This window comes from Mauremys mutica, chromosome 16 (assembly GCF_020497125.1).
Source record: "Mauremys mutica isolate MM-2020 ecotype Southern chromosome 16, ASM2049712v1, whole genome shotgun sequence".
Classification (NCBI taxonomy): domain Eukaryota; kingdom Metazoa; phylum Chordata; order Testudines; family Geoemydidae; genus Mauremys; species Mauremys mutica.
This window is the reverse complement of record NC_059087.1, coordinates 18,391,055-18,634,847: the sequence shown is the minus strand read 5'-3', so window position 1 is coordinate 18,634,847 and position 243,793 is coordinate 18,391,055. Positions and strand designations below refer to the sequence as shown.

At 44.6% G+C, this 243,793-nt stretch overlaps 1 protein-coding gene and 2 long non-coding RNA genes across 4 annotated transcripts; 1 reads left to right on the top strand and 2 right to left on the bottom strand.

Moving 5' to 3' along the window:
* Positions 1-1,825: 1,825 nt before the first annotated feature.
* LOC123350987 lies at positions 1,826-111,162 on the top strand. Its single transcript, XR_006573894.1, has 5 exons — positions 1,826-1,907; positions 5,310-5,381; positions 71,144-71,321; positions 109,185-109,279; positions 111,010-111,162. It is a non-coding gene; the product is annotated as an uncharacterized LOC123350987 (long non-coding RNA).
* Positions 111,163-122,888: 11,726 nt separating this feature from the next.
* HIC2 (HIC ZBTB transcriptional repressor 2) lies at positions 122,889-218,355 on the bottom strand. Its single transcript, XM_044989999.1, has 4 exons — positions 218,164-218,355; positions 174,755-174,898; positions 133,935-134,078; positions 122,889-125,700 (listed from the first exon to the last, which is right to left on the bottom strand). The coding sequence occupies exon 4, from the start codon at positions 125,662-125,664 to the stop codon at positions 123,964-123,966; it is 1,701 nt and encodes a 566-aa protein (XP_044845934.1). The 5' UTR covers positions 125,665-125,700; positions 133,935-134,078; positions 174,755-174,898; positions 218,164-218,355; the 3' UTR covers positions 122,889-123,963.
* Positions 218,356-226,889: 8,534 nt separating this feature from the next.
* Positions 226,890-238,567, bottom strand: LOC123351213. Of its 2 annotated transcripts, XR_006573953.1 has the most exons (7): positions 237,972-238,567; positions 237,529-237,653; positions 235,783-235,891; positions 230,803-230,931; positions 229,121-229,166; positions 228,116-228,211; positions 226,890-227,473 (listed from the first exon to the last, which is right to left on the bottom strand). It is a non-coding gene; the product is annotated as an uncharacterized LOC123351213 (long non-coding RNA). The 2 variants fall into 2 exon arrangements; XR_006573954.1 differs by lacking the exon at positions 230,803-230,931.
* Positions 238,568-243,793: the final 5,226 nt, after the last annotated feature.

The window sequence follows — 243,793 nt, the reverse complement described above, 5'->3', positions numbered from 1 at the left end:
TTGCAGCTAATTGAAATTCTTTCCCCTCAGTCAAAATTCTGCTTTGACAATTAAGCATGTTGCAAAATTTAATGCATTTTGTAAAAATAGTACAAAATTTCTGCAGGACCTTCTGTTTCTCGTCCTGACTCATGGTTGGTTTGTGAACTTTGCACGTGTATAACAAATCTTGGAGGTGAGCTTGATGTTTTCTCCCTAGGAATCTTTACTTCTGGTGAACACTGATGAACTTGCCCCTGTGAGCTGGGGTATTTACTCTTGCCTTTATCTTGCAAAGCTGCAAAGAAATCTATATTTCTGTGTCTCTGAAGTCATGCTCATCTCACCCTTCTGATCACATAGTGGCTTGTCATTTGCTGCTTCCATAGAGAATAATAATATACTTATTGCACTAATGAGTTAACCCTTACACTCTGAGATGTGGATGAGTAAGCATTATTATGCCCATTTTGCAGATGGGGAAAACTGAGGCTGAGTGATCAAGTTTTCCTCCAAGGTCAGACAGCAAGTCAGTGGTAGATGTCATGTTCAGGATGCCAGCCTCTTGATTCTCAGCCTGGTGCTTATTTTTTCAGACCACACTGCTGTTTGTCAGCTCCAGAGGAACCCTAGCACAGCAGTGGAGTGAATCTGAAGAGACCCTATGAAAGGCCTCTATTGGTATTATTGACAGGAAACACTTCCTCTCTTCATTATCACCTGTGATTACCTTCTCTGTGCATTGGAGGAGCCTTCCCAGGCTTTGTTACTCCCTCCTACAGCATTCAGCCTCCACGGGACAGCTCAGGAAATCTTGTTCCCTGTTTACCAGGGTTGAGGGGAGGGGTTGAGAGGGGCACGGGCCTAAGGAGCCTAATTTGCTGCGAGTTTGTAGTACAAGGAGTGTCCTTGTCACCCTGTGGTTTATTTTTAAACCTGCTGGGGGGGATGAAGCAGAACTTAATTTCTCATTCTGTTTCCTGCCCCTTCTTTTGCCTTTTATCTCCTCTCCCTTCTTGGCGGGAGGTACACAGCGCAGCAGAGATCCCTGCATTCTCCAACCAAAAGCCACATTAACCTGCATTAAGCAGTTCCAGCGGGGAGTTCCTTGATGACTGCAGTGGGGGTAGGGTGCATAAGTGTGCATGGCACACCCCCTCTGCTCTCTTTCACACTCACTCCTCTGCTTATTTTTGAAGTGCTAGGTGCTGTGCAGGCAGCGCCTGTGCTGTGGAGTTTGTAGTCTAGTAGGCAGACAAGGAGCACAGGGGGACCCAGAGAAAGGAGTCACTTTGCATAATGTCTCTCCATATGCAGTCCCTATATAACATAGTCCTGTTGCCTAGAGATGTGCACAGGAAATCGAGGTTATTCTGCCATTCTGTAGCAGCCCAGGACTGCAAAGCACTTTACAAACTCTAAGGGCTAGATTTTCCAAAGAGCCCCAGGCATTCAGTGCTGGTCTCCAATGTAAGGGCTGAGCACATGAAAATCTGACCCTAGTTAGCTAAATCTCGCTGCATCTCTGTGAGGCAAGAAACTGTCATGATCACAGTCCATCGATGGGGAAGCAGACACTGAGGTTTAAGTTTCACACAGCAGAGCCAGGCTCAGAACTCCTGGCTCAGTCCTGTGCGTTAGCTGCAACACCTTCCTTTCCTCCCCTTACACCTATTTGAAATGAGAGGGGGGTGAATCAGTTTGGGAAACTGCCCACCCTGTGATATAACAGTGGTCTACAAGCCCCAGAAAGAGCCTCTTCCTCTGTGACAGCCTGACCCCTCCCCCACCATAGGGTTCCCTTCTTATAGAACCTTCTCTTTTCCCAGCATTCCTTTCTGGGGCTGGTTCTTTAAATATGGCAGAGCCAAACCGCTGCACCCCTGAGGTGGCCATTTTGTAGCTGCACCTCCCTTCCCTTCCAGCCGGTGAGTCTCCTGACCTCCTCCCAGGTCTCCCTCCGGGTTTCTCCCCCTTTCCTGAGGAGCTGGCGTGTTCGTACACTCCCCTTTGCCCTCCCCCAAGGCCATTTCTGGAAATGCTGGAAGATTCCAAATAGCTGAGGGAGGGTTGTTTTCCCTCCATTTCCCCAGCTCCGGGGTCCGGTCAGGAGTGAAAGGGGAATACGGGGCCCCCATATGCTCCTACAGCCCCATCTCCTCTCCCTCGTTACCTGCTGGCCAGTAGGGTACAGCACCAGCTGCGAGCCCATTCCTGAGGGCATCTCTTTCTATTGCAGTAGCCAGTCTGGGCTGACTGTTGAGGCTCTGGCGCCCATGCAATGATGGTTCATGTGCAGCTAGTCCCTCGCATTAGAGCTGATCTCATCTTCCTCTCGTTAGTGTTATTCATTTCCAGTAGTGACCACAATGCACTGGGTATCTTGCTACCCCCAGGAGACAGACAGACAGACCGCGGGCAGGGGCAAAGGGTACAACACAAACCCAGAGAGGTTGAGGAGGCAATAGGGTTACATCACCACAACAGTGTTACCAACACTACATATTCAAAAATCATGAGATTGGATTAAAGCTCAGCTTTTTAAAAAATCAGTAACAAATTTTGGGTTCTTTTTAGTGGCTGTTTTGTCTCTGAGCTCAGGCCACATTTTCAAGCTTTTCCCCCCAAACATAAGGGATAGAAACTTCATTTCTTGATTTTTTTTTTTTTAAAGGAAGCTGAAATTTTCACTTAATCCCATGCCTTCAGAAGCTGGGGCTCTATGAAAACCCCTAAATATTGCAAGGCTCTTGATAAAAATCACAGGTGGCGTCAGTGCCGTCACAATGGTTATGTTGTGGTTCAACAGCGTGTATCTAAACTATTCACAATCTCCCCTTGCACTTGCTATTGTCGGCCACCTGGTTTCCCATAGATATTGCACAGCAGTTGGTCTTTGGGGAGGTGGGACGTGAATGTGGAGAGAGCAGCGGTCTTGCAGATGAGCATGGGAAGGGCGTGTGGGCACTGTGGCAGGAGAGCTACACGTGAGAAGAGCTGACAAACGGACGGCTGGGACCGAGATCAGCGGCAGAGGAGAAGGAGGCAAGACTGGATGAGCAGAGGGGAGTTGTGTAGGGTTTGGAAGGTGGTGACAAGAACTGGGTGCAGTGGGGGAGGAGGTGCCAGTATGCAGCCCTTCAAAGTGTGTGTTTATGTTGTGTTCTCTTGGCAGCAGAGTTCTGTATAGACCACAAAAGGGAGATGTGGGTGTTGGGGAGGCTGCAGAGCAGTAAGTTGTGGTAATCGGAGGACATAATGAGGGCCTGGACAAGAGTTTTAGCTGCAAGGGTAGAAAGGGAAGGCTGGGTCATAGAGATGTAGGGAAGGAAGGACACAGCTTGGATGGGTGAGGTAGGGAGAGGGGAGTGGGCTGTTATTTAAACATGTCTAGAAGGGGCTAAATGCCATGGGCAAGTGTCAGGCAGGGTTTGGAGACGGTTCTTGCTGCATGTCGCCCCTCACCACTGTTCCTCTGGGACACCTCAGTACGGAAATGCAGCACCCCTTTTTGTTCAGTCCTGGGCCCACACGTCCAGCTTTGCCAAAGCCCGTCCATTCTGACCTGCGGCATCCCAGCGGCCCCAGCCATGGAGCAGTTCTGTTGCTGCATCTCATGCCTTGCCAGCAGCATCTCTATTGTCCCCATACTAGTTCTGCATATGGCTCAGTCCTGGCTACATCCCCCTAATAGTCCAGCCTTGAGTTTCTCCTAGACATGGGCTGTCCGCCTCCCTGAAGCTCTGGTGTGACAAACAGCCAAAAGGAAGTTATGTAAAGCTTGCTCAGCTCCTGTCATTTGTGACTTAAACCTTCCACTAACCCACTGTACCACTTAAACCCACATGCTCTGTTTCCTTCCTTCCATTTCTTCTTCCCTAAAGTTCACAGCCTCTAAGGTGTGAATCTAAACCATCACCTCACCCAAGCGAACAATAAGCACAATACTTTCACTGAGCTATTTGTGACAATGGGACAATTCAGTTACATGTTTCTATCACGGAGCCTCTTGGGTTTGGAGTCAACTGGCTGAGAAGCCCCCTTCCACACAACAGAGGGAGTTTTAAATCCCACTCCACAATTCCTATTACCGGAGAATCCCAAATTCTGATTTTTTTCCAGATTTCAATTCATGACCTGAATGTGGCATGTCAAAAAGGCAGCTGATGCTGAATAGTCATTATTATCTACAGCATCAGTTTACCGTGTGGGGTACAAAATCAGCTCTGGAAGCTGAATAGTGAACTGGAAGCAGGAAGACGCAAGAGGAGCTCTTTGTGATCAAAAGCACACACCTCATGAATTTATCATTAACTCTGTGAGACTCTTGCTACATAAATAACTGATAACACACAATGTAAAAAATCATGTACAGCAATTCATAATTTCCTCCCCATTTCTGCTGTTTCCCCATTTTGGAAGCATGCTTTACAATCAAGGTAAACATTGTGTACAGGCATACTGCTCAGCTGTATATATATGTTACATATCAAGGATATGGATTTTCTTGAATAACCAGAGCAAGTTGCTTGGTGTTTTGCATCAACAGTGATTTCATATTGCACAAGGCAGGGAATTTAAAGGAGTCACTGATCCCCTCTGGCTTTATTCCACATGGGGGGTTGGGCATTATGTTACCTCTTTGACTGTTTCCACTGCAGCTATTCCCCCTCTTTATATTGCAGTTAGTGCACAGAGCCAAACTCCCCCAACCAAATGTCACTAAAAGCCAGCTTTCCCTGGGCTTCCTTAACCGTCCCCGCACCATGTGCGAGTGCCTTCATTTTGCAGATATTATGAACATGGATGCACTGGGCTAGAAATCATTGTTGGCACAAGCTGAGGCTGTGACCTTTCTAGGGCCCAAACCACAAATGTAGGGTCTGCATTTTCCCTGAATACAGGGTTCGGATGCAGGGATCCAGTTTGTCCCATTACAGAAGGACTGAACTGTCAATGTTTGGATTTGGATCAGAGCTTTCCCAAAGGCAGTGTACGCAGGATCAGATCTGGAGTTTTGGTGGGGTTCATCTCTAATTGCTAGCTCAGATACCCTCTTGAGGAAGTACTCCTGGGTCACACCTGCAGTGAGTTAGGATGACGTAGTGCACTGTGTGGATAAAGAGGATGGGGTGCAGGTATCATTAAATACTTTTGCTTCTCTAAGGGCCTGTGAGTTTTAGTACTGCCTGTAATCCTAATCCTGACCTAAGAAGTAAACTAGCACTTCAAAGTCATCCATGCAGGATGCCTTCAGCAGTCAGGCCTGCATGGTGGGGAGCACTCAGTTACCTTTGAACCAACTTTTTTTTCTCCCTCTTTCGTCCTAGAACACTGTTCTTGCCTCGTGTAACCGGATCCACACACTGGAGCATGGAGGCAGCCGAAAGATAAAGTGTCAGGTTAGAACCATTTAAAAAAATCTCTTGAGTGGTTGTGAAGTTACCGCAGGGATGGGTGTTCTACAAATACCTAGATGGGCAGCTGGAAAGATTTAAAAAAAAAAACAACTTTCTGCCTCCCCAGGGTACTGCATGTACGTTATTATATACATTACACTATATATTGTATATTTGTAGGGACAAAGGCATTTTGATTTAACTGTGGATTATTGGATTATGTGATTATGGTGAAGGCTGCATTAAGAATCTCTTTGTGAGTTCTGGGCTTCTTCAACAGACCTTGAATATCAATGGCTTTTGTTGTGTTTGAAAGGTCAGGGCACTCCTGCCCCTGCTTTTTTTTTTTACCTCTGCTTCTTTTCCTTGGTTCTTTAATTCTGGTTCCGTAGAGAATTCCCATGCACAGGACTCCGTTATATGGGATGCTGTTATATGGGGACTGCTCTCTGGTTTAGATTTGCACTGGGCATAAACCATTCCCCCACCCCAAAGGCACTTAGTTGCTGGCTGTTTCTTTGAAGGTTTGTATTTGCCAATGTGGCAAACAAAGGTCTAAAGCAAGTCCAGCGCCGGTCCAGAGGAGCAATGTCTTTGTGAGTGGGGGTAAATCGATGGGATCATGGGGGCTTTGTGGATGTGGGAAATGAATGTGAGGTGAAGCCATGCGAGGCCCAGGGCTCCCAGTGGTGCAGAGAAGAGCATCTCTCTCCAGGATGCTGCCATAGTCTGAAATGGTGACTAGGGAGACTGGTGGGAATCTTCCTTGGTTTTGCTAATTCTGGAATTAACCTGCCATCACTGGCATGGTGAGGAAGTGGCTGCTCACCAGCCCCTGAGGATGGTAAGAGGGTTGCCCTTGGCAATGAGGGACAAGGGAGGGCACCTACTTGCCATTCCATCTCCTCCATCCTGTTGCTTTCTCATCCTTTGTCTGTTTTGCCTTCTCATTCCTTCCTTTCATTTCCCCTCCCTGCGTTTTTCTCTTAGTCCCTAGTGTGGTACAAGTTTCATGGGAACTGATCAAACTGTTTTGGAACATCAAATCCTTACAGGATTTGACCAGTGGCCCAGCCACCAAGGGATCCAATTTCTGCCAGAGGACAATCCTGGGTGATTCAGTGTCTAATAAATTCCCAATAAAGCACCTGTTTGCACCTCCTCATAATGCACCTTTCTCTCTGGACCCAGCAGGTTCACCCAATAGGGGGGAATATGGTGTTGTGCTTAGAACATGATGCTGCAAATCCCAAGTTTTGGGTTCTGCTCCTAGCTCTGCACATGACTTAATTTAACTGAGGGCTGGTCTACACTACAAAGTTAGGTTGGCTTAACTACATCGCTCAGGACTGTGAAAAATTTCACACTCTGTGCAATGTAATTAAGCCAACCTAAGCCCCGGTTTAGACACCACTAAGTCAACAGAAGATTTCTTCTGTTGACCTAGCTATCACCTCTTGGACAGGTGGATTTATTATAGCAAACCCTCCCATTGTTGCAGTAAATGTCTATGCTACAGCTCTACAGTGGCAGAGCTGCAGCTGTGCCGCTGTAGCGTTTCTAGTGTAGGCATACCCTGAGAGTCTGTGCCAGTGACTTTAAAATTAGGTTTATATTGGATGGATAAATTTCTGCAGTGATATTAGAGGTGATGGAACTAATATCCATGCTCTATAATAGTACTTCACATACAATCGAACCATCTCCCAGCTACTATTGGCTGTGGCACTCTCGATTTCCTCACCATCAAGATAATTAATTCATTGCTGCGTTACTCTGGAATGATTGCAAGCCAACACCATGTCCCTGGTCTGATGAACTTGAAGTGCAATTTACTGTATGGGATGCTTGTACCTTGGCATGCACTCCGGTGCATATGGAAACAAGCAGTTTGGTGACTGCTCATCTCATCGTCCCAAGGTGAATACTGGAAATATTTTCACTTTGCAGAAACTGTCCATGCCCAAGATGTGATTTGGATCCCACATCTCGCTCATCACATGTGGGAGTTCCTCTCATTTCATGTGGAAGGGCAGGGCTGTGAAAGGGGGACATAAATTATGCCCCATCCTTCACATTAGCATTTAGGTGGAGCAGGTCTGAACTATTTTCCTTCAAGGGAAACCTTCCAAGGGTCATTAGCAGCAAAACTGAAAGTCATAACTGCATTCTCTCATGCAGCTGGGAAACATCTGCAGGCACTTGGTTGGGTGACAGGTTGATGATGGTAAGGTCAGGAGAGAACTGCAGCCAGATGTACACAGGTCTCGAGGACAAAGAGCTATGGCTGGTGGGGCTAACACTTTCTTCTGTTGGACTCAAAAGCCCAGTTATGGTCAGAAAAATGACTGTAAATAATGGCAGCCCATTGGTGATGGAAAGCAGTGGGCAGCGGTTCTAGCGATGTGGAAAAATTCACAAGAGCTAATTTACCTGACAAGTGTAGCTCGTGACAAGTGATAACTCCATGAGCAGGAAGCTATCTGGGAGCTGATTGTGTTCTCCTTGACTTTATTCATTATTCAAAAGTAGCTAGTTTCCATGCAATATTTTTTAACATTATGAATTGATTGTGAGCAATTCCTTATAGCCAATAACTGCTATTCAAGCTGTGTTGATTGGTTATGATTGGCCAGGCAAGTCACATGATTGGTGGTGTTGGCTGACAGGATGAGCACACAAACAACATTCTGGTGTGTTAATTTAGTATTTGGTTTCTGTGAATACTCATGCAGATGGCTTTGAGATGTGCTTTCCACAACAGATCATACTAGTAGACCTCAATCATTTGAATGTTTGCAGAAAGTGAACTTGCAAGGGTCACAAGCAAGGTCAAAGAGAATTGTTGCCCCCTTTTGACCCGAGCAGCTAGTCAAATTTTGGAGCCCTGGTGATGTTCCAGTTGGAAGTAGAAATTGATGGAGTCTGGTATTTTATTTGATGCAATCTTGTTTATTTCCAAGGAATGTACAGTATAAAGTTTTGGTTCTCAAATGCAGAAGGAACCAAGAACCAAGAGAAGCAGTTTCTTGGCTTCCAGCCCCAAACCTCTTTAGCCAATGCCATGCGAGACCCAAAAGCTCTCTCCCTAGTTTTTTTCCAGGGTAACAGTGCTCACAGGCTAGTCTGGGATTTCTTGCCTTTTTTATTTTGTTTGTTTGGGTTTTTTGCCTCTGCTTCTCTCTCTGCCCTAGTCTGTTCTCCATTTCTGTGTGTTCTCAGTTTGTGTGTGTTCTGCTTACACCCCCGCTCCCCAAACAATACTCAGCAAAAGCCCTTTACCCAGGCAGTCCAAACTCCTGGGCGGGTTCACAATCCTCTTTTTGTCTTCAGTGGGGGCTTCTCATTAACTCATCCTGAGATTTACATTAATCGAAGGGTGCATTCATACTCAATCTCAATGAAGTTTTAATTCAACCCATAACAAGGTTTCACCCAGTTCATAACTGAACGTCTCCTAAAATCCAAATGATGGTGATGCCTTTGCCAGACTTGCTCGGAGGATCAGGTGTGGGGCTAGGATGTTATAATTTTTAAGTTGTTGCCATTGTTGTTTCCTATTTGTATTGCAGTTAGTTAGCGCTGAGAAGCACCAAGGGATTGGGGCCCCGTTGTGCTGGGGACTGTATACACACAGAATGAAAAGGCAGTCCCTGCCCCAAAGATTTTATAATCTAAATAAAAGTTACCTTCTTCATTACGAGTGCCCCAATATTAACATTAATTTGGATTTGGGGGCTGGTTGTTAAAGACTAAACTGGACATCTAAATAATGAGGCATCCAAAATCACTAATCATTTTTTAAAACCTTGGTCAAAACCTTCAGGAAATCTCATAACTATGATCTTCTTAGACTCACTGACAGTAATTCCTGCACCCACAAGGTATTTTCGACCAATGCATTTGCTTTTTTTTTGTTTGCTTACTGTTTCTTTTAATCATTTTAATTAAAAATTTGTATTATGTGCATTTGGTGGGTGAGGGCTCTTCCTGGTCACTGCTGAGCTGTGGAGCAGCGCTGCAATTGTAATGCGATATTACCCCAGACTTAGAGGGGCCCTGGTTGTTCTTTTCTTTCCAGACCCTTCTTGGAAGGCCCCAGAGAGCCAGATCACAGGATTAACCAGACACACTAACAGTTGGAGCAGCTCCTAAATATAAAAAGATTTAGAAGGCAAAATGCCATTTCTTCAGCCCAGGGTCAAGGCATCTCCCAGACCTGTGCCAGACTGAACTTTTGCCCGCCCAGTTCAAACTGCTGCTAGAGGAGGTGTCTACTAGACAAGCTCTGGGTTTGTGGGCCTCCCATTCTAATTTTACTAGATACCCTTTGTGCAGGATAAGTAACATAGACCTGGCTGAAATTCTATATCTGCACAGTTTATGTGCTGGAGATTACTTCACAAAATCAGGATGTACCAAGAGGACTTTGCATAAGAAGGGGGATTTTTTTTTTAAAGTTAACGTGAATCATCAACTTTATCACCCTTCCTTCTGTAAAATTTTTACCTAACAACACTCAAACTAAAGAGAAAAAAAATACTCCCCCTATCTTCTTCTTCAGTGTACTTTGAGTATGTGACAATGCTTTGTGTAGTCAGTTTCAGTGTTTTCCCTGTATAATCAGTCCGTAGGGGCTGAGCTATGAAAAGACTCATGTGGGTAGGTAGTCCCATTGAACTTAATGGGAATCTCATAGGAGTTAAGGTACTCAGGTATATAAGCCTTTGCAGGATCAAGGCTTTAGTCAGTCCTCCCAGTTGCTGCTTGTGTGAAGAAGTGAGCTGTAGTTCACGAAAGCTCATGCTGAAATAAATTTGTTAGTCTCTAAGGTGCCACAAGTACTCCTGTTCTTTTTGCGGATACAGACTAACACGGCTGCTACTCTGAAGCTTGTGTGAATGTTTCCCCTAGCAACAGAGAGGAGGGGAGAAATAACATGGTAAACCTGGAAAATGTGATTCTGAAACCAGAAGAGTGGATCCAAAAATCGTCTACTCACCCACAGCAGTTTCACCTTGTAACTCTGTTGACTTCCAAGGTGCTGCTTCTGACTTACACTGAAGTAAATGAGGAGAATCAGGCCCAGAATTCAGGAACTTTTTAGTCGGGCACTTAAAAATCTTTGGTTTTGTTAACACCTGAGTATTAAACTCCTGACGAAGGCTTGAGAGAAAAGATTCAACAGCCTCACCCTTCTGAGTTGAGAAAGTTCCCACTTTGGTTCTCCAGGGAGTCCTTCAGCAAATACTGGAAAGACAAGACTTGACAGTCCTGATACTTCTATAACCTGATCTACACCCAGTTTTTTGTACCGGTATAACTGTCAGTTTAGGGGTGTGACTCTGTACCAATATAGTTAACCCCATACAGCCCCTAGTGTGGATGCAGCTATACCAGGTACTTGTCTTAGTATAACTTACTCCCCTTTCCCTAGGGTAATAGCTATACCAGTGTAAAGCACCTTTTTACCAATATAACTGTGTGAACACTAGAGACCTTGTACTGCTTTAACTATTCCTCTGTAGTTACAAATACAAGTTTTGTATCCAGAAAGCAAAATTTCAGCAAAACTTTCAGTCTTCTTTATCCATCATAAAGAAGCAAAGAAGGGCACAGTCCAATTTTATTTTATTGATCTCCATTTTCATTTTTTAAAATTTAATTTTTAAGCAACTTGCCCAAGTTCACATAGCAAGTCAGTAGCAGGGCCAGAAATAGACCCCAGGAGCACTGGCTTGTAATTATCTGCACTAACCCTGACACATTTCCTCAGATGTTTCAGCAAATGGTTCTGTAAAACGTTTATGAAGTTGTTGTTCAATCACTGTTCCTTTGCCTCTTTGCCACAGGGCTGCTTGCCACTATGTTTTTACTGTCATTGCTTTGAAGAACTATAGCAAGGGATGACAGTGCCAGACATATATTATTATTAATAATCTGCAAAGTGCAACAGGCATTTTACAGGCGGGTAGGAAGACAAAGGTCCCTATGTGTTTCATATTAACAAACTGAAAGAGTCTTATTGAATTTAAATGAAATGCATAGGTGGGAACCTTAACCCTTCCAATGCTAAAAAGAAAATGTATGCAGACCTGTAGGGTGGATTCAGTGAACACAGAGCATATGAGTTTCATCCCAGAGCTGTGCTTTCTAGGGCACGCAGGACATCATGCCTCGACAGCACTAGTGTGGATCAAATATCCACTTGGCATCAGAGTCATTCTTTTAAAGTATTTTTCCGGTTTCTTTAGTCTTCTGTATTTGGAATAGACCATAAAAAGACAGAGAGAGAGAAAAAAATTAACCCAAACCCTAAACTTTTTTCCCCTCTTAAAGTTACATGCACACGTCTGCCATGGCCAATGTTCAAAAACCCAACCATAAAACATGCAGCTGTGACATAGGGGAATTGTTGAAAAAGGATGAAGTCTGAAGGTTTATGATTCAGTTTTATATCCCCTCTGTCTACAGAGCAGCACTTCCTGCATGTTTCTGTGGTGGGAATGGCATTCCAGCCATTTCCCCTTGTGGATGAGGGTGTAATTAGAGCTGTAAAGAGAGAACCCATGACACTAAAAGGCTATAAGTGCTGCAGATTTAGGACAAGAGGTTGCTATGGAAACTGAAGTGAAAATAGGACCTTAAATGGGCGAAAAATGATAATACCGAATTCTCAGTTTGGATCAGACTGTTGGTTCTCCTAAGGTATGCTCTGCCTTTCTGACAATTGTTGGTATATCCTTACCCAGGATGCTTTTCTCAGGAACCTTATTTTACTTTCTATGTAGAACAATCTTCTTTGAAAGCAAGGCTCAGGAACTTCCAATGGATACCATGGACCTATTTGTACATAGCATCAAAATCATTCCAGCATAACACAAGAAAATGACTAGTGTACTAAAAGAAGAGGGTTAAAATTCATCATTCTGTGACATTGCTAATACTATTGCCCTGCCTCTGCAATTGGACCCATGCAGATGGACTCTTCCTAACTACCCAAGAGCAAAAAAAATGAGGAGCAGTTGTGGCACCTTAGAGACTAACAAATTTATTTCAGCATAAGCTTTCGTGGGCTAAAGCCCACTTCATCAGATGCATGCAGTGGAAAATACAGTAGGAAGATAGATAGATACACACAGAGAACATGAAAAAATGGGTGTTGCCATACCAACTCTAATTAGACTAATTGATTAAAGTGGACTATTATCAGCAGGAGAAAAAAAACTTTTGTAGTGATAATCAGGCTGGCCCATTTCAAACAGTTGACAAGGTGTGAGTAACAATAGGGGGAAAATTAACATGGGGAAATAGTTTTTAGTTTGTGTAATGACTCATCCACTCCCAGTATTTATTCAAGCCTATTTGAATGGTGTCCAGCTTGCAAATTAATTCTAGTTCTGCAGTTTCTCGTTGGAGTCCGTTTTTTGACTTTTTTTGTTGTTGAATAATTGTGACTTTTAGGTCTGTAATTGAGTGACCAGGGAGGCTGAAGTGTTCTCCTACTGGTTTTTGAATGTTATAATTCTTGACGTCTGATTTGTGTCCATTCTTTTGCATAGAGACTGTCCGGTTTGGCCAATGTACATGGCAGAGGGGCATTGCTGGCACATGATGGCATATATCACATTGGTAGATGTGCAGGTGACTGAGCCTCTGATAGTGTGGCTGATGTGATTAGATCCTATGCTCTCCATCGGAGAACACTTTAACCTCTCTGGTCACTCAATTACAGACCTAAAAGTCGCAATTATTCTACAACAAAAAATAAAAAATAGACTCCAATGAGAAACTGCAGAACTAGAATTAATTTGCAAACTAACATGGCTACCACTCTGAAACCTGTACCCATGAGCAGACTCACTCTTTGCTGCGTGACATCCCCTTGGTACCTCCTATTTCAATGAAAATAACCTGGAATCGGACATCAGATACCAGAAATCCCTTTGCAGACCCATGCATGCCCATGTAAATCACTGTATGCTGGAGCTCAAGAATGCAGATTTTTTTTTTTTTTAGTTCTAGACTGACATTTGTCTCCTAGGATTTTGCTTCACTCTCTCAAAATAAACAATTTATAATCTGAAGCTAATGCCAGGACCCGTGGTCTGAATTTTCCCTTTCCCACAGGATCTGTAGCTGCCAGTGAAATCAGGAATCTTCTGTTCCTGGCTGCTGAGATCACTGGCAAGGTCCCCATAGTACAAATCTGAACAATTTATTCCAGTTCCTTGGCCATGCGCCATCCTGCATACACCCTACATCTAAAATTGCTACTGTCATCAACATTCCAGGAAAGAACACCGGGCTGCTTGGCATCCTTTCTACCAGGCTCTCTCAGGGTGAGCGCTTCATAACAATGGAAACATGAAACTGCAGCCAGGGAAAGATCTAACTGCCAGTGAGAGAGAGACACCGTCAGGGCAGATTGTGGTCCCATAGACTTCTGTAGAAGCTGCAGCCTGCTTTAACTTTGTTCATAGTGATAAATATCCTGGAGTTAGTTTATTTAGGGGAAGGGCCCACTAGCCTATTGGAGGTGATGGACTTTGCCACCTCTAATCCGTGGGCTAAATTCTGCTCCTAGGTGTGTACATGGAACTCCCATTGAAGTCAATGGGAGCTGCACGTGTGTATCTGAGAGCAGGAGTTGGCCCTATGAATCTGCAGAAGCGACGTATGGTGGGGCATGTGGCAGTCATGTCCCCCACCCCAGATTTGCTGCTTGGCTTGTACTGAGCATGGTCAGTAACACTGCTGAAGCTGGCTGCCCTCACTCTGCACCCCCCCCCCCCACGCACACGCTATCGGCAGGCACAGGTTGTCTCTGTGAGTCTGTACGCTCTGGTTGGGTCCATTTATCTGCAGCCTGTAATTAGAATTTACTTTGGTAGCAATGGCTCGACAATCGCATGAACCTCAGTTTAACGATCTGTGTCAATGGGCTGACCTGCAGAAATCGGACCCCTTAGGATCAAGTTGTCTCTGGAATCTGATGATAGAGTAGTCTTGAGCCTATTCCTGTGTTTACACTGGGATTTGGTTTGAGCATTGGCCTGCTAAACCCAGGGTTGTGAGTTCAATCCTTGAGGGGGCCATTTAGGGATCTGGGGCAAAAATCTGTCTGGGGATTGGTCCTGCTTTGAGCAGGGGGTTGGACTAGATGACCTCCTGAGGTCCCTTCCAACCCTGATATTCTATGATTCTATGATTTCTTTCCCACAAAACAGTACATACAAGAGTTACAGTGGGCTCTGCTTCTGATGAACTTGATCAAACTGCACCTATAGTGAGGCAGAATCTAAGTCCTGCCTTGTGGGAGATAGGTCTGTAACAATGCTCTGGATCCATATACCCAAAAGCAATGGGTGTACACTGGCTTCATGTAGTTACTCTAGATTTATACTGGTGTAACTGAGATAGGAAACTGTCTGTGTGTATGTGTGTGCGCGCACAAGATCCCACATTGTATGAGAGCTGGCAAAATGGGCGAACTTGTGACTCCTGGCTGCTCTGCTGGTGCAAAATCAGGGCAGCATCCAGATGCTGACATGCTGGCTCCAGACAGTCTCCCTGCTGAATAAATGCTGTTAAAGTCCTGATCTGATTGGCAGCCCTGGGAATTCAATTCAAATCCCCAGGGAGAGCCAGGAGAGCGTCTCTTTCTCCATGGCTATTGTCATGAAAATGAATAAATGTCTCCCCTTCCCCACTCCCCTCGCCATCTTCAGGTTGTCACCAGCCTGGATAAATTTTGTATAAATTTTCTGTATTCCTGCCCTTGTTTTAGGGAGGGAGTCGTTTAATCCTATTTTGCTGCTTGGGGTTGCACCGAATCCAAACAGCTCTGTAGCTGTGAATCCTGGGAATGGGGGTGGCAGAGAATTCTATAATAAACCTGGTTTAAATGACTACAGTGTGATCACTCAATAAATGCAGGACATATTGGTTTTGGTGCCCCTAATGGAGAGAGAGAGCAGGTCATGCTGTCTGTTTCCTCTTGCACTTCTCATTATTATCTCCTCTTTAAGATATTACTTAACTATTAGGCAAGGGCTGTTTTGCCCATCATTCCAAGCACACGTAAATTATTCAGAGCTGTGCTGGAGCCTGGTGTGCTGCCCCTGCCTTGTCTCCTGTTCATCTGCATGACATCTAACACACAATAGTAGCTTGCAGGACTCACCACTGCAGAGTGCAAACCCCCAAGCTGCAACGGGGGTGAGGTCAAGCACAAAGGAATTGGAGGTGGGCAGTAGCTGGGACACCGCACAGAGGCCAGGTCTGCACAGTCAGCATTAATCAGGTACTTGTGGCATGTTTCAGCTGAGACTGCCAACACATACAATATCAGGGACTGATTTAGCCCTCAGTTCAGCAAAGTATTGAAGCCTGTGTGTAACTTTTTAAAAATCTGGGTCTTCCTATTGGATGCAATGGAAGAACTCACGTAGAATCATGGAAATGTTGGTCTAGAAGGGACCTTGGGAGGCCATCAAGTCCGCGTCCTGTGTGGCGGCAGGACTAGGTATATCCCTAGACCATCTCTGATAGATGTTTGCCCAATCTCTTCTTAAAAACCTCAGGTGAGGGAATTGCACAACTTCCCTGGGAAGACTAGTCCAGATCTTAACTACCCTTAGAGTTGGAAAGACTTTCCTCATATCTAATTTAAATCTCTCTTGCTGCAGATTAAGCCATAAAGAGATGGTTACAATATTTTTTAATTGAAAAAATTACTTCTGCACTGAATTTGAACTTGGTTGAACTTTTCTGTTTTTGTTTTTTTTAATAAGAAAAGGAAAACAAAAATGATTTTGGGTTAGAATTTTCAATTTTTGAAAAACCAGTTTTTCTTCAGTTTTATTTATTTGTTTATTTTTGTTGGAAAATAAAATATTTCCGGAGGAAATTTATGAAAAACAAAACAAAAACATTAAAAAAACAACTGGTATTTTTCAACCATCTCTACTCATGTGTCTAAAATTACACGTATGCTAAGTACTTTGCTGAATCAGGGCCTGAAAGGGCAAGCCCTTACACAGCTCAGCAAAAGCAAAGAGGTTGAATTTATTGAGGACATTAAATGTAATAGTTATTTGCTCTCTGTTTTATCATATAATTATAGACTGTAATAACTTTAAATGTTACATTTATTTTATTTTTAAAAAGTGTCTAATTATATATTATTGAGGCTTTCGTCTTTAAATGTTCAAACAATCCTGTCCAAAAAAAAGAGAAAAAGTCAGACGAATTCATACAACATGGGACTATATGATGCTTCTTGGGGCACCTAGGGTTGGGTGTCACCTTGCTGCCACCTGCCTCCAGTGTGAAGGAGTCTTGCCTGTGCCAGCTGGGTGTTGGCTCCCTAACACAACACAGCCTACAAGCCACTGAAGCACTCTCCTCTAGGCTACTCCAGCCATGCCTTTGCCTTGCAGGTTGACAATAGATGCACCCCTGTCCCTGAGTCTCTTTAAAGTGTCCCCTGTGGTATCCAGTCCCTGATCATTGGATACCCACAGAAATCCCAGACCCCTCGCTCCCAAAGTTTACCCAGTTTACCAGTTTTACCATCGAGTACTGCTCCTGTATCTCACACAGCACTTGAGTTCCATGATAGTAAAACAAAAGGAAATGTATTTAAGAAAGAACAGAAACAAGTGTGTGTATGATGGAAACACATGGTTACCTATAAAACAAACTCATAAAATGCGAACGAGGGCCTACACTTATTAATAGCTACCCATCCTATCTAATAGAGTAGATTCTCACTCCAAAGTTCAGTCTTCTGCAGCATTTACTTGCCCGAAGGAGCCAGGATGCAGTCTTCCGTGAAGCACCCCAGCTCATAAAGGTACCTGCCCAGTGAATGGATTCAGAGTTTCTTTCTCTACCCCAGGGGTTCTCAGACTTTTGTACCGGTGACTCCTTCCATACAACAAGCCTCTGAGTGCGACCCCCCCTTATACATTAAAAACACTTGTTCATATATTTAACACCATTATAAATGCTGGAGGCAAAGTGAGGTTTAGGGTGGAGGCTGGCAGCTCGCGACCCTCCATGTAATAACCTCAAGGCCCCTTGAGGGGTCCCGACCCCCAGTTTGAGAACCCCTGCTCTACCCTGTGCTATACTGAATCAGTGTTTTGTCTTTATTCACAGACAGGACACACCCCTCGCTGTCATGTTGTCCTTTTCACCACCATGTGGTTTTGATGTTTAGCGTTTGTCTGTGATGGTTTTCCATTGACTTCTAGGTTAGTCCAAAGATAGACAGCTGAGCAATAGATTACATAATTGGCTAGCCAGGGCAGGATGACAACTCCCTTCAGCGTGAATAGGCCATCACCAAGACACATTATTCCGTGGTGACTCTCTTCACTCCAAGACCGTAAGGGCATAACTTTCAATATAGTTACATTATTCCTTACATATTACCCATACATACATCTATCAATGATTGAGTATCAATACGTTACAAACTTTCAGTAGAGACCTCGCATGCTACACTTTAGGGATAAATACCTTGAAAGTGGCGTAGTGAGTTTATCAAGTCTGAGACAGGAGTTGCTTGTAAAGAACAGCGAACCCTCTGCCAGTTAGCATCAATGTGCCTCTGCATCACAGGCTAGTGGAAGTAAACTAGAATTTCTCCAGGGCCATGGACCAAATTAATCCCTAGTGTAACTGAAGTCAGAGCTCAGCCTGGAAAAACAAAAGTGGTGGTACTTCAGCTCTGCCTATGATAGCAAAATAGCTTGATGCTTCTATTAATGATCACTATGAGAACAAGTTCAAAAGGCTGACATTCGTGTTGCCATCATTAAGGTGCAGCCTTAACATCCTATTGAGCTGAATGGGGAAGTCCACCCTCTATTGATTGAGTCTCTATCAGCAGTCTTGGGCAGGCAGCACTGCTTTGGGTCAAAATCTATACATTTCTTTACATAATGTGATGATACTGTACAAATGGATGAATGATATGCCCACACCTGGAGTAGTGTGTTCATTTTGGATCATCCTGTCTCAAGAAAGATACCGCAAAAATAGAAGGGGTTCAGAGACAGGTGATAAAAATTATTAGACATACAGGAGGGCTTCCATGTGAAGATGGAGTAAAAAGACTGTAAGTGTTTAGTTTAGAGAGGAGAATAATAATAAAAGGACATGCTAGAGGTATACAAAGTAATGAACAATATGGAGAAGGTCAATCAGGCACTCCTTTTATTCTTAACATAAGAGGAAGGGAATGTTCAATTAAATGGAAAGGTAGCATGTGAAAGCTGGTTAAAGGAAATGGTTTGTTGAATTTATGCTTAGTTACCCTGTGGAACTCATTGATACAAGCTCTCACTGAGGCCAGGAGCTTAGTAGGATTAAAAAAAGAACTAGGGTGAGGTGTGGAATTTTCAAAGACACAGTAGGCAGCTAGGCTCCTAACTCCCAGTTAATGTCAGTTTGATGCCTAACTCCCATAAGTGTCTATATTAATATGGATAATGAGAACATCCACAGCTGCACTGAAAAGGCTAAAAAAGAAACCTTAAAGGCTATAACCCCTTATGCTTGAGGGCATAAACTAACTCTAACTGACAGGGTTAGGAAGGAACTTCCCCTGTGGGCAGGTTATTCCATAGTTTGGCTGCTGTGGTGTTTCTCACACCTATACTAGTGGGATTTTAACACAGAGAAAGGGAAACACAAATACCCCATAGCTTGTAGGCATCATCAGATCTGCTCATGGAACGTCAGAGAAAATGTCTTAGATGGTACCAGGTCTTGTGCTAATGATTGAAATGTATATAATTCCAGCCCATGACTCAGTGGGTCAGTGTGTGCTCTCACTGAAATCAGCAGGGGCCAGCGCCTATCCCACAGTGATTTAGAACAGTGGGTGCTGCTATTAGCAGAGTTATTCTTACTATACACTGACTGGACTGGTCAATTTTGTTAAATTTGGGGGAGGGGAGGAGGAGGTTGTTGTTTGCATTTTAAATGGAAGTGATTTTTCTGAACTCTTGTCAAAGTTTACAGTTAACTTTTCATGCTTCCTAAGAAATGGGTAAGTGCCTCAGTGATTTACCTCTCCCAGAATTGGAGTGTAATGAGTGTGCAGCTACAAAGAAAAACAGGCCCGCCAGCTAAATCATGCACATGTGGCATTGCTGATGGAATGCAGGCTTTTCTGCTCCCAAAGCGCAGGCTTCACTGGTGCTAAATGAGGATCTCCTTCAACCCAAATGGGGTAATTCACCCTTGATATGACTCAGCTGGAGTGAATGGAGTTCTGGGAATGAATTTGGCCCAGTAGTAATAGAACTTGTATCCTGTGTGGTCTGTAGACACAAGAGGGCATTATAATCACATGCATTTGATCAGATCTGTGCTTCCATCTAAAACAGGGAAGGCAGCGGCGCATACACATGCTAGCCAGTGTACTACAGGATGTGTACAGAAATTATGTCAGAGTTGCTGAGCTCACCCTTTTTTCCTTTACAAAATGGCATCGTCCCCTAATTCCAACAGAGAGAACGTTCCAGTGATTTATAAACTTTTAATCTAGTAATGTTCCAGGATGGAAATAGACCATTGTCTTAGTTTGGCCCACCTACCTCCTTAAAATTAATCCATCTAACATCTTACAGTTCATTAAAAAACACCTGAAAGCAGGGTCATTTTTGGCTAGACTAATACAAAAAGGATAAACTATATCCAAGTGTGAGACATTCAAGTGATGTTAGCACCAAGTTCTGATAGCACGTGTTGTTTGAACCATGACTTTAAAACTAGCTTTAGAATATGGTCTGTTTGGGCACATGCCATTGGCCTACTTAGGCGCAATCAAAACCACAGACACCTAATGAAAAACTTAGCCAAGATGTTCAGGGATGCAACCCCCTGCTCTGGGTGTCCCTAAGCCTCTGACTGACAGAAGCTGGCATGGTCATTCTTATGTTCTTAACATCTTTTATTCAAACATGCATTGCATTTCTTTTCTGTGTCTTTGATTGACATATGTTTCTTCTATTTTGTCCACTGAACACTAAGCTCAAGGCCTTGTCTACACAGGAAAGATTTTTTTGGAATATATTTTTTCCACTATAACTAAAGCAGATTAACTATAGTGAAAGTGTGCGTCCACACTACTCTGCTTATGCTTGCTTAAGCTACTTCCCTTATGAATCATTGTGTCCACACAGCTCTGTACTTTTTGAAAATAACTGCACAGCATGTTGAGCAGATATTCCATGGTCCAATATTCCACTGTTAGGCTCTATGCATTCTGATTTTTTTTCTCGTTGTGCATTGTGGGATGCTTACTGGAACCTACTGGAATTCTGGGATTTGGGGTCAAACTAAACAAACTCTCATTATTCCTTTCCTGTCATCCCATAATTTATCTATTTGTTTTGGTTTTGTTTTCTTTGCAAGTGAGAGACTAATTTGAATTTCTCTCAGGCAACATGGAGAGAAGCCTTCTGAGCACCATGATTGTGACAGTCATTCATACAATAGGAACAGGATGATGCACTGTGTACTGATGTTCATTCAGCTGGATGTCTTTGGATGGGTTGGGAGACAGACATGGCAATTCTGTGGAAATGCAGGTAGAACAAAATGATGAAATCGAGCAGTTACTTCTGCAGGACATTTTCCTGGAGCCGTTTCACTCAGTGGAGTGCCACTTCTGGGGTCGGCCAACTAGTAGTGACTGGTGGGAAAGGGTAGTGACGCAGACCTGGGATGACAAGCAGTGATAGAAAAACTTCAGGATAATGACAGCTACTTTCCTAGCAATCTCTGCAGAGCCCACCTTGGAGCTGCAGCAGTGGAACACCAACATCAGAGTTCCCCTCTGCATGGAGGTGTGTGTGGCTATTGTCATCTAGAAGCTTGCCACCCCCAGTGTCTACTATACAGTGGCTAACAAGTTTGGTGTTGGTAGGTCAGCTGTCAGGGCTTTTCTCATGGAGGTATGCATGGCTATTGAGAGGGTGCTGCTGTACAGGTTATAAAGATTGGCAGCCTGCATGAGGTTATTGATGGATTTGCACAGCTGGAGTCTGAGAACTGTCCTGTGGCCTGGAGTGGGACAAATATCTATTCTTTGCCCCTCGCCCCAGGCCTCATAATTCATCAACAGAAGGGGGTATTTCTCCCTGGAGCTGCAAGGCCTGGTCAGTTACCAGAGTCTGTTCATGTATATTAAAGTGGGGTGGGCTGGAAAGGTCCATGCTACCAAGGTCTTTAGAAACTCAGCCCTGTTTACTGCAATGAAAGAAGGGAAATTTTGCTCCCAGGACACTATGGGCATTAATGGTGGTGTGATTCCTCCTGTTATTCTGGGAGACCTAGATTACTCTCTGCTTCACTGGCTTCTGAAGCCTTTTACTGAACACTTGGACTGGAGAAAGGAGCTGTTTAACTATACTTTGAGTAGCTGTGGAATGACAGCAGAGCATGCGGTGAGAATGTGGAAGTGCTGTATGACAACGTTGGATGCTTGTGAACCTAGAACAAAATTGTATAATTCTCTCTATACAGTGGTATGTAATACTGCACTGTGATGGGGTCTATAAACCTCACATTGGTTGACAAAGAGTTAATGGGAGCCTGTGAGCTCAGTAAGCCCATGTTGTTTGTACCTGGAGAGGTGTGGGACTCAATTCCTTATCAGACCCACTGTGGGGTGGGGCTGCTTCATAAAGAAAGGAGTGGAGACCAGCAGGGTGGAGACCTAGGAGAAAAAAGGGGGATCTAAAATGCCCTTTCCCTGTGAAAAGAACCACAGAGTGGGGCCAGCCCTGTGGTGGGCTCTGAAACAGGAGCCAGGCCCCAGGGAGGTAGCCCTGTGGGTTGGTATTCTGGGAGCTTTGGGAAAACCCAGAGGGACTACAAACTCAAGCCCAGATGGGCAGAAGTGGCTTCAGTTGTGTTTTAGTTTTGTTTGGGGTTGAGCCCTGTTGGGGACGCTGGGAAGAAACCTGGGAACCTGCTACTCTGAAAGAAAAGTGAGGCTTGCTGAGGAGTCCAGGAGGTGTGGAAGATGTGGTATGCGTGAGCACTATTGGGTTGGATGCTGCTTTATTTGAGATGTCGATATCCTGAAAGGGGTGAGATTGTAAGTGACCTCAAGCTCATGGAAAAAAACAGACCACCACAGGGCCTGAATTGCTGTCAGAAGGAAGCCCCTGAGGGTGAAGCACCTTCAATGCCATGCTCAGCCATCTGGGGGTGTGCTGACGGGTGAGTCATTTTTCTACAAGCACATTGGCCCAGCTTTTTAAAGCTACTTAAGCATTGCTGAGCTCAGTGTTGCAATGCCTAACTGATTTAGGAGTCTAAATCTAATTTCTCCCAAGTGCCTAAATCCCTTTTGAATATGAGGTTTAGACTCCTAAATCAGTGAGGCATTGTGACGCTGAGCTCAGCAGCGCCTACATAGCTTTAAAAAGCTGGGCCAAGATGCTTACTAGGAGAGCTGCCTCCACAGCTGCTTCAGAGTGTGTGTCTGCCTGGGTTTCGGAGGGCATTTCTAGTGTCTGAATCTCTGGCTCAGGGTTGGGTGTGCTGAAGTAATATTGGTAGTCTGAGGGAATCCCCTCCTGGTCAGGGTCTGTGGTCACTGGGTTGCCTTCCATAGTCAGGTCCAAACTGGCTAGAACCTCATGCTTGGGTTTGGTGGTGTCCTCCTTTGCAAAAATCCAGCCCTGCTCCTTGTAATATGGGCATGTAGTGGGAGTGTTAGCAGAGGTCCTGTTCTTGCCCCTTGCTTTCTGTTCTGTGGCACTCCTTTGCTTTGAAACGGCACTGGTCTTTGTGCTGGGAGTACCCCTTCTTCATTTGTTCTGCCAGCTGTGTGTGGCGACTGTTTTTTTCTTTTTAAATGGGCTTGCACATTTTCCCCTCTGGGGAGAGGCACAAAGCGGGTGGGGACCTCATGATGAATCCACATGGAAGGATAGGGCATAGCTGTTATAAGGGGTGTGAATTCACCACCAGCTGGAATTTCAAATGACACCTGGCTGCATGCCAGCATTTAAATGAGGAGGTGACATCCTGTCAAGATGCGCTTAGAGCACTAGAAGGCAACATAGGTAAACAGATAAGCCGACCCCAATGTGAAGCAATGTAGTGTGGGGCAGCAGTGGAACAACTGCCAGAGTGGAATAGCTAATCCAAAATACAAATGTGTCCACGCAAACCTTACACTGAAAAAACTCTTTCCAGAACAGAATTATTTCACCTTCAAAGCAGATAAATTAGTGCAGGATAAGACGCAAGATAATTTGAGAAAAGAACTTTTGTGGGTGTACACAGGGTAGTTTATCAAAACAAACAAAAAATCCCTAAAGTTATTCTGGAAAACCTTTCCTGTGTAGACAAGGCCTATATACATTTGAAAAACATTTTGGAAATCCCAGCAGACCATGCTGCAGAAAATTCGTATCATGATGGAGAGAGACAGACAGACATGGGGGGGACCGACTTCTGTTCTGTTAATTCAACTTCCACAGATGTCAGTTGGCGTGATTTTGCTCTTACTGACACTAGTGTAAATCCAGAATTGCCCCAGTGGTGCCTGTGGAGTTGCTCTGATGTAATACTGGTGCAAGTGAGGGGAGAATTTGGCCCAGTGAGTCTCACACCTGTGTGATGGTAGAATCAGGCTCATTGTGTATTGGGAGGCAGGTGCTGTTATGGCTTGCAGCACCACAGAGCAGGGAGTATAGTGCAAGGAGAATATGTTGACACTAGAGATTACACTGATTTGTACAGCTTCAGTAGATCATCGCTAGCTCCTGCAGTGTACTGTGGAGAGAATCTAAAGATACCATATTGATGCATTTTATATTGCTTTGTAGTACAGTGCACAGAGTCTGCTACATAATTACTAACTACTGTCACCATACTTTGGGGTGGATTGTTATATTAAGGTGCTGTAACACAGCACAGCATAGTGTAGATTATACTGCTTTGTAGATGAGCAGATTGCAATATGCTGCAGGACACTGCATGGAGACAACACATGTGACACACATTATTAAGGGGCAGACTCTGGTCAGTTGTTACACCATTGTAAAGCTGAAGTAATCCAACTGATTTCAGTTGAGTTACTCTGGATTTCCACTGTTGTGACTGAGGGTAGTATTTGACCTTGTTCTTTTTTGTTATATATAGAGCATGATATTGCAAAGAATCTATTTGTAATTACAGTAGGTGGATTTGTATAGCAAGAGGCTGCATTCTGCAATATGGTGCTGAGATATGGAAGAAGTGTTAAAATCTCAGCCGTAGCCTCTGAGATGCAGATTATATTGATATGCTGTAGCCCAGTGCAATATATTACTGCTATGAGAATGCACTGCAGTGACTGTTGTATATACCAGGAGTGTGATGCATTCTGCAGAATGTTGTGAAATGACTGTATGAAACGTACTGTGTATGGCGCTGGTTATACACTACTGATGTGCTGTAGCAGGGAGCGTGTAACATCTATGGATAAATAGTGCTTGATCTCATTTCCACCAAGGCCCCTGAGAAAGCTCCAATTGACTTCACTGGGAGCAGACTGCTACAGCAATGCAGTGCTGCATTCTGCAAGATGTAATGCGGGTTATAGCGGTTTGTGGCATGTCAGGGAATCTCCCAGCGGCGTTCACTGCCTAACCCGTTTCTAAACGCGAGGGGGCTATTTGAATGATACTATTCTCCTTAAATTCACACCTGCTAAAAAGACAAAATAGTCCTGAAGGGCAGGAGAGAGCCAGTCTTTTGCAAACATGTGTGGCAAATTGCTGATTTTGATGGTTATTCCTTAAAGTAAAGGAGGGAGAGTTATTTTGTTCCAAAATTTATTTTGCCCAGCAGCGTTCCCAGCGATGCTTTGGGATCACGCAGGAATGCACTGGTGTTGGAACTAGGAGTGCTGGGGGTGCTGCCGCACCCCCTGGCTTGAAGTGAATTCCATTATATACAGGGTTTACAATTTGGTTCAGTGCCTCTCAGCACCCAAGTATAAAAATTGTTCAAGCATTGCTGGAATGACCTAGTGGGTATGACACTGTAGGCCAGGGGCTCTGTGCTTTTCAGTGCAGCTCTGCCTTCTCCTCTCCTTTGTCATGGTGCAAAAGCCAGGGCTGCTTGTGCATCTGTTTCTGCTCCTGCTGCTAGCAGGAACTGGAAAGGGAGTGGGGGAAAACCCCACGCGGGGCTGCGGGTGCTTCTGTCTCGCAGCCTGCCTGCATGTCGGTGCAGGGCTGGGCAGCCTGCCAAGGGAAGCATTCGCCAGGGTCTTCCCGGCTGGCAGCGGGCCCAGAACTGCTCCATAATCAGGGGCATTCAGCGCCTTGCCAGAATGCGGCTGTGTTTACATGCCTGGGGTCAGAGAACAGGCAACAACACGGGGCTCTCGGCCCCACGTGAGCACACCACAGCCACTGGGGAGTCTCTAATAGCTTTGCCTCCTCTTAACCCGTGAAGCGCCAGGCTGGGGCAGACAGGGGCTGGAACGAGTCAGGCTGGGCCACGCTGAGGGTGGGAAATTGCTGCAAATCCAGCCACCTTAGGGAAGGTGCCTGCCATGCAGAGCCGGCACTAGGCATAAGCAGAGAAGCAATGGCTTAGGGCCTGGAGAAGCTCAACTATTAGTATGTATGGGGGAGGGGGATGAAAATAGTCCTGATTAGAGCTAGAGTTACCGCCTGGCCGGTGTTTGACCGGCCTGGCTGATTTTTGTATGGAGTTGCCAGAAAAATAACATCATCTGCTGGGGGGTTTTAACGTGGGTCTAAAGATTTACATTATTATCCCAGTGCACTGGGATATCTAATGTTAAACGTTTGTGTCCAGCTAGTGGTACTGCCGTGTTCCCACTTCCGCAGTTGAAAATACAGCAGTTGCCTGCCCAGCAACACGCAAGCGCATCGCACACGTGTGCACGTGAGAGAGGGCTTGAGTCACCCCCATGAGGAGACCTGCAATGGTATCACTCTTATCTACATGTGATCTCTCTCCAGATAGTATAATTGGCTGTCGAAGAGGGGGATTGCAGAGCTGTGTTGTGGTTGGGGTTGTGGTGGGCTTGTGTGGGGAGGGTGGGTGTGTTGTTTTTTTCATTTCAAAGGCAGTACCCTGACATAGCACCGGCACTGCTGCCATGTAGCCATGTACTCCCAGCCCCAGGCTGGCTGGCTGCCTTTAAACAGCAGTATGCCAGGAGCAGTTATGGACAAGGCGTTGGGCCGCTCTCATTGAGAGGCTCTAGGCAGGTCCAGGGATCTCTGATCAACTCCCTTGTTCTCAGGGCTCTCCCCTGTCTCCTTGCAGAAGTTGCAGTGCACTGGGGCAGCCGCTTCAGCCCTGGCTCGCAGTTATTTTACAGGGACCAAGTGGCTGTGCGTTTGCTGTCACTTAAAGCGCAGACATGCCAGGCACAGATTAGCTTGGGAAAGCAGCAGCTAGGGGTCTCTGTGTAGCTACCTCTGGGGAGCCAAGTGCGAAAGCATCTTACATCCAAATCCTCCCATCTTTAACTCTCTCCTTGCCCGCACTACAGCTGGGAGGGTTGTGGGGGTGGGGCAGGGTGGTCTGGGGGCTGAGTAAACTCCTTACTTCTAATCCTGGCTGGCTGTGCTGCTGTGAGTAAACCACAGAACCTCTCCTGGGCCCCTCTGGTTTCTCCATCTGCAGGATGGGGGTGGCCCCCGCTCTGGAACTCTCACCCCCTGTGGTCAGATGGAAGCTGGCTTTGTTACCCTGTCAGGTCAGAGTATGGTGTAGTGCTCCTCTGCTTTCTCAGGCACTGTGCAGATCTAGGGATCGCTCTTAGATCAGCTCTACTGTGGCAGTGTATAAAGGCACAAGAGATAGCAGGGACCTAAATTCATTAGGGCTTAATGCACAGAAGAATTTAGAGATCGTGACAATGAGTAGGGTGACCAGATGTCCCGTTTTTGGGGACTTTTTCTTATATAGGTGCCTATTACCACCACCCCCCATCCTGTTTTTTCACAGTTGCTATCTGGTCACCCTAACAATGAGGGATTCCTGACACTGGCTATAATCAAGCACATCTGTGGGCAGGTGCTTTTTCAGGTTTCCTGCATGCACAGTGTCTCCCCTCCCCCGCCCGCCCCCACCGACTACAATGCATCTTCCCAATCATCAGCCCCACCACTCCAGTTCCTATCTGAGATCATATGCAGTATACATAGAACTGGGAAAGTCTGATGGGGAAATGCCTAACAGCCATTGACTTACTAATGATCTCCATAAATAATGTAGATACTGGAGTCTATTTGACTGGCTACTGGGCACTATTTATCTGACCCATCCAGGACACATGCTGTCTTTGAGCCTCGTGGTCTCTTGCTCTTTGGATTTTAGGGTTGCATCAGCTTCAGGCTTTTCTGTGGAACTTGCTGCTTACAGAGATAACCAGGTATCAAAAAGTGATTCAGGACAGCGTTAATGGTTACCTGTTGTTTGTCTAACACTGCATGGCAGGAGGCAAATAACTACTCCCTTCCCATATATTAAAGACATAATCTGAGATAGTATAGGATGATGCAAAGAAATACAGGACAGAGAGTGGTGAGGGATAGTCACTAAATCTGGAATACCTCCTGGAACAAACAGGAGTTAAAGAGCAGTTGAGAGGCAGCATGGTCTAGTGGGTAGAGCATTGGACTGGGACTCAAAGCTTGGGTTCTGTTCTTAGTTCTGCCACTGACCTGTTGTGTGACCTTGTACAAGTTACTTCAACTGTCTTGTTCCCATTTTCCCTCCCTGTCCTGTCTGTTTAGATTGCAAGCCCTCTGGGATCTAACAGTCTTGCCCTTGTCTTAGCTGGAGGTTCTCAGCATTACTGCACCATAAATACAAATAAAGAATAGGTTCTACGGTGAAAAGGGGCTGTGTGGAAATGGTCTCTTCTACTCCCCGTCTGCGTTCAGATGGGGGTGTTGGAAATAAGGTTGCTGCTTATTGTGCAAAACATGATCAGTTTATTCAGCATGCTGTCTTCTCCCTTTCCCCCTCCTTTGTTCCATCCACCTGTTGTGCCTTGTCATTAACTGAGATTATAAACTCTTCCGGGCAGGGACTGCCTTTTTGTAATGACATGGTTGTTGTAGAGTTCCTGGCACAAGAGACCCCTTATTTTTTATTGGTTTACCAAGTTCCATTCAGTTAGATCTGTGTGCCCCCACTGAAGACAGGAGATGGCATTAGTGACATAACTTGGCCTGTAGAATCTTCATTGCTGGAGAGGATCCATAAGAAGGAAAGAACCTAGCATAACTCTGAGCCCAGGATTGAGTTTGCCTCACCGACTGATTGAAAAAACATCCCTTTATATTTGAACTGAGCACAACTTGACCTCAGGTTTCTAGCAGATAATAAATATGGAGTTCCACAAAAATGCATTTAGAGTCCCATTTGAAAGTAGGACCAACCCTGGAGGGCAAAGAATGAGGCAGCTTTGCCTATGTTGTGTGGTAGGCTGTTCTAGTTATAAAATACATTAACATGAGAATAAAGTTAAAAGAACAAGATTGACACAGTTTGGAAGTCCAGAGATGTGTATCAGTCAGCTATTCCCCCAGCTGCTCTTGTTTATTCCTGTTAAAATTTCTAGTGCCTACTTGTGGCATCACACGTCCCATTATTTAAACCACAGCATTCAACACCACATTTAAATTACAGTTCCAGTCATTTTCTTCCTCGACTGTCCCATAATAATGGCACAGCACCAGTTGCAAGCCCATTAGTCCTTTAAGCCCTCAACCCATCAATTTACCTCTGGTCCAGAAGCCCACAAAAAAAGATGGGCTTTGCAGTGTGCTAGGGAGGCTGATAAATCTCCTGTAGAAGTACAGTAGTAGATGGAGTTGTGCGCTGTTACTTTGCTCCAGACTTGTAATAGGTATTGTTGTAGCACCTGGAGACTCCAGCCCCACTGTAGATACTGTACGTGCACATAGTAAAGAGATGGTCCGTACCCCAAAGAGCTTGCACTCAAAGTATAAGGTGAAAGCCACACAGATGGGTAGAGGATGTGTCCAGGGTTATAGTGAGATGACTATAAGTAAAGCAGTGGATATACCTCTCTAGTACTGTTCTAGGTTTCTAGTCCCTGGGCTCTCCAGGCTGTAATGCACTGGCCTCATGGGTATGGTTAGTTTGCCTTCTCCTGGATGGAATGGGACAGACTTGCTTGTATGATGATCAGTTTATAAAGGTGCCATCCTCTTTGTGGCTGGCCTGAAAGCAACTAGAAGCCTGAGATAATTAGAGATAAGGGGCCCGCCATATCCCAGATAGAGATGGGCAAATACTGACAAACAGCATTCATGGATAGTCAGTGGCATGTGCAGCTTCTCCATAGTTTACATTAGATTATACAGACAAAGGTATTTATACTTCACTCATCACCATGGTATATCAGATCCCCATTCACTTTCCCCAAATACTGCTACCTGCACAGTTCTGTTCACAGCTATTGTGAGGTGGAGTGGGGGTGGGAGAGAGAGTGCTGCTGACCCTTGTTTATGTGAGTGTCTGTAAAAGGGTTCATGGTAGAAGGGTTTGGCTGCTGTTTTGAAGGCTGGTTTTGGTTTTGAGTGTCATCCAGTCAGGGAGCAATAACAATACATTGTGATTTAGGTGACCTGTCACACAGCATGGATAATGAATTACAATAGTCATAGCAAAGAGATGCAATTATTCCAGATGCTAAAATATGTTTGCATAAACCATGCATCAGATAAGCTTGAGTAATGAACAAATGAGCTGTTAAAATAGTGATTGTCAGTGGGTATTTATTTTTTTAAATAATTGGACTTAGGTCTGGTTTACACCTACATACACCTTAAAATGGTATAACTGACAGTTAGGGGTGGGGCTGTTGTTGTTTTGAGGTTGTTTTTTTTTAACACTTGTAAAAGCCATAGGGCTGATCTACACTAGAAATGCTAGCATCTGGTGAAGATGCTCTTTGCTGATGGGAGAGAGCTCTCCCGTCGGCGTAATAAAACTGCCTCCCGGAGAGGTGGTAGCTATGTCTCCCGCTGACATAGTGCTGTCCACACTGATGCTTAGGTCGGTGTAATTTACGTTGCTCAGAGGGGTGGCTTATTCAACTTATTCACACAAGTATAGGCACCGGCTTCCTCCAGCTTGGGGAGTGCTCAACCTCTGCTCCGCCCCTGGCCCCACTCCCACCCGCCCCCTTCCCCCAAGCTCCCCACCCCATTCCGCCTCTTCCCACTCCGTCCCAGTCCCTGCCCCACTCCACCTCTTCTCCCAAGTCCCAACTCCTGCCCCACCTCTTTCCGCCCCCTCCCCTGAGCGTGCTTCGTCCCCACTCCTCCTTCTCCCTCCCAGCACCTCCTGCATGCCACAGAACAGCTGACTGTGGTGAGCGGGAGGTGCTTGGAGGGAGAGGGAGGAGTTGATTGGCGGGGCCACCAGTGGGAAGAAGGCTCTGCGGGGGAGGGGAAGGCTGGCTGCCAGTGGATGCTCCAGCCCTGGAGTTATATTGGTATAAAGGTGACTAATAACTGTATAGTTCTCCTCTTCCCGTGCAGGAATAGCTGTACTTATATCAAACTCCTTTAAATATAATGTGATGTATGTCCACACTTGGGGAGGGTTGTATGTTGGTATAATTAAAACAATAAACGTTTCTAGTGTAGACAAGCACTTAGCGTTAAATAACATTCAAACAACATTCCTAGGGTTCCTATTTGATGGCGTGTAACTCATGTTTTACTGGGGCATTGTATGTAAGTTTCTTTCCTTAATAAAAATCTAATGTATGTGTGACATCTACAAACAGGGTTAATGCATCCTGAGATGTTACTATGCATGTGTTGGTCCCTCAAGGCACTGAAATCTAATCAGAGCAAATGCTCAGGATGTAATAATACTTGTCTATTGATAATCTTGTTGAAGTCTGGTGGGCAGAGTTTTTGTCAAACTGATCTGAACAGGAACTGCCGCTCCTGCTTACTTAGTTCAATTCAACTCTTAATAAAATGCAGGGTATTTTTTTACACCAGTGCTGGACTTCAAAGTATAATTATTCCAAACGCACCATCCAGGACTGGTGTCCAGTCCTGCAAGCTCTTACCCAGGTTAACAGTCCTCACATGAGCTTATTTATGCCAGTAAGGCTTGCAAGACCAGGCCGTTTGTCACTATTTGTATTAAACGGGTGAACTTTTGCTGAAGTGGAGCAAGTGGTAAGTACATAGGGTTAGAGTCTGTCCTAAGGGTAGGTATCCCTTCCTCCGTCACTAGTTCAAGTTGGGGGGGTGGGGTGTGAGGTTGCAATCATCAGCAAGAAAAAAACTCATTTGATATAATGTTTAGACAGACAAACCAAGCAGGCCCTTACCACCAATATTGAGATTGAGTTCATCCATATAAGCCAGTGCCTGTGTTACTTTTGTGATGCACTCAGGGAACAATTACAAATACAGTTTCTCTGATGGGTACAGCTAAGGCAGAAACTTTTCTTCTTCAAAGAAACAGTGCAGATCTTTCCAGATCCACCAGCCTTTTTACCCCATCACCCAGGCAATCTCTGTCCTGCTGCTTTCGTGTTGTTTTCTTAAATCCTCTTTGCTGACACTAAAGTTTAGATAAAGTCTGCTCTCAAACACCAGATTTTACCCATTTTGCTCTGTCCTCTGTGTTGTAGCTTTCCTCTTACTCATGGCTTTCCTGATTTCTTTTGCATCTGCCTGTTTTCAATTAAGCTCTTTTTCCCAAGGCTCATTTATATATGCTGCCTGATACATTTTAAGAGAGTCCTTGTGGGACAACACGCAGTAGGAAATCTAGGAACAGCCAAAGCTTAGCTAGCAGGGTCGGTCGTGTGTGTGTGTGTGTGCGCGCGCGCGCAGGACTGCAACTCTCAGGGATGTTGTGGGGAATAGGGAAGATGGATTCCTGAGTAGCTAGGATTTTAATGCCATTGTAGTCCTTGATGCAGAACGGCTGATAAATAATTTGGTATTCGAGGAACATGTGCAACAGTAATAGGGCTAGATTTTGCCACCCTTACTCGTATTGAACCATACCTTGATCTAATAACAGTCTCACTAAAATCTATGAAACATATGGTGCAGGAAGGGTGGCAGCACTGGGGCCATAACTTTTAGGGAAGGAAGTGGTGTAACATTTGGACACAATCTCTTTACAAGTGTTCCTTTCAGGTGATCCTGTGCCCAGTGGCAGGTGGGGGTGGTGTGATCTTACCTATTTCTGTCTATTTCCATGTGGCAGAGATTGTCTGGTGTGGGTTTTGCCTCTGCCCATTTCCCCCATGCCTTAGCAACACAGCCTTGTGTTTGGAATGGAGCTGAAATTGACACGGCTCTTTCTGTTCAGTCACAACACTAATAACTACCACATACATGCTGCCCTGCCTTGCCAGCAAGATTGACTGATGTCAGCAGAGCCTTGCCACCACTGTCTGTAAGAATACACCGCTGCCACCAAACCCCATGCAGGGAGTGCAAAGGACTGGTTTTGTGCTCCCCTATCAACAAAGCAGGGAGTGGATTCCTTTCTCTGGCTTTCTCAAGGATGCAGAAGTAGCGTATTGTGTTTTAAAGGGGGCACTTCAGGTCTGGAGTGCTCTCTCCACCTGTTTGAGAATGGTCAGACTTGGGGTCTCAAAACCTTGGTCCCTTTAGGATTCCCGACAGGATACAATAAATAAATTGTTTCCCTTAAATAGTTAACCAATAAGGCACAGCATAGAAATAAGCTGGAGGAGTGTAACTATCATGGGATAAGCAAGAGATTAGAGTGTTATGATGCTCAAAGTATAGCCCTCGAGTCAGGTGCTTAATTATTAATATTATTATTCATGGATGGGTCTTTATGATGTGGGAAATGAATATTTCTTGCACTGGAAGAAGATGTAAGACACCGGTTTAATATGCTGAGCAGGGCTTACAACCGAGTGAGGAGCTTCTGATAAATTAAATCTCCCCTTTAGCAACATTCCAGCCATTGGGGCTGTTCCCTCCTTCTATTCACTCGTGCAGACTGATTAGACAATGTGACTAAAACAATTATTTGCTCCTTTAACATTTTTACCGGAAAATGTACATGTCTAAAACCGGGGAGGAAGGAAGAGAAGAAATAGATGAAAATTCTCCTAGATGGAGCAGGGCTGGGAGCCACCTCCTGGCAAAGGAGTCGGTTCCTGTTCTCAAAGCAGTTTTGGCTTGATTTTTCTCTCATTGGTGTAACTTCACTGACAGCAGAGTGAGTGAGAGGAGATCTAGGCCCTGAGAAACCAGAGAGATTGAACATATCTGCAGCTGTAGGCTGTGGACTTTTAAAAAACTTCTGTTATCAAAAATCATTCATCAGATGACAAGAAAGGTCTGACAAGTACCTAGGGTGTACTGTCAATGCAGGATGGGCAGAGTTAAAATTATTAGACGACGGTAACTGCATATTTCCATACACTTTAATGTTTGGCCTTTTTTATTTTTGAAGTTTTGCTTTACATTGAGAAAACTACAAATCTCTGTTCAGGTTTATTTCTTCTTCAGTGAGTCACTGATATTTGCAGGTTTTGCTCCAGTTTAATAAAGTACTTTTAGGCCTGTGAATATCATTTAAAATGAATAAAAGGGCTCTTACAATCCTAGTGCTCAGTTTATCTGACGGGTATTCTTCTGGCAGGAAAGCACAACATGATTGCAACCTCCAGAAATGTCAGTGAGTAGCACTGCATGTGCATCTCTCAAGGAGATCTGGTGCAATGGGGAGGCAGGGAGCAGAAAAGGGGAAGAACTTGTAGCTCAGTAAAGAGCTTTTTAGGAAATATTCACATCACACCTTACACTTGCTACATTTTTCCCCCTGCAAGAACAGAAGGTTTGTAGTAATAACAGCTGGCGGCTCTTAGCCCAGGAGATGAAAGCCATTCCCATTTCTGGAGGAGTTAGTGGGGTGGGGGTAAAGAGGTGGCCCTCTCCTATGACGCATATTAAAAGTGTCTCACACCTTGTTAGGATATTACAGTGGAGTTCTTCCTAAGCTTTCGTTGGCGTTCTTGACTCCCAACTTTGCACCCAACTAAAGATGAGCAATAGAATAGAAGCAGTGTCATCCATAGAGCATGGGCTGGCTAAGGTATTTGCCCACCCTTAGCTTTCACAACCTGTCAGCCCACAGCGCATGAGTCTCGCCTGTTTGCCAGATGTATCTTGACATGTGCACAGACTGCATTGCTGACATTCTCATCATTGCACTAACGGGACCCTTACGCTTAGTCTACAGGTGGATTGGTCTAATATCAGCCTGGTTGTCCTCTCAGCCCATGCGCTTCTGGTCCCTGATTTGGAAGTGAAATCCTCTAGGATAGTGTGGAGCTTGGGGGCCGGGCTGTTCGGCCACGCAGCTTCTTTGTGCTAGAGGTTCATTCATCTCTGTTCCCTCACCAGGCATGGTGGTTTCTTTGGTTTATACTTGTGGGCCATAGAATCGTAGGACTGGAAGGGACCTCGAGAGATCGTCTAGCCCAGTCCCCTGCACTCATGGCAGGACTAAGTATTATCTAGACCAGTGTTCCCTCTAATTTTTCCCACCCGTGTGCGGATTGAATTTTGTTATGTGCACCAATATGGAGCACATAACAAAATTCATGTGGTGAGGGTGGGGTTGAGGAGTTCGGAGTGTGGGCTCAGGGCTGAGGCAGAGAGTTGGGCTGTGGGCGGGGTGAGGGCTCCAGCTGGGGGTGCAGGCTCTGGGGTGGGGCCGGGGTTGAGGGGCTCAGGGCTGGGGCAGAGAGTTGGGTGCTGGGGGTGTGGGCTCTGGGGTGGAGCCAGCAGCACCTGGGCTGTGAGGGGGAGAGGGCCCGCTTCCCACCGTGGCAGCTCTGGGACTGTGGCCGCAGGATAGGTGTCCCTTCCTCGGCAAGTCCGGGCCGGGACTGGGCTCGGGCCAGGGAAGGGGCGTCTTGGCCATGGCTGGGTCCGGGCCTGGCTAGGCTGTGGCTGGGTTTGGGCCAGGGTAGGTTGGGGCCGGGGGATGTGCGCCCCTCCCCTGGCTGCGGCAGGTCCCCCGGGTGGGTTCCCTGAGCGCCTGTGCGGCTGCACAGCTTACAGTGAAATTAGATCTAGATCATCCCTGACTGGTGTTTGGAGATTTTTAAGAACAGGTTGGACAATGAAGGAGATTCCACAGCCTCCCTGGGCAATGTATTCTAGTGCTTAATCACTCTGACAGGAAGTTTTTCCTAATGTCCAACCTAAACCACCCTTGCTGCTGTTTAAGCCCATTGCTTCTTGTCCTATCCTCAGAGATTAAGGAGAATATTTTTTCTCCCTCCTCCTTGTAACAACCTATTATATATTTGAAAGCTGTAATCATGTCCCCTCTCAGTCTTCTCTTCTCCAGTTTTTTTCAATCTTCCCTCATAGGTCATGTTTTCTAGACCTTTAATCATTTTTGTTGCTCTTCTCTGGACTTTCTCCAATTTGTCCACATCCTTCCTGAAATGTGGTGCCCAAAACTGGACACAATACTCCAGTGGAGGCCTAATCAGCGCGGAGTAGAGTGGAAGAATTACTTCTTGTGTCCTGCTTACAACACTCCTGCTAATACATCCCAGAATGATGTTTATTTTTTTTGCAACAGTACTCCTTCCTAGGCAGTCATTTCCCATTTTGTATGTGTGCAACTGATTGTTCCTTCCTAAAGTGGAGCACTTTGCATTTGTCCTTATTGAATGTCCTCCTATTTCCTTCAGACCATTTCTCCAGTTTGTCCAGATCATTTTGAATTTTAATTCTATCCTCCAAAGCACTTGCAACCCCTGCCAGCTTGGTATCGTCTGCGAACTTTATAAGTGTACTCTCTGTGCCATTTTCATCCTTAGCTTCAGACAATGCAACCAAGTAGATTGCCATTGGGAAATAAAGGGAGGAGAAGAGTCCAGGCTTCAGCTAATGAGAACTTCTACCAGCCTCTGAAATTTCTGTTTAGTCACTTGCTCCCTTGGGGTCGAGGGAAGCTATGTGTATAAATGTGCGCCTGGTATCTGGCATAAGGGAAGTGGGGGTTGTGCATATAAATATGCTTCAGGTGTGTTTGGTGTGGGGGGAGCCATGTAAATAAATGTGCAACAGGTATTTTGGAGAAGGGGCAGAGGGAGCAGTGTCTGCACGTGGGTAGGGAGGGAGCCCAATATATAAATGGGTGGGGGAGGTGGGGGAAAGCCGTGCCTATAAATGGGTGCTGGGTTAGTATTATGGACAGAGAGGACATGCGTACTATGTAGAAATATCCGCCTGGTGGTTTGGGTGCAGAGGCAGTTTGTACACACGCCGCCATGCTTGGGAATGAATGATGATTGTTTTCTGCGTAGTTAGTGTTTTTGGCAGCCTGACTGGCTGAGGTTGTGCTCCATCTTTAATGCAAGCCCAGAGAAAGCTACGCCCTTGGGAAGTGGGGGTGGAGGGTGGGCTGGGAGGGATGCATTTTTTTGCTTTATTACAATCCAGTCGTCTTGATCTTGCTTCGGTGGCATTATGAAGACTCCAATGCATTGCTATGGCAACTGGCCAACCAGGCCTGCATACTAAATGGAGACGCCTCCACTAGGGCTTGCAGAGGAAGGAGATAAAAGTGTTAATAATGCAAACAAACAGAACAAACCCACAATAACAACACCCAGCTGCACTGCAGGGGGTGGGGAAGGGAGGCTGTGAGGGGAGAAAACACGGCTGGCAGCCTTGGGGGGGAGAACTTTCTATATCATACCAGGAGTAGAAACCATCACCCCTTCCTCTGCAGCCTTTACTCACAAACAAATATCTGGCAGGCATGTTGAAATGTAAATAAAGGTGGGCTGTTAATTCACAGAGGGGAGGGAGTGGGGAATAGCTGTGTGTGTGGAATCAGGGATGCAAATACTTAATTACTGCAGCCTGACAGTGATGAATTGGGGGGGAGGGGGCTCTGCGGCTGGATTTTTCTTCTTGGTGCTTCTGTTCTAGTTGGCTTGAGCTGAATTCCTGCCCCTCTGCAGGCAGCTGCAGCAGGGAAGTGCTGGGGGAGCTGTAAAGGAACACAGCTGAGATGTGGTGACAAGGAATGCCTCTGGAGACTAGGCCAGGGGAACTGGGAAGGAGCAGCCCTCCACATTTACTGGGGAGGGGGTTTGTTTTTTCTCTGCCTGCCCATCTTTCTAGCTCTCTCATCTGCCTGCCCTATTTGGTGTATCTCCTCTCCTATCCACAGGCCCAGATGGCACTTCCCCCTTCCCAGCAGCAAGGAGACGAGGCCAACCCCTCTGCCAGAAATGGGAATGGTGGCTGGTGCTGCTCTTGGGACCAGATGGTCCCAAAAGGGCTGTTCAGCAGTCTGAGGTGCCTCACTGTATGCTGCTTTTCTCTCTCAGACTTTTTCAGTGCCTTTTTCCCTGCTTCCTTCTCCCAGGTCAATGCCTGGTGTCGCAGAGACTGCAAGAACCTGATACTGCGGTTAAAAGCCAACTGGCACATTCACCCACAGAGATCTGGGATACTTTTGGCTCTCAGGCACCTGTTGGAAAAGAGAGCATTTTCCCCTTGCCGCGCTGAATTTAGCGTGTCCAAACGTACCCCACTGGAGGAGACGGGGGTAGAGGGTTGTGTGATGGGCTCGCATATCTAGTTCAAATCCCTCTCGTGGACTGCAGGCTCTCAGTGCTAATCACAGTCATTACAGTAGCTGGGAATTCTGCGGGACTCCTCATCCAGAGAGCTCAAAGCACTTTACTGAGATTAAATCCCTACTTTACTAGCCACAAAGCTCCCTTTGACTTCAATGGGGTTGCATCGGTGTCACTTGGATCAGAATTTTGCCCTCCATCAGCAGTGGAGCTCAGGCTTTATTAAAGAAACAGATTTCGCACAGGCCAAACGAAACATCTATAGAAGTGCTGGGCAACTTTTTACACTGGATACTAGGGTGTGTGGTGAAGAAACTAACTAGATCAAAGGTTTGAATTCCAGCATGCTGGAAAGGTGATGATGGACTAAATGCCACAGAAAGAGGCAGATCTGCTTTTCCGTAAAACATGGCCATGTGTATAAATGAATGAATCCCCAAGGAAGAGCCATTTTGCTATGAACAGAGTGTGCGTTTAACTGTACTTTGCCTTGTTTCAATGGCTGGAGCCCAGCTAAGGCACTCGGGTGTTACTGACTAGGACCCAGATTTTGGCCGACGCTGCTCATAGGCCCATGCTTAACCTACCGCCAGCAGAGGGAGTGACTTGCCTCTGCAGAACTTTGTGGAGAGCTTGCTCCCTGGGCCCTAGGGTGACCAGGCATCTCGATATTAGGGGCTTTGTCTTTTATATGTAACTTATATCCTCCCTCCCCCCCACCCCCAAAAAAGTGTCCTGTTTTGTCACACTTGCTATCTGGTCACCTCACCTGGACAAAAGTCTGCATGTTTGTGTGTGATTTTTACATACAGTCCCTACAAAGATTAGCTTACTTCTAGGGCGTGTCGTCACTGCAGAGTGAATCTGGGTGATTGCCCCAGTCTGGGGCTAAGCGCTGGGCAGGGCTGGCTCCAGGCACCAGCTCAGTAAGGAGGTGCTTGCGGCGGCACGTCGGGCTCTTCGGCGGCAGGTCCCTTGGTCTCTCTTGGAGGGAAGGACCTGCTGCTGAATTGCCGCCGCAGAAGAAAGTGGCACGGTTGCGGCTTTCCCCCCTCCCCGCTTGGGGCCGGCCCTGGTGCTGGGGTTAACTTAGCCTCAGTGTGAGCAGTCGCACTGCACAGCCATACCAGAGTGAGCGTGTCCTCACTGGAGTTGTTGTGCTCCCCCATGTGCATCGCTAGGCCATCCGGGGTGTATCCAATGGATTGTGCTGCAGGAAGTGGAGCTGTGCTATCCTTTCCCAGCCAACTGCAGTGCATGAATGGCTTCTGTATCTGCCAGAATGGCATATAAAAGCAAATGCAGGGGATGGAATCTCTCCCCCAACTCAGTTTCCCCATTAGTAATATCAAGGCTGTCCTAACAGCAAGAAAGGAGCTCAGATACTATGCTCATGGTATTTGTAAAGAGGCTTTGAAGAGGGAAGTACTCCGCATTACTCCTATTATTATTATTTTATTACACACAATTATTATTACACACTTCAGTATGCCAGTTACGGTGTAGAACAATTAGACCTAGGCCTGAACTCCCTGAAAGTTTGGGGGATGGCTGGATCCAAGGCTTTGGTTTCGGGCTATCTATGGGAACAAGGCCTTGCTTGCTGAGGGCTGATTTCCATGAAATTCTGTATCCATACAGAAGAGGGTTTGAACTCTGTGGCCCTTTCACAAAATGCTTAGCTAGTTTTCCTGTGCCAGTTTCAATATGTTGCTATTATATTTGCTGGGCTGTACCAGGCTCCCTGTGGTGGCTAATTAAACACATTGAAAATTCTTGCGCTTTCATTTTAACCAAAGACCCTAGGCAGCCTGGGGCAGAAGGATAAGGTTTGCTGACTTTGGTGTAGGAGGCAGTGGGTTCAGATTCTCTTTTCCTTCTCAACACTTTGTCTTTCTAAAGAAAACACAGAGGAGCAATATCTGATCAAAAAGCATTTGAGAAGTACAAAAATATTGGAAATGGAGGGTGGGGGGAATCAACAGCATAAAGATGTGACCTTTGCAAAAAGTTCGCATGTTAGAACAAGGCTGGACTTGCAGTCGGCCAAGTTAAATAAGATGCAAGTACTAATAACTTGGTCCCTTTTCTAAGGTTTATACACCCATACACGGGACTTCAGAGGGTGAAACAAGGTAGCCCTAAGTAAATTGTATTTATTTTGGCCATGTAAATGGCTCACCCAGCTCCAACATGACCCTTTTCACAGAGATCACACCTTTATCCAGTTGACATTTCCCCACCCCCATTTTTTTTTCTGTGTGCTCTGAGTTTTCATGTCATCAAATTCTCTGAACCCTTGTAGGCTTTAAGGATAAGACTTCATCCATTTCTGGCAATGGGGATCTTTCTCCGGGGCTGTATATAAGTTAGAGGAACCAGATGAACATAGATACATTTGCTGCTGTCGCTCTCCATTTTCTGAGTTGTGCTTCATGGTGATAATTCTTGTAGCCTTGGGTTAGCTTGTCTTATAAATTATGATTTCTCCCCTCCCCGCTCCTCCCAACCTTTCTCTTTTCACTATTGTCCTAAAAATCAGTCTTAAAACTCCATTTTCTTGGAATTTTTTTTCCAAAATTTGGAACATCAAGTTTTGTTTTGTTTTTTGTATATTTGAAGAATGTGGCCTAATGGTTCGACTAACCCAGATTCTATCACAGCTTTGCCACTGACTTGCAGTATGACCTGAGACCAGTTAATATTGGGAGGTGTCCTGTACAGGACATCCTTACAGACTATTGATTCTGGAAGCATGTGGACAGGATTGCCCAGGTAGGAGGAGCTGGCTCATAGCTCTGGGGACAGCCTCCCATGACTCGTCCTAGTCTTAGTATTTATATTAAGAGAGCACATAGAACTAACTGAGCTTGGGGCTGCGTTGTGCTAGGCACTGGACAAAGGCACAGTGAGAGACAGTCCCTGCCCGTCTCAATAGGCAAGGGTGGGGAAAAGGAATATTAACGTCCCATTTTACGTAGGAGGAACCGAGGCACAGAGAAACTAGGTTTATCCAGCATCTGTGCAGAGCCAGGCCCTGGACCCAGGCCTCCAACCGATGCCTTAACCACAAGGCCACCCTGGGGTCTGACTGCAGCTTCCTGTCTCTGTGCTGCACTGCTCAGCTTGTTCTGTGCTATCAGCCATGCCCAGTGACGCCAAGGAGAGTGTCTGGTGCTCAGCCTCTTTCAGGAATTTGCTCTGCTTATTTATTTATTTATTTGCCTCTTTGGGAGGTGACCAGTGGCACTTAATGTGGGTCAAGCCTGGCAAACAGGTCTCCATGGCAACCCTTAATGAATGCCATTGGCTCAGTGGTTCCATCCCTGCATCTCATTAAATTTCAATCACTTTCATGGGGCTCGGACTTGTAATTAATATCAAACACATGGTATCCAGCAGGATAAAGTTTAACAACGGGCAGTGTGTAAAGAGCTGGAGAGTGATTGGGGGTTGGGGAAGGGGCATGTTGGGATCAGTCCCCAAGCATCACAGGAACAAACAGCCCATGAAAAACAGAGGAAGCAGGAGCCTGGCTGCTGTTCAGCCCCTAGCAGAGGCAGACATGGACTTCACAGGCTATAACAGATTTTTTTTTTCTGAGCATCCTCTTTCTGCTCAGGGGAAGTTTCCCAAAGGCTGGGAGGTGGGAAGCTTTCTGTGAACTGGGTCTGACACTGTTCTTAGGGACGATTCTTCTCAGCTGCCCTCTGGGTGGCAGCCATCTCGCTGAAAGTGACATTGTTTGGGGAACTGTTGACATACAGTGGGGCAGAGCTGTGCTATATATAGGGGGGTCACTCCCCTACAAGCCACTGGGAGTTGAGGGTGCTCAGCACCAGGCAGGATCAGCCCCTATATTGGTCTTATTTTGATTCATTTGGTCGCTTTAAAGATCGATGTGACAGGTTTCTAATATTCTTCCCAGAGTCCACAAAGTGTTGCAAATTCTTATTTCTCATGAAACCTGCCTGGAGACTCTGAGGAGTCTCGTGTTATAACTAGGGCTGGGTAAAATCAGAGCCTATCCCAAAACCAGACATTCAGAGCTCAGGTTGACAGGAACAGTGTTGTGATGCTATGGCATTTGAATGGGGATCATGCAGCACAAACACACCATCCAGCTGGGTTGCTGGCCCCAGAGAGCCCTGCTCTCAAGATGCAGGGATGAGGAGACTTGTCCCAGAGCACAGGGAGGAAATGTGGAGGTTTGATTATTTTTTTTTATTCCCTCTCCCGCCCCCGCCTTTGTCAAGCTTTTTGGCTAACACCCAAACCTGAATTTCCTGGGTTTGCCTGCTTCTAATGAAGACCTCACCTTGTTCACTTCAGTTGCAGGCTGTCAGCCAGTTTCCTCCTGGTCTAAAAACGTATTGTACCTTATCTCCTATTGCACCTTATCTCCCACAGAACAGTGTTATCAGCCACAAAATGATACAGTCGGTGGGGGGAATGTCTGCTAATTACTAATATGCAAAATGAGTAGTGAGATGAAGGAATAATGCGCTATAGGATACAATCTTTGGGTTTTAAAAACAAATTATTTCATCTTCAGTGTCATTGCAACCATTCCCTGGGGAATAATATACAATCCCCACAAGGATATGAGAGTATAATTTAGTGGCAGCTCTAGCGAAGTTATATTCAGTTTAATGAACGTCGGTGGGAAGCTAAGATTGAATTATTGCCTGAGTGCTCCGTCAGGTTGCCTCATGTTGTTATGCAGGATATAAAGAAAATTATTATTGACAATACTAAGGAGATTCATTTTGTCTGAGAGAAGGAAGTAAAGGGGGTGTATTGAATATGTGACGTAGCGGGAGAAGGTTAATCATGACTGTAATGTGGTATGGGGAGATCAATCATGCGTGGATCACAGGGATGGATATTTAATGCATATGTGACACAGCAGGGGAAGTTTTACTGACTAGGATGCACGGAGGGGACAGAGTCTGAGGTAATAACAATGACTTATGTATGAATAGTAAATAACAGTGGTTCTCTTGCATTCCTGGCTCTGTGCGCTCCTTGGAATGTACAGCAGCCACAGGTGGAGAAAGGGATTTCCTGAAGAGCAGCGTTAGCTCAAATTCAAGGTGCTTTCAAGCAATCAGATGCCTGCAAGCAGACCACAGGTCTCACAAAGTGCCTGAAAATGTTAGTCAGCCATATTTACTCAGTTGCTGCTTGTACCATTTTGCCGCTAGGTGGCAGCACAGCAAGGCACCAAGTAAAAGTGCTTACTTTGCATTTCTATGGCAGCCTTCTGTCTGAGGCTCTCAATGCACTTTTCCAAATGTTAATGAATTAAGCCTCTCAACACCCCCTTCTCAGGCAGGGAAGTATTATTCCCATTTAACTGATAGAGAAACAGGTTAAGTGACTTGCTCAAGGTCACACAGGAAGGTTGTGGCAGAGATGGAAACTAAACCCAGATTACCTGGATCCCAATGCTGTGTTTTGCTCACCAGGCTATCCTTGTCCCCTGCATTAGAGGTGTAAAGTGCAGCACTTCTGATCAAACTGGTGACCTTTACTGACTTGCTTGTCCAAGTACCTTGTATGATCTGTGGACGATCGTCTTTTGAAATTCTCTGTATATACTCTACCATGTGTTTCTTCTCTGAGAGTCACCTCTCTTGTGTTGATAGTTGTGCCCAGATCTTGAGTACAAGTTAAGTCTCACTTCAAATGGAAAGACTTGTGCACCGGGAACATGATTATCATTTTCCCATGTGATTTCACACCAATGTCTCCAAACTCTGCATTTGAAGATATACACATCATAGAGCTTGTTCAGTGATTATCTCTCCAGCAATGTGAGAATGGTAACCAGACTGTGTGTCCTGTCTTCTAATCTTTCCTCTGCTTTCTTTCTGTCCAGGTTCATTTTCCCATCCCCTGCATTTTATTCTTCTTTTCCCACCCTATCTCTCACCCATGGCAGGATACAAGTAGAGATGGGTGACCCTCAAAGGTTCAAATGCTTGATTTTAAATTAGCCTAAGAACCCAGGTTCAGGTACATATCCAGCACCTTTGGGTTTGCAAGAGTGGGCAGAAAGTACCATTAGGCCTAACTTTGACCTGAACCAGGAAATATAGATGGGCACAAAAATGAAAAATAAGTGGGAAGGAAGAGTTGTCTGGACTCTTTTGAAACTCCAAAAAGTTTTGATTTCAATTTTGGGCAAAGATGTTTTCTTATAATCAGACATATTTCTTACCTTGCCCATCATTAGACATGAGGCTTTTGATTAAGCTAATGTTTTTAGTTTATAGATGGGTTTAAGCTACTAATCTGATCCAGGATCTGAATTTGGGACATCCTAAAGATTGCGGTGTCTGAATCAGTTTTGATTTGGCTCATTTATAAAGGCCAGGGCCAGTTGCAAAATTTGAACTCAGATTTTCAACACTTCCAAAGTGCAGGCATATTTGGATCTGGAGTTTTGGTTCAGGCCCATCCTTTAGTATGGAATGGAGTCCGTAGCTTTTAGAGGGGAAAGGAATGTATTGGATCCTACTGCAAAAATAATACAAGCAAAACAGCTGGTGGTCTTGTTTCAGCAAATTCCATGAGGATGGCAGAATGAAAGGAGAGCTGTCCAAAAATCCACTTCACATTTATTCTTGCCATCCACCAACAACTTCAAAAGAAGATTAAATTCAGTCTCCTTGGACCTGTCCACCACATTTCACTTTCATATTTTCTCGGGGAAAAAAAACATCCTCCAACAAAATATGGAGATGATTCAGTTTCACTTTCTCAACCTGTCACTCAAAGCATTTGATCTGCCAGTTCAAAGTGGAGCCAGTTGCAGTCAGCATGTTTCCATTAAAGATGGGAGTGTTGGTAAAATATGATTCAGAGCCACCTAGAACTTCTCCAGTGCAAATACTCAAAAATATATGAAACTTTTTAACTTAATTGGGTCGTATTCTGTTGCAGTGAGGAGGGAAATAGAGGGAAGAAGAGAGGAAGAGAGAGGGGGGACAGACACTTGAGAATTTTTTTTTAACTAAAGTTTAAAACATTTCCCCAAATTTGTGAGTTTCATTTCCCAAATTTGAATGGGATGCTCTGGTGCAGTCTACTTCAAGATCTGCCGAAGCCTTTTGTGACACTTTGTAGCAGGAGCCAGTCCTGCTTATATTATTGACATCTCTCTTTCCTCTGTTATTTCCTTGGTCTTTTCATTCCCAAAGAAAAGAGATGGGCTCTAGATGCAAGTTTAGCTCTGCATCCAGCACTGAATGCATCTGTTCCTATGCTGGAATTGCAGTCCTCTCTCTGTGGCAACCCAGCCGGTTGCCCTGGAGATGGTCATTTTCATCTCCAAATGGAAAATTACAGTAGGATGATAAGGGCAGCAAGAGGGAAAACAGTGCGGGAATCTGCTCAACATCGTAGGGTATGTCTATGGTACAGATGCTACAATAGCACTGTTGCAGAGGTGCAGCTGCACCGCTGTAGTGCCAGAGTGTAGACACTTGTTACAGTGACAGAAGTGGTTTTTTCATTACTACAGTAAAACCACTTCTCCAAGAGGCAGTAGTGAGGTGTCTATGCTGGCTTAGTTGGGCTTAACTATGTCTCTCAATGGTGTGAATTTTTCACACTCCTGAGCAACGTAGCTTCGTCGATCTAAATTTCAGGTGTAGATCAGGCCTTAAATGTCTATATACAAATGCAAGGAGTACTGGGAATAAGCAGGAAGAACTGGAAGTATTAGTCCATAAGTAAATTATGACCTAATTGGCATCCCAGTATAAATCTCATGATTAGAATGTTGGTAGAGAGAGGTATAGCTTGTTCGGGAAGGAGAGGCAGGAGAAGAAGGGAGGAGAGGTTGCTTTATACGTTGAGTATATACATGCCTACTGTGATTCAGAAGGAGGTGAAAGGCAGAGCAGTTGAAAGTCTCGGGGTGTAGATAAAAGGGCTGAACAGAGATATCCTGGTAGGAGTCTACTATACAAAGAGGTAGATGAGGCTTTCTAGAACAAATAACAGAGGTATCTAAAACACACGATCTGGTGGTAATGGGGGACAGCTACCCAGCTGTTTTTCGGAAAGGTAATATAGCAAAACACAAAATGTCCAACAAGTTCGTGCAATGTACTGGGGACAACTTTGTGTTTCAGAAAGTGGAGGAAGTGACCATGGGGACAACCATATTAGACTTGATTCTGACTAACATGCAGGACAAGTTTCTGAATCTGAAAGTGGAAGGCAATTTGGGTGACAGTGATCATTAAATGATAGATTTAATGATTCTAAGGAAAGGAAGGAGTGAGAGCAGCAGAATAAGGACAATGGACTTCAAAAAGCAGACTTGAACACACTTTAAGGTCCTATGGGAAGAAAATGCAAAGGATAAAGGAGTTCAGGAGAGCCTGCAGTTTCTCAAGGAGACTGTATTAAAGGTGCAACAGCAAACTATCCTGATATGAAGGAAAGATAGGGAAAATTAGTAAAAAGCCAATATGGTTCCATCAGGAGCTCTTTAGTGACCTGAAAATCAAAAATGAATTCCACAAAAAGTGGAAACCTGGACAAATTGCTAAGGAGGTCTGCAGAAGAATAGCAAAGCATGTAGAGACAAAATCAGAAAGACTAAAGGCACAGAATGAGTTACACCTAGCAATGGATCTAAAGGGTAATGAGAAAAGGTTCTAGAAATACATTAGGTGTGAGAAAAGCTGAAGTGGAGGCTCTCTACTTAATGGGGAAGGAGAACTAATAATAGACAGGGTTAAGAAGGCTGAGGTGTTTAATGCCTATTTTGCTTCAGTCTTCACTAAAAAGGTAAATTGTGACCAGATACTTAACACAAGTAATATGAATGAAAAAGGAAAAGGAACGCAAGCCAAAGCAGGGAAGGAACAGGTTAGAAATATTTAAATAAGTTAGATGGATTCAGTTTGCACCCTAGGGTACTTAAGTAACTACCTGAAACAGTCTTGGAAAAATTAGCAGTGATCTATGAGAAGTCATGGGGGATGTCCCAGAGGGCTGGAGACAGACAAACACAGTACAAGTCTTTTTAAAAAGGGGAACAAAGAGGACTTAGAGACCAGTCAGCCTAACTTTGATACCTGGAAAGATACTTGAACAAATGATTAAACAATCAATTTGAAAGCACTTACAGGATTATTTGGTTATCCAAAGTAGCCAGCAAGGATTAGTCCAGGACAAATAATGCCTAACCAACCCAATAGCCTTCTTGGACAGGGTTACCAGGGAAGCAGATGATGTGATATCTCTTGATTTTACTAATTTTTTTGATACAGTCCCACATGACATTCTCATAAGCAATCTAGGGAAATGTGGTCTAAATTAAATTACTGTAAGGGAGGTACAAAACTGGTTGGAAAGACTGTAAGAGCACTTATCAGTGGTTTGCTATCAGACTGGGGCGGGGGGGAAATGTATCTATTGAGCTCTTGCTGGGGTCTGTCCTTGGTTTGGTACTAGTTAATATTTTCATTAATGAATTGGATAATGAAGTGGAGAGTATGCTTATAAAATTTGCATATGATGCCAAACTGGGAGGAGTTGCAAGCACTTTTGGAGGATAAGGTTATAATTAAAAATGACCTTGACAAATTGGAGAAATCAACATGTTTAAATTCAATAAAGACAAGTGCCAAGTACTATACTTGGGAAGGAAAAATCAAATGTACTTCTGAAAAGGATCCGAGGCTTATGCTGGATCACAAATTACACAATGTGTCAACAATGTGATGCAGTTGCAAAAAAGGCTAATATCATACTGGAGTGTATTACTAGGAGCGTTCTGTGTAAGATACAAGAGGTAATTGTTCCATTCTGCTTGGCACTGGTGAGGCCTCACCTAGAATATTCTGTCCAGTTCTGGGTGCCATACTTTAAGAAAGATATGGACAGAGGAAAGCAACAAAAATAATAAAAACTTTAGAAAACCTGACCTACGAGGAAAGATTTAAAACACTGGGAATGTTTCGTTTCGAGAAAAGAAGACTGAGGGGGCCCTTTATTATAGCCCTTAACATATTTAAAGACTGCTGTTGTTAAAAGGGCAGTGATCAATTGTTCTCCATGTCCACTGGAGGTAAGACAAGATGTAATTGGCTTAATCTGCAGCAAGGGATATTTAGTTTAGATAGTCGGAAAAACTAATTATAGGGATAGTTAAGCATTGGAATAGGCTACCAAGGGAGTTTGTGAAATCCCTATCATTTGGAGGTTTTTAAGAACAGGTTAGACAAACCTCTGTCAGGGATGGCCTAGGAATACTTGGTTCTGCCTCAGCACAGGGGGCTGGACTAGATGCCCTCTCAAGGTCCCTTCCAGCCCTACATTTCTATGATGCCAGGAGAGGAGTAAGCAGCAGGAAACTTTCCCTACCTGATTTGAAATACACAATTAGGAAGGAATGCCCTGTGCCACCATACTTGACTCCCAGCTTCAAAAACACAACATAACTTAATGTGGGTGTGTTGAGGCTAGTCCTGACATACATGGCACCACATAGGTGTGATAGAAAGTAGACAGTGGGTGTGTCTTTGTTGCAATTTGAGGTATGATTGCAGCACAGCTAGACATACCCATGCTAGCTTTACTTATGTTAACATAGCTAAAAATATCAGTGCAGACTTGGGGGCATAGGTTAGCTTGAGTACAGACCCAGGCACTGGCAGTGCAAGCTTTCCCGTTCTCCATTTCCCTCCCCTTCTCCAAGCTTGGGTCATGCAACCCCATTCTGCTCCCACTGAAGTCCATGGCAAAGCTCCCATTGGAATGGGCAGGTGATCTGGGCTGTTTTTCCTTTGTACAGGGGGGCATGTGGAAAAAAATATCTACAGAAGTGCTGCCTTCCAAGTGAATAGCTCCTCTTCCAATCTAAAACTGCTGCTTCACATCAGGCTCCATAAGGGAAGCTTCTTTGCTTAAAGGTGGACTTCCCTAAGGGAGGTCAGATAAGTGCCAGCTAAGACAGATGAGTTGCAAATGCTCCCACCACATCCTCCTGCAAAAGGCTACTGTAGGTATTAATGTTCAAAATCAATGGGCTCACGGGAGCCACAGGCCATGGGAGAGAGAAACGTAATGGAAGATGCAACCTGCAAAGGCTCATTACCCTTTCACTTTGCTTCAAGTCAATGCTGAGTGGGATTTTAATTCTCTTGCGGCTGCTGAATGCTGCCTGTCCTCTTCCTCTGTTGTCTCTGCAGGAAGCCAGAATGTTGGGCTGTGCCCAGCATGGAAACTGTCTGCTGGCATGAAGTGCTACAGGAAAAGAGAGTGCTGTGGGTCCAGACCCTGCAGTTATATCCTGCAACTGGTGGTCATAACCCCAAATTCAGCACCTATTCCATTCCTTTGCAAGCAGGCAGCGCCCTCTTCTTTCTGGCTGCCAGCCAGCCCTGATGGAGTAGCAGGCCCTAAGTGACTCTCCTCTGGGCATGCAGAATGCTTAACAACTCTCAGATTCGGGGAGGAGAGTGCACTGGGTACTGTGTGGCTGAGAAGAGATTGCTCTTCTATGAGAGACCCTTATGTGTCTGTGTCACTTATCATGAGATGAGCACCTAAATCCACTGGTCCAGATTTAAAACACAGAGGTCACGTAGGCAGCCTGTGGCAGAGCCAGGACTCAAACCCTGGTCCTATGAGTCCCAATCCAGTGCCTTAACCACAAAACTATCCTCCTTCCCTCTCCGTGGAGTGACTCTCTGGAACTTAGGACAGAGGAGAAGAATTGTAAGAGCTGTGGCCAGTAAGAGAAATCAAGGGGTCCAGTTCTCCCACCACTGGACACACGCAATTCCCAGTCAAGTTACTGGCATCATGCAATGGCCCAAGGAGTTATCTGAATTCAAATAAAAAATTACTCAATCCTCCTGAGATATATAGATTATATATAAAGAAACAAACACACACACACACACAATCTAGCAAATCAGTCCCCTTACTGAAATATAATTCTAGCTCGGCAAGATCCTTTTGTTATGTATTGATTTCCTGACAGTCTGCAGCAGTTCCTCAGTCAGAAAGCTGACAAGAGGCAGCAGAGATTGGGGAAATGAACTCAGATGTACTGTATTTTCATTGGCTTCCTCTCCTGGGAAAGGGGGGGAAAAAGCATGTCCGGGGTAAGGGGTGCCACTGGGTGAATGCACTTGGCACTCACATTTGGAGTCCCTGATTCAAATCTGGATTAAATCATAAGTGAAACAAGTGTGGTGGTTTCAGCCCAGTTTCTCCCTAGTGCAGGCTTGTCCACCTCATGAAGAACAGAATATAGTTTGTCATGATTGGAAGCCTCTGCTTAGGAAAAGTCCAGAATAGGAATATCAAGAGTAAGGTGCATTGGAAGAGCCTCGAATGGTAATAATGAGCTCGTGGATGCCAAGGATTGAAGTGCGTTGCTAGAGCTGTTTAGGAGCTCCAGACTGGAATTGCAGGTCATACAATGTTCATTGGCAGAGCTGGAATTGGGGGTTAGGACTAGCATACTAGGTGTTGCTAAGGTTCTCTCAAAAGCAACTCCTCAGGACTGGAATAGCAGCAGGTGTTGCAGGTCCTTTTTCTGAAGAACCTTAAGACAGCTATGTACCAGCCCAGCTTCTACAGCACAGGAGCTTCTTGCAGGTCATAGAAGAGTTGCTTTGGCAAAACTGCATGGTGTTGCAATTGTTAACATTCCAAGTGTTTGAGTTCATCCATCTACGTTAAAGGACAGATCCCTGCTTTGAGCTGCTTGCAGTACCATTGCACTCGCAGTCCTGCATATTCACCCCATCTCTATGGCATGTGGAGTTGATTCACGCCACCCATTGCAGCCAGGCTTCCAGCAGGAGGGGCAAGAGAATGTGCTGCCTGCTTTCCCCACCAGCGCTGTGCAGCAGGTGTGCTCGGCACTTCAGCAATTTGATAGCATCAACCCTTTTTTTATTTTTTTTTTAAAGTACATTATCCACTCAACGTGTTTGGGGTTCTGTGCATTAAATAGATTTATGTGTTTAATAATTATTAGTTTCAAAGATTTACAGTGCACGGCTGCCGCTGCTGTGACTGCGCCTCCCAGGGGGGTTGAGGAAGTGAAAATCCTTCATCAAGGGAAGGGAAAAATTAGAAACTTTAAATCTTCCTTCAGTTTGAAAGTGCGCCAAGGTTAAAGTAAATGTGTGTGTGTGTGCTGAATGTAACTCTCTGCTGGGTGTCTGCCTATTGTGTTAAGTTGGTGTATTGGGCACATTGTACATGTGTTTGTGGGATGTGTATCTTTAAAAGTCTGGGTATGTTTATCTCCTTATTCCTTGCTTTAAAAGGCATATTAAGTCAGTTTAGAGGTTATGAACAGCTGTCTCTCCATTGTTAGCATGATCATGATTTCATAGAAAGGGGAGGCTTAAATCTTCTGGGCCATTCCCTTGTTGTTCATAGAAAGTAGGCCTGAGCCAGAACCAAAGCCTGTGTACCCTGAGCCTTGGAGGAACTTTGGCTCTGAATGTCTGGCTTGGGCCCATATCTAAATATAAAGGAAGTTAACAGTGGGCAGCCGTTTTGATCTCCTCAAGAAAAAGGGAGTGCTATGGGGATTGACCTCTGTGAAAGGTATGGGGCCTATCCGTGCAGCCCCCCGGCTTTACAGCATCTCTAAAGCTGTCACTGGGCCTGTGCTCATGCAGCTCTAAAGCCCCTTTCGGAATGCGGCCCTGTGAGCACGGGCCGGAGGAGCAGGGGCAGCCGCGCAGCCAGCGGCCGGAGAGAAGCGGCATTTCCCTTTCAAAGCGCCGCTTCTTTTGGCCGCCGGCTGTGCGGCTGCCCCTGCTCCTCCACGGGCCAGAGGACTCAGGGCCGCATTCCGAAAGGGGTTTAGAGCTGCAGACCAGGGCCCCTTAGCCCGGTGCCCTGCAGCCCCTGCGTTCCGGGTGGCCCTGCCTGCGGGGGGCGGGGGGGCAGCTTCCCCGCTTGCTCGTTCCCTCCCTCCTCCGGCCGCCCTTCCCTCCCCCCTTCCGGCGGCGCTCCTCCTGCCGCACCCCCAGTGAATCGTCTTGCACACCCCCCGGGGTGCGCGCACCCCCACTTTGGAGACCACTGATCTAAACAGGTGTTTGTCCAACCTGCTCTTAAAAATCCCCAATGATGGAGATTCCACAACCTCCCTGGGCAATTTATTCCATTGCTTAACCACTCTGACTAGCGCTGTGCATCAAAGAATAAAGGTGTGTCAGGAAAGGGGGAAGGCTTTGGGGTCTCAAGAGTCCCAAAAGAATGTGGAAAATGTGTAGGATACAACCATGAATTCCTGCCACAAAACAAACCCATGAATCATAGGAATTATGGACTCCTGATAAGGAGAGGGTCATGTTACAGGGGCATACCTTGAGAATGTACCCTGCAAAATGAACTTACATTTGTTATTGAAAAAGGCTAATAATGCTCATTGAAATGGTGAGCCCTTGGAGACGTGCAAGTGTCATCTGGGCACCTGGCTCTGAACAGCTGCTCTCGTCCCTCCCCCCAGCACTCTATCAGCTGTTTGGGACTGGGGCGGAGACTCTTGTCATCCGCCACCTGAACACTTCCAGCAGTCCCTGAAGAAGAGAGCTAGAGACAGCTGATCTTGCCTGTGCAGTCAAGTGTGCATTCTGCAGTCTTGCCACCAGAGATACTGACACTGAGACATCTTTGGAACAGTGTTGTTGCCTTGAACCTCTGCAGCACAGAGAAGGGGAGAGCTCAGAAACTGTGCTCAAGAGTTGGATGTGGTTGGCTGATGAGCAGGCATATCAGACACTTAAGGGGCTTAGCAAACTGCTGTATTCTGAGGGATATGTTACATTTTGCTTGTGAACTTGTTTGGAGTTCTTTGGAAAAATCCCCTTTGCTCTTGCCTTTCAGCCCTACACTGGCATGTTTAAATTCAGTCAGTTCTCCTACATCTTAGAGAGAGGATGCTTTCATGGTGGAAGGACAGGGACTCAGGCGATCCCGTTCCCAGACCTGCCACACAATTCTGGGGCGACGATGGGCAAGTCACTTGATTTCCCTAATGCATTTCTGCAAATGGGTCCTACTTTCAAATATGTAAGTTAAAGCTTCTGGGGCTGCTGTCAGATACACTCTCCTAGCACTGCTGCACAATGTACTTTTTTGTATAGCGAGCATGCAGAGCAGATCAGTTTCTCTGTGGCTCCCACCTCCTCTTGTACCCAATACCTACTTCCTGTCTGCTACCTGAGGGGTGTGCACTGCTGGAGAGCACCTTAGGGCAATGCACATGAGCATACACTTTTCCTATGTGGTGTGTCAAGTTTTAACCTCGTTAAACTCTTGGTCATCATACTGATCGGGATGCAGAATGGCCATTTAGTTTTTTGCCTGGGATCCTAAGAAGCAGGAGAAAGGGGGTGGGGGGAGAAGATGATGAGAAAAGAGAATAAAGTGATTTTGTGCTTGGAGTTTGTTTTTTTGAGTGCTCACATTTATTACTCTGGAGCTGACAGTTCAGTCTCTCCCAGCTGCTGTCAGCTGCTGCCTTAAAAGCTTTCTGTGCACAGTATATGCTATTAAATGTCCCTGTTGATGTAAGCTGTATGCAGGCACTTCGGTTTGCATCACAGTCTTATAATGATATATCAGCGGCAGAGCTTTCTGCTTCCTTTGCTATGGACTGTTTGCTTTCTTAATTCCAAGAATAAAATCAAATTATTTTAACGCTCATTGGACAATTGTGTACCAGCCCACTTGCCATTTAGATTGCCATAACTGTGGCGCTTGCCACCCCCACTACTAGATAGATCTGTGCATGAAGGCAGAAGAGAAAAGGAGGAGGAGAGAGATGAGGGTGAGAGAATGATGGATTGCTCTCCTTATCCACAGATACGCCTCAAACGATCCTGTCTAACCATCCTTCCAGTAGCTCTCCAACCAGTGGTGGACAAATTGACTTGGGTTTCCCAAGGCCACGTTAACCCTCAAGTACTGCATTGCTGTGTGCATGCAGGAGACCAGACACCTTCATGAACACGGCACCACACAGGGCAAGCACATTTCAATTAATCTCCTCCTCCAGCATTTTTCTGACTTTGTCACTCATCCATGTAAGATGCATCCTGGTCACAGATTTTTTTTCTTTCTGATAATTCTTGTGGAGATATAGATGGTCCCCTTCTCCCTTTTAGGTAGTTATCAGGGTGCTTGTTTTGCAAGAACAACGAGGAGTCTGGTGGCACTAACACAGCTACCTCTCTGTTTTGCAAGGGCAGCCCTGGGAAGACACGACAGGAATAGCAGCTCTAGAGAATGAGCCCATTTAAAGAGGGAAAGGAGTCATTTAGCTGGTGGTTATGAAGCTTTGAGACTTCACCTACTCCTAACATCTCCCCTGTCCAGCAAATCAGTTCTTAACAATTTAACTTACATACCAACTGTTTCTCTAAAAACACTGTAACACAACCAACTTTGTTAGCAGTGTTCAATTAGTCTTTCAGGGGCTCTGCGTGGTCTGTTAGATCTACAAGGCATCCCTTGAGTCCTTGCACTGGCTGAATCAGCAGACTGCTCCACTTGCTGATCTGAATGATCCTCAGTGGTTTCCTCAGTGCTTTGTCCTGTAGCTGCCAGTGAAGTATCTGCCTCCTTATCCCCCTCTTCTTCAAGAAGATGCTGCAGACGTCTCCTGCTCCTTCAGAACACATCCTGCAGGAGTCTGTACTTCATGAGATTGTGCGGTGACCTCACAAGTCACTACTGCCCTCTGAGCCCAGCAAGTACCATCATGAATCCACAAAGCATCTCTGAGCTTCAAAGGCTCTAACACTCTGGACGGTCTGCCATAATGCACTTTGTGTTTACACCTGTCATGTTGTTTATACACATCTAAGTCTGTAGTGCCACTAAGGTCACTATTAAGTTACTGTGTTTTGTTCTCAACTTCCTGCTAAACAATCTCTGTAGGTGACAGTCCATGATTCGCTGGTGCTGCCCTATAATTCAGTATATCCAAATACACCTCTACTCCGATATAATTCTGTCCTCGGGAGCCAAAAAATCTTACTGCGTTATAGGTGAAACTGCGTTATATTGAACTTGCTTTGATCCGCTGGAGCACGCAGCCCCGCCCCCCGGAGCGCTGCTTTACTGCGTTATATCCGAATTTGTGTTCTATCGGGTCGCGTTATATCGGGGTAGAGGTGTGTATATGTTGGTACCTGAGTCACTGGCTTTTTTCAAAAGTTGTTGAACATTTTTACACTATTCTCTACAAAACTGCTGGATTGAGGATACATGTTTAACTCCACATTCTCTAGCATTTTTTTTTAAATCATGTCCATCAAACTACAGACCATTACCAGACATGATAATTACTGGGATTCCATGGCTGGAAAATATGGATTTCATGTGCATTATTACATGTTTGGATGTAGTATTTTTCTAAGAAAACAACCTCTAGATTGAGAGAATCATAATCCAAAATTAAAACATAGTCTTTACCTGCCTATGTAAATAAATCCACACCAACTTTAGATCATACCCTTAATTATTCATTATCAAGATAGGCTCTTTTCTCAATTTTTTGGTATTTTTTACAGGTTTCAGACATTTTATCAGTTTTCTCTCTCTCATTGTTCATCGCGGCCTGTGCAGTATCTCTCAGACTCTATTTACATTTCTCCATGCCCAGCTGTTATTCTTGTGAGCATGTCCACTTGTAACATCTTAGGCACTTCTATTCTGTTTCCTCTAAACAATATGCCATCAATGACAGACCGTTCTGCTTTGAAATGGAAATATGGACTGGGTATGTAATGTCCTGTGGTAATAGCCTCAATCAGGGCCAGCTTTAAGCCGATTCCCTGGAATCGGGCCCCGCGCCTTAGGAGTCTTTTTTTTTTTTAAACTCATTTGGCGACTGGGGGGTCCACTCCAGGTCTTTGGTGGCATTTTGGCAGCGGGGGTGGGGGGGGAGTCCTTCGGTGCCACGGAAGATCCGGAGTGGACCCCCTGCTGCCGAAGCCCCGGACCGCCGCTGGGTATTCAAATCAGGCCCCCCCTTCATAAAGCCGGCCCTGGCCATAATTACCCTCTGTAAAGTCTCATCATTAGCTGTAGCCTCAGCAAATTCATTCCACTTCCTTTCTGAGACTGGACAATTCTTTTTTGTTTTTTTTTTAAATCAGTCTGACATGCACTATGTCTGACTCCACTTCTGTTTCTACTAGTTTTATCAAATGCTCTGGACAATGCGTCTGTTATCTCCTCTACCATGTGCACTCTTTGTCTCAGCCCAAGGCCGTGGCACATTTTTAAGACCAATATAGGTGCTTCATTCCGTCTAACTGTTACTGTGTTTATCTATTTGATCTTTTACCTTCATTTCTAATACACATGTATCTCTGGTAGGAATGAGTTCCTTACTATAAGCTTTTAATTTAACCTGTTTGCTCACCATGTTCCCTGATTTTTGTGTCAGCCTTTCAATTCTAATATCTGAAACAACATTTCCCTGAGCACCAATGTCCAGTTTGTACATTATAAGAGTCCCATTAGTCTCTACAGAAGTTGTCCATTCATCAGTTCCTTCCCCTTGAGCTACAGCTCCCAAAGAGAACTCCTCTTCTGTGCTGCTGTCTGGGCTCTCCTCCTGGATTACTGAATCAGCATGCAGGCTTTGCTTCCTCTTCTGCAGTTGTTGATCCTGGTGGCAGCCTTTGGCCAAATGCTGTATTTCTTACAAATGTTGCAGCACTTACCAAAAGCTGGGAATTGCTGAGGTCAGTGTTCATGTCTGCATCTTGTGAAGTCCTTGAAGCGGTCCCTTGCAAAATCTTGTGCTTTGTTTTTTTCCCCCAGGCTTCTCTGTGTTTTTTTTTCTATGCTGACTTACTGGCTGCTTACCAGTTTTTTCCCCTCTTGGCACTCTATCCAGAGTGGCAGTGTCCTGTTTTCATTCTATTACTTTTATTTTGTTAAGAGTGATTTCTGCAGCCTGCCAGTCTTATTGCTGTATCCAAAGCAAGTTCCATATCTAGTTTGTCAATTGAATCTGTTAACTGTCCATAGTTGAAGGTTTGGCTCATTAGCTTTAGTTCTATTAGGAATTCTTCGAAGGACTCTCCTTCCTGTTGTATTCTAAGGTGAAACTGGTACCTTCCAAACGCTTAACTCTTTTAAAATATCAATACTCTTCAAATTTCTGCAAAATTGTGTCATAACTTGTTCTCTCTGCCTGACTTAGTTGCATGCTATTAAAGACCCCTTCCTATGCCCCTGGTCCCACTCCCACTCCACTCCTTCCATGAGGCCCCGCCCATTCCCCAAAGTCTCCACCCCCTCCCTGCCAATATTCCAACTCCTTCCCCAAATTCCCGCCCCGGCCTCGCCTCTTCCCCCGAGCGCACCACTTCCCGCTCCTCCCCCTGTTTGGAGCTGTTTGGAGGTGGCCAGGCAGGAAACACTGGGAGGTAGGCAGAGGAGCCGGGGTGCGGCGCGCTCAGGGGGAAGGAGGAGATGAGGAGGGGAGGGCAGCTTGGCTGCCAGTGGGTACAGAGCACCCACCAATTTTTCCCCATGGGTGCTCCAGCCCCGGAGCACCCACGGAGTCGGCGCCTATGCTGGCAACCCCATTAAAACAGGACCGCAACCCACTTTGGGGTCCTGACCCACAGTTTGAGAAATGCAGTGCTAGATGATTCCTTTGCTACAGTACTCACTTCTACCTCACTCTGGTACCATGTGTTGTCTCGTGTAGTCCTAAGAAGGAAGCACAGTCTGGACTCTTAGACGTAAGACTTTATCTGAGTTATATAACTCTGTTTTAGGACAAAGGAGAGAGAGGTGCTCTAGCTGTGTATCTGGTGAAGCTGACTCTGGGCTGCTTCTAACTCATCTCCCTAGCATGTGCTCTGTTCTTAAAGGTACAGGACCTACTCTTAAGAGCAGTAACTTTGAGAACAAAATGGCTGCTGTTGTTGCCAAAAGTTAGTGTTCTCAGAAATTTTAAGGTACAATGCACAGAGGGGAAAAATGAGATGCAGCTTATAGCTACTACATACTAAATAGCTGATGCCGTGTAAGCTGGTTTGACTTCTAGAAGAGCATCTAAAGGAGAGAAAATAAGCGCCAAGAGCTCCGTTGAACCAATTTCAACTTATAGCACTTATACGAGTACAAATCGTGCGGTACTCTACTCAGGCTCTGCCCACAATCCCAGAATAGCTGGATGTTTCCACTAAAATGTTTGGCAGTGAAATTGTTAATGACTTTGGCATTAACTGGCTGTCAAGTTGAAATGAATGGGAGGAATTGCAGAGGTGTGTGTATCTGTCTGCAGACTTGGTATCTAGTTCGCACTAGGTAACTTTGCTCCATAGCCATTAGTGCTAGAAAGTTAATTTAAAGAAACTGAATCTTAAATTTTGCAGAAGCAAATAGAGCCACTATGGTGGTAGTGGCCACTAGGAGCTCAGCCCACAGAGAGAGAACTAGAACTATAATGGATTTTTTTCAGGTCACTGTGTTCATCCTCTGACAAGACATGATTTAGTCACTCCATAGAGGATAGCATCTCCTCCAGTTATCCACAGAATGTACCAGGTTAAAAATCCCCCACCAGTGAGGCAGAAATGGTTCAGAAACTGGTCAGTTACTGAAGTAAACCCTGATCCACAACCCAAACAAGAGGGTGTTAACTAGCCTGCATGTACCATGCTCCTGTAAATGCAGGATATGATATAGGCTGCCCAGATTCGAAACAAGGGTGTCACTGGTACCACAAGTCAGTGTTCTGCATCCTCTGTTGTGTGTAGTACTATAGCTCTGCTAGGCTGCAGCTGAGATCAGGGTCTCGTTTAGCTAGATGCTGTATATACCTTAGCAAAATAACCAGCCTATGTGGGAAGAGCTTATTTCATTCCCCGTTCTACAGCTGAGGAAATGAAAACCTAAGTGACATGCTCAGGGTCACACAGGAAGTCTGTGGCAGAACTGGGAACTGAACGGAGATCTTCTGAGTCCCAGTCCAGTGTACTAACTTTCCTTTTGGCCCTTCTCATTGGCTGTCAATGAGCCAGAGCAGTTAACACAAGATGGGCCAACATGAGAGCCAGAGTGAATGTATCAGCAGACTATCACGTTCTGGTCATGGACAACACAAGAACTCCCCTCCAGGCCTCGCAGGCCCTGCTGTCACTCTATAGGGTAGCGATAGGGCTGTCGATTAATTGCAGTTACTATGGGATCAAATCCTGATGCCATTGAAAACAGTGACAAAACCATCAGCTTCAGGTTTTGGTCCTATAACACTAGTTATAGCTAACTTTTCCCAACACCATCCTGCATATGGGACAGTCCTCAGTGCACAGCTGCAGTACTCCCTGCTATTCCATTCCTGTACAACAACTACCACAAAGGCTGAAGTGTTTTAAATGGTGTGGGGGGGGGCTCTAATTATGTGGACAGACACAGTCACTAGGGAGTGGACTGAGACTGAACTTATTTTCACGGCGAATATGTCCAGATTCTGTTCCCTGGTCTCTAGACATGAAAAAATGAGCATATCTAGCATGTCTGCATAGCCCCAAGTCCCACTGATTGTTTGTTAACTTTGCTGAACTGACCTGATATAAAGCAGAAAGCGAAGAGGGAAATATCCATGGACTAGCACACCTTCCTATGATTCCATTTCCACACTGGTTCAGGAGCTGAACATAACTGAATTTCACCTTACAATGTGTGGGGGTGTGTTCATATGTATGTTATATGTTTGAACCTTGGAGATGAAAAATTTTGAAGAGGCTCAGGGAGGGAGTTATGCCCTACTGACTCTCTCAGCACCAATCATCAGCAAAATATCATTAATGAAACTTGGTGCCTTTCATTATGAAGCGTCTGATAGACAGAGACATAGCAGTTCTGCTCTTAATCTTGTCCTGACGTCATTACATTAGGGGCTATAAACTTTCTTTTCTCTCTACTCATTATGGAAACTGCGCAATTCACATCCTCCCAGGAGTGCTCCAATTAGCCAAGCCTACCTCACTCTCAGCATTCCACCAGCTAGCAGTATTGTACCGCACTAGAAAAGCTAACCCTGGGCCATGGGCATGCACAGAACCAGCCTGAGGTGGCATCTCTGCACTATTTAGAATACGTTTTCTCGAAAGCTGCAGGTTTAGGTCTCATCAGCATTTCCTGGACACACACAGGAAGAGCTGGACTCCAACAACGGAGCATGTTTAATCGCAAAGGGTCAGATACAACTCTTGTTCTGTAGCAGACTAGGGCAAGGGGAGCTGGGTGAGAGGGTTGAGGGCTATACATGGCCGTAGCTGTGTTGCTTTTACCCACCAATCTAGATTTTGTATCATGTACTTTGTATTACCGTGAGTAATGACTAAAACACCTATTATAATCTGAGCAGAGCTAGCCATACGGTACATCTCTGCACCAAAGGTGAAAGCTTAGTTTGAGGGCAAGCCTCAGAACTAGACAGACAGGGGAGAATGGTACAAGTCACGTTGTTAGTCTTATTAAACTTGTGCCTTTAAAACATGCTTTCCTCTAGCCTCAATGCAGATGGTTTCCCACGCATTGCTAGGAGCTGCTGAGAATTAATTTTAAATTAAAAGCAAGTAATTTCTGTTTAAACTTCCCTTACGATAACACGTATGAAGAACTGCTGGCTCTTTGGTCTACAATCAAGGGCATCAGGATTTGATCCCATAGTCGCTTATGTTCACAAGCACCAAAATCACAAGTTATAAAACCCCTGTAAACCTGGGCTGGGGCATTTACTCTTCAGATATTTTTTTTTTGGCACATGGGGTGAAGCTGTTCCCAGCCATAAAATACCTTCATGAAGGCTTATGCCACACTACTGCTGGTCCTTGGGAAATCTCTTTAAATAATAATTCTGGTAATAAGGACCATTATCATTTTTAGTGAATTTGTTGGCACGAGATGTTTGGTTCACAGTGGTACTTATTGGCATCTCCTCCAGTTAGCCACAGAATGTGCCAGGTTAAAAATTCACTTAAGCATCTAATCCCCCACTAGTGCAACAGCAGGCTATCACATTCTGGTCCTGGACAACATAAGAACTCCCCTCCAGGCCTCGCAGGCCCTGCTGTCACTCTATAGGATAGCGAAAGGGCTGTCGATTTAATCACAGTTAACTCAAGCAATTAACTCAACTAATCGTGATTAATTGCAGTTTTAATTGCACTCTTAAACAATAGAATAACAATTGGAATTTATTAAATATTTTAGATGGTTTTTCTACATTTTCATATATATTAATTTTAATTACAACACAGAATACAAAATATACAGTGCTCACTTTGTTTTTTATTACAAATATTTGCACTGTAAAAATGATTTAAAAAATAGTTTTCAGTTCACCTCATACAAATACTGTAGTGTGACCTCTTTATCATGAAAGTGCAACTTACAAATGTATATTTTTTGTTACATAACTACTCAAAAACAAAACAATGTAAAACTTTTAGAGCCTGTAAGTTGACTCAGTCCTACTTCTTGTTCAGCCAATCACGCAGACAAACAAGTTTGTTTACATTTACGGGAGATAATGCTGCCCACTTCTTAATTACAATGTCACCAGAAAGTGAGAACAGGCATTCGCATAGGACTTTTGTAGCCGGCACTGCAAGGTATTGCACTACGGTACTTGTATTAAGTGAATTGAAAAATATTATTTCTTTTGTTTTTTACAATGCAAATATTTGTAATCAAAATAAATATAACGTGAGCATTGTACACTTTGTAGCATGTGTTGTAATTTAAATCAATGTTTGAAAGTGTAGAAAACATCCAAAAATATTTAAATCAATGGTATTATATTATTGTTTAACATCACGATTAATCGTGATTATTTTTTTAATCACAATTATATTTTTAATCGCAATTAATTTTTTTAATGGCTTGACAGCCCTAGTTAGCAATAGGCACTCTCTAACCCTCAAGCCTTCTGAACATCTTCCTGGAGTGTCCAGCCCCTGGTCCATTGGACACACTCAGTGTTCACAGATTCACTGCTTCTAAAGAAACAATACACCCCAGCTTCCCACTTCTACCTCAGATCACCACTCTGCTTCACTCACAGCACTTAGATGTGTTTATATTGAAATCAAGTATAAGTTTATTTAATAAAACAGAGAGATTCCAGTAGTAGCAAGGAGAAGTATTGGAAAGAAATGGTTACATATAAAATAAAAATCGTAACACACATTCTAGAGCCTAGACTTTAGTAATAAGATGCTCCCAAGTTTTGTAGAGTAATGGTCACTTAAAATCCTTGCAGTGCTTTTCAGTCACGTTGGCTCCTTTCCCGCGACAAGCATGCTGTTCATTTGCCTCCTCAGTGAAGGATCTTGGGTGTTTCCTTGCACCCAAAATATACCACATAGACCATACAAATCCTTTGTCTTTATTCAAGCAGTAGGGGTGTGCCCTGTTTGTTTCATCCTGTAAATTTCCTCTCTAGTAGATTTCGCAGTCATTCATTCCTCCCTGGACTCCATATGCAAATAGTCATACCGTGTGAGGCATATGATACACAAATGACCAGACAGGGAGATAGGTGTTTGTTACCTCTTGCCTGAAAGGAACATTTCTGAGGTTTGTCACTTCCTGGTGACCTGCCTTAACTCCAGCACCTTCAGAACATCAGTTTTAGTTTAGGTACATATCTCTTTAAATATTTTCTGTACGCAAATTTTACAGTGATTATGATGACCAGTGGGCCACTGGCTCTCAGTAGAGATCTCACATGCCACTCTTTGGTGAACTGTCATGCATATATCTGACCGTGTGAAACCTTATGTACCCCATGTGCCTTCTGCAAGTTGGCACCAGGGGGTCCCTGTGTCACACAAGTTCACGTAAACTTATAAGTTTAGTAAAGGAAAACAAATGCAAAATTATGTACTGTATTTAAAATCTATGGGTCAAACCCTCCAGTCCTGACTCAGACACTGTTCAGACAAAACTCATCTCAATGGCAATTTTGCCTGTGTTCTCTCTAAGAACGGCAGGATTTGATCCATTATTTTTGATCTAACAGTCATAGCTGTGTTATACTTTAAAATGAATGTGTCATTATACTACAAACTAGAGTTATACTATATTATATAGAAGTTTCATCTCAAAACTATGGTATTAGTAGGTATTCCATACTTGCATATCGCTATAGCTGTACTGTACAAGCTGTAATTTTACTATTGCACACTTTTCACCGAGCTGATGGGGGTGGTTCTAGTGGCTTCCATGACCACTCTGCCTCTCAGTTCACTGCAGCGACTGCTAACAATGTCAGTGCTGAGGCTGTACCTGTGAGATGAACACTTGTCTGTCAGAAACTGGACTGATACATGCAACTCATCTCGCACAGGCCACCAAGGAGCCGTCCTAGAGAAACCACCTCCAGGACCAGATATTTTTTTTTTTATTTTTTTAAAAGCCCTTAGATCTGCCTATAAAAAAGTGCACACAATCCTGGTGCTAAACTTGTGCGTGCAGTTACTAGGCCTAGACACATGTCAGGTATGGTGTTGAGATTTTCAAAACTGGTTGGAGGATTTGGACATCCAGATCTCCGATGCAGCTTTGAAAATCTCACTGAATATTTGCCTACAAAGATGGCCTGTTGAACACCTGGCCTGACTGACCACTGGTTCACGTGTCTGTTGTGATTTTACTTGCCTTCTCCACATACCTTCTCATTTCATCCGGAAACAGCTGTAAACAGCAACATTTCTCCTTTTAAAAAAATAAAAATCAACCACCTTCAATATTTGTTTTACTCAATCTCAGTTGAAGAGTAAAAATGTTCATAAATGTTGTTTGCTTTTAATGAATGGATGTATTTTCAAAACAGTCCATGTTCAAAGATGCTCTTAAACAACAAGAGTGAAGGACCTATATGTTTTAATCATTAGAAATTGGAGTTGTTTCTCAGGAGAAAAAGCTTTGGGCTTTTCCTAGGAGCAGTATGAGCTCAGCAGCTGGCAGCTAGCTAGCTCCCCTGCAGTATGAATTAATGATAAAACTGCTTTCGTTCAGAGGGGAATTTTATTGGGCAGGATGCCGGATACCAACACAATGAGGTCTCTAGGCGCCCCTCCCTCTAGGGGTCTTCAATTACACTTCATAATGAGCATTGTTTCATTAGTGAGGAAAGCAAAAGTCGGCACTAATTAAAATTAAATTAGGACACACTCAAGTTCTGTCACAGAGTGCATGAGATGGTAATAAAAAATAAAGCTGCCTTGAACCAGCGTGGGCCAGAGGGTCAAGTGATAAACCATTAAAATATTGGATGTGGTGAGGTCAGCACTGAATTTTGTCACTCCAAATCTGGCTTTGTGGGGAGAAGGAGGGTGCAAGGGCTAGTTCCTGAGAGCCAGACGAGGTGATGCAGCTGCATCACTCAATGTAATGTCAGACGGGTGCATTTTCACATGGCTCATCACAGCATTGCACAAGTACACGTCCCTGAGTGACGGGGCCCCCACACCCTGATCTGCATATGTACCAATACACAGGAGATATGCTATGTTTACCACAGTGCAGCAGCATGCATGGATATCCTGATGTATAGCCATGAAATGATGTGCATGCCAACCCATGCCTCTATTGACACACATACAGAGCCCGGTGCACACAGTAGCACATACACAGGTTGATGTGAGCGTATCTCTACAAACGCAGTGACGGCTAGGAACTGTAGCTGAACGAATAATTGATTTTTCGGTTTGGCAGAACTGAAAAGTCCCCCCAAAATGGGGTTAGTTTCCAAATGAAACTAAATTTTGGGGGGTTTCTTGCAGAAAAACGGGGGGGGAAATTAATTTGGGCCAAATCCAGTGAATTGTTTCAGCCAAATAAACCTGAAACAAAATTTTTGAAATTGTCGGCCTGGTTCAAATTGACACTTTCGAAATTATTTGATTTGATATTTTCAAAATTTTTGTTTTCAGAGGTTTTATTGGCTGAAATGATTTGCCACATTTCACCCGAATTTGCAAATAGTTTTGGTGCCTCCTCAAAATGATTTTTTTTCTATTCACCTGGGGGGGAAAAATTGCCCAGCTCTATATTAGAAACCAGGAATATCTGAGTTCTAATTCCAGCTCTGACAGTTATACCCTGTAGACCTGACCATCAGATTTCCGACCATCAGTAAAATGGGGTAATAACACTTAACCTTACTACCTATGTTGTGATGGTATTGAGCAGGACCTGTTAACTAGCACATTTCATCTAGGACAGGGGTGGCCAACCTGAGCCGGAGAAGGAGCCAGAATTTACCAATGTACATTGCCAAAGAGCCACCGTAATACATCAGCAGCCCCCTATCAGCTCCCCCCCTGCTCCCAGTGCCTCCCACCCACCAGCAGACCCGCTGATCAGCACCTCCCCCTCCCTCCCCGCACCTCTCGATCAGCTGTTCCATGGTGTGCAGCAGGCTCTGGGGGGGAGGGGTAGGAGAGGGGCACATTGGAAATTTGGCACCTGTATCTCCAGCCCCAGAGTTGGTGCCTATATGAGGAGCCACATATTATCCGGCTCCGGAGCCACAGGTTGGCCACATATTATGCAGCTCCGGAGCCACAGGTTGGCCACCCCTCATCTAGAAGAGTAGGTCAAGGGCTGGGATTTTAGTGCTTTTCTGGAGTGGACTTAAAAAAAACAAAAAAACAACAAAAAAAAAGACCTTGTCCTTCCCAGGTTCTCTGGCTGAACTGTCAGCTGATTGTTCAAATTAATTTCTGTAAGCATACCTTGCTCTCCGAAGCCAGGGCTTCTGAGAAGAATTTGGTGCCCAGTTCAGTTGTGGCATAAATTCAGACACTTCCAGAGGCATATGGGGAAATGTTAAAATATATTCAACAAAATCTGCAATGTGCAATAAACATTACTTTACACATTCGTGAAGCTTCTTGTCTGGTGAATGGGTGTGGAATATTCAGTGTAAATAAGTCATATTCTAGAAAATAATTTGTTTTTAAATTGGTTTCTTTGTACATTAGTTCCCGCTAGTGTACATAAAACAGGAAAATTGTACATTTGTTTGCTTGTATGATAACTATACAGAGAGCACTAATACTCATTATATTGGGGTAAAATATGGGGGCTATTATGCTGGGGTCAAACATTAGACTCTCCAATGATGTACAGTACATATTTCAAATGTTAATAGCATAGGGGCTCTGGCCCTCTGTGCATCCAGAACGCCCACTTTTTGTATATATAACATGTGTATGAAGTTTGGGAGAGGCACCCCAGCAATTTTTCTATATAAATCCTGTTTTCCAAAGGTTTGGACAATGATGTCCCTCAAAAACTTGTCACTTGGCTTAGATAACTATTATTTTATTGATATCTGCAATAGTCTCTTGGTGTTTGCTATAGTAGTAAGTATGGGGCATTCTGCAAATACTGAGGAAACTTTTATTTATCGAAGGCAAAATTGGCCCATATTTAAGGTCAGTCTTGTAACTCATCTGCTTACATTTCCTCGGTACATACGTATAGATCATGAGATCTCCAAATGTGTTACACGTTAAGGATGTTTTATTATATCTAAATGGAGTAACATAACCGTTCCAAATGGGCTGTTTCTTAGAGGGCATTAACCTGCATTTTAGTAATTTCCTCATGCATGTTTTTAACGGAGACCCTGATTTGGATAGGTCATTGATTTACAATTAGATAAACGATCTGTGATTTTGGTACTCATTCAGTATATGTTTTCATATCTTGTTTGTTTTCTAGTGGTTTTTTGTTTTGTTTTGATTTACTTCTCGTCTGGTTGTATTGAGTTATAAATGTATGCCACTATATTGTGTTGTCAGAAGGCAGAGACCCATAGAAAATAAAATGTGTGTGACTTCACCACGGAAATACAGCTACCTCTAGGGTGGAACAAAGCAGCTGTTGAGCAGTGCACAGCGTTAGACAGGAAGTGAAGAAAACTATATCCAGAGGGAATTGCAGATCAATAGAACAAAATTACAGAAAGGGTCACTTGGCCAGACACCAGGACTAACACTCTTGCAAAAACCATAAGTAGTTAGAGTCTCAACTCTGAAGGCCTTTCTGAAAGCTGGTATGCAATTTTCCAGAGCACCTAAGTGACTTAAGAACACAGGCTGGAATTTTCAGAAGATCCAAAGAGAGTTAGGGATTCCTCTTCCCATTCACAAGACCTAATGTAAGTCAGTGGTACTTATGCTCCTAAGCAGAATATCCCTCAGAACCATGCCAGTGTATTGGGTCAGTATTAACTCAGAGGGAAAAGTGTTACCAAATGAACCACCAAGACTACTTCCTTCAGCCAACTGGGGATTTCTGGAGGCTACCCATCAAAGATCAGATCAGGCCTAGCTGCTTAGCTCTGAGACAATGTCCCAGCCCATGGAAGGTAGGGGATATAATTGCAGGTGTTGTCAGGTTGATAGCTGTGGTCAGTGCTCCAAATTCAGCATTGTTTGGCTCCTTTTTAACCATTACAGTGTTAGTGGAAGTAATGTGACAGTTCCAGAGGTGCTGTACTGAGCCCAGCTTGTGGCCAAGGAGCACCCTGCAGAACCAGAATTTGGGATTCCCACAAATAAGTAATTGAGGCTAACTAGTCAGCTGTAGCTGCAGCAGTGCACTCCTAGTTTTGACAGGCACCTTACATGAAATGAATTTGGAGGGTCTCAGACTCATTCCATACCACAAAACCCACTACCAGAATTGGCACTAGTAGTCATCCTTGTTAACAATTTCAGCAAAGACAACACCCAGGAGGATGGAATGGGCATGGAACCCCAACCGCTCTTGCATTCGTGTAGGTGATCTCTCCAGGTCAAGACTGAAACTCATGGATGGAAGTAACTACTAATGTTGCCTATTCTGTACAGTATATGATCGGTGGATAAATAGAGGATTTCAGTCTCCAGAGCTGACAATCCAGCATTACATTACTAAAATAAAAAAATTAAAATAAAATAAAAACTGGTGAACCCTTCATAAATGAATACCTAACCTCAGTATTTTTCCATATCACTATTATAATCTCTATGCACTAAGGGTCCATATCCAACAGGTTTCCAGTGAATGAATATGGAGGAAATACAATAATACATGCACTGGAGTATTATACCGGCATGATTTGTATAGGCATTTTCTTTTTATTTTCTCTTTTCTTTCACTTAACTTGCTGGGGATTTGCAAGAAATATGCTCCTGTGTTTGTTTATACTGGAATTAGAGGATGATATGGATCTTCTTTGCCCCATTACCTATTGTTGTCTGATCTCATTCAGCACCAGAGCTGTTCCTTTTTCTTGCACAGAGGCATTTGTTTTAGCCTGCTGCAACCCCTGCTAAATAATGAAGGGTGGGGGTAGAGTTTTACAAAAAAAAAAACAACCCTCCCCTTTGGAGACCTCTTATGAAATTTTTATTAGTATGTTCAGCTATGTGCATGTCCTCAGGAATAACAAACAGTACAGAGTGAATACACAGCCACTCAAATGGGTCCAGGGGCTTTGGAAAGGACGGGGGGACAATGCTATTTTAAATATTGCAGGATGGTTTACAACCCTGAGGGAGGGGGTGAGCGGGGAAGGGAGGAAGAGCAGATGTGCAGTGTCCATTTAAGGTGGTCTGGCACAATTATTGCTCAGTATTAATGTAATTCACTTGCGAAGGATCTTCCAACTCTCATTGTTCCCCTGGCTTTGCATATCTATCTGACCCTGGAAACATTCTGTTGGGTTTCGGTGAGTTCTCCAGCTAAGCTGCACTACAGAGATTAGATCTGGAGATTGACATGGAATTTCAATAATCATTTTCTTTAGACCAGATGGATGACTGACATGCCCTGCATTAAGGGAGATAAAATGATAAGTGATGCTGCCCTTCTCTCCCCACCCCCAGACATATTAAGCCAATCCAAAAACACCCCACAAAGAACCCTACTCTTGCTGTTTGGAGTGTCCAGGTTTCTAAAGCACCAGCACCTCTGGCAAGTTTTGCAAAGCATTCAGAAATGTCATTGCCCATTGCACCAGACACGGTGCTGGTACTAGGCCATGGCATGAGGGACTTTGGGTCACAGAGAAAGCAGGGTTTGTTCTGGGCTTTGGCACCAAGGACTTCAGGGCAGTAGAGAAATTCGTACTGGTCCAGGGCAGCGACAGTGGAACGATCCTGAATGAGAGCACGATCCTGCAGTGGGGGTTGAGGGCTCTCGGTATCTTGTAGCATTGGGCCACAATAGAGCATGCTGTGTTGGTTCCAGGGGCACTGGGAATGTTAGGGGTTTATTACTATGCATTGCTCATACCCCTCCAAAACAGGTACATGTTTCTCTGTGTTCTCTGCACCTCCTTGTGGAACCCATGGCCTCTTGCCTCTGGCACAGGATTGTGGGGCAGTCTCCCAAGGGACAGGAGGAAAGGGGGCTTGTATACATATAGGAGTACAGGCAACTGTGGGGTCACTCCATTAAACATGTTTACTGTGGAATTAGTGAGATCTGCATATGGTCTTCTCACTAGTTTCTCTCTGTTGAACAGGGGGGTATTTACAATTGGCAGTTTTCTTCCCCAAATGACCTGTTAAACCACATTAATCCTTTGTTCCAATCTGCTCCTCTACTAAAATCCATGTGTCCCTGCTCCCCTCTTCTCACAATCAGTCCATCCCCCTTGTCCTTCCATTGAGAGGAAGGGGATGTGTGTAGAGAAGGGGGCTTGTAGACTGGGGACCAAGGTTCTGTTCTTGGCTTCATCACTGTGTAACCTGGGGCAAGTCACTTTACTTCTCTGGGCACCTCAGTTGTCCTATCTGCAAAATAGTTTCCTGCTTCACATGGTGTTGTGAGGCTTAATTAACTTAATTCATTAATTAAAGTGCTGTATGCTCCTTGGAGGAAAGCAGATCTATAAATGCAAAGTACTGTTATTGAAACACACACACCCATTTTATCCATCTCAAAAATTGGCCCAATCCTCCTCCTTTTCCTCCATCATCTACCTACTGTATCCTGCTGCAAAACAAATGACAAACTGCCTGTGTTGGAGCTTTCAGCTTGTTTGTTTCACAGAGTGACCTTAGTACAGTCAGTGCTGTGACATAATAGCAAATTCACATCATAAGGCTGTTGGATGTTGAATTGTGTTCCCCAGCTGTGTGTGTGTGTGTGAGAGAGAGAGAGAGAGAGAGATTTTAATCATACTTTCATGGCTTCCTAATATGACTTAACATTTTTGTCTTTTGGATCATATTTTTATTTGCTCAAGGATGGCACAAGGAACAAGCGTCTTTTGATGCAAAAAGATTAATATGAATGGAATATGATGTTAAATTGATTTGAGCACTTAGATTGTGAACTCCTTGGGACAGGAATTTTCATTTTGTGATGCATGTACAGTGCGGTGCATATTGGGGCACTGGTCTTTGATTCGAGCTATTAGGTGCTACCACAATGCAAATATTGAATCATAATACAATGCACACACAAGAACATGCAGCAATATTTTTAAGCATGCTCCTCCAGCATTTTAGGAATATGCATGCAGACTCTTCAGCAGCTACCGGTGCTGCTGCCTAGAAGCACCATTTCACTCTTGTGCAGGGACTCCTTTCAGATATTTGTGGGTACTGATGCCTGTGACTGTAAGGGTTGTGTGACAGCCTTGCTCAATATGTCAACGTCCATAGGGTGCTGACATGATTAAAGTAACGGGGCCTAAGTTCTGTTATGCTGAATAAGGATACTGGTCATTCAAGTGTGGTATCCAGTCTCTGATCGTAGATAAGAACTGATGCCTCAGTGGAGGAAAAACATTTGATGCACTTAGCAAATTGTGTAATATTGTACATGGGGTGGAAATTTTTTACTAAACCTTTGTAACATTCAGCTTATGACCTGAAGGTTAAGATTGCACACGTTAAATATGTATACTTACTAATAATAGTGGAGAAATAGAGCCCCCATCTAAATACTACCTGCTTGGAGAAGGGGGAAAAAAATCTAACCACTGATTCTGTTGCAGGAGCCAGCTGTTTTGAACGAGAAGAACCACCAGACAGGTGGTCCCCATATGAGATGGCTGTTGTCCAGGAAAGCAGCACTGACCACAATGCTGTTAACACAAATCTCAAGTCAGCAAAGCCCCCCCAGCATTTAACCTCCTCTTTAGATCCTTCTGCACTGAAGTGGCTGCTTGACAGGTAGGCAATCACTGACGTTATTGACCTGAAATAATCACTGGTCTAGGGATTGTTTGCAGCCCCACCAAGACTGAGCTGGCTTGTGTGGGTCTGTGAAGCCCAGAGCCACGGGACTCCTCCCTAATTTGGGAGACCTAGGAATTTTAGAAATGTTACACTGGAAGGGACCTCAAATCCATCCCCTCACACTGAGGCATGGCTGAGCAAACCTAGACCATCCCTGTCAGGTTCTTGTCAAACCTGTTCTTAAAAACCTCCAATAATGGGGATTCCACAGACTCCCTTGGAAGCCTGTACCAGTGGTTAACCATCCTTAGAGTTAGGAAGTTTTTCCTGATATGTAGCCTAAATCTCCCTTGCTGCAGATTAAGCCAATTACTTCAGTGGACATGGAGAACAATTGATCATTGTCCTCTTTATAACAATGTTATAAGGTCTCCCCCCAGTCTACTTTTCTCAAGACTAAGCATGCCTAGATTTTGTTAGCCTTTCCTCATAGGTCAGGTTTTCTAAACCTTTGAACAATTTCGTTGCTCTCCTCTGGAGTCTCTCCAGTTTGTCCCCATCTTTCTTCAAGTTTGACACCCAGAACTGGACACAATATTCTGCATGATGCCTCACCAGTGCCCAGTAGAGTAGAACAATTGCCTTCTGGTTCTTATGTACGACACCCCTGTTAATACACCTGTAACAGGGTACACTCATCATTGGAGCACCTCCTTGTGGCTGGGTCTGGGGATTAGCTCACATCCGGTCTGGCACCCCTTTCCATCAGTTGCTTGTGCCATGGTGTGCCCCCTCTTTGTGACTTAGTCCTCCGGCCAGGTCATTGTATAGCTCTCTTCTCCCAGGGTAATAAAGTTCCAAAGATAACAGTCCAATGCCCTTATAACATGTCTTCAGCCCCAACTCATAGCTCCATGGTCCATGCATCAGGGCTGTGAATATCTCTATTCCCCTTACATCGGGGAGTTTTATGCCACCTTCCCAGTAGCTGGTAGGGGAACCTAGGCCCTCCCTCTGCACTGGATTCCAGCCCAGAGGCCCTGCAGCCAAGGGCTGCACAGTGCTGCTCCTTGCTGCTGTTTCCCTGGGCTTCTTCCTACCCAGCCTTTCTTCTCTGCGTTGACCCTTCCTTCAGGGCTAGGATCCCAGGGCTTATTCTCCCCTCTGCAATTCCTCCGCCACAGTTCTCTGCCCCTGGAGAATGACTGCATACTTCTTCCCTGCCACCTCTTCTGCTCTCAACTTCCTGGCTTTATACTAACCAGCCTGCTTCTCCCAGCTGGGCTTCATGTTCACTGCAGGCTGGCTCTCCCTCCAGGTGCAGCCAGGTACTATATCGGCCTCCCCAACCTACATTAATCCTATCACAACATCCCAGAATGATATTGACTTTTTTGCTGACTCTCATTCAATTTATGAGCCACTATAACCCAGATCCCTTTCACCAGTACTACCATCTAGCCAGTTATTCCCTATTTTGTAGTTGTACATTTGATTTTTTTCCTTCATAAGTCTAGTACTTTGCACTTGTCTTTACTGAATTTCATCTTGTTGATTTCAGACCAATTCTCTAATTTCTCAATGTCATTTTGAATTCTAATCCTGTCCTCCAAAGTTCTTGCAACACCTCCCAGCTTGGCATCATCTGCAAACTTTATCAGCACACTCTCCATTCCATCATCCAAATCGTTAATTAAAATATTGAATGCTACTGGATCCTGGTCAGAGCCCGTCAGGACCACACTAGATACACCCTTCTCTCCTCCTCCCCCAGTTTGACAGTGAACCACTGATAACTAATCTTAGAGTATGGTCTTTCCAACCAGTTTTGCAATCCCTTTCTAGTAATTTCATCTGGACCACACTTCCCTAGTTTGCTTATGAGAACGTCACATGTGACTGTGTCAAAAGCCTTCTAAAATCAAGGTATATCATGTCTACTGCCACCACCCCCCCCATACAGTAGGCCAGTAAATCTGTCAAAGAAGAAAATTAGTTTGGTTTGACATGATTTGTTCTTGACAAATCCATGTTGGCTATTACTCATAACCCATCCTCTAGGTGCTTACAAATTGATTGTTTAATGATTTGTTCCAGGATCTTTTGAGGTGTCAAAGTTAGGCTGACTGGTCTATAATTCCCTGGATCCTTTTTGTTCTCCTTTGTAAAGATACATACCATGTTTGCTCTTCTCCAGCCCTCTGGGATGTCACCTATTCTCAATGAGTTCTAGTGATTCTGAGATTGCTTCACCTAGTTCCTTAAGTACCCTAGGGTGAAATGTAGGGGGGTATCTCAGTTTGCATACAGTGTAAGTTTCTAGCTCTTTTCTTCCTAAATCAATGTGAATTGGCCACACAATGCTACCCAGTCAAAATGACAGTGCTCCATGCACTCTGTGCACAGGTGTGAGTGACTACACAAGGCAGTGGGGAAATCAAACCCTTGTTTCCTTATTAGAGGATTTCATGGAGGGCAAGGTGACTACATTACAGTACAGCAGACCTTGGTGTGTACCTACAAAGTGTGTACGTGCGTACCCAGCTGGCTGTCAATTTCTTTGACTCAAAAACCAGAGCAAAACACGCTGTTTTCTGTAAAATTGGCAGGGATGCTCCTAATTCTCTGTGTGGTTAAGCTGTTTGTTTATGAAAACAGAGACAATGTGGTTCAGACACTTTAATGCAGAGCAGGTGAGATTGGAGCAGATGAGTCTCACTATTTTATTACTATTCGTTTGGAGGGTCAGGTGGGATGGAGGGGGAATCATTCATGTTTAGTGGGTTGTAAGGGTTGAAGGCAAAACGTTATGCAAGCCTGACAAAAATGCTAAAGCCTGCCCTACCAATAGGCATTGTTCAGAGGTTGTGCTGGAGTCGTTGTTCATTTGTTCAAGCAATGGCTTTCCTAGACTTTCATGTATTCCATGGATCCAGCTGTTCAACAAGAAAAAGAGAAGGATATTAGATCAGAAGTCCTTCATGGAACAGGAAGGCATCCTATTCAGTCACCATTTTAAGTCAGGGGATCCTCCCAACCTGCATACTGCAGCCTTTAAATAGGCCACATCATTCAGCGAGATTACCAAGAAAGAATCAGCAACATTTTTAAAAGGCTCCTATACACCCTGCTGTAAACACCTGAATCAACCAACACTAACCAAAACTGGGGAGTGCAGGAAGCCAAAAAATAATTGTGCTACTATAAAAAAATACAACAGTATTTTCAGCCATCACCTCAGACCCTGAAATATTATTACAGTGAAATGCAGTATTTGGGACCATTGCCATAAAATATTGTTGTACCTTTTTTTCTAAGGGTAGCAATGGAAGTTTTTTTCTTTTCAGTTCTGTTTATCTTGGGTGGATTTGGGATTACTTTCCTATTTGGATGTGCCTACCAAGTGCATATTTTTAAAAACATGTAGTAATTGATAACTGGGAAGCACGTCTCAGTAGTCACTGTCATTCACCTCTGGCACATGAAGAATGTTGTATTCTGACATTTAGGTTTTTCTTAAAGCTTATTATAGTCCCTCTGTTGCCATGAGGGCATGAGTAGTGGTTGTGTGATAGTTTAATGCTCCATTGAGGGTTATGGTAGATCATGGCACAAAAAGATATCTGCTGTTGTTACAACAGGAACAGCAGCATAATTCTATTTTGGATGTTTACTCTGTGTTTTCTTGAGATGGTTTTTGTATTAAACAAATATAACACCCTCTTTTGTCACTGCAGGTGTGTGCTCAATCACAATCTTTAATCCCATGTATTACTGTGAAAATAAACCTCTTTGTGATTATTTAGCTGTTAATTTAGCTCTGGTTTCTCCTATCTACTCCTCCACACACTGTAACGAGCCAATAATTTTACTCCCAGTTTTAAAAAGTTATAGTTTCCATTTTATCACTGCTTTAATTTGTGAAATCAAGAGCATCTCCTGTATTGCATTCTGGGAATAATGCAAAGGCCATCTTAAAGAGTATATGTATTTAATCTTCTTTTAGTCTTTCCATTGACTTCAGTGGTCTTTGTACCAGGACTCTAAAGCAGCTTGCTTTTTGTTAACAGTTACACAGTGAATTTAATTTAAAATGTATTAAAATAGCTACATTGTTTGCTGTAGTTTTGCTAGGTAGAAGCATGTGAAGTAGACAGCATCATACACAATAGTTCAGCATAATATTTACTTTAGTGTTAATGTAAAATATCCTGGTATGTTATAGTTTATTACAATGTATTATGTATGGTATAACAATGCTATACAGCATAATTGTTATATCAATATACCTGTGTCAAGGGTCTACTAGTGTTTCTATTAGAAAACCATATTTCAAGGGTTTATTACTCATCCATTAAATTATGCCCTAGGCTGAAATTTAACACAAGAGGGTACCAGCATTAGGGAAGTTCATGTTGCTCTCCATTGTGCTGTCAGTGGATTGATTCCCATCATGCTCTGAGGCAGATCTGACTTATTATAGATGAGACTCTAGATGTTTTTGTTTTTGGATGAGCAGCCTTGCCAATCTCTGTCCCTGGATCCAGATATTTAGTCATCCAGACCAGACTTTCCCCGGACATCTTTGTTCTTTCTTTGTTCATCCCCACCCCACAAGCTGGCACAGGGAGTGAGTTACAGAGAAAACTAGGTGAAAATGCATGAGAGAGGAATACATTGGCCAGCCACCTTAAGAAGACAAGCGAATAAGAGACACTTCTTAAGTCCCAGACACAAGCAATTAACTGTTCCCTTCCACTGGGCAACTGTTCCCTTAAATTCCAGGGGAAAGAATGGAATCGCACTAGGTAGTCAGATGCATTCCTAGTCCATTCCAGGGCCTGGTTTGGAGAGCTCCCACCTCCCTTACTCTCAGGAGTTCTTCCTGTCAGGGAACCTAAGTAGACTTCTCCTTCCAGAAGTGTTTCAACATAATTGCAAATGTTGGTTACCCTGAGGGTAACCCAGCTTCCCCCCGCAACCCCCAGCCTCGTCCCTCTGAGATGTATCACTTAACTCATGGATGAGAGAGTGTCTTGTCTACATAGGGGTTTTAAACTGGATCATGTCAAGTTAATCTGGTTTGAAAATGCTTACATACACATTACACAATCCATCACCGTGCACTAACTCCACATTGATCACGAAATCTAGAGTCCTCTTGCAGAGTGTACTTGGGTTTGCTTCAGATTGAATTAGTTGTGTCTATTGTTCATGTGGATGTAATACCACTTTTTGCGTGCTTCCAACAGCTATCCCACAGTGCTTTACAGGTCAGCTGTTACTAATCTGTCTGTTTACCTCCGCCCTCCCTGCTCTGCTGTCAAGTTCCCAGAATGACCCTTCACCCCCTCCTTAAAAGCTGATGAGGAGCCAGATGTTGCCCATTTGCTCCTGGATCCCAGTGTATCAGCGTTCTTGTGATAGAACCTTGATAGCACTTGGGCGGTCCCATAATATGCCCTGCGCAGTCGCTGGGATCTGTGCTAAGACTCTGGATCTCATCACCATCTGGAGAGAAGTGTCGAAGTTCTTGAGGCCAGGCACCGAAATAAAGATCTTTTTGTGGACATTGCAAAGCAGATATCCGAGAGGGGCCAGGACCGGGTTGCCAACCAATGCTGGATAAAGAGCAAGCAGCTCAGGAGAAAGTACATTAAAACAAAGGACAAAAGAAGACATGTGACCTGTCCATTTTTTAATGAACTGGGCAGGATTCTATATAACTATAGTACAACCTGTGTATGGCTTCTTTAGCCAGGGCATCAGAGGCTAAGCTGGGTCCCCCAGACTACCCGGACCAATCTCCACAACATTAATGTCCACAGTGGTCCTGGGGGCAACCAGTCTTTTCTCCATTAATCTAAATAGAGCTGAGTTCCAAAAGATCCTAGCATCATAGACTCTTCCAGACCACTGTAAACCAACCTCCTGCATGGAGCACCATGGAGAAGTATCTCTTTGTTTATAAACTCTTTGCCGTGGGGGGTGGGGGATCAAATGATAGGCCCATGCATTTTCATCAATTGCTGCAATACAGTTTGGGAACCCCATGCATGCAAAGCCATCAATAATCTGAGTATTACCCGCATTATCAGTGGTATAGCAGACCTGCATGAGAATGGCCCCAACAGTTGATCTCCCCATGCGGAACTGATTGGCTACAGACTCTGTAACATTTTGGGGTGGCCAGCTTCCAGATGGTAGTGGCGCTCCCCTTCTCCATGAGTTTGGGGCACTGCATGTTGATATGCTGTTGCTGAAGCATTGTGGTCAGTTCTGCACAAATCTTAGAACAGGTGACCGTTCCCATCCTAAAGTTCTCTTGCTACTGCTGGTCCTCTCAGGTCTGCAAAATGATCCTCTACCACCAGTTTATCCATGCTGGTTTCCGAGGCCCAGATGCGGCAGAGCTGTAAATCCAAACACTGACAGCATGATCAAAGAGAAACTGTGATGGAATCTTTCCAAGTTTTCCTTCCCCTTAGCCTCTTTTGGCAAGTTTCACCTGGGATGGCGTGATCTGACTATGTAATAATAGCAATGTCACATTATTTATTGCACTGCCAATTACTGATCATCTGCAGTAATAAGATCAGCTGGTAGGGGGAGCAGAAGAGCTGTTAGAAATCAATCATTTAAATAGCAAATGTTGATAACTTTCAGAATTGTCAGAGGAATTGTATTAAATGTGTAAAAGGTACAATAACTGGATTTACATTTTAAATGAGATACACGATGTTTGCCATGTGAATCTCCCTCTAAAAATTCTGCCCCAAGAACTGTATTTCTTTGTTTAATTATGTTTTGTATAGCACTTTTCATCCTGTAGGATCCAAAAGAGTTCAACTGATTAGATATGAGGATTATTTACTCCCTATTGTGATGCAGCTGCCTCTCAAGTGTAATGCAGACACCAGCTAGCCAGCAATACTACACAATAGATTTTAGGAGGGGCTGAGATTCTGATCTCAGTTGCACCAGTTTAAATCTGGAGTCGCTCTCACAAAAGTCAATGGAGTTTTGCTAATTTTACCCCAGTGTAACTGAGATCAGAATCTGGCCTTGAAAACATCTCCAGCTGAAACTACTTGAGGATTTTAGGAAATTTCACAAACAGGATTTTGGCTAGAATACTGAGTCTAAGACTCTTGCTTTTTATAAAGTGTCATGGGATCTCAAGCCAGGCGCTCAGTCTTGTATCTTATCCGAACGACACACAAGGCTCTTGTATTCTAGTCTGACTGATGCTCTCATATGCTAGTCTAACTGGTTTTACCACAATAAGATTACAATACCAGCAATTTGATTATGGTGTAAGTGGGGGATTATTATGGATTTACATTATTGTGGTATAGTTTTATGATTCTTTGTGTGTAATTACTCTTACATTACTAGAATTGTCAGCAGAATGGGAATCAGCAGATAAAAATTGTAGCAATATTCTTTTTTTCCTTGAGAAAACTTCCTTACATTGCAGTCCGGGATTGGTTTTATTGCCCTGGGGCTTTTCAAGAGGAGCACTAGCTCTCTCTCCAGATGTCTGAAAGTTAATTCTTATTCCTGCTGCCAAGTGCCTTCTCTTCTAACACCACCACTCACCTCATTCCACATAGTCTGTGTGTTCTAATACCCACCTGCAGCTTCAGTAATCACTACCCATGTTGATAGTGCTGTACCTGCTTGTAGTTCTGTGTCTTGATTTGAGTGTTTATCCTGCTGGTAAGCACTGTGCACATCAGTAGTGCTACGTGTTCGCTCATTTAATCAGTGTGTAAGATGCCTCTTGCAAAGCATGTAAGTGCTGTACTAAAACCACAATGCAAATATAAAAGCAAAGCTCCCCGCTCAAACACTCAGCCCAGATGACTTCAAACCATTTTGGTACAAGGACAAACCCCGAAAGCCATTAGGCAAGCCCATTTCCCCCATAAAAGGGATTGACTCTTCATAGGTAGGAAGAAAGGGAGGGGGAGAACAGTGGATGAGTAAACAATAATCATGTCTGAGTGGCATGGATTCATCTGCAACCTGTCCTTGTCATTCCCACCTCAGGCTACAGTGAAAAAGGAACTATTATCGTTATTATTTGTTTTACCATAGCACCAAAAGCCCTAGTCATTGACCAGGACTCTATGTGCTAGGTGCTGTACAAACACAACAAAAAGATGGTCCCACCCTGTCCCAAGGAACTTAAAATCTGTGTATGAGACAAGAGACAACACATGGCTATAGATAGACCAAGGAGGGAATACAAGTAAACAGTGAGGCAATATTGGTCAGAATGATAGGCAATGGTCTATGCACACCAACCTAATCATTGTCAAGTTTTTTGTAGGGGTCAGAGCAAAGGAGAATTTTGAGGAGGGCTTTGAAGTTGGATAATGAGGTAGCTTTGTGGATGTTCACAAGAAGTGCCTCCGAAGCACAGGAGAAAGCACGGAGGTGCTTGTTTGAAAATGTAACAAGTGGGCAGTGGAGGCTGGCAGCATGGGCCAATCGGAGATGAGCATCGCTGGCTTGATAACGAATGAGAGATGGGAGGTAGGGTGGGCATTGAATGTGAAGAGCTTTGAAAGTGAACACAAGTGTCTTATGTTTGATGTGATGGAGAAGGAAGAGCCAGTGGAGGGATTCAAAGAGGAGGTTGACATGATCAAAGTGACAGGCTAGGAAAGTGATCTTTGCAGCAGTATCTGAAATAGAGATGAGTGGGGCAAGATTGTGATTGTCGAGGCCAAAGAGAAGGAGGTTGTATTAATCAAGATGCAAGAGGAGGATCAAGGACTCTCCTTTGTAAGGTCTCTATGGAGGCCCAAACAATGAGCCTCAGAGCAAATCTAGTGAATGCAGAGGCACCACGAAACAAGGAGGGGAGAAAAGTCATTGTAATAATTCTATGCCTATACCAAAAATTCATGGGTGATGGTTTGTGGCACTAATAGAGATGAGCCTAAACCAGAACCTCAGATCCAAACAGCCACGGGCTTTGTAGGGTTTGAATCCCAAATCTGAATTCTGTAGCATGATCCCATCGCTAGTGACATCTCATTGTCTCTGAACCAGCCCGCTTGCCGCTAAGGCTCGCAAAGCAGTTACACTCCCACACTTGCAGATTACCTGTGCTTCTGGTTTTCTCTTTAGTAAGAGTGTATTTCACCTGATAATTCAGCTGAGGGCCCTTATGAGACATTACCTAATGCCTTTGGAGAAACCCTGTCTGCTGTAACATTGGATATTGTTATGGAAAACTTTCTCTTTCTTTACTCCCCCCCGGTTGTTTGTTTTTGGGTGGAGAGTCACTTTGGATTTCCACTTGGCTGAACCTGAAGGGTTTTAGGTTTACTGTGAATTGCTTTACTGTTTTATTAACCTCTGGGGGCTGAGTCGGAATTGGCATCATTGTCACACATGAAATGAGTTTGGCGGGGCTCTCTGGAGCCCGGGCAGCACACCTGGTCTTTCTCCGAGGTGTGATCCATCTCCTGTGGTAACATTTGCTCAATAAAGTCCCTAGCTCTAACGTGATGATTTAATTAACATAGCTGGACCAGCTGCATGGGATAAAATCTTGACACTGACACAGAACTGCAGAGGCTTTTAGATGTGCAAATAATCCTGGAGTTATGTTCCATTGTTCCCAGCAAGCGAGGAGGAGAGCGATATGCAGAGTTCAGTTGAGGGGAGTGGATGTGCTGCAGCCCATGCCTTGCTTTGAACATTCAGTCTACATGCCAAAGCCTCCTTTAACGCCTCTCTTATAGAGGAGTGGTGCTGGGTCGTTAATCTTCCTTCCCATTATAGTCAAGATACTGAGGCCCTGCTTGCCCCAGAAAAATGAACAGTTGCTGACGATGGGTCCCAGCTGGGGTTGGCTACAGTTCGGGAGGAAATATTCAAAGCCACCATGTGTAGTTTAGGCACCCAACTGCCAGAGAAACTTTATGGCAGTTGGGCACCTCACTCCCATTTGTGCCTTTTGAAAATCTGCCCCTGGCTGTTAATGTAGCAGGGACAAAACGTTTCCAGCACTGCTGCAGCAAAGCAACAAATCTTCCATCTGTACTAACAAGTTTCTTCTCTAGCTGAACAGGCAACAGAGAGTGAACCTGGTGGAACTCATTGCCTGAGGATGTTGTGAAGGCCAGAACTATAACTGGGTTCAAAAGAATTAGAAAAGTTCCTGGAGGATAGGTCCATCAATGACTATTAGCCTAATGTCCAAAGCCGCTGACTGCTAGAAGCTGGGAGTGGATGATAGGGGATGGATGATAGGGGATGTATAGCTCGAGAATTGCCCGGTTCTGTTCATTGCCTCTGGAGCAACTGGCACCGGCCACTGTCAGAGGACAGGATACTGGGCTAGATGGACCATTGGTCTAACCCAGTATGGCTGTTCTTATGTTCTTCTTGTGCTAACCAACCACAGGTCATTTTCCTAGTGTAGAAGGGGGTTAATTCATTGCTGTGGATCTTCAACATCCTCCTGCATTCCTGAGAGATTGGTTTCGTGCTCCTCTGGGAGAGTCACCATCTTGCTGAGCACCCCACAGCAGTGCATTTCATTATCTGCTTCTAGGGGATGTCAGGAGTAGCAGTGACTGTGGAGAAGACCGTGTACCCTGGCCTTTTCCAGTTCAGTAAGGCTGTATGTAGGTAAGGCGTAGTGGAGGAAAACAGAGATTTAAAAAATAGGTCAGCCCCAGGTGAAGGAGTAACCCACAGGACCACATGGGGACTAGCCCGGGAGTGGACAGAAGGGGAAACCTTAAGGACCCAATGAAGAATAGCCTGTGGGTGGGCACATCCCCAATTACAGATGGACTTGAGTCACAAAGCTCGGCTCTGCTCTCAAAGTTCCCCAAGGCTTGGTGCCTGTACATGGGGGTTTGATTGGGATCCAGCTCCAGTAGAAACCAATCCATAAAGAAGGGCTGCTCGACTCCTTATCCACTTTTGTTTCCGATGTGGATCCTGACTAAAAGGGTCACTCAGAAATCAATAAAGCTGGCTTTAAAAAGAGAAAACCCCAACCTTCACTTGTCCCCCAAAAAACGTTGTTTAACATTTTTCTTTTTCTAGAAATTTCAACACAACAAAAAAAAACTTCAATTCAAATTAAAAAATCATTTTGATTTGAACTTTAAAAAAATTTAGTATAAAACAAATTTCAGTTAGAAACTAAACAAAATGTTTCATATAGTTCAAGAATTTCCTATCAAAATGTCCAAAAATTTATTGAAAAATTACATTTTCCTGTAGAAAAAAATCATTTTTGATAAAAACCCCCATTTTTAGAGGGGCAAACTTTTTTTTGTCAAAAAAATTTCAAACGGTTCTACCAAATCATGTTTTCTCTCCACTTGTTCGCTGCTCTTTTCCTCATTGCTTGGGATGCCATGTGACAACCTTAAATCCAACTAGTCTTTTCCCTGAAAGGTTTGCAAATCTCAGAGGAGACTTCTGGATGAAGTGGGGACTTAGGGCAGGTCTACACTTCAAATGCTGCAGGAGTGCAGCTGCGCTGCTGTAGCGCTTCGGTGAAGACCCCACTGCGCCGATGGGAGAAGTTCTCCCATTGATGTAGAGAATCCACTGCTGGGAGAAGCAGTAGCTATGTCAATGAGAGAAACCCTGCCATCGACACAGCCCTGTCTATACTGAGGATTCGGTCAGTCTAACTGTCTCTCAGGGGTGTGGATTTTTCACATCCTGGAGCAACGGAATTATACCGATGTAAGGCTATGTCTACACTACACTAACGTTGGTATAACTTATGTTGCTCAGGGGAGTGAATAAACCATGCCCCTGAGTGAAATAAGTTACACCGACCTAATCGCTGGTGTGCACAACTCCATGCTGATGGGAGAGCTTCTCTTGCTGACATAGCTACCACTGCTCACAGGGGCTGGAGTAATTAAGTCAACGGGAGAGCTGTCTCCCATTGGCTTAGAGTGTCTGCACTAGTGCTGCTGTAAGCTCTGTAGTGTATCCATAGTATGTAGACCTGGTGGCCTCGGTTTCAGGTTTGCCATGAAACCTGAATCCGAGCGAGGCTTCCTGGCTTCAGTTGTCAGCCTGTATGTTGCACATGGCTCTGGATAGGTGGTGGAGGGGCTTCTTTGGGTATTGGAGCATGGTGGGGAAAAACATTTCTGCAGGGGGAGGGGGGAACCTGGGAAGGGTATGGTCTGCGAAATCCAGGCACAGAGCTGCTTCCCTGTCCCTCTTCTCAAACCAACTGCTAGCCTAAGCTGCAGTTCTCACCACCTTTAGCAGCTCAGCTGGGAGCATTGCTGTGGACCACCTTAAATGTTTTCCATGCCAGCTGAGCACAGAAAGCTGCTGAAATGGTCTCTGCTGTATAGTGCGTGTGCTCTCTCTCTTTCACAGCCGTGCCCTGGTGGTGACTTAGTCCCATTCCCTGCTTCTTTTAACCCACAGCAGGTCAAGAGTTTAACAAAGTGACTAGGGCTGGGCGCCAAGTCCCCAGAGCTGCAATCTGCAGCCAGCGTGCCAGCATCTGGAAAGCGTTTGTGACCAATAAAATATGAATGTGCAGACTCCGCCAAAGCAGCCATCATTTGGCATCTCAAGCCCAGATCTTTACAAGATGATTCTTCTGAGGCTTGGAAAGGCTGCCTCAGTGTTTTCTAATAAAAACACTGCTGGGCTGGGCCAGTGGTTGGGTGACTAGTGCTATGCGCCACCACATGGGAGATGGCCAGGGCTGGGAAGGGACCTCTGGACGCTAACCTCTCAGTCCAGCGGGAGGCTGTGAGAATGACACATTGATGATGATCTCGTCCTGGGCCTAGCCACCGAGAGGGCACTTTTGTCTCACAAGCAGCTGCTCCCAGAGCACTGTACAGTCTTGAGCTGCCTTTCTGGTAATAAGTATCAGAGGGGTAGCCGTGTTAGTCTGGTTCTGTAGAAGCAGCAAAGAATCCTGTGGCGCCTTATAGACTAACAGACATTTTGCAGCATGAGCTTTCGTGGGTGAATACCCACCTCTTGCATCCGAAGAAGTGGGTATTCACCCACGAAAGCTCATGCTGCAAAACGTCTGTTAGTCTATAAGGTGCCACAGGATTCTTTGCTGCTTTCTGGTAATAGGGTGAGTGGCTGCTGTGATCACGGTGGCTACTGGGGGAGAAGTGGGGGAAGGGACATGTAAAGGGGAAAGGCAGCACAGAATAAAAGGGGAAGTGCTAGGAGGCTTATGTGGACTTGATGATAACCTCCTGGGGAGGTTTGCCAGAGCTGACTAGGGAAGATATGCATCAGGACCTCCCATGTGAATAAATAGCGACTTTCCCAAACAGTACAGCTGATCTCAGAGCAGCTAACTTGCTTTGGGGCTATTCCGGCAGAACACGCTAACCTTTTCTCCCTTTCCGTCTGTAACACCGACAGACCCCGGTCATCGGCGGACAGGATAAAACCTAGGGCCTCTGGAGCTAAATGCATGAGCCTCTACTGCATGAGCTAAAAGCCACATGTCCCTTAGCTAAGGCTGTAGAGCAGACTCATTCCTCTCTTCATGGTCTCAGTGCCAGTAGAGGGGACAGATCACCACACCCAGAAGGTGTGTGGGTTACACGTCCGTGAGTAGATTCTCTTTTCTGCAAGAGTGTGAAGAAGGGAGCCTCTTCCAGTCTTCCTGCCAGGATCACTCAGTAGCCCATAAGGGCGAGCTCTCAGGGCAGAGGGTCAGTGAATGCATTGGCTTTGTACCACAAAGGGGCATAAGTTGGCAGCCGAGGGCATGGGGGTGAGTATTCACTGTGTGTGCTATGCTCCAGCAGGCAGCACATGCTGCTTCTGTTGAGAAGACCAGCAAAGTGTCCACCCCATAGCATTCTGCTCCTGTACCTGAGAACACATCTTCCAGCATTGTGTGCCCCCTTGCAGTGCCGACCACGACCAGGGCCGGAGATGGCTGTAGGTGTGCCACTCCTCTCCGTGTGCATTCCTTCCTTTCTTCCCATTTACTTCCCCTCCCTTCAGCAGCAGTCCCTGCAGTAAATGTGCTAGCCAGTAGGGCTGATCAGAATCCAGCACCACATACCCTGAATGCCATTATGGGGAACAAATATCAATAAGCAGCAGCTCAGCCATCAGGACAGTGAGCTACTAGAGAATTTTTGCTGAAACTGTAGGGATATTGTTTCCACAGCATCATTTCTTCGAGCACAGAGTCAGCTCAGTGCGGTGTCCCAGGCGATGGGGCTTGGGTTCCGGGGCTTCCTCCTCTGCTAGCCTCAGAGAGACTAAAACAGACCATATTTCCCAAAGGAAAAGCGGGACACTGCGTGAGGCTGGCCTGAGCCCTCCCCTGCTGGGCTGACCTGAGCCACTTGCTGGAGCCCTGCCTGCCTCCTGCGCAAGCCCTGTCTCCTCCCTGCACAGGGCTGGCACAGCTGCTTGTCCTCCTTGCACATTCCTCCGCACTCCACTTTTTTGATAAAAGTGGGCATTTGTTCCGTTTATTTTTACCAGCTGGATCAGTGGGCAGGAGGAAACGGGACAAATGCCCACTTATGTCAAAAAAGTTAGGGTGGCCAGGACAGGGCTTAAAAAGGGACTGTCCCGGCCCAAATGGGACGTATGGTCACGCTATAAAACAGAAACTCTCAGCCGTTACTTATCCCATGTCTAAGTACTGCTGCTACTAGAGAGGAAGCTGGCATCTAATCTACAAGATGAGAGTGAAGATGCAAACCAGACGCCTTGATTTGCCTCTGGTTTTAAGAGCCATGGAAGCTGAAGATGGGGCAGGCAGAGGTAGATGGGATCTTTTAGGTGAGGGATCTTTGTAGATTTCAGGCTGATGATATGGCCATTGCGTGCTTGAAGTGAGGTTCCATAGGACAGTAGTTGGGGCAGTGCATTATGTTGCAGTTTCACTTTGCAGAACTTTTTTGCAAATATTTTTGATTCAGCTTCCCCTCTGCCCCTCCATTGCCTGGGCCCTGTCTGCACTAGGGAAATGAGGTGTGTTTAGCAAATGTTCCCGAACATATGTTAACAAACATGCTTTGATCTACACTAGGTGCTGAGTAAATAAATGTGTGTTTGAAAAAGGTGTTAGCAGGTCACAGTCAACCCAAGGTGTTGCTAAACACACCACCTATTTCTGGTGCAGATAGGATTTTTTGCTTTGAGTTTGTGTCATGCATGCAAAACCCTCAATGCAAAACTCAGCCAAAACCACTGTTTGCCCTGGGTTGGAAACTCATGAATTGGGCCAGATTGGTTTGCTACGTTGACTGAACCCTTCGCTAGACTTGGACTCGGTTTCAAGCTTGACACAAAATGAATATTCAGGTGAATTTCATGTGGTTCTTAGCTTTGGGAACATTTTGCAGAGCTGTAAAAATGCTGCCACTTCTGTCCAGGATCAAGAGGAAATTGGTCCTGACTTCTCCTCAGGAGTTGGGCTGGTCATGTTAATGCTTTCTCCAGAAGCAACAGTTCTTCGCTCATTTGCTAGTGAAGTTTTTATTCCAAGCAAGAGGAGCCTTATTAGCCCCAGTCAGAGATAGTTTAGTTTGGGGGGAAAAAAAAGTTTCTTTGTGAAAAGTCAGCACTTTCCATGCATCCCTGAATACTGCTACCATTTCCTCCTGTTGGGGACGGAGCGCTGCTGCTGTTGTCCACACAGCAGTTTCCTCACAGCATTAAAAATGTTCCACTTCCTACAGATGCTGAGATATGCTGGAGTGGGATTGCATTAACTCTTTAGGTGCCTCTGCCCAAACAGCATGTATCCAGTCAGCCAGTAACATGGAGCTTCTGTGCTAACAGAATGAACTAAAGCACAATCTATCCACGTAGGTGGTGCTTGGGTGGCATTGAGATGTGCAGTGCACCATGCAGCCAGGTGATCATGTATGGTAGTGGAGCAAGCAGGTAGTGAGCAAATGGCATGCTGGCATATATATGGCATTGGGGGGGATAGTGTGTGTGGATCATGGTGGGAGATGAGCAGTATGGCATTGAGGCAGATGATGCACAGTGCTATGAGAGGCAGTAGAGTGCATGGTGCAACAAAGCAGAATATGCATGCCATCAAAATGCAGCGGACATGCACTGTAGTGATGATTCCCTGGCATCAGGACAGACAGTACACATCCATGAGGTAGCACAGATGTTTCGTCTTGTGAGGCCCCAGAGTCTGGGAACATTAGAATTGTAACTTCCTGGGGTTACTTTTTGCATGTCTTGGGTTTGTCACAATTAACCCATATTGCACCAGCTGTAAAATCAGATTGCCCAACAGGGCTACCATCAGCAATGAAGGCTTTTATCACAGGTGGTGACTATTGCTGCTGATTGTTTCTTAAATATGTTCAAGCAAATGCTGTTATAGAATAGATATAGTTCTTTTTTTCCTGTCTCCTATATTAATCTTCTCCCTGCGTCCCACACTGGAGCTTTCTGACCACAAAAGGTTACGTCTCGCTTTTCCTACGTATGTGCTGGTGAATTCTGAATGTACAGTGTGGACTTGCCTTCACACACACACGCGTCCTTCCCTACAATCCAATCTTCTTCACTGTGGCATAGACCTGGAGGCACTTCTGCAGCCACCTACAGCAAGTCTGCTGCTATGGGATAAGAAGCAATGGCCTGATTTGCATAATCACATATGCAAATTAGACACATCAAGCTCCTTTCATTCATCCTTGGTTTTAAAAAGAGTTCATCAGCTGAGAGCAAGGTGATTGAAAGAGATGACTTTGTCTTCCAATTGAACTATTGCAAAACACATATGCCCTTAAAAATGTACTCCTGTGACCAGACGGACACCAATGGGCATAAATGATTGCACAAACACCTCTGGTAACCCATCCAATGAAAATCCGCTGGGCCTGCATCTTCTGTTCTTGCTAAGAGAAGTTTGGCCTGCATCCTTATGCAAGAAATGAAAGAAACTCCATCTCCAAGGGACAAAGGGAATTCATCTCTTCATCTGGTGGACCATTCAAAAGATGTTAAGAACAGCAACAGCGAAACACGTGTGGCAAACTAGATGAATGCTGGTGGCGATGTGTGGGGAGGCCACTTACTGTGTGCCATGGAAAGGGCTGCAGAGAATCAGTCAGAGCATGGCAGGACCCTTCAGCCTTCCAGTGTCAAAACTCTAAATACGAGTTCCAAGCATTTGTGTTCACATTAGTTATATTTCTCTTTCGATGAGTTGCACGTAACTGCCCTTCTGCAGTGAACTAACCATTCATGCTAAGGCAAGGACAACTCAACAAGATCTCAAGGGGAGACTCATGTGAAGAAGGTGCAATATATATTTTTAGACCTGAATGAGGAATTTCTTGGTCATTTTAGTTCTACGTTCTGTATAGGGAGGTGTGATAGTGACCCGTCACAGTGACTGCCAAGGAAAATCCCATAATGAAACTGGCCAACTGTGCAATCCTTTGTCATGGGTGCATCTGTACAGAAGTATGTCTTCCTGACCTAGTCTGACAGAGGGTGTTCCCTGCCACATGAGGATGGCCACTTTTTAAACTGGCTAATATAATTTCATGTGCTACCTTTTAATCATTTGTGTCTAATCCTTTTGAAGAAAAGTCTTGCTGTAAGAAAGAGCCAAATAGCACAGTGATGAGGATAGAGGTAAATTGGAATGGTTAACTAAACATTGCATACAAATAACTTTCTCTGACCTGTTTTAAAATGTGTTGCCTTTATAATTTTGCTGGTTTTCTGTGGATAAGTATACCTCTTGCAATGCTGTTCTGTTTGACGAACAAATCTTTGAACAAGAATTCAGATGGAAATGGCACAATTAAGGACAGTGCTTGCCCACAGGGTTTAGTTGACAACCTTGTGATAGGGGAAAAACTTGTCTCTGTGCTCCACCTAAATGCTATAGCTTAAGCAGAGTAAATGATGGACAGGCCTATTCATCTGTTACAGATTCTTATGCCATGAAGAATGATGTATAGTATTTAGAGATATTTAGGGATCAATCTTCAGCTGCAATCAAGCTCTGCTCAGTGCTGCAGGGAGAAAATCTGGCTTTAAATCACCTTAGCAACTCCCTGATCCTGAGGCTGGATGGGTGTCAATTAAGCCCACTGTGCAATTTAAAGCAACCTCAGCTGGGCTGTGCCTGGGGCTGAAAGAGAGGGTGGTGTAATGCCAGCTCTGTTGGCTTTGTGCCACCCAAGGATTTCCCAACACTGAGAGAATTCCCAATCAGCCAGGTAAGCCGGCTCTACGGTCCCTTCCCACCACTAGAGTCATGCAAAAGTACCATAGCAGGGGCCAGAATTCAGCCTTTTATGTACATCTAAGCTGTTCCAATTTAATTCTAATTTCTTTTCTTCCCCCCAAGATATTTCTGAGGCCTCTTTCACTCAACATTTACCACACTAGGGCATGGGCGTGTCTACTGCAGAGGGACATCTTCAAAAAGCAAAGCCCTGATGACGACCTCAAGCCCTCCTAAATAGATGGGAACACTGAGAGAATGGCTAGAAGTGGAGATGTCTGATATTTTGCTACATGGTAATGCCCATGTGGTGAAAGCCTGAGGACCCCCTGCTCATTAATGAAGCTGGAGAGAAACTGGGTGCAGTAAATTGGGGTCATGTGATTTCAGGAAATACATACTTGTCTAATTCATCGCTTTGTTGCTGTCTCACATACTCTCTAAATACATCTGTACTTTTTGTCTGCCAGATAACAATGCCATCATTGACCTTTGTTTTATCCTGTGCTGGAGGCCTGTTTCCAGTGCCCTAGAGAGGGCTTCACTACTGAAGTATGGTGTTTTCATATGCGAGGTTACAGCAGTAATATACCAGGTGATGCAATGTAACAGGCTGCCAATGCCCCACTTACATTTTGGCGTATAATTTAAAAAAAAAAAAAAAAGGTGATCTCAGCTCTGATCCTAATGGATAAATGCAGTAACTGCTGCCACATTGTTATGCTTTGGCAGACTCAGCAGAAAGGCTGAATGAAGCATGGAGAATCTCCCCGTTTGCCTTGATGTGGAGGATGTCGTCTTTAACTGGCATGTGGGGCAGCGTGAAGAAGCTGGAACTGCCCTGAGGAACCTGTTCTGTGGATAAATGCAGGACTTCATTCCATAGGGCTGTGAATGCAACAGCTTTTATAAGCACTTGTCCATATAGAAAGTTTTGCAGTTTACTTGCATGATCAATAGGGATGTCTCTACCGTCTCTGAAGTTCTCTGAATTGCAATTTTCCACAGCTGATCCCATGTCTCCCTATATTGGTTATAGTGGAATAAAGAATGGAGGAGAGGAAAGGTGAACTCTGATTTTGCATTTAGAAATCTTCGTAATGGTGGAGGACCTTGCAACCACAAGAGTATGTATTTATAGGGAGGCAGATGTATACCACATTTGTCCTGTATTTCTGGCAGAGGGAAAGCGTGAAATATTTGTGACCCAAGTCATTGGCTTTCCTGCCATTTGTATAAAAATTTCCAGATGTGATTGTTGATGTTTCACATGGGACCAATTGGAAAAAAAAAAGAAGAAATAGCCGGAGCCAACTGCATACATATGGCTACTTTTGTGTGTGTGTGTGTTGCAATGTCACAATGTTGTGCATTTAAAGTAAAGCAGAATGTTAGCTCAAAGCAGAGCTCCTGTTCTCTCCTCTCAAGGCCTCTCCTTTGCCCACATTATCCTTTACTCTTCAGTTCCACCATCCTCCCTGTCCCACAACCTGGGGATCAACTTTGACTCTTGAGCTACCTCCTCCCCTCACATCCAGGCTGCGGCCAAATCCTGATATAGCTCTAAAATCTTTTCTGTCTCAGTAGCCAAATGGGTGGTCTCTTTCCTGCCTTCATTACAGCACCACTTCCTGCTCACAGGTCTGCCTGGAGCTGACCTCATTCCCCTCTAGGCCATCCCAAATGCCAGCACCAAGGTCACCTTTGTCACCCATTGTTTCGATGGTGCCCCTACACTGCCTCCCTGTTGCACTGCGCATAGAGGTTAAATTCCCTGATCTTCCATTCAGGGTCCTGCCATGAAGCCCCTACCTACTGACTTTTCATCTTACCCCCATCCTCTCAACTCCTCCATTAATGCCAATCTTGATATCCCCTTCACCCCTTCTCTAAAAAGTCTCCTTCATGCTGTCCCTGAACGTATTCACCAAGTCACCTCCCTGCCTTATTCATATCCTGCCCAGAATGGGTCTCCTACTGCAAAGCCAGCAAGAAAGGAAGTGGAGGAGAGTCAATAAAAATAATAATAATTAAAAAAAATCTGGTGCCTCTCATTAGCACTAAATTCACTGCCAAAATGTAATAGACGGAAGGGGAGGATCAGAATCCAGTGGGTGTGCAAAGAGTGGCTTTGACCAGTTAGGCCAGTTCTTATTTAAAGTCATCAGGTACTAAATGTAACTTCCTGCAGAGCTGTATCTCCTTCCCCATCAGCTTCTTAACCCACTCTGCACACCTCCTCCCCAGGTTGGCTGGAGTCACCAGATCATAGCCAGAAGGCAGCCACCATGTCACTTTTAACAGTGACATTTGCATGGAGGAGCAGAGAGAGAGGATTCTGCATAAGAGAGAAATTTTGCCAGCTGCAAGATTTATTGGGCAAAAGATCTAGAACTGGGAGTGCTGCTAGCGAGGCTTTTCCTGTGGGGTTTCAACCCTGATACAGCAAACTAAGGAGCTTCAGAGTAAAAATAAACATTGAAAGCTTGTTCTTATCTGAACCTTTTTGAAGTTCCCCCATGGTGGGTGTGGGGGTCAGGGGCACGAGGGAAGGGCTGGGTATGCCTACATATGAATTTTTAGTCATGTTAATGAACATGACTGGAAATACACACTACAGAGGCACTTATTCCAGAGCATGAATGTTGCTAGTCCTAGACTTCCAGCTGGGATTATACATGTCTAGCAACAAGTGTTTGTGTCCACACAGACATTTACAGTCATGTTAGATAACGTGTTAAAACACAACTAAAAATTCAAGCATACCCATATCCCTGTGTGTACGAGTATGTGCATGCACACCTGAGCATCTGATGACAGTATTATAAAATGCGGACTATTGTAATATGATGCACAGAAATGATTTAATATGTGGCAGCGTGCTGGATAAATGTCTTCAGAACTCAGAAGTGCCCTAGTTTGCTGTTTGAATTAACACAGGGTGGTATTTGTAAAAGAATAATATAGGTGGCATGTCACTAGGTGGCATTAAGTAGTGAGGTAGAGTTTTAAAATATCTGTACTTATTGTAAGTGATATGTTTCTCCTCTTAAAGTGCTAGTGGCATGGATATGAACCCCTCAGACCTTGCCCTCATGGCAGATAGGGTTATCACAAAGCCTTGATATCAGCATAGTCTTCTACAGTACAGCTAGGTACAGTTTTATCCCTATTTGTGCATTATCCCTCTTCTCTTTATTCATGAACGTGTCGGTCATAAGAGCCGCCCTGTATTCAATCCTCACTCTCTCTTTTTGTGCTGTGTTCATGTACGTACAGCAGGCACCATTAAGAAAATAAATGCCATGCTGTGATATTGGCCTGACTGCCAAATTTCCTTGCAAGAGTTACAGCCATCCTAAGCTCATGCCAATGAAATCTTTATACCCTCATGTATCCCCTGCATCTACCTAGTTTCAAGCAGGAAGGCAAAGATGAATGGTGCCTGAGAAATTGCACATCAGCTGTGTGACACTCTGCCTTTTTATCTTGACCCTAACAAGGGCAGGAGAGCTATTTACAGCCTGCAATATACCATGCGTCTTAGCCTCCCGAAGGGGAGGGGAGTGGAGGGGAGATGGAGGAACACAGAGGGTTGTTTTCTTAAAGCACCATTTAGAGGACAACCATGTCTGGAGTGCAAGTGCACGTAGAGAGTATATGGGAGGAGGCCAGGGGCAGTGGGGTGAATGATATTATTGCTGCACTCCCAAGACCTGTGCACTGTGCAGGAGACATTTAGCTTTTCCTTTGGCTAAGGAGGAGACCTTAAAGTCCCCGGAGTAGATTCCCCTCCCTTCCTTTCACGCATTGTTCAGAGGATCAGACAGACTATGGAGGTGGTGATGAAGAGTTAAAAAAGCCTGTGTTTTCATAACAGCAGGGTTCTGGGACACTGGAGACATGAGCAGGTCTATAGTGGGACATGTGAAAGCCCAGACCCCTCTGACTTCAGTGCTGTAGAAATTACTCCTCCCTTTACAGCAGAATTTTTGCCAAGTCCTTTTCTCCTCTGGCTCCCACGCCTGGATATCTTGTGCTCAGGTCATGGGGCTTTTGACCAGTTTCCTGGCTGCTGCAGACTGAATTGGCACCAGTCATTCTAAAAGCAAAGTGCTGCTCTCCCCCGCCGCTCCCCATTCGCTTTGCTGAGTTTCTGCCTCCCTTCCAGCGAAAGCTTATTCAGCTCTTGTTCACTAGCTTCTGTCCTTGCCTGGAACATAGTGAGCTCTGCTGTCCCGAGCGGTGGGGACAGTCCGAGGGCATGCGGAATCTCTCCAGCTATTCTCAAGCTAGTCTGACAGCGTGAACCTTTTGCTTCCAAGGGCATTTAAATTCTCTTAAAATCACGGGTTGGGGTAGAGGGGGCTAGCAAAAGAGAAGCCTGTGCTATTTACGGCCTGCCCCAGCTCCCATTGACTTGAATGGACATTGGACTGGGCCCGTGAATTCTAAGCTCTTTAGAGCAGCACTAACCACACCGTGGATAGTAAACTGCTTAATTTGTAATGAGAGGTGCTGGGGCTCAAGGAATTTTTGTACTTTCATAAAATGACGTGGCAAGCTCAGAGTTTCTGGGGCTATGAACTGCTGAGCCCAGAGGTGCTGGTGCTCAGCCCTGGCAAGTCCTGGCACAAATTAAGCACTGGTACTAAATGAATACTAACAATGCTCATTCTCAGCTGCAGTGTGGACATAGCCAGAGTGGCTTGTGTGCTGTGGGGCAGGAACTGGCCCATTAGGTCAGAGGAGAAGTTTGCTACAGCAGGAGAGGGAAGAAGGAGCAAAAGAGACAGATGTGGCACATTCAGAGCTAGGTACAGAAAGAAGAGGTGGCCTGTGAGCTGGCTGAGTGCTGGGAAGGGCAGGGCAGCACCCTGTTCCTGTCCATGTGGGCTGGCATGTTATGTGGGGCTGGAGAGAGAGCCATAATGTTGCTCCAGCTGAGCTGCTGGTTCCTCATGTGAAGTCCCTTTCCTCAGGGTGGAATCATTCAGGGACTCCCCCCCTGGCTGCTGGGAAGGGGAAGCCTCTCTCCGCTCCGTGCCTGGTTGCTGGAAACGAGGGCTGATGATGAGGGGTTGCAGCACATGGTATGTTAGTAGAGATCGTACGTCATCTTGGACTGGAGGAGAGGACCTAGAGCGGCAAGAACCAGCCGTTGTGCCAGCCGGCAGGGGCTGGCTTGGTTCTTCTACTGCTGGGATGGGAGCAGTGCACACAGAACCATGCTGGGGAGCCCTGTGGTGCTGAAGAAGGGTTGATGTGCCTGAGGCAGGCCCTTTGATTAGGTGGCTTGCATGTCAGACTTGATCAGATTGGGCTCCTTGTCTGGGAAAGACTCCTAACTCCTGCCATGCAGCAAGGGGTGTGTGGTCTGGTCAGGGAGGGGGGCAGAGTCAGGCTGTAATTCCTTCATATGCAGCTGAAAAGTGGCCTTTCCATGTGGTGTTTGCAGGCTTTGTGCCGTCCTGTAAGCAAGCGTTGTCCGCCCCTTATTTCAGGCATCGACCCCTGGTAGAAATGAAGGGGTGTGTGTGTGTGTGTGTGTGAGCTGAGAGGCTGAGCCTTCAGCGGAGGCTCCCTGCTTGTGTCGCCCAGTGAGCCCCTGGGGGCACAGAGAAGTATTTATCCTGCTGGTTTGAAGCTCTTAATCTGAAACCATTTTGGGCGAGGATCCAACAAGGTGTCAGTTTGGAGTTCCCAAATCCCCTTCCCCTGCTTCCAGCTTCTCTGCTCTGTGAGAGGGCTAGAAAGACAAAAATAGACACTTAGCTGAAATAACATCCCAGTTCCAGGCACCCTGGGAATCTGGGAGGTGTGAAACCTGGGCTCATACAGTGGACTCATTTGACCGAGTCTGTGATCTAAGAGCAACCACTATAGGAAGCAATTTTGGGGGGTCCCTCTGCATGATCTATCTTAGGGTTTTGTCCTGATGTCTATCTCCATTGCATCAGAGCACGTTTCAGATAACAGATGGGAAGTACAGTTGTCTGTTGCTGGGTGGACTCCATGGAGTGTCTAGCTCCTCTCCCCTGCTGGGTTAAGGGAAGCCACGCTGGGGTAGGGAGTGGCTGATGTTGGTGTGTGTGTGTGTGTGTTAATTTTCACAGCTGTGCAGAAGAACATTCCCACCCGGGGGAGTTGCAGCTTGAAATCCCCCTGCCTCCAGGTTCAGTATGTGCCATGGCAGTGCAGGCTTTCCTATGCTGCCTCAGTGCTGACCTGCCGGGACTGCTTCTTGCCGGGCTCTCTGCACAAGCCATCTCCCACTGTCACACCAGTGCAGCGCCAGCAGAGCTACTGCCACCTCAGGAGCCCTCCCTGAAATCACCAGCACCAACTAGGCCTGTGATGAGCTCTCCAGGCCCCTCAGATCTCAGGCATGCGGGGCACTGAGCAGTGCTCCCTGAAGGGATTTAAAACTTGTTTTGTTTTGACACGGCTTAGTCCAGAGTCCCCAGACAATGCAGAGGGGCCAAACTGTGTCCAGTCTGCCCTAGACTGAGGTGGGTTTAAACTGTGTTTGAAGCACTTTGTATAAGATGATTTTCAGACAAGTGTAGCTGGAGCCCTGGGTGTCAGAGAGCTGAGAGAAGGGAGCAGAGGGGAGGATGGGGTCTGTAATGTGACATTTCATTCCCTTTAATGCCTTTAGGGCACACAGGCACCTGGGAGGTATCTAATGTCCAGGGGACATCTCCCACTGCTCCTGGTGGCCCTTGGCATGCACAAGGGCTTGGCACTTTGGGGGTTAAATAGCTTGAGAAGGGCGGGGGAGGCTTCAGCCAAACCCAGACTGAATGTGGCTGGTTTGCTCAACATGCCTTTGAAGTGACTCTGTGGGCTTCCCACCCCCACCCAGCAAGTGCCACAGGGACTGCCAAGGTGTACGTGCAGGAAGGGTTGTGTGAACAGGTGTGGGGCCTGCAGCAGTAGGAGGGCCCATCCAGCCAGGGGGAGCAGCGGTGCCAGCCACACACCCACACATGACCTGGAATCTGTCATAGCCACCATAAGCCACTGAAATGTTAAAACTTCCAGCCCCCCGTTAAACATTTGTCAGTCACTAGCAGGGGGAGGAGGGCCTCTGCCCTTCTTGCGTGAAAATGCAAAAAAACCCTCAAACCCAAAACAAAACCTAACCCCTAACACAGTCTGCTCAGTCCATGCAGTAAAGGGGTAAACGATGACACTGCTCCAACATCTTTGGCTCTCCTTGCATATCACTAGAGTGACCAGATAGCAAGTGTGAAAAATCAGGACAGGGGGTAGGGGTAATAGGAGCCCATCTTTAAAAAAAAAAAAAAAGCCCCAAATATCGGGACTGTCCCTATAGAATCAGGACATCTGGTCACCCTACATATCACCCAGGTCTGAGTCTGCAGCCAGAGCTGCTGTGCAGTGATCTTTTCTGTTCTCTCTGTGCTATGCTGGATTAGACTGGGGCAGTGTTTGGATCAGGAAACCCCAAGGAGTTGAATGAAATACACATGCAGGAGGTGGTGTTCTGTTGTCAGTGCTGCTCTGGTATCCCAGTATGGTGCTAGGGGACTTGGTTCTGCTGGATTGGAGGGTTAGAATAGAATATCAGGGTTGGAAGGGACCTCAGGAGGTCATCTAGTCCAACCCCCTGCTCAAAGCAGGACCAATCCCCAGACAGATTTTTACCACTGTTCCCTAAATGGCCCCCTCAAGGATTGAACTCACAACCCTGGGTTTAGCAGGCCAATGCTCAAATCACTGAGCTATTGGTTGGAATTCCTAAGGATGTGAGGAATCACAGACAGGGAACTGATTTGGAAAGAGAGGCTACTGGATTTATAGCCATGCGCTTCACCGTACAGGTACTCAGCATGGCTCTGAAAATGGTCACTATCCTGTAATGGTGATGGTGGCCACTCTAAGTAGACCATCTTCCCCCACTTTGAGTCATTCTCTTGCTCTCAGTCCTTCAGCTTCCTGCCCATCTCCCTGCCTCAGGCCTGTAGTCACCTAGAGCCACATGCAAGCAGGGTCCCTGTCACCAAGCAGCTGATGGCTCCAACAACAAAGATGCCAACAGAACATCTACTCTCCAGTACTCTGCGGGCCCCTCCTCCTTGCTCTCTTCTTTCCACCGTCTTGGGAGAGCCCCACAGTCTAGCTGAGAGTCATAGCAGAGATTTTTCCTATCTCACTCCCCTGTCCCTTCGTAACTTACTGTGCTCACTTTCTCTGAGTCCCAGGAGACTTCAGGCTTACTTGAAGAGGAAGGGAGTGAAACGATGATGTGATGGCTGTGTGGCGCCTGACAGGCCCATTCATAGGCGGAGAAGGAGCTGGCTGGGGTCCTTTATATCTTACTTCACACATAACTGTGCAACCGGCCCCCCACCCCCACCCTCCGGCCCTGTCTATGCTACAAGCTAGGAGTGTGATCCTCACGTATACATACAGAAGCTTGATGAGAGGTACCGCGAGTATAAATAGTAGTGTAACCACAGCAGCCTGGTCAGTGGCACCGTATGTATCCACCATTTTCAGGCAGATCTGTGCTCAGCCCTGCCACCACTGCCGCTTTTGTGTTACCGCAGCTATTTGTACTTGTGCTAGCACAGTGGGAGCTATCACGAGTATGTGTACACGGGCCGGGGAATCACACCCCTAGCTCGTAGTGTAAACCTGGCTTCCTCCATCTCATTCTGGGGCCTTAGGTCCGCAATGGAGCTGTGAGCTGCTTCTTGGTGAAAAAGCAGGAGTGTCCTCAAAAATCCCAGATGGGTTAAGGGGATTGGGAAGAAGCAGGCATGTCTGGGAGAGGAAGGTGTTCAGGATAGACACTGTCCTCAAGTCCTCTGTGTTAGTTGGCTCTAAAGAGGCCAACACGAGGGGAGGGTTTTTCAGAAGCACCCGCTATTGGGGGCAGGGTGAGGCTATTGAAGTTAATAGTAAAAGTCCCAGGGACTCCAGGTGGAGCAGATTTAGACCAATGCTGGATACTTTTGCAGATCTCACCCCATGTCTCACCCCATTGTTCTTGTTAATCCATCTACCTCAGTGCTGTGGTAGAGGGAGTTCCCAGGAGCTTCGTTTTAAAATCCCGTCACCAAACTGAAGGGAAGACTGGAATTCATGCCCTGTGGATGCTGCTGAATCATTCCTGCAGAAGATGATTAGTCCCTTGGCCTCAGAGCAATACCCTTGAGAGCACCACGTGTCAAGTATTTTGGGAACATTTCCCTGGGGGGCATCTCCCACCCGGTCCTCCATAAGGCTTTCATCTTGCACTCACCTTCAGGTGACCCCAGCTGGACATTGCTATATTATCACTATATTCAGCATGATTCTCAGGAACAAAGGTACAAACCATTCGTGCAGCTCAGCTCAGTGCAAGTTTGCCATGTGATCTCACTTCCCACCGGTGTTACGGTTGTAAGACAATGTGTTTGGGAAACTAAAGGAATGAACAGTCCCTCCCCGTCCTCTGTAGCACACACATCAGGCTTGAACACAGCTTGAGGGGATGCTTTTTGTGAGAGCCCCTTGATGGAAATACTGGCAGACCAGTATTGATCTCTCTGTCATATAAGTGGCCTGGGCTTTGAAGAAGGATCAAGTTTGTAGAGCATTCTGGTGTGTGCATGAACATGAGTGTCCACTAGATAATCCCAGATCTCACGTAGATGGTCCTTTACTGTCCTCCTACAATTCCCTGCTCCTACTCCTGCCATAAGTGGCCCCACCACTATCTCCAAGGATGAACTTCAATTTGAGGGGCTAAATTATCCACTGGTGTAAATGTGTGCCGTTCCATCGACATCTGTGGAGTTTTGCTCATTTTACAGCACCATTGCTTCTAAATGCTGACCTAGGTGTTGCTTTTCTTCATGGCTCCTAGATGAGTGGTCAGGGTGGTGGAGATTTCATGGTGTGGCCTGGCTGGCGTGTGTGGCCACGAACAATAATTAATTGGCTCTTTACGAAGTTTTGCAATTTTTTTCTTTATCTTTCTGAAGCTCCCTTTTAATTAACTTCAGTCATGTCCCGACACATCATCTTGGCTGAATCACAGACCTTGCCATGCCAGTTTTTCACATTCCTGAAATACAAGGGCCAACAGTGCTGCAGATGCAGCTTCAAGGCAGCAGCTCTGAGGAAATCAGGCAGCTCTCCTGGAACTCAGAAACTTCCAGGAACTGTTGTGAAATAGAGAAAGAGGCTAAAAAACCCAGCCTCTTCATGCTGCAAACCTCATGAGCAGCACCATTCCCAGCAGCATAAAAGGCTGATGCCTTTACACACAAATTCAGCAAACAGTGATTGTATTCCTATAACAGGGATCTGCATACAAGATTCTTTGTTTCATTAGAAAATCTCTTTATCCATTTAAGAGGGCTGAGCGGGCAGGCAGGTTACAGAGCTTGGTGCACCCACTATTTTTTCCATTCAATAGTTCACTTCTTTGTCACATTTCTCTTGATCAGCTTACAGGATATGAGGTCACATTAACAAGATACCCCAGCCCTTTACTGAGCCACCAAGGAGAGCCTGGGCAGCAACAGTGCAAGCAGGGGCGGCTCTAGCGATTTCGCCGCCCCAAGCACGGCGGCACGCTGCGGGGGGCGCTCTGCCGGTCACCGGTCCCGTGGCTCCGGTGGACCTCCCACAGGCGACCCTGCGGATGCTCCACCAAAGCCGCGGGACCAGCGGACCCGCCGCGGGACCAGCGGACCCTCCGCAGGCACGCCTGCGGGAGGTCCACCGGAGCCGTCTGCCGCCCTCCCGGCGACCGGCAGAGCGCCCCCCGCGGCATGCCACCCCAAGCACGCGCTTGGTGTGCTGGGGTCTGGAGCCGCCCCTGAGTGCAAGCTTCCCTGAGCCACCCCACCAATGTGCTTCACACCAGACCTGGAGGGAGCACACCTAGTGCCCATCCAGCATTTGGCATGTCTGCTGAGAGGTCAGGTCATAACTACGATTATCTCCTACTGAAGAAAGATTCCCAGTGTTTCTATTGACTCCAGTGGAAGTTGGGTCAGACCTTCAGTCCATTGTGTTAATGCATTTGTGCTCTGGACCCTTGTGCTCTGGCATCTGGAATGACTCCATAGGCTCATTTCACAGAGGGCACCATGGTAACAGCTTCCAGTCACTGTCCTCTCAGGCTGCTTTGAAGCTGGAGGCCTAGCGGTAGAAAGCACTGTATCCCGTTACCAACCCCTTCAGAAATACACCGGTTTCTATAGGAGCTCAGACAGGAGCTGTAGGTGCTCATGGCAACAAGACAAAACATTATGGTGTTACAGTAATTAGAAAACAGACATGGAGAAGCCCAATGTGATGACCTAGTCCATCCCCCTGCCCATGCAGGGTTGCTTCTAACTGTATACTTGCTAGTGCTTTGTCCAGTCTAGTTTTAAATGAACCAAACAATTGGACTTTTGCTGCCTACCTTGGAACTGCGCATTAGCTCACATGTTAGGTAGGGTTTGTCCTGAGGTTTTCCTTTCTGACTGTGGTTATCATTGGCTGTAACTGCATGTGTTGGGCAGTTGTCCCCAAAAATGTGCCCTGACAACAAAATAATAGCACAAAGTGAGAGGTTCTTTAGCACTTGACCATCCATCAACTTGGTTTATTGAATGACGGACAGGAGGGGGAAAAGGAAAATTGAGCCATTCTTTATTAGTGATGATGAAAAATCTCAGGATCTGCCTTAAAAAAAACCATTGACTGGTGGCATTTTTTTTATATGAATAGGGGTAATGCCTCAGCAAATCTCTGGGGCATGTGCTTAAGTGAATCCTGTACTGCTGATGGAATTTTTTCAGCTATGCATATCTTTCAACAATCCAACCTTGCAGGGGAAGACTATGCATCATTAAGCGTTGACAATAAGTCTGCTAAGCCTGGGTCTGTAGGAGTGGTGTTTCCATGCACATGTAAAAGGGGAAAAAGTAAATATGTGTGTTCTTAGTTGCTTCTACTCCTAGTGTTTCTTATAACAAGCAACATGCTTCTGGGATACATCCTCAGCTGGTGTAAACTGCAAGACAATGGAGCTACACTGATTTATACCAGCTGAGGATCTGGCCCTCTATGCGGAAGACATTAGGTTGGTATAGTGGTCATTGCTGACACTGAACAACCACAATGATTTAGCATGTTTTGTCATGGTGAACACACAAAGCTCCTCAGTCACAAAAGTTCGAGGTTGTTATGCTAGGATATAAATATCAATGGAACAGCAAAACTCTACAGCAGTATTTCTCAAGCCACAGTCTGTGGCCCACTGTTGGTCTGCAAAGAGTTGACAGGTCACACGGTTCTCTCTCTTTTTCCTTTCCACCTGCTAAACCACAATTAAAAAAAGCAAATACTTGCAATATTTTCTTAATACTGCTTCTCCGTGTAAGCAACTGGTGTAGTTGGCACAGGGATGTTGCTTGATCACAAAAGGCCAATTTCTCTATTAAGATGTTGGCTGCCTTACAAAAAAAGCTTGCAGAGCCCTGCTCTCTAGCTTTCTCCTGTCCTCTCCCATCCCATCCCCAGGAGGAATGCTTCTCCTGTGATAGGAGGCTAGAAGAGTAGTTCTTGTATTTTCTTCATGGCCTGGGCATCATGTGTCTTCAGTCTACTCTCCCAAAGTTTCTCAGTTCAGACTTCATAAGAGGAAGATACTTCATAAATTTTTTGCACTATCTGATAACAAACTTGACAAGTACATTTTTTGCACTCAGTTGGAGTAATGCTTGTTGTTGTCTGTGTTAAATGGGTTTCTTAGTTGTGACTTGTTGAGATGTCCACTGAATTAAATGCTCTGCATGTTGGATTCCCTATTCAGCAAACACTGGAAGAATGCAAGATGATGCATCTGCCAGACTAGGGCAGCTTTTCTCCTGTGGAGTTAGAGCATTCTTGGAGGCCAGTGCAACTTGTTTGCTTTAAAGGCTTCATTTTAATGTAGCTGTGGAATGTGCTTGAAAATGTTCTGAAAATCATCAGTAAGCGAGAGAAGAAAAATTGCACTGTTTCCTCAGAGCCTGTATTTTATTGAGAGCTACACAAATCTGCTCTGCTTTAAGCTAGGCACCACTGACTTGTGCACAGCTAACTCAGAAATTGTCTTTTGCTGGACTGGGAGGACAATACAGAACACAGATGAAATGAAGATAAGAATTGTGGAAACACTAGAACACAATGGACAACAATTTTTGTTTATGTCTATTAAGCTCATTCTGGTGGTCTTTCTACCCAGAGCAATACTGGAAGGAGAGTGTATTGTTGTGTAATGTAGAGACAAGAGAGCGCCTGCACCGTGATAGAAACCACCCCAGTCTGTTGTAAGTAATGGCTATGCTGATGTGTGATGCCAGGAATTTCCAGCTCATGACAAGGTTCTTGAGAGTGCCAAAAGTGTGTTGCCAGAATACAACACACTTCGTTCATCAAAACCATAAGCAGGGAACTCTGTGTTTTGGACTTAAATGTACAAAAAGTTACTTCTATAGTTTTTTTCCACATTAAACATCATCTATGGTTTGGAAATTGTTCAGGCAAGATGCATGTGGTTAACAGTCCTGAATATCAGGAGCAGTTTTGCTAGGTTGAGTCTCTGTTTAATTTTGACACTTTTTTGGTTTTTCATTTACCTTTTGGGTGTACCTCTTTGGCGCAAGCTGCCTGAAGGAAAAGCTAAGGGAGATCCCATGGATTTTTTTTTAAAAAACCAAAGACTAAGTGATGTGCTTAAGAAGAACAAGAAGGCATTAGAATATGGACTACGAGCCTGGAAACCAGGTTTATGTTGGATACCCACTAAGGAGTACCTCTTCTGGGATGGTCTCTCAGTGGATGGATTCCTGGAACAAGTTGAGGAGGAGGAATTTCCCACCTGGTCTTGGACTCTGAGACATGAGGTTTTCCATAGGAGCTGTGAAAAGTTAGATTATGGGCTAGCAGTTGGAACAGTTCAACTTGAACTGCTGGTCAGTTCCACTCCTACTGAGTAGATGGGGAAGGACTGATGGGAGCTTTTGGCTTGTTTTGTTGGGCCTCCATTTTGTAAGTCATCTTTGAGTTTTTGGGGTCTCCTTCCCCTATCCCCACGTCCTTAAGTGTGTTTGAAAAGAAGCAGTACCATAGTTCTTTCTGCAGGCTGAATGCACCTGACTGTCCCAGTTCTGCAACACTCTGTCTCCACAACTCATCTGAATTATCACAGTACAAATGAACACTACCATGGTGACAGTATGCAGTGCATTTGAATGGTGCAACAGGACTAGTAGTATGCAAAGGCATTACACATCTTTGGTGGGAGTCCAGGGCCCACAGCACCTCACAGGATTCTGTAAGCTTGGTTCCGGAGAACACTCCATCAGTCTTGCACAATGAGGCTGCCTTGGTTACAGGAACTCAGTGTTTAATGGCTGTCACTCTGCAGGGCTGGGAATCCCAGTGCAGTGCAGATGGGATTAAATTCCTAAGAAGCTGGATTGTTTGAATCGTTTTAGGTGGGCTGCACTGTGCAACGGAAAAAAGCACTGAACCTGGCTCTTACCCCTCCTGCCTGAATGGGGAATGAATGAAGAGATGCCCTGGGATGTCACCAGGGAATTTCCCCCTCGCCTTTTGATTTGTCCTTCTACGCTTCATTTTGGATGCCAAGTGCCTTTGTCTGCCTCTTTCTGGTGCTAGTGATTTTTCCCAGATGCTAGAGTTTGGAAACATTGTACCAATATTAACCCATGTAAAGTATCCTAGAGTGCAGCAGGGAATCTAGACAATTGATATCTCCTGTATTTAGCCCTTTGAATAGAAAAATGCCCTGTTTTTAAGTTTTGTTTTCATATTCATTTCCTTTTACATATTTGATCATTCCATCCCATTGCCTGATAGTGTTTATCTTTTGTCTTCCTGTTGTGCCGAGCCAGGCTACAGTAAAGAGCTCATTTCGGATTTTAGGGGAAGAGAAAAGAAAATAGGATTTTTTTTTCTTGGCTAAATATCCTCCTGCTCTCACCTTGAATCCTAGCTGCTTCTGAATTTCTAACAGGCAGGCCCCCGTTTGTTGCAACAGAGCTCCCTTTATTGGTGTCCTGGCTTCCGTACTTTAGCTCTCATACGTGGACCTGCTGATCAGTGCTGCAGACTGGTTTCAGCTGCCTGTCTCCCTCACTGGGTTACAGCCTCAAACTCATGGGTGGTGGAGGGAGTTCTCCAGGCTAACCTCATGGCTCTATTCTGATAGTTTCCCAATCAGGGAAACAGATGATGAAAGTGAAGACGTGCAGATGGGGAGAGAGATCTCAGTGCTGCCAGGGCAGCTGATTGAGATCTCTGAATCAGACAGCAACAAGACTCTGCTGAAGGTATCACCTCTGCCACCCTGAGCTTCCCCACCTCCAAAACAAAACCACTCAAACCCCTCCTGCCCTTCCCCTGCCATTTTAAATAATGGTCTGGTTAATGAATGGTGAATTCCAGTGGTAATCCTGTCAAAGTCCTTATGACATCCACATTGATAACATTAACCGCAAAGAGCTTGTCTGGTATTCTGATGAATACCAAAGGAGTTCTGCTTGATTAGATCATTACTCAAGGGGTAATTTAAAATGCAGGGATATTACATAGAATAATAAAACCTATAGGAATTATAAAGTTCACTGGAGCCCCATAGCTGGTAGAACCTTCCACCTCCTATTGACAGACAAGGTCTGCAGCCTTATCTGGCCCTCCACTGCTCAGCAGCTTGCTATAAACGCCCACCAGCACCCTGCCTCTCTCTCCCCTTTATTATTTGCTTGTAACCCTCACTCATGAGTAGTTCCAAAACAAGCATGAGCTTAAATTTTTGCAGGGTTCGAAACCTAGATTGTAAATTCTTCAGGGCAAGGACTGAGAGTTTATTTGCTTGCATGACACGCCTCGGAGGGCTGAATCAATGAGCTCTGGGCATACTACAAAATCGTTCCCCTGTGGAGTGGCAGTGGGGGCCTTCCTGCCCATAGAGGCAGAGGGGAAGCACGGCCCCTTCTCCCACCTGGGAGAGGTGCAGGGATGGCAGCATCAGGGACCCCACAGTACATATGCAGTGGGTTGGATGTGCTGGGCCTGCTGCACGCTCTTCCTTTCCTGTGGCCCTCCAGAGCAGGGAGGGGATCTTGGAGTTAACTATCACATGGAGATAAATGGGGCTATTCACACCACTCATGCATCCGATGAAGTGGGTATTCACCCACGAAAGCTCATGCTCCAATACGTCTGTTAGTCTATAAGGTGCCACAAGACTCTTTGCTGCTTTTACAGATCCAGACTAACATGGCTACCCCTCTGATACTTCACACCACTCAGGATCTCTGCAGTGGCAGGCAGATGTCACTGCCTCAATAACACTTGGGTCACATCTTCAAGCTTGTCTGTACAGCCAGGAGGGAGGCAACCTTATCTTTAATGAAAGCTGAGATTGTAGGGGTGGGAGGTTATTGACCCTTTTCACAGGAGTCTAGCTGAGATGTCTGTAATCAGAGACTATCAGGGTTGAGAAGGGACCTCAGGAGGTCATCTAGTCCAACCCTCTCTTCAAAGCAGGACCAATCCCCTTACAGATTTTTACCCCAGTTCCCTAACTGGCCCCCTCAAGAATTGAACTCACAGGCCTGGGTTTAGCAGGCCAATGTTCAAACCACTGAGCTATCCCTCTGCTCATGACTCTGACATCCTCTGATGGTTGGCATCATGGTTTTTGTCTTGTAAGTAAAATCAGAACACAAATTATTACTTGTTCTCCCGTGAATTGTTTTGTCAGTCACAGACATCCTCTCTGAGGCTCTGTCCTGGCAGCCCACTGCTGCCCTTAGCTGCTGGAACTTAAGGGTATGTCTGCACTACAGCTGGGAGTGAGTAGCAGTGTGGATATTGTGGCACTGGCAGATGCTCAGGCTAGTCCTCCACCCTCTCCCTCGGGGGAAGGGGGGGTAGGGTGAGTCGGAGCTAGGGTGGCTAGCCCACACCGCCGTCAGTGTCCACACTGCTATTTTTAGCACACCAGTGTGAGCCCAGCCAACACAAGTCTGCCTAGCCAGAGAGACTCGCTCCCAGCTGCAGTGTAGACATGCCCTGACTGACCAAAGCTCTTGTTAAGAAAAAACAGAGGCTTTGGAAGTTTGTAGCTACTGAGGCTTGGAACCACCTTGAAAAGTCCCTGCCTGTGGAGGCTTCCATGCTCATGTAAATCTCAGCAACACAGTCACCCTGACATTTGCCCACATCTTAGTTCCACTTCCAGTGTGTGTGAGACCATGGACTCTATTGTCTGGATGTTAATTAACCTGCAGCTGGGGCCTCACCTTTCATAATAGCGCCTTTCCATACCTACAAAGAGCTGGGCTCCAAGTCAAGCATGGGAAACAGAGGCTCATTTTCCTGCCTTCTCACCACAAAACTCCTTTGAGCCAGAGTTGGGCAGTGCTCTAGCCATGTCTGGCAGAGTGTCACCAAATAGCCTTGTGGGGAATTGCCCTCTCTAGCTGGGATCTTGTGAGGGGCTAACACCTTCCTTAAAGATACTCAGCACCTTGAAAGATGAGGCCCTATTTTCCTTCTCAACTAATCCCTTGGGGCTAATTCTTGTCATGCTGGCACTGGTGTAACTTGGGAGTAACTCTACTGAGGTAAATGGGGTTTTGATGACCATGCAAAACTGTACTTGCTAAGATTGTAATTTAGTAGAGTCATTAATGGTATCAAGCAGTAGGTGCTCTGCAAAGAGAAGGAACATTAGCTTATGCCTCTTGGACACTTATGCTTTGAGACATTGAAGCATCTCAGTTCAGAGGGACCATTTTCTGAACCCTGTAAAGGTTCTGCTTTTAAACCACATTCCTTCTAGCTTGGTTTTGAGATGCTAACAAGGTTATTTGTTGTTGGTATTGGGGGTGGGGAGGAGAGAGGAGTGAGGTGGGGAGTGATCCATTTTCTTGGCTAAATTGTTAGGCTGTTCTATTTGATGGTTAAACACTATGTGCTTGCCACACAATGTGATTGAGCACTAGGGAACAAATTTTGAAGTGCTCAGGACCCATCACTGAGACCAGATTTTCCAAAGTGCTAAGCACCCAACCAGCTCTTGTGGAAAACCAGAGCCTAAACAAATACAAGTATTGGGGGGTAGTCTGTATCCACAAAACCAACAAGGAGTCCAGTGGCACCTTGAAGACTAGCAGATTTATTTGGGCATAAGCTTTCAAATACAATTACTTTGTCATCTGGTCCCTCCTTTGACCTAGGGGTAGCCCATCCCATCGCCACTATCTAAGATAATAGTGGATGTACTGTTTTCCTTTCCCCACTGCGTGAACAGGATATGATTTTCTTTGATATGTGTCTGCAGTAATAGTTTGCTAGGCAGTCGTGTTTGCTTCACTGAACCCTTTCTACTATCGAATGCTGCACAATCCTGGCATTTTGTTTTTTCTCATTTGAAAGAAAAGAAAAGAGGACCCTCTGCCCATCTGTCCCTGACTTAATGAACCCATTTCTGGCACCCCTCTGTCACTGGACACTATACCCTCCTCTCTTCATCCCCTGTTTGTAGAGTGTTCAAGGGTGAACAGTGAAATAATGACTGACCGAAGAGTGTTAACCACAGTGTGTATGGTGTGGCCAAATAATGTCTCAGGCCAGATCTACACTAAGTTTTGTTGGCATTGCTAGGTCAGTGAGGGGTGTGATAAACCACTTTGCTATGCTGGCAAACCCCTCTGCGTAGATGCAGAGTGCTTCTGTTGGCATAGTTAATGTTGTTCTGTGCAGTGGCATTCCCATATTAGCAGAAGAAATCCCTTTTCAGCACAGACATCTACACTAGGAGGCTCTAGCTGTATAACTATACCGGCAAAGCATTTGTAGTGTAGATAAGGCCGCAGTTGCAGATGAGGGGCTCATAAGTGTGCCATTATCCCCATTCCCCCCCCCCCAGCTGAGTCTACTACTCATGTGTAAACTGTCTAATTTAGGTCCTGATCCTGCAGGGCCTTACCTCCAGGAGCAGTTCTTGCTCACTGTTTCCAATAGGATTACTCTTGTGAGTGCAGGATCAGGTTCATAGAATGTAAGCTCACCAGGGTAGGGTCTGGCCTTCATCTATGTTTGTAAGGGTAAAGGTTTGCCACCCTAGGCATGCAAAATTCATGAATCAGGCTCCCCAAAAGTCAAAAGACTGGATTGTCTCTATTTTAAATGTGCTGTCTGGTTTTTAGTCGTTAGATTACACTTGAGAGTTGTGTTTTCAGGCTTTTGTCTGCAACCACGAGAGCGAGAAACTTACTTACCAAAACAAACAAACAAACAAAAAAAGACCCTGAGAGGCTCATGTAATCAAGTGATATCTGGAGCTGGGGCTTTAAGTAAAACATGAAATATTGAGACACAAGATGATACTGTGAAAGCTGATAATGTGAAAGGTGGCTTCTAAGTGAGGTGCGTATGCATCATTGCAGAATAGCATCATGCTACTATAGAGGGTCATGAGGATCCTACGATATGTGGCATGCTAGCTGGCTACCTATCCAGCCCCTGCATTTTCCTTTCTGAAAACATGACCACTTATCCATTCTCTTCCCTCACAGCTCCCAGGACAAGTGTCCCGCCACTAGCTATCCCAGAAGACAGAAGCCCTAACCGAGGATTTGGAGCCAAGGTGGAAAGGAAATGAATTAACAAGGTGAGTGCTCACACCTGAGAAGCTGAGCTTTGGGAAGTGGATACCATATAGTTAAAAACCATGTCAGATTCCCTGGCTCATTACAACAAGGTGAGTAATGGGCGTGAGAGTGGAATATCCAGAAAAACTTCTCTTTTTCAAAGGGGTTATAATTGGACTGTAAAAATTTGCTCTAGGCTGAAAACTTGGCAAACAAGGGCTCAGCTCAGGAAGGATGGAAAAATATAAATCAATCAATCAGTGCAGTCGTTTTTGGTAGAGAGGGGGCCAAGGCCCAAAGTTCAGACCCCGTCTTTAGAGTGAAGGGCAAGGGGAGGTTGAGGCAGGATTTTGGTTTGGGCCTCATCTCTATCGTTGGGCTAAACTTTCAAAGATTGGGGAGTAAATTACACCTGCTGAGTGTGTGGCCAGTGCCAGATCCTCTGAACTACCCCTGTGTGCAGGCAAAGCAAGAAAGCTTGCACTTGTAAGCACTCTGAATGTGCAGGGAATAGAGTTTGACCAAGCTGTGGGTGCTCATGTACCTTTCATACCAGCACTGGTGAATTTATCCCTCCAACTAGACACGTCAAATGAAATTTAGTTGCCAGTGTTTAATTTTCCTCGGGTAGGTGAGAAGCAGCTGTTGCTTCCCCCATCTCAGGGCTCTGAGGATCCTCTCTCACTCACCACACCTTCACAGCTCTTCAGGGTCCATATCCTCCCTGGTGACCAAATGAATCCTGGAGACATGACCCTAGCTTCTCTCTTATTCCTTTCTAAAGCACCGTAGACCTAGGTGCTCTGTGGAACGCACTGTATGTATTAGGGACCAAACACCTCAGGAAGAGTTAAAAGTAAAAGCCTTAAAGTCCACCCCCATTAGGGACATTTTCTAAAAATTCCCAACCATTTCTAGCACCCGTTCAGCTCCCCGGGTGATAGTGACGTGGGCGGCTCTAGTGTTGATGGGCTGCAGGCTGCTGCTACCTTTTTACCTGAAGAAGAACTCTGTGTAGCTCTCTCTCGCCAACAGAAGTTGGTCCAATAAAAAAGATTACCTCACCCCCGCTTGTCTCCTTAGCTACTTTTTTAGGGCATAGTGTCATCTACCAGCTCTGCTAAGAGCAGCTCAGCTACAGTTTTCCTAGCTTTTGTGACTCATTTGATGCTGCGCACACTTGTGTGTTCATAAAGGCACCCTTCAGTCCTGTCTTGCATGGAGTGGACTGGACTAGATGACCTCTCAAGGTCCCTTCCAGTCCTGCGATTCAGGTGCACCGAGGGTAGGAGGACTCTGTATTCTCCAGCAGTGCATTCTCCAGCAGCTCTTTTTTTCAAGTTAAAAAAACCCAAAACATTAACACACACACACACACACAATAACTTACAGATTGGACAGGTAGAACAAGCAGGGGGAGATCTCAGGGAAGTTCTGATACAGTGCAGGAGATTTCAGGGCTAGCCCACTTTGCTGTGATGGGTTGAAGGAGGCTTGCTGTGAGCTGCTCATAGGATATGACCTTTAAAGTTCTGGATGATGTGGTCCCTATACTGGCATATTACACACTTTAAAATCAGTTAGTCAAAGCCTGCTCTGCATATGAGTTGCTACACTTTTATTTGACTGGGGGGAAGGAGCAGAGGAAGTCGAAGAAGCATTTAAATGGCATCCTGCTTTGAAAAGAAACCTGACATTTCAGTCTGCTTTTCTATTTATAAATGACCCCCTTCTCTCATTCTGTTTTTAGGGACAGAGAGAGGCCTCCAACCATGGTACACAGCCGATTTCCCAGCTCCCCAGGCGCAGCGAGAACGTTTAGGCACTAATCTTTTTACAGATACTCTTGAGCAGTGGAATTTCCAGGTGCGTGTGTTTTCAGGGCAAAAGCAGCCCCGGTAAAGCAGCTTTTCAAAAGACACTTTGTTTCTTTCCATAAAACTTAAAAAAAAAAAAATCAAAAAAAAATCGACCTTTGGCACCCAAATAAAACAACCCTGCTCCCCCTTAAACGCCACATGCAAAGAAAATAGAAATGTAAAAGTTATTTTGAAAAACAAGGGATGTAGATTTAAATCAAAGGTGCTTAGATTTGGGGGAAAGGTAAATTAGAGCCCCTCAGAAATAGTGATAATTGGGGGAGAGATTTAACAAGTTTATTTTATGTACCACTGTGTCACGCATCTCTTTGTTGCTCAAGAATGTTGCCTCACAAGTTCCCATAGGGTGTGAAAGGGCCATGCTGACGGGAAGGCTTGCCACTTAGAGCATGCATGAGGCCACAGGTGGGATACGTGACACCTATGGAAGGGTAGATTATGCCTGCTTTACATTGTAAAAGGTAAAGGGTGTGAGGTTTTTCTTTTTCTTTGGCCAATGTAGTTCTTATGCTGGCAGAGTAAAGTTGTAAAACTTTTAAGTGCAGACAAGGCCTTAGCCCTCACTCAAAGAGCAGCACAGCAGTGGCCAACAGTCAGTTGGTGTCTACACTCCAAAATTATTATTATTTAGTATTCGTATTGTTTGTGGTAGTACGTAAGACCCTCAGTTGTGGCCCAGGACCCTAGTGTGCTCGGTGCCATATTAACAAAAAAAACAAAGTCTCTGCGTTTACAATCAATGGAACTGGTCTTTTCTGGGCACAGTCTCTAGGCAGTTTGGACAGGCAGGGCAGAACTGGAGTTTGAGTGGATGGATTGTCAAAAAATTCAAGACCTTCACATACCACAGAGGAAGGTATGCAGGGTGACCAGTGTTTAAGGGGGCTGGGTTGAGGTTTGGAAGGTAAATGTGATTCAGTAAAGGAGCTTAGCAGGCACATTAAAATCCCCAGCAAAGGATCTATTGGCACAAAGACCTCAACAGCTGTGAATGAAATGTGTAGTTGGAGCGTAAGTACAGTTCTAGTCTATGCAGTGTGTTTGTGTGTACACAGCTCTGCCATCCACAGGGCTCCAGACTACTCTACGCTTAAATGGACTACAAGAAAGGTCTGGTAGGAGGGCAGAGTATGGAATAGCCTCTCAGCCCTTGGCTACATGGGTTTTTAGCACTGGTGTAACTACCCCAGGATAAACCACTAGTCTGTGCACCTTGCACCAGTATCTGCTGTGACTTGCACTAATTTGAAACCAAGGTAAGTCACAGGTTAAAATGAGAATTTGCATTCCTCCATTCTCCTGCCATTCATATGCATCACACAACTGATTTTGCACAAGTAGCACGGTCTGCTCACAAGGACTGGAAGAGCAGGATGTATTTGAAGGGCTGGACTGAGGTGCACTGTTGCCAGGTGATCACATCTCCCTGCCTCATTTCCCTCCCCTCCCAATGAAAGACTTCCCCTGAAAGCCAACAAGTTGCTAATACAACTGATCTCCATACTGCTGCCTATGAGGCTTGTTCTTCTTGGGGCTGCTCTCTCCCTGGCAATGGCTCTGATTCAGTTAAACTGTGTGGATGTTTTTAAATCAATTTTGAGTGGCCCTTATTGCTTTAGCTTAATTTGGTAGCCAAAAATCGGGAGGGGGTTGGGCTCATCTTCCCTGCCTCTGCCCCCCCCCGCCCCCCAAATCACTGCTGGCTGGCAATTGCAGGAGGCAGATAGTGTTTTGTAGTGCCCAGCTGCTTTGCTTTACAAGCAGCTGCCTCTGGCCCTGTGATGAGGGGCTAACATGAGATGAGCCTTCTGGAGGCTGCTGCCCAGGTGTTTGCATGGTCCCTTCCTTAGGTTGAAGGGTAATTTCCACTCCTACCCCCCATCAAGGTCTGCTCCAGAGCAAATACTTGCTGTGATCCAAGGCCATTCATCGTAGCACCCACTATCTGTATTCAAATGCAAGCAGAAAGAGACAGACATTTTACACACACAGGAGTCAGGAAATTCATGGTACGGCTCCCTTAGCAGCTGTAGTTCTGTGCCCTTGTGCACATGTATTCTTTTTAGTTATTATACATGGTATTAACGTTATGGCCTTATCCCTTAAGGAAACTAGGCTCATTTCCAGGTCAATGCAACCAGAGAGCTGGCTAATTACCAGGGCTTTGGGGGAAGCAGGGAACATGGAGCCAGGGTGTTTCTGGCCACAGCAAGCACAATGGAATTCTCTGGTGCCATGACACTGCTCTGCTTTGGTCTGACCTTGTGGTGATAGGACCAAAATGTTGTTTAACTCTATGAAGTGGCAACAGGCTGCAACTGTTTCCAATAACACAGTAAATTAAATAGTGGAGATGAGGGTAACATTTTAGCTTATCAAACTCTCTACCCACAAGAGCCACCTTGAGGGTAGGTACCTAATGGCCAACTGACCTCCCTATTTTTACCAAAAACTAGGGTCAGACAACACAGCTACCTTCTTAAACCTCCCACCCTTAGTGGTATGTTCCTATAAATCTGGTAACAAAGAAAGGAGCTGTATCAATAGGGGAAAGAACAGTGGAGAAAGGGGGTGTCTGGATACCACACCCAAGAGAAAAAAAATCCTGTCTGTGGCCACCTCATCTGAGTGTCTGTGCACTGATTCCCCCCTCACCTGAGCCTTTGCAAGAATCATCTTTGCATTGTGTTTGCTTTAAGAATCCAGAGTTTATGCCATGGCCACTTTGTGGCACATTCCACCCAGACAGCCTGGCCATGACTGCTTTGTAACGCCAGTCTCAGGAATAAAAAAACAGTGCACATTTCCTGAGCAGAGATGGAAAACAGCTGTGCTGGAAAAAGGAGGGGCTTTGCCAGCTAAGCCATGGAAAATACAGATCAAGCTCTGGTTGTGCAACCCTCCCCGGTTGGCCTTTAGCTGCTAGTGTGGCAATGGGAACAGCTGGAATTGACTGCTGGTCACTGCCAGTCAGGGAAAACCAAGAACCAATGAGGAGCCTTCAGTGGCCACAATCCTCGAAACTGGTACTTTATTTCTGCACGTTAGGCAGCTGCTCAGCCCCTGGGCAGCTCAGGATTGTGATACGTAACATCATTTGTTCTCTCCTCTGGAGTTCAGTCCTCTTCACTACCCCACAGCTCGATCTATCCAGCCAGTAGCTCAATGGTGTTTGAATAATCAGCCATGCTACAGTAGCACACACAAGACCCACATCGATCACTGGGGCAGTGCAGAGGAAGAGTCTGCACAGTTGTGGGACAGGATAGCTGCCTTGTGCTCAGTATTGAGCATAGGGTTGGGCAGTATGACCAGGCTGCTGGGCCTACATACCATAAGGTGTGTGGCATATGCCAGAATGGAGGGCACAGTGATCGTTTTGGGAACATCAGAAAGGTGCACCCCATCATGCAGGACCGGCTCCAGCTTTTTTGCCACCCCAAGTGACGAAAGGAAAAAAAGATAAAGCCACGATTGGTGGCACTTTGGCAGCAGCTGTACCACACCGCTTCATTCTTCAGCGGCAATTCGGCAGCCGGTCCTTCCCTCCAAGAGGGATAAAACTGAAATGTTTTGTTCCAGTTTTGACTTTTTACATTTTCTATTATAATTTGTAACAATATAAAAAATGAAGCAATGATTTCAAAATGAAAAGTGTTCCATTCTGATAGACAATGCAGCTATTTTGAATTTAATAAAATGTTTCATTCCCCCAAAATGTTGTCAAAATTGACAAGTTCTCACAAAGTTTTGATTTTGATGAAGCACCATTTTCAATGGAGAAATGTTCAGTCATAAGATTTGACCAGCTCTAGTGATTCATTTTTTCAAGGGGAGGGTAGATTATGGGACACTAGGATGAAGGTGGGAATGAAGAAATACACATGGAGAGCTGTGGTGTTGAGGGAAGGAGGGTATACATTCCCATGCAGTTCAAACATCTAGGGTATTCTTTGTCCCCTGAACCAGTGTGGAAAATCGCTGTGTGCTGCAGTGTTCCACCCTATAGGCAGCTGCCTTTCAGTGGTGCATTACACATGCAGTTTTGTATTGCAGTTATAGGATTTTATGGGATTAAAAGGAACTGACCACTGCAAAGAAAGTAAAACAGAGCATGAAACCATGAGCTCTGCTGGAAACTACTCATGCTACTGAGGAGTGGACTTTCAGACAGGAAGATGCGCCAACAAATAGATGCTCCCGGGGGAGGTAAAAAAAAGTACTTGGTAGAAGAGTAGGGGCTCATTACCACATCTGAACTGTAGAACAGCAGCTGCTTTTTCTGTAGCTCTTCATCTGTTTTTCTGTTCATTTTTGTCCTTCTCTTTAACCTTGCTTGGGAAAACATCTCCAAGGACAAATAAAAATGATTTTCTTACCAGCATTGCTGACTTTGCAGCCTGTCAGAAAACTGACTAAACTTGAAGCTCTTTCAGTCAGTCACTTTAAAATATAGTCAGCATTGTGTTAAAAGATGAAATATACTAATTCAAAGCCAGGGGAGCTCCAGCAGGAATATAAGTAAAACTATGTTGTGCTAGGCAACGTGACAGAAGCAGTCACAAAATATTGAGCTTGGATCTTGTGTTGTGGTGGTGAAGGTAACCAGATCTGTCCAGTTAATAAAGAAAAGCAATTAAAAACAAAACCTTCCACCTGAAAAGGTACCCATGGAAAACAGGAGATGCCATTATGATTTCAGATCCAAGAGAGCTCATCATTTATTGCTAAAGCCATAATCAAATGGTATAAAAAGATGTCAGAAAAATAGCTTTGGTCCTTCAACTCCTTGCAGCTGAAATCTAAAATAAATATAGGCCAAGTTTGTAAGTCCCAATTTACACTTGTGTAACTGATGGTAGAATTTGGACTTAGAATTCCCTTTAGGAAAGTGCCCTGTGTCAGACAGCATGCAGTCTTCTGCTTCCTTGCTCCCCAGTATGCATCTGGGCCATTAGATTTACAGAGGAAACATTCTGCAAGGGTCTCACTGCAGCAGTAGGCCCATGCACAAATCTCTTGGCAGGTCCAGTTTTAAAATTCTTGTTAGGAAACAAGTGAAAATGGGTTTGTGCATCTCACCTTTATTCCTAGTTGACCGTCTTAGCCTGCTTTGCTCAGGGCCCCTGCAGCATGGGTCAGGATTGAGGTACTTTTGTAGTGGCTGTGGGGATGTGATAAACATGCACAGGCCTGGGTCTAGCCCTAGTGAGTGCAATTAAATCTTTTCCTGTACTTTAATGACCATCGCGCATATGTAGGTGCAGTGGTGATGCCATAACTGAGTTGAGCATTTTACATCTTGCAGCAGGGCAAAAATTCCTGTTTTAAACACAAATGATTTTATGTTGGGGCATGCATGCACAGATATACGCTGTATTGGAAAAAAAGTCAAATCCAAACAGAAGGTATAATTTTCAATCAAGCTTTTAATGAAAAGATCATAAAATAACAGTTTCTTATCACTGTACATTAAGACTGTAAATTTCTGAATGCTGAGATCATATTATAGTTTCTGTATATTTTTATATGACACTTGTGTTGGAGCCACAACAGCATGTGGCTTTGACCTGAATTCAAGCTTTTGAAGGAAAATGAACAGAACATTGCAGGAGTGTCGGTCCCTCTTCAGGAAACATCCAGGGCTCTTGGACTGACATAGTTAAGGCTTAAAAAGGAGCTAATGCAACCTCCCTTTTCCAGTTTTATTTAAAATAAGAAAAAAGAAACCCCACCCAGAATGAGACCCTCCTCCCTCCCCTCAGGAAAACCAATCCAAGCTGTTTGGGAAGTTATAGTAACAGTGATCCTGGGTGCTTTGATTGGCTATTTGTGAATAATGATGTTTAAAAACATCCAACAGTTTGATGAAAGCAAAATCTATAAAGTTTCCCCAATGCCATCAGCACATTGTAGCGGGATGTGGTGCCCTATTCTAAACCTTCCCCATTCCATCCTGTAGGGAATGCTCAGTATTATAAGCATCAGCCCTACCAATGCCCACCTGGTTAATACTGGGCTACAAAATGTGTGGCAAATACCCAAACGGGGGAAAATGGGACGAGGGAAATGGCAGGAGTGGGGTGGAATTAACCTATCACAACACTATCCTCTCTCATTAAGTTCATGGTCCAGCATCTCTGAGAGCAGTAAATTACAGTAAGGAAGAGTGTGAGCACAGCAGGTCCGCATAGGACAGAGAAGAATGAGGGTCGCTCCTCTCAATGAGGTCCAGCTCAGAGCTCTAGGCAAGTTGTAAGTGCCCAGTGGGAGATCTCAGTGAAGTTCTGGGCACCATCTCCTTTCACAAGGAAAGCAGCAATGCCAGAAATCAGAGAGAGAAAATGTAGTTTCTCTTCCTGACCTACAACAAGGGAACACTTGGAAAGGAAGGGGCCTGGAAAGCTGACAGCCTGCCTATGCTGCTCCTAGAGAGTCAGGAGAAGCATGTGTTTTGCAACAAGCTTGTTAACTAATCAAATGAATAGGATTTTGAAGTTTTGCTTCTAGAGAATATGGCTAGGTATAGATTGCAAGAGTGAGTCTGTGAAGGGGAAGTAGTTTGCATGCACTGTCTTTGCTGTGGACCTACTTACAGATTTGAGGTCTACCACCCTCCCTCCAAAATATTCCTTTTGTCTTAAGCCAAGCCCTGCTGATTGGAAGGGCTTCTTTGTTTTAGATCCCAGCTATGACTGTCTAGCTTCAACAAGCATCAGCTTATGACTGAAGTGTCACAGCCAGCTATATTTTATATAGATCTTGAACTCCACATAGCTACAACAGTGAATGCAGTGCTTCAACTTAAATTGCAAATCCCATCACAATGCCAGAATGCTCTTTGGCTGCAGCTGGGATTAGACTTCTTCCAGTTATCTTGGGCACCAACTCCCCACCTTGGAGATCCTTACTGCTTTCACTGTAAGTATCAAGAAGATGGTAGAAGAGCAGGCTGGAGAGGCAAGGGAATGCAATAATCAGTCACCAGTTCTAATCAGCAGTGCCAGACCATCCTTCCTCCCCGACATTTACCCCCTCGCCACATTTTTCCAAACAGTCATCTCAGAAACCATAGATTTTGCTTTACAACATGCCCTGGATGTGTCCCTGGTCAAGCCCCACACTCCTGCATTTCAGAACTGAAGCAACACGGTAAAATACTGTTAACCCAGACTTTGAACCTGCACTGCTCGAAAACAATGCTTTCCACGCACTAGAGAAAGGGGGAAAAAAAATAAAGTCAGGAATCTTAAGAGTGACATAACTGGAAACATTTAAATACAGCAAAACATAAATTCCTCTTCTATGCAAAGCTACAAAAGTCCAGTCTTTGTATTGTCTTCACAGGTTATGGTTTATGGCTATGCTGAGTCTCTGAGATTTTTTTTTTTTAATATATTTTCTTTTTTTTTTTCTTTCTTTTTTTTTTTTGAAATCCTGTAGAGAAGACCCTGCGGACACATCTTTGTGTTTGCAACTGTTCTGAATTTCATTGCAAAACTGTGCATACAGAATCTGAGAAATAAATACATTCATTACTGCACATACATATTGATACAAAAAACAACACTGTCAAATAGTGTTTGCACCATCTTTGTTAGATATTAAGACCAGGCAAAATTAATGTTTCATTTTCCATCAGCCTCCCTCAGGTGTTTGAAGTGGCTTTGGTGTCAAATTTTATAAACTAAAAAGAAAGAATCAAGACTATGGGTGGGGAGCTTTTTGAGTTTAATTTTTTTTTTTTTGGGCTTCAGCGGTATTTTAACAAACCATCGTCATTGGCAATCTTTAGAGTATTCTAACATGCAAATCAAGCATATTTCCACATGGGTTTTGACTGGGCTCTTCTACACAAGATATTAAGGTTTGGAGTGAATTAGTAGAGCTCTCTTAACTAACAGAAGGATAAAACAGTCCGAACAGTTTGGCTCATGCTTCTGCACTATCCTGAATGTACGAAGGGCACTCTATGTACAATACACTGCTGCTCTCAATCCAGACCATTAAAACTACCCAGGTTGGCCTCTTCATTCCAGCAGGGAGTTCGGTGGGCTCTGCAATCATTTTTATTCAGTGCAGAGGGCCAGTTGAAAGTTGCACTTTCCCTTCTCTTCCACAGCAACAAAGACTCACAGAAGCTGCGTGGCAGGAGCTCTTTGGTGTCTCCTGTGATCTTTGTGGCTTCTGTCAGCTACCCCACGGCACAGGGCTGGGCTTTTGGGTTTCTTTTGGCAGCTCCCACTAAAGGGATAGAATGTGAGATTAGCCCAGCTCTTGTGGCCAATATTAGGTAAACGTACTGGGTACAGCGGCTTCAGCCATTTGCAGGTGACATCAGTCTCTCCTTTCTAGAGTCTCTCATATTCCTCCCCACGCTGCTAGTAACAGCCAGACCTTCAGAGGAAGAGTCAGGATCCTTAGGACTAATAACTACTTTTCTTTCTGCACCCATTTCCCATCGGCACAGACCCAAGGCCTACTCTACCCTAGTTGTCAATGATAGACTCTGGAATTTTCTTTTTGTAATTTAGCACTGAAACACAGCAGATGAGGCTACCCACACCCAACACAACCCTGCAAATGTAGTGTCTCTTTTCTCCTAAGACATCTCTTATGGGTTGTGAGGACAAATAAAATAAACCCATTTTCCTAATTACATCTCCCAAACCATAAGTAGTGTTGGAATGCAGTTTGGTTCATAGAGAACTCTTTTTTTTTGCACATGCTTCTAGTTTAAGAAATGTTGTTATAGCCTTCAAAGACAAATCAATGGAAAAAAGCAAAGATTAATTTTGACTGGCCCCCAAATCTGTTGAGGTCTGAAACTGTAAAAGTTTATGTAAACAATGAGATAAATATATTAGTATTTTTCTGAGCCAAGTGAGGTTCCATACTCATTCAAATGTGCTTTGGTTTAAAAAATAGTTTTGTGAATTTGGGTATGAGCTTTTTTATACAACTTTTGCTATTTTATCCTGTTACTCCGAAAACATTCTGGAACTAAGTGACTAAAGCATATATTTAAGCTGCCTGGCCTCTATTTTTGTTTTTAAATTGTTTTATTCCTCTTGAGGCTCTTTGTGTATCTTTAAAAAAAAATAAAATAAAAAAACAAAATTAAAAAAAAAGTAACTCCCTCCCCCCAACCCTAAAACTCTTAAAATCTTAAATATGAAACTAGTGTTTTGCTTTCTCATTAAAATACAGAAAAATGTTTGATACAATACTATGTCGTACAAATGCAGTTGAGAGTTTAGGCCCCCAAGCAGGCCTCAAACAGTCCCTGAAGTTTTGAGTATTATTAGTTATTCATCATTATTACTGTCACAATTTGGAAAATGTTGTTTATATTCAGTCTATGGAACACACCTCTACACAGCTACTTGAAAAAGAAAAACAAAATTTCCTTTTGTACAATACTCTTGCTGTACACAGACTTTGTCGTATTGTTTAAGTGCTGAGGGGGAAAAATAAAATTAAAAAGGAGGTTCCTTTAAAAAATAGATAGCATTGGGTCCTGAAACTTCAAAATGATTCTCAAGGCTTAAGAAACAAATCAAGGAGGAAAAAAAACAAAGAACACCCACACACACCTGTAAGTCTAATCAAACAAGGGGGAGTGGGGTATCTGCTCAATAATAGGGCCTAGCTCTTGTCTTTGTGCTCTCTGCATCTCTCTGCATTCCATGTCTTGGCTCAGTCAGTCACAGCTTGAGCTAGTTTCCTAAAGCTGGATTCTGTGTGTGCGCGCGCACACACACTCCCCCCCTGCTTCCCATTACCAGCTTTGCTCTAGCAATTCATAGCCTGGCCAGTCCCGTCACTGACATGTTAGAGAGGGTGGGAGCGTGTGGCAGATGCACCTCAGGAAACTACAGCACGGAATGGAGACATTCACTGTAGCACCACAATCAAGGGAAAGAAAAAAAGAAATGCCCCACAAAGCAAGAAGCAAAGCCCCATCGACAGCTGTGTGTTCCTGAACAAAAGAGCTGAAAAAATCATTTTGAAACTCTGGACTCGGTGGTTTCTTAGCCAGCCAGCGGCAATGGGAACTCTGCTCTGGCTGCACTCTAAACCAATATGGGATTCAATTCAGCTTTAGGGCTTTTAGAGGGAGAGGAAAAAGTGGAAAGGGGGATAAAAAAAAGCCTAGATGCTAATCTTGCACTGGTGTTCCTTGGCCCAGCTAAAGGCTTCTCTGAGGAGAAGGTGGATAGATGAGCCCTTCACTATTCAAATGTTTCAAGGGACTTTCTCAGGAGGGTTTGGCAAGGGCTCAGAGGAAGAATTTTTATTTTTATTTTTAAACATGGAAATGCTAAAGACACTAAAAAACAGCGCATCTCAGCACATGGATCAAGAAATCCATTCTCCCCACGGCTGCTCCATGACTCACACTTTCAGAGTCTAGGAGCAACAAGACAATGGCACTAGAAAAACCATGGTGGGGTGGGGAGGGCAGAGGAGTGGGGGCAAGTGTTTCTGTGGAACATGACACCAGGCCAAGGCTCAGCAAGGTTTGGTTTGTCTATTGCATGGAGCCTGGATTCCAGTTTCCTCAGTTCATTCAAATGACCCAAAAAACTTCTCATGGACTAGTCTACCTTAACAAAAAAACCCTAGTGAAAATGAAGCTTATCTGTCTTTGTTTTAAAAGAACATGCTCACTTGTCTTTTTGGTCTAAACTTAAAAATTTTTTGTTTTGAAAACAAGACATGTAGGGTTCAGTGAACCCTGTGGATAGAGGACAATGGTTTTGAGCCGGGGGGGAGGGGGAGAAGTGTGTAAACCTTACTCAGTTCAGAAGGGATGATTCTACTGGCTGTGAATTTTTACCACCACACTCCACCAGTCACGGGAGGCTTGAAATAAGCCATAGCCTTCCACACGGTCACGCCAACAAAGTCAAGGGGCCAAGAATCGGCAGGCTAAACTCTCTGTCTTCTCTCCTAAACCAATAGCAGCTGTTGGCTGTGATGTCTTAGGCAGATGTTGCAAAAACATTTTGTTGCTTTTTTCAGTGTGTGTGTGTGTGTGTGTGAGAGCAATTTTCTAAAAGGGAGGATATGAAACACTTTGGTTTTTTTTTTCCCCCTCCTCCCCATCTTATTGCACTCTGGATTCTAGTAAATTATAGGCTGCTACTCCCCTCACCCTCTGTCCTGCCAGGTGTTACACACTGACCCAGATGTGCTGGAAGAATGGAGGACGAGGGGACCTTTTTTCCATAGCATCCAGGTTCAATAAACAAAGCTGGAAAGGGCCCAAAAGCTCTAAGAAGGTTCCTTCCTTTTATCTAAAAACGACTACAAAAAGCCAAGAGTTTGCTGAGTGAACCATTCTAAGCATCTATCCACTGGGGTCTCTGGCTTAATACATTTTTGTCTTTGGCCGAGCTTTGCTTTAATATTTTTTCTAGCTGACTTTTGATGGAAGGACGGGGTGGTAAAAAATCCCTTAATTTTAATTTAGCTTCTACTTTATACATTTACTTACAATAAAAAAAAAATACCTGCCTAATCTTTCACTAACCATCTTATTGTTCTCATGAATTCAAGAGGTAGCAAAGGTAACGGGTCTGTTCACACAGACTCGCTCTTTAGTGAGGGAGGAAAGCTAAAAACATACACACACAAAAATAAAATAAAAAAAATTAAAAAAAAGTACCTAAGGAACTTGTAGCAAGTCCAGCCTACATCAAACCCTTTCCCTACCCCACCCACCCCAAGAATTAACCTCAGACCTTCCAGTTCAAACATTCACATAAACATTACAATGGTTTTTCCTTTAATAAAACAAGTACCTCTAAGCAAAGAATATTCATACAAAACTACTAGAAAAGTAAAGACTACCCCCTGCTCACTGAAAGAAATTTCCAGGGCATCCACACCCCTGTTCAGTCATGGGTAAGGCTGCAGAGGTGGAGAGGAGGGGTGAGGCATGTGGTTAGGTATGCCAAGATTAAAGACTAAACCCAAAAGAAAAAAAAATGTGTTGCCATTTCCTTAACTGAAATACTACTTGGCACACACTTAGGTAGACTGCTTTAGCCATCTCCACCTCATGGGGAAGGATGACAACTCCCATCACCATCACAGCTTCCCACAGAATTTAAATGGGCTACCAACCCTGTTAGTCAGTCCGTCCACAGCTTCTGCACTGGGTACAGCAAAAGCAATGCTTTGGGGTTTTGTAGCCACCTGGGCTGTTAGAAAATGGGGTTCATTTTTTTTAAGGAGTGGCAAGGAATGCCCTTATTGAATCTGGTTGTAGGGACATTAGTAATGTAACATGAATGCAAAAGGAAAGGCAAAGCCCACAGAGTAGCCAGTGGATGACACGTTCCACTTGCACTTTTCGTTAGTGCAGGAAATAACACTTGATCAAAGTCTATAAAGCACTACAGGAGTGCCAAGGGGGGGGGGGGAAATAAAGAGTTGGTACAGCTCTAGTGGATCAGATGGAATTTCTCTCCCCATTCCCACTTACCATCCAACAGGCAGGAGACCTCACTCCTGCTACCTGGGTGGAGGGATCAAAAGAGAGGCCAAGTCAAAACCCACAAAAATAAATGGCATTTCTTGCCACACCATTGAGATTCAGCAAGGGAGGGGTGGGGAATGATTTGAGAAGGGCATCAGCTTGGCTGTGGACCTATGTTTCTTTGTCTTTTATTAAAAAAAAAAAATTCTTAAAGCTATGTTTGTTTAGGCCGCTCATGACTGAACAAAGGAGGGGAGTTGCCCTCTTAAGCAGCAAGTCTACAGAAAGGTAAATCACTGCGGATGGGCTCGAAGCTCATTCTGGAGTCTTTGGCTTATGTGGGAGAGGTATGCATTCGCAGGTGGCTGATCAGATTGCGCTGCTGGGTGAATTTCCCACCACACAGTTGACATTCGTAGGGTTTTTCTCCTGAGTGGACCCGCATATGCTCTGTCAGTCGGTACTGCCGGGTAAAGCGCATCCCGCATTCCTCGCAAGCAAAGGGCTTGAGCCCTAAATGGCTGCGCATGTGCCGTGTCATGGTGCCCCGCTGCGTGAACATCTTGCCGCAGATGTTGCAAGGGAAGGGCCGTGTCAGCCAGTGAGTCTTCTCATGTTGCCGCAGAGTGGCTGGATCCTTGTAGCTCTTCTCACATACTGAACACTTAAAGGGCCGGGATTCTGCAGCGTAGGGCTGGTTAGGGTTGGACAAATCTTCAGCTTCCTCCTTGCCACCGTACGTGCCTTCCTCCTTGATGTAGAGGTCTTCCTCGGTGTGCGTCTCCACGTGGGCGTTGAGCTGCTCGGAGCTGGGAAAGCCCTTGCCGCAGGGGATGCAGACATACAGGTTGTCACCGTAGGCCACAGGCTCAAACCCCTCCTGCCGGTAGACGTAGTTGGCGCTGGTGTGCCCCCCGCTCTCACACTCGCTCTGTCCGCTGTCATCACTCATCTCCTTGCCGTTTTCTATCTCCTCTTTGCACTGGAACGCCTGCTCCGGGCCATAGGCGTTGCTCAGGTTCCGCTCAGTCGACTTGGACAAGGGACCCACCAGGATGCCATTGGGCAGCCCCTCGCCTTCCTCACCACCTTTGCCCCCCTCTTTCCGGTCAAAAGCATTGTCTTTCTTGATCCACTCCTTCTTGCGTGCCGAGTGCCGGAGGCTCTTGCGCTGGCCGCTCTCCGCCAGGGAGTGGCTCTCCTCGTTCATGTCCATCTCCATGGGCTCACTGCTGTCTGCTGCACTCTGGGGGGCTCCGGCTGCAGACTCGTCGAATGATGAGGCACTGTTGGCTGCGGGGGCTGAGGCAGATTGGGGAGAGCCGTGCTGGCTTTCGCTGTGCTGTGTGTCGTCCTGGGAGGCTGCTGTGGGGAGCGACGGGCTTTTTTTGGACAGGTCGAGGCCGAGCTCCTGGTCGCCACTGCTTCCATTTGCACTGCCACCGTTCTTGCTGGCTCCCCTGCTTAAGGAGTGAGAGTTCTCTTGGTTAGAGCTGCTGATGAAGATCTCATCGTCAGAGACCTTTCCCTTTGGCAGCTCCTTTGAGTGCGAGCCCTTCATGCCCTCAGTTGACCCTGAATAACGAGTTTGGATGACTGAAGTGGTAGAAAGCCTCTGACTCCTGGGGGGTCTCCCAACACTGGAGCCGCCGGCCCTGCCAGCGAAAGACCTCCCATTCCGCTTCAGTTTCTTCCTGCAGAGAGCTGCCAGGTCGTGCAGTTGGAGGTAGCTTGCTGCGGTGAGGAGAGCATTAAAGTTCTGTTCACCAGGCTGGTCAGTCGTTAAGAGCTTCCCAGTATAAATAAAGTCCAAGATCTGTCGGAACACAGTGGGGTTCACCATGTCCGTGTCTAAGTTAATCAGGTTGTCATGCAGGACGAGGGATTTGAAATACATGCTGCTGGCTGCCAGGATGTTCTTGTGGGCACGAAACAGGGCATTTTCTACCACAATAATCACATCACAGAGGAAACCTTTGGCTCTTTGCTGGTTCAGCTGCAGTAGCAGTTGTTTGGCATGATTTGGCAGTTCCATCTCCACCTTCTCTTCCTTTCACCTTCTCTTCACCACCTGAAAGAGAAGAGAATAAGGTCTGTGAGCCCACCATTTCCACTTGGACAAACCTGTGTTTAATAGACTGGTTTAACAGATTGCTGTTTAATACTAGGTTTGACACTGACTAAGGAGTTCTGGGTGCATTCTAGCACTGCAAGCTGTGCTCCTGCTAAGAATACAGGGAGAAACATTTCTCATGCTAAAGGCTCAGGGTTTTAAAAAATATATATATATATATTTTAAACAATCATGATAGGCTGAAACTACCTATCCAAAAGGCATCAGCAGGGAAGCAATGGTTAGTTTGCAGTTTGTTTTTTCTTCCGCTTGAACCCCTTTAAGCGGGATCGGGGGAAAATGCAAGCTGTTACACCATTATTTGTATATTTGAAACATGTAAAATATTTATCATAAGCAACAGCTTTCATTGCTTTAAATATGTGGTTTATCTCTTTGGGGTTAAAAATATTACATGCAGCAATTTATTCCATATGCAATGCAATTTAATTACATTGAGGTGGGAAATCAGGGGGAGGGGAAGGAGGGAACTTTTAAGAGTATAAAATGTGAGTTTAAAAATCCCCCCCCCCCCGTTCAAATCCACATCCTGGTCCCCATGAAGACAAGGATGACAAAACCAGGGCTCCAAATTAATTAGCATCATTAAAGTTCTTTGAAGTGCTAAATGTTCTTGTTACCACTTCTTAAAAAAAGCTCATCAATAACTTTAAATTATTTTCTTGGATTAAAAAAAGAAAGAAAAATAAAATAGTATGTAAGGGTTTTGTTTAAACAGATGAATTGCCTATCTCATGACACTTTCTTTTTTCTCATTCTGTCATAGAATATCAGGATTGGAAGGGACCTCAGGAGGTCATCTAGTCCAACCCCCTGCTCAAAGCAGGACCAGACAGATTTTTGCCCCAGATCCCTAAATGGTCCCCTCAAGGATTGAACTCACAACCCTGGGTTTAACAGGCCAATGCTCAAACCACTGAGTTATCCCTCCCCCTCTCCCCTGAATGATGGCGAGACTGAAGACCACAAACACCTTTTCTATCCATATACTGCATATTTTTATTATACACACGCACGGTGCTGATATATCTGGACTTTTAAACATCAAAAATCCACTGGCTTTCCAAGCACTATTTTATCTTTTGAAATGCATGGCACGGGGATCATCAAGATCAATTACATTTGTGGATTTCCTGGGTATTACATGGAATACTTGACACTAACCCTCTATTATACGCATTGTATTTGGATTTCTAGTTCCTTTTATACTTCATTAGCTGGATTTCATACATGTAAAATCCAGTCCCATACTTCATTGATCTCAGCATTCAAATTCCGTGGAGGCATTTCCCTGACATCTATTTTTAAAAGTACCTGTTCCCTCCCAGCCAAACGAGTTTTGGGTAACCAGCCTGGAGTTAATAAACTTCCTCCAGATAGAAATGTAAGTTCTCTCTCTCTCTCTCTCTCTCTCTCTCACACACACACACACACTGATTTTTCTCATTATAAATGGTTGCTTAAATTAACTGATCTCTATTAAACACCAAACATACAATACACGTCAACACACTCTCTAGACCTTAGTTAATTAGTTTGTAGATTATCCTCCATTCTTCTCCCTCTGGTGAACCTCAAGAATTAATTCCAATTAACTTTTGACCCAGATCTGGAATAAAACCACTATCATCTTCAATATGAAGCTCTTATCCAGGGAGAGTTCATATTGAAGTCATTGAATATAAGGACTGGCCTCCAAAAATCAGCTGTAAGCAACATGAGAAGTGAGAACAGAGAATTAAGCAGAGCGTTTGGAGGCCATAAGAGCACTGGCTGGGTTCTCTTGGATATACAGCATCTGCCAGAGCGTGTTCATACTTTTAACCATCTCTGTGACTTGGGCCTGTTCCACACAGTTTTTGTACCAATGTAACTATTTCAGTTAATGCTGTGATTTGATACTGATATTGTTAAATCAGTACAACCCCTACACTTGACACAAACAGTTATAGTAATAAGCCTTTATACCAATATAACTTTAAGTACCTCTGCACTGATATAACTGTGGCCACACTAGGAGCTGTACCAATGTAACAATACCAGTTTCAGATCAGTCTAGTTAAAGCAGCACAGGAATGGAGTGTAGACCAGCCCTTGGATTTCTAAAGGAAAAGAAGGGAAACAGGGTGGGCAAAGTCTGAAGGTTCCAATGTGCTGACAACTCCTTTAGAATACCCCAAAATATTCTCCCTCCCATTTGTCTACATCTTTCTAGTTCCCTCCATGCTCATAAGCAATCCAGAATTGTATTGAAAATTTGCTTCCACTAGGTCTCTTTCAGCATTACAAGCGTCTCTCCCACTCCAGCTGTCCTGTCTATCATTCAAATGGTTTTCTCCAAGGAAATAGGCTGGGAATGTAGCAACATTCTGGTAGCAGTGAAGGGGTTAACTTTCTCTTTTTAAGATCAGTAAGTTAGTTACCAGTTAATTTTTTTATTACTTGTGCTTCCCATTACCACATTCAGACCCACCTTATCCCTCTGGGTAAAGTCTCGTGTACTCAGGATAAAGAAATATTGAATGATGTTATCAATCTTGAGGCTTGAAAAAAAATCCATTCTACCACTAGCCAGTGATGAATGGTAAGGGTTCCCTGGCAAGGGTGGCCTGCGTCATCAATTTCTGTGCCATGCAGGCTTTCGCTGGACAGCTGAGTTTCTAGCTCTTATGGCTGTATAGAAAACCTTCCATATATAAGCCAATGCAAAGATTTCTTCCCAAGTCTGCTAACAGTCCAGTGCTTCCGCTGCTGCTAATAGTTTGCAAAGCAGTTAGTTTACTCTTCTACAAGACTCGTTTTTTACATCTGGCTAGGGGTGGATACGACAGCGAGAAGGTGTTTGGTAAAATTTTCAAGTCCTGTTCAATATCCCCGTTCATTCAATCTAGTGCTCGCGCACACATACTTTTTATTTATTTAAATTTAAAAACTGAGGGCTACACTCTGGCTGTTCTGTGCTGTCCCAGCAACACAAGGCAGCCAGAGCATCCTGGTGAATCCAGCCTCTACTGTGCAGAAGTGTAACACTGTTCCCAGAGATGGGTGGATGCTAGAAAGGGTGGAGGACAAAGAATAAAATGCAAGCCTGAGCAAAATAGTAATTATTCATTTCTTCTCCCCTCCCCATATTGCATTTCTGTCTGGTAGGGAAGCACACACTAGCTGCATGAAAGCCCTAGGAGACTAGGATCTCCACTATTTGATACTGACAAGCACTTGAAAAAAAACTATGCATGCTGTAATTAGCCATACTGGAGAGTCACAGCGCACATCCAATTTGTCTGGTTTTCATGGCTTGTTTCCGGAACTCCTGATTAAGAGGAAGAGACAGCAGCACACAAAGGCACCAGATACCCACATTTATCATCTAGTCATGTAAAATATGACTAACTTCTGTCATCGAGCCATATGGATGGGGAAGGGGAGAAACGTTACTTACAACATAACTAAACACAACACCTACATATAAATAAATACCTATTGCTCAATCAGAGCAAATGGTCAGCTAGTTGCATTGTTCTCACTAACAGTGGGATTGCTGTTCTATGGGCACATAAAATCACTCTCTTTTTGTGGGGTGGGGTGTTAAGCTGTTCTATAAAAGGACATATGTGGGAAGGGAGACGAGAGACAACAATAGGTCTTGCCTATCCAGACAAATGAGAAATTTAGTAGGTTACTGAACTAAAACCCAACTTATTTCACAGTGTGCGTCACTTGGAAATAGTGATATCCAGGCAAATTTGTATACACAGAACATGCAATGTGCCTGAATTGCAAATGCCTGTTTGATATAAAGCTTTGCAGAGACAAAGCCCTGCTGCAGTTGCTCAGAGGAAAGACCTTTGATTACATCATATCAAATATATCAGGGAACTAGCTGTGGAGGCCCCTCTTGAAGTAGCCGGCATATTCATTTCCAACTTACAGCACAAATGCCAACTATGGAAGTAACTATCCTAAATGGGCAAGTTAGTACTCGGGGAGGGAGGGGGAATGTGTGAAAAAGAAGAAGGAAGTTTTACATTTGGACTCTTATTTACAATTTCTGAAAATACGTCTGTGACCTTCCTTCCTAAGCCTGGTCTTCTTTAGCTTTTTTAGCATGGTGCGTGTTCTTTAATGACGTCTGCTTATTACAGTGCTTCAGTTTTCGTTAAGTGTCTTTGTGCATCAGCATCACAAGTATTAAGTAATTGCTACCACACATTGCTATTTTGTAGGGCTCATGAAAAACAGTGAGCTTTCTAAAGCAACCATGGAGTAACAGAGAGTGGGCAGAAGATTTTAAAACCAGCAGTCAATTTTCAACTCCAGGCACTCCAATGCAATCTAATGGATTAAGAGTTCCCCAGACTAGAAGATTCCTGTTGATTTAGCAGCACCGTCCCAGGCCAGGTCTAGAAGCGCTTTGCCAGTATAGCTATATCTATTTTGCTAAACTGGCAAAAGCTCCTAGTGTGGACACTGCTTATTCCAGCCCCCACAAGCAAAATAAACTTTACCAGCAAAAAGAGATGGCACAGCTATGTCTGTCACAGATCACACCTCTTCACACCCCTGACTGACAAAGCTATGCCAGCAGATATTTGTAGTGTAGACCTGGCCTTTATTTGTATCTTCTGAAGCGCTGAGCAAATCATAAATCCATTACAGAAGTTGGTCCAAAACTGACCAACTCCAAACACCTACTTAACAGGGATGCATCTTGAGATAGAGTGCACCTTGTTCACTAGATGGGTGCAGGAATTATTCAGCAATCCATAGCCTTTAGGAGACTACACATAATTCCTAGGATGCTCCCAAACAGTAAGTAACAGCATAGATCCAATACAAAAAATACCACAGCATTCCAAATAAACAGTGAACATTACAACTTTATAATAAATACCTTGCACACTTGTATCATAGCTCTGAAAGGGGACAGGATCTTAAAGCTTTACAACTGTATCATGCTCAAGAGAAGTGACAGAGTCCTGTGGCACCTTATAGACCAGGGGTCGGGAACCTTTCAGAAGTGGTGTGCCAAGTCTTCATTTATTCACAAGGTTTCGCGGGACAATAATACATTTTAATGTTTTTAGAAGGTCTCTTTCTATAAGTCTATAATATATAAATTATTGTTGTTTGTGAAGTAAATAAGAGTTTTAAAATGTTTAAGAAACTTCATTTAAAATTAAATTAAAATGCAGAGCCCCCTGGACCAGTGGCCAGGACCCGGGCAGTGTGAGTGCCACTGAAAATCAGCTTGCGTGCCGCCTTCGGCACATGTGCCATATGTTGCCTACCCCTGTTATAGACTAACAGAAGTACTGGAGCATAAGCTTTCATGGGTGAATACCCACTTCGTCAGGACTCTGTCGCTTTTTACAGATCCAGACTAACATGGCTACCCCTCTGATGCTCAAGAAAGAGATTCCTGAAAAAAACAAAACCATCATCTGTGGAGCATCTCAAACACTAAAGTTGTTTTTGGACCACTGAAAGAAGCCTTGCTCTGTTCTAGGGGAAGGAAATAAAAAACAAAACTTGTTCCATTCCAGGAATAGCATGGGCACAGAGGGATTTCAGATGCTCTTCCATTAAGAAAGATACTTAAAAACATGGCAGACTCTCTTTGCTGACTAGGAGACGTATTACTGACATTTGTGATCAAACGCAATGGAGTGTCCTTTGAATACTGTCTAGGACCAAACAGGACTAGAGGTGTGTTCGTCACATAGTAGTAGAGATTACCCAGATATAAAGGAAGGCTACTGCCCAGTTTCAGTGACCCTGCAGTAACAGCAACTGCTTAGCATGCACCATTTCCAGAGGTGTGAACCTCATCAAGGATCCTGATGCACAATAAAGGAAGGAAACAAAATGGAGCCTTAGCATTACAGGGAATTCACCCCCACCCACAGCCAGCATCTAGTTAATGGAAAAGTGGGAGAGAACAGAAATGTTATGCTTCTAAGAAGATATTACACACAATGAACATCATTAAAATAAAGCTACGCTAACTAGGAGCTGACAGTGTCTTCATAAGCAATATTGCCTAAGGAACTGGATGCTTGTGAGAATTGATAATCAATGTATTAAATCAGTGGCTCATAGCCAAACTAGGGAATATTCTGGTCTGATGGGCATTGAATACAGTGTAGAACATACCACGTGCTCTAAGAGCTTTGCTGCTTTATTACAAAGTGAGAACAACTTAATCCTCTCTCCATTTACCATCAAGACTCCATAAAGGAAATTGGTTAAAATTAGACTGTCAAAACACATAAAAACAGCAACAAAAAAGAACTACTTAGGATGAAATACAAAATGCCACTACAGTGGTTTAGGATTGTTTAAGGACCATAAAAAAAAATAATTACACCCATCCCCCAAAGTAAATCCCAAAGAAACTAAGACTAACTATCTTTGCAACCTATGGCAGGAGGCACTATTTGATTTCACTGCTGAGTTTCAGACTGGAGTGTTAGACAGTGTTTATATTTCAAAAGGAACACCAGTGAAGCAAAGAATCATTCCAAAGCAGACCTAACGAATCACTCATTTTATTTAGAGAATTTGTAGGTGGGAGAGAGGCTAGAAACTGAGAAGCTGTGTATTGAAATAACTCTACTGTTGATAAAATCTAACAAGCGGAGATTAGAAATTATGTATCAAATTAGATGCTATTAATCTTTCGCCTACCATGCACATTTTAATATACAAAGGAAAAGGTGGTATTCTCCTTGACTGCCTGCTGTCCCCAGCAGCTCTGTGCACTCCAGTGAACATGAAAAAAAAAAAAGAGGGAAGTTTATTCCCTGTTCTGCTTTCTTCTTCCACCAATTTATTTGCCTTTACCAGTTAGAAGAATGGACTCTGTGTCCAACTGCCACCAAATTCCTGTGGGCAAGTCACTTCACTTCTCTGCTTTAGCTTCCCAATCTGTAAAATGGAGGTGAGAACACTTCGCTCTTTGCCAGAGGCTTGGGTGAAAAGTGCTCTATCAGGACGTATTCCTACTCCAACGCTCCCTTTGTCCCACGACCATCTGCACTGCGGGAATACTCCCCGCATGTTCATTTCATTGTGGTTTTTGGGACGAGGCACAGGAAACGTGGGCTCTCATGGACACTCACCTCCCCGCAGACTAGTGGTGTTTCACAGGTTCCCCTGGGGAGCTGCAAATGCCACGTAATTAAACACAAGCAGGGGGCCTGGGTTCAGCCCTAAAGCAGTCGAAGCCAGCCCTAGGGATGTGCTGACAGTGCTGTCACAAATGGCAGCCGCCCACCCCCTGAACACAGTGAAAGCACTGGAGCTGGAAGCAGTGTCAGTAAAGTGCCCCTTTTCATTCTCTCGCTCAAAAAAAGAGGATCAGCAAAAGCTCTAGGTGAAAGGGGTGAAACACCAGGAGATCCAGGTGGGAAACTGGCCGCAGCACCATGGTGATCACGGAGAGAGAGTCTCACACTTCGTCTCAATATATTTCAGATTAGCCCTGCAAGCAATACAAGGATAGAGGTGTGCACAGCAGGGGCCGAGCAGCATGCACAGTAGGAACAGGCTGCACAGTTGAAGCGGTAGGAATAGGGATGGGGAGAGAGGGGAGGATTGTGATATCTTGTCAAAGAGTAGGGTAAGACGTTGGGAAACAAACGGGAGCCACACTTGGGCTGCTGTGTTGGAATCAGTACTGTGCAGAACTGCTCTCAAAAAGAAAGGGAGTCTCTGCTTACTAAAGCAAATGCCTCAGAACGGCTGCAGAATCCGTTCTGCTTGGGTTTTGATACAAGCATCTTTCGGTTTGGTAGCCTGTGCTGGGACGTCTGGACATGAAACACTAGGGCAAAACAAGCTCAGCGTCTAGGGACCCCTGGCTTTTGTCCTCAAACTGTGCAAAGCGGAAAAGCAAAAAGGTTTGAGGATTCCTGCAGCACCCTGTCCCCCTGCCCAAAAGATAACAAGCAGTGCCAGATACCTGATGCACAGCAAACTGCACACGGGGCAGAAAAACCCAAGAGGGTGAAGAATGCAGGGATTCCTTAAGGCTAGTATGTGTTGACAATACCAGGAAAACAAAGGGACATCAGGTCTGCATAAAGCTGCAGCAAAGCAGGGGCACCTTGTCATGTGTTGAAACTATGAGCATTAGAATGCAGGTTAACCACTTTGTTGCCGCTTACCATGCCAGGTACATTGGACTAAAGGCACCTCCATCCAGTGCTGCCTGACGTGCCAGGTACATCCCATGATGTTCCATTGAAATCACAACAGGCCATCAATAGAACGTGGCTGCACAGATGCTGAATGAAGAACCAGCAGGGACGCTGTTAAATGCAATTAAAAAACTGCAATCAAAATTGAAATGTACATGTCAAACGGCCACCTAATTCAAAGACAACAACTGCTTCTATCGTTAACCCCCTCTCAGACTGTTGAGCTGCACAGAGCAGGGATGTGCAAACATTACGGGGAAACCCTTGCAAATGTCTTGGATCCCCTTCCCTGGCAAGCTCCTTTCTCAGAAATACAAGAACCCAAAGAGCTTCAGATGGGAACACGGAAATGCTTGCCAGGGTGTAGCTGTCCGTAAGACACCTTCATCGCCTCATTTTGCCCCTTGAAGGATATCTAGCAACTAGATACTACAGTGATGGGTGATTTAGAAATGCTTCTACATAGTTAAAAGCTTCATACCACAATCTTCAGAGTCCCATACTCTACACCAGAGGTGGGCAAACTACGGCCTGTGGGTCACATCCGGCCCACGGGAATCTCCTGCCCAGCCCCTGAGCTCTGGCCCGGGAGGCTAGCCCCCAGCCCCTCCTCTGCTGATCCCCTCCCCCCCCTCCCCCACAGCCTCAGCTCGCCCCACTGCTGGCGCAATGCTCTGGGCAGTGGGGCTGTGAGCTCCTGGGGCAGCTCCGGTCTCTGTGCTGCATGGTGGTGTGGCTGGCTCCAGCTGGATGGCACAGCTGCCTGTCCTGGTGCTCTGGGTGGTGCAGCTGTAGCGCCGCCAGCCACCGGTGCTCCAGGCAGTGCGGTAAAGGGGTGGCCGGGGGGGGAGGAGTCTGGATAGAGGGGAGAGGAGTGTGGGGTGGTGGTGTGGATAGGGGTTGGGATGGTCAGAGGGTGGGGAACATGGGGGCAGGGATCCTGGGGGGGCAGTCAGGAAGGAGGGGGGGTTGGATGGGGCAGCGGGGGGCAGTCAGGGGCGGGAGGGTCCAGGGGCAGTCGGGGACAGGGAGCAGGGAGGGGTGGATGGGGCAAGAGTCTGGGGGGGGGGGAGGGCTGTCAGGAGGTGAGAAGCCAGGGGGAGGGGAGTCAGATAGGGCCATGCCTGGCTGTTACCAGCCCGCCATACAATTTTGGAAACCCGATGTGGCTCTCGGGCCAAAAAGTTTGCCCACCCCTGCTCTACACAATGCTTTTTGCATGGCTATTGAAGCAGCACTTAAAAGCTGCCACTGCCCTACCTTGAAATCCTTCTGTCATAGAGCTGCCATCGCACTAAGCTAATCTGGTTTCCTGTGGACCCAATTATATACAGAAGGGGAAAGAGTCCATTATTCCAAGACAGCACCTCAGGGCATGCCTACCGCACAGGCACGACAGTGGCATAGCTATGGTGCTGCAGCTATTCCGCGGTAGCGCCGTAGCATAGATGCTTCTTGCACTGACAGAAGAGGCTTTTCCATCTACCTAGTTAATCAGTCTCTCCCAGAGGCAGCAGGTAGCTGTGTTTACACCAGGGATTAGATCAACCTAACTACAGCGCTCATGGCACAAAAATGTTCACACCCTGTGTGATGTAGCTCTGCTGATCTAATTTTTAAGTGTAGACCAGGCCTCAGTGTACCACAATGATAATGGAGCTCTTTGACAGTTTAGGACTTTCACTGTGTCTCAGTGATTGAGGATTAAACCGATTCATGGCAAACTACATCGTGGTCCCCACCTAAACCGTAGGTCATTCTTAACTACATCGTTATGGGCTGTGAAAATGTCATGTTCTGTGCGACACAGATAGCTCAGCCACTGTAGAGACAGCTAGGTTGACTGAAGAATTCTTCCATTGACTTAGCTACCGCCTCACAGAGAAAAACCCCTTCCATTGTTGCAGGAAGCATCTACACTGCAGTGCTGCAGCTGAATGTTGTTATACATTGAAATGTATAATTCAGAACCACCCTTTCCTGCCTAAAAGAAAAAATTATGCGTCCTCCCCGTTTTAAGTGAATGTTACACAGATGCTCCAGGCTTGTGAAATTTAGTGCAATTCCTACAACCACAGTGCCTCCTCCCTCAGAGTTACCATAATCAAATAAAGAAGGATTACTGAGAAGGATAATCCTTTGGATGAGACATTAAATATGGGTCCCTTTATAGGGCTGATTGTAAAAGTGGTATATACCACTTGTGAAATCAGGGAAGTAATTAAAACTAAATTTTGCCTCAAATAGAAGAAGAGCCCGCAAAGCACTTTTAGTGCTGTGAATTTTGTCGTCAAGTGAACACAGTTACACAATATGTCTGGGCCTGATAAACCAGGGGTTCAAGGACAGAACATGGCAAACTCTCTTCCCCTTCCCCAGCTCCTCTTGCGTTAGGAGCACACTGTCTCCCAGCATCCCTCCTACTATTGGTCTGCCTGGAAGCCTGTGGACATTCTTGTCCCCCCTTCCCCGGAGGACTTTAAAGGAGGACAAGATAAAACCCAGGAAGAGGAAGGATGGTTGGAAAGTTCTCAGAGGGCATTTGATTTGGGCCCAGGCCTACCTGGCTTGTCAGGCATAGTTTTTATAAGGGATTGCGTTGATATTTCATAATTTTCTCAGCAAAACTAGAAATTACAAACGACAAAGCTTGTCCAAGAGGAAATAAAACCCCTGCCTAGCTTCATAGTTACTCATGGACTAGAAACCTTGCCTAGCTTCACAGGACTCTCAGCAATGAGGTTCGGCTCCCCCATTAGGGAGCAAAATATTACACATTTGCACAGCTCTAGTTCTTTTTGCCTGCCTTGTGTGCCTGTCCAGCTGGGAGTTAATGATCTGATAGCACTTCTCAAATCCTGGCTATCACTTCCATGTCCCAGAAAAATCAAACTGCAATTTCCTTAAAAGGGATTGTTAGTAAATGAGGACCACTGGCCTTGCAGCTATAAAGCTCCTCCCTGGAGAGGATACAGAATGCAGAGAGACGGTTCTTCAATCTGCCTGGACGTCTGCTGGGTTCAGGCCCAAAATATATGGAAAGCTAAACCAATACCACTTGTATCCTTACAGTTTCGTAACTAAGTCATTTTCATGCTGAAATAACAGGCCTTTTGTATTAAAATTATAGCTGTCAAAACAGGCCAAATTGTTTATTGACAAGATTTCATCAAAGAGGTGAAATTTAAGCATTTACTCTCTTACTGACCCAGTTTGCACTGAACCAGGATCAGCAGTGCAGAACTGGTTTAAAACAACAAGACCACTGCCAGTGTGAAAAGCCTAAGATGTGTTTAAACAGAGTGACTGTATTCGCTTAGACACAAGGGTTTCAGCCCCTGCGAACTGGAACCTTTACCTCTCGTCTCTTTCTGGAGTAAGCCAATGACATCCAGGCTGCGGGTAAACTACTGCTGAGTACATAATGGTGGCAGCATGTGCCAACACTAACTCTGTGAAGCACGTGGAGATACCCAGCTTAGGAGGGGGGTGCTGAGCAAGGCATTAAAGCATTTCTGGAATCTGGAGTGAGACAGCAGCTCAAATGCAGATTTACACACAGATTACAGCAATTTGCTACTCGCTACTGTGAAGCAAGAAGCTCTGCTCAGTGATTTCTGCTGTAAGGGAAGAACAGCTAATAGAAACAACACAGAACTGTTTAAATAAAGATATATTTCCCATTCGTGGCGCCTCCCACTTCACACTGAGGCCAAGCTTCCCACTGGTCTCTGCCTGAGCTGCCCATCCCTAAGCAGAAATCTTGTCCAGAACACGTTTGTCTACTGCTGCCCACATGAACCAGCAACCACGGAGCAGTGAAACCCTTGTGATATTTGCCAAGCATGATGGACTCCAGGGATGTAGCAGAACCATGAAACAAAAACCACAAGAGACAGGAGGAGCAGGTAGCAAGCAACAGACGCCGACACTCCTGCAACTCACAACTGGCTGAACAAGCTCACCAAAACCTGCATTTCGACAAAACCCCACCAGACAAAGGCAGCCCTAAAGCCAAGCAGTCTCTTATTTCAGAGAGATGTCCATATCCTTAAGCTAGGGTGACCAGATGTCCCGATTTTATAGGGACAGTCCCAATTTTTGGGTCTTTTTCTTATATAGGCTCCTATTACCCCCCACCCCTGTCCCGATTTTTCACGCTTGCTGTCTGGTCACCCTACCTTAAGCAGACCCAGCACACACAAGCAAAAGACACCCCAACGCACCTACAAGCCAGGTCCCTTTGCCAGAAGCTGGGAATGGGCGACAGGGGATGAATCACTTGATTACCTGACTGTTCATTCCCTCTGGGGCACCTGGCACTGCCCACTGTCTGAAGACAGGATACTGGGCTAGATGGACCTTTGGTCTGACGCAGTATGGCCGTTCTTACGTATGCAAAATTCATCTAGCTTCTAACAGCCAGTTAGCTTTGGGCCTTGATATACAGAGTTCTTCCTTTAAGATTTATCTGAATGTCCTAGACCTTTCAAAGACTTTCATTGGTTAATTCATAGGACAAGCGCTAATCCTGAAGTGGTAAGCTCCTAGGGACTGCAACGATGACACGGGATAGGAAGAGAAAAGGCTTCTAGTCGTAGGATGTGGCACAAGGGAGGGACTCTTGCCTAGAGCAAGTCAAATGGTAAAGGTTCCCCCTACCTGCCCTGGCTTGCCATGTTTCACCGTAGGATGGCAGGCTAGGGGAGTGGGCATATAACAACTCCCTGCCAAAGCTGGCAAGTGACTCATGAGAGGTGGAAAGAAGTCGAGGAGAGGCTTTGCCCATTCTGGGGACAGAATTTACTATGCTTTTATCTTAGAGCTTCAAGAATGAGCACATTTCCTCTTTGGGTTATAGGGTTAAAGCTGAAATCCAAAACCTCCAGGCAGGCAGGTTTCCCCTTTAATCATCTTCCTTTGGATAAAACTAGTGTGATTGCCAAACCAAGTGCCACGTACAATGGCAACCAAGTCCACCATCAGCACCAGCAAGATGCCTGCCTGACCTATGCTGCATCACATAAAATCAACATCCAGACTCTACAGCTACGAACTAACTTATAAACCAAGACAGCTACATTCTTAAACCCCATCATTCGTTCTTCCAACCCCTACTTCACTCCCTTTCCAACAGGGCACTGGAGGAGAAACATGGGAAACCCCAGAGAATCCAAGACCACACACAGCAGTGTAGCCAAACATCCTGCCAAGGATACAGCTAACGACACAGAGCTCTAGGTCACTGAGATGTACAGGCTGCTTTGGGGTGCATTGTCCACCCATTATTTATAGACTAACTCTTTGCTCAGTGTTAATGATTGTTTCTCCTGATTTGAAAGTGGGCACTGCACATGCACTGCTGCTGTCAGCAGCTCTGAATAACTCTGCAGAAGTCCTGTTCCAATGTGAAGCCATTCTCCTCAGCAAACCCCAACAATGACACTCTCTCCAGCAGTGACAGTAAATAAAGAGGTGGTCAGGGATGGGAAAGGCACAAACATTCCCAATGTCATAAGAGAGGAGCAGGACATCAGAGTGCTGGCCAGCCTGCAGGATGGAGGAAACAGTGGCTGTGGAGTTTAGTTGGCAAGAGAAGAGAGGAAAACAAGGTTTTAGGTTTTCAGACCTGGTCTGCACTTAAAATTTAGATCAAGCTAGCTACATTGCTTGGGGGTGGGAAAAATTCACACCTCTGAGCACCACTGTTAGCCACTGTTAAGCTAAAACTAGCTTCCGGTGCAGACACAGCTACATCAATGGAAGAATTCTTCCATTGACTTAAGTACTGCTGCTCAGGGAGGTGGATTAACTACACCAACAGAAAAAAGCAGTTCTGTTAATGCAGGAAGCACCTACTCTATGGGCACTACAGTAGCATTGCTGCAGCTGTGCTGCGGCAGCACCAGTAGTGTAGACGTACCCTGGATCCTGGAGTGGGAGGGAGGGCCCCACTCAATCTCTGGCACTCTCCTTTGCCTGACTGTGGCTATCTCTACCACTTGCATTGTTGCAATTGCCAGTAGAAAATTAAGAGTTAAAAAGTTTGTTAAACCCGTGTTCGGAGTGCTGAGGGAATGGGGCAGATCTGAAGACCGACTCTCCCACACAAGTCCCATTTATTTTGTGTCCTCCCTTGAAGCTCCTGGGCTCAGTGAGCTTTGCTGGTTGTGTCAAGAGAGGAGCATTCCACACAGAGCTGACTGCACAGTGTAATAACCCCATACACTCATTGCTACAGCAGCTGTACTAAAACCCAGTGTGAAGGCAGTGATGAGAAGAGCTGAGGAGAGGAGAAGGTATATGAGCACATTTTGCGCTGCTACAAGAACTTAGACCAAGCTGTCATTACACTTCTACATCCTGACTACCTGAGAGCACAGAAGTTGGGTGTGCTTAATATACAGAGAAATAGATTTTATCACCACAAGTATTAAATTTTTGCCTAGACCCAAATGTCTGTGCAGCTAGTGATGAGGTAATGCATTAAACAGCGAAGTCGTCATCCATCTCCTCAGCAAGAAATGAAGGAGGTGCCTTTGGCGCTCAGTTACCTCCAACAGCCATTATGCACTATGAATTGTTTGTTAAATACTAACTGGTTCCTCAGCCCTCTACAGATTTCTACACCTCAGAGAAGTTTCCACTTCTGAGTGAGCTGCTAGAGACTATTGTCCTGGAAAGTCCTCCCCCTCCCACCAATAAAAAGCAAAAAAGAGTAAAAACAGTGAAAGATTAAACTGGCCACAGATTCTTCAGGACAGAGCACATGTCTTACTTTGTAAAGCACCATTTAACTTTACAGAGCACCAAATAAGGAGTAGTAAATAATAAATCATCATGGAGCAGAGATGCTGTCTGTAAAACTGCAAAAACACGGCTGTTCCATACCTTAATCTGTGCTGTTGGTAGGACTGCTAGAGATACTGGTTGCCCTCAGCTGACTTACTCTAACAAGCACCCCTGTTTTTATTTTAGAGGTGATTTGGAAGATTTCCTATGCTGGACATCTGCTTTTATTGACACTGTTGAGATCAATCCTCCCCATCACCTCTCTGTTAAAACATTAAAAAAAATACTGTGGGAGATTTCTCTTCCCTTCATCCAGTATAGACTAATTTGCCAGTCTGCACCTGTGTACCACTAATGATTATTTACAAAGCATTTGTGTCTGTCTAGGCATTTATACCATGCTGAGCACCATGGTAGCTAAGCATACCACTTGCTTCATATAATTTGGAGGACCAGATTTTGCTGTTACTCCATGAGCATCTTGGCTGAGTCGGTAGAACCAGAGTCTACAGCACAGTAATGAAGAGTTCCCCACCCTCCTACCCCCCACAGCTCTCTTTTAGCTCCCCACCTTCCTATATCGCTGAGTTTTCACTCCTACGCGTTCTGGCACCAGTTTCAAATACTGATTGAATTCAACGTGGCATAATCTGAAGCAGATCCAACAGCACACCTTGCAAAATTCTGTTTGCTTGGGGTGTGCGATTTTGTGTTTTCTGGAGAAGTGAGTGAAACTCCATTAGTATTTTCCATCATCATCACCACGATAAAGGCAGGAGAGTAGATATTGACCTGGGGAGGTATACTGTCGTAACAATTCTATTAAACCAATTTAAAGTACATTCTGTGGGTTACAAAACAATCAAACCGTGAGTATGGGGCAACTAGGAAAGTCCCATTATCAGGATTACCTATGGGTGTTTTGTTGGTAACTGCCTGAATATCCAGGGTTAAGTATTTCAAAAGTAATTCATCTTCAGTTACCACCTATGCAAACTGCTAGTTTAACTGCCTATTAATTTGCTGAAGGACAGAAGCCTCAAGGAACATTTTATATGAGGACAGAATGGATTCCCTTAGTTCTTTAAGCTATATTAGCACAACCTCATTTGGCAATTGCCCCCAAGGGTGCTGGGGAGCAGAGAGGTGAGGCAAATTCTATTTATAGAGGATAACCCTGGAAGAAACAGGAGCTACTGGAGAATCAACCATGAGGGGTGAGGCTGTGACAATGCTGAATCTAGCAAGAGGTGCAGACGCACAGTGTTTGTGACAAAGAAAGCTCTCACAACATGCAATAGGTGGGGCCACGTTCAAGTTTTAGGCTTGGCTGGCAGGTTTCATAGGCACTCCTGAGAATTCACATAGGTGTATTCAAAAGCTGCTGCAGGAGTGAAGAACTAAAGGCTATTTAACTATAAAAGACTGCTGAGTCACTTCCTATAGCGCTCTCCCCTTCCCACACTTGAAGGGGTGGGTGGTAAAAAACAGCAGGCTGGACTGAAACTACTGCACTGGTTTAAATGGAGTAGTTGTTCCCAATACGTTTACAGCCATCAGATCAGAGTCTGGCCCAACAAAACAGAACAAATTCTATCAACAACCACCTCCAGGAACATGGATGCTGCACATCAGGGGGAAAAAGTATGGTTACCACTCTGCCATTTCCATCTGAGCCCACTAAAACAAAGTAACAGAATCAAGGAGCTCTCTAGAAGGGATGCTGATGTGCTCTTTGGAAGAATATATTTGGACTAAAACTTCACTCTTGGCATGGTGTATTCTCAACACCGGTACCCAATATTTAATCGCCATCACTTGCAGGACCTTGGCTGAACAGCATTTAACCACATACAACCCTACCACTGAGGTGTGCTAACTTAAATTCAAGCATCATTGTGCCACAGTGCAAGTTCTGCATCCTTGCTCCCTCAAACACACACCTGGTGAGGCTCAAGCAGGTGAAGAAACCGCACTAACCAAGAACCCTAATCACTCTAGGTAGGAAACAGCCATACTCGGATGCAATCCAGCGGTCTTTAACCCGTGGTTGGTTGATTGCCTAATCAATCTACTACCCTAGCTATACAGTATTCAAGGTGATTTCTCTAGAATTCGGCAGAGATGTTCATCTTTTTTTAATAAAATAAACTGCTCTTCCATTTAAAAGAATTAGAATAGCAAAAATCGCCTCACCATACATACATCCTGCAACAGGGAACTAGTCCATCCTGCGACAGGAGAAGATAACGTACTAGTAGTAGGTCTTCTCCATGCCCGACTACTGTGATGCTAATGTTTTCAGAGGCTTTTCTCCTCAGCTTCCTTATTAATACCACTGTTCCTGCAGACCTTAGAGTAACAACAATACACCCGTATCCAAGAGTCTGTGCATCTCTGAGTTCTCACAAAGTTAGTCCTTGCATATCTAGGTCTCCCACTGAAGTCAATGAGAGTTTTGTAACAAGGTATTTACTGGGCCCCTCGTCATCTTACACAGGGGAGAAATCCTAGATGGCTGAGAGCAGCCTGGAGAAACATTCCACTTTCAAAGGGGGTTATTTCCTTTTTTTAAAAAAAAACACTCACTTTTTTTAGCCAATTTTTCATCAGTCTGGTTTAATGCATCCCAGCTGTATATGAGAATGCTGGCTCCCTCACAGAGATATTCCCAACTGTACATATTCATTTCTGAACAGGTAATGGGTTTTGGCACAGCTGCTGGATCCTATGCAGAGGTTGGTTGTGACATGTTGGGAAAGGAGTTGAATTCTCATCTCCTGTTCTAACTGGGAGACAATTCAATGAATACACCCAAGAACCTGATTTTTTACTACGTTTTACTGTTCGCATTTTTATTTTCGGTGCTATTGCTCTCTCCCACTGATTGTGCCCTGACTATTTAGCAAAGAGATTCTCTGACACCTCTTCCTGGAGTTTCTAACAGGGAGAACTCAACATAGCTTTGTTGGGTTTAGTTGGTATACAAAGAACGGACATCACTGACAGCCACAGAAACATCTACAGTGTTAACAGCAGCGCTTATAGGTAGCTTCTGTCCCTGAAACTGCAGAGCCAACAAAGGGATCTTGGACAGGAGGCTTGGTGTGTCTCAGAAGAAAATTGTCTTTTAAAAAAATTATATATATATATATGGTCTTAGTAATAAAGTGGAGGAAATAAACAGAGCTTTGGAATTCTGTATTCCCTCCATGACTAGGGTAGTTTTAATAGAAATTCCTGTATTGGGCCTAAACACACAAGCTGAGATTTACAAAAGGAGCTTAAGAGTATGTCTACACTACAATTAAAAACCCGTAGCTGGTCCGTGCCAGCTGACTTGGACTCATGGGGCTCAGGCTGAGGGGCTGTTTAATTGCCATGTAGATGTCCAGATTTGGGGCTCTAGAACCCTGTAAGGTGGGAGGGTTCCAGAGCTCAGGCTGCAACCCCAGCCCAAATGTCTTGTCTACACCACAATTAAATAGCCCTGCAGCCTGAGTCAGCTGGCACGGGCCTGGCGTGGGTCTCTAATTGCAGTGAAGACCTACTGTAAGTGACTTAGGAGCTGTTGAAATCCCCACCCACAGTGATTGTTTATACATACTACAAATTTTAGAAAACTGATGAATCGTATTCCCATTTTAGGATATAAAACAAAATTTAAAAAAACAAACGAACAAACCACGGGCTTATCTAAAACACATTAGAACTTTAGGGAGAAGAAAATTCAGATTCAGATCTGAATTTTACATTTAGGATTGCTTGTAATTAAGAAACAAAACCTAAAATCTAAACCTCCATAATTTTGCGTGAGCGAGATATTTAAATCTCCAAATTGAAACCAACACCTAAATGCTTTTTTCCCTGGTTTGAATTAAAAACAAAAACAAAAAAACCAAACAACTGTAAGTATCCCTCTTTCCTGTTCTGGCAGCTGAAATTTCACAGGAAAATGCCAGACTTTTGCCAAGGATAGTGGAAAGTCTCATGAGAATGCTAACCTACTAAAAAATCCTCCACTTAACATGGCCAAAATCCCAGTGGATCTTGCTGGATGTCAGCCATTTGGAATTCAGCACCATTGAATTCAAACCTTAGCCCCCAATGCATCCTTCTTGGATCACTGCTAATTAAAAAAAAAAAGAAAAAATTGTTAGGTATTTGACTCTTACTTTTAATTAATTGCTATTTTCCTAGAAAGGGTAAAGAGTATTTTTCTCTTAATGAGCCAAATTACTGGAGAACTCAGTGACAGATTATCTTAAAAATAGTTTGAAGGAAAAAAATAAATTGGAAGGAAAAAACTCCACAAAACAAAAAGCACTTTACCGCCGCAGGGTTCCTTTCCCCTGCTGCGCACAACCATTACATGCAATTCTGCCTCCCCATTTGAGACACTGAATCTGAAAGATCCAGCATAAAAGACCTGGTGAACACTGTGGCCGATAAGAAATGTTTTTTTTTTAAAAATAAAGATGGTTATAACGACACTGAAATAATTAGAATATTCACAAAAGTTCCCCTTGGATTCAAGTCAGCATGTGGGAGTGAAGGATTAAGATCAAGTCAGATGCTGAGATATCAAAGCCTGCATACTAAGGTGCACTGGTGTTTCTTGGGGCGGGGATGACTACCTAATAGCAGACACCGCAAGCAGCATAAGAAAGAGAGAGAAGTTTGTTTGTTTAAGTCTGATATGAGAGAAAGAGTAACAGCTCTGGCCTAGTGTAGGCAGGCTCTGGGCAAGCTTTTCCCAACTACGCTGCCAACATATGCCAACCCTGAATTAAACCAGGACTTACTGGTATGCCCACCCTTACACAAGCTGGAAATGTCATTTGTGTCAACGTCTTCTGTCAACAAAACTGGGGCCATTTTATTGTCTCTTCTCCTACATGACACAGTAAACGGAGTTACTCTTTGATTACAATAAAGCAGGCAGCCACCTGAGCAATGAGAGTACAGTACTGAATTTTGTCATCACCTTCCATACCAGATCTCAAAGCTTTTCACAAACCTTCCTGGACACAGTTGTGAGGGAGAGCGTATTACTCCCATTTTACAGCTGAGGAAAACAGGGCACAGAGAAGTCAGTGACTTCCCCCCAGGTCGTACTTCAAGTCAGTGACAGAGACTAGAACAGAACCCAGGTTTCCCCAGCCCCAGTCTGATGCTTTAATCACTAGATCATTCTTCCTCTTGTGGAATGGAAAGGCTCCCTTCCATGGAGATTGCGACTCTCTTTCTTAAGAGTAGCTATGGAGAATTTCTGTCAAAAAGAGGAAGGCGGCGATAGTGGAGATGGAGAGCCAAAAGGAGAAAAAAGAATGAGTAATTAAATAAAAGGCACGTGATTCCCTGTGCAGGGATGAGCTGCATGTCCACCCCATAGGCAACATGAGATTTTCCTGAGGGGCAGCAGCCCTACCTCACTTTGGCCTGGAAGTCTCCTCCCCAGCACCCCATTTTGTTTTAGGCTAAAGCGATATGAAGATCAAGCCATGCAGGACGCACTTTACTTTTAAAAACAATTCTCTTCCCTTTCAGGAGCTCAGTGAGGATATTCGTTGGCTTGTATAGCCCCTTCCCTGAAACGATGCAACAGCCCAGTGAGACGGAGAATTCAGAGGTTCTCCCGAATGGCCCTGAAGATACAGCTGGAATCTGCTGCCATGCATTGAATCAGCCGATTCAGTAGGTAACAAGGTCTTCTGAAACCAAGTCTAACAGTTCCAGTGATTTAGTGTTCCTGCCTGGACTTGCCAAAAGACCTTAATGCAAATACAGCCCCAGGAAAATGAGGGTGGGCTCTATGGTTCCCTCCCCACTCAGGGCTTTTTCTTCAATCCCGATGCACTTCATTACAATTGCACTTCAACTGAGATTTCAGTTTATTTTCTGAAGCAGGGAAAGGGGGTTAGTAACCCACAAAGGGCACAAACTCTGGTGTTCTAGAGGATTTGCAGTCTTCTCAAAGGGGTGTTTTGTCCATTGACATGTTTGCTGTCACATGAGCCACTGGATTCCAGGCAAGTAAAACAGGCTCGCTCGCTCCCAGGAGTGACACATTCAGGCATGGCATTACTTTTCTTGAGGGTATTTACAGTTTACTTTTTAGTGCTACTTTAAGTTCAAAGAGTCTAGTAAAGCCCCATTAAGCCATTTACATCAAACTGGTTAGTTAATTATCCTGTTGTAGACTTTAAATTAGTGATTTATAACCCCTTCCCAGAGATGCCAGTATTTTGAAGCAATTCAGCAGGGCAGGGCATTTTGTGGGGTGGGGTGACAGATGGAAAAAACACAGACTTGTGTTGCACTCAATTAACTTTTTGGGGGAGAGTGGGGGAAGACACCCCACTGTTCAAAAGGTGGCAGGGTTCAGGAGACTATTAGCACGAGCTCTTCCCTCCATTATAAGGCTGTGTCACTTCAATACTTGTTATAAGGGCACTTCCTTTTTAAAGGGTATTTTTGTTCCTGTAGGCTTGGGTTATTTCCATCAGTCCTTCCAGCCCATTCAGAGTTTTCGTAGGTAAGTGAATGGTGCCCTTAGGCCCATAGCCGCAAAAAGCGAGTCAAGCCCCACAAGAACAGCAAAAAGGACAATTTCTCTTCCCCATCCCTACCAGCTATTGCGAGCTAGAGGTAACTGACCTATTAGACCAGTATGCTGAGTTTTACTGACCAATTAAAGGGTGACTTAAAGCCACTGCTAAATTCAAACATACATACATACATGCATACATACATACAGTTAGGAAGTAACTTTGGTGCCAATCCTGCAAACTGCTTTATGCAGACCAGTCCCTGTGCTCATCTGCAGCCATACAAACTTCAGGGATCCATTCCCACAGGCCAGCTTGCAGATTAGGGCTTTCAAAAGGTGACCCATTCTGTTTTAGGTGTGTGAAAATGTCAAAGAGAGTGTTTCCATTCAAAATATAACAAAGAAAAGTGGTCCAACTGTGTGGAAAAGCCCCACAAAATGTAGTGTTTTTTCTACTCCCAAAACGGTCCCCCTTCCATGGAAAAGAAATCTCATTTTCAAGCAAACTCAATATCAATTCAAGTTAGAAAACTTTGAAACTTTTCATTTCACAGGTTTTTTTTAATGTGAAAGCGGCCATTTCATGAGGATTTGGCATAATACCCCACAAAGTTTTGGCATCAAAAAATGGTCTAGAACAATAGGATGAAACAGTTTCAAACAAAGTTCTGTGAAAATAAAATCACTTTTGCACAATTTACTGCTGCAAACTGCAAGCTTGAGGTCTTCTAATAAAAACATACGCAAACAGAGGAATGCTTAAATTATCAAAGAATAATAATAAAACATTCTCTGAATTCCCCTGCCTTTTCTTGGAAGTGGTTATACCCAAACCATCAGTCAGGGTATGTCTTCGCTACAGCAGTTATACCGCTGTAGCACTGTAGTGTACTCTTGCTATAGTGACAAAGGGTTTTTCCATCGCTGTAATAAATCCATCCCTTTGAGAGGCGGTACCTAGGTCGATGGAAAAATTATTTTGTCAACCAGTGGTGTCTACACTGGGGACTTAGGTCAGCTTAATTACGTCTCTCAAAGCACACCTACATTTTAGGTGTAGACCAGGCCTCAGTCCAGTAGCTGTTCTGTTGTGCTAATCCCTCTGGAAACACATAGTAAGGTAAGTTCAAATGCAAATCTCAGCCTCAAAACAGCCCATCACAACCTGAACATTAGGATTCTAAACACAGTAGATTCATTTTTTGAATTCAATAGGAAGAGGAGAGAAGGGGGAAAAACAGTTTGCTCATCTATCCACACCTTTCCTTTACTTCCCTAAAACCTTCCATTCCTAAGGCATGCAACAGCCATGACCGTTTCTAGAACAGGTGTGTCCCATTAAATACATCCCATGTCACACTTGTGTCCCTTGGACACTGTTCTAGGGATTATTTAGTACCACTGCACACCAGCTGTACTTCACCGCACAGAGGTATCCTGTAACACCCTGCAAAGAGGGGGAGGGGGGACGCTACTCTCAATTGCGTACAGAGCCCCGACCATATGACCTTCTAGAGAGACATTCTACAGATTTGCAGTGGCATCTTACAAACACTTGTGCTCTCAGTGCATGCACAAATACGGAAGCAAATGCCATGCCTCACTACCCCAGACTAAAATAACGACAAGTATATTTTCAAGTTAAATGTACAAAGCGATTCAAATAATTATGCTGGGGTTTTTTCCATTTATTACTTGCAAATCCTTGGCTCATTTTATGCCAAATGAAAACATGGAAGATCACCTTGAAGGAGGATACAGAACTACATAACTAGGGAACACCTGCTTGGACTCTCTTCACAAGCAGGAACTGCTATTCAAATATTGCATAACAGGATTATCACAGGCTGACTGGCCCTTTAAGAGGAGTTGGGCTCAGCCTTCCCTGCAGCAGGCCAAGCCATCCTCCCAGCTGGTCCTAACTGACTAGGGATCAGAGGGCCCTAGTCAATTATTGGGTCCAGCTGGGGAGAGGTCAGAGGGTTTTTAACACAGCTAGGCAAGCTCAGCCAGAGGGAAGCCAGAAGGATGGTTGGGTTCCCTGGGACCCCAGAAAGACTGGGAGCAAAGCCAGGGCAGACCCTTAGAGTGGAAGATTCAGGTGTTTTATTTGGAACTTTGATTACTGTGGGAGGGAGAGCTGAGCCCTGGAGGAGCAGGTGACCAACCATCAGTTTTCTGTTACATTAGGACTCTGAGGGAAGAAGAGTGGGAGTCAGTGCTGTGGTAAAAGACTGGAAGAGGACAGAGTCTCAGCCCAAAAAGGCCAGAAGGCTGGGGGGGCTGAGCCATGTGCATCCACAGGAGCAACTGAAAAGTTGGATGAGCGGAAACTGAGGCAGGGAAGCCACAGGGCCTCGGAGGAGGTTAAAGCGTGACAAGAATCTGGAACAAAGAAAAGTGAGCAACAGACGCATCTAAACGTAAGTGAAAAGCCACCGGCGTCGTGGTGGTGGTATTATTATTGGTTATTTGTTTAACTGTTGCACCTAGGGCCTTAGTCCTAGACCAGGACCCCACTGTGCTAGAAGCTGTATAAACACAGAGCAGAAAGACAGTCCTTGCCCGATGGGGCACACAATTGAAGTGTAAGACAAGAGACAACAGATGGGGGAGTGCAAATAATCCAGGAGACAATACTGGTCAGCAGGATAGGCTGTGGTCTCTGCACACCAGCAGCCTGTTGTCAAGTTTTCTTTAGCCACTGTGGTAAAGGAGGGATTTGAAGGTGACTAATGAGTTGGCCTTATGGATGTTTGTGAGGATGCCACCAAGCGCCGGGGACAGCGTGGGAGAAAGCACTAAGGTGTGTGCTTGAAAATTCACGTGGGCAGTGGAGGCTGGCATCGTGGGTTGATGAGAGGCAAGCACCAGCAGCGTGACGGTGTATCAGAGATGGCAGGTAGGGTGGGGATTGACTGTGAAAGGCCTTGCAAGTGAATAGAAGCAGTTTATGTTTGATGTGATAGAGAAGTTCCAATTTAATTCTTAAGAAACTGTTGGCCCAAGACCCAGCATTTGCCAAAGGGGCTGCAGGTTACGAAGAGGAGACTTGAGGCAGCAGGTCAGTAAGTCTCATCGCCTACAGCAGATACCAAAGAAGGGCAAATTGAATAGTAAAAGCTTCTTGGCAACACAAAGAGCAATGCTAGTTTGGTGGCCAGTCATTACTTCTCTGTCCTTCTCCACCACAAAGGGGCCAGCTGGACATCCCTACACACGTGGACTGTCACTGCATCACCTCCTACCCCACACAAAAGGCAGCTCAAAGTATGTGGTGGGGAGCCTGGGAACTGCTGGTGGCAAGCTGTCCCAGGATGACATTAGCACTGGTTCCCAAACTGTGGGGCGCACCCCCCTAAGGAGGGTGCAGAGGGAAGTTTGGGGAGGCACAGCAGGGACTGGGTCAACCCCCACAGGAGGTGGGGAAGACCCAGCCCCACTTTGCCCCCTGCTCTGCTCCAGCCCAGTCCCCAGGGGGTGTGGACTGGGTAAGGGGGGGGGACAACTGAAAAAGTTTGGGATCACTGGGTTATATAGCAAGGCCAGAAGGGACCACTGTGACCATCTAGTCTGACCTCCTGCATAACACAGGCTAGAGAATTCCACCAAGTGATTCCTGCATCAAGCCCATAATTTCTGGTTGAGTTAGAGTATAGTTTAGAAAGGCATCCAACCTCAAATTAGAGAAGGAAAAAAAAAAAAGGACTCCAAGTAATGGAGAATCTGCCATATCCCTAGGTCAACTGTTCCAATGGTTAATTCAGATTGAACGGGCTGAACTCACATGAGTAGGGCTCTACCAAATTCACGGTCCATTTTGGTCAATTTCATGGTCAGAGGATTTTTAAAATCATAAATTTCATGATTTCAGCTATTTAACTCTGAAATTTCAGTGTTGTAATTGTAGGGGTCCTGACCCAAAAAGGAGTTGTGTGTGGGGGTGGGTCGCAAAGTTATTGTAGGGGGGGGGTTGCGGTACTGCTACCCTTACTTCTGTGCTGCTGCCGGTGGGAGTGCAGCCTTCAGAGCTGGGCAGCTGGAGAGCAGCGGCTGCTGGCCAGGAGCCCAGCTCTGAAGGCAGAGCCGCTGCCAGCAGCAGCGCAGAAGTAAGAGTGGCGTGGTATGGTATTGCCCCCCTTACTTCTGCACCACGACTGGCGGGGCGCTGCCTTCAGAGCTGGGCAGCCAGCCAACAGCCGCTGTTCTTCGGCTGCCCAGCTTGGACAGCGGTGCAGAAGCAAGGGTGACAATACTGTGACCCTTCCCCCCCCCCCCCGCACAAAATCTTGCAACCTCTCTTGGGTCAGGACCCCCAATTTGACAAACACTGGTCTCCCCCATGAAATCTGTATAGTATAGGGTAAAAGCACACAAGACCAGATTTCACAGGAGGAGACCAGATTTCACAGTCCGTAACATGTTTTTCATGGCTGCCAAATTCACAGGGCCCTACAGATGAGCATATCTGTCCATCTGTACTGTTGTGAAAGTAGAGACTGCTTCAGAAATAATGAGTAGCCTGCAGGCGTGAAACAAATGGATGCCTGAATGCCTTTAGTAGGGCCAGGCGCAGAGTCCAATCATCTTCTGATATCCAGCTTTTTTAGGACTGAGTGAGAGCAGGTTAGATGAACCAGCTACTCAATCCAGTTTAGGTCACCAGTGACGAGGGGAGTCCTTGGTTTCAGTCTAGGCCTTAGTAAACCTGCATCCATTTATCCCACAGAATCTCAAACTGGCTCTGTCTGCACAGGTGAAGCCTAGAGCTGGGGCATCCTCTGGCAGTTCTGGTTTGAGGTTTGTGTAGGCAAAACACACACATAGCTCTAATCACTGCTATTTCCCCTCTTTTCAAGAGACCCCAATTCATACCTACACAAACAGCTGTCAGCTGTACCCTTATTCTTTACTCAGCTTGGTCTTTGACCAGGAAAAGATCTGTGGCATGAAAAGATCTGTGGCATAAACATCACCCAATGTTCTGTGCCAACCAAAGTTCAACAGTTGAAGCTTTTCCTATCCCGAAGATTTTAAACCGTTTCCACTCTTCACTGCTATTATAGTGACTGCTATATCAGGGATTTCTTGGCAGTCAGAGTATGTCTACACTGTAGCTGGAAGCCAGCCTTGAGCTAGCCCTACACAAGCTAGTATGCTAAAAATATCAGTGTGGACATCACAACTCTGGGGGAGACTTGGTTTAGCCACCTGAGCTCAGAGCCAGGGGTCAGGTGGGCTTGAGAGTGAGTTGCCGCATACACAGTACTATTTTTAGCATGCTAGCTAACACGAGTCTGTCTACCTGGGCTTGGAAGCTTGCTCCCAGATGCAGTACAGACATACCCTTAGTGGTCATCTGGGTTAAGGGTCCTTCAACTCCACAAGCCACTCCACAAGAAAATGAACACACAACCCAGCTCTTCTGCTGTTTTTCTTCCATAAAGCCAAAATGCAGGATGTTAACATTCCAGCTACTGAAAACCAACCACAAGATCACATCTGCCTCACCTGGAAAGAAGTTTAAACCCAACTACTTTTCTGTTCCTCGCAACAAACAGGATGCAAATCTAGGGAATCTTTCATACTGAATTGCTACTTGGTTAAATAGAGACTTAGTTAAGAGAGCAGTAAAATATATTGTCTTCAGCTCTGTAGTGCAATCACTCGCTTCCTTTGCCAAATGCAAGTGTCAGGCCTGGAGGAACTCCTACCTCCATGGACAAGGTCAACTTATTACTCTGACCAAACGTGCCCAGCTCTGGACTGGGATAGTACATACACCTAGCCACTGGGTCTTCATTTCGAAGTAAATGCGGAAAAGGGTTCAGGTTCTACGGGGAAAAATAGCTAATTTCAGCTTGATGCACAAGGATTTAGCTGCCAGTTAATAGTTGTGTAGAAACTGAACTGTACAATAGCTTATATCCAGGAGTCAGTCCAAGTGTTGAACTCTCACTGCTCTCAGCATAGCTAAGCACCTAATCCACTCAATGTTCTCCAGCAAACTATGGCTATTTCGAGAAACGTCAACCTTGGGGTATAAACTCCTAGCAACATTCCCTTTAAAACTTGCCTGAATGCATTGTATAACTGAAAGGAGTTTTTAGTGAAACAGCAAAAATCCCACTGCCATTAAGAATAAAAATTAATGAGCTACTGAACAGCAATGATTATTCAGAAGGCTGTCATGTTTACTGTGAAACCATTGCCATAAATTATGGGTTTTTTTAAAAATGTAATGTATAAACAACCCACATTTTAAAATTTTATCCAACAGCTCAGCATCCAAATCATTTTACCATTGGACGGACTGCCTTTCAGATCATTTTTTTCCCCTCCTAAATTACAAGACCAAATATACGGTTAAAGGGTTAAATAAAAAACAACCCCCTTAAATTTTCTCTTTCCATACATAGAGCACAGGAAGATAGAACAGCTGTACATGATTGTCAGCATGCTGACACCACCATATCACTTAAATTTTGCTCTCACGGATTCCTATAGTTGATTTGCTCTCTGAGAGGTATGGAATATTGGTGTTAAATGCCTGCTGTTCCCCCCCCCTCCCTTTAAAAAAAAAAAATTTTGGGGGAGAAAGGAAAGTCCAAGGCTGCGTTATATGTGTGCATAGTATTATAAACACTCCCATGCAGAGTGGGTGCCATTAATTTTTTTTTTGACATTTGTCACATTGCAGTATTTGCGATATTTCCTGTAATAAACTTGCTACAGTGTTTCCTATTCTTAACTACCATGTGTGGTTAGCAACCATTTCTTAATGGCACCTACTGTACACTTCCCACAACATCCTCCAAGCTTCTACTAATGTTCAATTCTGAAAGCGTAAGTAATAATAAAACCACACCCAAAACCCCCAGAAAACACAGACATTTTCCATTCTGCTTCGCTTTCCATGGTGTAATGATGGAGAGGCTGATGTGCTGGATACTGGTGAAGCTGGAACCTCTACCACACTTTCATAATATCCCTTATTAGAAAATGGGCATTGTGTCCGTTTAAAAAAAAACCATACAAATTTCCAATTAATAGTTACCATTTAATCCTGTTGTCCATCTACATTTCCTTTAGCTGCTTGGATTAGGGAGAGGTGGTTATGGAAAATATAAAACATATCCTGAGTATAAAAAGATGAAGCATATATTGCCATCAGGGAAAGTATAAAAAACAGCCTTTCCCCTGAGCAGAGCCCACTTTACATGAAAAAGCAGGAGACAGGTATTCATCACACTGTTCCTATGGAAACTGACACTAAGCAACTTCCCTGTTCTACCTTTTGGCTGTCTGCATGTGTGCCCACAGTACTGGCTGGAGCATCCATTCCTTAAAATGTTTTCTCATCAGGAGAGTGTGAAACTGTGCAGGAGGACAGCCACATTAGAGTCAGGGACTGGGACAAAACTAGGAGTGAAAATTAACGAGTCCTGCAGCTTGTTGAAGAGAACAAATAGGAGAGTAAGAAGCTGGCATGATGGAGAGGAATGAGATTTATCCTCACCTGAGCCTTGTCTATACTAGTAAATAGGTGGTTTTTACAAGATAGCTTTCTCATTGTAAAAAACCTGCACCATTATGCCTAGTGTAGACGTGGCCTCAGTGACTGAACCTGTAAAGCCTGGAAGACAGAAGTGAAGCAGAGTTGTAAGTTCTCTTCTTATTGCACACCGAGGCCAGGTCTACATGGGGGAGGGGGGGAATATGGATCTAAGATTTGCAACTTCAGCTATGAGAATAGAATCACTTACTTCGCATCCTTGTGGCGCAGGAATCTACTGCCACCGCTCCCCCATCGACTTTGCTTCTGCCTCTCGCCGAGCTGGAGTTCAGTAGTCAACGTGAGAGCAATCGGGGATCGATTTATCGCGTCCGTGTCTACACTACGTGTGATAAATCGATCCCTGATAGATCGATTGCTACTCACCAATCTGGTGGGTAGTGTAGACGTACCCCAAGATTTGACTTGCGGCAGCTGGTTAGCACCCCTGCAGAAGGTGCACCTGGACTCTTATTGAAAACAAACATTCCACTATCTGATGGAGAATAGTAAAAAGCTCACATTGTCTTGTTTAAAAGGCTATAGATAAACTTATTACTTTTACTCTCATAGCAAGTGGACGTGCTAACGATTTCCTGCAGCTAAACCAATGCAAAGCTAACCTGTTTGGTTTTTACATCAAGAGTGTGATGAGGTTTCTTGCCCAGCAATGTAGTTTCTCATACATCAAATAAGTGATTTAATCTGATGGCTATTGGTAGAATGATAGTTGTTCTTTGTATCCTGTCATTAATATAGTACGCTCAGATTGGCTTTAGGAACAGACCTCTTGTACACTTCAGCCAATCAAGAGGCAGAGTTAACCACAAAAGTACAGAACTACTAGTCTGGTCCCTGACTGGATTAAGATTTAAAAAAAAACCCCAACCACCCACCCACCCATCCAACACATACTCATGCCTAAAGATCAACCATGCAGTAACCCGTCTGGTGAAATTACAGCAATAAAAGAAATCCTACCTTAGACTGAGCTACAGTTTCCTAATTCAAGCATGTGTCAGACCAAGCGTGGCAAATGCCACTTGGTCACTCACACTTTTGTTAAGTTTAACACTATTGTTGGTTTTCAAATGGGGTGGGGCAGGGCAATCCAATCAAATACTTTAGTATTATGGACTGAATAAGCAAGAGAAAGAGGGGGTGTGTGGCTTCTTTGTCATGTATTTTTGCTTCTTGAATTGTATGATGGGCAGGCCTGATGTGAATCACCAGTGCATATGCCCTAGGTGGTGTAAGAGTTGGTGCTTTCCTAGTGCCTTCCATATGGGGATCTCAAAAAACTCTTAACACACAATCATGAACAACCTTTTTTAGTTGACTAACGAGGGAGGGGAGATTCTTATGGCACACACTTGGAACAGATGGTCCTGAAAATTAAAATTCAAAACCAGATTTGGCCTAATACGGAATCTGGTGACTCCTTTGGAGCTACACATTTGTTGCTATCTATATTAATTCTGGTTTGCATGTGAGTGGGGGGCAGGCAGGTGGATGGTTCAAAGACTCGTGTACTCTTCCTTTAAATGGGCTGGAGGACCTTCTGGGCAGAAACTTCAGAAAGAATGAATAGTTTTAGGGATAATACTGCTTCCCTTATCTAACAAAGTTCTTGGTTCAGTGTTAGAATAAAGTGACTTTTTCCCCCCCAATACTTTACCAGTATCGATGACAATTCCCTTAATAAGGGGGCAGAGAGGGCTGTTCTGCTCCCCAGTTTAAAGAAGTCTTTTCTGCAATTAATCTGAATTACAGTAGTAATATCCATTGGCCCCAACTGAGATCAGTGCCCCACTGTCCTGAACAGCTTACAATCTAAACAGACAAGACTGACAGAGTGTGGGACAGGGAAAAGACCCATGAGTAAGTGACTAAAAATATCCATCAATTAAAACCAGAATAAGACCAATATTATGTGACTTGAGGTCTTTGGAATTAAAAACCTGCTTAAAAAGGAGTAGTTACTTCCACGCTTGTTCAATCCTGTCAGACAGGGAGGGCAGTCCAAGACTGTAGACTCCCAAGAATCTCATTCCGCAGAGGTTTTAAAAGATATTAGTGTCTGTCTAGCATTAACCAGAGGGGCATCAAATCAGGCACAGTGGGCAGGTACAACACTCGTTTGCCGACAGAACGGTTGAGCAATTGGGTTTTACTCAGACAAGGTTTGCGCAAAAAAACAAAAAAAAACAAACTTACACCCAGTTTTTTGTTATATAAATCAAGCAGAGACTAATTCCATCTTGGCACAACAGGAGCTCCCCCAAGACCCTTGCTAGAGCCCTGGCATAGAGGTAATTGCGAGATCCAGGCAAAGACCTGACCACACCCATCACAGCTACTTGGTGTGAATGGAACATTACATTTAAACTTTGTACCCAGCCCATAAGTATTACCATAGCTTAACTTCTCTCTCTGAATAATACCTCAGGCAAGGACTGTGTGTAGCCCAGAAAGGGGAAACACACTTCCAATTTTCTAAGATTCCCTGATCCTGCTTATCTTCAACCTTTCCCTAAACTGCTGAATCCCTGAGATGCCTTCTCCTAGGCTGCCTCCTGATGATAAATTACCCTCTTCCAATCAGGGAACAGAAACAGAACAAGGTAGCCTATGGGACCAATCATAACTAGCAGTGTGAAGATTGAATTGCTCCTGTTCATTGTGTGAATGTTCATAGAGTAAAATAACTCACAAAACAGCTGCCAAATAAAATGTGACAAAGTGACCATCTGCTCATGGATATTCCATGGGCAGGAAGAGGGGCTATATTCACTGGGCTAACTATTTGCTGATCACTGGGAGAGAAAGCATGCATGTGCACCTAGAAGCAGCTAGCATTGGCTGCATTATGCTTGGCTGCTGGGAATGCTCTAGGCCAGGGGTAGGCAACCTGCGGCATGCGAGTTGATTTTCAGTGGCACTCACACTGCCCAGGTCCTGGCCACCAGTCTGGGGGCTCTGCATTTGAATATAATTTTAAATGAAGCTTTTTAAACATTTTAAAAACCTTATTTACTTTATATACAACAATAGTTTAATTATATATTATAGACTTACAGAAAGAAACCTTCTAAAAACATTAAAACGTATTACTGGCACGCGAAACCTTATATTAGAGTGAATAAATGAAGACTCGACACACCACTTCTGAAAGGTTGCCGACCCCTGCTCTAGGCTAAGAACTGAGCATCAGCACGTTCCACCCCCTACGTCTGATAGGGACCCCGGGGGAGGTGGTGTGTATGCCATGTTAGCTAGCTTCAGCATAAGCCAAGGAAATACTTTTTATCTCCATCTAAACACATAGTTCCAGTTAAACAGGTTTCTAATAATGGTTTGGCTGGATCCTGTGGATGCCATAGAAAGTGACATGTTCAGAACACCTTCCAGGCCAGGTTTTACTCTGTCAGAAACCTAGTACTGACAGGACCTAGGTTTGGAATATTTGATAGACAAACTGTGTTTGCAGAAAATGCATTTAAACTCAGGCCAGGTCTACACTACAGACTTTAGTTGATGCAAGTTACGTGGGCAAACAGCTGCTAACGTTTATACATCACTTGTGCACAGGTACACTTAGCAGTTTGCACAGACACTGTGCGTACTCACCAGGAGTGCTTTTCTCAATGCAGAGTGTGGTGCACCATAGATAGGGATCCCAGTGTGCCACGTGCTCCTATCTAGTGTGAAGCCTTTTCTCAACGTGTTCTGGGGTAGAAATCACTCTCCCAGGAATCTGGGGGTCAAGTTCCCAGCATGCAACTTTCACCATCCCAGAACATCATTCATATTCCATAATCATTTTGCCTTTTTTTTTTTTAAATCCCACAAACCCGTGCAGCACTTTTGGCACTAGCCCGCCTTGCTAAAGAGTACATAAATGGCTAACTTTCTAAGAGTATGCAAGTGTTGGTGGATCAAACTTCACCAATATCCAAGGAAGGTGCACGACACTTGCATCTGTAAGAACACAGGACTGTTCATAAAGCTGCAGACAAGGGCATTCTTTCCCAACTGAAATGCCCATAGTTACTCTGGGGGATCCAGACTCCCTCTTGCTCACAAAGTCGTATACCAGCCACCTTGACAGCACCAAGGAGAGATTCAGTTACTGGCTCAGCAGGTGCCAAATGACTGCTGAATGTGCTACTGGAGGATTGATGGGATGCTGGCAATGAGGAAAAATATCAATGGTTAGAGCTGCCTGTTGTGGTGGACACTATCTGAGAGGAAAAGCTGCCACCAGGGTGGAGGACCTCTTACTTTGAACAGCCAGACACCAGGGCTGTTACAAGAGCTCAGCATGGAGTTATGCAGTTGAGGGAGGTTTTGAAAAACCCCTTCAATGGTCAGCCACAGTAATGTTCTGTGCTGGACTGTTCTCTGTGCTTGGAGAATTGGTGCTGCTAGGAACTATGTAGTTACCTGCTGTACATTTATAAAATGTGTATTTCCCTCAAGCTAGGAGTTATGTGGTGCTTGCTGTACACTTACAAGTGCTGTGTGCTTTGAATACTGCTGTGCATTCTGCAACATTTCTGGTGAACTCAAAGATAATGGTATTCTTCAAAAATAGACATTTATTGACTTGCAAAACCAGTGCAGAAAAACAATGTGCAAAAAACAGCAGGCAATGAAACACAAACTTTAAACTTAACAGAATGGGACTTTGACATTGGAAAGGCAGCAAACATTTCTGCCCACTTCAGTGCACAAATGTAGTCTGTTGTGGCTACACGTACACTGACCTGTAAGAGCCAAGGTTGGTGTACGTGCAGCTGTGGTTTTCCTTGCTGTCACCTAATGTGGAGTAGGAGGACTAAGGATGCAGCCTGTGATGCCATGGGGGGGGGAATGTAGGGAGCTGCTCCAATGGAGTTCTCCAAGGATGGCAAAGGGCGAGAGTCTGGAATCTTTGGATCTGTAGGTCAACCAGGGTCTACAGCAGTTGGGTTTGCTCCTGAGAGAGCCCATTACGTGCTGGTTCAACTCCCTCTCCTTTTCCTGATGGGATTCCGGGGCTTGTCTCCTGTCCGTTCTTTCCTTCTCCATGCCATCTGCTGTGTTGATCTCCAGGCCATTTGCAGTCCAGTGCAACATTAGCTTGCAGGATCTCCCTGAATAGGTCCTCCCTATTCCTCATTCTCCTCCTAGTCAGGGCCAGGAGTTCTGTGAGCAGGGGAGAGGCACCCCTCAAGGCTGCAACAGCAGCAGCTGCTGATAAAAACAGACAGATGTGTCATTGGATTTACAGTCCCAATGGAAAGAGAATAGTTTCAAAACTCCCTTAACCTTGTTCCCATAAACACTTAATATGAAATGCTTATTGATACTTCAGCTTTGGAGACCAGCCACAAGGAGAGCAGCCCACCAGGGGCGAGGAAGGAATTTCAGTTGCATGAAACAAAAGTTTGATCCCTGTTCCATGGCTCCTTGTGCAGGGCAACGGCACTGAATAGTGGCACTATTTTCCAAGGCGGCGGCGGCGGCGGCTTTAGCGGATGTCTTGCCCAGGAGGGTAACAAAGGCATAGAACACTCAGCTGCCATTGGCTGCCTAGGTCCATAGGCCTCTAGCCTGTTTACTGCAGAGTATCTCTGGGATACAAGGGTCTTCCCTATGTACATAAACAAGCTCCATGCAGCTTCCCCGCCAGCCCCCACATCTAACCCAACAGGGGAATGAAGAGCAGGTGCCAGCTCTAACTGATCTGGTAGGAAAAGAACAATGAAAAGCAAATATCTTTGTCTTGTTAACCGGGGGATGGGCCAAGTGCCATCTTGCAATTTCAACATTGTATAGAAAAATGCCTGCTTACCGGAGGTCCCTTCCCCTCCACAGGGCTCATCCATGCTGGCCTGCTGGGACTCGCTAGATGGGGGCGAAGTCTCAAACAGGTCCTGTCTTGTGGCCCTATTGGGAGTCTCATCTCTCTGCTCTTCCTCTTCACAGCAGGGATCTGTGGCTCTGGCTCCTTAGAGGTGTCCATGGTGGTCTGTAGGGTCTCCGCCAACTATGGCGTGCGGCTTGTTGTAAAAGCAGCAGGTGTGTGGCTCAGCGCCAGATCGATTGTTGGCCTCCCTGGCCTTGTGATATGCCTGGCCCAGTTCCTTCACTTTCATGTGGTGCTGCTGCTGGTCCCTATTATGCCCTTCTGCTGCATCCCCTGTGCAAACTTTTCATAGGTTTCTATGGCAAGGTGACTCTCGTCGCCCTAACTTTTAGGGTTGCCAACTCTGACTAAAGCTATTCTGGGAGATTTCTCTCTCACTCACTCAGTCATTTTCTTAAAACATCCTATTAAAATCTCCCGGATTGCCATCAATAGTCCCATTGGGAAATGAATGTCAATTCAGGGAGACTCCCGGCCAATTCTGGAGGGTCTGCTAGTGTTCTATCCCCAATGAAGACAAGAGCCCAAAAAGTGTAGCCAATAACACTGTTAAACACAAGACAACAGAAAATACCACTCCAGAAGATCCTCCACATCTTCATAATCTTTGGCCCTGCGCAGCATAATATTTGGTGAAGAGAAGTTTTTGCTGCTAAGAGACACAGGCACTTCTGAAAATTTTACCCAAAAGTCACATGGACAGAGGCGGGGGGGGAGGAGAAGAACAACTTTGCAATTTGGGATGAATATTTTGAACAGAAACTAAAGCAATCACCAACAAACTGATGTAGAATAAATACAAGAACTCAAATTCGTCCTTTATGGAGATGAATTATAAAGACTGACAAGTCTGACATGACCTGAAATAATATTTTTCCATGTATATGAATATTTCTAAAACCATCCAAGGGACTGGAGAGAGTTTGCTGCCTCCTAAAGGGGAACCTTTAACTAAAAGGTTGAACAAGATTATAGTGGAAACCCTGAGGATACTCTAAAGTGGTTTTGCTGTGTTTGGGCATACCTTCTAAAAACCATTACGCTTGGGATTTTCCAGCAAGCTAATATTTTCCTTGCTGCACCAACTTTCCTCCCCCCACCCCCGTTATTAAAAGAACAAATTAAAGTAGCATACTGAATAGAGAAACGGCAGTGGAGAGGTTAAGTAATTTGGCTGAGGTCCCAAAGCATGACCAGTAGAAGAGTATTGTCTAGAATCCAAGTCACCCAACTCACTGTCCTTTTGTAACAAATCCAACATAGTAGGCAGGCAGTTAAGTAAATTACGTATCTGCATAGCTGGGACTAGAGCACTGATTTTTCGGCTCCCCCAAAGCAAACACAAAACACAATGACCTCTACCACTTGGGCTAAAGCTGCTCCCCCATAGCTTATAATAATAAGGCCCCTCTTCTTCTGAGGGCCAGCCACTAGAGAATATTATTACAGACACACATAGTACATTATACACAGATCTACATGGTGGGCCATACAAAATGTAACATTTAAGGAGCCTATCACTGTAGGATCTAAATGCAAATATCATAACACTTTATAGAGACCAGACAAAAGCTCCCTGCCCTGAGCTGCTTACAATCTGTGTTCCAGAGAATCCTGGTGGCGATTCATTGAGAGAATGATTTAGGTTTGACGCTGGAGGCGGCCAGCTGGACTAACTTGTACTTGTGGCTGTAGTTCGAGCTTCTCCATTCCATTCTGTTCCACTCCCTCCCCCACCCCCAAAAAAAGGGGAGGGGTGAGGAGAAGAGTCCAAAAGTCAATGGGAAAACTATGAATTAACAATACCAATGTCAGGAGTAGGATACCAAAAATACCAAGAGCACCATCATGGGCTCTCACACAAAATAAATTCTACAAGAGCACCTCTTCTCTCCCCCCACCAAAAATCTCACACATTCACTTCCAGTCTTAGAAGCTCATATCAAATTCCAGGCCAAAATAAGTTATAAGCCTGTTGGTTTTTATAGTCAGTCTTAGACAGGACTGTCCTGACACAGGATACACAGATTTTTTTGTAATTGTAGGGATTGTTCATATGTTAGAGGTATTACACGTAAACAAATTAATGGTATAAAATACACAGGTCCTGTCCACACTATAACTTTTAAACCAAGTTTATCAGTTACCTGCATAAACAGCTCCAAACACACTGTGTTCATACATCACAAGGTTAATCCTTGTTTGGCAACTGGCAATTTACAGTATTCCACCCCTGCCAGAAGACAACTGTCTTCCTAGAACCAGTTCAATGCAGTTTTTTGCACCGTGAATAGAACAGCTCCCCCTATACACCCTATTATGCATGTGCAATTTTGCTATTTTTACTCCTTCTCAACTAATAGTAATAAGGTATCAGTGTGTAATACCCCAGTCACTCCTAATGCTGCTTTATCTGTAGGTCTTCCAAGAATACCTCTGAGAGGGTATGGGATTGTTCCAGAATGCAATTATATCGAGTTAGCCAGTGTGATAGGTGTGTCCACACCAAGGAAACAAACATACAGTTGTGCTGTGAAAAGAGCTGCTACGTGGACATAAAACTAACTTATGTCTGTTACAATACATGCAGTTGAGACAAGAACTAGTTAAAAAGCCATGGTTGTACTTGTGGCATAGACGGCCTTATACATGTGACATTTTTCCACTTTAAAACCTCTGGACCGATTTTCTTCCAATTTGGCTTATTCCTCAGACCTAAGTGAGGTCACAAGTCAAAGGGATGTTTGAGCTTTCTATGTTCCTCCATTTATTAAGTGATTAGGGTAAAAGACTTCTGATCCAAAAAGGGTGGCAAAATGCCTAGCACATTAGGAATGCTAGGCATTATTGACTAAATTAAATACATGACAAATTCTCTCCCCTCCCTCCACTAGACAGAAGCAGGTATAAATAATAAAAATCCCTTTAATTTAAGGGAGTCAAGATAGAAAACTTCATGTATTATGTGCAACTGAAAGGGGAAATGGGGGGGGGGAGAGAAAACAAAAAAACCCACAGACACTGAAGTTCAGCCTTCACTATAGTGTGCACAACCTATGTCCACTGCTAGGTGAAGGCTTGTCACGCGCAATTGCATTAACACGTTCATAAAGAAGTTTTCACATGGGCTCTGCATGCTTTTAAGGAAAGTACAAGTCAGGCCAAGTTCGGAATCCTCCAACTTATGCAGTTTGAATTACAGCAGCCCAAACTGAATTCCTTTGTTGAACTCAGATTCAAAAAAAGAAAGGGAAAAAACCTCCCCAACCCTGGATTATCTAAGGATTTTATCATAAAACCAGAGAGGAGTGATATTTATTGACATGCCAAGAGTCCTGCAGCACAAGAATTTAGGAAAACCCAGAATACAGATACACCTAAATATCGTAACAAACCACTATTTTGCTTTATATAATGTAATCTTCCAAGTGGGGCTGATCCCATTGCCTATTAAGGTTGCTTGATACGTTTCATCATAAGATGGTGTTTTCAGTTGCTCATAATTTTACCAGTTTTTAACTGATTGGGCTGAAGTTTTCCATGCTGTGTCTGCCTCAGACTGATTTATTTATTATTATTATTTTAAGAATTTCAAGGAAGACAGTTCAGCCATTTCCAAGGGAGGGTATGGGGGAAAACATTGTTTGGCCCATATTAAATACTGGCAAACTTATCTTTGAAAAGCTCTAGTCCCCGTAATGTGTTGACGCTAGAACTTGACTTTTAGCACGGGGGTGGCCCTGGTGAAAATCTGACCAAATTTGGCCAAGTTATGGAGACTTTTTTTTGGATGGGGGAGGGGGAAGGTTCTCATGCTCAGACTTCAGATTTTAGCAGCATAATTACTTCTATCATTAGTAATACCTTTTCCAGAATGGCTATTTTGGTAAATTGTCGAGTATAGACAAACCCTCAGACTCTGTCAAATATCTGTGAAACTCACTGGCAAAGTGTCACATCCTCCTCTACTGCTGGCCCACACAGGGTAACAGCCTACTACAGTTATAAGTTACTCTGTTTGCTGAAGTGGCAGAGGTCTGTGTGGTGCACCTAAAGGTTCCAACCCTGCTGATGAGCCACTTAGGTGTCAATATGACGGAATCCGCTCTCTCAGGTGTTTTCTTTTTTCTAAAGTAGGCCATTAAAACACACACAACCATGTTAAAAGGACATTAATGTCGCAAAGTCAAGCACTCAGAAGTTAGGAAACTACCAGTTTTACTACGGTTTTACTTAGCAGTTTACTAAGGCATCCTTAGTTAGGAAATGCCAGAATTAAAGTTGCTCGTGCAGCCTTAATTTGGTCCCCTTACACACATGCTGCTTTCAACTATCTGAAACGGGATTCCAAAGAGGATGGATCTAGACTGTTCTCAGTGGTACCAGATGACAGAGCAAGGAGTAATGGTCTCGAGTTGCAGTGGGGGAGGTTTAGGTTGGATATTAGGAAACGCTATTTCACTAGGAGGGTGGTGAAGCACTGGAATGGGTTATCTAGGGAGGTGGTGGAATCTCCTTCCTTAGGAGATTTTAAGGTCAGGCTTGACAAAGCCCTGGCTGGGATGATTTAGTTGGGTTTGGTCCTGCTTTGAGCAGGGGGTTGGACTAGATGACCTCCCAAGGTCCCTTCCAACCCTGAGATTCTATAATTCTACGATATGCATGAGCACATTTTCCCCCCCCCCCCACACACAGGCCCCCTGCCTCATTCAGTGCAACGATGGATGGCACTCAATGAGCAGCTATTCACGATTTTGTTTTCTCATTGCACAATATGTGGCCCTGTGTCTTATTCATTGTATTCTATCCAAACCCTGCTCTGAGGCAGAGTTATCAATTTCCACAGTGGTTTTTCTATGGTGCTCATCACTATAGGCTCAGTACTTCAGAAACATTAATGAATTTATTTTCACAACACCCTGTGAGCTGAGGGAATACTATCCCCATTTTGCAGCTGGGAAACTGAGTCAGATTAAAGGTCAAAATTAGCACTGAGTTTGGGTGTACAATTTGAGATGTCTAGGCCCTCGGAGCGCTTATCATATTGCACTTCATTTGTTCAATGCAGAGCTCAGCTGCTTCAGTTGCAGCTGTGGGTGCTCAGCACTTCTGCAAATCAGACCTGGGGAGGGGTCTCAAGATGGGCATGCAGAAAATGAGGAACAGACAATTAGTGAGCAACTGTGCAATGTTTGGTGTAAGTGACTTAACTAACATCACACAGGAACTCTGGCAGAGGCAGCAATAGTCACATTCTCCAGCAGTCAGCTGTCTTAACTGTGACACTGTCCCTTCTCTTCCTGCAATCCCCGGCCTCACTCATTACACTCCTTCCAACTGCTGCAATAAGCAAAGCATGGGTCCTACAGACATACATAATCCTGAATCATCCCCAGAGCAGGTCCATCCGCCATGTATGAGACAAGCATCCGATGAGGAAAAAATACTATGATCATGTAACTAAAGCCTGTATCAATAATGCATATGCACAAAAGGCTGAATTAAGGTTACACAGGCAACCTTAATAGTGGCATTTCATAACTTGACTTTGCAACCTTACTAATGTTCTTTTAATGTAGTTTTGTGTGATTGGTTTTGAAATAACATTTACAGACCATCTGTTAAAACACAAACTTGATTTTTCTCAGTTGAAGTTGCCTGGTTTGGGGGCTGTTCAAGGCTATAAAAAAAACTGGAGCCTGAAGCAACTTTTGTGGGTTCATTTCCCCAGGGAACAGCATAGCTAAGAGGAATTAGTCAAAATAAAGGAGAGTGGAAAATTATAGTACGTGTACATCAAATAGGGTCACAGAAGGAAACAAACCAGTTCCAATCTCTGGATCCTACAAATCCCTCTCCCATGTGCTCTCTGGCACCACTTCAGAGTAACCTGGGGAAGAAGCATGTTTACCTGTTTCAGTGTATGCTATTTCCTCAGTGGCTATAGAAACAGGCACAGAGGATCCCACCTGGACCAGCCATTGTAGTTCCTGACCAGATTCTTGCAAAGGGTAAACTTTGTTCTTTTCCTCCCCTTCAGAACAAACAGCCCGTGCTTATGCCCTCTGTGTCTTCTTTGAGCAACTAATATCAGGAGATTTATATTCAGGGCAAGAGCCCATGCTGGCAGGAGAGGAAAGTGCTTCTGAGAAGGAGAGGGAGGTGGGTAGAGGGAATAGCCTACAGTTTCTTGGCTTGTGATCAGCAAGCTGGACGCATTCTGTGGAACTAGGCCAAAGTATTAGTTATATTCAAAAGAATATTTGAATCCCAGCTCAAGGGAGCCTAGTTTGTGGCTCTCATTTATGCTGTACATCAATTGAATATCAAACCACATTTTCTGCCTTCTGAATAATAAAGCTTAATAGCTTGGGACTCCCATATGGCCTATTGTTAAGATATTTCCAAACACTGGCTGCTGTTTTATTTCTGAAGGAAGGAAGACTTCTCCCTCCTCCGAGCTTTACTTGGTAAAAAGAGGCATGTGGCAAAATAAAAATAAAGTGCATCAAAAGTTCTGAGAGGGGCTTAAAAATGAAGGGGTCAAAAAGATGGGAAATACATTTCGAAATGTAACGGGGGGTGGGGGCGGAAGGCCACTGTCTCATGCAAATGCGTGTTTCAGGCACAAGCAGCTGGTGCCACCAGCCTCTGCAGTACTGAACAGGGGGTGTAGAAGCTTTCAGAGCCCACGAGCTGCCCTAACAAAGGAGGACCACACAGATTCAAGCCATTCACAAAAGGAGCCAGGCTGATTATTTGATGATTACTTACAAGGGAGCTTGGCCAGTAATGTAGGCAATAATACTGGAGAAACCTGTTCAATGTGTAACCTGGGTTTGTCTTTTCACAAGTCCCTCTTTACTCAGCTACTCATTCTCAGACGGCACTGCTGATGGATCAGTTTTCTACACAAGACACTAATTTTGTTAATACAATAATAAATGCTTCTACAGTGCAATACACACAGACATTTTATCTGAACATCCAGGTGAAGGCAGGAAGTATTTTTATTCCCACTTCACAGATAGGACGGATGAGGCAGAGAGATATTAGAAAACTTGCCCAAGGTCAGAGTCGTGGTCAGAGCCAGGATTCGAATTAGGCCTTCCCCACTTCCCGTCCTGTGTTCAGACCACTTGGCCACAAGTCCCTCTTTGAAAAAGAGTAAGTCAGTCTGTAATGTAACAAAATTTGACGAGTGTGCCCACGCACCCAGTTCCATTCAGTACAGGGCAGCGAACTGCTCAGAAACCTCTTGAATCTTATACTCCTGACAGTGCTGCAGAGGGAGCACCACAGGGCATCCAACTGAACAAACTCCTGCTCTCGGCAAGCAGCACCACAAACTGGCCCTAAGGAGGGGCTATCCAGGCCTCCTCACTGAGGAAGATGAAGCCCTGCATCTTGACCATCCATGGTGTAACATACTGGACTGTGTTTAAGCGAATGATCCAGGAAGATAAGAGTTCTCGTACCAGGCAGAGGTATGGGAGCAGAGCAAGACTCCAAGGAGCTAAGGGGGCAGGAAGGTTAAGGAGAAATTTTTTTCTTCCAGCTGTTGCCACTGCTTCACCCTTGCCCCACAGCAACTTCTCACTCCTGCCTCCTCCCTTCTTCTCATGTTCTGCTCTAGAGAAGAACCAGGCTTTAGGAACCAGCTGCCTTGACCCTGTAGCTCACAGCTGTCTCCTGCCTAGCACCTAGAGCTATGCAAAACCCAGAATTTCCATCCCACAGGGAATTCTGACATTTCAACATTTGTCTTCATCCCAAGTCAGGGCACAAAGTTGAAATCCTGAAACTTTTTGCAGAACAGAAATTCTGAAAAACGTATTTCCAAAAAGTTGTCAAATTGAAACATCACATTTTCCCTCAAACCAGTTAGACATTCCCCAAACTGAAGTTATTTAGTTTCAGTTTACTGAGCTGAGCTGAAAATGTTTCATTTCCAGTCAGTGTGCTATTAAACCTCAGCCACAGGAAAATCTGCATTTCATCATGGGAAGGCCTAATCCTCCAGGGATTCTGGCCCATAGAGGATAAAGGTGGCCTGAACAACTGCTCCCATAAGGCAAAGCGCTGTCAGGGAAATGCAGTTTAATGTTTTATTCCAGATCAGTTTTAAAAAAAAACAAACACAAACACACACACCCTGCTTGAACCAACCCAACATTATTTCATTTTGATTTTCCTAATTGGGGGGTGGGGAAGCTGAAGATTTACAACAAAATCAATTTTCCCCGCAGAAGACTTTGATTTTGCAGAAACTGCATTTTCCGTTGGACAATCATTGACAGAATTTCCAAGTAGCTCTGTGTCTCACCATGTGTAAGTGGCACTTCTGGGAAGCATAACACAGACTCGAGGGGCACAGAAGGTATCCTACAACCCCACGTACACCTTTACCCACTAGCTACAACCTGCATCCACGTCCTTGGCACCTATTCCCAGCTGTCATTACCTTCATAAAAAGTTCCATCACATTTTACATAACTTCTCTGTGGAGTTTCCTGGATCATCCTACAATAAATTCTCTCTGCACTGTAGAATTCTGGGATACCTTAAAAATAAGCTATTGATTGAAGCTCATGCTCTATCACAGAAATTTCTCTAAAACAGTATTTTAGACTTGGGTCAGTTTCACACCTATGGAAAGGGTCTTTAGAAATTGGAGTAAACACCCCTCCCCCAAATGACCTCAAAAGGATTGGAGGATCAAGATCATGGTAAGAATAGACTGTGGGGTTTGGAAAGAATTTTGAGACCCCCTGCTATAGAGGTTACTCAACACAGGGGCCTGTAGGTAGATCCTGTAGGTGTACATGGGGTTGTAGGATACCTTCTACTGCTTGAGCTGTTGATACTGCCTCAACCCAGTGAGTGAAGAAGCGAGTGTGTATGGAGGTTCTTTATGTGCAAGTTCTTTTTTATCCCACGTGTATGGGTCTAGATCATCCATAACGACAATGGAGGATCCTCCTGTAAGAATGGGTGCAGGGTTACCCTGCCACTGTAAATAGCAAGATGCTGCATAAGGACCAATGTGCATTGTCATTTTTAGTAGTTTTCCCTCTATAAAAGTAGCATAGTGTATTCCTAATTCTTGTATATCTTAGGGAAGGGGAAATGGGATGTGCATATATTTTGATTTACTTCTTTTAAAAACACTTAGCCCACAGAATTCCAATGTTGGAAACTGTAATAAACCTCTTTATAAACCCCAGAACCTTGAGACTGTTTTATAATTGTAAGGAATCATAACCAGAGATTTAGTCTAGCAGTGATCTGCCCTCAAACATATTAATCTGTCACATCTAATATAAAGGCAACAAGGAGACTAACTTTTTCACAGAGTAACTTATACAGACTGAGTATGGATTTGATGGGATCTTAAATTACCCCTGAAGCCAGAGTAAATTTCTCAATCCAACACCTACTAGCCCAAGGACTAAGCCTACTAGCCAGAGTGGAAAAAATTCCTGTGTTTTTATTCATGATTTTAAGCCTTCGATGCATGTTTTACAGTTGTATTTTACTGCTGTTGGATATTCTCCATATGGCTGACACATATGACCAGCTTTCTTTCTATTTCCTCCTTTAGCTGGGAGATTTGATTTTTCTGACTACAGAAAGATATGTGCTGGGGGACAGGGCCCTTGCTACCCTGCCTTCCCCAAAGCTATGCTGCCTGAAATGTAAAGGAATACAATAACCATGCATTGTAGACAACATTTTTAATATCAGTTCTCTACTTAATATTGGAAATGTTAGTTTTTCCTTTTCTAGCTTCATTCCACTTTCTTTCCTAGCACAGATCATAGGGTAGGTCTTCTTGCCTTGTTTTTAGGGTATGTTTCATCTTTCCTTCCTTTCCCCACACCCCTGCCTCTCTCTTTTCTCTCTCCTGCAGTCTCACCTGAAATCTCAGTCCCCTGCTTATCTTCTCTAGCTTAATAATTCAAATATTATCTAGATCTTAAATCTCTCCCTTCTTTCTCCTACCCACTCACACACTCCTCTGTTCGCTGAAGGGAATTGAGTTCTGGGCCACTCCACATTTGGTTCCTTTCTATCCTCCAGAGAAGTAGCAACTGTTTCCTAAGACATGCAACTCCCTCCTCTCCTCCAGAAAGGAAGGCAGCAGCTCACTCAATCCCCCACTCCCCGGACCTGCCACTCGGCCCTCTAACCGATCCCAATTGCCCGTTCACCCTGCAAGAGCGGTTAAGTAGGTTTTTCCAAACAGAGATTAAGAGATAACCCTGAATGCAATTTATAGTCGCTTGCATATAGAAGGAGCTAGACCTGAAACCCACTACTATGCTTACAAAGTCTTTTGGTATTGAACCAGGGAATCCTGATTTCAGGACCAATGAAAGACCAATGAAACCAAGTGTGTCAGCACGGCTGACTTAGTGGGATACTGAAGAGGGTTTTCTACATTCTTGCATAGTGCCGTAGTATAGACGCCTATGCCAATGGAAGCGTTTTTTCTGAACAATGTTGGCTAGGTCAGCAGAGGGCCTCTTAGGTTGACATAAGCTCCAGTGTAGATGGAACTGTATCAGCATAGCTACAATGGTCAGGGGTGTGGGTTTTTTCCATACCCATGACCTATGCCGCTATGCCCACATAACCTTTCACAGTAGGCCTGGCCTGAGCATGTGGTTTTTAGTACCAGTCACCCAAGGTAGGGTAATCCCATCAAGAACTTCAGACCATACTGGGAGGGACGTTGGGTCGTGTGGTGAATAATCGTAGCCAGGAAGCAGTTTCATACTGCTTCAAACATGAATTCCTTCTGCGAGCAGGGAGCCAATCACCTCCATGCTCAATATTATTAGTGCCTAGGATGAACTTTTAGTTCCACTCTACAGCAATGGACAGACTACAACATGTTGGAGAGACAGGAGAGAGAGAAAAATATCCAGGTGTGAGACGCTTATTGCTCTGGCCACTGCAAAAAATGAAGGCTTGAGCTCACATTTTTGCCTGATTGCATAGCTGTCTCTGCTACCCATCTAATCTGCTTAAAAAACTGGTTTTGAAGGATATGGTTCAGACATACCAGTCGTGTAAGGGGCGGGGAGGGGGGTAGAGGAGAAGTGCTGCAGCTGCAAAAGATAAAATAGAGACAACTAATTTTCTCAGAGGTTGCAACACAAGCTCTCTCCCCCTCCTCCACATACAGTCAACTGCACTGGGTGGATAAGCTAGAGATTCTACAGTGTAAGCAATAAGGTACAACAAGGTGTGAGAGCCTCTTCCCCCCCTCCCCCAATACCCACGCCCTTTGGGGGTGCAGTGGAAAGCAAAAGGCTGGAAGCTCAGCCACCAGAAAGAGGGAGGTGGCAGAAATACCTGTCCTGGCTCATTTCAATTGCGATACCACTTTCATGGTGGGGTGGAGGGAAATACATGTCACTAGATGTTATACTGAGACCATATGCGGATGAGTTGCAACTTCTGTTTGGTGGTTCGGTTTTGAACCCCTATTGTGTGATCAGATTGCTCCCATTATCCAGGCCATTTTTGCAAATTAACACAAATTCGTTGAGCCATGTGTCCTGGAAATTAAACAGATGAAGGAGGGGAGGGAAATCCACTGCATTTTTTGGTGACAATATCTGAAACTTACACATGGAAATCTCATTTTATAGTCACTGCCATCTCTAAACTCCAGCTGGATGATAGATGGGGTATCATTGTAAGTGGCCCTTGACCACCACTAAATAGGCCAAATATTTCAGTCTAAAAATGGGGGGGGGGGGAAGAGAGAGAGAGAAAATGAATGGGTCACCAACAGAAGATTAAGCAGCAAAATTAGTGGACCAGATTCTGGTTGCACTTACATCATATCAGTTAAATTGCTCCAGATTTGCAGCAGAAAAACTGAAATCGGAATCCTGCCCAGCACTTTAGGAAGGCAGCTGCATTTTTTTTTGAAATGTGTAGAATTTCAAAGCAGTTTGCTTTGTTTCAGAAATGTAAGCTCCCCTTATCAGAGGGGCTAATGGCCTTTAGTAGCTGAAAAAAAGACTTCTAAAAATTAGACGTGTGGTTTTTTTCTCTTCTTTGTGATGGCTAAAGAAGGCATAGGATATATATTAGTATTTGTCACTTTCTCAAAGTTGTGTTTTTTCTCTGCTTGTCGTCTTCCTCTTCCCCCTCCCTCCTTGGAAATATCAGGAATGTGATACTAGTCATGGGGGGGGGGTCCTCTGTGGATGTATTTTGTGAGTGCAGACTCCTTAATTGAAGGCGCAAGTGTATCCAGTTTTTAACAAAAACTTCCTCTCCCCAAAATGATAGCCTCTGAAGTTAAATAGGTGTTAGTGAAGAGCTTGAGTCTGACTAAAAATCCTTTTTCCCACGTAACTGTTCAAACTGTTACTGTCTTGACTCTTGCAATGTCACCATTTCACTCACTCTCAAGTCCTCAGAATCTTTCAGGCTGTTTTTTTTCCTATCAAAAACCTGACAAGGTTCCAACTGCAATTCTAGCCACCCAGCCCTGTTTGCTGGTCAACTCTCAAGGCATTCCAAAACCATCTCCTCCTGGCCCCCCAGTTTTTAGGTGTATTACACTACAGCTGGCTGAAGTAAGCAGGTATTATAGCTGTAAATGGCAGTCAAAATACAGCCAATGCAGGGATGCTTAGAACATCTGATATCGGGAACACCCAATCAACTAGCAGCACAGCGCATGGTGTTGATAGGGCAAAACCCCACACGCTTCTGCTGAAGCACAAAGCTAAAAGACCGCGTATTTTTCACTATCCAGAGAAGCGCCGTTTTTTCTCCTGCTTAGCTCCCCTCCTCAGCACAGCATACAGTTCCGAAAAATCATTAGAAAAAGGTATGTGTGACTCTAGATAACACGACTAGTCCTTTGTATTTAAATCGTTCACTTCATTCAAGAATCTCATTGCGCTTGGCAGTACTATTGTGAGGTTAGAGGACTTGTCCAAGGTCACAAGGCAATAAAGAGGGAAATTGGACATGGAGCCCAGACTTCTCCACTTCTGAGCCCACTCCCCCAACCTCTAGACCAGAGGCGTCAAACAGTGGGCACTGCAGGCCAGATCAAGCTTAGCTGATGGACTTGTCTGGCCTCTGACATTCAGATACTGGAAAATCTGAAGCTTTTATTTTGAAAAAAAGCATTTCTAGCCTTCCTGGTTACGAAGGTAACAATCCAAATAAGTGTGAAGCTCTGAAGCAGCATCCTTCCATGTCTGCAGGCAGCCAGAAAGATGTGGACTGCCCACCCCCCATTAATCTCATTAGGATATTAACCCTGATGCCCAATGACAACACTTCAGTGATCAGCAATTAAGTAGTTAATGCTCACATTTGAGCAGATGGAATGGGAGTTACTGTAGGGAAGAACAGAGGCGGCACAGATAGGGAAGACAGAGAAAAGGGAAAGGAAGATGGGAAGATGACAAAAGGCACAGAAACAGCAGAGATCCTGAAGTGCAGCATAATTTCCCCCCTCAGTGCTGATTAGCAACCAAACCATGCAGCTTCTAAGACCCTGTGCAGACTAAGCTGGTCAGGACACTTTAGCTAACCTTGCATTTCTAAATGCATGTCCAAGCATTCAAGTCTATACAGATCCTGTTTCTGATGACATCACAGGGACTAAGAGTAAAGCTAAAATGTGGTGTGAGATCACTGGGATGACAAGCAATAGAGAGCACCTTGCATCTATGTTCTGGTGTATTTTATAGTCAATAGACAAGAATAAACTGTACTTCTCAGACTGAAGGCTGCATGTGGAAGTTAATTTCCAATTTCTAGTATCATTTTGCAGTTAGACATTACCCCGTGGCTAGTATTCTCTCTGATGCTCCATCCAAAGCCCCATAACCCAGTGGAAAAAGAGATTCTACCACTAGTTTGCACTCCTCGAACTCTCTAAATCAGCGGATTTCATATTGCTTTACAATCAACGACTCACCTACCTTGAGCGCAGCTATAAATATTATACCCGTTTGACAGATGGGTAAACAGTCCCTCTGAAGTCACCGAGATTGCAAAGCTGTGATTGAGGGCATATTTGACCCAAAGATGTTGACTTCAATGTGAGTTGCGGGTGCTCATCATTTCTGGAATAAAAAAAAAAAGTCTACTTTTACTTAAGTATTGAAGCCTGGAAATTTTGGATAACATTAGGCACCTAAAAGTGACTTATCCAAGACCAGAGAGACCAAAACCCTCACCCCCCTACTTCAACAAGTGGGCTACACTTCTTGCCTATGCTCTCTGTTCTCTAGAGCTGGGGTAGCATTATTTGGGGCCTGGTCTTCTTGGTCTTTATGGCTCCAGAGTGTATAGCTGGAGAGCAAGGAAACTCTAAAACCGAACTCTGACGTTTTATTTGGTGGGAGTGTGGTAAATACTTACGGGATGGGGGATTCTATCTGGGAAGCAGTGACTCAAAGAGATTTGGGGGTCATAATGTATAAGCAGCTGAACATGAACTCCCAATGTGATGCTGTGGCCAAAAGAGCTGATGCAATCCTGGCATGCATCAACAGGAGAATCTCGCAAAGGAGTAGAGAAGTTATTTTCCCCTCTGTATTTGGCACTGGTGCGACCACTGCTGAAATACTGTGACCAGTTCTGGTGCTGACAATTCAAGAAAGATGTTGATAAACTGGAGAGGGTTCAGAGAAGAGCCAAGAGAATCATTAAAGGATTAGAAAACCTGCCTTATAGCAATAGACTCAAGGAGCTCAAACTATTTAGAGAAGGTTAAGGGGTGACTGGATTACAAGTCTAAGGGCTTGTCTACACGTAGAGCGCTGCAGCTATGCTGCCATAGTGCTTTAGTGAAGATGCCACTATGGTGATGGGACAGCTTCTCTTGTCGCCGTAGAGATGGTACCTATGTCAACAGGAGAAGCTCTCCTGGGGACATGGCACTGTTTACATTGGGGGTTAGGTCAATAGAACTACGGCACTCAGGAGTGGATGGCCATTGTATCTACATGGGGAATAAATATTTAATAATGGGCTCTTCCATCTAGCAAAGGTCTAACACAGGGGTTCTCAGACTTTTGTATTGGTGACCCCTTTCACATACCAAGTCTCTGAGTGCGACCCCCCCCCCTTCTACATTAAAAACACATATATTTAACAGCATTATAAATGCTGGAGGCAAAGTGGGGTTTGGGGTGGAGGCTGACAGCTCGCAACCCCCCATATAATAATCTCATGACCCTCTGAGGGGTCCCGACCCCCAGTTTGAGAACCCCTGGTCTAACACGATCCAATGGCTGGAAGCGGAAGCTAGACAAATTCAGACTGGAAATAAGGAGTAATTGTTCCAGCTGTTAATTTACCCAGGGTCATGGTGGATTCTCCATCACTGACCATTTTAAAATCAAGATCAGAGGTTTTTCTAAGGGATATGCTCTAGGAATTATTTTGGGAGAAGTTCTATGACCTGTGGTACACAGGGGGTCAGACTAGATGACCACATAGATTCCAAGGCCAGAAGGAATCACTGAATTCGTAAGAGAAGGGAACTGGACTTGCCCCCTTTCCTCCTCCAGTGATGACCAAGGTGCTTACAGCAAGGTTTTAAGGGGCAGTAAAGATGGTGCCCTGGATCCCAGCAACACCGTTTTCACAATCCATTACCTGATTTATTATTCAAATACACAGAGGTCCACCTTGCTGTGGCAACATCGACCATCCACACAGAGCCTGTTCAGAGTTATTACAATAAATACCAGAAGAATTATGAGTCTTGTGGCATCTTCTAGCCCTTCCAGCAGTATTTGGGGAACAGTCTGTCAGCTTGAAAGACAGATAATTTCTCATGGCTTGTCCAGGCAATAGGTGTGCCCCTCGCCAAATAGGCTTACTGCTTAAAGCTTAATTGCACCCGTGGTTTAAACATTATCCCCAACAGCACTTGGGAGTATTTGGATTTGGGCATTTCAGGTGTAGGACTAGGGCCTGAATCACAAACGGAGCTGGGCAAGCTGGAGTGGAAGCCACTGGTAAGAGCAGGTTATATACACACCAGAGGGCAAAGGCTGGGCGGAAAAGTGTTTTTGTTTTGATCAGATTTGGCTGCACTTGCATTTCCAGCTGGGTTTGGGTAATGTCCACCACATTGTTTGTGACTAAGGGCAGGTTTCCTAGTCTCAGATTTCATTTCCACAACAAAAAGATCAAAGTTTGAGCCACTTGTGCAACTAGGGTGTTTGCAGCGAGCAAGCGGTAACTGCACAGCAAGCACACTCAGCTGTGCTCCTTCATCCCATAGGCTATGTGAAAAACAGAGGAAGAGGAAATAGCCCAGGTCTGACCTGGATTACAATTTGCCATCCTTCCTTTACCATCTGACATTTTAAAAAAAGGGTTTAATACTCCAAGATTAAAGGCACACTCAAATGCTTCTCTATAAAACCCTTAAAAAAAACAACTGCCACCTACAGAGCCAGTCCTCCGTTTCTCCCCCTCATTTAGCAGATATGGATTCCTCTACCCCACAGTTCTTATGGAGAACACCACAGAAGATCAAGTTCCTTTCAGTCTCTCTCATTTCTGGACCCATTTAGTCCGTACAATGTAGACATGCAATGCACCCTGTTCCCAAAAAATAGTTTGTGCTGCTGCTTCAGAGACTGTGGGAGAAAACAAATAAAGTAGGCCCTGAAACTAGGTACATCATACTAGTCATAGTCATAAACTTGGAGCCAGGGACCAGGAGTCTTAAATTCTAATGTCTATTTACAGTGACTTACCATATTAACTCAAACAACACACAAACTTTCCAGGTCTCAGTTCTGCGGTCTATAAAAGGGAGAAACTATAGGGTGTTGCATGGTTTTATTAGAGCTCAGATATGGGGAGCTTTGCCCCGTGGGGGTGTCTGAGCCCCTCTTGTTGCTGTCCTTGTGCACTCCAGGCTCTGGAGGGACCATGCCCATCTACAGGGGTTGGACCCCCTCACGGTCCAATTTATTCCTTACTTCCCCACCATGTGAGCTGGTTCTGGGGGAGCCTGTCCTTTTGGAAGGGTCAGAGGCCCATTCCCCACATGAGCCAGGGTCTGCCCCTTTGAGTGGGGTGCAGAGAACAGGTAAACGTCATCTATTTCATAGGCTCTAAAGCACACACACAAGGGATGGAACACCCATAGAGATGAATGGAGTAGTTCACACATCTCACTGCTGTATTCGTCTCCAGGGGATGTTCTCAATCAGCTCAGAACTTCACAGTGTGAACAATGGGCCACTTCGGACCTTTTAGAGCCTCCAATGCTACAGATGGCCAAGCAAAGGAGCCTTTTCCCTCCATTGTCCCTCAAGCCCTCCTGTTTAAAGGCGGATGCTTTTAAGGGCTTGTCTATACTTAAAATGCTGCAGTAGTGCAGCTGCGCCACTGTAGCATTTCAGTGAAAATGATCCCTATGCCAAAAGGAGGGCTTCTCCCATGCCATGTAGGTACTCCACCTGCCCAAGGGGAGAAGCCCAGCCATTGACATAGTGCTGTCTACCCTGAGAGTTAGATCGGGATAACTGCATTGCTCAGGGGCACAGGCGCCAACTTTTCAAACTGCTGGGGGATGCTCGACCCTCGGCTCTGTCCCAGGCCTTGCCCCCACTCCACCTCTTCCCCCCCCAGGTCCCACCTCTTCCCGCCTAGTTCTGCCCCCTCCCCCGAGCATGCTGCATTCCTGCTCCTCCCCGCTCCCTCCCAGCCTCTCCAAAACAGCTGTTCATGGGGAGGCACTGATCCATGGGGCTATCAGTGGGTGGGCAGAGCCAGGGGGTGGGCGGGAGCTGATGGGGGGGCTTTTTTCCCCCCTGTAGGTGCTCCTGCCCTGGAGCACCCACAGAGTCAGCACCTATGCTCAGGGGTATAAACGCTTGCATGGATTTTCTTGAAATTCGTTTTGTTTTGTGGGAGTGCAGAGCAGGGTTAGTGACCCACATTTGGAGTCATTTGAGCCAGGGGTTCCAGAGATTCAATTTTTTTCCTTCGGGATTGTAAGAGTTTCTAGGGTTTGTCTTGTTTTGTTTTGCGCAGAGCTGAAGATCAAATGTATTGCTGTGATGTGTGTCAAAATGGTCTCCAATCAGTCAATTTTCACCCAAGGTAGTGCATGGCACCCACCAAGTCTTTGGAGGGCCCACATTGTGAATGGTATTTAAGAACACGCTCACTTCCCTTGCACAGATGGGCAGTCTGGAAGGACTGAAGTGTGCACACGCCAAGAAAGAAAAAACGATTTCTAGGCAGCCACTTTGTGCTTGCCTGGGTAGTGCAAGGGAATGTGCTGACACCACTGCCCCAGTGAACACCTTGACACTGATGATGTTTCTAGTCTGAACCTTTGTCCCTCTGTGCACAAGGAGGGCCTGGGCAACTTCTCTCCCCCCCCCCACACTCCCCGCCCTTTTTGTCTTTTAACAGTGAGTATGACCAGGCTATGTGAAGAGCTGGGACATTGTAGCAATTGTGTGTTACTGGGGCATCTTGAGGCGTTGCTGAAATGAGGGCAGAGTTAAGATGGTACGGACAACCTTAAGGGAGCATTTCCTGGTTTTGAGACGTTTTAAGTTCTGCAAGGGGCTCACCTACTACCAAGCAACCTTAACTCTGCAATAATATAGTTTTTTGCTGCTGAATAAATGTATTTTTGGGAAGCACACAGATCTTCATATAAAAACCTGTGGCTATGGGCAAGGGTAGATTAATTTAAATCAGCAAGCAGGAAACCCTGATTTAAATTATCGATTTTTAAACTGCATTTTGCCCTGTACTTTATTTTCCTGAAGTAGGTGGATTCTTGTTAACACATTATTTGCAACTAAATATAGCCTTTGATGCTTCTCTTTGCTAACCAGGAGACTACACTATATCTATACACAAATTATATAGCTCAACTTGAGCTTTATTCAGATTCTTACTTTTTATATTTACTATGTTAGAAAATGCTTAAAGATACAAGAAAAAGTTTAGTAAATAAGAAATATGATTTGCATCAAGCTCTATTTGGATGGAAATTCAATTCAAAATTATACAATTATTTTTTTTAAATTAAACTACCTTAAATTGCCTGATATCAAAACATCTTTTGTTACCAAAAGATGTTTTGATAAGAAACTGATTTATTAAATAAAGGAAGTATGAATAGTTAATGAATTGAACTGATAGATTCTGGTCACCCTGACCTTCAAGATTTTACAACTAGTAGATCTTACCCTCACACCTAGTTTTTAATTCACAGATTGGAAGAGGAAAACAAACTTTCCTGCATTTTCAGCTCTCAATTGGTTTAACTGTTTTAATTAACTGAATTAAAATGAAGAAAATATTCTCTGCATCTGCAGGGGAGACTACTGTTAAAAGCTGGTTTAGCTCTTTAACAAATGTGGTTACAGGTGTTTAGCCTGTAACTTCCAGCAGCTCAGTGGTTTGACTTTCTTTAAAACTTGGCAGCAAACGTAGGGCTTAATTTTTTTGGTATTAATGTAAATTATTCTAATAGATTATTATACAGTTTAGGCCTTAATGTAGGTTGTCATAATTTCAAATTTAATTTTAAATAGGTTAATGTAAAAAAAACCCCACACACCCTGTATTTAAACAACATCTAATTTAAATAAAAAACTGTAGGGTTTGTTTTTTTTATTAAAAATATTTTTATCCACCCTGCTCTTGGGAATAGTGACATTCATGCCTGGATCAAAGAGAGCATGTAGCGCTAAGAGAGAGACAGCGGTAAGAGTTGGCTCTGTGTTTAATTTTTTTTTTTTTTTTAAACTAGATATCCTGGAGATGGATTATTGCCTACCAGGTTACAGCAGCTTTCAATTAAAGTTACATTTTATCCTTAGGCAAAGTTATACAGTATCTCTAATATTAGCAGGGCACATTTTCACTCATGTAGATCTTTATTCCCCACACACCACATTAATAATAGAACAACATTGTGAACATCGGCCAAATCAGCTGGGAAATAAGAATTTTATCTTCTTTCATTTAACGAAATATCCCTGCTCTAGAAACATCTTTGAACAACTGGAGTTAAGGGGGGAGGGAAGTGGGGTGAAAATGCAGGGGATGTTTGCTTCCCAGTAATGTGTGGCAAGAGTTCACACACAGACATTTTTGTGCAGCATGTATGACTGAACCCCACCCCCTCACCCCACACACGTGCCAAGGCTCAGCTTCTGCTTTAAGCCATCGTAACCAGAACACAAGTAGCACCAACATATTGTTTTGAACACACTTCAGAAAGGTCCCAGGCTCTGGCCATGACTCTCTGTGAGTACTGCAGCCCAATGACAGAGGCAGCATTAGAATGAGACCTACAGCAGGCCTGTCTTATCCCCTACCCTGCCTGGGAGGCATGCTGAGAAGGCAGCTCTTTGCAGCAAGTCTCTGGAATGCACTATGGCCCCAGGCAGCAAGAGTGGTTTCCAGAGAGGCTGTTTGCCAATTGTTTCGTGTAGGGTCCCACACTCCTATTCTTTAATATTAAAGACCATGGGGATCAAAGGCCTCTCCCAACCCAGCTCCTGGGAAAATTCTGAGCCGCCTTAGCAGCCTTACCTTGCTGAAGAGCATTCCCATTCTAGGCATGAAAGACAGTTGTTGGCAGCCAGGCAAAGGAGACCTTGAGTAAAATTTCCAGAAGTCCCTATGTGACGCAAGTTCTTAAGTCACTTTAGCCTTGTCTGCACTGCACGGTTAGGTTGAGGTAAGCTGTCTCGCGTCAACCTAGCTGTGGGAGTGTCTTCAGTTAAATCTGGCTACTGCCAACGTAAGTTCCTCTCTGCACCAGGTCTACACTACAGACCCATATTGGTATAACTCGGGGAGGGGGGGGGGGGAGTTATACTAACCTACTTCCTGCCACTCCCCAAAGACAGTGCTGTGTCGATGGGAGAGCTTCTCCCATCAACACAGCTACTGCTCCTCAGGGAGATGGATTAACTATGCCGATGGGAGAGTTCTCCCCTGTGGTCATCACAGCATCTTCACTGAAGTGCGACAGTGGCATCAGCGCTTTTAGTGTAGACCTGCCCTAAGCAACACCACCTCCCCAAGCAGCGTAGAGTCAATGTCTATGTAGTTAGGTTGATGCTGCGTCAGCGTAGACACTGCATTGCTTCCATCAACTGTTGCTGGCTTTCAGGAGCCGGCCCGCAATGCCCCGCATGGACAATATAATCCATATGAGTGCTCCTGGTGAGGACGCGCATTGCTGACGTGAGCCAAGTTTGCGCACACAAGTGATTTAATAACTGCAGTGACTGTATGCCAATGTAAGTTAGGTCCATGTAATTTTGTAGCATAGACATGGCCTAAGAAATTCAAGGGGACTAATGCTACCAAGCCACTTCTGAATCTGAATCCTTCCCATGCCATCACATTTTGCTTAGGGCAGTGGTCACCAACTGGTCGATCCTAGAGAATCTCTCTTGACCGCAATCTCCAGTGGTGTAGCAGGGCTGGGGTTAAGGCAGGCTCCCTGCCTGCCCCTGCCCCACACTGCTCCTGGAAGCAGCCAGCATGGCCCTGGGGGTGGGGGTCTCCTTCTGTGTGCTCCTCCGAAGCTCCCATTGGCCAGGAACGCGTTGGCCCCTTCCAGGAGAGGCATAGGGCCAAGGTAGGCAGGGAATCTGCCTTTGCCTTGCTGTGCGCTGACCGGGAGCCGCCCCAGGTAAGAGGTATAGGGCCAGGGTAGGCAAGAGGCCACACCCCAACCCCCCCTCTCAGAACCAGCACCCCAACACTGCCCCAGCCCAGAGCCGCCTCCTGCATCCAATCTCCCTCCCAGAGCCTGAACACCCTCCTGAACCCCAACCCCTTTCCCCAGCCCAGTGAAAGGGAGTGACGGTGGGGGAGAGCGAGCAACAGAGAGAGGGATGATGCAGTGAGCGGGGCAGGGCTTTGGGGAAGGGGTGGAGTAGATCCTAGGTTGACCTTAAATTCAAAAAGTGATCTCGGGCATAAAAAGGTTGGAGACCACTGTCTTAGGGCATGAACAAGACCCCACCCTCCCTCTCTATCATGTTGTTTGTCAGAACACCTACTTTGTGTTTCTATAAAACTTAACTTTTTTACTGGGACAGGTTAGGCTGAAGGGCCAGTTGGCTGCTTTTCCGGTGGTCCCTACCCTTTGACAGGCCTCCCTGGAGTTAAAGCTCCCACCCAGCATAGCTTTAAGGGTCATTTGAACACACAAGCCTTCCTGCTGCATCTCACTATGTAGTCCCCAGGGAAGACCCAAGTCACTTAAGCACTTTAAAAATGTTTAGCCTGTATCCCTGCATACAAGCTTGCTAACCTCAACCATGCTTTTTGGAACAATGCTGGAATGGCGTGTTGCCTTGTACACTTGCTGTTAAGCTTTCACGCCTGGTTCAGGAGCATGCACTGGCTATATATACACATTTATATATACATATATATATATATATATATACACACACACACACACACACACACACACACACACACACGGAAAACAGGGACCTAGATTTTATTAATGGTGGTGGCAGCAGTGGAAACCATAATGTAGACGTGACTCAGACGCTTCCAGTTGCATCATCTAACTGCTTAGAACAGGTCCAGAAAGGGCAGTGAGGAAGAATGCATGTGCTTCTGTGTTGTTCACATTCATGCTACAGCCATAGTGGGAGATTTTCAGAAAAAACACAGGCAACAGGATCATTACTGTGGGTACTGGATGTTCATGACATGGGTTAAGAATTGCTTAGTGTATCCAGAATCCATGCTGCCTACTTTTGAACACCTTCGGTGTCAAGAGTGGTGTAGTGTCTAGTAGGGGTATGTTATCTGAAACATGGAACTGGTAGCAGCATGTCACTGAGTCAAACAAAAAACCTTACGCCCAAAGTGGATGGTTACTCAGTCAGCTTTTTCCAACCGACTTTTGCACATCTACCATGATAACTGATTGAAAGGCCATACTCAAAGAGCAGTTATCAACGGCTCATTGTCAAACTGGTAGGACATATCATTTGAAGTCCCACAGGGATCTAGCCTGGCTCAGATACTAATCAATATTTTCATTAATGATGGATGAAGGAGTAGAGAGTATGCTTATAAAATTTGCAGATGACACCACAGTCAGAGGAGTTGCTAGCACTTTGGAGGACAGGATTAGAATTCAAAATGATCTTGACAAATTGGTCTGAAAATCAACAAGATGAAATTCACTAAAGAGAAGTGCAAAGTACAATATTTAGGAAGAAAAAAAATCAAAAGCCCCTATGCAACATGGAAATAACTGGCTAGGCAGCAGCACTGCAGAAAAGGATGTGGGGTTATAGTGGATCACAAATTCAAAGAGTCAATATGATGCTGCACAAAAAAAAGGGGGGGTGGCGGGGGGAGCAGGAGCCAAAATGCCATTCTGGGATGTATTAACAATGCAATATGCAAAACAGGGGGAGATAATTGTTCCGTTCTGCTCAGCACTGGCGAGGCCTCAGCTGGAGTACTGTGTCCAGTTTTAGGCTCCACATTTGAAGGACATGAACAAACTGGAGAGAGTCAGGGGGAGGGGGTGGGAGAAGTTTAGAAAACATGACCCATGAGGAGAGGTTGACAGAACTGGGCATGGTTAGCCTAGGGAAGTGAAGGCTGAAGAGACACATGACAGTCTTCAAATGAATAAAAGGCTGTTTAAAAGAGGACTGATCAATTATTCTCCATATCCACCGAGGCTAGGACAAGTAGTAATCTGCTTAGTTTGCTGCAAGGAGATTTAGATAGGAAAAAAGTTTTAATATCCAAACAGGTCATGTAAGGAGGTTGTAGAAGCCGTATTATTGGAGGCTTTTAAGAAACAGGTTACACTAACTCCTGTCAGGGATGGCTTTAGGTATACTTCATCCTACCTCAGTGCAGGGAGATGGACTAAAATGTCCTCCTGAGGTCCTCCCCAGGCCCAGATTTCTGATTTTATTTTAAAAGAAAAACCTAGCCTCAGTGGTGGCTTATCCCTCTCACTGAACAGCAGCTCCCCACCCCCCCGCCCAAAAAAAAAAAGTCAATTCAGAAAGTGTCGCATTAGAGGAAACTGGATATACTATGTCCTCCCATCTGTCCCCCCAGAATTCAGTTAACTGGCACCCAATTCATCTCCATATCTCATTTAAGGGCCCAGACATGAAGATACAATGCAAAACCAGAGCATGAGAGCATTTACATTTTCCCCAAACAAACTTCTTTGTAGCAGCGTCTGAATTCCCTCTGGTGATCGCTAAAGAAAGGGCACAACGGCAAGGGAAGTGTACTTGGACATTAGTGCTCAGCACTGCCACAGAGGCACTAGATTCTAGTAGCAGGCAGGCACAGTTCTTCATCTGCATTTGTTTTAGTGAGTTAAACATCAGGTTTTGATAAACGTAATATCTGAACCTTAGACATTTGCTCTTCTCCTTGATTTGGAGAATTTTTCAAACAGAGCAGGTTTTTTGCCCCCTGTACACTTATCTTGTTTCCTCTTATTCCATCTAAGCATTTACAGCACCCAGCACTGAGGTATTCCACCTGCCCTCTACTTAGATGCATTCACAAAGAAAATAAACCCAGATTAAAAAAAACCAAACCTGTCAGTTATGTCCGCACACAGCTGAAGTTTAATTAGAATTAATTAGTGGCAAAACAATGCTCTATCTATGAAGTCTCACATTTATTTATAAAAGGCAAAATTAGCCCAGATCTATAATACAGGTCTTGGGCATAGCAGCAGTGTAATACAGTTGGTTGGCACAATGCTTACTGCTGACTTTCAACACCGTGCGCGCACACACACACACACACACACACACACACACTTTAGTTGCAGAAACATCCAGGATGATCCATCTGTAGCACAACATGCTTCACCTGCATTGAGAAGTTCCCTTCTGTAAAGGAAGGGACAGAGCCCCTGCTTTTCATTCAGAACACAACTGCAGCCTACCAACCAAGAAAGTGGGTTAGGATTAAACCACTGGAGTAGTGGCTAAGGTTGCCAATTGTCTAGTCACACAAACCCAAACACCCTTGCCCTGCCCTGCCCCCTCCATCCATTGCTCCCTCCCTCACTTTTACCAGGCTGGGGCAAGGTGTTGCGGTGCAGGAGGGAGTGTAGGCTCTGGGCTGGGGCCGAGGGGTTTGGAGTGTGGAATGGGGCTCCGGGCTGAGCCTGGGGTGCAGGGTGCAAGCTTGGGAGGGAGTTTGGGTGCAGGAGGGGGCTCGGGGTTGGGGTGCTGGCTCCAGGTGGGGTTTGGGGTGCAGGAGGAGTGAGGGGTGTGGGCTCTTTCCGGGCAGCGCTTACCTTGGGGAGCTCCTGGTCAGCAGTACAGTGGGGCTAAGGCAGGCTCCTAGCCAATGGGAGCTGCAGAGCTAGCGACGGGGGGGCGGCGCACAGAGATCCCCTGGCCCTCCACCCCCGGGGCCACAGGGACGTGCCAGCTGCTTCTGGGAGCGGCGCGGGGCCAGAGCAGGCAGGGAACCTGCCTTAGCCCCACTGCGCCACTGGACTTTTAGTGGCCTAAAATCTTCCGGTTTGGCTTCAGTAGCCTCCCGGAATCAGGCTTTATCTGCTGAAGACTCTTGGCAAACCCGAGAGGGTTGGCAACCCTAGTAGTGGCCCTACTGCTCTCTCTAGCAGATCCCTGCTTTACAGGCATATAAAAAGGACCCAGAGACTATTTAGGTCAACTCTCCAAACCACACAAACATTGCTGAGCATCCCTTCTGAGTGCTCACTTGCTGCTTCTGTCTTCACGCTGCAAGTCTGTGGCAAAACATACAAATAGCATGTAGGTGTCCAATGTAGAAAGGATCCCAAATTGCATCAGTGGGATAAAACCTCAAACCAAGAGGGGATTGAAAGTCTATTTAAATATCCTTGTCCAAGGCTGGCGTCTATCTGCCCCTGCTGGAAGAGTAAGTAATGGACGTTCAGGAGGCACTTGAGATTTCGGCATCAGAAGTCAAACAAAAGCTGAACATGCTGTGGTCGACAGATGGCCACTGATCACAAGGGCTCAGACTATTCTCAGAATTTCGAACCTGTCACTTCCCTTACACACCAATAGTTCACAATTTTAAATACAAGAATGGGGAGAGAGGAGAAAACTAAAAAAACACCTGAGTCAAATACCAAGAGCTTTTTTGATTCACAGTGCTCCAAACTGCTCAAAGATCAAAGATTAGTCTAACAAGAAATGCCTCTTTATGAATACAGGGCAGCCCAGATGACAAAAATTAAACTGCAGCTCAGCCCTAGCAGAAATTTACCCATCTTTCACCTCCCACTGACATCATTAGCGTGCTACTGTCAGCAATAAAGAGCAATTGAGATCAAACAAACACTCTTCCTCTGGTCTCCCCCTGATGGGCCAGAATTTTTGGCTGGAGCTGGTCTTTTCCTGATAGAGTGAGTTAGTTCACTTTTCAGTTAGTGCCACTGCATGCTACTGTTATGATACAGAAAGCACAGAGCCAGGAAATCCCATGTTCACACCAACGCTGTCCTCTTCACTCACACCTTTTAGCACATGGAACCCAACATTAGTCATCTAAATGTGAAAATTAATTTGTTTTAATGTGGATTTGGGCACCTATAATCAAAAGCCTCCCCCGTTCCCAGGCCCTTTCTTAGATTTGGGATAAATGTTTGTTTTTAATAAATCTCTCCACCAGTTGATTTGTACAATAGTTTGCAACACTATTTTTAAACTGCCAGTAACTAAGCTAAAACATAGCCTGAAACACCAAACCAACTGCTGTCACAATCCAGAAATGTTGGGATTTTAAAACTCAAGTTCAGTCCTGTATAAAGGGGCTGCACACACACGTGTCAATCAGCCACTGTGGCAAAAACAGAGGAGCTCAGGCTGAGATTTCAGAATGGCACAAACGTTTTGGGGGTGAGAGAAACTGCCAGTCGCCTAACACATCTGGAACACTCTGAATTGTTAGTATTGACTCAGGGGTTGATACTTGGAGAAGCCAGATGCTACTCTCATTCTAGTTTTGTTTATCTAGCTCCAGTTTCACACAAAGTGACACTTTTGGTAGTGAAGAAGAAAAAAGAGAGAGAAACCAGTTACCTATAAGCTGTATAAGAGCTAGGCCCTGTATGGAGGACAGTTTTTACAGACTTAAACTGCCTACACTCAGTATCCTGAAATTCAAGACCTGGTCTGACATTTTTACATCAACCTGTATGAGGAAGCATCATGAATCCTCATCCCCATCCTCCCTCTCCTAGCACCAGGACAAAAAGAAAAGAAAGCACCTGCAGGGTATTTATGGAGCATGGTAAACAGACAGGTGACAAAACCCTGGGGTGCCAAGGCAGCAGAAAGCCCTGGCACGAGGGCTGGTATTGCCCTGGGTTTGGATACTCCGCAAAAGGATCATAATTAAGAAGCCAGAACTAAGCCTACACGATATTGCAACAGCTCAAGTACTGTTCTGAAGCAGGTAAACTAATATTGCCTGTACCTGTTCCAAACCACATATTAATACATGGCTTCTGTTTCTACAAAGTCTGCTGGCGGCTCTCCTGGAAGGAGCTCCTATCTCCAAGACAATCTTGCATTTTTGCCTGGTTTCTGAAAAAGGATTTCAAATAAGTGGCTGGAGTGCATGGTTTTGGAAACCCCACTGTGTTTATCTTTACTGATAAGCCTGCAATCTTGGCTGGGAGTGCATCAGCCTGCGTCTGCTGCGCAAAACCCTTCCCTAGCCCATGTCTTCTTACAGAATGGGCTCTCAGGTCTGGGCATTTCATTTAACCCCTTCATGGCCTGTGGCTAATAATCTTCTGCATCAGTGCCTTTGTAAAAGGGCACAGACAGAAATAACTCCATTGAGTCAATCGCTGAGAGCCCTTTGGTTTTCTGAAGCTGGAGAACAGCGCAATGCCAAAGTGTATTGAGTAGGTTTGATCCTTTGCTAGAATTGAAGGTCTGCTCGTGCAGGTTTGTTAGGACGTGAGCACTCTATCCACATACACAAACCAAGGCTAAATATCTAGAGTCCCTAGGGACTTCCCAAGGTTGTGATGCCTAGAGCTTGGGCAGCTGAATGCAACAAACAAGAGACTGTTCTCTCAGAACAGCCTCTGCTGCTTCTCTCCCCCCGCCCACCCCACCTCCAGTCCCCTTTCAACACACATGAGGTGGCCATCACCAGGCTGGTTTCAGTTAAGCATGTGCCTTGCAGAGGTGTTTTTTAAATGGTGTTTTCAAAAAGTTTAATTTTTATTTATATGCCGTGCATACAGTGCACCAGGCTTTTGGAAGCAGTACAAGCCCAGAGAGGGCTTTTGCACTCATGAGCTGCCACAGCCTTTATTCCAGACACACCTCTTGCCAGGTGGAAGAACATTTACTCATTAACTGGTCCATAAAGAACCACTTTCCCTAGGTCTGCCTGTCCCCATATCCTAATCACATACAAAGGAAATAGTACTACCTGTCTCCCAATTGCTCTTAAACAGACACAACCAGCCTACTGGAAATTCCAGCTGAAACATTTTCATCTCTGTTTTGGAGCAACACAGTGGGTCCTAGCCTACTAGTCCTCCAGCAGAAGTGAGAAGCCAGACAAAGGATTATAACGAGTCTGCTGGAATTTCCATTAGAGCATTACAGCTCGGAGGGACACAGCGCAATAGAGCTGGGAATGCTTGCCGGCCAGTGTTCACATGGCCTGGCACTCCTTGAGTTTGACGAAGCCAGCAAGTTTCTTAAGCAGCATTTGCAAGGGTTTATTTAACTCACGTGACCAGCTTCACACTTTCTTACTAAAGGAAAAACAAGACTACAAAATAGTTTCCGGACAGAAAAGCATGCCCAGCCAGAGAGAGACAAACTTTTGCTTGGGTTCCGATCCAAAAATATAGCTTCATGTGCAACTCTGCTGGTTTTGCTGTCACATCCAGATACAAAGCTAGCTGAGTTTCACCGTGCAGGTCTTCACAGCAATAGCCGCAAGTCACATTTTCCCCTCACCCTTGGCTTGTCCTGCACAATCTAAATAAAACTTTGCCAGACAGACAGACACAGCCTTTCATCAGATCACAAAATAAATTCCTGGACCCTGAAAATGACTTTCCTCTTCTGAAATGATCCAAACAACTGAGGCATTTTGTCTTGATTATACAGCAAGTGGCTTAGAGCGGTGATAGAGGAGGAGTGGAGATGTGCTACGGAAGTGGAGAAACAGGAGTGGGCAGGCTGACCCAATTGCTAATGCCACTCAAAGCCCAGAACCCCTCACTGAAAGGGTCAGCGGCAGGCTAGACTGCTGCTGGACAGAAACGGCTCTGCCATGCCGTGGGCTCACTCTTGGGAGGTTCTGAATAAATCTGGGCAAACTCCACTAGTCCTGCCTTTGCCCTCCATTTTATTTCGTTTCAATCCACTGGAACCATGAACAGTACAGTCATGTGCATGTGAGTACAATACGGTTTTGGGTCCAAGAATGACAACACAGGAAAGAGGAGAAGGTGACATTAAATCAGTTCCAGACTGAGAGAAAAAGACCTGTCACTAAGATATAGATGCTCACAGAGCACTGTCACGTAGAGGGGGACCAGGCCACGTGACTAACCACCCCCAGCCCATCTCTGGAGAAGTTTGATTCTGGAACTGCATCCAGATCTGAACTCCCTAGCTCAGGCCCACTGACCCTCTTGCCAGGTTGCTGGAAACAGGGACTCTCAAACATCTTACATTGCATTATTTGTTTGGCTAGTAATGCTGAGAAGGCCCTTTTGGGCTGAACATGGCACAAACACAATAGAATCCCTGCCCCAAATAGGCGGTAACCTCAGTAGTACAGCACTATCAAATGCCATACTATGTAACTGACATACATGCATTTATAGAGTGTTTTTCCATCAGATGACCTCAAAGCAAAGCACTCTTCAGAAGTGAGGAGGATTTATTATACCCAGTTTCCAGATGAGGCAGAGGTTAACTGAGGCAGAGGTTAAGTGATTTGCGCCGAGGCAGAGCAAGCGAGAACTCAAGAGGTCCCAAATTCCCCCTTTCCGTGTTCTAACCACGAGACATGCTGTCTTACATTTCACCTTTATACCGTTTTATAGTAGGCCAGAAAACAATTAGGTAGATTTGGGCAATAAGGTACCTCAGCTGGCATACAAGTCATTGATTGGGGGTTTAGGGTAAGTATTTGCTAAGGTGAATATGCTATGAAGCAGGGCACCATTTCCAAACACAGTGCTAGTTTTATATATTGTCCTTATCACCAGCTTTCCCCACCCCCACCCCCAAGATGGTGGTAGTGAGGTGAGGGGGATGGAGGCAGAATTTCTCTAATTTATATAAATAAATCTGTTAAGAGACACTCCTGCTACAATGGAATATTCCACCAGAAGGAAAACTCCCCTCCCAAGTGAGTCAAGATTCCCAAGCATTCCGTGAGCAACGTCCTTAGCTAAATACAATACTGCTTCAGAATTCTGGGGAAGCCTGGGCACTGAGTGACTGGAGAAAAATTTGCAAATCAGAAATTAAAATATGCCACCCCCAGAGGTGGATACTTGTCCTGCCTAAAGTTGGCTTCTGCATCAACACCAGAAACGGAGGTGCTTCTTAAGGTCTTGCTCCTCTCAAGCAAGGAGCTGGCAAGGCCTCTCCCCCTTGTGCTGTGTTGCTTGAGGCTATTTCACACCAGCGACCAGCAATAGTCCTACGTGGCAGGACACAATGTTTATGCATGTAGTTTGTGATAAAGGGTTTAGCTGCTGGAAAACACTAGGCGTGGGAGAGAAGATAGGGAGTTCTTATCTCGTCCTGCAATAGACGCTTGATGGTACTCAGTTATTGAACTCAAGTCTGTACAGAATGGATCAGCAGCTCCCTCCCTTTCATTGGCGAGAGAGAGAAGGAAGAGTTTATGCAATGATTTACTGAACAGGACAAATATTGATGTGTCTGTTTAGAGCATCCTGGAATACAGTCTCATGAGATGATCATCTCCATAGCTAGTTATTTTAAGGCATAGAGCATCCGGCATGACCAACAGAATTCCAGGTCTAGCAGAAATAGAAAAAAAGATTGAGATACGGGTAAAAAAAATTACAGCATGAAAAGACTTTTGTAGGAGTAGAGCAAGAAAAGATTGGAGCTGTTTACTTCACAGAGAAGACATAATGGAGGGTTGCAAAACAGGGAATGCTACAGAGAAGAAAGGCAAGCAGGCACTATTTATCCCCCCCTCAATAACTCAAAATGCATTTAAAACTGAAATACAACGTACAGTTAGCCTGTGGAACTCATTGCCACAAGATACAGAAGGCTGGGAGCTTAGGAGGATTAAAAAAACAAAACAAAACACATTTTTAAAAATGGATGTGAATACCCAGCTACGCAAATCTGAGGGATACAAGACCTCATGCTTCAGGGCATAAAACCAACTACTTGCTTCCCCTATGAGCAGGTTATTCCTTAACAAAATTTACTTTTATGGTTCCTGTCACCTTTCTCTGAAGCATCTGGCATTTGCCTCTATTGGAGAGGATGCCAGACTAGACAGACAGATCCTAGTTCTGATCTGGCATTGCAGTTCCTGCATTCCAAGCTGGAAAGGAAAGAACATGCTGGGAAACGTGTAGAATATTAGATAGCAAGTTCCACTGACAGCCAGCCCTGTTAGACAGCCTTCGCTCCCCATCAGGCCCTGCTCGAAGGCGAGCATGGCAGTGGGCAGGTTGCTTCAAATCCCCAAGGCCAAACTTGGTCTTCACTTGTGGGTGCGTAGGTGTAAGAGGGGGCTAAGTTTGGCCCTTTACGCCCCCCTCAATGGGAGAAGGGATGCTCTGGAGTAGACGTGTTACAAAAGAAAAGGACCAGCAAAACGGCCATTTGCAGACGACTGTACTGTAAAGTGCTAGATTTAAAGCAGAAATACTGACAGCATCAGGCATGAAGGTCCCAAGAGCGAGCTAATGAAAACAATCACTCTCCTGTGCCACGAGTGCTTCTGCAGCTAGAAAACCCTTGGCGCTCTTTCCTATTAGCCTTTGGATAAGCCTTACCTCTCACAGCAGAGCGGTAGTGCAAATTCATACACCAGTTTGTAAACCTCAGGCCCAGGACATTGCATCCACTCCAAAAGGGCATTTAAGACAATGGCCTCTGTCTTCCTCTTGAGTTAGGAGGCCCTGAGTCAGCTGAGGAAATTGCCATTTGGGGGAAATTAGACCCATGTCTCTGGATGAAGCATCCCCGTTGGCTTTGGCTCCAAGCCAGATTAGCCCTCAGATTGAGGCCTTGTGAGGTGTACTCTACAGAACATGCTACCAGATATCTACCCAAGAGCAGCATCCTGGAAAATCAGCTCGCTCATACCCCTGCTTTGCGGACATTCTGCTTGAAACCAGCTGCCATTGTTGCATTATTCATTATTAGCTACCAGAACCGCACTGTGCTAGGTGCTGTACAAACACAGAACAACAACAAAAATATCTCCTGCCCCCAAGTCCTCATTCAACTACCCATGCCTGATATCTAGCAGCAGGCACCACCACAGACAAGAGACAAATAAACCAATCAACATTAAATGGAGTTGCAACAATAACTAATAAAAGCCAGGAAATCCAAAACCTACAACTAAAGATATTCTTGCTTATTGTAAAACAGAGAAAGCTGCATAATTGTCCACACTGATGACTGTTTAACTTCATTTGAATTTCTTAACTCAGTTACTATTAGATACAAATTTGCCTAAAATGGTTAGCAATATTTCAATTTAATTCATTAAAGAAGAAGAGTTGACATAATAAACTTGTTATTTTTGGACCAAAAGGGCTGCATGAATGAACCAAGGGGTTTATTCCATCATTGCATCAAATCAGTACATAAAAATTTAACATCTCCATACAGCAATAAAACAAAACCCTGAGTGTGTATCACAAAAGTGAAGATCTCTCTCCTCGGCAGGAGGGGAGGGGGTAATCTTACTTCAACTGGGGGTATAAGAAGAATCACGGAATTAATTTCAAAGCACTGAAGTTAAATAAATAAATAAATAATAAAGTGATTACTTCACTTTTCCTCCCCCATTCCCATAGCAGACAGCGGAAACAAACAACCCACAGGAGGGTAGAATGGTCAGACTCAATTTTTTAAATATTAATAAGATTAAAAATATCCACCCAGTGCAGATTTAAAGACGAGAGCTCATCTAGATTCACTCTCACACACACACACACACACACACACCCCCTAAAAGCAGCAAAGAATCCTGTGGCACCTTATAGACTAACAGACGTTTTGTAGCATGAGCTTTCGTGGGTGAATACCCACTTCTTCGGAAGTGGGTATTCACACACACCCTAGACTCTGCGGGAGGTGAGAGATTTGGTGGTGACCAGCATTAGTCAAAGAATTGTAATGGAAATATTCTAAAATGCACTCAATAGTTATAGGCTTTTTCATGTCTTGGGAGAGGTGGGTGTGGAGAATAGTAAAAAGAGGAATTGAATCTGTAGTTTATGTTTTTTAAAGTTTTCACATCTAATAAAGCTTTGTTTTAAAATGTATAGGGCCAGCATTGAGCTGGAGGTCCTGGGTATTAGCCAACTAGAGCCTGTGAATTGTGTTTAGTGAGAAGTTTATTAGCTCAGTAAACACCATTCTAGTTCCCCTCAGCCCCGAATTGTAGACATTAAACCATGAGTGCATACGGGACCTCAAGCACCCAGAGCAACAGTTAGCTAGATTACAAGAGCTTTTTAAAGGAAGTTGCTATAGCATTTACTACAGCGAAATCACAGCACAAATGGTAGGTAACATTTTTGAGGGTGGTTACCGTGTTGTGACATCGGGAAGCTAGTTTTCATTTGGTAACTTTTAGGAGCCAAGCAGTAACAAATGCCATCATGGGGGCACTTGGCAAGGCAGGACAGCAACTTATCTCACTAGCGTTTAAGTATCGGAGAGGTACGAGGTTTTGAATCAGAAAACATTCCTTGTGGTCTCTGCGTGTTTCTTGAGTGTGACCAATGAGAATTCACGGTTTTAATCTGTTGGTGCTCTGTCACCAGGAGGCATGTATGGGAAAACTTGTCCAGGTCTCGTTTGGAGTGCACACTGCAGGGAGGCTCAGTGCAGTATGTTGTAGCTCAAGAGATGCACCATCAAGAATTCTGTGGCACCTTATAGACTAACAAACATTTGCACGCATCTGACGAAGTGGGTATTCCCCCACGAAAGGTCATGCTCCAATATGTTTGTCTATAAGGTGCCACAGGACTCTTTGCTGCTTTTACAGATCCAGACTAACACGGCTACCCCTCTGATATCTGACACTATCAAGAATGACATCTTATCACTTGACCCAGTCAGAGAGCTGGTAGAACTTAGAAGCAGTCCGAGGATATACGCGTGCCAGGGCTGTTGAGAGGGAAAGCAAGAGTTGCTTCAAGTTCCTGGATGACAGTGTGTGTGTGGCAGAAAATGCTAGTGACCAGTAGGATATAGACAAACACGGCAGCCTACGCAGATTAGTAACTAAATAAAGGGCCATTAAAGGGAGCCTGCTACACTGGTGTAGCGAGTGAATGAGACAGTGGCGTCTCATGTTGTATTTTCTGATTGCAGCTTGGATTCTATGGGTATGTCTACGCTGCAATTAAAAATCTGTAGGCCGCCAGTGCCAGCCGACTCAGGCTTGTGGGGCTCCGGCTAAGAGGCTGTTTAATGGCCATGTAGACATTTGGGCTTGGGCTGGGCACTAGGATCCTATGAGGTGGGAGGGTCCTGAGCTCATATCTACCCCGCAGTTAACAGCCCCTTACGCCTGAGCCCCTTCACCCAAGTCAGCTAATTGCAGAGTAGACATACCTGAAGGGGTGAAAGGCAGCAAAGCCAGGACAAACAGTGGTGAGGAACCAACTCTTCATACCCTCTAGCACATTGGTCCCCAACCTTTTTCATCTGGCGCCGTGGCAGCAGTTGAGCATCTGCCGAAATTCGGCAGCGACGCCTTGGGATGACGTTGCTTGTCGGCGGCAAGCGGCGTCATCCAGAGGCATCGCGGCCGAAATGCCACCGAATTTCGGTGGATGCTCAACTGCCAGCCAGGAAGCGGGCACATTTAGATGCCCCCGCGGGCACCACTGCATTGGGGACCCCCACTCTAGCAGCTAGGCTCCCCTCTGTTGCCACCCCCTTTCCCAATCTGAGGGCTTCCTGAGCTGTAACTACATTTGAATCAACACCAAACAAACCACTTGGAGAACATAATACTTTTTGAACTTAGTGACAGGTGGGTAGCTGTCGTCCATGCCTTCCTGGATGGACCTGGGTGACCAAGACCACAGCTGCTCTGCCCTTTATGTTTTCTTCAACATTCTCCCAGGCAAGAAGTCAGGGAAGGGCTGAGAATCCAATTGTTACATTAAAATGTACAGTGAACTGGGAGAGCATTGGTGCATGCACTACCTGCAGAACTGGTATTTATTTTCAGTGATTTCCCTAGTGAGAACTGGAGATGCAGCTATACTTTAGCTGCCTGTCTGAAGGGGCCATGCATTTTACAATGGGTGAAACTATGAGTTGTGTGTTTGCTTAGGAAGCCAAGACTTGGCCACTTACCCACGTGCAGCTGGAGACTTATTTTATAAAGACACTGGGGAAAAAACGCATAGGGCACATTCTGCACATCCCAGAATGCCCACATCAAGTTAATTTGGGGGGGGGAGAAGGGTTGCCACAGGTCTCCTCCAGAATATAAAAGTCCTTAGGGAAGTATTGGCAACTAGGATGTGTTACATCCAAGAGCCCAGGGAGAGGTCTACTTGCAGAGCTGGGCACCAGGAGTTCTAGATGTCCTTTCATGATCGGTAATTCTTATTACTCTTCTTAGGTAGCATCTCCTTTAAATCAAGTAAAGCCTATCAACATTCTAAGAGATCCCAAGTTAGTTATTTTCACATAGTCATCTAGGAAAATGGGAAGATGAGTGCCAGTAGCCTCTTCTTTCTCTAAGGGCTTGTCTTTGGGGGGCGGGAGGGGAGGAGACAGCTATTCTGGAATAATTTCCTGTGTGGAGACACTGTTCTGAAATAAAGTGACTATTACAGAATAATTAATCCACTCAAAGCTAAATTCTACCAGAATAGTTACAGTGGGATAGTTACTTTGGAACAGCTATAAAAATCGGTCAATTTCTCCCATGTAGACAAAGCCTTAAGACAGAATTTCAAGAGTCCAAGTAAGAGGACTGAGATACAGGGATTTAGGGGAGAGAGCATATTTCAGTAGATAGGGCTCTACCACTCACCTGCTGTGTGACCGTGGGCCCATTAGTTCACCTCTATGCCTCTACTTCCCCTCTCATCCTTTGTCTTGTCTGTTTAAATGGTAAGCTCTTGATGGCAGAGTTAGTCTATTACTATGTTAGTACAGCACCTAGTGACTTCAGAATGCTAAGCTAACGTGGCCCTTTTGCGTAATTTAGCTTCAAATAGGTAGGGGCTAGACAATTGCAACTTTCTTAATTAAAAGCATATCTTCCAAAGTAAATGCTTTCTACGGTGTTGCTGCCAAGCTCTGTGTTGAGGACCCTTGGACAAGGAAGAGCTATCTAACCAAACCCACCAAGGACACGCCAAGGCCATGTCATCAAACCCATAATAAAGCAGTTCCAGAGAGCAGGCTCAGTTCAAACCCCTCCTCCACCAGCAGCGAAAGACAAGACATCCAGCTCTTTAAACTTAACCCTCTCCCTTCCAAAGAATGTCTGGAATTTCTTCTATTTCCCTACAGAGAATGGAGAGGAGAGGCTTGGCAGTGGGGTGACACAGATAACAAAACCTGCAGCTAAGGCAAGCATTCTTAAGTCCACCTGGATGCTTAGGGCATGTGATGGCAAGAAGGAGACAGACTGGAAAAAAGCGGCAAATTTTTAACAACGAGGGTAATGAACCATTGGAACACAGTGGATTCTCCATCACTAAGTCTTTAAATCAAGACTGGGTGCCTTGTTCTAAAAGATACACTGTAGCTTAACCAGGAGTTTTGGGTTTGATACAGGAATCACTGTCTGTGGTTCTCTGGACTGTACCATGCAGGAGGTCAGACACGATGGTAATGGTCCCTGCTGGCTTTAAAAACCTATGAATCACATCTGCAAGAGACTCAGACTACAAATAGCTGGTATGATGGCCAAGTAAACAGAAACTGCAGTTTACAGCATAGTAAGAGTATATAAAACACCTCCATAAAACAACAGTATAATCCAACTGCTGCAGGTTTCATTTATGAAGCAACAATAAAATTCCTTTTCCCCCTGCAGAGTGCCCTTTAGGATTTGCTAAGGTGTTGTATAAAGTGCCAAAAGAGGGCTAACAGTAGTTACTGTTGCTGGGAAACTACCTAAGGGTAGCATACTGCAAGGTAGACTCACATTTTTAAAGCATGTATTGCAACCATACATGCTCAGAATTTCCTATGTGTGAATGCAAGTCCCTGCGCCACTGAAATTTGGGCCAGGGCAATTTACTTATTTTTGTAATCCTTTCCCAAAGTTGATGTCTGGTATTTAAAATTGTAGATATAAGACCACTGACCAAACTGCTATTAGTGCATGCATGCACTGTGTAGAATGTATCTGCCAAGCCCCACTGACACACTCCCATAGCAGTAGGAGATTCAGCGTACCCACGATGTGCTTTTTGGCAGTCCTGTAAAACTAAACAGTTGCGTGTGCAATCTAGGGGTCCTAAACTGTCTTGAGATGGTCAACTATCATCTGTGGCGGAGATTTTCTGTCTGGGGTCAGCAAGGAGCAAAGGATTTTTCCCACTCAGATAGGGTCTTTGCCAGTTACCCCATGTCTGTGTCACCTCCCTGTTGGATTATTGCAGGGGTAGGCAACCTATGGCAAGGGTGCCAAAGGTGGCACGCGAGCTGATTTTCAGTGGCACTCACACTGCCCGGGTCCTGGCATCCGGGCTGGGAGGCTCTGCATTTTAATTGAATTTTAAATGAAGCTTCTTAAACTTTTTAAAACCTTATTTACTTTACATATAACAGTGGTTTAATTATGTATTATAGACTTATAGAAAGAGACCTTCTAAAAACGTTAAAATGTATTACTGGCACGCAAAACCTTAAATTAAATTGGAGTGAATAAATGAAGACTCGGCACAGCGCTTCTGAAAGGTTGCTGACTCCTGGACTATTGCAATGTACTCTTCTTGGTGCTACAATAGAATACTTTGAAGCTTCAGCTAGTGCAGAATACAGCTGCCTGCTCACTTAGCTGCATTTCTCACAGAAATCATATAGGACAGCTGGGTTCTGTAGTGCCTTCCACTTAGTTACTGGGTGTAAATCCAGGTGATGATTTTAATTACCTGCATCATTTGGGTCCTGGCTAATGATCAGCTCTCTTCTTGTGTATTAACACTGAGCTGTTAGCAGGGTGGTAGGCTGGTAGTTATGCCACCTAATCAAGAGTCTATCCCAAGTCTAACATGCACAACCAAATTCCACACCAAAGCTACTGTATTAAGTATTGTAAGATTACCAACATACTAACAGAATAGGGCTGCAAACAGTAAAACAAAGAAACCTGGAAATATTTCCACTGTCTCGAAAAATATTCTGTAGTCATAAAATATTCATAATACAATCTGCATGTTGGGGACAGAGAGCGAAAGACAGTAAGTGGAGTAATATTGTCATCCCTACCCAGTCACTTACAAAGGGGGTGACTGCACAATCCTACACATCTTAGGTGATTTCTGGATTCTCTTTCCCTCATTCGTGAGCCAGGAAGAATTTAAAATATCTGCCTGTGCTAAGCTAAAGGGAGCCCTCCCCTCACTTCAAACACAACCACAACAAACATTCCCCACAGTCACTGGCTTAATGGAGCACCACTTTGTGGTTATACCCACCACTGGGATTTCATCATGTTGAATTTATTATAGCTCACATATCAAGTCAAATCAAAAGGAGGTGTTCAAGATTTAGATTGATTTTTGTTGTCTTTGTGTTCTTTGAAGGGAGAGTGTAAAGGACAGGACAGAGTAGGGACTGCTGGGGTGTGTTTGTGTATTTGTACACCCACAAACTTGTAGACAATGCTCAAGAAACAGAGCTGGTCTTAGAGAAAAAGAAAGTTATAAAAAGAATCAATTCCATTAAATTGCTCTATAAATCAGTTCCACCCAAAAAAATCAATAGGAAACTACATCTGCTAAATGCTAGGTAACACCCACGCTGTGTGGAGTGCAGCTGTCTGTGAAAACGGCCATGCCAAAGCCATCAGTAGTTGCTCTTCACTAGGCTATTTGCATGGCCTGCAGTGATACTTGTGGCTCCCCACATTTCCTCCTCACCCAGCTCTCTGTTGGCCTGCATTTGTTCGATTTTGAACAGAGCACAGGGTATGTCTGAGCTGGAGGTGTAATTTCCAGCCCTGGTGGACATACCCGAGCTCTCTCTGATCGAGCTGGGGCGCTAAACGCAGAATTGTAGTCCTGGCAGGACAGGCCAGCCACCCCAACAGAATCCCATCCAAGACCCTAGACCCGTATTCAGGAGGTAGCACCTCTCTCCAACTGTGCAGCCACAGATACATTTCTCTTGTCACCGTGCTAGCTCGATCAGAGCTGGCAGTTACACCTCCAGCTCCAGCGTAGGCACACCAAGTGACTAAAGAGGATTCAGTGTAAACTCACCCACCCCAGCAGTGGCAGGAGGACACCTTGACCAGGAACACACACACACACACACGCCGCTTTTATGCTCTTTTCCTAATAGGCACTGGCACAATATATCTAGGCACTTGAAACCCTAGCGTTTGAAAGGCGCTTAGGCCTTCAGAAAGACCTTCCCAACACATCACCTTAGAATTAACTCTTCCTCATCGCAGCATGGATAGCTGTTGTCATTACACTGGCTGTGGCAGCAGGTGCCAAAGCTCATCCTCCATTTTGGAATGGAGGATTCTGGCCTGCTTGGTGTGGCAGACTGTAGATATCACCTCACGCTGACTGCTGTTGTGCTAAGTTATGTAATGATTAAAGCGGAAACAACTTTTATTTGGCAACAAGCTCTCTGTGCCTAAAAGAGAAGAACACTACAGCCACCATAACTGTCCCCAGATACAAGTGTCCTGATATTAGATGTCAGCCTTCACGTGGTTAGATATCTGCCCACTGGTGGTGATTAGCTACCACTCTCTCACTGTCCAGTTGCGATTTGGCTGCAGCTTCATTGTCTTTTCTACAGGGGAGCAGGTATCTTGCCCACATCTTTCCTGGCAGTAGAAACCTCTAACTTTCATTTTGTCATGGCACAGCTAGAAGGGTACAGAAAATTCATATTTTATTTCAACCAGCAACAGATTGACATACTGAATAATTGTACATGCTAACTTTCATTTTATGCACTTCATGTCACAAATCGTGTCAAACCAACCTGATAGCACATCTGCCCCCCCGCCGACCCCCCAGGCTTGTTAGCTTTCTTTGACAGGGTCTCTCTTGACTTTAGTAAGGCTTTTAATACTGTCTCGCATGACCGTCTCATAAACAAACTAGGGAAATACAACCTAGATGGAGCTATTATAAGGTGGGTGCATAACTGGTTGGAAAACCGTTCCCAGAGAGAGAGTAGTAATCAGTGGTTCACAGTCATGCTGGAAGGGCGTAACGAGTGGGGTTCTGAAGGGATCGGTTCTGGGTCCGGTTCTGCTCAATATCTTCATCAATTATTTAGATAACGGCATAGAGAATACACTTATAAAGTTCGGACACTACCAAGCTGGGAGGGGTTGCAAGGGCTTTGGAGGATAGGATTAAAATTCAAAATGATCTGGACAAGCTGGAGAAATGGTCTGAAGTAAATAGGATGAAATTCAATAAGGATAAATGCAAGGAAGTGCCACTTAGGAAGGAACAATCAGTTGCACACATGCAAAATGACTGTCTAGGAAGGAGTACTGCGGAAAGGGATCTGGGGGTCATAGTGGATCACAAGCTAAATATATGAGTCAACAGCGTAACACTGTTGCAAAAAAAAGCAAACATCATTGTGGGATGTATTAGCAGGAGTATAGTAAGCAAGATACGAGAAGTAATTCTTCCACTCTACTTCACGCTGATTAGGCCTCAACTGGAGTATTGTGTCCAGTTCTGGGTGCCACATTTCAGGAAAGATGTGGACAAATTGGAGAAAGTCCAGAGAAGAGCAACAAAAATGATTAAAGGTCTAGAAAACATGACCTATGAGGGAAGACTGAAAAAATTGGGTTTGTTTAGTCTGGAGAAGAGAAGACAGAGGGGACATAACAGTTTTCAAGTACATAAATGGTTGTTACAAGGAGGAGGGAGAACATTTGTTCTTCTTAACCTCTGAGGACAGGACAAGAAGCAAGGGGCTTAAATTGCAGCAAGGGCAGTTTAGGTTGGACATTAGGAACAACTTTTAACTGTCAGAGTACTTAAGCACTGGAATAAATTGCCTAGGGAAGTTGTGGAATTGCCATCTTGGGAATTTTTAAGAGGGGGTTGGACAAACCCCTGTCAGGGATGGTCTAGATAATGCTTAGTCCTTACCTAATAGGTAAGAAAAGCAGAAGCAGCCGCAAACGGACACCCCTGACAAACTCCATCTGAACAGTGGTCAGGTATTACAGCCCAGTGTACACAGAGCAGTTCAAAAACAAACCGCCTACAGTCCATAGGCGCAGGCCAGTGCGGTGCACAACGCACTGTGGGTGCCTTACAGATACAACAATTCATGGAGTAGTTCAGAACGTATTAGATGGCTGACTGCTCCATATAAAGTGCAGCATAAGACCCAATGCAAATTTGAGTGGAGGAGACAAAAGGGGAAGACAGCAGACAGGAATGAGCACAGTGCTAAGAACGGGAAGGTACACAGGAGAAAGTAGGGCAGACACGAAGGCAGAGTTGGAAACACAGGAACATGCTTTAGAAGAAAGGCAAAAACTTGACTTTAAAAGATATGAATTAAGGGGAAGTCAGCATGGACATCTGATGGTCAACTGGAATTTAAGAACTAGCATGGTAAAAAAGTTAAGCCATGCACCAAATTGTTTAATAGAAGAGACAAGTCAATTAAGATGACTGAGATAGGAGAACTGGGTTCAGTGGACTGCAAATTATTTCACCATTAAAATTCTCCTCCAAACCCACCTTAGTCACTCAAGCATCAGAACTTAAATCCCATCTCCATCCACTACAAAGCTAAGCTAAGCTTTTTATGAATGGGAGAGAAACAAAAAAAACTTATTTCAAAACAGTGCATATGAAACAGCACTATTGTGCTGGTTCAGTCTTGGACAGCATATATATTGATAGAACTGGATCAACAAGGTGGCTGACTTCATCCTGTCAATTCCTAGAACAAAAGAAGGGGTGGGGGGAGAATACAGAGACTTCTAGGAACCAACTTGCTCAAATCCTCAAGCTGCCTACCACCCAAAACAGAACTAATGTTCATTCCCAAACTATTCTAAAATAAAGTCTGACACTTTTGTGCAGTTATCCATTGTAGATTCTGCTTTTGAGGGAGAGATTGTTCACTCAAATACCAGTGAATTAGAAACAATTACTATGAGAGAGAGAGAGTCCATTTTACTAGTTACAGCATAGTGAAGAGTTGCTCTTCTATTAGGGACAGCTCCAATTCTGACTACTCTAGTGCCTTGCAGAATCAGGTCCCATTAGAAAGCCATTCTTAAACAAGTAAAGTGCCATTTTTTAAAAAATGGTGTTTTTCATTTGATACACCAAAGTGATAATGTTTGCATTAAAAAAAGTTTACAAAAGGTGATTGGTTAGCAGGAGAATTGCAAGTCAGATAACAAGCTGTCCATTTCCCTGCCCTTCAAATGAAGGTTTTATGTTCTCATTAAATGCTTCTTTCACATTATTGTATGCAATGCTGTTGTAGCTGTGTTGGTCCCAGGATATTAAAGAGACAACATGGTTGAGATCTCTTTTATTGGACTAACTTCCACTGGTGAGAGAGACAAGCTTGCAAGCTGTTTAAGTTCGCAAGCTTCTCTCTCAACAGAAGAGATATTACCTTGTCTCTCTTTCACATTATGTCAAGTAAGTGTTGCATGTTCTTGAAATAAACTAGTTTTCAGAGTAAGCCCAAAAAACCTCTGGATCCACTGGCCCACCAGAGAGAAGGATTTTTGGTAATTCATTGATTAACAAACCTATTCACGAGGTTTATGGGGGGTTTTCTTCTTTTTAAAAATAAAGACAGACAAGAAGGGCCAGAGACTCACTGGGAATCACTCCTGCCAATCTATTTTACACGGAAGGCACTCTGACATGGTGCTAATGGGCACTAGGACGAAACCCTGAAATACGTGTCCAGGTGGAAGAGTCATGTCTTATCTCAAACCTCTAAACTGTGGCCTGAGGCCAACTGGTCAAAGCAGAAAATGTGTATAGGGTTAGGACTCGAACATGCCTTCCCTGAACTGTCCCCTGCAAGTTGTAAACTGAAGTGTTTGAGCCAGTCCCATTGCTAGAGAGGAGGCAGAGGGTGCCGCTTCTCCAGTTGCCCCCACCACTTCCTCTGCAGCCTCATGAGCAGCTGTACTGTCAAAATGGAATACCCCGCATGGGCAGCTCCTCCGTGCAGCACAGGGGAGGGAGAAGAGTGGCTCTGGCTCTACTATCTGCTTCCTGGCTAGGCTCTGGGAGAAAGGAGGTGAGCAGGTCTGAGCTCAGCAACCTCTGTCTGAGCATAGGGGCACACCTAGCAAAGGATAGGTCCCCTCCCTGACAAAGTAGGAGGGTGGGAAGGGTGCGGACTGAAGTAAGAGAAGCCAAGAACCCACACCCAGTGAGGGCTCTCCAATGCTCTGCCCCAGCCTTAATGTGGGTTAACATGTGCTCCAGGCACATGCCCCTCCTCGCTTCCTGCACTAGGGACTATGGCAGCTACACACCTGTTTGAGGCTCCTTCACATTTTGAGAGAATCTCCAGCAGGAGGCTTCCATTCCCGAGCACAGGGAGCAGAATCTATCCCAAACTACCAACTGTGACCCAGGGACCATTTTGAAATAGTATCTTCAGCCCCTGGCCCAAAAGACTGGACCGCACTGAGTGTCAGTTACAAAGTAGGAAAAGTCCACTTGACTTTTGCCTTGGTAGTGTACAAAGCGTTCACATCTGTATCTGTAGTGATTTTTCCAACTGTAATTATCCATTTTACAACTGGAGTAATAATCGCAGAAAATAAATAAATAGTCTTGCTCAAGGCCTTCCAAGGAACCAGCGTGAGAACCATGCCTTTGCCAAGAGCCCTCTGCATAAGTCTCATACAAAAAAAATTCACCAGCAGTTCTCAACGGCTACAGTGTCTCCACTCCTTGGACCTGATTGTGCAAGCCCTTACGCCAGCAGAGTCACACTGACTTCCAGAGAAGTGCCCAAACATTCGCAGAGTCTGACCCCAATCAGTTATCTATCTTGCACCTATCTGAGCCTCTGGATTGCAAGCTCCTTATGCCAGGAAGGTGGCCTGGTTTTTGAGTACATTCTATCAGCTGCGAAGTGCTCTACATCCATTTGTGGCACTAAGCCTAATTTTTGGTGCAAAGAGCAACTCTACACTCCATCATATGCTCACAGGGGCTTTTTCCACTGAACATTTAGCTCTGACCAACAACTAGTTTGCACTAATTAACTGATGTCTTTATTTTACTGCAAAAGTTGTGTGTTCATAACACCACTTGTTTAATATTCAAACCCTGGCTTGCAGAAGTATCTATGTGGCACAGCACTGAAGTCAGTGCAATGCCAGGATACCCTTCAGGCCTTGGCATTCCCTCCTTCTGGAAGATTTAAGAGGAGTCGGAACTGAAAGTTTTTCTAGCACAAACATGCCCAATTAGTTTCCAATAATTTAGATTAAATTTAGCAGCGACAGGGTTCTCTCTCCCACTGCCAATGTATGAGCTCCTGGCCAACACAAATCACTCCACCCCCACCTCGTGAGGCGCAGATCAGTGTGGGGGTGGGGCAACAACATGGCATGGCATGTAGCAGTTCTTATTGGGGGGAAGGGGACCGAGAGACTTTCTGAAACTTCCCTTGAATTGCTGCATGCCACAAAGGACAGCTGCTACCTTCTCACTTACAAAAACGTGACCTCAGCCAATCAATCTACAGCCCTGGGGCTGTAAGATACCCTCTTACTCACCACTTTGACTGGCCAAACCTATTGAAATAATGCAGCTTTTCTCTCAACCTCAAAACAGGCATGTGCATTGCTATTGCTTCAAGAGGTTTTAGAGGAGGGCAGGGAGAGGAGAGAGAGAGGGTGCAGATCAAGCAGTTTCAGACAGACAGACACAGCGTGGGTCTACGTACTATCAGTGAGGAGACAAAGGCAAGTCAGCAAATATTTTGAATATCAGAACTACAACACATCAGTAAACTTGCTTGGACTTATCTCGACTCTTGTCTAACCAGTTCACTAAGAGCAGGGGAGAACCCCCAAGCCTCTGACACACACTACTGGATGTGCTGGGCAGATTTAATTTTAATAATTGGAGATATACCAATCTTCTAGAACTGGAAGGGACCTTGAAAGGTCATCGAGTCCAGCCCCCTGCCTTCACTAGCAGGACCAATTTTTGCCCCAGATCCCTAAGTGGCCCCCTCAAGGATTGAACTCACAACCCTGGGTTTAGCAGGCCAATGCTCAAACCACTGAGCTATCCCTCCCTGCCACCCACAGTACACTGACATCAGAAAAGTCAGGCTCTGCCAGGGATGCAGCTAGTTTCCCTGCCATTAGAGGCGGGAATATCATGGGTGGATTTGGTTTCTCAGGACTGTTGGCTGAGGTTGTGTTTCACAAAACCCTACTCACATATGGTTCAGATACAGATCCCACTCATCTGAATCCCTCAGATTCTGGGAGGGGAAAGGAGGCAGAGAAGATTAAACTGAAACACGTAACCAGTTTGCTCTACATGGGGAGGAAATATGGTTGTGTGGTTAAGACCCTGGGTTCTATTCTTGGCTCTGCCATTGACGCACTGTGTGACCTTGAGAAAAATCACAATCGCCATATTTCTGATCTGGAAATGCAGGCACAGAGGGGTTAGCACCATCAATCTGACAGTTATGAGGCTTAACGGTTTATAAAGCACTTTGAGATCTTTGGATGGAAATGCTATAAGGATAAGTATTCTACCACTTCCAACCTGTAACCACCACTGTCTTAATGTAAAGAGCTACTGTATATATTCCTTTTCCCACAGCCTACAGTAGCTGGTCACACCCCTGAAACAGCTTTCCATTCAACAAACTGCTTCCCACTGCAGTAGTACTGCAAGTTCGAACTTTTTTCTTAACAACCAGCTCTCCATGTAGATATGGGCAGCTGAACCAGAAAAGTGTTAAGCCTGAAATAATCAGGCAGTTTTCACCAGAAGAACTTAGACAATGGCAGCAGCTATTACTACTGTCCTTTCATAAAGCATGAAGGAAAGCCCATGAGGTCATCTAGCCCATCTTTCAAATATCATGCCCATTATACAGCTAGAGAAACAGAGGCACAGAGAGGTAAGTGACTTTCCCAAAATTACACAGCCAGTCAGTGGCAAAGGAATCACTACACCCATGCCTTTGTTTTAGCCACTAAACCAGGGATTCTCAGACTCTTTCCAAGTTAACAATGAGATCTCCTTGTAGCCTTCCAAGCACAGACCACCTTGCCTCTTAACTGGTGACTGAGTAACAAACAGCACTACAGCAACTGCTGACATTTAATAACTGGAAATTACAAGTGCCAGCACCAAGTGACAAGGCAGCTGTCTACAAACCACTATCAAGTAGTCCACAGACCACAGTTTCGGAAATTCTGCATTAGACCATGCTCTTTCCTTTTCAATGAGTCCCACCCATTACAACAGGCCAGCATTTTCAAACACCTCCGCAACTTGGATGGATGCAGAGCGCAACACGCATTAATCTGCTCTTCTTGGAGTTCGCTTAAGAATGTTGCCAACTTGTAAACAGCAGAGTCAGTTTTGCTGCCAATACAATTTTGACCTAGAGCAAACGGAAGTGCTTTTCCAAGAATCTCTAAGGCTGTTGAGTCACGCAGTACACTGGCACTGGACCACGTAACCCAAGAGGGGAAAACAAAAACAAGACAAGAAACCACTCCTAGCAGAGGTTAAAGGGGGACAGATGATTGCTTTCAAATTATTCGGGGACATTTCCAGGAAGAAGTAGGTGGTGCAAGAAAGTCTTTCCAAAGAGCTATTCGCCACAGGGGAACAAAATCTCATTCATATTTTCATCACTGTGGTAAGGTTAAGCAAGTAGATCTGATACTCAGGATGGTAAATTTTCATGATATTTTGCAACACTGATTTAATAACCATACAACAGAGCCTAACAAGCACAACATGCAAGAGGCCTGGATATCAAGTTCTTCACCCACAGAGTGTTTTGCTTAACATAATTGACTTAGCCCTTTAGGATGCATCAATAGGTTAGAGGTTTTTTTAAGATTATTATTTGTATTATGGTGGCTCCTAAAGGCCCCCAACTGAGGTCAGGGTCCCATTGTGAAAAGATATAGTAAAATACAGTCCCTCCTCCAGAGACCTGAGAGCTAAATAGACAAAAGGACATCATCTCCATTTTACAGATGGGAACTAAGGCAGAGAGAAATTAAGTGACTTGCCCTCGGTCACACAGGGAGTCTGTGGCAGGGCTACAAATCAAACCCAGATCTCCCAAGTCTCAATCAAGACCACCCAGAAAAGTTGACATACAACCCACTGGTGCATATGAATGCACCAACTCAGGGCAGAACAAGGTCCCCCCTTTTTAAATGAACAATGTCAGACCATTTATTAAACCAACTCAGGAGTTTTAAGGAGAAGCTTCAGCTTTGGGAAACTTGGGCGTAACTGGATTTCAGGTCACAAGTGAAATTACTTTCAAACTAGTCCTAGCAGACATCAGTCTATGAACCTCACAAAGCTACAACACAACTGACAGTCTCCAACCAAAGGAAACCTTTTCAGGACATCACTCACAGGTCAGGATTGAAATGTACGAGCAGAGCTCTGAAAATGTGTATGGTGGGGAAGTTAATGGATACATTCTCTGCGTCATACAAACATTGATAGCCATGGTCCCTGCCCCAAAGCACTTACAGATTTTTCTTTGAAAACTAGGTTGTGTCGGGTCAGCAATATCAAACAGTATCAAGAGCTTTCCATCTCCTCTGAAAACGAACAACAGGTTGGTTTTTTTTCCAGAGTTTAATTCAAAAAATTCCCCACAAACGCTGCTTTGAACTCTTTATTGTACAAAAGGAAAGGTTTCACAGGGTCACACAAATCTCAGAGACAGACCAGTGGCATATTGACAGCACATGGAAAGACTATAAGAAGCATGATGATTTTAGTCTTGTAAGACAGCATCTTCTTGTGGCATAATGAAGACTGGATCCATGCACAATGAATGCTGCTTTTATTTAAAAAGCTACAAACATACATTTCATGAGTGAGAATTTTCTGCATACCTAAGCAGGTGAAGGCAACCTAGGGGTGAGATGGGCCTGCAAAATGTCAAGCAGCACAGTAAATTCACTTCTGTGATACAGCATTTCCAATGGCCACCATATCATGCATCACTTTTACAACTGAGAGTCATAAAAGCAAAAGGAAACAAGGAGAAGTCTATGGCCAACAGAGTTAAGGACAATAAGGAGGTTTTTTTAAAGTATGTTAGAAACAAAAAGAATCCAAACAATGGTATTGTCCACTGGTGGAAATGATAGAATTATCAGTAATAATGCAGAAAAGGCAGAAGTGTTCAATAAGTATTTCTGTTCTGCATTCAGGGGAAAAAAAAACAAAAACAAAACCAGAGAATGTAGTCATATCATCGGACAACACTCTTTCCATTCCACTAGTATCTCAGGAGGACATTAAACAGCAGCCACTACGGGTACAGAACCCTCTCTTTCACCAACAGAAATTGGTCCAATAAAAAAGATATTACCTCCCCGACCATGTCTCTCTCATCCTGGGATCCACACAGCTGCAAACAGCAGCTATTAAAGTTAGACATCTTTAAATCAGCAGATTCAGATAATTTACATCTAAGAATTTTAAAAGAGCTAGCTGAGAAGCTTGCTGGACTGTTAATGTTTGATTTTCAGTAAGTTGTAGAATACTGGGGAATTTCAAAAGACTGGAGGAAAGTTAGATTAATTAAGAATTAAAGGGGTGATAATATTGTTAATGCCACATGGGTTTGTGGAAAACTGAGCCCATCAAATTAAATTGATTTATTTTTTTTTAAATGAGGTTACAAGTTTGGTTGATAAGGGGAATAGTGTTGATGTAATATACTTAGACTTCTGTAACACATTTGGTATAGCACAATATTTTGATTAAAAACTAGAAAGATATAAAATTAACATGGCACATGTTAAATAGATTAAAATAACTAAACAGGGAATCACCATTGAGGTGCTTCTGGAGACTTCCCCAGTGAGCCGTACTCGGCCCTCAGCTGTGTAACATTTTTATGAGTGACCTGGAAGAAAATAAAATCATCACTGATAAAGTTTAAAGATATTATAAAAATTAGGGGAGTGGTAAATAATGAAGAGGACAAGTCACTGACAGAACGATCTGGTTCGCTTGGTAAACTGGGTGCAACCAAACTATGTATTTTAATATGGCTACCATGTAAAAAGTATGTATCTATGCAAGTATGTAACAAAGAACATAGGCCATACTTACAAGATGGGAAACTCTCTCCAGGGAAGCAGTCACTCAGAATAAGATGTGGAGGGACATGGTGGAGAATCAGCTGAACATGAGTTCCCAGTGCAATGCTGTGACCAAAAGGGCTAATGAAATTCATGGATACGTAACTAGGAGAACCTCGAGTAGGAGCAGAGAGGTTTTCACCTTTGTATTTGGCACTGGTGCAACCACTGGTGGAATACTGTGTCCAGTTCTGGTGTCCAAAATTCAAGGAGGATGTTGATAAATTGGAGAGGGTCCCAGGAAGAGCTATGAGGATGATTAAAGTATTAGAAAACATGCCTTATAGTGACAGATTGAGCTCCTTGAGTCTACTTAGCTAAACAAAGAGGGAGTTAATAGGTGACTTGATTACAGTCTACAAGTACTGTATGTACATAGGGAACAAATATTTAATAATGGGCTCTTCAATCTAGCAGAGGAAGGTGTAACACGATCCAATGCTGGAAGCTGAAGCTAGACTAATTCAGACTGTAAATAAGACACTTTTTTTTTATTTTAAACCAATGAGGATAATTAACCATTGGAACAATTTACCAAGGTTCGTGGTGGAGAATCCGCCATGGACAACTTTTAAATCAAGATTGGATGTTTTAGAAAAACATCTGCTCTAGGAATTATTTTGGGGAAGTTCTATGGCCTGTGTTCTACACAAGGTCAGACAAGATGACCACAATGGTCCCTTCTGGCCTTGGAATATAAGAAGAGCTGCTTTGGTTTGATAAGTTCATGTATTATTGAAAGTTACCCCTTCTCCCTTTACCCAAGAGACTGAAGGACAGATAATGCCTCAGGCCAGCCTACTAAAGTGCAATGCTTTCTACCTCTCTCAGCCAGAGGATGAGTTACGGCAACAATGAAAAGTTTTTAAAACTTAGCCCTACCAGTCGACACCTGCTTTAGCTAATGGGTAGAGTCATACCTCGCTCTTGGACAGCACTATCAATATATCTCAAAGCTTTCTGTAAAGGAAGGAGAAAGCAAATAATGATGCATCCCAGTTTTGGGTCCAGTGGTATTAGGAAAATGATCCACTGATGACAATGGTTTTCAGAAGTGGACTTCCTGCTTTTCTGTAAACAGTTTTCAACGCCAGCTGAATTGCCAGAGTAGTGAGACAGAATGCATCAGTATCTCCATCATGCTGACTGTTGATGTTCTACCAGGCTCAACTCTGTAACAGAAAGCATGATGGAGATGAACAGTTTGTTCCATCTATGCTAGCAACAGAAACCCTTTCAGCATTGGCTGAAGCGGCCCCATTTCTGACTACCATTTTCTACAACCAGTCTGTTCACTAGCAGAGACAGGGCCTTTGGCTCTCAGGTTACAATTTTAGTTACTATGTAAGTGCAGCCTTGTCCCTTCAAGTCCTGCAACATGCACATCAGGCAACCTGAAATGTAAGAGATGGAGGCTTAGGTAAGTCAGATTCCCCACTGCTTTCCAAACCTCTTCAATAACTCAGATCTGCAAGTAAAGCCCTTGTTTGGGGATCAGCAATTACCAGGATCACTCTCCACCCCTTCATCCTTAAACAATACAGGCTCTAGGAAGGCACGAGGGTTGTCATTTCAATAATGCAAAACCCTGTTGCTTGCACTCCAGAACAGCTGACTTCAAGTGCATAGTAGGCTGTGCTCATTAAACAAAATAGGAAATCTGATATATAGAAAGAAAACACTGGGGATTAATCCTGGATTGCAGTTTGTGGCCAACACTGGGCCTTCATCCAAACACCAATGACAAGGAGCGAAGTTTTCTCCCACCTGTCACTTAAAGCAGGTACAATTATTGCAGTGTTGTAGTCTCTCTCCTACAGCTATTGTAACAATCACTTTTATATCAGTTTCACATTCATGATGACCTCATTATTCTGTTTCTTTCTTGTTTTGCCAACAACCAGCAATGGAGGGTGAATTTTCCTTCCACAAAATTGCAAATAAAAGAAAAAGTGACTAACTTTTACGAATTTTGACAGCTAGCTTCTAATGCACACATTCTTCAGGGAAAATGTTCTGGTCTTCAAATTGGCATTCTGGTGGAAGTTTGATGGGCCAATTTAACAGGAAAATGCAACTTGAAAGAATATTTTGAGGCAGATTTTGAACTACTCCAGGCAGAAGAAAAAATAATTACATGTACCATTGCGGCAGCTTAAAATAGTTGCTTTAGCACCGAAGCTGCACACAGGAGACAAATCTCCACTGCAATGCACTATCCCTGCCATGGAGAATGTAGTGTAAACTCACTTAAGCAGCCTCAGTGATACAGTCAGTCATTTTCAATCACAGCCAACCCAACATGGAAGGCTTTTTATTTATTTATTTTAAATATTCTTCTGCTTGTGGTTGGGTCGGGACTAGTGTTGTAAGCAATTCCACAGCTGAGCCCTGTTAATTTTTCTCCAAGCCCAGCAGGGTAGGCATGTCCACTGATGCTGAAATGGTCCCCCTTCTCCCTGAGCTTTGCCTGTCACAGAACAGCCTATGTAATGGCTGCATCGCAAATGCAATTCCATTTTCTCCCACTCCGAGACTGTATCTGCTGCTGTGTTGAAACCCAGTGAATCACTTTGTGGCAAGTATTGTTGACTGCCATTAAATCACAAGATGCAGCAGCAGCTTTAGGGTACAATGAATTGGTAAGTCCGATTTCACTAGTGGACCAAAAGTTTGGTGTCCTAAGATGGGGAAACTGAAAACCATCTTTCTAGCAATACCAAGACCTGCTATTTATCAAGCTATGATACAGCCATCAAACTCTATGGCAGTGCAAAACACCATAATCAATGCAAATAGGAATTCTGATTCTAAAGCAACTATGCATCCACTAAAAAGCATTATTGTAGAATTATAGAATATCAGGGTTGGAAGGGACCTTGGGAGGTCATCTAGTCCAACCCCCTGCTCAAAGATGGGCCAATCCCTAACTAAATCATCCCAGCCAGGGCTTTGTCAAGCCTGACCTTAAAAACCTCTAAGGAAGGAGATTCCACCACCTCCCTAGGTAACCCATTCCAGTGCTTCACCACCCTCCTAGTGAATAAGTTCTTCCTAATATCCAACCTAAATCTCCCCCACTGCAACTTGAGACCATTACTCCTTGTTCTCTCATTTGGTACCACCGAGAACAGTCTAGATCCATCCTCTTTGGAACCCCCTTTCAGGTAGTTGAAAGCAGCTATCAAATCCCCCGTCATTCTTCTCTTCTGCAGACTAAACAATCCCAGTTCCCTCAGCCTTGCCTCATAAATCATGTGCTCCAGCCCCCTAATCATTTTTGTTGCCCTCCGCTGGACTCTCTCCAATTTTCCTCCCATCCTTCTTGTAGTGTGGGGCCCAAAACTGGACACAGTACTCCAGATGAGGCCTCACCAATGTTGAATAGAGGGGAATGATCACTTTCCTCGATCTGACGACAAATGCCCCTACTTACAGCCCAAAATGCCATTAGCCTTCTTGGCAACAAGGGCACACTTTACTCATATTCAGCTTCTCGTCCACTGTAACCCCTAGGTCCTGTTCTGCAGAACTGCTTCCTAGCCATTCGGTCCCTAGTCTGTAACAGTGCATGGGATTCTTCCATCCTAAGCGCAGGACTCTGCACTTGTCCTTGTTGAACCTCATAAGGTTTCTTTTGGCCCAGTCCTCTAATTTGTCTAGGTCCCTGTGTATCCTATCCCTACCCTCCAGTATATCTACCACTCCTCCCAGTTTAGTGTCATCTGCAAACTTGCTGAGGGTGCAGTCCACGCCATCCTCCAGATCATTAATGAAGATATTGAACAAAACCAGCCCCAGGACCGATCTTTAGGGCACTCCGCTTGATACCGGCTGCCAACTAGACATGGAGCCATTGATCACTATCCATTGAGCCTGACAATCTAGCCATCTTTCTATCCACTTTATAGTCCATTCATCCAGCCCATACTCCTTTAACTTGTTGGCAAGAATACTGTGGGAGACCGTATCAAAAGCTTTGCTAAAGTCAAGGAATAACATGTCCACAGCTTCCCCCTCATCTACAGAGCCAGTTATCTCATCACAGAAGGCAATCAGTTTAGTCAAGCATGACTTGCCCTTGGTGAATCTATGCTGACTGTTCCTGATCACTTTCCTTGTCTTTAAGTGCTTCAGAATTGATTCCTTGAGGACCTGCTCCATGATTTTTCCATATTTTTTATCATATTTCTCTATACCTATTAGCCAGGAGTGTGGGTGTAATATGCACTTTAGGTTTATCACTACAAGCTTTAAAAATGCTGGAATCTAAGAACTCAGCAACATCCTCTAGTCAAAATTTGGATATTCAAATCTGATCAGTATTTTTGGATTGCAGGGGCTGTTGGGGGGGATTTTCAATCCATTCCACACCAAAACGGACTAGCAATTTTAAAGAAAAGGGACCATGATGCTAATCAAAGTAAATTGAGCCATGCAACCTCCAGGACTGATGCCTGCTAACCCCCTTTATCCTTTCACATTGGCCTCTGCCAAACAATTCAGTACTGCCACTACAACACACCACGTGATAAAAAGTGCTTCAAGCATCTTACGATATTTATTACTATCTACACGTCTATAAGTCATTTTGCACAGCAACGTATGTGGATACTAACATGAGTTATTGCATTAAAGATGTAAATCTCTCCCGGATCTTTGGCAAGAGAGTTGTTTTTTAAAATGTGAGGAGAGATGCTTTTGTATTTTTTCTTCATTTCACTCAGAATAGAGAGTGAAACTAAGAACACGTGCTACAGGTTCACACTCACCGCTTACTCCCTTTTCTACTCCACCACACTTCGATCACAATTGCCTTGTTCTCTGGGCTCTAAAATATATTGCTTGATCTGTGTCTTTTCCCCACGTTTGAATGGAAAGTAAATGTAAGCAGCAGTTTATTCTTACTGCTGACCTCCCCTATAACTAAAATGATATGCCAGTGGCAGGTGGCAAGTTTGAGGGGGGATGGGAGTTGTTATATTTATTAGAAAGAAAAGAAACAACAAAGGGCAGCCAGATTTGACCTAATGGGTCAACCATCAAGAGTTAAACTGATTTAAATAATTAGACCTAGAATGTCAGGCACCACCACAAATAATTGCTCCTAATGCTTTTAGGATTAGATTGCTAATGAAAAGGCACCAAAAAAAAAAAAGAGGCCACTTGCAGTTGTGGAAATAAGTCAATTTTCCTTTCATATGTCATTTTCTCCATGCAGAGCTACTGTGATATGATCCTAAGGAGCCATTTATGGTTCTCTCTCCAGAACTGCTGCAGCATAAGCAATAGCTTTAAGTCACACAAAATTCTGACTGTGCTATTTATATGTACAGTGCATTTATTAAACATGAAAATTAAATATTTGTTCAAAGTTCAGGATGTTTTTCCAGTGAAAACGATTGTTAGGAGTAGCATATTGTTTTCTTCCTTAGTCGGTGTATAAATTCAACCAGATTATTCAAATTCAAACAGCATTTTGCAGTATTTTAAGCTTCCTTCAATCAAAAGATAACAGTAGTTTTGTAATAAATTATGTTCTTATTTTTTTTGGCTTCTTGCATGAATATATTCCATAATTAAGAAGTATCCAGTGGGATTTGAGTAGCCCTCTGGTACATACTTGGTTTCATATATAATTCATTCATTTTATGTAGAGCTATACACCCTTACACTCACAGGCACTGAATGCAAAGTTACAGCTCCCTCAGTAACAAGAGGTAGCTGTTTTGTTGTGTTTCTAAATTGCAAGTTTTCCTAGCAAAGTTTGCAGAAGTTATCAAATCCCAGAGTATATTATAATTTACACAAAAGACTGGAAGCTGCGCCTAAATAAAAGGCTCTCTGCTTGCATTAGTGACGAACGACTAGCTACACTCTATGCACTGTATCCAGCGCTGCTGTAAAATGACCAAATAAGAGCGCCCAGCTGGCAGCACTGATAAAGGGATAAACAGACATGCTGGAAAACCCTCCGCCCCGCACCAAGATGCCCACTTCTACGTGGGACAAGTTCAAACAGAAGTAAATTATTGACTTCTCCCCTGTAGCACCGGTCACTAGCAACTCAGCCTGGGTGTTTGCAACCCGCCCCGAACTGCAGCGAACATAATGGGCGCCTTACTCCTAGCGATCGCCCCGCAGCAGCTGCCGAGCGTGGTCATTTCCCAGGCGCGAGAGGTTTTCATTCAGCAGTCGGCTGGGGGAACAGATTTACTCACTTTTTACAATTCTTATTGAGCTGGGAAGAGGGAGCCCACGTAAGCCTCGGAGCCCCCATTGAGAAAAAGAAGAGTTCACGGCTTAGCCATGGGGATCCCACCGGGTCTTGCTTTGTAACGGGGGGGGGGAGAGAGATACAGCTGAAGGGGGGCAGCAGCCCCACTCCGTGGAATATAAAATGTTACGCTCCGGTCTGATTTAACAGCAGCTTGGCCAGGCTTTAAATCTTCCCCCCAGGTAGCTCGGGGACTAAATGGATGGGGGGGGGGGAGGGCGCATGCACCGGGAAGCCGGGTCCTAGCGAGCCCCAAACAGTGGGGCTGCGTAGTATCCTCTGCTCCGTCCATTGCATTGGAGACGGTGCAGTCGGTAACAAAAGCCAGAGACACCCCCCTACACAGACACACACACACAGCAGCGGCGGCTCCGTCCCTCCTTGATCTCAGGGCGGTGGGGAGGAGGGGATGGGGCGAAAGTTCAATGCGATCCCACTGAGCGGTGGGGTGCCCGTTTGGGGGAAGGGGTCAGCCTCGGGGGCAGGGAACCTGGCCCCTGGGCTCCAGGGAGCGGCGGGGAAGAACCACCGTGGCCGGCGATTGCCACCCGCGTCTCGATCTCCCTCCTTAGCGCTGCCCCGGGAGCGGGGGGTGGAAATAGGTGGACCGTGGGGAGGGGGTATTCCCGGGACACCCCCCAGCACAATACAGGCAAAGGCAAAACACACCTCCCGCCCCAACGCACGGCTCCCCCCCCGGAGAATGGCTCAATCGCTATCTCCAAGCAGGGGGCGGGGAGGGGGTTAGTGCAGCCAGCGACTCCAGGGGCTGCTGGTCCCCCCCGGGCTCCTCCAGGCAGCAGCTGCCGCAAGCTTCCCAGGGCCCCCTCCCCCCGAGCGCCAGGCATCGAGCGAAAGGGGCAGCGCACCCGGGGGGCGGGGTGGGTGGGTGCAAAAAGTTTCCAGCCGCTGCGACCGAATAGCAACGATTGACCATCCAGAGACCCATCCACATTCACCCCCGTCCCTGCAGCGGGGGCAGCGCATGGGGGGAGAGCGCCGCGGCTGCCGGGCTCGGGCACTGCGAGGCAGGGGGCACCCCCCACTCCCTGTGCGTGGGCCCCCCTTTCACCCGTGCAGCGGGCACATCAAGAGCAGGGGGCAGCAGGGCTGGGCGGAGAGCCCCGGGCAGCAGCAGCAGCAGCTGGGCTGGAGCCTGCCGCGTCCAGCCCCCGGACGGGGAGACCCGCGAGCCCCGGACCCTCCGCGGCGACTATGTCTCGTTACCTTTTTGTCTTGTTATTGCATCGGTAGCAGCAGCTTTGCTCCCCCGTCCCCTTCGGCTCTCGGGCTATACCAGCCTGTTCCTCATCTCACAGCCTTCCTCCCAGCGCCATCTTGCAAGCTTGTGACGTTGGGAGCTGCTCACCCCTGACCCACATTTGAATAGAAGCCAAAATGAAAAAAAAAGGGGGGGGAGAAAAGAAAAGGAGGAGAGGGGGGAAGAGAGAGGGAGAAGGGGAAGAACAAAAAGGAAGAGAAAGAGAGAGAGAAAAAGGCAACAGCTAAGCAAGTGCTGCGCCAATAACACATCAGCTCCTGCCCTCTTGCCAGCTAGTTTAGTAATAAGCAATTTCCTGCTTTTGCAATAAATGTTGCAGCAGCGGAGCTGGGAGAGAGGGACAGAGAGCTTTGTAATTCCCATTAAAGGACGCAGGCTTCCCCCACCCCCTTCCCCTACCACCCACACCTCCGAATTCAACCCCGCAATCCTATCACTCGGTTATGGCAATCTAAATAGTGCTACCCACGCTCCGATTTTCAGTAATTAAAAAGGCATTTGTGAAGACTATTTTTCCTCTCCTACTGAGATCTAGACTGTGTCTGTAAAAGAATGACAGGGAATATAACCTGTACATGTGTTGAGATTTTCTTTTTAAAAAATTAGTTTCATGCTGTATGCAAAACCAGAAAAATTTACAATGCAATCTGTATGTTATTAGTTTATTATTACCATTATTAGTTAAGCACCGCCAGTGTGTTCTGTATCATACAAGACACAAATAGAGACATAGCCCTTGCCCCAGGGAGTCAATAGGAATTTAAGATTTATTTGATTTATTGGAACTATATTGGAGGGGGAAGTTGTTTGGGATTTACATCCTCAGTCCTGCAAGCACTTACACCTGTTTAATTTTAAGCACAAGAGTAAGTCCCTTGAACAAAAGGGGACTAAGTGCTTAAATTGAGCATGTGCATAATTTATTTTAGGATTAAGGCTTTAATTTAAAAAACATGAACCAATAGATAAGCTTCAACTTTTCCACGTTGATGAGCATGGCCAGCAACATGCATGTAATGCTGAATAGGAATAATATTTACTATTACATTTTCAAATGTGTCACATTTTCAAGATGCTATACAGAACTTAGCTAATTAACCTCTAATAATGAAGCAACATATATGACCACATACTATGGCAATTAGATATGAGTCTTTTGCTCCCACATAGAAATAATTGGAATATTTGCAAGTGTGAGATCATGTTTTCTTTTTATATGATATGTTATATATTTATTAATAAAGGAGGAAATTATTGTGCCAAGGGGGTTTTGCCTCTAAGAAGCAAAGTCCTCAATATCGCCCAGGACCCAAGTCCCTTTTACATTGGGCAGGGCGATTAGGTTAATTAAGTTGATCTTGTAATTTGTAATGTCTCTGAGAATTTGATGGTAGCCCTAGCAATATCAAGTATTTCAGGGGCTTCTTGTGCAGATCCAGGCAGTTAAGCTCCAGCATAGCCCCACAGCCTACATTAGCCTTGTCTGATAATAAATTTCCTTTCATCGTTGTTCACCTGGGGTTCAAAGTTTTTGCCACAGAGGTCTCTCAGTCCCACCATAGAGGCCTGAATAGACAAATAAAGATAAGACAGTTCACAACAGAGTGTCAGAAGGGTCTGGACTTGCAGTACTCTCACCATTCACACAGTAAAGAGCAGAAAACCTTAGCAGTGGAGAGAACAGCAGAACTGACTGTGAAGACAAGACACAGAGAATTAGATAGAGATCAGTTCAAGACTCTTGCTTCACTAATGCTCACAGGGAAATGGTGACGGGAGTGGTTTCCAGCTGCATTTTAAAGCTAGTGGCCTTCTTAGGCTGGGGGGGGGATCCGTTAGCATGGGGCGGGCTTCCGCCCGCCCCCTCTCCCGGATAACCCAATAGATACAGAACCTCACAACATGCTCGTCTTCTCTTCTCAGTCCAGTCAAGGGGGAAGTATGAAATCCTGGGAGGAGGATAGGGGTGACGGCCAACAGGCCCCTTTGGCAAGGTGGCCATGGGTGGGAAAGAATGCCTGTTGTGGGGAGTGTGAAATGACTTCAGCCACTAAAAAGAAAAAGCTAGAGAGGTGCAGGGAGTTATCTCACTCCATGCTGTGCTGGAGGAGTTGTAGGATAATACCCAATCCTTGTGGCATGTGAACTAAGCAGGGAAGAGAGACAAATCTGGAGGCTATTTTAGCCAAGTTTAGAAATTGCTTTCATCCAAAACCTCCATAGGTTTGGGGACCATCCGTTCTGGACACACCCACTCTAAGGAAATGGAGACATGGACAAATATCTAATGGAGCTGAGACAAACATCTATAAATTAGGAGGCTGGCACAGTGGAAAATGCTACGATAGGACACAAATCTGTGTTCAGCTTAATAGATACGTAAGAGTTATATGGCTAAAGAGGGGCTAATGAGAAAGCCAGACCAGGATCTTCCATTAAAACTCTGGATATCTGAGTATCTGCTGGAACAAGTGGGGCACAGGCTATGACCACACCTCCATCGGAACAAGACTTACAGGCATACAAGAGAGATGTGTCCAAACAAGGCACACAGCCATGGATGTTGCCATCCAGACAAACAGTGCCTCCAAAACACACCCACTGTGGGCATGTCTAGCATTGGGTACATGTGCCAAGTAAAAGTACTACCCAGGCATAGACAGCAGCAACGTCAAGGCCAAGACCAAATGAGAACGACAACTCTGGCATAAATACATTGTTCCTGGGGACTATGGTGTGGCGCATCTGAGTAAGTTTTGAGAGATGTTTGGTACTCAGTGATATCTGGAGGAGGACAACCATTCCAATCAGAAACTGGTGCTTATAACCGTTATTTTTTAATATATGTATATGCTGCAGCAGCCCTCTGAGGCCCCGATCAGGATCGGGACCCATTATGCCAGGTGCTGTACAGACACAAAGACACTGACCTTGTCCTGTGGATCGTGGTGAATATGTTGAAGACCCTGGAGCCGATGCAAGTACAACAAACAAATTTCATCCTAGTAGTGTATTAATAGATTCAAATAGAACCTGAAGAGCTAGTAAACCTGGCTGTAATTATATCCCCTACTCACATTAGTCTCCAAGCCCTTCCTCCTAAATGTCTCAGTGATGCTGTTTCTGGGCAGAGAAGCATCTGTGGACCTTAATGTTAAATACAAGATGGAGACACTGCAGGCAAAATATTTAGGTTCAAAACAAGAGTTGGTAGATGAAACCTCAGAGGGTTATCAGGGCTGTAGTGAGTTTAAAGGCACTCGCCACCCATGGATGGACTTTAAAGCACCTCCAGCCTTTCAAAGCTATGCTGATAGCTGGCTTTTGCTCTTGGTAAAAAGGCAGGAGGACATTGCTGTGATGTGTAAAATTGAATCCCTACCCTGTGGGTCAGCAGTGAAGCCATCACAGAAAAGAACATGTCACTGCAGAAAATAAAGAGGACTCCGGAGCCGGTGTGCCCCTGTGCCCTGACAGCCATTCAGCACCACCTCTCCCAACACAGTGGATGTCCAGTGCCACCTAGCAGGCAAAGCCGTTGTTTACAATAGTGAATGAAAAGGGTGGGTATGGGTGAGTGAAACTCAACATCGGCTAGTACTGTGTTCTCTTTCTGCACCTCGTATGCAGGTACAGATTTAAATAATCACTTTTTGCTGTTAGGCAGCAAGGGAAATTTTCCAGCAGTGAAACTTTCAGTGAGGTAGAAGAGAGCCACTTCATTGGCTTATTGCAATGTCTTTATTGCAGGTGCAACACAGAAAATAATCTGACTGCAAAGGATGGCAGGGTATAAAATGTACAAAGGAAGAACATTTTGAACTAAATCCGGAATAAAATGCAGTTCTAGGAAGGAAGCAAAGTAAATGGGGGCAAATAATCATACCACCAAAGGTACGAGTGAAAGGAAAATACAGGCAATAGCTAACTTACCAGCTCCACAAAGACAAGAAGTGGCTACAACATTTTCTAGGCATGGTCTGCTGCCTGATTTACTGCATCCCGAATGGGACAAAACTAAGAGTCCCACTGAAAAAACTGTTTCTTAATGATATGAGGATGAGAACATAAGATCGCCTACGAGCAACTGAAAGATGCATCTTTTTAGGCATTGGTACTGAAGTTCTGACCTAGACAACTGTGCAAATTGTGCTCAAGTGAAAAAAGACCTGTTGGTAATAGAGTATACAATGTAGTCAAACCAATGTCTGACACAGAAGTCCTTCTACAATCAGACCATAAGCCTCTGGAAAGCATATTCACTAATCCACTCAACAACAGACACTCCAGAATGGCCACCAAGGAGACTATGTTTTATGCCAAGATGTATCTGAAAAGCTTCTCCATCTCTTCAGCTGTAAATACATCTATGCACTATTAGACTATTCTCACTAAGACCTCTTCATAATTAGGTTATTTCAATTTCCTACCCCTTTTTGTGGGTTATTGCTGCTCAAATTATTATTGCAGTTGATGGATGCTTGCAGGAAAATTACTTTTTTACCCTTGCATATAAAAACCTCCACCTCTAAAAAAAATCTTTAATAATTACATACTAGACAGTGCTGGAATTCCACTTTCATTTTTCATGCAGCTTTGTTCCAATGGAATTGAAAGGCAAAACACAAGTTTTTAAGAAAGACGTGTTTAATTTAGAAGAAAACTTTACTGAAAACGTAATATGAATCCAGAGCTATCTAGTGAAGAGATTAATTGGTTAGGTCCAACCTCTCAGAGCTATTGTTTTTGTCTGCCCAGCTGTAAACTCAGTGGCACGGTCCAGCACTGGTTCAGATTTGGAAGATTCTCTTTGCAAACAGTTCAATATCATATACACAGTGATATATTATTTTAATTTCTGTGGGAGAAGGAGGGACAGTTGTATTACTATAAGATGAGTTATTTTGTTTTACACCAAACATTTTATTAATGCACTGCAAAATACCTATGTCTGCCATGTTAGTGGTTATAGTCTGTGCAGTGGTGTATCTCCATTAGACTATGGGTACACAATATCACAGGCGGAAGACAAGTGATCAGTAAGTGTGTGTACAAATTTCAGACTGATTTGTTCAGTTCTACTTTTATTTTTGTACTTATAACATCTTTGGTTAGAGTTTTTATGTTATTATTTATTGCTAAGATAGGAGTACTAAGTGGTATTTTACATTGTCTGTAACAAACCATAGAACCAGCAGGTGCTTGTTAAAATGCAGGTCTTCTGAAATACTTGTGGAGTAGATTTTCAGATTATATGTAATTTAGAATTAATCTCTCTCTGTCTACATGTTAGAAATAAATATTAGAAAAGCAAATACAACAGTATATAAATGCTTTTTACTTTGTGTGTGTACCTGTTTGAATGAATGTGTGTGCTGCTTATATGAGTAATTAAGATTGCATGCTGAAAGATTAACCTATCAGAAGATGGAGGTAAAGTAGATAAGATGGTCAAGGAAGCAATTCCAACAGTAGGAGTGCATTATGAAGTAACATGTATTGGAGAACAGTACACTGGTTGCCAGCTGGTGTCTAGGTGGAATTTAATGTAATGGTTTTGCCTGAATGCTTTGGAACCTACTTGCAGAATGGTATGAGATGGCTCATTTGCCGGTGTAAGTGTGATGGAAGAAATGGAATTTATTCCAGAAGAGGAACCCAAAGGCTATGTCTGCACTGCAAAAAGAGATGTGTTCTTGCATTGGGTTAGCTATCTCAGACCTTGTCTACACTACAGGTTACTTCAGTATAACTTACATCAGGGGTGTCAATAATCCACATCTCTGAGCGACATCAGTTATACTGACCTAAGTGCTAGTATGAACAGTGCTATGTTGATGGGAGAGCTTTCTCTTGTCAGCTTAGAGCATCTCCACTCCACCACAAGCTGTGCCACTGTAAGTGCTGTAGTGTAGACGTAGCCTTAGTTTAAAATCCGACTGGAAACATGTCAGAGGCAGTTTTTACTTCAATGTATCTAGTGGAGGTCAACCTTATACCCCCCTACCTGGGGTTGATCTTGACTAACTACTCTGAGGTAAAAACTACCTGTGCGTGTCTGCTCTAGGGTTTCACACGGAGATGGCTAACTCATTGTACAAACACACCTATCTTGCAGTGAAGATGTAGCCAACAAGAAGAGCCCTCATAAGGCTATTCAATAACAAGTGGGGGAATAACAAGGGTGGGGAAAATTGTCCAGAACAGAATTAAAGATCCAGGACAATCCAAAGCAGTTTTCTGAATTAAGATGGTGAAGAAGATAGTCACCAGATACAGATGAGAGGAACAAGGAAAATTCTATTAGGTTCAATTACATGCAAAGAGGATCCTGGCATGTTAGGACATATTGCACTGCAGCTGCATGGCAAACGCTGCTTTTTAATATCCATAGAGATGCAAACATCACTTTCTCTGTCTCATTATATACCTGTAGGGTGAAATCCTGGACTCTGTGGAGTTTTGCCATTGCCTTCAATGGAATCAGAATTTCATCCATAATCTTTATCTGACTCTCTTCCATCAACTTTTTTTCTGGATCCTCTGTGTTACTCTTTGCAATGGAGTCTACTCCATACAGGTGGTGAAAGGGTTAATGTTGTCTTGAGAGGTCAGTTAATCACCTGGTTGCACCTGGAGGGTGGGTCAGGCCTAATTAAGGATTAAACCCAGCTGGAGAGGATCTGGTTGGTGCTATAAAGAGAGGAAGTCAGGAACAGAAGGGGGCTGTAAGGAGAGAGGAGAATTCGGCTGTGACCAGTCACTGTCTTGGTAGCAGAGCGTGGAGAGACCTGTGGGGACCAGGAAGGCTCCCGCAGGTGAGCAGGAAGCCTGGGGTGAAAGGGGAAAAGACACCTGGAAGACGCAGGATTGGAGCAAGCTCCTGTGCATGGCCCTGACACAAGGGTAGAAACTGGACCTCTGGGGAGAAGTCTTGGGGGGTGCTCTGGTCACAAAATGCTCAGGAAGGGGCTGGGGGGAAGGCCTGTAGATGGCTAATGGTAGGAAGGAGTCATGGGAGGCAATGGTGAGTTGTCTGATGGAGCAAAACATGGCTGTTTGTCCTCAGGATCCTGGACTGGAACCCAGTGTAGTGGGTGAGCCTGGGTTCCCCTACCACCCTGCAGGAAGGTGCTGCGAAGCCCCCTGACAAGAGGGAGCAAGGACAATTTAAAGCCCTGAGAGAAGAGTGTGAAGACCACGGGACCAAGAGGTAGAGCGGACTAGGTGTAAAGACACTGGATTTCCTGTTGGACTTTCTTTTACCTGTCCAGTGGGTCAAGTCACAGGAAAAGAGACCTGCACAGGAAGAGAGTGATTGCCTGCAGCAGGTGCTAAAGAGGACAGAGCAGCTACTCCACGCCCAGCAATGAGTTCAGTCTCCTGCACCTTCATATGAATTAAAACACGTAATGTGCAAACACACTGACAAGAGTGGGTGACAGTTACCGAGTGGCTACTTCTCCCCCTGTGAAAGTGCCCATTGGCAGGTCAGCAACACCTAATGGCTAACGGTAACAAAGTCTGCTGAATGCTAATAAAATCCATATGTCCTTTTGCCAACAGGACGGCACTGACTGAGGATTCAAGCCTCTGTACCAACCGTGAGTCATCTTGTTTGGCACCAGAGCAGAATGTGTTTATTATGACCTAAAATGTTAATGCAAAAATATGGGTGTGGAGTATGTGTTGCTTTATGTTGGCAGAGGATTTGCCTTGGAGGCCAGACCGCCTTACTCTACCAGATGCTCTGCTAATTTGAGAGTCTGAGGCAGCTGAATGCACCTGACAAAGGAGAAAATAGCTTCACTGAGACTTTCCCTTCTGTTGATTTTGATGTTTTCTTCTTGTCTTCCAAAAATCACCCTCCCGTCTGATCCTGAGATCATTGTTACTGATGTCAATCAGGAGTAACTCTACTGGCATCCATGGAGTTACCCTGGTGTATGTCAGAGGAGAATCCAGCCCAGTGTTGGATGTGGTTTAAATGAAGTTATAAACACGTAAGGTCAGTTTTGAAAGTCATTTTCTGTGATTAATGCTGATCACCATGGAAAGCCTTGCAAGTCATTTCGTACTGTGTAATGGAAGGTGACAGGGGCGGCTCCAGGCCCCAGCATGCCAAGCGCATGCTTGGGGCGGCATGCCGCGGGGGGTGCTCTGCTGGTCACCGGGAGGGCAGCAGACGGCTCCGGTGGACCTCCCGCAGGCATCCCTGGGAAGGTGACTATAGTTCAGGGGACAAAGAATAAAGGGATTGGGGTTTTATTCAGCTGCAGACAGAAAGAAGACTGGTTATGAGCGCCTGGAAAGGTTTAGTCTGCTGACTGGCTGTGTTGGCACTGTGGTATTAGTGTGGCTGTCCGACTGGCTTTGGGTGTGGGATACCAGTCCAGGGTTGATAGCATGAGGACAGAACTCCAGTTATTAATTTTTTCTTTTCTCTCATTAAGATTTGTATTCTATTTTTCATTAAGATAAAAAGAATGTGGCATTGCCCTCACATTGTTCAAGCTTGAAGGACAATTCAAGTACAACATGAACTGCTAAGAAGCTGAAGAAGGCACACAAAGCATATGCCGTGCAGTGTGGTCCCTGTACCCTCTCTTAGGGATCATATGTTAGTGGTGTAAGATAGAGCTTCCCTCAGTTTGCTCTAACCAGGGGAGAACGAAGTCTCCTGACTCAATGGGTGCACTGTACTAAACTCTAGTGTAATTGCAGTAAATCAGATAATAGCTTCTTGGACATAATTTTGAGTTGTAATGAAGGAGGGCACTGACCACCCCCAGCAGCACCCACTTTCCAGGCACTGCAATCCTAATCCTGGCCTGGTGTGGTGGAGGAAGGCCATGGGGTGTGGTAGGGCAGGACAGCGAGCCCTCTCTGCACTCACCCAACAGTGGCACCTCCTGTCCCACAAGGCTGGGCCTGGCTCGCCACTTCAGGCATTGCAACCTGGTACATGGGGTTGCAGTGCCACTTAGATTTGGCACCCTTGGTTGTGTGATTTCTGTGGGTGCAATTGAATCCACGGTAAAGCCACCCCGGCTCTAAGTGATGCTGGGGCCAAGCTGGTGCAGAATCAGGGAGCTGTAACTGGCTGCCTTACATTTCCCCCTCTTCCTGTGCAAAGTGGAGTTCAGACGCAGGGGAGGATGGAGCGCTGGGTACTGGTTTATCACAACCATAGTTTCAGGCTGTTAGTAAAGTAACTGCAGCAAGAGGTGCTCAGCAGGCTTTCAGCTTGGATCTCTGCAGGGGAGAAGGGGTAGAGTATGTTAACTCTTTATGCTAACACATTTCCCTGGTGTAATGTTTGCAAACTGTATAACATGTTGCCAGGTGATATTCTGCTTAATCTAAAACCTGAGTAAAGATAAAAGTTGATGTAGGAAAGAGAGAGAGAGAGAAACACAATGTTGGCATCATGAACAATAATTGCAAAAAATATATCTCTGTATCATAAATAAAATGTAGCATTTACATAGTGCTTTTCAGCAGACAGTAGCTAAGCCTTCTAAGCAGACAGCCTTCTAAGATACAGGGCAGTAAATATTATCCTCATTATTCCACAAATGTGGACAAATTCTTGCTTCCAGTATGCAGGTGAACAAGGGCCCTTCACATCTGGAATGGTATAACAACACTATGGCACTATGGTGATAATAATAATAATTAATAAAAGCTGCCTCAGATCTTCTAGTTCAGTGGTTTTCAACCTTTTTTCATTTGCCAACCCCTAAAACATTTCAAATGGAGGTGCAGATCCCTTTGGAAATCTTAGACATAGTCTGTGGACCCCCAGGGATGCACGGACCACAGGCTGAAAACTACTGTTCTAGACCCATGCCAGTAGGGTTACAGTAGTGGATATGCTTCAGAAACTACACTTACCACACAGGTCAATGGTCTTCTGAAGAGTCCATGGCGATAGTATTAGATGTTTCGGCTGCCTTTAGTACTGCTAATCATGAGGTGATGTTGACTCACCTGCAGTCAGAATTAGGTCTCAGAAGATTGTACCAGGAAACTGTTCATTGCTGTCCTGCAGGATGCTGCGGGGTTCCAGCTTATCAACCCTCTTGTTCAGTATATATGTGGGGCAAGTAAGTGAGATAGAATGGAGACATGACTGGTGGCGGCATCTGTGGGTTGATGTCACTCACTTCTATACCTTCATGTTAACTAATTGTGCTGGTGCAACTGAGTCTTGTGTCATGGGTGAAGGATAACTGGCTGAAGTTCAATCAAAATAAGATGGAGGTGAGGAGAGCAAGTTCCACCTACCGATCACCAGAGGCAATTGAGCCAGAGCCCACTTGATTTATGTAACAGGGAGTTGCTGGCAAGCCATTCTCCTTCCATTTTGGAATTATTGCTCCCTTTTGGTCCAAAATGGCTTAAATGTGTTGACCTTCAGGGCATGCTGCTGAGACAATGTATTTTCCTGGCTATTTGGAAAGGTGGGGTGTCATTGAATGGCTGGATTTCGTTGGCTTGAATGATTTTCTGTATTTTAAAATTTTGTGTGCAACATTTTAGCACCTGTGAAAGCTCTTAGGGGTATTGCAGAAGCACTTCTTTTAGTCTTTTAAAATATCACAATAAACAAATAAATGGCATCTATTCCTGTTACTTTGCTACTCAGAATCCAGGAGTGAGATTCTGAGATTTAAGGAAAATGAGAAAAGATGTTAAAAAAAAAAAAAAAAAGACAGAGCCCTAATAAAAAATGCATGGAAATCTGTTGATCTTGTTTTAAAAGTAAGCCACTGCACCTTTGTAATTAAGAATTAAAGGGTCTATATGTATAGTGAAAACACCCCCCTCCCCCATCCAGTGATTTTGAGATGAGGGTAAACTATATTTTTTTCACCTAGTTGGGTTGAAATTACTTACCACTTGAATAGGATCTGCAACAGCGTACGCCATGGAAGCAATTTTTCTTTTGCAAGAAGATGAAAAAGAAATAAAAAAGGAGTCAAAGAGTAAGCTGGCTGAATGGGCCATTAGCACCAAACTCTAAAGATGTAGAAGTCAAATAGGATAGAAAGGCCCCATAAATTTTTACAACTCCTTGGAGAAAAACACTGTGATTATTAAAACATGAAACCTTGCTTTTCTAAAATGCTTAAAAGATTAATATAGAAATGTCATACTGTGGCTCTGGAGGGATTATCCTTAATGGGAATGTTAGAAGTTATTTTAATGTAAAGCAAACAGCCACCAAAGAAAGATCAAAAGTGGAACAAATTCAAGGCTCTTAATTTCAGGAAAATGAAACGATTTCTACTTTGTTAATTAGAATGAGCAAATTCTCCATAAATATTGTCCGTATGTGACAACATCAAACGTGATGACCTCATCTAATTAGTCATTACTTAATCCAATCACTAGTGCAAGAGAAAAGCTTAGTTCTCTTTTGGGGAGAATGCAAAACTCCTAGTTCCCATTTCTGCATGAGGAAAATTTCCTTTTTTGCAGAAGTACTTTTTTTTTTTTTTGGTGAGGTCATGTGTGTAACCAGTAATGTCTGTGATAATGCATGGTCTTCAGGCAGGGTTAGGTACATCATATGATCCAATGGGAAATGCTAACTGAGTTTGTGGTCTTTTCAATGCAAGCCCCAAGGTTACATTTAAGAGAGGATTTTTTTACTTTGAGTTTTCTTTTTAATCTAGCGTCGTTGCTTCTTCCAGCAAACTGGTCACAAGGCTACATACTGCTCTGTGCTCTAAGTAAAACTTCAAAGTTTAAATTAATGACTCGCTGTTAGTAAGAAACTTAATATTCTCTTTGCCATTCTGAATGGCACTTAATTTACTGTCTCTCCTTGTTTGGCCATTGCTGCAGTCAAACACCTGATTCTCTTAGAACTCTAGTTAGCAGCACAAGACCATCAATTCCAGAGGCTGTAATTGGTTTACAAATTGTGCTGGCGTCTACTTGTTTTTTCCGCTAATGTGAAGCATGAAACCACACTACTCCATGCTGCAGTCCTAACACATTGCTGTCCTTGTTCCTCTGTGAAATGGTTGAGGGGATGGAACATAGGTTCTTTTAATATTTATTTTTAAAATGATCCATCATCACGTGAGCACTCAGTTTGAGTCAGCTAGTTTTGCAAGAAGAATATTCCCGGAAAGTTACAAATAAAAGTGCTTGATTACTGTATTCTGTACCCACAAGTGTATTTAATACAAAGTTCAGTGATGTATGTGCTGAAAACAATACTATTAGTGGATAATCAAATAACAACTACAGTATTTTTCTTGGAAAAAATAGTTTGCAACTATTTAAAAGAAAATTCTGATTCACCTGGCAAAATCTGCTTCTTTGTATTGTCTTCCACAAGACAATAAATTAATGCCTAGATCTAAACTCTGTTGAACAGAAAAACAGTGTCATTCTTTTTGACCTGTCACTCGTCTGCATTGTAAAATCATACAATCCTACACATAATCACTTAGGAGTTTTTGGTTCAGTCAAAACAACATCATCATCCAGTTATTGTTAATGTTCACCTAGGGACATTACTTCATGTTCGAGTTCTTTCTTTCTTATAAAGTATCCCTTTGCACCTTGGAATGCCTGCAGCAATTTCAGTTGGTTCCAGTGATGTAGCTTGCTTAGGCAGAACTGCTCAGCTGGATTCAGTCTTGACTTCCATCCTCAGGAAATCTGCAGTCTCCCTGTATTTTCTACATTCTCTGCAAGCAAATGTCAACACTGATGACAAGGTGACACAGAGATGTGTGACTAACGTTTTTTTGGTCTGCTGACGGTTCTGATTAATAAAAAATAATAAAAATAAAAATCATTTCCTGTTGACCCAAAAATGAATTTTTCAGCAAATTGAAAAGCTGAAGGAAAATTTTCTTTGACTTGAACAAATATTTCATTCTGATTTCAAGCTCTCTTTTTTTTGTTGCATTTTTTAAAAATTGAAGGAAATTTTGAAAAAAAAGTATTTTGATCCCCAAAACCAAAATATATTGTTTCTAAAATGTCGAACCAACATACATTGGCAAAACACTTCAGTGTTGTGGAATCTGCATTTTTCACTCAAAATCTTTTGACAGAAAAGTTTTGTCTGGCTCCAAACACAATGCTTGAGATGTGCAGCTTAGTGAGCTGTGCACTTGGCTCGAGGGAAGGAAGGTCTCAAAAGGGACAGAAGGAACATAATCAGAAGAAGTAGAGGAATCTAGTTAATTTCCAGGGATCTAAACACCTTAAAACATTCTGTTTTGGTTGTAAATTTACAAAACCCCAAGTGGCTTCTTTGCAAGAAACTAGAAATAGATCTCAAAATACTTAGAAAACTATCAAGCAGGAGAAAGGGGAACCAGGCTTTGTAGAATCAGAATCTTCATTTGTAAGTGGAGGTACAATCCACAGTTGTTCAGGTGCTTGAATGTTACCTATCGATACTGTATGAAGTTATTTGCACACCTGACTTTGTTTTGGTCACCACAGAAATCAATCTCCTACTTCTCCAGTCTGTTTGCAGACCATGCTATATGGCACACATCCTAATTCTGGCATGCCAAAGCAGTACCTTACCGAGGCGAGAGCCTGGGACACAAGCACGTATAAAAGATTACTGCTAAGATGTGTAACAATTTCCATATCTCATTACTATTATCTTTATCCCCCAATCCTCTTTGAAATAAAAGCAAGATCCACCTAGGAAGAGGCATCCCTTTGTCGCTAGTCCTTTTCCTCCATATGGTTTTGGGAAACGTGCTGTTAAGATAAAATGGAAGCACTATAATTTCCTGAGGTATCCTAATTGTGACAGTGCTCTTTTGTTGACAGAGTTGTGGTCTGCAGGGTGACCACAGAAATAAGGTTGCTGTGGCAAAACACAGGGAAGCTGTACCTTGATAAGCGTACACAGTCTCTAAAACTTAACAGACGTGAGGGCTGCGCTCCTTGCTTCTCTGATGTTCCTTGAATTTGCAAGTGTAAGATAACACAGTAAAAATCATCTACATGCCCTACGTTGTCATTAAAATATGCATATATTTTAATTAATTGAAATGCTCTGATTACAGTACCAAATGCAGGATGTGAGCCACTGCATGGCAGTTCTGAATTGTGTAGATACCTAAAGCTTTACAGCCCAGTTCTGCAACCATTACTAACAGAGCAAGTTTTACTCCTATGGGTATTCCCATTTACTGCAGTGAAACATTAACAAAAACGGGGGCAAGATTAGAGGCTTACGTAAATGCTTGCATTTACTACTCTCCACTTGGTGGTATCCACCCATTTATCGGTTGCCCGACCAGTGGTTGAAAACAGAGGAAAAAACGGGAAAGTCCATATTTTCTAAAGTTACGAAAAGAGAAGAGGCTTTTTAAAAAAAAACTTGACTGCGCGCTGGTGAAAGATCCTAGGTTGGTTGCACTAGAAATCTAAATCTACTAGCCACAGCAGTTGCAGAATGGACCGGGACAGTGCAAGCTTCTCTGTGCTACTCCACTAATGAGCCTCTGTCCTGACAGATAGCACCTAAGTGCACAATGGCTGCCATAGGCCCTGTCTTAACCTATGGAGCCCCCATTTCAGATTAAAAAATGGGGAGGAGAAGGTATGGGAGGAAAAACATTTCATGCTTAGCCTTAAATGCCTTTGGAATAATTAGAGTGAAGTATTATTTAGTGGTGGTGTGCGTTAGGGATCAGTAGGGGATGCTAACAAAGAGCCATGCTAAGCTGCAAACTGGTCAGTTATGTCTTGGCTAGGGAGCATCATAAGAGACCATGGTCTAGTTGTTTCACTTGTGGGTTGCATACAGATAGCTATGAGCCAGGGGGCATGCAACTGCTCACACCGGCTGCTTGACCTCAGAGAGGAGGCCTCACTCCGTTCATCCAATATCCAGCCAGCTCTAGGACCAGAGTCAGAAGACAAAGACCATGACCTGCATGGTGAGCCAGCTAGATCCAGCCAGCAAGGCACATAGCAAAATCAAGAACGTACCTGGTGTGTGCACCCAAAGCAGTCAAGGGGTTCAGAACACTGTACTACTTTCAAATCCGAATGACCAGTTTAACAGATTATTTCACTTTCTTTTTAAATGAACTTCTTCAGCAACCACAAAAAATCGCACACGAGATTTCATGTGACAGGAATGGGGTAGCTGCGGGGCAATGTGAAAGGAATAACTGGTGCGTACGTGCACAGTTTTATCCACAGAACGAGCACTTTTTAGGGAAGTTAGATATACAGCGAAACCTGACTTGTGATGACTCAAGGGACTGAGAGACTCAGTGAGCACAGTTAGTCTTCAAAGACGGAGTTCAACTGTACTCAATGGGCCTGATTCACCACTCCATTACGCCAGCTTTATACTGGTATGACTCCATTTAAATCAGTGTAGCTCCATTTAAGTCAAAGTTGTTACGCTGTCATAAAACTGATGTAACAGCCAGGTGAACCAGACTCAATATATAAGGGAAGGTACCTTAAGGCAGGAGATTGCCTAAGGGGGATGATCTTTTGTACACCTCTTCCTGTAGTAAAACTTGAGTTATAGCATGGTAGAATGTGGGAGTGGCTTTCTGCTGCCTTGTCCCTGGTGTCACCATTTACACCTGTGCAAAATGAATGTAAAATGTTACCAATTCAGAACAGCAGCAGTTTGCAGCCCAGTCTGCACAGGTGTGAGCAGTTTACAAAGGGAGCAAAGCAGTGGAGAACTGGGCCCGGAAGGTCCCAGATTGTTTCTCACGCTGCACTGTGCAGGTCCTGGTTACAATGAACCTCTGCTTACAGTAAGGCAGTTCTGTGGGAAAAAAAGACTTCTCTATAAGAGGGTTTCGCTCTGCATGTATAGACAAGTGCATATCTGAATGTATGCGTGTGAGAGAGAGAAGAGGCAGGTTTTCCAGGCCACCATTTTGTTCTTGCTCTGATAGATAGCAACAAAATGGTTGCTATTAGTGCTCTCTTGGATAATGCCACGCAAAAATTCCAGATGTTAGCTCTGTGATCAGTCTGGATTAAAAGGAATGCTTTCTCTTGGCCCATGTGTAATTTCTGTGCAAGGAACAGCAATTACCCGAATCCTAACTACTGCATAGGGATTGAACCATGCAAACAGGGCATTTCTCATTGTGAATTATGGACAGAAACCGCACTCTACCTTAGGCACAAACAGCTAATAAGCCCCAAATGAATGCACTCTACCTGCAGGGAAAGGGTTTATCCCCTAAGCAGAATCCTGCAGTATTTTCACATTTCACTCAGGGTGTTATCTGGCATCACAGTTCTCACTAGAAGGACACATGCTGCCTATGGGAAATACACATTATTCACTTTCCTTTATTTTTAACGCCATTCAGGCACAACATGATGAATTCGGACGCAAGTCCCGGCACAGTTTCAGGACGAGTTCGTAAACTTGTGTTCAAATTTTTATTAATGTGATTGTTCTAGCAAACTGCTGCTCTCTTGTACATGACAAGCCCAGTTTTGAATTTCACATGGTGGAATTGTAAGTGAATACGAAGCAGGTTGCTTAAAACAGTGGGTTAGTCAATGATTGTGTAATATGCCACAACTGACAGGACCTCAAATAGAAGTGTCCACCAGTAACCAAAGTACAGTTAAAAAGGAAGAAACATGCCTAGAGACATACAGGTAGGAAGTCAGCAAGCTGTGGAAATAAGGGGCTGAGAACAGCTATCCCAAGATGGACAATTTCTCATTTGTTTGCTCGCTTCTTTGCACTGAGAAACAGAAGGGGTGCGGGGAACTAGCCAGACAACATAGTTAAGAATTAGGCCAGCTCTAAAAATTAGGATAAAACCTTGCAGCCTCTTCTCATCCCTTAAAACACTCTGTACCCAGCTAACACGTTAGTGAATCAGAGCAGCAGTCTCCTGACATCTTGTGGCTTCATTGCACAATACAACTAACACCCCCCACCTCACCCAGTCTGAAGGCACAAGTGTCAGCTGAAAAAGTTGACCTTGGCATTAACTACAGCCACAGGCACTGAGGATCCTTATATTTATATATAGCCACATTCCTCTCTCAAATGCTGGATTGTTTCCCCCTCCACCCCGAAAGCACGTATGTGTTCAAGTGATGCTGCATCTTCCTAGGCTTACATATGGGCTTAACATGCTGTACACCAGAGATGGCTGCAAACCTAAATCTTGGAGCTGAATTGGATTCAGATTCTGGGCCTGCCACCCTGCCTTTAATGAATCAACCAAAGACTCCAGATCCAAACATCCCAAGCTTTTCTAGATTTCCTCCCTCATCTTTGCCCCAGAAATTCATTATTTCTCAGGTTGGTGTTGGCCTTCAATAGAGACACGGGATTTTATTTTCCCTCCGTAGAATATAAGTAATTCCTTTTGGCTTCAATGGCCCAGATTCATTCATGTCACTCTGGGGGAACCAGCAATTTTGAGAGCATGAGATAAAGATTTAATTTTCTAAGGATTAATTTATCTTTTTGTTTAAAAATCCATTGTTGTTACAAACAATCTAAATTTACAGATTTCTAAAAAGTTAAATGTATGCGTAATATCTGTCACCTGAAAACATCGCCTCATTCTTGAATGGATTCATGAAGGAATCTTTTATCCTTCTTCTGAGCAGTTGTTCCTGACTTTGGTCTTTGCCCCAATTACTCTGTTTCAGAAGCTGGAAAGGAATGAACCATACTGAATAATCGCAAGCACAGAGAGCAAGTCACCCTCTTGGTGTCTGGGTCCCGCTGGTTCTCCCTCTTGTTATTCATCACACTGGAGTTTTAGCTCGTGAATGGCACTGCACTGGCAATTAGAGAAAACAGCCCTAGCCAGATTCGGAGCCCCCAGAGAATACCAACACTGGAACGAGAGAGCTCAGACTGCCCATGGTGTGAGTATTATGCAGAAGTGCTGTGTGTTGAGTACTAGGTGGGGAGATAAGATGCTTCTCATATATTTTACAAAGTGCATTGCACATATCATCTACTACAGATCGTCAGATTACCATACATGGGGAAAATATATAAACTACACGATGCCCCAAATCCCTCTGCAGTCCAGGCAGGGAGGCGTACTCCATCCCACAGAGCGTGGGGGCTCAGTTACCTCTGTGGCACTGTCCCTCCCCTCGCTCTGGGGGCCAAAGAGGGGGCAGGCTCTGAGCGGGAAGGCCAGGGTTGGGGCCAGGGGGATGCATCCTGTTCCCTGTTAAGCCCGGAAAAGTAAGAGAGCTAGAGGTTATATTGACATTTTTGTGTCTAGGGAAAGTGACAATGTGCAGGGGAGCCCGGCGGCGGGGGCTAGGAAGCCATGGAGAGGCAGCAGTTCCCCCAGGGTCTGTGTAAATCCCAGCTGATTTGCTGGGATAGGAGTTAAACCCACTGGTTCCTTGGCTAATACCCTTCTCCCATCACTTCCCAGGAGGGTTTGGAGGAAACTCTCACTCCTAGGGCAAGAAGCCCCTGCTGTGGACTTTTCTGTAGGGTGATGCAGTTGGGCTCACTGTTACCAAATTAGCCAGTTTTCCAATTTAAAAACTCTGGTAGTTTCTGAAACAGGACTAAATGACGCGAGAGATTTCTCCCAGCCTCAGCTCCTGTGTGAACCCATTTTAAATTCATATAACGTATATACTTTATGAAGCACATAATGGATCAAATTCTGCTCTCTGTCACATCATACAACCAACCCTCTTAAGTTCAGTGAGTTTGCCAGGGCTCAGAGCCAAAATTTGATCCAATAAACATATGCAATATACCACAATGAAACCTATGCTAACTGTTGCCTATAGTAAGACACCTCAGTCTTATGCAAGCACTTTACAATATCACCAAAGTCAGCTTTTAAGTTAAACTATATTAATCCTTTAAAGTCTACCACTAATGTGCAACTGACTGTGACTTGTGGCTACTCTCTTAAAACAGGTTATAAACTGAAGATGATTACCACGTGTTAAATAAAACAAACGTAACCAAATGGAAATTATTAAATGCTCAAAGAAATTCCCTTTCAAATATTTATAATTAGATGTAGCGATTTCTCATATATATATAAACACACAGTTTGTACAAGTGTGAATTTCCTTGTCAGAAACAATTCACACTTACGAAGATGTAATGGTTGTCATGACATGTCTTGCTGCTGAAAACTAAAGTCATCTGTTTCTCTCGAATGCTAAACAGGGTAAAGGCAGCTGCAATTTGCACTGGCCAGCTAAAGTGGGGGAGGGGGTGAGTTGTCCTCACTAACTTGGTCCTTGAACTAGCCAGAGTACAAGGTGGCTTTGTTAGAAGATGGGTTATTACTCACTGGGAAGGGCTGCTGGGTTGATATTACTAGCTGAATTTCACTTAGAGGGCTAGCTTCTGTACCAGGCTAGAAGCTGAGTCTCCCGGAGAATATGCAGCGTCTCATATTGACTCAGCGCCACCTGTCTAGAAATACATAGTTCTCAGAACATTTCTTTGACTTTTTTCCCTATAATTAGTATTTGTTTCTCTCTCAATTTCCTGTCAAATCATTGTAAGTGTGGCCACACTTTAAGAAGTGGCATTTAACTTAAAAATACAACCCCCATCCTCCCCATTTTAGGAATATCATCGTTAGCTACTGAAAAGACCAATTAGGTCATCTTTCTCCAGAATATAGTTAGCCTCCCAACAGGGGATGTACAGTAGCAGATATTAAAGTGATTCTACGCTTTAATGTGTATGTGTGTGTGTGTGTGTATAAGCGAAAGAGAAAAATGTTACCTTACATCCGCAGCTGCATGTGGAGAAGAATTGACACAATGGCATGTGTAGGGGGCTCATTTGAATAAGTAACAAGAAGAAAGAGAAGAGGAAAACCTGTGATTTATGTCCATTTAGTTATTTTAAGTGACAGAATGCTTATACACAAACTGGTTACAACTGGCTTTCTTACGTGGGCAAATACCCTCTTTGCTCAATGCTCAGCACCTGAAATATAAGAGCTAGCGTAGCTAGTACACTGTAATAATAATATTTAACTTGTTTGTCACCACTGAGAATTTTTTCCAGTGATTATTTTTCCTGGTGTGTATGTACTGATTTTAAGATTTCAGAATCACAATGCAGAAGACCCATCAATATGGAAAGGCAATCTTGAATATACACATGCAGACTGTCTGGATGGATAGCCATATTTTTTCACTGAAGAATTTGTTTAGGTTAAATAAAAGAAACAGGCAGGAACCCGGGGGGGGGGGCGGGGGGTTCATTTGGTGGTGCTCTCTCTGTTCTGCTTGGCTTCTCAGCTTTCAATAGATCCCAAGGTCAGGCAGTTGTTTGTTGCTAGGCCAAAGTGGCAGCCTCCCACCCTAACAATGCTGCTATCTTCATATCATCTGAGTGATGGGGGCCACATTGTGATGCTTTGGCAGTGTTGCTAAGGAGGTTGCTAGGTTAGATTGATGTCACAATGTGGGTTATAAATTGCCTTTACCCTGCTGGCCCTTACTTGGCCCCATAACACAATGATCTAGTAGATGGCACCGAAGTCTTCAAATGATACATTGGAGCAACATGTTAAGACCCTGAACTTGGCAGCAAACACATGTGGTATCCATTGAACAAAGGGACCACTTGTAATATAGTGAAGTAAATAGGCAATTGCTTTTGATACTACAACCAAAATAATGATGCATTCTTTCATGTCCAGAAATTAACAAAAGTGTAGTGCCAGAATCCCCAGTTTGTGACCCAAATGCATGCACTAAAAACAGGGCATTCAGTTAACAAGGACACTCTGCACTTTATTTACGCTATTCCTGAAAGAAGAAAGTTTTTAAAAGGCATAAGAGAGTGAGTGAGCTGAGGTATAAATTAGCCAGAAGTGTGAATTTCCCAGCTTTGAGTGGCGTGTGCCCATAATCTCAACAATACCAAAATATACCAGAGTCCTCTTTACATTAGTGTCTGTTTATTCTAGTACAAAAGCGACCGGGCCCATATTTACACTGAATTATTTGCAATGCATGTTCCAAAGCAGCCTCCACAGAAGATGCTTGCCACTTGCCTATTGCAAAAAATAATTGCTTAAGAGTCATTTTCACAGATTTTTTTCAAATTCGTGAATAGAGCAAAAATTAATGTTCAGTCGGTAATTTCAGTTCTACAGTGCCTACATGTGTGTGGTTAGTTTCATTTTTAAAAAGAATAAATAAAAATTGATCAACATTCATGCCCTTCAGGGCTGTGCTGATTTAATAAGTAAATATATCATTAGGCAGGCTTTTCTTTATGCACGACGTCTTGATAGCAGGGCTTTAGCTGCACAACTTTCATTAGTGTTAATGAAATTTATGTGGCTAAATTCCCATGCATTGTGTTGAGCATATACCTCAGTATATTTATAATTATTTTTAAAGACTGCATTACTCTCAAGACACATCAGAACCCAGCTCATACAAGGCCATTCTGGTCCATAGGGTGAATACATATTTATAAATGTTTTTAAAATGAATATTATATTTACTCCACAGAGCATAACAGCTCTGCTAGCTAGCAACACATATTAAAGGAGGCAACCAAAAATCCAGAAGAAATGTCTTTGAAAAATAGTTAATACACAGGGGGTACTGCAACCTTTTTAAAGATTAATTTCTTGGCCATTTACAATATGGCTTTTATTATTAAAAGCCATTGGACCCCATCACTCAAAAGCATGCTTTGTAAATTTCCTTTACTCTTATTGGGCCCCATTCTGATCTCACACTGGTTTTATACAGACTTCAATGGCATGAATTCTTGATTTACACCAAGGTGAGATGAGAATCAGGCCTACAGAATTTGAGGCTGAAGCCGCCGTGGACAGCTAAACATAGAAGCTGCCACCGAATTGCCGCCGCCACGGAAACGCGCCTGCCGCCCTAACGGTGCACGGACTGCCCCCGCCGCCCGCGGCGGCAATTCGGCACGCTGCTTGGGGGCAAAACAACAGGGACTGCTGCCCCTTGCAGATTGCCGCCCCAAGCACCTGCTTGGAATGCTGGTGCCTGGAGCTGGCCCTGCCCAGAGCCCAGATTCCTGAGCCCAAATGTCTACACAGCAGCTTTCAGCCTTGCAGCCCAAGCCCCTGAGCCCAAGTCAGCAGCCTCAGAGCTATATTAAGGCCACAAGTTGCTCTGCCACCTCCCACCCTCCATGAGAGAAAGGATGCTCTAGTTGTTAGGGTGCTAGCTGAACAGCTGGATTCATTTCCCTGCTCTGTCACAGATGCCCTCGGTGCCCTTGGGCAGGTCACTGAGTGTCTATCCTGCAATCACAGGGTGTGAGTGCAAGCTCAAGTAACGTACCTGAGCAAGCTTTAACCTAGCCTGTGGCAACACACGTTTCAGCACAGGCGAGCTGTGCAAATAATTACCCAGCGTTCCAGGCAGGCTCCTCCAGCCTGTGCTGAAGCACATCTCGCCATGTCTTCACTGCTCAGGACCTGAGCTAGCTAGATTAAAGCTAGCTCGGGTAGGTCTACGCAAGCTGTGATTGCACCCTATGACTGCAGTATAGGCATAGGGGGTCTCAGTAAGCCATCTGTAAAATGGGGATAACAGCACTTCTGTGCCACAAAGGGTGTTGCGAGGGTATAGTCATTAGTGATGGTGAGGTGCTGGGAGGGTGAGGGGGGAGCCATATAAGTACCTAAGAAGCAAAGAATCCTGTGGCACCTTATAGACTAACAGACGTTTTGCAGCATGAGCTTTCGTGGGTGAATACCCACTTCGGATCCGAAGAAGTGGGTATTCACCCACGAAAGCTCATGCTGCAAAACGTCTGTTAGTCTATAAGGTGCCACAGGATTCTTTGCTGCTTCTACAGAACCAGACTAACACGGCTACCCCTCTGATACATAAGTACCTAAGATAGAGATGTAAATAATTGTTCCTCAGCTCCAGAGAGCCCCTCTCCCCTGCCTTAAACCTGCTGCTTAGCATGGAAGACAGGATTCAGCTGTAGATAAACAGGATAATTTGCAGTGCATTTATTACTTCATAAAGAGCATGGGAGGAGGTATTCTCATTCCTGTTACACTACTCAGTATATGAGTATTGTCAATAATACAGAGGCCTGATAACACAGGACATTCCAAGGTGAGTTATTTTAATGGAGGTTACACACTACAACTGTGGCTTGGGTTGTTACTTTAACTCTGTGCCTGATGATATAGCATCTACCCTTAATACTGAAATGTATAGTTCTTGGAACAAATACATTTTTATTTTTTTTTAATAATATGCTCCGACGCTTTCACAGGCTATGCCAAGATTCAGTCCAAAGGGAATTTTTACAGCCAACTTGTAAATTCCCAAAAAGAAAAGCTTAGAACAAGACTTGTTGACATAGTCTTAACTACAGTGATAGCTAAAGCTGGTTTGTTGGGAAAGAAGCAAATAAGTTTCATGCAGTAAGGCAAGAGTTGGGTATGGAAGGTGAGGCAGCTACATTTTTCCTCTGAGAATCCCTGGAGGCTCTTGTGTGAGACAGCATGTGAAATGAAGCTGAAGCAGATCGCAAAGCAGGCAGAGGAAGAAACTCGTTGAAATTTGTTCATTTTCATTAAAGGGAAGGTGAATTTATATATCTATAAATATATCAGAATTTCTTCCCTCAAAGGCGATCGGGGTCTGCTAGCATGTCAATGCTCACCTCCTTACCTTCTATGGCCCTGACTTATCTCTTTTTATCAGAGAGCCCACAGAGGAACATTGTGTGTAATCCCATTGCCTCAATGGGGGCAGGAGCAGGCTCTTTGTTTGCAATCTGTCCCGTGTCTCTTAAAAATAATAATAATAATAATAATTAATAAATCCCTGCACATGCGAGTCAGGTTTATTTCCAAGTTGTGGGACACATAAGAATCAGAAGTTTCAGATTTTAAAATAACAATCAGCAATAGACTGATACCCTTTTGCACATCTGTACTGGGCCAGATTCTGATCTACATGTCAGTGTAGTTACCCGAGGCTTCTACTGCTGTAACTAGTGGTAGAATCTGACCCACAGGTAAACACAAACAGCTCCTGAAACTGGGATTTTTGGAGAATCATAGAATCGTAGGACTGGAAGGCACCTTGAGAGGTCATCTAGTCCAGACCCCTGCATTCATGGCAGGACTAAGTATTATATTATCCCTGACAGGTGTTTGTCTAATCTGCTCTTTAAAATCTCCAATGATGGAGATTCCACAGCTTCCCTAGTCAATTCATTCCAGTACTTAACCATCCTGACAGTTAGGAAGTTTTTCTTAATGTCCAACCTAAACCACCTTGCTGCAGTTTAAGCCCATTGCTTCTTGTCCTATCCTCAGAGGTTGAGAAGAACAAATTTTCTCCCTCCTCCTTGTAACAACCCATTATGTTCTTGAAAATTGTTATCATGTCCCCTCTTAGTCTTCTCTTCTCCAGACCAAATAAACCAATTTTTTTCAATCTTCCCTCATAGGTCATGTTTTCTAGAACTTTAATCATTTTTGTTGCTCTTCTCTGGACTTTCTCCAATTTGTCCACATCTTTCCTGAAATGTGGCACCCAGAACTGGACACAATACTCCAATTGAGGCCTAATCAGCGCAGAGTAGAGCGGAAGAATTACTTCTCGTGTCTTCTTTACAGCATCCCTGCTAATACATCCCACAATGATATTTGGGGGGTTTTTTTGCAACAGTGTTATAAGTGTTGACTCATATTTAGCTTGTGGTCCACTATGACCCCCCAGATCCCTTTCTGCAGTGCTCCTTCCTAGGCCGTCACTTCCCTTTTTGTATGTGTGCAACTGATTGTTCCTTCTGAAGTAGAATACTTTGCATTTGTCCTTATTGAATTTCATCTTACTTACTTCAGCCCATTTCTCCAGTTTATCCAAATCATTTTGGATTTTAATTCTATCCTCCAAAGCACTTGCAACCCGTCCCAGCTTGGTATCATCTGCAAACTTTGTAAGTGTACTCTCTGTGCCATTATCTAAATCATTGATGAAGATATTGAACAGAACCTATTACAAGTGGTGTAATAGACACAGCTGGAGGAATATGCACAGCTGGAGGAATTGTTTCTCCACCACACATGATGCCATTTTTTCATTTTGTTACTTGTATTTCCCCAGAGCCAGCCCATATTTGTTTTTATTCTCTTCAGTTTTCTCCCAGAGGTTACGTGGCAGGGGAAGGGAAGAGTTTTCAGTTCCTCTGGCAGGAGTACAATCTTCAGGGTGGGGTGTCAGTGTGATGTTCTCTCCCACTGGAGGAATTAATCTACGGGTAGGCCAAGCTCCCACTCAGAGTGGTGGCTCAGGTCCAGCCTGATCCCACTCACATTGCTTTCAGCGGGGCAGGTCAGCCCAAAGCCCTTCTGCTTCTTCCTCAGGGTTTACTTCTAAAATGCACCATATTTCCTCAATGCTTAAGGGGGAACTGGCTCCCCCCTCCTTCCTCTTTTTAATGTTTACATGTGGGAGGTGATAATCTAATTAGTAAACAGCAAGAAGGTTTGTTATGAGCGAGAACAGTTTAGAATCAAAATGTCAGGGAGAAAAGGTTGATACTTCTCTTCCTTTCCTCCC

Excerpts from the sequence above, each read along its gene's own strand:
- HIC2 (XM_044989999.1), bottom strand. The coding sequence starts at position 125,664 with ATGGAACTGCCAAATCATGCCAAACAACTGCTACTGCAGCTGAACCAG.